Source organism: Helicoverpa armigera, chromosome 24 (assembly GCF_030705265.1).
Source record: "Helicoverpa armigera isolate CAAS_96S chromosome 24, ASM3070526v1, whole genome shotgun sequence".
In the NCBI taxonomy this organism is placed as follows: Eukaryota; Metazoa; Arthropoda; class Insecta; order Lepidoptera; family Noctuidae; genus Helicoverpa; species Helicoverpa armigera.
Window position 1 is genome coordinate 1,508,945 of NC_087143.1, and position 273,998 is coordinate 1,782,942.

At 36.0% G+C, this 273,998-nt stretch overlaps 16 protein-coding genes and 11 non-coding genes across 35 annotated transcripts; 17 read left to right on the forward strand and 10 right to left on the reverse strand.

The window, feature by feature from the left end:
• The first annotated feature begins 4,146 nt into the window (after positions 1-4,146).
• On the forward strand, positions 4,147-4,218 carry Trnag-ucc (transfer RNA glycine (anticodon UCC)). Its single transcript has one exon. It is a non-coding gene; the product is annotated as a tRNA-Gly (tRNA).
• Positions 4,219-4,447: 229 nt separating this feature from the next.
• On the forward strand, positions 4,448-46,854 carry LOC110382372 (facilitated trehalose transporter Tret1). The gene is made up of 5 exons (XM_064041302.1): positions 4,448-4,851; positions 28,600-29,554; positions 40,523-40,691; positions 41,943-42,130; positions 44,904-46,854. The coding sequence occupies exons 2-5, from the start codon at positions 28,625-28,627 to the stop codon at positions 45,966-45,968; spliced, it is 2,352 nt and encodes a 783-aa protein (XP_063897372.1). The 5' UTR covers positions 4,448-4,851; positions 28,600-28,624; the 3' UTR covers positions 45,969-46,854.
• On the forward strand, positions 10,556-10,627 carry Trnag-ucc (transfer RNA glycine (anticodon UCC)). The gene has a single exon. It is a non-coding gene; the product is annotated as a tRNA-Gly (tRNA).
• On the reverse strand, positions 16,221-16,292 carry Trnag-ucc (transfer RNA glycine (anticodon UCC)). Its single transcript has one exon. It is a non-coding gene; the product is annotated as a tRNA-Gly (tRNA).
• Positions 46,855-52,125: 5,271 nt separating the features above from the next.
• LOC110382373 (juvenile hormone epoxide hydrolase) lies at positions 52,126-62,892 on the forward strand. Its single transcript, XM_064041015.1, has 7 exons — positions 52,126-52,329; positions 55,020-55,247; positions 56,776-56,940; positions 58,415-58,561; positions 59,361-59,562; positions 61,084-61,318; positions 62,658-62,892. The coding sequence occupies exons 1-7, from the start codon at positions 52,153-52,155 to the stop codon at positions 62,890-62,892; spliced, it is 1,389 nt and encodes a 462-aa protein (XP_063897085.1). The 5' UTR covers positions 52,126-52,152.
• Positions 62,893-66,327: 3,435 nt separating this feature from the next.
• On the forward strand, positions 66,328-70,465 carry LOC110382374 (juvenile hormone epoxide hydrolase). The gene is made up of 7 exons (XM_064041178.1): positions 66,328-66,499; positions 66,844-67,071; positions 67,472-67,636; positions 68,004-68,150; positions 68,574-68,775; positions 69,200-69,434; positions 70,141-70,465. The coding sequence occupies exons 1-7, from the start codon at positions 66,338-66,340 to the stop codon at positions 70,370-70,372; spliced, it is 1,371 nt and encodes a 456-aa protein (XP_063897248.1). The 5' UTR covers positions 66,328-66,337; the 3' UTR covers positions 70,373-70,465.
• Positions 70,466-71,524: 1,059 nt separating this feature from the next.
• Positions 71,525-79,893, forward strand: LOC126056508 (juvenile hormone epoxide hydrolase). The gene is made up of 8 exons (XM_064041177.1): positions 71,525-71,654; positions 75,396-75,587; positions 76,483-76,710; positions 77,258-77,422; positions 77,963-78,148; positions 78,472-78,634; positions 78,981-79,215; positions 79,625-79,893. Exons 2-8 carry the CDS (start codon positions 75,402-75,404, stop codon positions 79,851-79,853), a joined length of 1,392 nt encoding a protein of 463 aa, XP_063897247.1. The 5' UTR covers positions 71,525-71,654; positions 75,396-75,401; the 3' UTR covers positions 79,854-79,893.
• Positions 79,894-82,890: 2,997 nt separating this feature from the next.
• On the forward strand, positions 82,891-90,949 carry LOC110383019 (juvenile hormone epoxide hydrolase). The gene is made up of 8 exons (XM_064041154.1): positions 82,891-83,050; positions 86,002-86,184; positions 86,526-86,753; positions 87,198-87,362; positions 88,700-88,846; positions 88,961-89,162; positions 89,492-89,726; positions 90,690-90,949. Exons 2-8 carry the CDS (start codon positions 86,002-86,004, stop codon positions 90,916-90,918), a joined length of 1,389 nt encoding a protein of 462 aa, XP_063897224.1. The 5' UTR covers positions 82,891-83,050; the 3' UTR covers positions 90,919-90,949.
• A 3,035-nt stretch (positions 90,950-93,984) lies between these two features.
• On the forward strand, positions 93,985-99,340 carry LOC110383023 (C-type mannose receptor 2). Its single transcript, XM_049849861.2, has 6 exons — positions 93,985-94,138; positions 94,804-94,917; positions 96,320-96,463; positions 97,019-97,201; positions 98,183-98,404; positions 99,013-99,340. The coding sequence occupies exons 1-6, from the start codon at positions 94,096-94,098 to the stop codon at positions 99,207-99,209; spliced, it is 903 nt and encodes a 300-aa protein (XP_049705818.2). The 5' UTR covers positions 93,985-94,095; the 3' UTR covers positions 99,210-99,340.
• A 4,611-nt stretch (positions 99,341-103,951) lies between these two features.
• LOC110383021 (lymphocyte antigen 75) lies at positions 103,952-107,891 on the forward strand. Its single transcript, XM_064041155.1, has 6 exons — positions 103,952-104,099; positions 104,619-104,732; positions 105,599-105,733; positions 105,959-106,144; positions 106,367-106,600; positions 107,672-107,891. The coding sequence occupies exons 1-6, from the start codon at positions 104,057-104,059 to the stop codon at positions 107,851-107,853; spliced, it is 894 nt and encodes a 297-aa protein (XP_063897225.1). The 5' UTR covers positions 103,952-104,056; the 3' UTR covers positions 107,854-107,891.
• A 576-nt stretch (positions 107,892-108,467) lies between these two features.
• Positions 108,468-113,359, reverse strand: LOC110383022 (uncharacterized). The gene is made up of 4 exons (XM_064041273.1): positions 113,222-113,359; positions 110,706-110,833; positions 110,121-110,311; positions 108,468-109,940 (listed from the first exon to the last, which is right to left on the reverse strand). Exons 1-4 carry the CDS (start codon positions 113,253-113,255, stop codon positions 109,463-109,465), a joined length of 831 nt encoding a protein of 276 aa, XP_063897343.1. The 5' UTR covers positions 113,256-113,359; the 3' UTR covers positions 108,468-109,462.
• Positions 113,360-115,726: 2,367 nt separating this feature from the next.
• On the forward strand, positions 115,727-160,875 carry LOC110383125 (uncharacterized). 6 transcript variants are annotated; one of them, XM_064041111.1, is made up of 16 exons: positions 115,727-115,999; positions 121,648-121,724; positions 122,148-122,298; positions 124,226-124,313; positions 126,196-126,377; positions 126,701-126,891; positions 127,210-127,325; positions 127,667-127,832; positions 129,405-129,679; positions 131,967-132,104; positions 133,168-133,291; positions 134,059-134,177; positions 134,610-134,833; positions 135,395-135,578; positions 136,063-136,221; positions 159,694-160,875. In XM_064041111.1, exons 2-15 carry the CDS (start codon positions 121,694-121,696, stop codon positions 136,207-136,209), a joined length of 2,136 nt encoding a protein of 711 aa, XP_063897181.1. In that variant the 5' UTR covers positions 115,727-115,999; positions 121,648-121,693; the 3' UTR covers positions 136,210-136,221; positions 159,694-160,875. The 6 variants fall into 6 exon arrangements, with proteins under 6 accessions (XP_063897181.1, XP_063897182.1, XP_063897183.1 ...); XM_064041112.1 differs by having other exon boundaries at positions 131,970-132,104; XM_064041113.1 differs by having other exon boundaries at positions 129,405-129,562; positions 131,970-132,104.
• Positions 160,876-160,972: 97 nt separating this feature from the next.
• Positions 160,973-162,727, reverse strand: LOC110383124 (serine protease inhibitor 77Ba). Its single transcript, XM_021343860.3, has one exon. It carries the CDS (start codon positions 162,632-162,634, stop codon positions 161,438-161,440), a length of 1,197 nt encoding a protein of 398 aa, XP_021199535.3. The 5' UTR covers positions 162,635-162,727; the 3' UTR covers positions 160,973-161,437.
• An 872-nt stretch (positions 162,728-163,599) lies between these two features.
• On the forward strand, positions 163,600-165,501 carry LOC126054570 (retrovirus-related Pol polyprotein from type-1 retrotransposable element R2). The gene has a single exon (XM_049840684.2). It carries the CDS (start codon positions 163,683-163,685, stop codon positions 165,375-165,377), a length of 1,695 nt encoding a protein of 564 aa, XP_049696641.2. The 5' UTR covers positions 163,600-163,682; the 3' UTR covers positions 165,378-165,501.
• A 16,751-nt stretch (positions 165,502-182,252) lies between these two features.
• LOC126056522 (ovalbumin-related protein X) lies at positions 182,253-183,630 on the reverse strand. Its single transcript, XM_049849855.2, has one exon. The coding sequence runs from the start codon at positions 183,576-183,578 to the stop codon at positions 182,358-182,360; it is 1,221 nt and encodes a 406-aa protein (XP_049705812.2). The 5' UTR covers positions 183,579-183,630; the 3' UTR covers positions 182,253-182,357.
• An 854-nt stretch (positions 183,631-184,484) lies between these two features.
• Positions 184,485-186,111, forward strand: LOC126056521 (serine protease inhibitor 77Ba). Its single transcript, XM_049849854.2, has one exon. The coding sequence runs from the start codon at positions 184,718-184,720 to the stop codon at positions 185,966-185,968; it is 1,251 nt and encodes a 416-aa protein (XP_049705811.2). The 5' UTR covers positions 184,485-184,717; the 3' UTR covers positions 185,969-186,111.
• A 1,163-nt stretch (positions 186,112-187,274) lies between these two features.
• LOC110382401 (phytanoyl-CoA dioxygenase, peroxisomal) lies at positions 187,275-198,001 on the forward strand. Its single transcript, XM_064041120.1, has 8 exons — positions 187,275-187,642; positions 188,310-188,429; positions 191,810-191,921; positions 192,370-192,525; positions 193,966-194,112; positions 194,744-194,884; positions 195,391-195,531; positions 197,266-198,001. Exons 1-8 carry the CDS (start codon positions 187,596-187,598, stop codon positions 197,317-197,319), a joined length of 918 nt encoding a protein of 305 aa, XP_063897190.1. The 5' UTR covers positions 187,275-187,595; the 3' UTR covers positions 197,320-198,001.
• LOC135118681 (5S ribosomal RNA) lies at positions 196,011-196,129 on the forward strand. The gene has a single exon (XR_010277713.1). It is a non-coding gene; the product is annotated as a 5S ribosomal RNA (ribosomal RNA).
• A 1,168-nt stretch (positions 198,002-199,169) lies between the features above and the next one.
• Positions 199,170-211,579, forward strand: LOC110382397 (probable phytanoyl-CoA dioxygenase). Its single transcript, XM_064041313.1, has 8 exons — positions 199,170-199,351; positions 199,841-199,960; positions 202,302-202,413; positions 205,284-205,439; positions 207,655-207,804; positions 209,992-210,135; positions 210,724-210,861; positions 211,429-211,579. Exons 1-8 carry the CDS (start codon positions 199,317-199,319, stop codon positions 211,480-211,482), a joined length of 909 nt encoding a protein of 302 aa, XP_063897383.1. The 5' UTR covers positions 199,170-199,316; the 3' UTR covers positions 211,483-211,579.
• Positions 211,580-211,824: 245 nt separating this feature from the next.
• Positions 211,825-273,664, reverse strand: LOC110382398 (uncharacterized). Of its 4 annotated transcripts, XM_064041308.1 has the most exons (25): positions 273,278-273,664; positions 255,878-255,917; positions 237,294-237,572; positions 231,875-231,945; positions 231,629-231,726; positions 231,189-231,322; positions 229,021-229,242; positions 228,458-228,601; positions 228,121-228,198; positions 227,558-227,989; positions 227,081-227,113; positions 226,340-226,549; positions 225,713-226,309; positions 223,680-223,803; positions 223,114-223,222; positions 222,571-222,775; positions 221,945-222,171; positions 221,162-221,353; positions 220,196-220,343; positions 219,274-219,490; positions 218,552-218,757; positions 217,613-217,785; positions 216,793-217,235; positions 214,978-215,093; positions 211,825-212,495 (listed from the first exon to the last, which is right to left on the reverse strand). In XM_064041308.1, the coding sequence occupies exons 3-25, from the start codon at positions 237,439-237,441 to the stop codon at positions 212,488-212,490; spliced, it is 4,335 nt and encodes a 1,444-aa protein (XP_063897378.1). In that variant the 5' UTR covers positions 237,442-237,572; positions 255,878-255,917; positions 273,278-273,664; the 3' UTR covers positions 211,825-212,487. The 4 variants fall into 4 exon arrangements, with proteins under 4 accessions (XP_063897378.1, XP_063897376.1, XP_063897377.1 ...); XM_064041306.1 differs by having other exon boundaries at positions 225,713-226,549; XM_064041307.1 differs by lacking the exon at positions 255,878-255,917 and having other exon boundaries at positions 225,713-226,549.
• Trnar-ucg (transfer RNA arginine (anticodon UCG)) lies at positions 215,811-215,883 on the reverse strand. The gene has a single exon. It is a non-coding gene; the product is annotated as a tRNA-Arg (tRNA).
• On the forward strand, positions 220,879-220,950 carry Trnag-ucc (transfer RNA glycine (anticodon UCC)). Its single transcript has one exon. It is a non-coding gene; the product is annotated as a tRNA-Gly (tRNA).
• Trnak-cuu (transfer RNA lysine (anticodon CUU)) lies at positions 231,767-231,839 on the reverse strand. Its single transcript has one exon. It is a non-coding gene; the product is annotated as a tRNA-Lys (tRNA).
• Trnar-ucg (transfer RNA arginine (anticodon UCG)) lies at positions 232,842-232,914 on the reverse strand. The gene has a single exon. It is a non-coding gene; the product is annotated as a tRNA-Arg (tRNA).
• Trnas-cga (transfer RNA serine (anticodon CGA)) lies at positions 234,920-235,001 on the reverse strand. Its single transcript has one exon. It is a non-coding gene; the product is annotated as a tRNA-Ser (tRNA).
• Positions 245,468-245,539, forward strand: Trnae-cuc (transfer RNA glutamic acid (anticodon CUC)). The gene has a single exon. It is a non-coding gene; the product is annotated as a tRNA-Glu (tRNA).
• Trnam-cau (transfer RNA methionine (anticodon CAU)) lies at positions 256,433-256,505 on the reverse strand. The gene has a single exon. It is a non-coding gene; the product is annotated as a tRNA-Met (tRNA).
• Positions 273,665-273,998: the final 334 nt, after the last annotated feature.

Genomic DNA, 273,998 nt, shown 5'->3' on the forward strand with positions numbered 1-273,998 from the left:
ATAAACACAAGTCGAGTCGTCCGCTATATTGCTAACTTGATGTATTATTGCTGTGTATAGGATGTTGTTTTATTAATTCTTATTTTATTTACTCTTTATTCTATGTTGACACTTTAGATTGTTTCAAAACTGGGTAGTCAGAAGCCAGAAAGTGTGACAACCAGGTGTTTACCAAGGGGTATTGGGTTGCCCGGGTAGCTGGGTTGAGCAGGTCAGATAGAGACAGTCGTTCCATATAAATAGCTAGTACTCAGCTGCATCTAGTTTGGCTAGAAGCAGACCCCAACATAGTTGGCTGCAAACTGACTGCCAAAGATGTTCATATGACTGCCAATTCCATATACCTTCTGAAACACGAAGAAACTTGTCATGTCAAGATACCCTTATGATAGATCGACCTATGCTGCTGTTACTTAGCCGATATCTTCATTTCATGAGCATTATTCTCAACTTAAACAAATAAATAGAAAACACCACCCTGTATAGAGAGCGTGTGACGTCACAGAATGTCTCGCTACTCGTTATGGCAGTCATTAGCCGGCTGCGGGAAGAGCTGAACGCCAGAGCACTTCTTATGTTAGTTACACTTGAGAGTAATTCCCACTATTTCTAGATAACTAACTGTTGTAAAACAAACTCTGATTAGTCTATCATCCTGCCGAGGCTGCGGGATTGTTCGCGCGAGTTACCGCGGCCCTGGTACATAAAGGGCTTAAGAAGGAACATTATGGGTTTTAGTCAGTAAGAGTCTGACAGTCTCACGCTGCGCTGCCGACACAGCAGGAGGGGTCATTTGATGATTTCCCTGAAATAAATCATTTTGTTAAAGTCAATAACTATTTATGACTACATATGTAGCTTCCGCCAGTAGTTTTATTTAATCTATAACATAGCCTTCCCCGATAAAATGTGATATCTAACACTGAAAGCATTTTTAGATTGTTTTGGTAGATTCTGCGATTACAGCGTTCAAACAAACTCTTCAGCTTTATAATATTGGTATGTAGAAGTTTAGATGTTGCTTTCACAAAAAAAAAGAAAGAGGATAAGAAAGTTAGTAATTGATATACGAAAAAGGTCAAAATAAGGCTCCACCTTAGATATTATTACTTAGAGACTTAAGTAATGTATAATTCGCTGAAATCACAACCAATCATTTTACAGTAAACATTATTATGAACTTAAATCAAATCAGAACTTCTAACTCGTCTTACTCTAAAAATAACTTGAGCTCCAAAATAATTCATTACGATTTTAATCGCTTTGAAACTTAAAGTTTCACCAGTTTGGATTGTAGGGCCATGAAATACGCGATTAATTTGGGAAAGCACGTTTTACTAATCGGGTGAAGTTTTAGCCACTTTTGGGTGAAGTATTTTTCGGATGCAATTCAATTAAAGTGAGCCATGTGGAGTGACTGCCTATATATAGGTATCTTTCAGTACCCCATACCGCGAGACAAGAAAGCTTGTCAGACTTTGTGGCTTCTGACTACTGGTAACGACTGTCAAAAATATACAAATGATTGGTACATATTCTTTACGCTTTCTGAAAAGATCAACCTTTCCGATCAGACTTTATTCAACGAACTATATAGCTTCCGCCAGTGGTTTCACTCGCATAACGTGGTAACTAATCCCCGCACTCGATTAAGTTCCTCAATGTATGGTATCATAGATAACACAAACCAAGTTTTTCAAATCAGCCCAATACTAGTAGTACTTCAGATTAACGTGTTCAAATAAATAATAATTCCTAATACTAATTAATAGTACTAGCTTCAAATAATTAATAATACTAGCTTCTGCCAGCGGTTTCACGCGCATCCCGTGGGAACTACTTCCCGTACCGGGATAAAAAGTAGCCTATAGCCTTCCTCGATAAATGGGCTATCTAACACTGAAAGAAATTTCCAAACCGGACCAGTAGTTCCTGAGATTAGCGCGTTCAAACAAGCAAACAAACTATAATATTATTATAGATGAGTCGAGGAAAGACAATGTCTTGACATTCCCGCTTGTTTCCCAGCCCCAATATCAGTAAACGTTATAATTACCAAATAGATTAATTTGAGAGGATAAACTCTCGGATTCCTAATCTTGCTCTTTTAATTTATCCATCAGGCGAAATGATGGTAATTAATTCTGTTTTCTTTAATTTCATGCTTTGTCATGTTTCGGGAAACTAGGTCAAGTTGGGTGAAACAGTTGTTGCTAAAGAGACTCATTAGTTAGTTGTAGATCAATATACTAATCTTATCACTTAATTAGGAAAACGCGAAAAGGATGTGTGGATGGGTATGTGTATGTTTAAGTATGGTAAGTACTGAACGGATTTGTATATTGCAGATTAAGTATATGATACTTTACATGGAACTTTGCAACTTTTTTCCCGGGATGCAGGTAAAACTGGTTGCAACATGTAACTATCACTTTTAGGACAAACATTAGACTGATTTTGATGAAATTAATCAAGCAGATAGACTAGATATGATAAGCTGCGAACTTGAAGAGGAAGATGTCCAGGATAGAGCTAATTGGAAGAAGAAGATACGGAAAGCGGACCCCGTCACAAGACGGGATAAACGCTAAGAAGAAGAAGAAGAATCAGGCAGATAGACTTCGACCCGCATTTTTGTATAATAAGATATATATTCATAAATTATTGCGTCGGACAAAAATACCCAAAAAAAACTCACTAACCCATGAAGTCGAATAAATTAACTAATCGAAAATCGATACTAAATAAACTACAGCTTTAAACACAATGAACCCTTCATACATCAGTGTACCTAAAAAAAACTACAATCGGAAAACCGTACATTACTCTCAGCTCTTTCCCAACCGCAGCACGTTCGGCCGTAAATTTTCCGTTAAAAAAAAAACAATTTACCATTTATTAACGTTAACAGAAAGTTTACAGAACATATATTTTAATGAGCATAATAGCAGTTGTTAATACATCAAGTTGTGGCAATGAATCGCGATGCCAAATAATAACATCCGTGCCGGTTTATATTATATACAGTAGAATCCGGATATAACGACCTTCAAGGGACCGACGATACTATGTCGTACTAACCGGACGACGCACAAAACGGACGGATTATTTCTTAAGTTCATATCTTAACTTGTACATACGTACATAACTTACGAATACATATTATTATCTTCTTACATATAAAAATGAATTGATGTTCGTTAGTCTCACTAAAACTCGAGAATGGCTGGACCGATTTGGCTTATTTTGGTTTTAAAATGTTCGTAGAGGTCCAGGGAAGGTTTAAACGATACGGAGTTTGTTGGGTCAGCTAGTCTTCTTCTTCTTCTTATACATAAAAATGAATTGCTGTTTGTTAGTGGAATGGCTGGACCGATTTGGCTTATTTTTTGACCGATTTGGTTTTAGAATGTTTGTAGAGGTCCAGGGAAGGTTTAAACGAACGCGGGGCGGGGGTGCGAGTGCGTAGGTAAACAAAACATTGCGCGTGTGTCGTTTTAACCGGACGTATTATAATAAATATTGGTCGCTATAAGCAGTTGGTCGCTTAAACCGGAGTCGCACTAAACGGTTACATTGTCTTAGTACCTATATACGAAACCTAACTTGAGTAAAGATTATCGTCGCTAAAACCGATTAGTTGTTATAAGCGAAGTCGTTATATATAAATTCTACTGTACTTATACCGGACTGTAGGCCTACCGCCACAGAGTAGGGTAGGATAGAGAATGCAGAGTATTTTAGTATAGTTAAAAAAACTATCTGAAGTTAGCCGTTAGATGTCTCACGCATGCGTGTATTGTGTTAGACCAACTTCGGAGTAGCATAGTTATTTGAAGAAATTTTGTAACCTTCTTTGGTATGGAGAACAGGACTTAAAATCGCGACTTTTTTCAGATCATTTAAACAAAAATCGTAAAGTGAGTACTCATCATTTTCTCCAGCCTTTGCAGCCCAGCAATGCATAACACAACCTCTTCTCACACTGAGAATGATTATGCCTAAATCACATTTTAATCATAAATGGTTGCTCAAGATATTTTACTTCACCTTTAGTATAGTCATACAGAACAATTGTGTCAATAAGTTAGGAAGTGAATAGGTACATCCATCTACCAAAATGTCTATTGATCCAAGCAATCACATGCGTCGGTGGTGTAATGGTCAGCATAGTTGCCTTCCAAGCAGTTGATCCGGGTTCGATTCCCGGCCGACGCACACTTTTACACCCCACATTTTTTTTTTTTACAATTCCACATTTCTGAAAACTGAAAAAAAAAGGATTCTACATGTGAATAGAACAATAGAACCGAAAAGTGCATAATGGTTTCCCATTCCTTGTATTCAGGCTCAAGGGGGCTCATTGCTCTTTTCGACGGAGCGATCCAATGTAAAGCCTGACCCGCACACTGCTCTGTGCAACCCCATTTAAGATGTAAACACATAAGTATAGGATGTAGAGGTGCGGGACGGCAGTATTCGCGGCCCAGTGCCGCCGGACGCACGCGGCGAGCTGACACGCTCCGCATAAAAAAATAACCAAAAAAACTACCAAAATTCTTTTGTTTTTTTGACTACCAACCCTAATTCTAAATTTAAAAACTAAAATTCCATTTTCAAATTAACCTTTAGTGTATTTTCCCCCCGAAAAGCGCATTGCAGTAGCGGTTTAGATCGTCGAATGTTTTGAATTGTTACACTCGTACCGAAAAATTCCTTTGGCTCAATGTATCCTTCGTCCTTCCCAAGATTTTATTTCTGTTATTCTTCAGAGAATGGTTTGGAATAAGTGTGCGATGTAATTTCGTCAATTTGGGATGCCTTGTTGTGGATTATGACGGGTTAAATCAAGTGAGTTAAGTTGTTTCATATCGATTGTTGCAAGAATCGTAGCGGGATGATGCTAGTGTAGATTGTGGCTTTAGATTTATCATTTCATTAGGCTTCATCGTTTTTTGAGTTGCCAGTTCTAAAAGCTTTATATAAGTCCTCTTTTTACTATTTAAGTTTAACATAAAGTGTAGCTTTATTTCGTCGTTCAGTTGTTTCATTTGCCTATTTATCCTCATTATAAACGTTAACGATGTTCCCAAATTGTTTGTCTTCTCATGTAGGGATTATTAAAGCTTTAATGACCACTAAATGTGAAGTAATCGCGTATTATACTTTGATAGCTCAATTTTGAACCTCAATTCTCATAGTTTACGATTAGTGAGGTTTTAAAACGGGATACTACCAATTATCATTTTTTACGTCTTCTTTGGATCAAAGGTCGAGATTTAGATTTATTTATTCATATAAAACACGGAGAATGATAATGCTACGCTTTCAAAACGTGCTTTTGTTAAAAAATTCTATAATTTTATGTCAAATTCAAATTAGCCTTTTTATGAAAATCATCAAAATTTGGCTGTCATATGTCTATATCTTTGACAATTGCTACATCACGTCAGAAGCCACAAAATCTGACGAAAATTTGGAGTGTAGATAGCATCATGTAAAAAGCTTTACAGCTAGTAAAGCATCAGGTACAAATCGACAGCAAAATAGCAGAAAATGGCTTGATAATGATAACTTAATCAAATTCCACATTGGTGTCGTCCAATCAAATCGTATATTCCCAAAAAAAATCTTGTCTTTACATCAACCATACCACTTATTCCTCTCGAATTAGCTTTCAGTTTTCAAATAATAATAGTTTTTACTTGCATTCTTCAAGAAGAGGTTTTATACCATCGCCCTAGGTATAAAGCCTTCAGTGGTTGTTAACCTATCTCTATAGACACCATTATGTGATATTACCGGTGTCACATCTACTTTTACTGCCTTTCAGAGATAAGCTGCTATCTTTATTTCTATAATCTATCTAGGTATAGAATGTGCTAGAAATTTTGGGGATAATGTTTGTAGAATCGACATTAGTCCTCTAGAGTTTTTGGTACAGCATCATGCAGTATACAGGTTTCAAAATCATGTTTGTAAGAATCACAGAAATACTGCACAAAATATTCTTTCTCTAAACAGGCGGAAGAAATAACTAAAAAAAATGTCGTTTTTTCTGAAAAGTTAAATATAATTTTGGGCTTTTCATAATTAATTTAGATTAGGTAGAACAGTTTCAAACTTTTTTTCTTTATCTGTCTAACGATAAAAGAAAAAGATAATTCAAGCATCCGTCTCGAACAAACAGCCCGTACCCAACAGTAGGGTATTAAAAAGCATCACTTTTTTAATAAAATTTATTTATGCCAAAATACCCACTATAGCCATTGTAACTTCGATGACCATCATCATCCACCGAGCCTTTTTCCTAACTATGTTGGGGTCGGCTTCCAGTCTAACCGGATTCAGCTGAGTATCAGTGCTTTACAAGAAGCGACTGCCTATGTGACCTCCTGAACCCAGTTACCCGGGCAACCCAATACCCCTTGGTTAGACTGGTGTCAGACTTCCTGGCTTCTGACTACCCGTAACGACTGTCAAGGATGTTCAATGACTGTAACTTCAATGACCAACCGATATAAAATATCCAAATCTCTGTTCTTGTCTATCTACTGAAAAACCTTATTTATTCATACCTATTGATCGTGTACGAAAACTTCGCTAGTAACAAACTTTGCTAAGCAATGATTTATGATCTAACTTTGTGATCTATCGAGAAAGTGCGATAAGGCTAGTCTTTTTGTAGTTTCTTCACAGTATATGTCACAAATGCTGTTGAGTTTTTGGGATACTGGAACTTTTGGATCAAGATGATACGAGTTGGTCTTTAACAATTTTATCAGTAGTTGCGGTCAGTATTCTAAAATGTTGACAACCAGCCCTTCTTAAGGCTATCAGGTATCTAAATTGACACGGTCAGATAGATAGTCGCTTCATGTAAAAGTCACTGTAATCCCCGGAGATCCCAGATTATTTGGGAGATACCTAGGCAGATGATGACATTCTCCATGGTGTTCGTCAGACCTCTTTCTATTTCTGTTGTTCTGCTCTGATCATGACCAGATCTATATGTGATACTAAAAGCAGGAAGGTCAATAGAATTTGAGTGTTTATGGTATGTACGAGAAATTACTTCTTAAGACTGTGAGAGAAACTTCAGAACACCGAAAATTGAAGAAGAAACTACTGTAATATATGTCTACCATAAAAATTGCATGAATAATAGTCTGACCTTTTTTCAGTACTTAAATTATGGTCATAACAAGGTAATGTTCATGATGGTCCTTTGATAACTGGCGTTTTATTTCTTCCTGAGGCTCTGCTAATGGTCTGAAAAGGTCATTCCCAGTACATAAATTGAAGAGGTAGCTAATTTCAACAAAGCCTGGTGCCAAACTGCTTGACTTTAGGTGGCAAAATTTGTTACTTCACCATTTACTTTTATATTCCTTTTAATCCTTGAATAGAGTCTTTTGTATTTTCATAGCTCTATGATCAAAGATAATAACTACATCATGACTTAAGATGGGTGGCCTGACTATCCATTTCATATTGAGTGTTTATGCCAATTTCATTTGTCGCTGCATCACGTCTTTTCGCGTTTTTTATATTTCTCTGTCAGACGACATCTCATAAGAGTCTTTTTTTCTAGCCATTACCGCCTTCTACAGTCCATCCTTCGTGTCTTAAAACAATCCCTCTCAAACCATCATCATCTGCTTAGTCTTTTTCCGGCCTTGTTGCGTTTGGCTTCCAGTGTAAAGAGATGCAGCCGAGTATCAGTGCTCTAAATGGAGCAACTGCCTATCTGACATCCTCCACGTCTATTTTCAAGACCTCATATGCAGATTCATTCCTCCGTCACAATATGATCCAAACAAACTAGCTAATAATAATAGTGAAAATAAACATAGAAACCTGTATCTAACATCGACTTCCACTTAAAAATAACTTATAACCCAACTATTATAAAGCTAATTATACAGAAATTAACAACCATTTAAATAAACTCAACTGGAGCAAACTTTTTCAAGATACTCCCAATGTAAATGAGTATGTAACTATATTCTATAATCATTTAAAGGATGCTATTAACAAATTTGTTCCTGACAGTAGACCAAAAAATTGTCGATATCCGCCATGGTTTGATAAACGATTAATTAGATGTACTAAAGAAAAGAATAGGCTACGTTACAAAAAATACAAAAATCCCATGGATAAAATTGAGCTTAAACTGATTTCTAAGCGATGTGAAAAATTGGCCTTACAATCGTACAATGATTATGTAAGAAAAATGGAAAACGATATTAAAGCTAATCCAAAACTGTTATGGAGCTACATAAAGGCTAAACGAGGAGGATCAAGTGCCTACCCGTTGACTATGACTGACGGACAAGTTATAACTTCCGACGGTTCTAAAATCTGTGATCTCTTTGCTAATCACTTTTCAAGCGTGTACGCATCTGACAATAATTCAGAAGCCTATGAATGTCCAAGCTATTTTCAAGCTATTCGTAATAATAGTCAGGGTTTGACTACTCTAAAAGTTGACGACGATTGTCTACTAAAGAAACTACAATCAGTTGACATCGGGAAGGGGCCAGGTCCAGACGGTATTCCTCCGATATTTATTAAGAACTGTGCATTAGCTCTAACGACCCCTTTACAAATCATTTACAATGCGTCCCTGGAAACAGGAATATTTCCTTCAGAATGGAAAAAGGCAAAGGTAGTACCAGTACACAAGTCGGATAAAAAAGACTCCATTCAGAACTACAGGCCAATTTCAATTCTGTCCACATTCGCGAAGATATTTGAATCAATTATTTGTCCTCAAATCCAGCAGCATTTTAAAATGCATCTTAGCAATTTCCAGCATGGATTCGTAGCCTCTAGATCTACAGCTTCAAATTTGGTAGTTTTTACTGAGACCCTTATCCAGACTGTTGACGAGGGCAAGCAACTGGATGTGATATATACCGACTTCAGTAAAGCTTTTGACAAAATGCCGCATTCCATATTAATAAAAAAGCTAGCAGCATACGGTGTAGGTGGACCAATATTAAAGTGGTTCAGGTCTTATCTGACGGAACGCGAATTTTATGTCGTTGTGAATGGGTATCAATCCTCATCACGTATAATCGCCTCTGGCGCTCCTCAGGGTTCACATTTGGCCCCAATTCTATTCATAATTTTTATTAATGACCTTCCATCATGTCTCCAATATTCAAAGCCTTTTATGTATGCTGATGATTTAAAAATAGCACGAGTCGTTGAAACAGCCGAAGATAGCGAGCTGTTGCAACGTGACATCAATCAAGTAGTTGAATGGTGCCGCATTAATAAGATGCAATTAAATTCGACGAAATGTTACCATGCTAAATACACTAGGAGTATTAAGCAGATCGAATCGGAGTACTCCATTAACCAAGAAAAAGTACAGCAAGCTGAAATCATAAGAGACTTAGGTGTACTCTTCGATAGGAAAGTAAGCTTTATACCCCACATGGAACATATTATTAAGAAAGCGTCCAAAATGGTAGGTTTTATAATTCGAATTACAAAGTGTTTTCGTAAAAGTAGCACCAAGATAACATTGTACAACAGTCTCGTACGGAGTATCTTGGAATATTGTAGTGTTGTATGGAGGCCCCACTTTGCCACACATATTCTGCGTTTAGAACGTGTACAAAAGCGTTTCGTTTGGCATCTGGCTTATCGCGAAGGGAAACACAAGTCTCTGCCCTCGTACAGTTCTCGCTTGGATCATTTTAGAATGCAACCTTTATCTACACGCAGAGATATCGCAGATGCCTTATTTTTACTTAAACTGTTGCGAAACCAAATTGATTGTCCCAATTTATTAAATCTTATTAGATTTCGGGCTCCTTCTAGATACCCTAGGAATATCATAACGCCACTCTGTCCACCATTTCGAAGGTCCGTGCTTGGATCAAACTCCCCAGTCCCCAGGATGTGTAGGGTTCTCAACAGCTTTAGTGATCTGATAGACATACACCATGACAGTATTCATACAATTTGTAAAGTTGTACTTGGTCTTAAATAATGATTGTTTTGTTTTTAATGTTATTAACCTGGTTTGTTTGTTATTTAATGTTGTTTAATGATAAGTGATTTTAAATTATAAGTATGTAATTTCTAATTAATTTAATATACCAGTTAATTTATTAATGTATCTTTTGTAATCTTTTGTAACTTGTAATTCTAATTATTATTATTGTATTTTTTTTTTTAATCCATTGTAATTATCATGTAATCAGTTTTTAATATTGTACATATTATATTTACCACAATATTTGTACAAGCGGTGTTAACCTATAATTAATTGTTACACAAGTGTAGGATAACATACATCTTGTGCTGTTAATGTTAAGGTGTAAACAGTTGTTGGTTAACCTCAAATAAATAAATAAATAAATAAATAAATCACTTACAGAATATTCAAATTAAATTACATTAAATTATAATTTAGAGAGTCGGAAAGGTCACTGATAACAATAACTTCTAATTGAAAGATAACAACAGAACATTTGTTTAAACATTTAAATTGATAAAGGCAATATGAATGTATGATTTGAGTGGTCTATCATATGCGTTGGTGGTGTAATGGTCAGCATAGTTGCCTTCCAAGCAGTTGATCCGGGTTCGATTCCCGGCCTACGCAGACATGTTTTTGCAGTTTCTAATTTTTAAGGCGTCAAATGAAAGATTATTCTTAGACAACAACACTATCACATTAATGACATAGCACTATATTGTATGTTATAGAAACTGCAGAACAGGTCTTAATGAAACTTTAACCAAATTATAGCTTTAATTTTGTTACATCAAATCATAAGTAATATACAAGATTTTTCACCGGCATCCGGGAAATATAATAGTTCTCTCCCTTGGGAAAACCGCGGGGATTAGCTATCTACTTAAATATTGCAATAAAAGTTGAGTTCATCAGATACTATGCAGATATTACTTTGTATGATTAGATAGAATCTGATTACATATTAATTAAGATATGCAACTGTGTCCTGATGTAAAAATAATGCCTGAATTATATCTTAATGGAAAATTTACTCAATCAAGATTATAAAACCAATAGCTAGACCTTTCCTTGACACTGATGGAAGACATTTTCCTAAATAACAATGAGGTTACAAGGCAAGGTCTCTAAAAAGACACAAAAAACTACCATCATCACTTAAAATTATTACATGGCAACCCCGCTAAGTCCAAGGACAAAAAACCTTTTTTCCTCTTAATTATATAACGTTGTAAACCTTGGGAAGGGAAGCCACAAAATTTTGTGATGTTTCCGCAACGTAGACGTTGAGAGACTGAAGCATAAAATAATAAGTTTTGCTTGGAGGAAGAGGTAGTTTTGGGTTAAATTAAGTAGGTATAGTGGAAAATTACTAGACAAAAAAGTCTATTTAGTATTTAAAATTATGAAAGGTACTTGTAGTTTTATTTTCATGGAAAACCTTTTTACAGAATATAAATTATTAACACAAGCATAAGGCTTCCTTTAATACTTAATTTTATGGGTGACGAAAGAGAATTCGCTCTTTTTTTTATTAATTAAACGGTTTTATTTAGCTCACCCCGTTTGTTTTATTTATTATTTATTCATTCTTGGGTCAAATTTAGAAATTGAAATTTCAGTGCCTTCCTGTTGTCAGATTGATCTGAAATTTGGTACACACCTTTATTTCCGATGACAATACAATATAGTAATGATGATGATGATGTCCTCCTAGCCGATTATCGGCTACGGCGGCTGTTCTCATTTAAGGAGATCAGCCAATTGCGCAGGACATATTATAGTGCACAAGCATTTGCGCAGACACAGGTGCACTCCCTATTCCTTTCACTCTCATAACCCGATGGGACGGCAAACCCGACACGACCGGAGAGAGATCAGGCGCAGGACCGACATTTACGTGCTCTCCGATGCACGGGACAATATAGTAATATCAATAACATTGCAAATCCAAGATGGCCGCCGGTACAAAATGGCGGATAACGTAGGTTTTATCAATCCCATCAATGTGGGTATCAAATGAAAGTGCTCAACCAGTAGAATACAATGTACTATACAAAATTCTAATCCAAGATGGCGGCCTCTACAAAATGGCGGATAACTTAGGTTTTATCAATCCCATCAACATGGGTATTAAATGAAAGGTCTCAACAAGTAGAATACAATTTACTATGCAAAATTGAAATCTAAGATGGCCGCCGCTACCAAATGGCTGATAACAATTTTTAAACGGTTTTATTTAGCTCATCCCGTTTGTTTTATTCTTGGGTCAGTCATTCAAATTTCACCCTCTTCCTGTCAACCGATTAATCTGAAATTTTGTATACACCTTTTATTCCGATGACAATACAATATAGTAATATCAATAACATTGTAAATCTAATATGGCCGCCGGCACAAAATGGCGGATTACATATTTTTCCACAAAACCCCTCAATATGGGTATCAAATGAAAGGGTTACACAAGTAGAATACTGTCAGCAACCCCAGCGGGGCCCAACAGGGCCAAGGCCTGCCTGAGCTGCGGGATTGTTTGAAAGAGTTACCGTGGCCCTGGTACATAAAAGGTCTACGACGAAACATAACTATTTTTAGTCAGTAAGAGTCTGGCACTCCCTTACCGCTGCTGACCCAGGGAGGGGTCACTTGATGATTTTTGGCGTAGTTAAAAAAAAAGATTTTTTTTTAAATTCGATTGTAGTAAATTATCAGGTAAGAGACCGTGTAATAATGATGCACTAAATGAATTAGATAGAATGAGGAATATTCGGTAGGCATTTTCATTAAATACTAAAAACTAGAAAATAAAAAATCGGTAAAAAAACTTTTAAGTCAAACGGTTTTATCTTATGTGCACTGAAAACCAGAAAATAAAAAAATTGTTACTTACCTGTCAACCTACTTAGGTGGTCTTGGTCATATTAGACTAAAATAAAAACGTGGGGCCCCTCTGAAATCCTACCTATGGCAAAGCATATCTTTATACTTTGGTAGATCGTGAGCTCGGCGTTCGCTGGTGAAGCCGCTACGGCTGATTATTGATTGTCAAAATCTCCAGTTACGATTATAGTAAGTCGATGCAATCCACACCTATTATACCTCTAGAAGAAAGTACTACAGCAACAGTTAATGGGCCCCACGTTTTTATTTTAGTCTAATATGACCAAGACCACCTAAGTAGGTTGACAGGTAAGTAACAATTTTTTTATTTTCTGGTTTTTTTATTCAATGTACAGAAATGTGTGTATACATTTTACATTAGCCATCAAGCGATTTAATATTGGATCAATTTGATGTCTTTACCAAAAGAACTCTTTTGGGAAAACGAGTAATACAAAATCTGAACTCATCCCCATCTTAGACTGACACAGAAACCACAAAAAAGACAAATTACACTCCCAAACTTTTGCCAAAAATTTTCTTCATCAAAATTCTATACTAACTTGCAAAAACGTCGCTGTACATAAGACCTTGGTCGGTAATCCTTATATTCGGAGACCCAGGTGTTGGGCGAACACAGCTGAAGCCCGAAATAAATGGAAGCCGCCTTACAAGTTTGTGTTAACCACCGTCTAGCTCCCATGAAGTCTTTAATGGAAAATTGTTCTTATTTTTTGAAAGTGTATCGGGGGAGATTTTAGGAGGTTTAATTCCGTTCAATATTTTTGCTATACTAGATTAACAAATTTTAAAAATACACGAGACATTTTTTTGTTAATTGAGTTAATATCTTGTCAATTTTAATTAAAATTATTATTTACACAGAGACATAAGCTTATTGTTTTCGTTTATTGTTTCTTCATAAGATAAATTAATGAGAAATAAAGATTGCAGTGAGATGAGAACCTTGTTATTAAATCCAAATGTTTTTTATTGTAATTTGGTATAACTAGTGATGTAAAATGAAAAAAAAAACGATTTGTTCTTTTTCACTTTATTGAAAAAAAAAACATGAAAAAAAACTTCGCATCGTTGTTTTTTTTCTAAATTTGGTTTTTTTTCTAGCCTACGTTTTAGTTCAATTTTCAAAATTTCCCTTTCGTTGAGTTAATATCAATGAATGTTGCCAATATTTTTATGAAGTTCTGGTACTGTTTTATCAGAAAAGTACCGTAGATTCAAGAATACCTAAACCTAAGTCTCTATTATGTAATCTTAAGTATTAATCTTTAACGGTAAACGCCCTAACAATTTAAGAGTTATTATACTCTTGAAAAAAATAAGGCCCTGAAATAAAACAGTTTTTTATCAGTTTTTTTTTTCAAGGTTTTTTTTCACATTAGAAAAAAACGGTTTTTTTGCAACACTAGGTATAACCCATAAAATATAATCTCATTTTCCCTAGCCTTTTCCTAACCACGCTCGGGTCCGCTTCCACTCTCATAGTCTAGCAGCTGAGTACCAGTGTTTTACATGTAACGAATATTGGTATACCTGTACCTACATATACTTTACATTTTCAGCATTAACAAAAACAAAAAGCAATAATTTCCACGGCCACAATTAATTATATCGTCCATTAAACAAACCGTGATGCCATTGTGATCACTTTGACAATTCAAAATGGCGGTTTTATTGATTGAAATGGAAAATTCGTGTCACGTCCCTTTTGTTGAAGGTACTGTAATTATTTCAGGGAAAATGCTTTCAGCCATATTTCTTACGAAGGTTGAGAATATATTTATGTTATTTTGTATTTGGTTTGTTGGTTCGCAATTAAATTTAATATTCATTGCTTGGTTTGTTTGTCATTGTTTAAAATTAGAGGTGAATGAACGGGACGTAGGATTTGTATAAGATTTAAGACATTGTTTTACTGTAAGGTTTAACTTTACCTTTGAAAAAGAGTAGCCTAATATGTATTATTTTATATATTTCCATGATAGGGAGATAAAACCATTTAATCTCCTATGTTTGTATCAACGATTATCCTTTGCAAACTTACAGTTTTAATTGACAATTATTTTACCAAATTAAGAATTACAAATACTAAAAATAAACAAATACTAAAAATAATATACCTTAAACATAAAACTATATGCCTAGCTACACAAAACTTGATTGTGGACATTCCATCAAATTCCCATTTCAGTGCGCTAGACGTTTGAGAAATGGTCGCCGTCACAAAAACTGACCGCTCCGCTCAGGTGCTAGCGAGCAGTTGATGGATCCACAGTCATTTGTCATTTTGTGTCCAAACACTTCTTGACGACATACTGGTTATAATATAGCTTCTTCTGGACTGTTCTTTTGTTTTAGAAGGCGGTATTGGTGCTATAAGGTACAGTTCTCGTTAAATAATGTTACCAGATCGAGTAAAGGGTTTCAAGCACAGAACAGAAAATATTTTGGTTTCGTAGTTACAAGTTACTTCAAGATCCGTGTTCAAGATAGTCAAAATATACGACAGGCTTTATTGGATTATTGCAGTTAAGAAAATAAAAAAGTATCTACGTACCTTCTTAAAAATAATGATTTCAAAAGAACTGTTTGATACGTTCAAATGCATAGCTCTACATAACTTTAAAAGCTACAAATAAGATTAAGCTGGTCATGAAGACGAAATAGAATTTTTAATCGATTTATAGGATAAGTATTTGTAATCAATTCAGATATCGTAGATAGCGACTGATCGAATATTACAGACCCTAATCGTCAAGATTTCGCTAAATCAATACACAAGACATATCCAATAATATAAGGAAAACATAAACGTATGTAACAGGATCTAGAAATGTCGTAATAACATCCGAACTGTCTATCCTGGCGAATTATTGGTATCGAGGGAATCGATTCCGAGTATCGAGTGGAAGTACCGAGCAGTTGACGTAGCTATAGCTTAGGAATTAGTAAAAACATGCTGTTGGTTATAACAGCGTTTGCACTATTGCGAATTTTCTTCGCGTGTGGCGTATACGCGCGACACATTCTGAGCGTCAAAATTATGTCGCTCGGTTTTAAACGTCATCTTTTGCAACAGTTGTTGTCTTGTTTGCTGTCGTCCGAATAGGCGCGATATCGCCCGTACGAGCCGAGCGTTGTCACTCGGAAAAACCGAGTACGAAATCTTCTAGTGTGAGTTTGCTATAAAAACTTAACTAATAACTACGTTGTTTCCATTTCTAATCCAATTTTTGACCTGAATTTACTGAAGAAAAGACCACTACTATTATGTTAATTTAGCCTAATTATAAAGATGTACTTTAAGTACAAAAACTTATGCGTCGGCCGGGAATCGAACCCGGATCAACTGCTTGGAAGGCAACTATGCTGACCATTACACCACCGACGCATCTGTTTGTAGTTCAATAAAACCTGATCACACGAATTCAATCAGTATCTACATTTATTGAAATAACTTGTACAATAACAGTAGGTAATGTGTTTTGTAATATTACAGCTGAATAAATATGTATTAGTTTTAATTGTGACATTGTTTACGTCTTTACACGAATTGTTGTCCAAGAAATATTTTCGGTTAAAGTTCCGAGTGCAATTATGAAAACATAAAAAGGGATTTTTATAACATGTTTCAATAAAACAAATAATGATAGCGTCCCGAAGGAATAAGATTTTTTCAGATTTCCGCAACAGGATAAATCCTAATTCTTATGTTTAATTTTTACCTCATTGTATATGGTGTGCTGCGTAGAGCCATTACAGCGTTATTAGGAATTAACATACAAACACCCACAAACACAGGATTACATTAGGAGGATCTCCATAAACCAAAAAACAAAAATCTTTTTCATTAGCTAGTTACGAAATCTCTCAGTTCTGATAAAGCTGCGGTTTCTAATTTAAAAACCCATGGTAGATCCATTTTAAAAATGTAGATTCCGCTGAAAAATACGTCAATTAGGTCAGACCTCGGTTAGACGAAAGCGCATTCACATTGCACGGAGTTAGCTGGCGAGTATAGTTGCTACTGGAATGCTAGTAGAAATGTGTATTGTAGTAGATATTTTGTTTATGAGTTAAGTTACATAATATGTGTATCGGCACCTAAATTATCCATTGCAGAATATTAGTTTTTTTTTTTTTTGTATATAGAATCCGTCATTTTGTACCCATTTTACGACCATGTTTAACTAGTAATGAAACGTATATATAACCGTATATGAAAGGTAAAGTTAAAGCTAACCTACTACTCGACTAAGAGCACTTTATTTAATTCTGGGACATCCAAGTTGTGTGGGTAAATGGTTCAATACTGTTCTTTTGTCACACACTCCTTCAGGGTATTTCATTATCTCCATGTAAAAATAAATTATAAAATCACCTGTTTAACATCTACAAAATAATAAAGTCCGTAGATACTGATACATGCTAGTCTGCTTCCTACTCGACTGAATACTGTCTCATCAACTCGACCAATCTAAATGTACCTTCATGCTCAGTATTCGAGGAAATGCAACTTGCATGACTTTATTCAATAACGTGGCTTCGGACTGCATCAGGAAAATATATATCAGAGGTTTCTTTGAAAAACTACATTTGCATCAAAGAGGGGATTGTAGATTATCTTGCATGTTTAATTAGGTACCTTTTACTCGTTCTACTACTAATTAAAATTATCTGCAAACGGATATTTTTTAGTTTTTAATGAAGGCGTAAACTAATCAGTGATTTTATTTTAGATGTAGGAAAAGTAGGTAGATTAAGTGTTTTCTCAGCTGAGAAATCAAAGCAAGTAGGTATCTACTTACCTATTAGAGTATGTTTTTTGGTGCGAGTTCCAATTTCTTATACATAATATGATAGTATTGCATTTGTATATTTAAGACTATAATGGATCGAGGCACAAGAAAAAAACAAAATGTGTTAAGGTTAATTTGCATAAGACCAGTAAGTATTGACAGCTTTTCCTATTGATGAATATGACTGACAAAACCTTTAATATCATTGTAAAACGAAACAAAGACATTCATAAAATAATAACCTATTCCGCTAGTATCCTCGCAATACCCATTCACAGTTATCAATATGTAAAATTGAAACCATTGTCTGTCCGGATAATTGAAACGCATAATCCGGATATACCGGATAAAATCCGATAGATTGACAGATTGAAATGTCGAGCGTTAATACCAATCATAGATACGGTACAAAATTTATTGATTCAGAAGTATCGGAGGTACAGTTGAATAAAAAGTACTTTTTAAGTTAGATTTTACTACATCATCATCAGCCTTTTTATCGTCCCACTGCCGGGCACAGGCCTCCTCTTACATGGACAAGGATTGAGCTTTAATCACCACGTTTGCTCAATACTGGTTGGATCTTACTTATCTAAGAAATGTGAAAGTTTGTGGTAAGCCGGTAGCAACTAGGTAGCAACTCGCTCGATATATAATTCGAGTGATAATATAGGGAGTGACAGCTATTCACACAATTGTTTTACTGTTACGTTTTTTTAAAGAAAAACATAACCTTTTTGGAAGACCCTTTTTATCCTAGCTTAAGCTATACGCTGACGGTACGGCTGGTCCACAAGTTTAAAGTCGCTCAGCGGGCTATGGAAAGAGCTATGCTCGGCGTTTCTCTGAGGGTTCGCATCAGAAATGAGGTAATCCGTCAGAGAACCAAGGTCATCGACATAGCCTACCGAATCAGCAAGCTGAAGTGGCAGTGGGCTGGCCATATTAGCCGAAGAACCGATAACCGTTGGGGTAAACGAGTTCTAGAGTGGAGACCACGCCTCGGCAAACGTAGTGTAGGACGTCCTCAGGCACGGTGGAGTGATGACTTGCGCAAGACGGCTGGCAGGAGCTGGATGCGAGAAGCCGAAAATAGATCTCAGTGGCGTGCACTTGGAGAGGCCTATGTCCAGCAGTGGACTGCGATAGGCTGATGATGAAGCTATACGCTTAGGTAGTGCATTTAATGGACAAAGTTTATACACATATCGACTTTCATAATTAAACAGAGTGCACTATTCGAATCTAGTTTATCAATCGGAATCAAGCTTTCAAAGCGAATTTAGCTCAACAAAGATATTAAAACCAACTGTCAATGTCCATTTTGAATTTAATCTGGTCCTGCACACAATGGTTCTTCTACCCTCCCATACGTGGTAATACCCGGCCGGTCATTTTATTATCCGGACAGGCGGACTTAACTGGATCAAGCCGGATTCTACCGGATTTTACTCGATTAATCCAGTACGTGTTAATGTTGATCCGTTTCGGCTTTTAGTTTCTCGTGCTGTTTTCCACTGAATACTGAAAACAAAGGTATTCTCTATAATAAGTTGTGAAGTGCTGGATTTTAAGGTATTAAGGACGGGTTTCATTGTGTATATGGTTGCAATACGAGCGAATGTACTCATTTGTAGGTAGGTACTACTATCATCTTTGTATGCGAGAATATTATCCTTTATTATGTTGTGAACTAATGCATACCAAAGAAGATGCTATGCCAAACTTAAATAAAAATTTAGGCTTATAATTATGTTTTTAAAATACTCTTCGTAAACAGAATAGAACTGATGGTAATTTATAGTTAGCCTAGTTTGAGCGAATATTTTTTAGAAGTATTCTTGACGAATATATTTTTTTATTGATTCTGATAGCCCAAGTTGTACATGAGAAAACCAAAAACATACTTCAAAGGTAAGCGTCCACAGGCATGCATCGCAAGTATCGGACGCATCGCACGTAACGGATTTTACCTTGCCTTGCATAAGAATTCATACAACGGCGTCCACTGATCCACATCATATGGACGACTCAGATACATAGCTATGATATAATGCGATACGTCCGATACGTGCGATGCGGGCCTGTGGACGCTTACCTTAAAAGAATAGCACAGAGATTCTATATCCTAATTAAAATCAGCTACAAAACTTGATAGGTATGTCAGATTGGTTCCCTACGCGAAAGTATGGAATTTTATTTTTGGACATTTCCTAAAGGGTCCTAAGCTAACAAAGGGATGCTTGGGTCCTCTCTTGAGGTCAGTGGTACCCCCATGACTGCACGTTTAGCAGATACGGTCAAATTTTGATGTCAAAATGTTTTTTGATATTCATTTTTTGTGTGTAAAATTGTTTGGAACGTGTGTTTCGCTTTGTCGCTTTTCAAGTGTTTAAAAAACGTGTGGTTTGTGTTATGTAGAAATAATATTTGTTTTGCTCTTAAATCTTATATCGGTTTGTGTGTGTAAATAAGTTGTCTATAGATTTGTCACGTTTGTGCTTAATTCTGTTAAGAATTACATTTTATATTCAGTTTACATACATACGAAGTGGTTTAGGGACATTATGAATAGAGGAAAAATAAATCCTTATCACAATAAGACATAATTTATAGATCTTCAACAGATTGTTATTACTGAATTAATTAATTATGTCATCCTCCGAGCCTTTTTCCCAACTATGTTGAGGTCGGCTTCCAGTCTAACCGGATGTAGCTGAGTACCAGTGCTTTTACAAGAAGCGACTGCCCTGCCTGACCTCCTCAACCCAGTTACCCGGGCAACCCGATACCCCTTGGTTAGACTGGTGTCAGACTTACTGGCTTCTGACTACCCGTAACGACTGCCAAGGATGTTCAATGACAGCCGGGACCTACAGTTTAACGTGCCATCCTATGTAAAAGTACATAATAATATGATGGTAACATTAAACTTATTATTGACACATTTTGAAAACACAGTAAAAAAAATCTTAAGTTTAGTTAACATCATTAATTCATACTATAAACAATCTGCAAATTAATTTTCCGAACAGAACCGAACATCGTATAAGATTGTATTATAGTACAGGGTGCTGGAAAGCCGCGACCATTATAACATACTTGACCTAGAGGGTGTTGCCAAAACTGTCCGTTTATACAGCCAGCTTAGCTCTACTTGTGGTTGCGATACATAGGTTTTGCTGGACGTGGGGAAATTTAATGTTGGTCTGTATGTTCCCAGCCTTGCTTGGGTAGCAGTGCCCAGCCAATAATATTGTATGTAGATTTTCTTGTAAAATAATTTTGACTTGATTAATAATTCATGTAGATTATAAAAATGTTTAAGTAATATAAGTAAAAAATATTGTTTAGAAGTTCTTCAAACCTTAAAAACAGGCATGTGTTACTGGGGAGTTTTCTGGCCATCTTCTTTTTCCCAGCAAAAAGGTACTTATAAAGTAGGGATTTCGAAGGGAGGGATGTCTTAAATATTTATTGACGTTAATGCTCATTGCTCATTTTCAGAATAGTTGGATTACATGAAACCTCTCGTAAGAAATAACTAAATCTAAAAATACCAAGATAAGCTAGATAATTCTCTTTTCAAAATAGGTAACAACAAGAAATATTGCTAATAGATCTCTATGGCTATCTATCTCCCTGTATGCTGAATGGCACATACCTAAATCATAAAATTAATGAGAATAACTGAGTTTCTAGGATCTTCTTCAAAGTTGAAATAGATATTGATTTAAAACAAAATAAGATTCTAACCAGCCTTTCTTTCAAACAAAGGCGTGTTGTTGTCTAATGTTAATTTATGAAAAATTATGTAGTTTAGTGGCAGAGTGAATTCAGTATCAGCTACAATCGGGTCAAGATAAAGCAGTGTAGGATACTAAGTCTAACCTAGTTTATCGTTGGCACTGCCTGTTACAATATTATACTTTAGACTCTCTAGCGTATTGGAAGAATTTTAATGTCTGTTTAGCTACCTATATTTATTTCCTTGATTCGGTTTGTATATTGCTTCAAGTGTAAGTTAGTTATTATTTCATAAATAATACTATATAGTTATTATAGGTTGTATCATCATCATCCTGCCCATATTCCAATTATAACCGTGGTCTTATTCACATAATGTCCTCTCACAAGGATCCAGTAATATCAGCTTTCACACAATCCAACCCTGGTTTCGTTGGTTTCCCTAGATATTTAAGAAATACTATTTTATTATGTTGTTTATTCATTCCATTACTATCATTTACTTAATAGCATGTATAAACCAAATACACAGATAAGCAACCCCGTTCTGAAACTTCTCTTCATATCCGATCTATAAAAATACTGAATCAATAACTACCAAAGTTTTATTAAAGACAGAAAGTCATTTCGAAACAAAAAACAAAAAAACGAAGGGTTCCGTACCATTATTTATAAAACGGACAAAAAAATCGCTTTTGTTGTATGGGAGCCCTCAAAATATTTATTTTATTCTAGTTTTCAGTATTTATTGTTATAGCTGCAACAAAAACACATCATCTGTGAAAATTTCAACTCTCTAACTATCACGGTTCATGAGATACAGCCTGGTGACGGACGGACGGACGGACAGAGGAGCGAAAACAATAATAGGGTCCCGTTTTACCCTTTTGGTACGGAACCCTAAAAAGCATCATGCTACCCGCCTGTTAGTAAAATTAGCAAGCACAGCATATCGCTGGGTGACAACAACACATTATAATGTACGGTATACGTATCTAATGGTAAAACTTTCCCAATGTTTGTTTGTATGTCCATTAGTCTGTCACTGGTTGTGTTAGTGGGAAAGTGGTAATAACTCTGTTTAGTGTATAGGAAAGCGGTGCCTTTGGTGTATAAATTATTTACTACTTGTTTTTTTGATAAGGTAAAAATCATTTTTTGTGGCTAATCAAACTTTAAAATATAGGTATATTGAATAGGTAGATATCTATTCTTACACTTTATGTATTACAACTGAAGCATTTTTCCCGAAAAAATATTACTATAATGTGTATTTCATTTCAAGTTTATTTCTAGGAAAGCAGTACCACTAGCTCTATTTAAAATGTTTTAAACGGAAAAGTTGAAGTATCTATCTACGTATTTTCAGAATTAAATCAACAAACAATAAAATGATAAAAACACTTCATGAAAGCAGAAAAAATATATAAAAGAAAGGAAACATAAAAAAAAGCGCTCGGAGCGAGCAAACGCGATACCTTTCATAGAACGACAGAGCAAAAAAAGCAAGGAAATTAAAGAAAAACTCCATATTTTTCGCGAACCAAACAGATATGAATTTCTCTCATAAAGTTCATAAAAAACGGGACAGTGTGTAAACATGTTGCAGATTGTTTAGAGATTCTGCACGCGAGTGTACTATATGGCACATGCATTCATTTTTATTTTGTTTGTCGTGTATTTAAAAGTTTGGGCATACGAGTTTTCTGAATAGCTTGACTGTAACTGCACACTGCAAATTTTTAGTCGGTCTATAGTTTGTTAGGGCTCATAAATCAGTATGAAGATGAATGGTAGTGCGCACATTACAAAGATCAGGTATTTAGCCGGTATTAGACGACCGACTGAAAACATTGATTGGAATCAAGATTTTCTTTTACAATTTTTGCCAACCATCGGGTCAACTGTCGGCCGACTATTTAGTCTTCAGTCTGCAATGTACTCTTAAGCTACATATTATGTAGAATACGTTTTATTTTGAATGAGGTTGCGGTTCCATGGTTTTTCATTTTCTTTAGTAATAAAACTTAATTTTTGTCCTCTACGTTTTTATTAAAACGACTGTCTGAACTGAAGAACAAAAGGGTATTTTTGAGGTACGATTTTAGCCTAATTAAAAGCCTTACAAATGCATTGTATTATACGACTTCTTCTGTTGTATGAAGAGGTTAAAGAAGGGCAATTACGAATAAGTATGTCCTGGGTAACTGGGTTGAGGAGGTCACATAGGCAGTCGCTCCTTATAAAGTACTGGTACCTACTCAGCTGCATCCGGTTAGACTGGAAGCCGACCCCAACATAGTTGGGAAAAGGCTTGGGAGATGATGATGAATTAAGAATATGTCCTGTCTTATGTAATAGTATATGAATGCTGAATAGAACTGATATATAAGATAAAGAATTATCTTTAAGTAGATTTGCTTGTATTGTCTAATACTGACATCAGGGTCGTCAAAATATAGCAACAAAACATTTAAAAACATTATTATTCCCCCTTTTTATTTTTGTAAACATGTGGATTTAATTTGTAATAGGTGTGTAAATAGTTGTATATATAGGAATTTAAAAGAAATAAATATTATTTTAATAACTAACTTTGGGGAAACAGAATTATTTGTCAGGAACTGTAGCTATGTTTACGAGTATTTCTAAAGGTGCTAAAATGTAAAGCATCTTATATTATAATATCTTTTCTTTTTTTTAGTCTTTGATATTACCAGACAGACAGACTTTTCAAAAAACAAAACAAATTAAAAATTTCTTTTCGCAACATTCCACGCGACCCATTTCTGAAGCCAAATTCCACCAACAAAATCCAGTGACGGTGCAAAATAAAAACGTTATTCAGTATAATTCGCTTCGTACCTCCAAGGTGGTTTTCGCAATTAATAGTATAACATTTGGCAGCGTTTACCACCGCACTGCGACAAATATCAGCGGCGACCCAAGTTGCTGGCTCATCAAAATATTTTGTATTGGAGATCGAAATAAAATGGGCTCTTTGATTTTCTGAGGAGCTATGGAAGCATGTCAATTTTTTGATGCCATTGTGACGTATCTGTAACGTATAAGATATATAAAACCGCATAAAGATGAGTTTTCATATCAGCTCGTATAGTTTGGAAGATAGGTGAGCATTTACGTCATGACAAGTTTCTCCGTGTTTTAAAAGAAAGTCTAAATGTCGTTTGAACATTTTTAGCAATCTTTTCTGACAGTGTGTTCCCAGAAAATTTTACGTCCAATTTTAACACGGGGAGTTGAACAGGACAGGTGAACTGGTCCTTACCTGCATCATATTAAACTAGAAGTCACTAATGTAGAAAAAACCTAGGCAGAGGTCGAGTCTATGGTATGGGATTACAAACCTTGGTCTGCAATGCACGCACACCACACAAAGGAGTTGGTCGGTTGAACCAAGCAATTGACTCTGAAATATGTACATAAGCCTTTGGATTTTGACTAAAAGGTCAAATTGAGAAAAGGCGATTATATTTCAAGGAAAGCTTAACATTTGTTCCATTCCGTTGTTCCATACCTTTGTATGACTCCTTCAAGTATAGAATCAATAGCGAGTTTTCTCTAGTACATGGTATAAGATCCACGTTATTTATCAACAAGATTAATTCAATCCTAACAAGAAGCGACTGCCTTCAGCACACTTCAACAACTGAAAGTGGCATATGGCACACACAGCTGTCAAGCCAATAAAAACTCTAAGTTTAACTCCCCTAAGTTGAAAGTTCCTTAAACCCCGTAATATTTATGTGGAACATTCAGTCAATAACGTCTTTAGTTCGGAAGGTTCTGAAGTTTTAGCGAATTGAACATTTTCGATGTTCACGGATTCAAATAAAGAAAGTCAGCTGAAAAGTTTATATTGCATGCAAGTTTGGCGCACCGGGTTTTGGAGTACCGTACGCAAATGACAAAGTAGTAAGGACCCTACTATTTTTGGCATTCTGGGGGTCAATCTGTTGTAAAAAGGAAAGAAGAAAATAGGAAGACTTGTTGAAATTTTAAAAGATTGCGTACTTTATCTATTTATCCTAATTTACATAGGGAATTAACTGCTTATCTATTAGGAAAAAAACTAATTTAGCTATTTTACGTTTTCAGGTTTTTAGGGATGTTGTAAAGGTTTAAGTAACTGGAGCATATCACTACTTTTTAGATGCTAGGCGTGAATATTCCAAATTCAGTTACAAGTACTTACAGTTAAAAAAAATAATTTAATACTTTGCAATTTATCTATCCGTCTGTATACAAATTGCTACTGAACTCTTCTTTTAAGATTCCAATTGTCACTTGGCCTGTATTTTATGGAAAAGTATAATTTTCCTGAAGGTTTTGTGTGCCATTTCTTTTCCATACTTGTGTTATTTGGGCCAAGGTCACAGGGTTATGGGGGAGTCGGCATTTTCGTGACCCCTTTACGTTTGCAGTTTTTTGCTTTTCTTGCTAATACTTTGGCGGTATTTTTCTGGTTTTGGACTGAAATATCTTAATGTATTATTTAGGTAGGTAAAAGTGATATTGGATAAAGTATTTTTTCGTGATTTTGTAAGGCATCATCCTATTTGTATCGCTTCTTTGCTTTTGATAGGTAACAATGTACTGACTTTGCTTTAGGTATTACCTATATATTATGTATTTCCAAAACGAGTAGTAATTAGGTAGGTAATCATGATTTAATACATACCTGAACATTTAAAAAGATGTTACTTATTCTCTTAGTTTTTAGTTTTTTTTTTTATAATATTTTTTTAAGCATGTGTTTGTTGGTCCATAGACCTTCATTATAATTATAGTCAGAATTATATAGTTTTTTTGCTATATTCTAAATTTTATATGTAAATTGTAGGTAGGTACTACCTCTAGAGAGGCACCACAATAACTGGTGTTGTGTCGTTTAGTTTAAACGTTTGAGAAGATTTATCGATGGACCGCCACGTACCCGCACTGCGCCAGACGGGACCGCGGACTAGTGATGAGAATTTATCGATAACTTTTTATTAAAGATCGATAATATCATTCAACTTTATTAAAAGTATGTACAAACTTAAGTTTCTAAGCCGAAAAAAAGTAACTAATTAAAATTTTGTATTAAAAGGTCATCCGCATCCCTGTCATTTTGTAGGTTTGTTTGAAAGTTATACGTTGATGCAGTATTTGGAAATCGACCTTTTTCTGAAAGCGCCGTAAAATGCGACTTAGCAACTTATTTATAGACGCTGTCGCCAAGGGTCTCGTAAAGTTATGATTCGGAAAATTTATTAGGTGACTAAATAAAATATACTACGTATTTACCGTTTCGTATTTCGCCAGCTCAGATATTTATTACAAACGATTTAATACGTATTATATATTTTAGGTACACATTTAGACTGTTTTTTCTCATTTAATCGTATTCAATCTATCTGATCAAATCACGATTTTTACATAAACCTGTACTTAAAAAATCCTCAGAAAAGTAAACAATCACCAACTAGCTTCCATCTTTTTTATATAAGAATTGTGCGCCATCAAAACTCTCATCGATAACTTCCACATTTCATCGATAATTTTAAATAATGTGACCTCGAGTGTCCCATCCCTAGCGCAGTCTGCGGCGCTCGGGACGTTCATTCACCAAATGGAATGTTATTATATTAGGGAAGTTATTTTGCATACCAGAAAGTATTATTTATGCTCCAGCTTTTGTTATTTTTACGAGTGAGCAGAGGTCTAACTTTTAATAGCATTTTCACTAAATACTTTTGTTATATTTGGCTTGACAGAAACGTTGTTTAAGTGTTCTCTTGTTGGTAAATTAATTTGTTGTTTCCTCTGGTTGTTCTTTTGTTTTATGTGTATTTTGTTATATTTTTAATGTACATATTTGCTATGTTTTACCGCATTTCATCCGCTATGCACCTGCAAAAGCTGAATATTTTTTAAACTCCATTTATTACCTATATACGGGCCAGCTTGAAGAGATTTCTAATGAAATAAGCTGTGCCTTTGTACTATCTGTTATATTTTTCTTCTTCTCTGTATTCTGTGTGTGTACATAAACTGTTAAATAAATAAAACAATATTTTATCATTTGTACTATAGCACTATAGAAATTGCAGTAGATACTCATCTAAAAAGCTTCAAAATTGACGTAGATTATACATTAACCCTGACAACCTCAATAGATTTGCATAAATAGAGGTACCTATACTGGTTTATATACCTACGTAAAAGGTAAATTTAAGATAAAATCCAAAAATCCCGATTAACAAATTCATATCACTGCCAAGCTTAGTAACAATTAAAATGGCAAAATGGCGTAAGCGACAATACAGTTCTATGTTGTACGTCTAATTGGGTTTCGTATGCAAATGTACGCGGTTTGCTTATTACATCGGCTTGGGAGATGGTATATTATTGTGTGCTGGTTAGAATAGAGTATTATACTGAAAGTGGGGACTATTGGATTTAAGGTCTGTGGTGATCAGTAGGTGAAATACTATAGTTAAGAATATTAAGAACCGTAAAAAGGTCAATATTTTTGCGATGGTATAGGAATGCGGTTTCAAAGGTATTTGGTGCTAGCGAGAAAGATTTTAGCGGACCAGAACCAGGAAAAATGTTTTTGTTATGGTATTCTAAACATTGAACACGTGAGACTACATATCTCCCTACTAATCTAACAGTAAAATGAGCAGGAACCTATTTCAAACGATTGCTAATCTAAATAGAAATGTGAGTCCCAAAAAAGTGAAAAGCACATTCCAAATCAATTTATCTCAAGCGAAATCTGTCCTTGAAGCTCGCACAAAGCAGAATATACGAGCAGCAGCCATATAAAACACGCTTTAGGCTTCGTCGTACGCAGATAAAAAAGGGTTCTATAGCTCTTGCTAACAACCCTACCCGACAAAGATCCATTGTGCTTTTAATCCTACATTCCAAAATATAGCCTTAACATCACACCCCTTAAACGACGGCACTAAAACGTACGGAACATAATGTACCAATAAGTTAACTATCCGTCTTTACAAGTCAGTAATATCGTCGTAAAAACGGGACACAGCGCCCCACAATCCGCGTTTGCCATTCAGAGCCCGCAAATCCGTTGAGTCTCGCCAATTCCTCATTAATATACGATTCTTTTCTTTTCAGGCGGGAAAAATCTAATAAGGGGACAATGGCCGGCTCCCGCGAGAGATTGCTCTATGAAAGGAGGCCTGATTACGAATATGAATACGAATTCAGGCGCCGATATGAGCCGTACGACCGGGAGAGCCACAGGGACACCAATCGATACCGGCAGGAGAGACGGCGGGATCTACACGACCGACCTCGACGCAAGAACGGCTATGTGTATGAAGATATATACTCCGATTTCGACGAAGCACAGGGTCGATTATCTCTGTTCAGACCCATTAGGCCTGAGTACTTGAACCTCCCGACGACTTACGACATTAAGTACAACTCACTGCCGAGGAATTATTATAACTACGAAGACAGGAACAATCGGAGGTACAAGAAGGATCATTACGATTTTAGAATCGAAAACGAGAGACGAACGCGGGAATCTTATGAATCTTATAGAAAGGCTGTCGAAACTAGACCAAAAGATACTATTCCGAATACAAAAAATCCGATAGTTTTAACAACAAGTAATTCTAACAAAAATACTTTGAATGCTCCAACGAATTCAAGTTTAAAGCAACCGAAAAACGTTGCGATATGCAAGCCGCATCGTATATCAAGCAAGAGTGCTCAGTACTGGACGACTGACTCGCCCGAGAGAGGCCGACCTCGGCCGAAGAAGCCCGAAGAGCCGAAAAAGAACGTAAAATTTTCCGAAGTGTCTGGTTGTAACAGAAAGATGGTGGTCGACGATCCTATTTGCGGCAGGAAATTGGTACCGGTGAGAGAATTGGAGGTTTCCTTGGACCAGATGATACAGAATGGTTATTTTGAGAAGCACAACATTCCGATATCGAAGCCGGTGGAGGGGGGGATGAAGGAAGAGATAAAAGCGGCGGGCAGCGCCGTGCCAAACGGGAAGTGCTTATCGGGCAGCGGGAAGGAAAACCTACCGCCGAGGAAAACAAGACATCTGCCGCAGGTGAGGCCTTACAGTTTTTTTATTAACTGCCAACTACTGCCTTACTGATAAACTTAGTACTTTATATTTTGGGTCCATGTTTTATGTTTAGATTTTGGAAGTGCGGTAGCCAATATTCGTAAGGTTTTTAAATTCAAAGATAAACACTACGGTGTTATTTCAATTTCCAATTGTCATTAATTCGGCCAAGATTGATACAATGACAACAAGGTTTCCGAAATCTTAAGCAACATTTAATTAGTCTTTACAAAAAACACTTCTAAATAATCTCCCAAAAGAAAAATATCCGCTTAGAAAGCAAAGAAAAAAAAGAGATTTAATATTTTAATTTATTCTAATAAAACACTCGGCGCCAACATCTTTGCATTTGACGTTCAAAGTGTCAAAATAAAGCCGCCATTGTTTTCCGTGACGAGGGGGGGGGGGTTCCTTTTAGTCAGCCTCCCTGATGCATAGTAACAATGCTTTTAGGGGCCAGGATTAAATACTTATGTACTTGTAGAACCTTTTGAACTTTACGCCTTACGGTAAAGAAATTGTAGTATTGCATTGATGCCTATTTATCGGGATTGTCTTTTTTGAAAAAATGCTAGCGACGAAAGATGTTGCTTTTGCTTACTAATGGTTACTTTTATTCTATAAGCCTTATGTGGAAAAAACATTCCTTTTTTCAAATCTGACCCAATCAAGCTCTTTGATATAATTAACAGCTGTATAATACAACGTCTTCCAAAAGTATTAAAAAAAAAGCATTAATTGAATGGTTTACTCATCATATCGAGCCATTTAACCAATTTCGTATCTATAAGTACCTTTGTGACTCCTTGTAGGTATAATTTGGTACATTCAATAGAAAAATTCTGTAAAGTAAACATACAAACGAGTACTAAATAAGACCTATTTGGTGCAGTCTCTCTTATCTATCGAAAATCAATAATTAAATGGAGTATTCGTTTCTTTGTGAGATCACGTTTACAGTTTAAAAATAAAACTAGCATCCGATGCTATCTGCAACACAATTGAGATAAAAGTTTTTAGTAGAAATAGAATAAAAACACGTTCACTACAAAATGGACGTGAAAGCAAATCTTTTTCCTAAGCAAAATAAGAGTATACTTAGAATCTTTAGTCATATTATGAAGCAAAAGAACTACTAAATTATTTTGAAAATATATTTCAGTGTTTGATATACCATTTACCGAGAAAGGCTAAAGGCTACTTTTAAGCTTTAGACTACTTTTATCCGGGTAATAGTTCCCATAGGACGCGGATAAAACCGCTAGCGGTAGCTATTTAGTACAGATTTAGGCTCTAAGTCATCCAAATCACCTCTATCGATGACCGTGCTAATCTAATCTCCTCTCAACATAGATTTCACACACATTATGAAACACAACCACGAAGAACGAAATAACTAGCAGAGATGCCATAATGAAAAATCTCCTAAGAAAGTAGCGCGACTAAATACGTCTTCTTTGGACCCGATCAGTTTTTGTAAGAACTCAGTTAAAAGTGTCAAAGAACTCAAACGCGTCGTTAGTTCACTCGTAACTGACTGTTTTGGTCATGCCCACTGTACGTATTTGACATGCGACTGACCTACCTGTTTTATGGCATCTCCGCTCATATTTCTTTACTCCGTGAACACAACCCTTCACCGCTCGCCTAAACCTCTCGTACACAGTACAACACATTTAACCCTAATAACTCACCGATGTAAGGGTTAGGCCACATTATTCTACGGGACCCATTAGAGCGCAGATTGGTGTAATGGCTTCCAATAATTAGAGGGTTACATTTTAATATTATTGAGGAATGACAAGTAATAGGATGGATTACGAAATATATAGATGTTTGAATAAAGTTATTTCAAAGTGATTGCAAATATTTTTCTACCTTTTGAGTAGGTGTCTCATATTATTTTGTAGAATAGATAAACAGCTCATGAAATAACATTGGAAAACAGAACAGGTTTTTATACACTATTAAAGTACATTGGATAGTACTTACAGTGGATCAGGGTATTGTTGCTTGTTTAAATATAATAGCTGGCTCAACTCTTCTTAATTCACTTTATAGTGGTCTGACTTCCACACCCTTTGATTTTCATAGTTTTCATAAGGCGATAAGAGAGAAAAACAGCAAAAATGGTCACCCATCCATTATAAATAGTATATGTACAGCTTAACCTTAGCTTTCGTCTATGCGGGAATTATTTTTATACAAGTTCAAAGTATGTAGCGGCCTTAAGTGGTTAACGTTGATATTTCTGAGCAAATGACTCGTAATTAATAATCTGTCGAAAGCAGAAGGATTAATCATTATCCCGCAGAACTCACTAATGACGACTTAGTGAAATTGTGAGCGTTCTAACAGTGGCTTCGGTTTTCAGTTATTAGTTTTCGTGGCTAAGTACCAACAGGCGGTGGCTCATAAGGTTAAGCAGCGGTCGTTAGTAGATTCTCATCATCCTCCGAGCCTTTTTCCAAACTATGTTGGGGTCGGCTTCCAGTCTAACCGGATTCAGCTGAGCACCAGTGCTTTACAAGAAGCGACTGCCTATCTGACCTCCTCAACCCAGTTACCCGGGCAACCCGATACCCTTTGGTTAGACTGGTGTCAGACTTACTGGCTTCTGACTACCCGTACTGCCAAGGATGTTCAATGACAGCCGGGACCTACAGTTTAACGTGCCATGAAACACAGTCATTGGTGTCTAAGATATACTTAGAAAATACATACAAACTTGGAAAAGTTGTTGTGGTCGTTAGTAGATTCTGAAAGCATATTAAATCAGTGGACCACGCCTGTCATTTGAACATCTTTGGCAGTCATTGCTATAAATCAGAAGCCAGAAAGGCTGAAAACCAGTTGTACCAAGGGATAAAAAATAGGCCATAGCCTTCTTCGATAAGTGGGCTAGTTGTATAAATCTGTATTTTTTTCAAATCGGTTCTGTAGTTCCTAAAATTAGGGCCTTCAAACGAACAAACTCTTGACTTTATTGTATTAGGATACACACTTAGTTCATTGATTAATTTGCTATCAAACTGCTACATTTACGGTTGAATTTTCCCATTGTGAAAAAAGCCTCATTTTCAATAAGCAGCATTGTGGGATAACATCGTAATAAAAGCCTGCGGGCCCCTGGGCCCCTGGCACTTTTAAATAGGTCATGCCGCCCGGGGACCGTGATTTTATTATGGTTTACATTTTCGCTCGGATTTGTAGAAACATCGTGGAAAAACATTATGTTTTCTAATTAGAAACGAGTGTTATGAAACACCTGTCATATAACAAAATATAACTTTTTCTGGTAGTAGATAATGTAATATGAAATGAAAGGTAACTTTGAAAGGTTCTTTATATGCTGTTATAATGAACATGTATGGGAGTTACTTATGTACTCATAGAGGTGCTCATGGCTAAGTAACAGCCACCGGCGTCTATTTATCTTAAGGTTAAGTAACACTTGACGCGGTCAGTCCGTGGATGGGTGACCATGTTCTTATGAAGAGTTCCGCTGTGTTTCGGAAGATAAATTAATTTTGTGAGTACCGGTTGCCATTTGAAAATTTTTGGCTGTCGTTACCGGTCGTCAGAAGTCAGAAAGACTAACAACCAATCTTACCAAGGGACATCGGGTTGCCCTTGTCACTGGTTTGAGGAGGTCACAAAGGCAGTCGCTCTATGTAAAACACTGGTCCTCAGCTGCATTTGTTTAGGCTAGAAAAGTCTGAGAGGTAATAGGTAGATGTCAATGAGTCCGTAATGAGATTCAGTGACTCCATACTTTCATAACTGAATCTTACAAGTTAATGAGCTACATTTTCGCAATCCATGTAAATAACAAGATCTGAGTCGGTCGACCGCGCCGACATACATATAATATAGCTTGTTACTACTGAGCTTAAGACATTTTCTTCACTTGCCTGGCTTCTGAGACAGCCTAGTTTTTGTTGCAAACACTAATCATTATGAATGTCACTGTTGGTACTGAGTTCATTCATCCACGAGCTCCAAGGTTGAATGGATGTGTAAGGACTTAGCGTTATGTCTGTCTATCTTGTATCTTATTTTTGCGGTAATTTTCTTACTTCCTTATTTCCAACAGTATATCCTTCAGCGTCCATTCCCCTCTATCACTCGTCATATTAACATTCACTCTCTTCTTTTTCGTGTCGTCTCTTAGGTGGTCTATCCATCTTTTCTCTGGTCTTCCTCTCCCTCTCCGATTTCGTGTCCTCTCTTTGTCAATCCATCCATTTTTGCGTCGGTCTTCCTCTCACTCTCTATCCACTCTTTGTGGCATGTGTTTCATCCCTCCTCTTGACATTCCCTTACCTTCCTTGCGTCCTGTTCACCACATTCGTTAAAAGTCTTGTCGGTCTATTTAGCAAGCTAAGGCCCGGTTGTTCGTACGTTACGGTCAAGTTAAAGTTAAAATTTTATCATTGTCAATTTTGACCACGGTTAATTTGTTATATTATGAAATTTTAACGTTCAACAACGCTTTTTGAATTTATACCCTGTTAATTTTACTGTAACTAGAATTTAACCCTAACCTTGACGTAACCGAGCTTTGAACAACCGGGCCTAAGTTAATAAAAAATATTAACAAACGCCTTTCAAAGAAGATAGACTGACAAACATGAAAAAAATAAGCCTAAACAACGTATGAATATCGATTTTCCTAACAAAAGCCTTTGGGTGTTGTTTAATGTTTATATTTCATTTTTAGCGGCTATTGTCCGTTGTACATACATTGATGGATTCACTTGTTTAACGTCTACAGTTAATATGGACGGGCTTTTGTTTATATTGTAGCCAGAGGTTTTATCGACATCGACTCCTAATGGCATTAATATTTTGGTAGAGGATTATTGAGCTTGTAAATATTATAGATTAATTAATATTTACTTAGTTATATAGAGACACATAAGAAGAACATGAAAGCGAAAAGTAGCTTGTTTCTTGTGTTGAAGAGGAAGAATTAAGGAGACATAGAAAGTGTGTAGAAAAGAACATTACGTAAAAGAATTAAAAAATAAATCGTATGTTTTTTTCAATGTTTTTATCTCTACTGGTACTAATTGATAAAGTGTCTTGTAATTGCCCATTTATAAAAATGGTACTGCAGGATACTTTATAAAAAGGTATGCTACCCATATCCTTCGACCCGCAGGCGAAATCACAGGAAACATACTATTGGAATATAAAGCGCTGTCACCTGTATAAATCGCTGCAAATCGGATTCCATCCATTAGCTATCCGCTAGTTGTTCGTAATCCAGTTCAGCTATTAAGCCGCTTTTCTGGTCTACGCCACTTTGATTAGCAACTACGAATATAGGTGAGAATTGTATATTTTTCTACGAGGCTTAAGCAATAGGATTATATGGTTTGGAATGAAGACGTATTGTTGTCTTTAAAGTTAATAATTTCAAATATTTCAATTGCTAGATGAATTGCTTTTTGGTTAAGAGCACCCAATCAAACTGTCGGCCGACTAAAAAGTCTGCAAACACATTTTTATCAAATTCAAGTATGACAATTTTCCTCAAATTATTTCGGCGGTGTACATCAATCATCATTCTCCGTGTGAGAGGGGGCTTGTACCCAGCAGTGGGCCAATAAAAAGGCTGTAACAATATCAGTACATGAATCAAAATCAAAATGATATCTAATAAGCATTCTACAAATACTGCTACGTTGCAATTCCACCTAAACAGCATTGTGAGACCACATTTTCACCTCCCAAACACCGGGCAGTGAACCTCACACATCGATCGTAACATCCAAACTCCTACCATGTATGCAATCAAAAAATTTTCGCGTTGGGGAGGCCAAATTCCGCACGAGTTTTGCTTGGAAGTTTTTATGGGGGGGAGAAGTGGGGGGTTAATCCGGCAGCCGTCCTAATGAGGAGCAAGCACGTTAAGTACCAAGTTTTTGGACTGGCTTTGAGAGTTAAAAGGGATTACGGGGGAAGTTATTGATGTAGGTATGTATGTTTTTGTAGATGATATGTTTATGTTGGCTACGTGTGTGCGGCGGGTAGGTACCTAAGTATATGGCTGAAAAGATTGTATATTTGAACGAGAAACCTTTTGATCTTTGTTTCTGGAACTGATTAAGACAAAAGGCTGCATTTTGATGTGACATTGATGTGATCTTTACCATATAGGTACTTTTTAGATTTCTTTGGCCATATACAATCTGATGCTCAAAGATTCAGTCTGCCTTATGAACTCTGCCAAAAAAAAAAATTCTTTAAAATCTCACAATTTTATAATACAGGAGATGCTGCGAACATCGTCTAGTCGCTATACAAACATTAACATGTTTCTATACAGTTGTTTACAAAACGAAGTGGCAAACATCTCGAATCAGTACATTTTTACGTTATTTTTCGGTAAAACCGGCAACGGGCACGTTCGTACGTGTCACAGAATAGATCACCTTGATATTAACATATACATTATTTATTTATCTAGATTGTACCGTAAACGTGTTACGAAAAATTTCGAAGAAAATGTTAATAGGTATACTTTAAAATTGATGGGTGATGAAATACTTGATGGGTTTTGAGATGAAGCGTCTTTTTAAACGTAAATGTTGAATTTTGGATCTGTGCTTTTGAATTTTGAGGAGTTTCGTTGTTTGGAGCCAATCAGTTCAAACACTGCTGTTTGCAGTCGGAACTGCGCAAAGCTTGAGCAATAACATGAGATTATACAAAAAACGTTAATTACAATATGAGACCTGAACCTACTTAATAATAAATTAGGGAATGCTGTAGATTTAAGTTCATCAGATTCACACAAAACTCTATCTAATCGAATCTAAATTACTTCCATCACTGATTACACAAGGGAACAAAATTAGACTTTTTTTGTGTTGCATGAAATTTTACGACTTTTGTTTACTAATTCGAGGTCGCTGATTTCAAATCTACCCACATTTTTTTTCTAACAGCTTTAGTTTTTGAGATACAGCTATTGATCGTATGTTCGAACTAGTTACACTTAAATTACATAAAACAGAGCATTTTATTTAAAAAGTATATTATTTTTGCTATTTCTATGTTGCAAAATAATTGTGAAAATGATACTAACTAATTCTGTAATATTTGTGGTGAATATACATTTAAAGATTGTAGACTAAGCGTGTCGGAGTTCTTGAAACGGGTGGACTTTGAGTTCTTTGGATTTTCTTTGGACACCTGCGACAGGTACCTACTGGGTGTCTCAAAATGGTATGTAAAACATGCGTCGAATCTTTAAGGTTATGAAAAAATAAGAAAAGACCCCATTTCAAGTAACAAACACATATGATCTGGCGAGAACCCACGAATCATTAGGTAGTTTTTCTGCGTGGTTGATATGAACGGCAATAACAAAATAAAACGGTCCAAATGGATTTACCCTAACTTGTTATCTACTACTTCATCTTAATAAAGGTGCTACTACCTTTGTACATCAAACTAGGGTCATGAAACAATTTGTAAAAGCTCTGAACAAAAATCTATATCTATACATATAATAAATCTGTAGAAAAGTAATTTTTGTACATTGAAGAAATTGACAAAAAAAATAGCCAGCATGTTAAAGGATAACTAACAGAACCCATTTCCATCATTTTTGTAATTTTTGTCTGTTTGTCTGTTTATCTGTTTGTTTGTTCGGGATTCACGTAAAATCTACGAATTAAATGCAGATAATGCTTATATACAAAAATTCTACGTAACTTGGGGTATTACTTAGTTTTTGTTTTATCGAAATCGATTCACTCTATCAAAAGATATGATTAATTTTGTGAATTCAAGATGTAAAATATTACGACACGCAATGTATTTGTCAAAACTGTACATTTGAATGTTGTACTTATATTAGTTGATCGGCCTATTATTAACCTTTACACAGAAAATCACACCTTCATATGTAACTTCGGAAGAAAAAAAAATGAAAATTGTGTTTAGCCAAGGTTAAAGTAGCTCCATCTGTGGTATCTGTGGTAAATAAAATACATCAAATTAGTCAAAGGTGCGAGGTGGTAAATGACAATATTACCATACATTCTTTATAGAGGAAATTTATTTCAACAGATGGAGTTGTGTATTTTCCGTAATTCACCATATTTTAACACGTAGTGTAATTTTTCGATAGACATTTCAATAGTGTTTGTCAGTTTGCCGTGCCACATCAAAATCCAACTATAATTATTACCTTGATGAAAAGAAAATGAATAGTTCTCAGCCAAATTTAAAACGGTGCCATCTAAATTATTTTTTGAACATTATGTCAAAAATGATGACTTTAGTGGAACAATTAATTATCATTTAAAGTTACAGATGGAGTTCATATCAGGATTTTTTCATAAACATAGTTTAGCTTCATCATCAGCTTATCGCAGTCCACTGCTGGACATAGGCCTCTCCAAGTGCACGCCACTGAGATCGATTTTCGGCTGCTTATCGTTAGTTTAGCTTATCTTTCACTAATGTGTGGCCTTAAAACAAATTACTTTGAGTGAGTAGTATTAAGTAGACCTTAATTATTTTTTCTGATGCAAAATATGTAAACTTAATCCTAGAAGAAATGAGGATCTATCTCTCGCAAGCGCTGCTAAGCGTGAGGTAGGTAATGTAGGATTCTGTAGCTTTAAGAACAAGCCCAGATACAAAGTGCAGATAAGAAATGGGAGCTTTCTCTATTTAATACCATACACACGTAAAATGCTTTATGTGTCTAAAAACGTACAAATTACGCGCCGCATACCAGAGACATGCTTACTTTCAACTTCTGATCGCAAATACACTGTTCACGATTACGAACAGTCTCAGTACGACCCGAGCCAAGTCTAAAAAATACCTTTTATATAAAACTACGTTTGATGTCATTTAATCACAAAGACAGAATTGTTCTCTGTTGCAAATCCTATCCACCTATATCCTATCCTAATCCAGAATGCATTGCAGGTGTGCATAGCACAAAAACCAATGGTATCCTATTCGAGAAGTCAAAAGAGTTGATCTGCCAACGTCGCCATCAGAATTACATTCATCGTTGAATGAGGTGAATAAATTTTCAGAAACCACAATAACAGTAGGAGCCAAAGCGTATTATCGCTTCATAGAGCTCTGATTGGCCCCAGGTGACCAAGTCAGGTCTGATTTGTTCGTTCATCAGATCTTTGAAAGTGTTTCGGTGGATACTTACTTACTGTCGTCCTGTTTACGTGTGACTCAAAATATACGGCCTCCGCAAGGGCGAAATTTTCCCGGTGTGCGGTAGTGACGCACAGTATACAACACTTATGTTTCTTTTGATTTGCTGGCTCCACCAAGAAATGACAAATTGCGAGCGTACATTTTGAAAATCTTGGCAAAACTGCAGGTTTCAAGTACGAACACATGAAGTGGACTCTCACAGATACGTACATTTTGCCTATTCGTGAACTAATGCAAATATTTCGGTGGAGTCCCGGCTTAGGCCACCACGCGTGCGCGCCGCGAGCGCGCTGCAAATGCCGCAGGGCAGCAAAACGCGACGCTCACGCAGCGCGCTCGCGACGCACGCGCGACGCCCGCGCTACTCACACGCCCGAGGATCACGCACGCCTAATGTGGGGTCAGCCTTACCATAGTGAGTAAGTGAAACTATCCTACCCTATGCGCCTGCTGATGATGATGACTCATTTTATCATCCATCCAGCTATTCCCCAACTATGTTGGTGTTAGCTTCCAATCACCGAATCTGTTTGAGTACCAATATTTTGCTTGGAGCAACTACCTATCTACCTATCTTCAATACAGTCAACTACACTAGACGATATCCATGGTAAGACTGACAGACTTTCTGGCTTCTGATTAGTCGCAGCAGCTGCAGAAAATTTACAAATGACAGCTTTGTCAGACTCAAAGCATATAGACATAGATTATATATAGCTGTTTCCTGTGAAAATTACTTACGCACAATACGTAATAATTTTCCAAATTGGCTGACTGGATCCAGAGATATTCACAACGTCACAAACTTTACTTCTTTTGTTTAGATAAATGGTCACATCCACAACACAACCTTGATCAATGAATCTATGCGACTGCTAAGTGCTAATCCTAATTTTTTATACTGTCACGTGAAAGAATGCACCTACGGGATAAGTAGTATTTTGACTATTCTATATTGCCCACGCAGACGAAGTTGCGGGCAACAGCTAGTGCTCAATATATATCTAAAAAGTCCCATAATTTGAGTATAGAGAAACTAAAAGCCGGAATTTCTGATGGTCCACAAATAAGGTGGTTGATGTAAGTGTAAGTTTCATAATTACATGACCGATATCGAAAAAAATGCCTGAAACGAATTCGTTTGGATTGCACAAAATTTTCTATCAAACAAAATGGATGAAAATATATTCAAATCACTTTGAACAGATGTTTTCGGCTTGGTTGTAATATGAGCATCAAGGTATACTTCCTCCTTAGCCATTTCGACCATTTCCCTGAAAATCTATGTGATCTCAGAGAAGAACAACGCGAACGGTTCCATCAAGATATTCGGACTATGGAAAAGCGGTCCCAGGGTCATTGGAATGCCAACATGATGGCGAACTACTGTTGCAGCATTAAAGACAGCCCTAGTGAACCGAATCAAGCTAGAAAATCTTATAAAAGAAAGTTTTTTGATGCTTAATTGTTGTTCTTCTGCTGTTTTTTGTTAATAAAATTGTGTTTTTCTTGAAAATCACGTTTTGTTGATATCTCAAAAACTAAAGCAAATACACAATACAAATACAGAAATTCTGACTTCAGATCTTCAATTAGCAGCCCAAAAATATACAATATTGGTCGTAATATTTTATGCAACAAAAATCTTGTTCCCTTGTGTTATCCTAAATTTCTGATTTTTTCGTGCCATTTCTTTGAATGATGGAGAACAGGTTAACATGCAATGCTCATTTCCAGGTGCTAGCAGCTCTCGCAGTATCCTTAGCCCCGTTCTCAGCAGGTCTCGGCAAGGGGTACAGCTCACCAGCCATAGCCTCGCTGCAAGGACCTGGCGCTAACGCCACGAGGAGGGACTTTCAGCTGACTGATCAGCAAGCGTCTTGGCTGGCTTCGCTGTCTTTCCTTGGTGAGTTTTTTTGGAACCCTTTAGCCTATTTGAAGATTTTATGTAGAACCCTATTGTTCTATGAAACTAGAAAAAAAGGAATGGAGTAAAGTTCGGTAATTTATATTAATGAGAGAATTAGGGTAAACACGCATGTCATCCACTGTATGGAAAATAAAAGCTTGTCACTTTTGTAGCTGATGTTAGTTCTGTAGAAAGGGAAAATATTCCACTAGTGATTATAAATAATTCGTTGAGAATTGATCCAACGTCTGATTAAGGGCTGGAATCATTTTTACACTCTTACATTTTTAAATTTCAGCCCATATAGTAGTAGCAACTTCTGCGACCAAGATAGCAATAAATATAATGCTATTAACTAAAAATAAAACATAAATAAAATCGCTATTGAAAACATTTAGCCAAGCCCCACAGATCCCATAATTCCTTTTAAAACAAAAACGTAATAATAGGATTATGACAATCCTCTTTTCGTTAAAAGCAGATAGAAGCAAAAATTAACAATATCTATTGCTGGGCTGTAAATCCCGACCTTGGACTGAAAGGAATTTAATTAAAAGTCTTGAAGTTCCAGCACAGAGATATTTACTGTATAGTAGTGTCATGTCATGCTGAAGTTTCTTCATAAATTAAAGTGAGGTCTAATGTTTTGGCATATTTTGTGGCCATTTGTGGTTATAATAATATTTAATAGCCAAAGAAACTAATTCCTGAATAATTATAAGTAGCCGTGTTACCATCTAGACTTTCACATCTCCCCTTGGAATCAGCTCAGCCTACGTGACATGTACAAACAAAAATAGTTCCTTGCTTAATTATATAATCAGTTAACATTATGAAAATTACTTTGCAATAAACTAGCAGTTTACTCGCGGTTTCATCCATATCCTGGAATAACTTGTTCTCGTACCCTTACAAAAAATAGCCTATGTTACTCGCGAATAAATTAGCTTCCCAACAGATATAGAAGTACCTAGTCCTACCCAGACCTACCCAGGGCCTTTAGGGTACAAACCAAAAGTGTAACCTCCTTATTTTATTAGTACAGAATTATAGTAACGACTTTTTTTATGAGAAATCATCAAATGACCCCTCCCGCTGTCGGTTATCAGCGTGAGGGAGTGTCAGACTCTTACTGACTAAAACCCATCATGTTCCTTCTTAAGCTCTTTACGCACCAAGGCCGTGGTAACTATTCCCAACAATCCCGCAGCCTTTCTAGGACGCTCAACCACACACCGTTTCTTCCAGGTGCCCTCTTCGGCGGCATGGCAGGTGGAGCCGCGATGCGCCACGGGCGTCGCCGCGTGCTCTCATTGGCTGCGGCACCTTGCAGCCTGTCCTGGCTTCTCACGACGGTAGCCACGTCAGTTCGGATGATGTGCATCACTGCATTCCTGGGGGGATTCTGCTGTTCTATATTGACTATGCTGTCTCAGGTTGGTGGTGATCTTATTTTTTTTAAGTCTTTCCATTTTTTCATCTATATTTTTTTTTCTTGCTTACTTTTTAAGTTACATGGCGACAGGAATATAACATTACTTGTTAGGGACCAATGTCAAAATTCTATCGATAGTACGTAAAACGACAGATAGATTGAATATTGGGAGCGGCTGCTGTTCAGTAACTTACATTCTTTATGTTATTTTGTATACTAAAGATAGAATTTTGACAAAAGCCCCATGAATAATGTCATCTCTCTATAGAAATTGGCCGTAAAAACTACATACATTATGGCAATCAAGTTTCTCAGTGATTGTTACGAAAATCATTCTGACTAACGTGGCTACCTCGGTGAAAAGCCAGGATAGGCTATAAGGTGCCGCGATGCGTCACGGGCGTCGCCGCGTCCTCTCATTGGCTGCGGCACCTTGCAGCCTGTCGTGGCTTCTCACCTCGGTAGCCACGTCAGTTCGAATGATGTGCATCACTGCCTTCCTGGGGGGATTCTGCTGTTCTATATTGACGATGCTGTCTCAGGTTGGTGCTGGACTTAAGTTTCTTGAATTCTATCCATCTTTCCATTATTTTTAATAGCGGTCTGTTTTATTTTTGAAAAAGTTTCTTATTATGATATCTATTGTTTTGCTAGATATAGAATTTCGAATTTAGCTACCTACAAATAATATAAAATAACCATCTCAAGTGAGAAAATCAATCGCTGTAAAATGAAACAATGCAATCATCTACATAGTTTGTAGACCTCGTTCTAAAGCAATTTACTTGTCCCTGAAAACTTGAAATACGCTCAAACATCAGATAAAGACATCTGTCAAATTAGAAGTTAAGCGAAATTATTTGTACGGACCTTTCAATTTATAACAAATTCACTAAAGCAAAATAGACTCTCTGTCTACTATTATAGAGTCGAATATCCTTTGGCAATATCTCGAAGGACCGTTTTCCTAGCCCGCATGTTTCATACAATTAGTGGGGTGACCACGCCTCGCTTCAGATGAAGGACAAGAAATTCTCTATTGTACTTAAGTTGTTTGATTATGTAGATGTTTGACTTTAATCTACTTCTTTTGAGTTTCTTTTTGTTTTGTGGATTTATTTAAGAGATGAATTAATCATGATACATAGCCCTTTTTCTCTTAAACATTATCTAATAATTTCAATTCAATGTAATCATCATTACCTACACAATTTCATTCGTATCTTAACAATATACAGATACATAGGGAAAAAATAGGTTTTATCCATGCATTATGGAAGAAGGAAATAAAAATAATTTATTCACATAAAAAGACGTATCTATACAAATGCAGTAAAACTTAAGAATAAACTAATTAAAACAAAAGATTGTCAAAGAACAGAAACAAAGTAAATACTACAATATGTATTTACGTTGCACGAATAGGTCGGCGCTCAGCAAAAATAGGTACTATTATAGTTTCATAATAATATAAGTAACATATGCACCCCACGAAATACCGAAACCCCTGAAACTTTACACAAGCTGGTTTTCCCTTCGCCACAGCATCAGTCCCCAAGGCCCCATAATCACTAACTCACAAAATTGCGCTCAAACGAAACTTCTAACGATAGAATCACTTATTTATTACTTCAAAAGTGGTTAAAATTTAATTAATTTATCGTTTGTTTTATGTTTTCTTGCTGATTTTCCGTCAATTGCAATATTCAATCTATCTGTTCTTTAGCTTACTACAGATTGGAACTTTACGTAACTTGTACGGTGCTAATGTCAGAATTTATTTATTTATTTAGCAAAGGAACATCAACAGCTTCTGTGTACAAATTAACAAAAATAGGAGGTGTTAACGAGTAATGGGCTACACAGTTGCCAATTACAGGTGAACCAACATTCACGAACATATATGTGGTAACTTAAACCAGATAAATCTACTTAAATTGAGTGAAAAGTACTATTAATATAACAGAATTAAACTATAACAGACTCAACCTTAAATATAGGAAAAAAAACTTATGAATATGACAAAAAAATGAGATAAAAATTTTTGACTCAGCCAGTTTCTTCATCAAAAGTTAAAGCCAAAGTAAAAGTCAAAGTAATGTCTAAAGTAAAAGTTACGGTCAAATTAATATTTTCTATTAGTTTTGCTGTCACTTTAGCCTTGAAAAAACGAATTTGACCGTTACTTTTACTTTAGACATTACTTTAACTTTTACTTTTGTTGAAGAAACTGGCCGAGAATCTTAAAAACTAGCACTATTACAGAGAAAGTGGTTGCATTGTATCCAGGCACACATATACAATGTTGATGCAATTAATCTTTTGAAGTTTTATGATTTAAAAATCAATCAGAATTCTATCTCCAGTAAGCTAATTAAAAGATAGCTAGAATGTTGGGAAGGGGAGTTAAATACTAACTTTGTAATTAGTATGCGCTGTTTAAAAGTAATTAGGAGTTCGGGAGAAAAGAGGATTGCTCTTTTCAGGCTTCAGATTAATTTGTAAGTTTTTACTTGGGAGACGAATCTTTTGTGTGAAATGTAGCTTATTATAATAACGTTGAATAGTCTTCTTTATCTTAAGAAAGCTATTTGAATATTGACTTATTTTTGTGTATTAATTATTTACATTTACATAGTTTTTATTTACCTGTATTATAGGGTTTCCATGTTTAGTCTCTACTTTAAGTTTACAAATTACTCTCTGATATCCAAAAAACATACCTTATTCTACTACAAGTTATAGTTACTAACTCCTATAATTTCTTCTTCCAGGTATACATCAGCGAAATATCAGTTCCCGACATCCGCGGCTGCCTCAGTGCTGTGCTCAAGATAGTCGGCCATCTTGGCGTGCTCTTCAGCTTCACCATCGGTGCCTACCTCGACTGGCAGCAGCTCGCCTTATGCATATCCGCTGCCCCTCTACTTCTCTTCTGCACAGTCCTATACATACCTGAAACACCAAGCTACCTCGTCTTGACAGGAAAAGACGAGGAAGCCTACAAAAGTCTCCTATGGTTACGCGGCCCGAACTCTGATGTAGCCCAGGAGTTGGCAACCATACGCACAAATGTTCTCGCCAGCAAGAACTTCAGTCAAAGACAGAGCCAAATGTCTGGCAGCCAGCTCCTCAACTCATTTGATGTCAGAACCATGAATAGACTCTTAGGACCAATTTTAGTGACTTGCGGTTTAATGATGTTTCAACGGTTTTCTGGCGCGCATGCGTTCTCGTTTTACGCTGTCCCGATATTTAGGAAGACTTTCGGTGGGATGAACCCTCATGGGGCTGCTATAGCTGTGTCATTTGTTCAGCTACTGGCTTCGTGCCTCTCCGGCTTGTTAATTGATACAGTAGGACGTCTCCCGCTTCTTATAGTGAGTTCTGTCCTAATGTCAATGGCATTAGCGGGCTTCGGAAGCTACGCTTACTATGAAGAGGTTCACCGTAATCAGAGAATTCAGAACGTGATGTTCCATCAGACTATAGGACAGAATGACTGGATTCCTCTGCTCTGTGTGCTTGTGTTTACTATAGCTTTTTCTTTGGGCATGAGCCCTATCTCTTGGCTGTTGATTGGAGAACTATTTCCATTGGAGTACAGGGCGTTTGGCAGCGCAATGGCGACGGCATTTAGCTACCTCTGCGCTTTTGTTGGTGTCAAGACCTTTGTAGACTTCCAGCAGACCTTGGGATTGCATGGTGCATTTTGGTTGTATGCCTCTATAAGCGTTGGGGGCCTCTGTTTCGTGGTCTGCTGCGTCCCTGAGACTAAAGGCAAAGACTTAGATGAAATGGACCCCAATTACGTTCAGAGTTTATCGCCGAAGAGGTAAAAAGTTAAAATTACTTCGTGTTTACTTGATAGCTTTTGGGTTAGAAGTAGATAATGTAGAAAGGGTTAACAGTAGGATTTTGGGATGGAAAACTATAAATATTTGGAATATTAAAAGAATGAGAACACCACGGAACGGCCTTCTTAATGAAGTTCTATAAAATAGGAATTGTCGTGTAATATAGGCTAGATAAAGTAAGATAGATCCCTATATTTAAAGTGGCTTAAAGAATGCAAAGTTTTCAAGTAAACACGAAGCGTTGACAATAATTGTACGTAGGAACAAAATTATATCGAATCCACCGCGAAATTTTGGCTGTGCTTTTAAACATTTTTTAATAAAAATACGCCTCATAATTTTATGGTGGGCTATCTTAATCTTTAGAAACTTAGTGAAAGATGAAAATACCAGATATTATACTCGCATATCCTCTAATCCATATCTAAATAGTTTGATTTAAACATAGTTTCTTTAAGATTGCAGTGGTCCATACTTTACTTCTCTAACTCTCCTTAGAGATATTTAAAAGAAAATAGATGAAAAAAAAACTAAATATTTCCCAAGTTCTCGAGAATAGCGAAAATATCTTAACTATACTGGTTAATATTTTATCGAGCTTTCCTATCTTAACTACGACAATAATTAATTAAGACAATAAATAATTATTAATGACAATATAATAATTATTTAGCTCAGAGACGGTTTGATTATTATTATCAGAATGATAAATAATAGGTCGATATATTTGAGTGAAATAGAAAATGATGGGGTGACATTAGATATTCATATTATAGTTATATATTCTGGAACTTAATAAGCTTCATCGGGATTTTTTTCGCACTAAGTGATGGATGTATTTATCGCAAAACCATGTAAATATTTATTTCAAACTGAAAAAAAAAGTTTTTTTTTTCTATTTTTTTAATTCTTTTTTTCGTTTCCGATCTAAAGTTGATGTGTTATTGCTGTAAGTATTTGTAAAAATAAAAAAATGATTTTCACAAAACATTTAATGGGAACAAATATATAATTTTTCGTAGCGTATAAAATTGGTAACTTATGAACTACTGTTGTGTGTTAGCCGTTAGATTTTATTGCTATATTTTAGTATTTAATGTTGTACCTAAATAATTAAAAATAATTATTCTGAATATTATAATAGTTCCTTCAGAATTTCGTTACTCGATTTCTAGAACTTTCGATCATAACGCATTTAAAAACTGAAAAAATTAAAATTGTTGTTTGAAAACTGAGAATATCTATAGAAAAAGTGCATTTTCTTTTAAATTTTCAAACATTTTCCCAAATTATGGCAAAAAAAACTTAAATTACAACTTATGCGTTCCTTATTGAATGTTCTAGAAACTAAATAATATCTAACAAATATATTTAAAAAAAACTGCTTTAAGGGAACTAATTCCGGATTGTAAGATCGTGTACCTTGTCCATTTAGATTGTTGTCGACCTGCCATGAAAACTAAAGCTGGGTACAGACTACGCGTTTACACTGCGCGTATATAGTTACCCGTACCAAGTGAATGATAGTTCAGTACCTGCGGTTCATGTAATATTTGAACTGTGTGTACGCGTGAACGTCTACGCGTTCGTTGAAACGCTTAGTCTGCACCTAGCTTTATATTCTATACTAATTATTTTTATTAAATCTATGTGTAATTGTTGAACTAGCTAAAATTGTTTATAATATTCCAAGTGATTTTAATACAACGGACAGTGTTGTTATGAAAAACGAAAAGAAATAAGCTTGTTATTAATTATTTATTTTTTTGAAAGAATAACTGATATAATTGAGAAAATAGTAAAAGATTATTTATTTTGACATTTCCTATAAATCATAGAAAAATACATTATAGGTATATCTAAAGTAATGCGATTGAATTACAATACTAATCACGAAATTTCGTAAAAATGGTTGAAGGAATTTATAATACTCTAATAAGTCATAATTCATTAATTAGAAGGCCTAAACCCCTGATCAACTAAAATATAAAAATATTATGAATTAATTATTTGCAAATAGTTTCTCTAGAGAAAATTATTCGAAAAATAATTATTATATATGTATAAAAAAAATCATAATCACACCGATTATTAATAGACAAATTTACTAGGTTGTGAATTTATACATTTTCTAGATTTTTTATAATATTAAAATGAAATATGTATTAAAAAAATAATAGTGTTGCTTCGTATTATGTAAGTTCCCAGTAATGCTTGCTTGCAGTGAAATGTATGTGTAGATAGAAATGCGTGTGAATTAGAAATTATTTCAACAATAATGTACTTATTAATAATTGTAAATTTTAACATATTTTTTTTTCTAAAAATTTATATAAATAACTTCGGCATTATTTCATTTTGAGTTCTTTAAAAAGAAAATTATGTGTTTTATGAAAAAGTGATTCAGTAAAAAAAACTATGTGTTTGATCAAAAAGTGATTCTATTCAATTTCTTTTTTTTAATTATATTTGCCATTTTTTTATATTTTCGCGTGTGTCAATATGATGTGGTGTGCGCTTAAATTAATATATGAATTAACTAATTAGAGTTAAGGCTTAGATTTATTAGCTACGTGATGTGGTAGTGAAGTGTGCCTGCTCTAGTCTATTCCGTTTGCAAACCCTGTACAAAAGAAAATATCTAACTGGTTTATCCAAGATTAATTTACACGATCATAAAAGCTAACAAAAACATAAGTCATGTCGATGGTAAAATTACAGACTACATACGTATTGACTGTTTCTAAGTCAATACAAGGCTTTCAAAGTACTTTCCACTCGATTTTTTTACGTCTGTCGCATTCTGGGCGACGTCACGACACGATCGGAAAAACCGAGCGGAAAATCCGCTAGTGTGAAAGTGACTTTATAGCTGAAATTTCTCTGATCATTTTAATATCGTCTATAAACTTGGATTTTGAGTTTACAATTGAAGTAATTATTAATTTGGTCAGATTTTTTGAAAACTGTAAAATCATAAAAAAAATCTATGTAGGTGTGTGAAAAATCTTTCCTTAGTCTAAGGAATTAAGACCTTCATACATCAAAAAACTGTACCTAAGTATCTATTAACGTTTAATTATCTACTAATTAATAACCAACAAGAAATCCTTGTTTTACAAGCTGCTTATTAAAATTATTGCAAAGATTGTTTTGTAATAATGTAATGAGGAAAAATAATTGTACATTATGCCTTCTCGAATTTTAAATAACTACGGGAAATAATTAGGAACGTATATTATTTTGATTGTTTTATTGTTTAATTATAAATAATGTAATGTTTGTGAAATCTGTTGTTACACATCAATCGTAATTTGTAATTATTTTGTGAAGGTATTAGTGTTAATTATTTAAAGATTTATCGGTGTAATTTATCACGAAACTACCAGACAATAATTACAAAATCTTACTGTATTTTCTCGTATAGAAAGTTAGAAAAAAACATGTACTATGAAAAAAAACCTCCCTTTAGGTAGGTACTTATTCCCTGAATATTATTTTTGCTTACCGAATCATTTCGTAGGATAAGATAGCAAGGCTTTAACTAGCTTAGTGTCTCCATATAAGACTTTAGATTGTACAAAATATCTGTAAACGTTATCAATTTTACCATAGATCTATAATTTTTCTCTCTAATCTAAGCAACGAACTTTCAGAACGACAATAACGTTTGAATTGACAATAATAGTTCTACGGGCTAACGATAGATGGCGCTGATATAAATTTTGAACATGTCTTTTATAACATGAGTTGGGAATTTATAAAAACTGCGATGCGACTTAGATTCTAAATATTTATTTGTAAGTGTATTTTATAAATGTGCACCTAAATCATCCTAAAAACTATTTTATTTACAAGAATCAAAAGAGTCATCGAATAGTCGCATATTTTAATTTTTATCAAGCCTTCCTAGCGCCATTGAGATACCAAAGTTTTTTTTACTGTAAAATCATAAGCTAAAATCTATTTTGAATGATTATTCTAGCCATGTTTGACAATAAAACTATTTAAAATTATGTGAAAAGTTCCCGTAACACTTCAAATAAGAGAAGCAGTTGCTTAGAAATCTACCTTGGGTATATTTATCGTAGGAATCTTTGCACAGAAAATTAATGTTTTTGTGTTGATACGCATGCTACTTATTGAAGTGTCTACTGAAACTAAAATCTTCCTCTATCGTAGTAAATGTAAGTCAAATCGAATATTATGAACTAAATAACTTCTAGTATGTTTTATGTAACGCTGGAAAATACGCCTAAATAAAGTAATTATTAGTTTGATTTTTCAATACAAATTCGTTTCTTTCCATCCTTTCCCTTAAACTTATATAAAAGATCTAAATTAGTTTGAAGAAAGCAAAGCATAAAGGATTGTGTTAATTGTAAACAGCGTCATCTGTCGGTAGCTTATTGAAGTACTAACAAAAGTGGCTAGGGTCTAGTCTGCAAGTTTTTTAAAACTGTTCACAGATGTCGCTGTATGTTTCAAACAACTTACAATCCTCTGAACCATTCATAGCTGAACCGTTTTGAGACGATTAAAGGAAAGCCTAGCCTATTTCAATCAGGAAATTTGATATTAAATGGATGTGAAAGACAATAGACCTGGTGAAAGTTATGAAAGCGATTCCAATACTTATTACACAATGTTTTATCTTAACTAGGTACCTACTTCTTCAACAAAAAATGCAAGTTTAAAATAACATTTTCAATTTTCTAATAAAAATAAAACCTGGATCAAAATATCAATACTTATGCTTCAATAATTGGGGGCGATAAAAATATGGTACGTATTAAATCGTTATTACCCTTGGGACCTTACAATTAGGGGGCTTATTCAATACATTTAGGGTGCTTATTCACAATTCCCATGATATGGGGTGGCAAGTCAAGTGTCATGTCGTCGACAAACGACGCCAACGTAGATAAAAAAGCTATTACTATCAAAATGTGATTTGAAATTACATTTTGGTCTTAATGGTTTATGGGAAATAAAAATAAAGGGTGTGAAAAGTGTGATGTTTGTATTTGTGGCTTTTTTTGGTAACGTGCGCTAAAATGGCTGGTCAGATTTGGAGGCGTATTTTCATATAATGGGTATTTTGTAAATAAGTATTTTTTTATGTACTAGGTCATTTTATAAAATTCATAATTGTTAAAAACTGTTCAAAGTAAACTGGTTCAGACCGATTTACAAAATATTGTACTTTCCTACATTGACTCTCTATAACCTCTTTTCGGTTTTACGGTTAATGAAGGCCCTGTAAAATTCAAAATATCTACATAAACAATAATTCTGCTTTTGTTTTAAAATTAGATAAGAAAAATTTAATAATTACCTATCTTAAGGAAAATACCGTATAAAAACAAAACCCCGTGAACTGTCACGGGGTCTTTACACCAAAAACCGTTCAGTGATTAAAAAAACAAATGCCTGACCGCGGCGATTAATTAAAACTTGGAACTGAGAAAATAAGAGATTAGAAAGATTCCCTCCCCTTCGCGGCTGAAAATTAATCACCTTATCTTGACCGGAACAGAAAGAAGCGATCAAGAACCTATTTACTTCGTTTGGATTTTTGAAGTGAGGGCAACCTATATCTATCTACTGGCTTGTAGATTATTTGTAAGTAGGTAACATGTACCTAAGTATCTCCATTTTTGAAGAAAACTAATAAGTTTTTTGCAATACCTACTAAGTACATGTACAAAATCAATAGTTATTATAACACGTGTAGGTATTGATGCCTATCCAATCTAAAATCGCGTAAACCGCAATCCAAATCGACCATTTTGAGTTGAAGTTTCCGAAAGACAGTAGGTACCTAACTGAAAAGAAAGACTGTTAGAAGCTTTTAACCAAACATAAAAAAATATTGTTTTAAATCAATCAAAACGTTGATACACAACCTACAAAATTGAGTTAAATATAACATTATTACGCCGATAACAAGCAGTTAGTCTTTCGCACTATAATGATAGCTAACAAGCTCACTATCATAATAATTAGATCCGATGAAAAATTGCGTACAACCACATAACTCAAGAAAATGCTAAACCGCTTATAAACAGAACCACGCAAGAAATATCGCTTGTTTTGTTCCTAACTACACTTTGAACAGTCGTGTACACAAAATACAAAAGTGCATAATATAAAATAATAGAAAATGCAACTGTTTTTAGAAATTATTTTCGTGTGTTTTTCACTAGTTTCTGTGCAAAGTTTGGAGATTTTCCGGACGCCGCCTTTGCCCCATTTTGATCATGAGTGGTGGGGTCCTGTGGAAGAGAAACAGCATAACGATACTAGTATCAGGCCTTTTCAAGTGCATTTTGATCCTGGGGTAAGCATTTTTTTGTAAGTTATGTTACTAATCTGTGAGGATTTTGAAATGAAAAGTCTAGGAGAAGGCCGGTTGGTTTGGCCATACTACATGAATGTTGAAAATTATGGTAGGTAATAATCAGATAGGTAGGTAGGTTTTAAAAAACTGCTAAAATCTTAGCAGTTTTTTAAGGTATTATTTTGTTCGCTGTTATTCTGAAATATATAACATCTACATACCTTTTTTTTTCCGACGTAAAAAATCATCAAATGAAAAAATCATCCCGCTGGTGAGGGAGTGTCAGACTCTTACTGACTAAAAACCATCGTGTTCCGTCATAGGCCTTTTATGTACCAGGGCCGCGGTATCTCTTTCGAACAACCCGCAGAACATCTACTTACCTAAAAGTTGGTTATCGAGTAAATAAATTCTAATGTCAAACAAATTAGATACAATCCTAAATCCAAAAACTCAGGAAATCAATAATTCACCCTATTTATGTATGCAAAACATTTCGAAAATAACCACCTTCCTGTAGTTCTAAGAATACCTAAGTATTCTGACTGATAGTGCTCTATTAGTACAGCACTGTACTATTACAAAGCAATTAAAATGTATTACTCAATTACATACTGTACTATCATTATATGCAGATACACGTACTTAAAATTAACTACTATGTTCACTTTGAACTCTTCACTCAACAATAAAACAAATAACTTGCCGCGGTCCCAATGCGGATGGGTGACCATGTTTGTTCTACAAGAAACCTAAATTTTTCAGAGGTGTCAAAAGTCAAAAACGTATATTAAAGTAGGCTAGTTTTTAGCCCTTTTTCACGTCAAATTTACAAAAGGACAGCACCCCCAAAACGCCCCCTTTCACCACTTTCTAGTGTTATGCCTGGAAAGAAGAAGTGGTGAAGAACAAACTTCCCAGCAACACAGCTGTCTATTACAATTGAATTATAATTAAATTGCAACTATGCAATACAAATGGTTTTAAACTATATTCACAAATAGACCTGGTCGTTAACCAGTTCCAGTTGATAAGAGTACCTAGTTAGATTTCTGTTATAAAATCAGACTAGGGTGATAAATCAAGGGTTATAGTTGTTACCTAATAACTAAGATATCGAAGCCAGAAATAGCCAAAAACATTAGACAAAGAAAGAGCAAAATAAGGAAACTGAGACTCATTAGAATCATGATTTTAAGGACTTCATTGGTATTGAAATGGTTTTTGATAAGAAAATGTCACCTAATAGCTGGGCTGGGCTTCATCTATATTGAGAGAATATTTTAACGGTCTAAGCAAGTGTTCGTCTATTACACTAAATGTTGAACCATGGAGGAAGGAAAGATAGCAGAGATGCCATAAGGAAACTAGGTCAGGCATCTTCTTGTAGGTCAAGCAACTTACGGTAGGCGTGATCAGTTACTAGAACTAACGAGACGTTGAGCTTATGACATCTCCGCCAATCATTTTGTTCTCCATGTATTTGGCCCCACGCCCCACTTACGCACAATTTTCCGCAATGAAAAAAAAAAATTGGCGAATACTTCAGAAATTCATCATCTCCCGAGCCTTTTCCCAACTATGTTGGGGTCGGCTTCCAGTCTAACCGGATGCAGCTGAGTACCAGTGCTTTACAAGGAGCGCCCTGCCTGACCTCCTCAACCCAGTTAACCGGGCAACCCAATACCCCTTGATTAGACTGGTGTCAGACTTACTGCTTGCTTCTGACTACCCGTAACGACTGCCAAAGACGTGCTTCATTGATTCACTGTTGGGGGTAATGAATGCCAAGGATTACTAAGAGACTTTAGAGATTATTCAGTGTTGGGGTTATATCCTTAATTTGTATTTCTCTCTTCTGGTTGCTAGTTCAGGGGTCAAGTGAACGAGGCAATCGGATACCGGATACATTTCGTGTGAACTCCAAGGAGAACCGTTCACTCGGACCAGTGAAATAACTGTCCCTTCCGTGCATACTTCACGCTCTCATACGTTTTTGCTTACCTTCTATTTACATGTGTCCCTACAAAATTATTTAGTACTAGCCGTTTTCCCGCTGTTTCACCCGCGTCCCGTGGTAAGTTACCACTGGTAACTACTGCCCGTACCGGGATAAAATATAGCCTATGTTACTCGTGGATAATGTAGCTTTCGAAAGGTGAAACAATTTAAAAAAACAGTCAGTAGTTTTTGAGCCTATTCATTACAACCAAACAAACAAAGTTTCCTTCTTTATAATATTAGTATACATAGATACACAGGTACCAGATTGAAAGAAGATGACCATAGCTAGGCAGACAATAATTCTAGTTTTCTATTCGCGTCCCCAGAGAACTACTCACCTGCATTTCCGTATGGGGATAAATAGTCTTATATACTTCCTCCGTGTCTAACCTACCCTACGAATTTTCAGGCTAATCAGTAATTCTTAAGTTATAAGTAGTGCATCTAACATTATTCTCTTTTGTAGACTTATATAGCTTCGACCCGTGATTTCACCCACGTTTCGAGATAACTGCTGACGGTAGCCAGACAGGTTTTTCTCTAACCCACCTCCCTAATTTTCATCTTAAGCGGTTCAGCCATTCTCGATTAATAAGTAGATACTTAATTTGTCCGACAAAATGCACTTTTCGACTATCTTTAATATTTATTTTACGTATCTATAATAACGTATTACTTTTTCCCAGATGATCGAAGACCTGAGATACCGTTTGAAGAGTCACCGGCCGTTCACGCCACCACTAGAAGGTGTGGGGTTCGAGTACGGGTTCAACACCCACTACCTCCACGGTTGGGTAGACTACTGGGCAGACCAGTACCCGTTTCAGCAGCAAGAGGACTTCTTGAATCAGTTCCCTCAATTTAAGACCAATGTGCAAGGGCTGGATATACACTTCATTTGGGTTAAGCCTGAGGTAAGCCAAAAAAATTACGTAGTCAAAGTTTTTTTCATTTAGGCCTTTACAAGTACTTATGAAGCTGCTCTTTCACACTGGCGAATTTTCCGCACGATTTTATATCACACACGTGAAAAGCTTGTTAAGTTATAAATTAACTGTCTACTGATAACTTCAAACAAACAAATATATAAACTCTTCAGCTCCATAATAATTATTCAGTGATATGCAAAAATCATATATTATTCATCATCATGTGTTATTCAGTGGTGGTGGCCTAGTGGGTAAAGGACCAACCTCAAGTACGAGGGCGCGGGTTCGATCCCAGATCAGGCAAGTACCAATGCAACTTTTCTAAGTTATGTAGTATGTACTTTCTAAGTATATCTTAGACACCATTGGCTGTGTTTCGGATGGCACGTTAAACTGTAGGTCCCGGCTGTCATTGAACATCCTTGGCAGTCGTTACGGGTAGTCAGAAGCCAGTAAGTCTGACACCAGTCTAACCAAGGGGTATCGGGTTGCCCGGGTTAATGGGTTGAGGAGGTCAGATAGGCAGTCGCTTCTTGTAAAGCACTGGTACTCAGCTGAATCCGGTTAGACTGGAAGCCGACCCCAACATGATTGGGAAAAGGCTCGGAGGAGGAGGATGTGTTATTCAGTGATATCTTTAAATATTTTTTACATATTTTGTTCATTAAAAAATAACCAAAAAACTTGAAACGGATAAAAATTGTATTTCTCATATATACATAGTAGAAAACATCACTTATCGCTCAATGATACATTATTATACAACGTAATGTTCATAAGAAAAATTGCGAAATATGGCAATGATAGTACTTGCTCCATTTTTTTTGCAACCGAATTGAAATTTATTTAAGAAACGATTATACAGCTTGAGCAACCTTCTAAGCTCCTTCCTGATGCTTAACTATTTTATTCACCATCAGTGCCATTATTCAATGTATTGTTTTATATCATGAGTAATATATGTATTTTTTGCATGCCAGCAAGCAGAATATAAACGGGTCAAATGTGAATTATTTTGTAACACCTATTATGCATGTAATTACATACATTGTATGCAAGTAAACAAACTATTCTATTCTTATAAACCGGCTTTTTGTTAATGTTATGAGCCTTATACTGAATGCTATTATATTGTACCTATTATGGTTACTGATAAATAGAAACCAAGCCTATCTACCATTAAAACCATTTTTTTAGAACTTATGAATAGAACACCACATAAAATAAATTATAGAAAAAAAAAAACATTGTAGCATTGTAGCCTGATTTTCAGATTTAAATAAAAATAGCCATGTTACACACCACAAAATTAAATGTTTAACTTAAGCTTGAATCGAGCCCGCGATCTCACGATAGACCTAACATCAGCTACATACTCAATACTCAATTCTTTATTGGCATTCCATATGTTGTACAGATGGTAGGTACATTTTATAGTTTAGAAACAATATGGACCCTATAAGGCACAGCTACCAGTTTATCTTATATTAAAAGTCCCCTTACGCCGTTAAAGGTACCTCCCGGCATGGAAGTGGTACCACTCCTGCTGCTGCACGGGTGGCCGGGGTCAGTCCGGGAGTTCTACGGGACTCTGCCGATGCTGGCTGCTGTATCCAGGGAGAGAGATTTTGCAGTGGAAGTCATTGCTCCCAGTCTACCTGGCTTCGGATTTTCTGATGTAAGTTTACAAGTACCCATATTTTTTGAGTTTGGTCAGGGAAGATGTTTTAACCAAAGGGAACAAAAATTTACTAACATTTTTAAACTTAAGAGTTTTTTGTTTATTTAAAACAGCTTTTGAATCTAAGAATCTGCCTATCATAATAATATACTTTTAATTTGACATAGCTAAAAATAATGTTACTTGTGAGATGACGGCAGACAGAAGAGTACCTATGGAAGGGGAAAACATAATGCGTTGACTCCATATGAAATTGGAATAAGGGCTGATGATGATCATACACATACTTTTATCCGAGTGTGCATAGTAGAACTACAGACGCATATAAACAACCGGTTTATAATTAGATTGTGAGGTTTAATCAATCACTCTTATGCTAGAAGCATTTCGTAAGCGACATACGAAGTCCTGTTTCAGATAACTAGCAGGCACAAGAAAATTCTCGATAACAGCAATTTTGCCTTTAAATAATTATGATAAAAAATCAAAATTGCTGTTGGCTATCCCATCCATCATATAATGACAGACAAATATCACGTTTCGCAACATTGCGTACTTTTACGCAGTCGAGCATATTAGCCCGATCATATCTCGGTTCTAGCTTATTATACTGTAGCCTAGTAGGTAGGCGATCAGAGGAAATTTTCTAATTAGAGGTGCTATTATCCTGCACGCAGTTTCTTAACTAGTGTGTTTATCTGTGCTAAGTAGGTATTTAAACTGTTAGGTAATGTTGAAGATATGGATCAGTTTTAATAGGGGGTATTATCAAGTTCCATGGTTAGAGGTTGACCCTATGTCTTGGGCGTTGTAAGTAAAATACACTTTTGGAAAACATTTTGTAAGTATTTGAAGTATGTATGTATAGCTATATGCATGCAATCGAAATAACAATCCGATAGTCGATTATTTTAATAATGATTTAAAACATGTATTCTACAGACGTTAACAAGGATATTAACTTAAACGTTTTATTCATGAATTAATCGAAGGAAGATGCTTATTAGTAACACTTCCCTGAATTAGTTAGCTGCATAAATAATTACAGTTAATGATAACAAATGATTTTTGAAATATCGGAATTAATTAGATAGGTAGTTTGTTATAGATAGAGGGATAGGCTACAATCAGAGGCAAAAATCCGAAACTACTAAATTGATTTGATTTAATTTTCACTGTATGGGAGAAACCGCCTAGCTAGTGACATAGGGCATAGCCTATATTTTATCCAGACATTACTTCAGACCCGATAATTTTCATGTAATACCACAAATCGTTGTCATATAGATATGTCTTAAGTAACTCGCAAGCCTCAACAGTTCATTCGTAACTGATCGTTTTGGTCATGCCCACGTACGTATTTGAGAAGGCTCCTGTCGTACCTGCATTATGGCATCTGAACTCATTTTTCCTTACGTGAGTCTAGTATTGTCATAAAGGCATGATGATGATGTATCCTATGGTTTTGCAGGCTGCGGTGAGACCAGGTCTAGGCGCTACAGAGATGGGAGTGGTGCTGAGGAACCTGATGCATCGACTCGGCTTCAAGAAGTTCTATGTGCAGGGGGGAGACTGGGGCGCTTACATTGGCCTTTGTATGGCTACCTTGTATCCGAAGGTAGGTCATACTAAGCTAAAGTGGATTAGCAATTAGAAAAGGCCTGAATGCTTTTACAAAAAATATACATTTTGCTGTCGTCGACCAATGAAATGAAATGAAATGAAATGAAATTTATTTATTTGCTAGAATATAGGTACATTATGATGGTAAATATAATAACAAAAAATGGTTTCACTATATTCGACTTATAAATTAGTCATGCAAATATTTAAGTTTTCCTATAATCTAATAGCTAAATTTCTATTATAATTCTATTTCTCCTCTAGGTATTCTTTAACTGTATAAAAACATTTGTCAATAAGCCAATTTCTGAGGGACTTCTTAAATTTACTCATAGGTAGTTCTTTAATGCGAGATGGTAGCTTATTGTATATTCGAATGCACATTGGGTAACAATTTCTACGGACCAGCGCATCGATCTATGTATATGTGGTATTTTTTTAGAGATTTCAGCTGGTGCTTTCTATCTTAACTTTAGAGCAGATACAAATATCCAAGTCAACATAAATATTTATACATTTTCCTGACCCTATACTTAATACTATCCTTTCCAGATACAGATAAGGAATGAGTGTTTATCATCACACTAGAAGAACTCGCCATAAAGATAGTAGTATGGTCATACATCCATGGACCAACCGGGCCAAGCCCTGCTTAACCTTGTCATCGAATGACCCAGGATCGATCACGCTAAGCGTTACTTAACCTTATGATCGATTGACCCGTACAGCTTTTACCATAGCTAGATTACCATAGTTAGATTACCCTTAATAAATATTATTATGTTTACTTTCAGGAGGTCCTAGGATACCATACAAACCTGGCGCTATCAATAACCCCAACAGCTATCCTGACGTGGGTGCTAGGCTCCATCTACTCCCCGCTGGTGGTGGATCCAGTTCTGGCAGACAGGATGTACCCGATCCTGAGCGTGGTGTACTGGCTCACCAGAGAAACTGGATACTTGCATCTGCAGGCTACCAAGCCTGATACCCTGGGTAAGTTATATGGCTAATCTAATGCAGAGGTTAAGTAATAAAATAATGCTTTCTATGTATATCTAGGACACCAATGACTGTGTTTCGGATGGCCGGTTAAACTGTAGGTCCCGGCTGTCATTGAACATCCTTGGCAGCCGTTACATGTAGTCAGAAGCCAGTAAGTCTGACACCAGTCTAATCTAGGGGTGTAGAGTTGTCCGGGTAACTGGATTGAGGAGGTCAGATGACAAAGACTTCATATCATATCATCTTAGATTTTTTTGTAAAGCCTTGAAAAGATAAGGCTACCGTTGTTTGATCGGCTACTGTGTTTCATAAGTATTAATAACGGCATATAATACCTTGATCTACATGGGTCACTTCCCAGTAATTCAAGAAGAAAGATCATCAATCAATCACTTAGATAGGTACACCTAAAATACAGACCAGGTACCTGTGCAAAGCCAGGTCCCAATACCTGCATATTATATAACGTATTGCAGAAATGCAAGCACGTATAAATAAATGCATCTATTATACCTCTAATGTTCTGCTGTGGTCTTGCGATTGTCGTAATTATAGGGAACTGCACTCGCAGCATACTATTTTCTATAAGATTTGCCATGAAGCCATGACATAATTCCTTTCAAACTACACATTTCCGGGGTTTCACTTAGATGATCTGAGGTCAATGTTTCAATCTGTCATCTCTTCAAGCTCTTTATCATGTTATGAACAACTTATCTGGATGTAGGCAGTAGTTCCCTAAACGGCAGGTGCTTGGGGAGGTGACAGAATCAAATATATTGATTTAAGCATCGGGATATAGTTTTTCATTTGCAAACATAAGTCCACGTGCGTCGTTTATAAATATTATCTAACTATTAATATTGCGTAACAAACTTAGCTTTTTTCATTTACAGTATATTCTAAAAAAATGACCAGTAAAGTTGAAAGTGAAACAAATAAATCAAACTTAATGCAATATGGAAGTGAAACAATGCCTAAAGTCGAAGTTAAAGCAATTTATTGTGATACTTATTTTAGGATGCTTATTAATTAAGATAATTGTGATGAATTTATCCTCAACAAATAATAATGATAGCCCAAGTAGTTTTACTCCATAGTTAGCAATATTTTAGCACATAACTGGGGATTTTCCTTGGATACATTTCTATACTGTATACAGGGATAATCGTATGTTATGTGTCATAATTTCATTAAAGTTGTCTCTAAAGGGCTTCAGCGTGTTGGCTTCGGCCCCACGTTCGCCTAATAAAAATCCGGGACTCTGTAGTCCGGTGGTCTGGTCGAGTCAGACATACAAAAAATTTACATACAGACACGCAATGTTTTTTTTTTGGATTAATTATATTTGTAATGACGTTTCTTATCTAGTCATGTATTCTCATCAGAACTCAGAGCGTGAAGATCGGGAAGTGGGTCTCATTAAAATCCTAGATTTTCTTACATACATAGTTACAAGTGAAGCATACATAGTTATAAGCGTGTTAATGATAATATTTCTTACAATTCCAGGTGTATCGATGGCAGATTCACCGGCTGGTCTTCTGGCCTACATATACCAGCTATTCTCAAGTGGTTCCCGTAGAAAGTTCTACTACAGAAGTGACGGTGGTTTCGACGACCTTTACAGCCGAGACGAGCTCATTGATAACCTCATGATATACTGGATCACCAACAGTTTCACCACGTCCAGTAGGATCTACGCGGAGACGCTGAATTTGAGGAATATTAATATGGCTGTTTTTGCGTAAGTGGTTTTTTAGATTGTACAAATTAATCTGCTTCGTTAGATTGATAGAGAATAGAGATAACATTAGAAGTGTGACTCTATCCGTCAGTTGCACAAAGCTCCATTAAAGTTAAAACTTCATTAAATCTGTTGCTGACTTTTTATCTCGTTGACAAAAAAGGGTATAATTTAGGCGGTCACCAAAAATATTTTTAAGACTCTAAGCTGAGGCACCAAATAAAATAAACAACTCCAAAAAAAATAAATTGACTTTATTAAAAGGGCACTAAAGTATATAATATTATGATCCAAAAAAAATAAAATAACATCAGAAAAATCGCAAATCTCGCACAAATATTATTTTTGGTTCCCAAAATGGATTAATGGTCACCAAATTCTGTCCAACTAAAAGATTAATAATATTACTGCCAAAAATCAAAGGTAGCGACGAAAACGAATCGCTGCAAAACCGACTCCACGGAGTCTTGTCTGCCCTACCCCTAGAGTGCAATTCAAAACCGCGTAGGCGCAGAGGGGCGAGGCGGCCTGCGAGCTGAGGCGCAGGTAGTTTTTAGGCTCGCCGCCGGGGCTGAGGCTGGCCGGCCGAGCCGGCCAGCAAGCCGAAGCTGCGGTGGTGAGCGTGAAAACCATCTGCGACGATAAGCTCGCATGGCACCGCCGGAGCCCTGCAGCGCCGGAGCCGTGACAGAAGCCATGCTTGCTGCATGTTGCGTGCTTACATTTTAAACGCACTGAATTACACACAAATTCATATAACAATAAATAAGCAACGTACGTTTGGGAACCCTAGTATATTAATTGGTATTTGGAAAATATTCTAGCTATCGTTAGCTTTTTTAGTCTAACAAAAATGACCAAATTAGGAGTCATGGTATTACATAATTGGTAACATCTAAGTAGTGACAATATATAATATTTGGTCTAAAGTGTATTTTAAAGGCGTCCATATATTTTTTCAGTAGTCAATAATACGAAAAAATGGTTTTATCTAATAATATTTTTGGAAACGTTATTTGGTGACCATTTAACCGTTTAGAATTTTTTTGGTAGTAAAATAGGTACTTTTTTGGGTGGTGTTTAAACACAAGCCGACAAAAAAAGGGTCAGCAATAGAACTTTTAACTCTAATGGAACTTTGTGCAACTGACGGAAAGTATACCAAAAGTCCCAATCGATTCAGTCGTTACTGGTTTTTCATTTAGACACACGGAAAACATACGACAAATTAAACACCTCTATTTTTTAGAAAGCTAGTTATAATGCTTTCAAAATCTTTGGCACAAAATGGCGAATTAAACAGCAATTAAACTAACTACTACTACTTCTGTTTTTGCAGAATACCCACACCAGTACCTACATGGACGATACACGCAAAGGACGAAATCTTCTACCAGTCTCCTACACTCCTGAAGTTCAAGTACCCAAACCTGCTGAATTCTACTGTTCTCTTCACCGGAGGTCACTTCCTTGCCTTGGAGAAGCCTCAAGTCTTCGCCGATGATGTACTTCATGCCATCGCGGCGTTTAGAAGATGGCATTTTAATAGGAAACATAAGAAATATACATTTTAGTTCTGATTGTTGTTTTTTTTGTTCCCGGCGGTTATAGAAAAATTATTCTAGCTAGTAGTAGTTGTTTTTTTTTTATTTAAATAATTTCAGTTTTACTCTTTCGCCAGTTTCATATAACAAGCCGTTCTAGTGCCACACTAAACGAATACCTACTACAAAAACTAGTTTGTCACATTGTCATTCAAAATTTTTCCCTTTCCTCCCAGTCTCTGTGCTTATTCCTTAGAGATGGCTAGATCCTTAAGGGAAGACTCCGCCAGTGTGGGGCACACAAGATGTATCTTCTGGTCTCCTTACTCTAGCAAACAGTAACAAATTGCGTGCGAACATGTCTATAATGTCCACGGAATTGCAACCCTTATACTATGCGTCGACACGTACCTTTCATCATCCGCCGATCCTTTTTCCCAACCATGTTGGGGTCGGCTTCCCGTCTAACCGGATTCAGCTGAGTACCAGTGCTTTACAAAAAGCGACTGCCTATCTGACCTCTTCAACCCAGTTACCCGGGCAACCCAATACCCCTTGGTTAGACTGGTGTCCGACTTACTGACTTCTGATTACCCATAACGACTGCCAGTTATGTGTAAAGACCTACAGTTTAACGTACCATCCGAAACACAGTGAATGGTGTCTAAGATATGTATACCTTTATGTTCGCGAAAAAATGTGCGTGAACAATTTAACCATTACATGACTAAGCTGTAGGTACATACATATTTATAAGATGTTTTATGTAATATCTCAAGGTTTTTATCACCAGCTGTCACAATAGAAACAAAATAAATATTGAAATTAAGTCATTTTCCTAAAAAACAGAACTGTTTTACATTTCAAATTACTAATCCACATGTTGTGCAAATACTTATTTCATGAAATAAAACCTATGTATTTTTTGGGGTTCAGCCATAATCAAATAACTCTTTCGATTTTACTGAAGTCCAAAAGAGAGTTGCTGACTAAATCTCCTTCATACTTTAGCTATGAATATTACCTATTCTTAAAAACCAGAAGCAGGTTTGTTTAACGAGGAAATTACAAGAAATAGTTTTAACATGAAAACCAACTAGGATTAGTCAAGAACGCGGCAAAATCGCATTCTGTCAAACTATAACATGTCTTGTCATAATGACGTTCGAAAAAAGAATCCTCCAAGCATAGATGCACGGCTGAATGGCGAGGTGTCTATGGTCGCTAGTCTCTGCTGCCCTCTTTGTAACTACTGGCAGCTAACACGGCCTCTCCTGACACCCTGACGTCCTCGGCAGGATCTGGGTGAGCCTGGTTGAGTCTCGGAACACCTGCACATTCAATAAGCGAGTTGGATATGGCTCAATTTCGTCATGTTTAAATCTCGATTGGTTATCGTGGTCATCGGTTTTTCTGAACACATGACACTTTCAGAATAAAAATTATTCGAGGACTTACAAACCTCAAACAATGTACTAATCCATTTAAAGAAAGAAAAATAAATAACATCAACTTGAAATCAAATAACAAGTACAAAATGAATAACAGAACACTGGTATACCAATCAGTGACTCGCAAATAAATAACGTCAACTTTAAATCAAATAACAGGTACAAAATTAATAACAGAACACTGGTATACCACCCAGTGTAAGTGTGTCGAGTGTAAGGATGAAACATATTAGTTGTACACATATAAACACACAACATACAAAGAAATCATGTAAACTATTAACCTGGTTTCAAGTGTAAAGCTGAAACATATTAGTTGTAAGAAGAAATACGATTACTTTTACTTATTAGTTAAACCGTGGGTGCAAGCGTGCACTCAAGCGCAAGAAATATGTTATCAAGAACAAATACTCGAACTATACGGAAGTCATAGTCAAGCCAGGGGCTCAAAATATACGGAAGTCATGGTCAAGGCAAGTCATAGTCAAGCCAGTTGTTCAGACTATACGGAAGCCATAAGCCAGTGGCTCAGACTATACGGAAGCCATAAGCCAGGGGCTCAGACTATACGGAAGCCATAAGCCAGGGGCTCAGACTATACGGAAGCCATAAGCCAGGGGATCAGACTATACGGAAGCCATAAGCCAGAGGCTCAGACTATTCGGAAGGCATAAGCCAACAGAACCAGCAGGAGCACCAGCACAGCAGCGCTCGAGCCGCGACCAGGAGCACCGGCAGAGCAGCGCTCGTGCTGCAATCAGCAGCACCAGCACTGAAGCGCTTGGGCCACGACACGGCCGTTACACATTCTCGTGTATAAGTCTGCGAACAAGCACTTACGACATACATTCCGTTCGGCCACTTCTGACCTTCAAAATCTTTCGTCAAATCTGGAAAGCTTTTCGCTCTCAAAGAAATAAATTCAAGGCATAACTTTGAAACTATGTCTCAGAAATATCATTATTACTAATCATGTGTCAGCAACGCTGAAAACACAACTACCATTGCGGTTTGATAAGTTACGTGTAGTTAACTTCACTTCAGCTTTTGCTACACAGAATACTCATAGGTGACAATACCAATGGTTGGTACATTATTACACATTTTTCCACTAAATACGCTAAGAGCATAATTACTTCGGATGTGTAATCAAAACAATAGAACAGATCACCTGACCTCAAAGCATCTTGAATATACCGTTGCGTAGATTGCAACGCACTGCAATCCATTACAAAATTAAAATAGAACGGCAAAAACTTCGGTAATGGCGGATATCTTTACCGCGTCGTACTTAATAAAAGTGCCAATGAATCTGAAACTGAAGTCAAAAACTTTATAGTGGGAGTGAGACTATCCCACTTCTGATCTTAAAAACCAGAAGCAGGTTTGTTTAACGAGGAAATTACAAGAAATAGTTTTAACATGAAAACCAACTAGGATTAGTCAAGAACGCGGCAAAATCGCATTCTGTCAAACTATAACATGTCTTGTCATAATGACGTTCGAAAAAAGAATCCTCCAAGCATAGATGCACGGCTGAATGGCGAGGTGTCTATGGTCGCTCGTCTCTGCTGCCCTCTTTGTAACTACTGGCAGCTAACACTATTTTAAGTAGTTCCAAAGTCTAAAATTCAATCGACATAAAAAATATATATGAAAAACATGCCTATGCTGAAATCGGCTTCTAGACTCTTCTAGATGCGAAAAAGGCTCTCTTAGCAGCTGAAAAGTAAGTGCCATGGAACGAATTTCTCTAAAATTGTAGATAAAAATTAACAGAACACAAATATAAATATATTATTTATTTAACTTTAATATGCAATTGTATCTTATTATCAAACAATTAAGATAAAAGGAAACAATGAAATTAGTATTCCATTACATATATTTTGGGTCTAAAACCACTTGTGTAATTACTAATGATTACTTAACGAATTAAATAATTACATACGGAATAAATTAAGCAGATAAAAAAAAATATATAAGCGGAAATAAAATTAATTAGGGCACATTTCAAGAACGACATGATGGCGTCTTTTCAAAAAGTATTCGCAATTTTTGTTATAATTTCTGGATCCTGTCATGCAGAAGATTTGGTTAGTTACGATGAATGGTGGGGTCCAGAAGGATCCAGTACCGAAAATGATACCAGCATCAGACCTTTTACCGTACAATTTGATGAAGATGTAAGTATATAAAGTCTGAAGTCCTATACTTGCTTTATTAGAACATTTGCTTTCACCACTGGTTTCATCCGCGTCCATTGGAAACTACTCCTTGCACCCTGATAAAATTGTATAAAAAATAAAAAAATATATACTTCAGTGTTAGATGGATCAATTATAATTAAAAGAAACCCTAGGTTTCTTTTCCTCCTTCCATAATTGGGCCATCTAACACTGAAGTAATTTTTCAAATCGGTCGTACAGTTTCGGACATTATCGTTGTTAAGAAACAAACTCTTCAGCTATACAATAAAGGCAATACAATATTATAAATACCTTATAAAAGCCCTTTTTTATTTTTGCAGATAATTACCGATCTAAGATACCGTCTGAACCACCATCGCAACTTCACATCACCATTGAACGACTCTGCCTTCACATATGGCTTCAATTCAGACTCCTTACAAAGCTGGCTCACCTACTGGTCTGACACCTACAACTTCACAGAACGGGAGACATACCTCAATCAGTTCCCGCAGTACAAGACTAATGTTCAAGGATTGGATATACATTTCATTAGGGTCACGCCGGAGGTAAGGAATGTCATTAACAACTCCCCTAGTTTTTGTTACCTAACCTTCCCGAAAAGGTTAACAATTGGTGATAACCGCATGAGAATTTGTGCAGTAATTTTTGAGTTAATCAAGACACACTAGTGTTGCATTCTGGTAGTTGATGGCGATTAATAGCACATTCTGTTGCATTTAATACAGTTGCTATCAAGGGCTTGTTAGCTGAATCCAAGACGAATATTTCATTTTGTATTTTACACTTACATAGTGAAATATGGCTTATCTCAAAGTGGAAGAATTTCGCAATACTTACCCATTTTGTATGTCTTACCATTTACTCAAAGACACACAGAAATGATTTTCAGGTGGACTAATTTAATGAAAGACCAAGACATGACAATAATTTTTTGAGTTATCGCAGGTACCTTCTGGAGTAGAAGTGGTTCCTCTTCTGCTACTTCACGGCTGGCCAGGGTCTGTTCGAGAGTTCTTCAAGGCTATACCTCTTCTGACTGCGGTGGATGATGACAGGGACTATGCAGTGGAAGTCATTGCTCCAAGTCTGCCAGGATTTGGATTCTCTGATGTAAGGCTTTATATAGTTTTATTTCTACGATGTTAGGATATCCAGTGGCTATAGCTAGAAGGCTTAATTAAATGTCACGAAAAATATGTAGCGACAAATCCGTGAGACAATAAATCGAGGTTCGGATACAGAATGTTGTACTACTCAATTTATTGTCTCCCGAAATTAACCCTATATATTTTTTCCGAATATTTTATGTCATGGATTTCCGCATAGTAACGCGTGATTCCATAATTTATTTAGAAAGCTTTTGATCTAATCTAATATTAATTTGTATTTCCCTTAACAATAACTTTTCTACCATGTACAAGTCAACATCTTACAATAATTTCTTCTCTATTTTTTTTTCTAAATTTTACTATTTTAGGCTGCAACGCGTCCAGGCTTGGGTTCCTCAGAAATGGCAGTGATCCTCAGGAACTTCATGTCCAGACTTGGTTACTCCAAATTTTACGTGCAGGGAGGAGATTGGGGCGCTTACATCGCGACCGATATGTGCACACTGTTCCCACAGGTGATATTAGCAGGATTTTTAATGACCCACTGTTGGGAATAAGCCTTTTCTTTTGCAGGGATGATCGTTATTGACCATGCCAATTTTATATTAAGCAAAATTGAAAGGGTTCAACTTTTGCTATTCTATACATTCCCCAAGCACAGTAGAAATAATTGATAGTCTTCACTGACAAAACACTCAATACTATTTTGCTTTCCATAATGTTGTTATACAACTCTATTGTAAGAATATGTAGGTTTTAAAAATATACTAGTCAATTATGGACTGTCAGGCACTGAAAAAGTCAGTTTTTTATAGGTATTAGTATCCCCTTTGAAATTTGTCTCAGCATGTAATATCCTACATAATTGACATCAATTGATATTAAATTGTAGTAACATGTTTGTGTACAATAAAGAATAATAATTCTCATGTCTCCAGGAGGTGATCGGCTTTCACACAAACCTAGCCCTGTCTCTATCTCCTGTATCATTAGGAGTTTGGGCCCTCGGTTCTCTCTTACCCTCAGCCGTAGTAGACTCATCAGTCCAGGACAGAATGTACCCACTCCTGAACATCGTGGAGGGACTTCTGAGGGAGCTTGGGTACCTGCATCTGCAGACTACGAAGCCTGATACTGTTGGTACGTAGTTTCTTTTGTTTTTGGTGATTTTCATTGTATTTTGGTTGTAGATTTTTTTGCAAAGGAGTTGTCTTAAGGATAGATTATTGATTGTTTTTTTTTTGACTTTAATTGAATTGAAAAAGAGGATATTTGTAAACCGTCGGTATGACTTATATCCGGCTACCACGTCTGCAGATGGGTCAGTCTTCGAAACAAAATATTTTAGGGTAACATCCAAAAAAACTTTCGCGATTATATTGTATAGGTACCTACTTCCTTTCTCCCGCATGGTGTGTTGATAAAAAGCAGCCTATGTGTTAATGCAGGGTATCATCTATCAACATATATGAAGAATATCAAAAATACATCCATACATTCTCAAAATTTTTCACATTTATATTATTAGTAGGATATGCATTTAACATTATTGCTATTACCACAGGTATTGCAATGTCAGACTCCCCAGCCGGACTTCTGGCCTATATTCTCCAACTATTCTCCATGGCCACGACCAGAGACAACAACAACAAAGCCGACGGGGGCCTGACGGACACCTTCTCCCGCGAGGAGTTGCTGGACAACCTCATGATATACTGGATGACCAACAGTTTCACCACATCAGCGAGATTGTACTCCGAAACTTTTAATATAAGGAATGTTAAAATGGGGATTTATGCGTAAGTTTTGGGTATATTATGAAACTGGCGATTCATTTATTTATTTATTTAACAATTTATGTACACAGTGAACATATAAAAGAAATAGACATAGTATAGAAATAGTACAAAGGTACTGCTTATTTCTAAATCGAAATCTCTTCGAGCAGACCCGTAGTAGGAGAGTTAGAATAAAGAGAAGTAGGTAGATAGACTGTGTAAAAGGACATAGTAAAGATATATAAATTACACACATATATATATAAAGCAAAAGATAATACATACATACAAAAATACATATTTTATAAAATGACTCTATGAAGAAGAGGAGGACAAATAGTAACTTTTGAGTTTCTGTTTAAAAGTAGCAACAGTTCACTTCACTCCTTCACTTGCGTCCTTAAAGAACTACTTCCCGTGTCTAAATGAAAAGGAAAAAGTAGTAAACAAACTGCCAAGTTTTTGCCTATAGAAGTAATAGAAAGGCTGACAAACTTTCGCCTTTATTGTATTAGTGTATCTGTGATTTAATTTTTGATAGAGGAATCATTTTGACTTCTCTGCTCGCTCTCTTGGAGTGCCAGTACACTGCAAACTTTTAGTCGGCCGATAGTTTGTTTGGGCTCATATAGATTAGTACGAAGATAACTGTGCAGGTACTGTAGACCGACTGTTTAGGCTGCCTTAGATTTCTCTATCAGCAAGCTAAATACATATTCTTTTTCAGAATGCCGACATCAGTACCAATGTGGTCAGTTCACGCTAAAAATGAGTTGATCTACCAATCACCGACGGTCTTGACATTCAAGTTCACCAATCACGTTCACGCAACCATTCTGGATGAGTTTGGACATTTTCTAGCTCTTCAAGCCCCGGGAGTATTTGCCGAAGATGTGCTGAAAGCAATTACAGCTTTCAGAAATTGTAGCGTTAATAATATTTGTATTCGTGCGAGCTGAGAAAATTGTTGCAGTTTTTTATTGTAATTTGTTTTTATATTTTTATAACTTTTTAATAATGTATTTATTTGATTAAATACCTCACAGAATTTACATATTTTAGTTATTTTTTATTTACCAGAGCGCTAATCATTAAGGGTCAACAACTGTACTGACCAATAACAAGTCTAGTTATTTATTATTTTATGTCTAGTTATATATTTATTAAAACTATTACAAGAGAAATATCAAATAGTACAGAAATCGTAAATAAACACTATGTAACAGCAAACACGTACTGAGCCAAATGGTTGCCGCGTAAAACCGTCAGGCGCTTAAAATTTAACACAAAACGAAAAAATTGACATTTTCAAAAACTGTATAATTAAGGGAACCTATTGCGCAAATACTTACGCAATGGTATACATAATTACGTAAGTAGTTATCTTATTTTTAACGACGTCAAAAATCATCAAATGACCCCCGCTGTGATCTTATTTTATACCTCATTTAGTCTTAAATCGATTAATGATAAACAAATATCCTATAAGAAATGTCATTATTCAAGCATGATAGAAACAAAAGCCTACAGATTACATTAACTAACTACATGGTAGCTTAATTTCATAGTCAAAAAATCAAAGTCTTTAAAAAATTCACACACTGATTTTCTTCCCACTTTATCCAATGAATATTAAAATATTCAGATGCACCATAAATCATTGTTATCAAAACAATTCACCCCAATAGATACACACCCCATATTTGTTACTATAAGCCTATAATCCGTCATAAACTGTTAAGACTAGACACGCGACTCGACGCCGCTCGCGTATGATCTATAATTAATTTCATATCATTCAATTTAATCTGGATTATGGGAAGTGGTGGGTGTTTATCTGTTTCCCGCGGTTTTGTCCACGTTTTGGGGAGATGAACTGTGACTTTTTTGGCTTTTTTCATCGATATAATAACTTTTTTACCGTTTATTGTATCTACTCCATATAAAAACGGCCGCTTAGAAAAGGGAAGTTGTAAAACCAATCGTTTTGTTTTCTTATTAAGCACCACCTTTAACTACATAATTTAAATAGAATTAACATTTGAAATGGACCACTCAAGCAACAATTTTTCAACCTACATTAAAGAAAAACTACCACAGACAAAATAGTAGAAATTTCGTTTCTAACTCTGGCAATACAAACCGGTATCGTGTTGCCGGCTCACGGCTGATAAACATAACATTAGTTCCCAGAGCTCAATTTCATCGGGTTTGAGCCGCACATCTTTTATACAGCGACTTGTAAGTATTAAAATATTTATTTTGCACTCTAAAACTGCATTACTTAAGGTTGCAAATACATTGATAGGGTATCTGTGTACTTATTTCTGTGTTAATCTAGTGTTGTATAGTTGTGATCGCGTTGTAAGGTCAAATGCATAATTTACTAGTCATGATTTGATAATAATGTCATCTACAGGTACCTCTTCTATTCGTAAAGCTACCTATATGTTATGTATATTTACGTAAGTGAACGACTGAGGAGATTGACCTCCAAAACTATAATACAGTGGTCTAAGATTTACCGTAATTCATATTTATACTTACTTTTATTTTGTAACGGTGTTTTTTGTTCGTATCATTTTCACCGGTAGACTAACAGAAGTCAAGTTCAAAGTTTTTTAAGTAATCGTCAAGCGTCCGCACAAAAGTATGTCTATCTTCACAGACAGTTTTATAAGAATCGGCTTAGCTATTCTAACAAGAGCCGACAAATAGGCAATTACTTTTATAAATAAACAATAAGCCGACCCCAACATAGTTGGGAAAAGGCTCGGGAGATGATGATGATAATTTTTTTATATCATTTGGTCTACTTATACTTACCTTTTTATATTACTATGGCGCTTCCAAATATTATCTACCCATAAAAAAATCTCTGCGCAGGTAACGTAGAGAACAAAGTCCAAAGTTCACTTTACGTCTATTATCTTAAAGAGTTGAATAATAATTATGTTAACCGCACCTAGTAGTTATTTTAGAGGTTTACATCTTACAAACAAGACAATATTTAAGTATCTCTACTATTAACTTCTATAGATAATTATCATTATATGTATGTACTAGCTTTTGCCCGCAACTTCGTTCGCGTGGAATAGTGACTACCAGCAGATTTTTGATTTGACCAATAGATGGCGCTATATGTCCGGAATATTTTTTTTTTTTTTTTTGTATTAAAAACTATCCTATGTCCTTTCTCAAGTTTCAAACTATGTCTGTACCAAATTTCACACAAATCGGTTCAGTAGTTTAGGCGTGAAGAAAAGACAGACAGACAGACAGAAAGACAGACAGACAGACAGACAGAGTTACTTTCGCATTTATAATATTAGTTTGGATTTATGACTGTAGTTATCAAATTATATCAACTGTTATGAAACTCTTATCGGATTTAAGTCAAAAATCTTGTGTTTGAAAACGGCCTTTACAGACTTATGAAAAGCCTGATACTAATACACACGGTTTCAAAAAGTGAGTCCTATGGAAAAGAACCGGCAAGAAACTCCATAGATACCGTGGTTACTTTAAATGATATTGTCACAGAAACCCCGAGAAAAGGTAAAAAGTATTTAGTGGGAGACCTGCCCACACTGCGGCTTCCGAAATGTATGAATCATTATACGATTTTGCCTTAGTATTCAATGGTTATGCTTCTTTATATTCGGCAATAACAAGTGCTCCGGGTGCTCCCATTTTTGTATAGAAAATCTTCAAATGATCCCGCTGTGGGTTCAGTGTGAGAAAGTGTCAAACTCTTACTGACTAAAACCCACCATGTTCCTTCTTAATCCCTTCAAGTACCAGGGCCGCGGTAACTCTTTCGAACAATCCCGCAGCCCAGCGAGCGTCACCCCCAAGGGGCCCAATTTTGATTTTGATTTAGACTCTTTGAGGAGCGCGTGGAACTACGTGCGCTGACGACACGGGCCCCGGTAGGTCCCTCACAATATTATCTAACGGGAAGTAGTTCGGTTTGTCTAAAAATAGTTTCAATGACTGTTTGTGTCCAGACAAACTGGTCACAGTTGTCAGGTCATAGTTATCTTGCTATTGATACTACGTGATGTTGAGGCAGGTCTTGTTATACAAATTAAATATTGCATTTTTAGTAATTTTATTTTTACTTGTTAAGTGTATCTTCAGCATCACAAGTCTCCCATTTGTCACAGACCCCTTTAACGCAGTTACTGAACCCTTTAACGCAGAACTAAAATTCATTTAAACGTTATGCAACATAATAGTTGTGTATTTACAACCAGTTTTACTTACCTGGTAACTAGATCCTGGAGGTCAGATAGGCAGTCGCTCAAAGTAAATACAGGTGTTCAGCACCGTTTAGATTAGTTGTTGACCCAAATAATAGACGAAATAAAGTCTGTATAAGATTAGTTTATTCACACAGCAGATTCTAACAATGTGTGTGTACAAATATTAGTTTAACCTTGATCTTTAGACTTGTTTCTTTATATCAGACTTGAATAGAATAGGTACCTACCTAGCTTGTTTACAAGACTTTGGAAGAACGATTAAATCACAGTTTTGTAGTCTGTGCTAATATTATAAATTTATAAAGATACCTAGGTGTTTGTTTGAACGTGCCAGTCTTAGGAATGAGTAGACTGATTTGAAAAATTCTTTCAGTGTTAGATAGCTCATTCGTCAAGGAAATAATAGGCGACATGTCCGAATGTCCATTCTCACTGAAAATAGGTGATTCGTATTTCTTAAATCTTAGATTAAAAATAGCTCCACTAATGTTATCTAAGCAGCAATTTTCTGTACACTTATTATCCTTTGTGAAAAATTGCGTGACATTTGCTTTGTTATAGTGTAATTAACTACCTACTACTAATTATCTCACAAACTGGTCTTAAATGCTGTTTCCTAGCTAGTTGCTAACCAGCATGATAGTTTATGTTTCTTCTCGGATCATTTGCGTTAACTGTAGAGCGAGGCTGGTTATTGGCACGGAAACATAGTTCCCTCATTATTTAAGACTAGCTTCTAAAGGCGGTTTCACCCGTCCCGTGGGGACATCCTTTTCTTTGATGCAATAAATGAGTCATATTGTCTGCAAATGATTTTCTATTGCAATACGATTGTAGAATCAGACTACCCAATAGACCAACGGCAGAACGGTAAACCAATGGAATGCCTTTTGAAAACGTTTGGTAAAAGTCTCATATAAGTAGCAAAATTTCCGCTAAGGTTAAAAATACTATTGATATAATCCGATTGACACATATGAAATTATAAAATTGAGCCCGTGGTCGGCAGAAGCAGGTCGTTACATTTTTGTTTCGTTCTGTCACGCCACCGTATGTAATATTTGACCTAGAAGGTGTCTGACCCACCTGTCTTATGGCATCTCCGTTAATTTTTCGTTCCTCCGTGTATCTAACTAATAGTCGCTGGGTGTAACTACAATAGATTCTGTAGCTGACTGTAAGTTGGGAGCGCGGTCACGTCTCGATGCACGCCATTACATCTCAGTAAAATACGCGGGTTGCGGTACTACCAGCTGATCTTTATCTTAGAGAATTAATTCAGCTGTTCTTTTAGATAGCGCGGTTAAACTAGACTAAGTATAGAGACAAAAAATAAATAAGGTGCCAGGCTCACAATTTGATACTGTAAGGAAAAAAGTCTATTTTGAGGAGATATAAAATTAGAAGAAAGGTGAATCACAAGATCTTGTAGTCAAAGATACTTCTCGAGCGATGTACCTTAGATACATATAGTTTAGCTTATAAGTTTCCAAAAGCAGCAAGTTTTACCAAGGTATTTGTCCTGGGTTGAGCAGGTCAGATAGGCAGTCGCTTCTTGTAAAACACTGGTACTTAACTGCACTCGGTTAGATTGGAAGCCGACCCCAACATAGTTGGTAAAAGGCTCGGGAGATGTTGATAAGTGTCCAAGAGAAAAAATATTCAGTGAAGTTTGAACCCTACGCAGAAAGATAATTTATTTTTCCATTTTCAGACCACGATGGGTTTCCTTGTAAAAGCGGTGCTCGTTGCCGCGTTAGGCGTTGGAGCATGGTTTGCCTTCAAGTGCTCCAAACCTCAAACTCTCCCCCACTTCGATAACGACGAGTGGTGGGGACCAAAGGAGCTGAAGGGAACCAAACAGGACCAGAGCATCAGGCCGTTTAAGGTCAAATTTGATGAGGAGGTAAGGGTATTTCAAAACTAGATGATCTTAGGGCTGTTCCCAATATTTTGTCTGCTAATTTACTTCTACTGCTAACTAGCGATAGAATTATATCTGCTGATTTGCTTTTACTGCTGACTAGCGATAGAATTTTATCTGCAGATTTGCTTCTACTGCGGACTAGCGATAGAATTTTAACATTAAGTCCATATAAGAATGTCAAATTCCCATCTCTAGTAAGCAAAACCAAGTGAAGGTAGAGTATTGGAAACAGCCGTTAATAGTTTTGGATAGCAGAATGTACACTAATATTTTAAAGCTTGTTTGTTGCAAATATTGCACCATTAGAAAAAAACTTTCAATATCAGTATTTTGTACGTTTACACGTGTATTAAATGACACTCCTAGGATTTTGCTAAAAATAATTCTGATATTATCTCTCTTATTAAAAAATATGGTGCAAAATATGTTTCTAACATTTAATAAGCGTGTCAAAAAAGCCGCGTCATGCTGAAAATGTATTTTTTTATCAGTGTTCATCATCATGAACGTAAATTTTGGTATCTATCAGAGCTCAAAGTTCAGTACGAGACCTTTGTACCGAGTCCAAACATATACAATGTTATATTTCATGATGTTACATCATGAAGTTCCATTTCATATGTTCAATTCCATCATCAGATCATTTTCACAATACAATATGGACCTACATAACACTTAATAATATGGTAAATAGTATGGTACAAATGGTATATAATATGGTACATGTATTGTCATCGGAACTACATAGGTACAGTTGCCAGTTTACATGATGCTACGATCATTGGAAGATAGGTAGTTAAAGTTACCTTAGATTCCACTACACAGTTACACACAGGTCGACCTAAAAGGGTGGTAAAAATTTTATTTGTTTCAGATGATAAAAGACTTAAGACATCGTTTGAAGAACCATCGTAAATTCACGCCGCCTCTAGAGGGAGTAGGCTTTGAGTATGGATTCAATACGGCTCAACTTGACTCCTGGTTGAACTACTGGGCTGAGAAATACAACTTCAGCGAACGTGAGGCTTTCCTTAACAAGTTCCCTCACTACAAGACTAAGATTCAAGGCTTGGATATTCATTTTATCAGGGTTAAGCCACAGGTGAGTGATACATTATCTGGCATGTTTATCACAGTTCATAAGATACACCCTGGTAATAGATGGAAAGCGAAGTCTTAGTTTATTTTAATGCTTATTTTTGAAGAAATAAAATTTACAAAGTAGGTACATTTGGACTAGACACCATTACACAAAAATTACGGAAGCTAAAGTCATCATGATATTTTTTTTCAATCAGATTCTTATCAACGAGTTATTAGATCAGATTTAGATAAAACGAAAACAAAATATTAGGTATATTTTGATGGCTTTTTTCCTCCTTCGTTTTAAGTGATTGTCATTAATTATTCCCGTAAAAAAAGACCTAAGGACCACAATTCTCAAGAAGACTAAAACTTGTCACAATAAAATATATTCATCCTACAGTGACTATAGACGTCAACTGAGGCTTTAGATTAGTCCAATAAAATTGAATATGGATAGAATAACCCTTGATTCCTCACCAAGTAATAGCACAAATATTTAGTCTGCAGTACATAAGTCGGTGGTCTTATTCCAGCTAAAATAAAATTGCATTCTTCATCCTCAGGTCCCCAAAGACGTGGAAGTACTCCCGCTCCTCATGGTACACGGATGGCCAGGGTCTGTGCGAGAGTTCTACGAAGCAATCCCAATGCTCACCCGTCAGACCCCTGGGTACAACTTCGTCTTCGAGCTGATCATGCCTAGTATACCTGGCTACGGTTTTTCAGAGGTAAGTTGCTACCTTTATTGGAATGTATGGTGGTTCTTCTATAAACGATGAAGCTACTGTAAAGTATGGTGTCAGCAACTTCTTAATAATGATTTTGATTTTTGATTTCTTATGCTTTGTGGAAGTGATCATTCGTACTAAATGCAATGCATATTATTATTCTTTATTGTACACAAAAACATTTAAAAGACACACACAACACAGAGAAGACATGTACAAAGGCGAGCTTAACCCAGAACTGGGTTCTCTAACAGCAAACCTTAGAGCGATAGAGAGTTGCGATAGGGAAGAGAGATGCATATTTCACTTTTTTTAAATTTATTATTTAACCATTTACGAGTAATACAAAGACACTGCTTATTTCTAATGAAATCTCTTCCAGCAGACTAGTAGTAGGAGAATTAGAATATAAAGATGTAGACAGAGTGTGTAAAAAAACTACAAAGGACATAGTGTACAGTAAAGATAGATATATATTTTTTGATTTCCTTCATTTAATTCAGGAAGTATTTGTACTCAATTTTTCCGTATTTTGTGTAGGGTGCAGCAAGACCCGGCTTGGGTATGCCCCAAGTGGCTGTGATCTTCAGGAATCTGATGAACCGGCTCGGCCACCAGAAGTTCTACGTGCAAGGAGGTGATTGGGGCGCTGGTATCATAGCTACCATGTCCACCTTGTTCCCTGAAGACATTCTGGGATCTCACTCCAATATGTTGTTCACTCAGGTTGGTAAATGAAAGCGCTAGAAGGTCTGCTAATAAAGACTTGAGTAGAGTATTTACAGTATTGGCCTTTTAGTGGTCAACTCTTCAACAATAGAGGACGCTTGTGTATTTTTGTGTGTGTTTGATCTTCAATGTAACAGCCAAACAGATGAACCAAATAATGCATTCTAAATCGGAGACATCATCATCATCATTCTTGAATAAGAAGTAAACCTTGCTCTTGTTGGAACAGTTATTTATCTGATATATTTTTGAATCATAATATCAAAATAATGATGAGTTGTCTTCAAGATCTTTTTCTTAATTTGACTTATTTTGTGTAGAACTCTTGTGGAACGCTGAAGACCTTCCTCGGTGCCTTTTTCCCCTCACTGGTGATCGAAGACCGTCTCGCAGATAGGATGTACCCACTGTCCAAGATGTTCGCTTACATCATGGAAGAGTTTGGTTACATGCACATTCAGGCTACTAAACCTGATACCGTTGGTAAGTGACTGTTTTAAAGTCTGACGATTTTTATTGTTTTTTGTATATTTGAAGATCGTTTTCCTGAAGAAACTCCTTCTCATATCTACATCAAAAGACTATTTTGTGGCCGGGACAACACCTGTTTCCATAGCCATACAATGTAGGCCCAAGTACATTGTTTTATCTAAACCAACTATTTGCCCTGAACTTTGAACAAAATTTTTCAGTACCTAAATATGATTTAAGAAAACTTACGTTTACCTATGTTATCGGTGACTTTAGGCATGACAAACAGATCAAAAAGACTGAAAGACTTCAACATTTATTTCAAGTATCCATCTAACCATCGTATTTCTATCTCCAGGTGTTCCCCTCAACGACTCCCCTGCCGGTCTTCTCGCGTACATTCTGGAGAAGTTCGCCACCTGGACCAAGAAGGAGTACAAGCACAAACCAGACGGTGGTCTTAGTGCCAGGTTCACGAAAGACCAGCTCATCGACAACCTCATGATCTACTGGTCTACTAACTCCATCACAACATCCATGAGATTTTATGCTGAGAACTTTTCCGATAAGATGAGAGAACTTCAATTGGACCAGTAAGTGTGACGAACTTTTTAATGTTACTTATGGGTAAAATGTTTGGTCATTTATTAGGGTCCATCGACAGTGGCCAACAGCAATAAAAATATGGTAAAATTTGTAATTAGATGAATTGTGTCACAATCACTTATATCATATAGATAGACACATTGTACCATTAAACATAAATGAAACCTTAATAAACCCTATTTGTTATAACGAAAAACTCTGTAAAAAAACGTATGTAAAGATAAACGAAAGTCTGTATAAAGGTGTACTGCGACTTTAATGTGGGAAAAGAAAGTTGGTTAGATGCCATGACATAGAGAGACCAAATAAGATTTAGACAAAGATGAACTTTTAAAGAACAACGAACAATTTAAAAATCTTAATCAGAAATAGTATTAACTATGACCTCTTTCACAGGTTAACAACACCAGTACCAACATGGGCGCTCCAAGCTAGAGACGAGCTCTTCTACCAGCCTCCGAGCATCTTGAAGACCAAGTTCCTCAACCTTCTAGGCAACACAGTCCTGGATGATGGAGGGCATTTCCTGGCCTTCGAGCTACCTGAAGTCCTCACAGCCGATGTATTCAAGGCAGTCAAAGTATTCAAAGAATGGCATCAAAAGAACAAGAAGACTGAACTGTGATTTGGTTGTTATTAAATGTTTTTTATAGTATTTTTTTTAATATGTTGTTTTATTTTCTATAGTCGTGATAATCCTATAAAATCTATACTAATAAAACTGAAGACAATGTTATGACGCGCCAATCTCAGGCCTGGTCCAATTTAAAAACTCTTTCAGTGTTAGATAGCCTATGTTTAGAGGAACGCTATAAGTATGGGCAACCTTTTAATCGGCTGTGCAGAGGAGTTACCACAAAACGAAGATAGTCCTTGCCAATAAAAATGTAATAAAACTATGAAGGCTACAGGATAATAAATGAAATATTAAAAAAAAAGAAAAAATCGGACAAGAGTAGACCTATGTCACAAATTATTACTTACTATCTAATGTGTGCTGTTTCCCTGCGGTTTGCGTTTCACCCGCGACCTGAGGCAAATTCTCTTTGCACCCAGACAAAATATAGCCTATGTTACTAGGGGATAGTCTAACTTCTGAACAGTGCAAAAAGGTTCAGTAGTTTTGGAGCCCTTAGGCTACACAAGCAAATAAAAAAAATACTGCCTCTTTATTCTATGGGTGCAGATATCATCAACCATCAGTAAATAATTTATTAAAAAGAATGAATTGGGAAAATCGATTCATCTGCCTGATACCACCAGACCACGAGACTATAGAGTCCAGGATTTTTGAAAGGCGAACGTGGGGCCGAAGCCAACACGCTGAAGCCTTTTTGAGACAACTTAAATGAAATGGCGGCACAAGACCGACAATTATCCCTGTACCATACACTATGGAAACGTACCTACTCAAGAACAACTCCGGTTCTGTGCTAAACTATTGCTAACTACAGAATAAAACTACTTGGTTGTTGTGATAGGATGCTACTGTACTGGGAATAGGGGAACTTTGGCACCTGCCGATAACAATGTATGAACACATAAAAATGGCAGGTGGAGACTCGCCAGCTCACTTACTGGGCCCCCCGGAATCAGTCACTTAATAGCAAAACAGGGGCATGAGCGGCTTAAACGTGAAGATACCTCGCTGGGCTTTAAACGCTATCTCAGCATCTCTGGCCTAATCGCTACTTACCTCGAGGCCCCTACCCTCCGAGCAGAGCTACTAACCCTGCTCTAGCGAATCCACTCTCCATAATGGAGTCCAATGAAGGCAAGTCAGAGGCGGGAGACCTATCCCCCGTCGTGGTTCACTCCGGCCGGCCAATTGAGAGGGATTCCTTTCCCTATTATTAAAATATTTTGTTCACTAAAACAAATACAATCAATTATGATTTATTTAGCATTTATCAAATACATGAATTTGATAGTTACCGACAAATTAAATTAAACATAGACACTGGTGCCTGATGTAAGATCCTATATCACAGAACACCAGACTTACCCTCCAACGAAAATTAAATTGAAATTACACAATAATAAAAAATAAATTAAAAATTATTAGGTATGTACCTACAAATACAGAAGTAGGCAATACAATTGCTTAAGAATCATGAGGTATTATGAAATCTGTAGTAACAATGACATGAGGAAATCAACGATGATACAGCAGTCTAAAATCATTAGTAATAACTGCCAAATCCGAACAAGTTTCGACTTGTCGTGGGAATAAAAATAGCTAAATAATAACTTAATTATGCAATAATGTATGTGTATGGTAAATATTGACATTTGCAAATGCAAATGTAAATTCCTCATAGATTCCCCATTCCTAGTCCATTTATATCCCATCACAATAGGTCTAGTAGTTTTATCCCATCCCATAGTTAGCATAGCATAAACCAATAAGAGCCCCACGCTCGCCTTCCAAAAATCCGAGTCTCTATAGTTTCTAAATACTTATGGTACATTTGGAAACCAATGGTTGAAAAAAGGTGAAGGAAAACCTCTTGAGGAAGCCTAGACTTCCTAGTCTGAAATAGAATCGAATCGATAACGCTCATTTCAGTTTCTTCTATATAGAGGAGGCTTGTAGTGAAGCCAATAACAAAGTCAGACGATGATGATGAATAATAATGAATCGTAAAATAATAAGAACATCCATTTGTTTGGCACTGAAAAAAGGGATGAGAAGAGTGCATGTAGCAGAAATGAGTATTTTGAGTTAGTTGAGTGAGGTGTGACAAAAATGTATAAGTGAGGAATGATTACATTACAGGAAATCTGAAAGTAGCAACAGTTCCGAAAAAGATGAGAAGTAAGAGGTTGTCATGGTATGGGCATGTAATGAGGAGGGTTGGCACGCCTGCAAAGTGTTTGCTAAGTATGAATGTAGATGGATGGAGAGGAAGAGGAAGACTTAAAAAAAGATGGACGTATTGCCTTAAAGATGACATGAATAAGAAGTGAGTGAGTGTCAGTATGACGAGTGACAGGGAGAAATGGAAGCAAAAGATATATTTCGCCGACCCCAAATAAAATTGGGAAAAGGACACATATAGAAAGACTAGCTGTTGCCCGCAACTTCGTCTGCGTGGGCAAGTTTCATACAAACTTTCATCCCCTATTTTATCCCCTTGGGGGTAGAATTGATCAAAATCCTTTCTTAGCGGATGCCTACGTCATAACATCTACCTGCATGCCAAATTTCAGCCCGATCCGTCCAGTGGTTTCAGCTGTGCGTTGATAGATCACTATGTCAGTCAGTCAGTCACCTTTGAGTTTTATATATTTAGAAGAAGATATCTTTAATATGCTTGTTTTCCCTTTACAGAGACTATCTACATCTCTGAATTCTAAAACTCCTACTACGGGTCTGCTGAAAGAGATGTCATTAGAAATAAACAGTACTTACCTTTGTACTATTTTATGTTATTGGTTCTGTTTTCTTCTGTTATGTGTTGTTACTTTGTTAATAAATAAATTAGTTAAATGGCTAAATAAATAAGTGACTTCTAGCTTTTTCGAACAAATCTAAGAAGCATAAAAAAACGCCGAAAATTGCAAACATCGTAAGAAAGTTTCCCATCCAGGATTCTTTCTCATAAACCACTACAATTTTTTTATTATCTGTAAATTCAGCTATAATTAACTTATTACCTGAACTGCAGTTATCAGCTTTTGTTGAGATAACGCAATGATAACTTACCGGCGAACGCATCGGGAGACCAGTTAAATATATACTGCGGACCGCAGCAGTTGTGTCTAGTTGTGATTTATATTTATTTTTTTGTGTTTTATAAGGCAGTTATTTTTAGAAATGTGAGTACTAAGGTTCTGTTTATATGTAGACTACAATATAATTTAACATAGGGTCAGGCAACTTTGCTAATTTTGTAATCAGAAGGAATTGTATAGATCCTTAAAAATGTTTCTCTGAGACTCTAACAGCGCTATTTCTGCGCTTTTGCAAGGTATATTCAGCTACTTTTCGTTTTGAAATAACACAGACAACACCGTGTGGTAATAGTTAATTTCTTTGAAAAAAAAAGACTGTCTACATACCTATACAAACAGGTTCATAGAGAGAAAAGATTTGATTGTTTGTTCGGATCGAATAAGCTCCGGATCTACTGAACCGATTTGAATAATTCTTTCAATGTTAGAAAGCTACACTTTCTGCGCTGATTATAGGCTTTGTTTTATCCTGGTACGGGGAAAAGTCTTCCTGGAACGCGGGTGTAACCGCTTGAAACAGCTAGTTATGTGATTCCGATTTTAAACCAGCGAACGAGATCAAATACTTTAAATACTTTATTTTCTTTTATTTATAAATATTGGTATGAATGTATGTATATTTTCGTTGTTATGTCATTGACGTTTGCAATATAGAATGGGCCTCCTAATAGACTGACTCTCAGGTTCATGGTCAATTGGCCATATTATTTCATTGATACACAGAGCGCGTAGCTAGCATAGAAACCGCGTTGCTACGGCACTCGAAACTTGATCCTTTGAGCATTATTTTATTTGTTTTATAACTAATACTGTGCGTACTGTGTGTTGTCTTTTTAATGAAGTTTGTACAGCGGGTACAGCTGCCAATTACATAGTTCAAATAACATTCAATTATCTTATAAATATTCTACAGTTTCATTAACCTATACTGAATAGTAAAAAACAAACAACATATGATATGACTACCCCTCACCACTTGATAACTGAAGTAGTATTGGGTTGCCTCGTTAACTGGGTTGAGGAGGTCAGATAGGCAGTCGCTCCTTGTAAAGCTGCATTCAGATAGACTGGAAGCCGACCCCAACATAGTTGGGAAATGCTCGGCAAAAGTGACATAATTCAATTACAGAATAATAACAAACTCTGGAAAGTTCTGAAAAATGCCAATATGTAACAAAACATACAGGTAGATATGATGATTAGCTTATCTTTTAATTATTTAGGTACATATTACATTTCCAAGCACTGATAGCAATTTCAGGTGTAGTTGTCAACCGCTAATACTTACGTAGATATAATTCTGAAAAAGAGGTCAAGGTTATAAAGGATTTTGATTCGAAAAAAATACCTAAAACACATACATATATATTTTGTACTAGCTTCTGTCCGCATTTTCACCCGTGTCCCGTGAGAACAACTGCCCGTACCGGGATAACATATAGCCTATGTTACTTGGGAAGAGTGTAGCTTTCCAACTGTGAAAAAATTTTCAAAATCGGTTCTGTACCTAGATTTTGAGTTCATCCATCAAAAACAAACAAAAAAAAAACATCTTTTGAAAGAAAGAAAACTTAATTTTATTTTACTGTTTTCTTGCTTCACTTAAAACTTTAAAACACTGCGTTATCGCGAAGTTTCAAACTGTAGACTTTAGAGAGACAAAGTTACATTTGCAACCTACTTAACGCATATCCGCGAGTTTTTTGCACTGTCTGTCTAGTTTTTGTTGAAGCATTCAGCCATGTTGTTTTTATGTTCACAATTTACAGTTGAATGAATTAAAATGTAGCTTATAAAACAGAACAACATAATATAGTAAGGGAATTAGTTCCTTGTGCAAGCTGAAGCTTAGACTATTCGACTGAGTTTAAAACTGTTAGGATCCCTACTAATATTATAAATGCGAAAGTAACTCTCTGTCTGTCTGTTACGCTTTCACGTCTAAACCAATCAACTGATTTTAATAAAATTTGGTACAGAGATAGAGTTGACCTTGAGAAAGACCATAGGATAGTTTTTATCCCGGACTTTTGAAGAGTTCTCTTGGAAACGCGATATACCCGAACTTGACGCGGGCGGACCGCGGGCGGAAGCTAGTTTAAACCGTGAACCGTCCGTGGCCTTGCATGCAATCCAGTGGTTAGAGGTTATAATTATATAATGATTCACTGTTTATCATTGATAAGAAGATAGGTAATCATCATGTTATTGCAATTGATTAAAATGATATATGAATTACTACAATTTGATAAATAACACCTCTTTTGAAGATTTAATATAAAAAAAAACGAAAACAAAACAGGAAAGATCGTTTTCAGTTGTTACAAAATACTTTTTTTTCCTTTAAGTATAGGTACCTACATGTTAACATCTAAAATATCAATAGATGGGATACCTACGCAATAGATGTATCTATTTATATGGCAAATATAAGCATAAATATATCTATTTATGGGAAATGTGGGAGACAGGACCAGATTTGTTTGCGGGAGAGATTTCGTGTTTTTTTGTTTCCTAAGTTCGACTGCCTCTATGTTTTTATGAATAAAATCGTATCAGTTTTAATAACAGTCTCGCTTTTGAGAAGACTTTTGGTTTGAGGTTTGGGTTAGTTGTTGGTTAAATTATTTATTATATTTATAATATTAATTAGGGTAATTATTTGAGAGAGTCTGATACCGGTTAAATACCTGATCTTTGTAATGTGCGTACTAGCATTCATCTTCATACTGATTTACGAGCCCAAACAAACAGAATAAAAGTTTGTAAGGATTTCCGCAAAGTATGATTCTATAATCTTATATGTAAAAATAAATTGCTGTTCGTTAGTCTGACTAAAACTCGAGAATGACTGGACCGATTTCGCTGATTTTGGTTTTAAAATGTTTGTAGAGGTCCAGGGAACGTTCAAACGATACATAATTCACGGGATCAGCTAGTTTATATAATATATATGTAATAAATTAAAAAAATACTGCTGATCTATTTATTTGCTTATAAAATATTTCTTTATTTACATTTTTTTTTATCCTCAGATGGCGCGACTCCTGTTCATAGCGCCAATTTTGGCAGTGATCCTAGTTCCCATATACTTCGTATTCCTCCAAGGACCGCCTCCCTTACCCGACATTGACCTCAACGAGTGGTGGGGACCGGAGAGCTTGAAAGCCAAACAAGACACCAGCATCAGACCCTTCAAAGTTGCTTTTGATGACGTTGTAAGTACCAGATAAATGGGCATTCAAAATACTATAGAAAATGTATAAGTTTGCACCGATTATAAGTATAGGTTTTTGTATCTCTTGTTTATGTAGATCTTGAAAGTGTTAAATCTGTAGTTTCATCGTGATATTGAAAAGTATTTTGGCCACGGAGGAGAAATTGGCCCTTTTGACTTCTCGAGTCTGACTTTATTTGCTATCTGTTACCAAGAAGAGACCTAAATTAGAACATGACAATACATAGGTACTCTCAGTCTTTCGTTTTGCTTAAACACGACTTTTAATGAATGAATTTTTCCATACTTATGTCTAAAACGATTTCTACATTCTGATTTCAGGCCATAAGAGACTTAAAAGACCGTCTCAAAAGATCACGGTCTTTCACCCCACCACTAGAGGGCGTGGCCTTCGAGTACGGTTTCAACAGTGGCCAGTTGGATTCCTGGCTGAAATACTGGGCCAATGAGTACCAGTTCAAGGAACGGGAGAAGTTCTTCAACCAGTTCCCGCAGTTCAAGACTAACATTCAAGGGCTTGATATACATTTCATTAGGGTTACACCTAAGGTTAGTCGAAGTTTCGTACATACTTTTTATCGCTTCAATTTTTTTTTGGAGATACACTGACCTTTAACTGGTTGTATGTCGCTAATCATAAAACAATAGAAAATCAATCGTGGCTCGCGTAAATCTGAGCTCCGGCATGCAACTGGTTAAGGCTGTAATTGACCGAACCACTCGATCTTAATCACTATTACTAAGCTGAGAAGAAAAAGTGTCGAATAAAAAACAACTTATTCTTAAATATTTTATACTAGCTTCCGCCCAAATGGTGTGTTGTTAAAAAGTATACTAACTGACTATTTTTATCAGTACCACCAAGAATATGTGTACAAAGTTTCATGATGATCGGTTAAGTGGTTTTTGCGTGAAAGCGAAGCAATCAAACGGAATTTCACATTTATAATATTAGTAAGATCTTCTCAGAAAAGACCAAATTCTACTCCACAGGTGCCAGCAGGAGTGGAAGTGGTTCCTCTCCTTCTTCTCCACGGATGGCCAGGTTCCGTCAGGGAGTTCTACGAAGCCATCCCTCTCATCACTGCGGTCAGCAAGGATAGAGACTTCGCCATCGAAGTCATCGTCCCAAGTCTGCCTGGCTATGGATTCTCAGATGTAAGTTTCTTCATAGTACTTTGTTAGAATCATAAAACATCGACATCTCTTTGATCTCTCTCCAGTCGTGTCGGATTGCCGTTTCATCAGGCTATGAGAGTGAAGAAATAGTGAGTGCACCTGTGTCTGCGCAAATGCCGTGCACTGTACTATGTCCTGCGCAGTTGGCTTATCTCCTTATATACATATACATACATATGTTGATGTGGCATTTGTAGACGTTAGCAATTGTACGAATTTCCTAAATCTGTTATCAAAATACGAGTAAGATTTTTGAACTATAATTTCATTGCTCGTGGAAGATATGATCCTGTTTACTTGTAGGTATATAATTTTCTACCTAATCTTAATGACTGATTTTAATCAACCTAAGTATCTTATTATTTCATAACAGATACAGTAAATGCGTGCATCTAATGATTAACTGCCTTGATTGGTCACGATGATTTGATAAAATCGTTAATATTTTACTGCGTCATGTTATTTCAGCAAATATTGGTCTTTGAAGGTTTAATTCTAAGCAAAAGATTACTTATTAATACAAACAAAAATGAATATATGAAAAAAATTGTAGGTAGGTATTGTCCACAAACAATTCAGGAGATACGTGAATTTATAATAATATTTTGATTATCTTCGTACTTATAAATGGGTGCAAGCATCCACTTACATAAAGAAATAGTTCAAGGTATGCACAATTTAAGTTACCTATCTATGTAGCAGTCATCATGACTTGACATTATCGTAGGATACTCGGAAAATATTTATCTCGTGCCAATATTATGCCTTGTCACGGTTTGATGACAAAAAAATATAATCTGCCAAAGTCCGTATAAAAAAATGTTAGGTATTTACTCTGTTATCGTTGTGCAATATGACGTCATATTTTACTGTAGAAGTCAAAGAAATTTGTTCATCGTAAATTGATATTTACGATATAGGTATGTATCCAGTTTTAGTGGATACCTGAATATCATTGTTTAAAATGGAGTTCCTAACTGACCTCTTTAAACCGGGTAACAATTTATCGCTTTTTAAGACTTGTTGTCAAACTTTCTGACTTCTAATTGCGCTTAATTACTGCCAGATGTACAAATAATAGTCGGAACTATAAATTTAACGTGCCTTCCGAATTAAGGAGATATCCCTAAAACATTTACGTATTAACATGCTATAATTACGGGACATACCCAATGAAATCATTTCCAATAAATTTTGTAATCACCAACCCGCATTGAGCAAGCGTGGTGCCTTCTCCGTGTGAGAGGAGGCTTGTGTGAGGTTGCAACTAACTGTATACTCCAATGATGACAATAAAACGGTTTTTCCTTTCGCAGGGAGCTGTCCGTCCAGGACTCAGTGCTCCCCACATTGCCGTCGTGATGAGGAACCTGATGCATCGCCTCGGCTTCAAGCAGTTCTACGTGCAAGGCGGAGACTGGGGCAGTCTGATCGGCACCACCATGGCTACCTTCTTCCCTAAGGTAAGTTTCTTCTGAACTGCAGTTTAAATCAAACGTTCAGATTTGTGTTAAAAAAAAAAACATGAAAAGCGAAAACTGCCTACAGGAGTCTATTAACACTCATTTTGCTTACAGGAAGTCCTAGGCTACCATACCAACATGGGTGCTGTTCTGTCTACTAAGGCCACATTGATAGAGTTGATCGGATCTTTCTACCCTTCACTAATTGTGGAACCTCACCTAGCCGACCGCATGTATCCAATGGGTCAGAGATACGCTACCCTGGTTGAAGAAATGGGCTACATGCATATCCAAGCCTCCAAGCCTGACACAGTCGGTAAGTTTGAGTAAAGGCTTAATTATGATGCTCCCCTCATTGCTGCCGATGTGCCTTACAGTAGTTTATCGCCATCTAATATATTGTTGAGTTTAAGGATTAATCTTTCAAAGCTTTGAGTCAGAGTGTGCACCTATGTTTATTAATGCATGGGTAGCAGCGACTGATTAAAACTTTATTTGGCCAATGTAGCAATACTGCCAGCCTATTATACTTCCAGTTGCTACTGATGAGGAGGGTGTTTCTATTATCCGTTTTATAAGACATTTGTCCAATACGAATAGAAAAAACGTTATGTTACTAAAGTCTTAAATGTTCGTAATTTCCAGGTGTTGCACTCACGGATTCCCCAGCTGGTCTCCTGGCATACATTCTAGAGAAGTTCTCCACTTGGACGAGGAACGAGCACCGCTTGAAGGTCGATGGAGCCCTAACATTCCGCTTCACAAAGGATCAGCTTATAGATAACTTGATGATGTACTGGGCTCCAAGTTCCATCACCACCTCGATGAGGCTGTACGCTGAGAGTTTTAACTCTAAAATTTTTGGGCTGAAGCTTGACGAGTAAGTATTTAAAAACATTTAAAGAGGTTAAGGATCGTTTTCGAAACGGTCGATATCTGAGGGCGTCTGGACGTGCTGCTGCCGCTTCGATCCAACACGGTTTTACTAGTACCTAGCTGTACGTCGATTCTATCAAATTCAGCATTTCACTTCGCTATTCACTCTCACTTCGCATTCGGTTCAAAACGTTCTAAAAGTCATCTCATACTTTATCTGTCAAAATCTCGAGTTTAATTTAGTTCAACTCGCAAACACGCTCGCAAGAGTAGCGCTAGTGTAGTTTGAGAATGCCAATCACGAAGAAGAGAAGTCTGAATGAAGTCTGTAAGAATGAAGTCTTACAGAATCACACCACTGCAGCAGCATGCGGCCTATTTAATCAAACAGAGGCAAGCTAGCATTTAAAACGTAGCTTAAATGAGTCAGAAGTTTAATGTCATTAAAGCTGCTGCCAGCCCAGATCAGGAGCTATTTGAGTTTATTATTGTTTATCATTATTTTACCTTACTTAGGTCATGATGAATTACCATTAACTGGTCCCATAAAATTTACTACACATTGATACAACACTGCACAAGCAAAGCATATATGACAGATGCTAACACAATGTTAGTTTTGTAAAAATCTTTGTAATGTTGGTAGTACTTATTGGCTATAAGATAACTGCAGCTTATTATGAAACATAAACAAAATCAAATATAGTTCATTCAAACCTGGATGCCAAACAGCACTTTTTGAACGTCAGTTTATGAAAGACAGCCCCCAAAACGCCCACCATTCACCACTTCCGATATGTATTTGCTGAGAAGAAAAACGTACTTTGCAGCTTTTTAAGTACGGTAGACCGCACATCAGTAACTGTCATGCACCTTAACTCAATAGTAATAAGTACGATTTTCCTATAAAACTGTTACCACTGACCTGAAGTTGACTGTACATCCCTAATAATTTATTTTTCCTCAGGATTCCAACACCAGTACCAGTTTGGGTGATTCAAGCGAAGTACGAGTTGGCATACCAGCCTCCTTGCATCCTCAAGCTCAAGTTCCCCAACCTTCAAGGAGTAACAGTCCTGGAGGATGGAGGACATTTCCTGGCGTTTGAACTGCCCAAGGAATTTTCCGAGGATGTCCTGAAGGCCATGGCGGTCTTCAGAAAGCTGTCCAAAAATAATGTGAAGACTGATTTGTAATTTTAAGTTGCGATTAAAAAATTGAAGAAGCTATTTTTGTTTTAGATTATAACCTAGTGAAAATCATATTCAGATTGTTTCATTTATCATATCATATCATATCGTTCTTGCATGCCATAATGCACATAATAAATAATAAGAATGTGACGAGCGGAAAGGTGGAAATATCACCGAACAAAAGACAAGATCAACAGATAGTACTAAGAAGATGAATAGTTTCCAGTTACCTCCGAGCGACCCGATACCCCTTGGTAAGACCGGTTGTCAGACTTTCCGGGTTCTAACTACCCGTGATAACCGCCAAAGCTACTGAAACACGGAAGAACTCGACATGACAAGATGGTCGCTAAATATAGTGCATGAAGTGCTCTTCTTTAAGTGATGAGGCACTTAGATATAAGTTTTAGTATATAAGTTATAGATGTATCCGTGTACTCATTGTTAAAGAGCCAAACTAAATAAATAAATAAATCCAGGACGACGCCTTATGATCGATCCATCGATTCGCGTGGTTTTGACTTAGCCACGAGAGACATAAGATTATGATGACTCAATTAAAATACTCAGGATATTTAAAACGCAACTTATGTTCATTAAATAAGTTTTATTCAATTGTTTTGATCTTCTTCAAATGTCATTCAGTTCACTGTTTTGATATCCAAAATATCAAACCTTTTTGTGGTAGTGTTTTATTTTTACATATTTCTGGCTTCCTACACGGAATACGAAACTTATAATTCATAAGCATTTTTAATGTAATAATTCCGAATGATGGTTTTCATCGGGTACTCTTTGAAAGCATGAAGTATAAGGATCCTTCTCGCAAATAAATGTCAACTCTGTCGAAGTGTCTACGGACTCGCCTAAGCTTCCATTTGAGAATAAAACACCATATGCTGACTGTGTTTTGCTGATATCTTTAGTATTTCAATTGTAATATACCTGCAACGGTCGCCCTGAAACAAAGATTAAATAAGCAATCAAAATTAAAAACTCGTGGTGGCCTAGTGGGTAAAGGACCAACCTCTCAAGTATGAGGGCGCGGGTTCGATCCCAGGTCAGGCAAGTACCAATGCAACATTTCTAAGTTTGTATGTACTTTCTAAGTATATCCTGCAATGACACCAATGACTGTGTTTCGGATGGCACGTTAAACTGTTGGTCCCGGCTATCCTTGAACATCCTTGGCAGTCGTTACGGGTAGTCAAAAGCCAGTAGGTAAGTCTCACACCAGTCTAACCAAGGGGTATTGGGTTGAACCTGTAAGAAGCATGCAAACAAGCCTGAAGCATGCAAACAGGCATGCATCATGTAAGCAGGCATGCAACATGGAAGTAAGCATGCAACACGCAGCAAGCATGGCTTCGTAATGGCGTAGTATCTTTTAGTTGGATAGAATTTGGTGACCATTAATCCATTTTGGGAACCAAAAATAATATTTGTGCGAGATTTGCGATTTTTCTGATGTTATTTTATTTTTTTTTGGATCATAATATTATATACTTTAGTGCCCTTTTAATAAAGTCATATTTTTTTTTTTTGAGTTGTTTATTTTATTTGGTGCCTCAGCTTAGAGTCTTAAAAATATTTTTGGTGATCGCCTAAATTATACCCATTAACATCTGTGTCAAAATGTTATTCACTAGATAGGACAAATAATGTAGGTATGCTATCTCTATAATATTAACAAGTAGTTCCTAGTATTTCTCATACAAGGCATGATTATTGCTGACAACAATGTAATTCGAAGTTTATCGCAAACTGTTATACGAGGGTCAAACTGAAAGTTCTTAGAAAATCAGAAACTGGTTACATTAGCCAGTTATTAGTTTTATTATATGTTTGATTGTAGTGTTAGTACGTCGAACACAGCATTCGAGTCACCTCCGTTAAATCTTTTAATCATTTTACGGCACCAATCCACACTATGGAGTTATTGAGCCTCAGTCAAATTATGAGGTATCCACCAGGCGCAAAGCTTCCTGACCGCTTAATGTTCATGGAGGATTTTGTGCACTTGACTCATAACGATGCCTAAGCTTGTCCGAATCTGCTGATAGGTCACTCTTCTATCAGTCTCTATCATACGCCGCACAACACAGATGTTATCTTCAGTCGTCGCCGTAGAAGGCCGTCCCTCAGGTAAATCATCAGTGAGATTAGTGCGACCACGTTTAAACTCATTAAACCAGTTGTAAACAGTCGCACGAGATGGGGCTTCATCGTGAAAGGCCAATCGTAGTCTATCATAACTTTCTTGTTGACTTAAATGACATCGAAAGTCATAAAAAATCATTGCACGAAAATTTTCTCGTGTTAAATTCATGTTGACGTGACACAGACAATTTTCAATTTGCCGCCAAGTCGTAAAACAAGTGACAAATGAATTAAATTATACTCAGTAATATTGGTAAAGAGTTCTATTTTCGAATTTTAGAATTAGTTTTTTATTATATTGTTTATAAGTGGCCAGTTCTAAAAACTTTCAGTGTGACCCTCGTACACATAGAGTTGTTCATTATGTATGTTTGTCTGTACCAAGTAACCTTTCCGCCATGTTGACTGATAAAGCACAGCCATTCTTTGTGCTAACTTTAATTATTAAAAATGTAAAATTTTGTTTGTTTGTTTGCAATCTTGTTTGTTTGATCCTTGGCAGTCGTTACGGGTAGTCAGAAGCCAGTAAGTCTGACACCAGTCTAACCAAGGGGTGTCGGGTTGCCCGGGTAACTGGGTTGGGGAGGTCAGATAGGGCAGTCGCTCCTTGTAAAGCACTGGTACTCAGTTACATCCGGTTAGACTGGAAGCCGACCCCACCATAATTGGAAAATGCTCGGCGACTCAGTGATTCCACAAACACCAGTTTCACTAATGCTTAAATTGTACCTAATCCAATCAAACTTTCACTACTTAACGACTTTGTAGGAATGTACATTTATTTATTTGTTTCAGGCATACCTCAAAATAAATATTAGATACAGTATAAAAATAAGAATTTATATCAAACACTTTTAGGCGTCTGTGGCTTTTTATTATCTCTACGGGTGACACAATGGGACATGACTAGTGCATGCAAACATAGCCACTATGTGTATATAAGTTCACGAAGTTCTCGCTGGACATCATTTTACTGTTCTCATTTATTCTGTCTACTCCACTATTCAAAGCAATATAAAAATGTTTAAATGGATTATTTATTTGACTCTTCTGTATATGACGGGTAAGTTCCGAACTTATTTCTTTCTATCTTATCTTTTAAATCTTTTATTTTTATAATCTATTTCTACAATGTACACACTATACATATATACAAACTTAAACTACTTATCTTTATACAAAACTAAAAATAAAATACTATATACAAAATATATATAAACATAAAACATAAAATATAAAGAGCATCGATCAAGATCTTATCTTAATTTTGAGTTCAAATTAACTTCATCTGCAGAGCGGTATCTCATAGCACTTAACTGAAAAAAAGGTTTCCATATAAAATATCTGTATCTATTAATTGGAATATTGATGAACAAAGCCTTTTTTGTTCATTTTCTTTTATTCGTGCACACCAAAATATGGTGCTGCAATACGGTAGGTACGGGTACCGACGGTTTATTGTATACTAGCGACCCGTCCCGGCTTCGCACGGGTTAACAATATTTCCCCGCTATTTAATTAATGCTATTATACATATAAACCTTTCTCTTCAATCACTCTATCTACTAAAAAAACCGCGTCAGAATCCGTTGCGTAGTTTTAAAAAGCAACTTTATTTTTATACTTTGTAGTGAAGGTCCTTCAAACCTAGCACTAGACTATAATTGTGTCGCTGGTGAGTTCAACCCTATTCAAATATTATAAATTTCATTAATTGTAATATTTCAGATTCCGTGGTTTGTAAACCTGACTACATTTATAATGATGCGGTGAATGGTTGGTTGAAATTCCATGCAGTTCCAGCGACATGGCAAAACGCATTCCTGCAGTGTCACTATGAAGGTAAGCAAATAAGTATGTCAGTTGTTTTGGCACATGGCTCAGGCGTTCCGCCGTTGAGACACACGGACGATACTGATTTTCACCGTCGTCCCACGACGACACCGAGATGCTCCTCCCAAGTGGACGTTCATCAACTATACATATTCTCCATCGTTTTGTGTCCCTAGAGCACTGTAGCCCGTGCCTAACAGCCAAAGTAACGTAACGTCGTGGAAATAAATAATGGATAGATGGTGAAAGTCGATATGGTTAGAGAGATGTTACTTGTGAGATCAAAGTCAAATATTTTTATTCCAAATAGGCTCCGGCTGCCGGCTCCTATGAAATCTCACTCTAGTTGCACGGTTCAAAAAATTTGATCAGTCAAATGTGAAAGGAAAAACCATGCTGGCCGAAGAGATAGGAAGATAATAAATATTGGAGCTCGCTCACATCTCACATTGAAAGCTTTTAGTCGGCCGGTTCATAAATTATGACTTGATGTAATTATGGTATATTACTGTAACTGGGTCACCTGTGGGTACATCAAACGTAAACACGCGGCGCGGAGCGTGCCTCAATGTATCGGGTGCCAGTTTCGTGTCAGCAGTTTTGTCGCCATCGCCGCTGTCACCGCCGAATGCTGAGTCGGCACAGTGCGCGCCTCATGCGCCCCTCTGCCCCGCTCCCGTCCCTGCGGCTCCTCCGCTTGCCGCCCCTCGATCAGCTGCTCGTTTCTGCAGCGTCGACTACGCTAGTGTCACCGGTAGCAAATTGATGCTACGAAGAAGCCCGTGCCCGTAAAGGGACCGAATCCGGCTGACGAAGAGGGGTTCGTTACGGTGCAAAGGAGGAAGCGCCGTCAGCGGACCTACAAGAATCGCTGTGGCACGGCTCCTATTGAGTCAAACATCAAAATTCGTGCCGCCAAGCCGAACACCCCGGTGTACATCTCCCGCCTACACTACACCAATAAGGCGGAGGACATCGTGGAGTACGTGCGTCAGAAGCTGACGTACGCCCCGAGAGTTCAGCTGCTGGAGTCGCGCCATAACGCCAACTTCAGCGCGTTCGTGGTGCGAGTGCCGACGTGTTTCCTGCACCTCGTGTTGGACGAGAACTTCTGGCCACAGGACGTAGTGTTCCGTCGCTTCCGCGGACAAGTGCCACAGGACCGCACAGTGACATAGTGCATAGTGAAGTGCTACTAACATAGTTTTAAGTTTTTATATAAGTACGAACAATTTTGTATAACATATGTATGCTAGTTTTTAAGGTATTTATCTATGGGCCATTGATGCCTGAAAGTAAAGAAGATTTGATTGATTTTGATTACAACGATCAGGTATCAGACCGAACGGTGACGGACTTACGTTTGATTGGATTTACGATGACTAAAGACTATTGTACGGTTAAATTGCAGGTGCAGTTCTCGCTTCTCCAATCAATCCAGATCTTGAATCTGCTCTAACGCAGATGATGAAAAAGGAAGATCTCTTTGGACCAAACGGTATTTTCATTGGAACAAATGCATTGTCTTCTGAAGGGGACTACATTTCTATCGAAGGTAAGTTAGTGACAGCGAGGCCACATCCTACACACACATTTCTATAAGTAAATAAACGTTTTTATCCTTTTCTGTGATTCAATAACGAATCATATTGTCTGCAAAATTTTTACGTAACAAACTACCCTTTAGTTAGATTAAATGGCAGTACAAACGCAAACCAATGAAATGTCGTTGGAATACGATTGGTCTTATATTAGTAGCAGAATGCTCGCTAAGGTTATAACTGCTATAGCGATTCAATTTTTATTCAATTTTGACATTATTAGTAGAATCGGGACCTGGAGATTTCACCCTCAATTGTCAACAATCAAACATGAGAGGATTCTCAAGTTACCGTTCCGATACAGTGTGTCAAACAATCTATAAAACCGCACAGCATAAGGTAGTTTTCCTCTGGAGCCGAGTGAAACTACGGGAAACAGACAGTGATTACAAACGGACACTAGCTGTACTAGTGTACTGTAAAATGCAAGAACTGTGTGTCTCAAATAATAAGATATTTTAGTGTAATTCTGCAAGTAATAAAAAAAAACCTACTCTTTCAAATTTTAGGAGTGCCGTTGGCTGATATGCCTGTGAAATGGAGACATTATAATAACGAGCAACCTAGCAAATGCTTGTATTTTTATGATAAAATGGTCGAACCCATAGAATGCTCAACCTATGCACCATACATTTGCTACAAGAAGAGAGACAACTCTACGATATTTAATGAATGCGGGACATTTGACAACGGTAAGTTTATCCATATATATCAGAACTAGCTTCCGCTCGCGGCTTCGCCCGCGTAGAGTTCGGTTATATCGCGTTTCCAAGAAAATTCTTCAAATTCCGGGATAAAAACTACCCTATGTTCTTTCTCAAGGTCAACTCTATCTCCGTACCAAATTTTATTAAAATCAGTTCAGTGGTTTAGACGTGAAAGCGTAACAGACAGACAGAGTTACTTTCGCATTTAAGTATAATTATTAGTAGGGATGAAATCTTCTATATAGAGAAATGCGAAATAAATATTTACCCATGTAATTATGACGTTGTCTGAGGAACTATAATTGCTGGGAGTCTGAACTGAAGGTATCCTTTTAAAGTCATCAACATTATGTTACTGACACTTTAAATTTTATTTAATAAAACCCATGTTAGAATTCGGATTTTCAGCACTGACAATCTTGACAATAAATAAGATAGTTATGCGAATTACTGGGAAATAATTATTGCGACAAACATATTCTCTACGTTTGAAATGCTAAAATGTGTCCAGTTGGCGAAAACATAAGAGTGATAAAATCTAAGTTTCACTAACTGGACACGAATTAAAATCTTGACGTGAGGAGTTGACGACATGATAAATGTACTGAGTCTCACCAACCGGACACATTCGTGGTGAGTTAAGTGTATCGAGATGACGAATAACCCGGGAGCTCGTGACGTCTATGTAAAATTTGTAGGTACTTGGAAGTGACTTGATACAAATTCAATCGTGTTTTATCTTCGTTGTTATTTGTTTGTTAGAGAAAAAAATATGCGTCCTTTATTTAAATGTTATCTAAAAGACGGACCAATTACTTTCTTCATTCGCTTTCTCTTTTACACTGAAACTTTTAACTTATGTCAACTTATTTCCGATTAATATCAATGAAGAATTTTTCAAAAACGTAATTAATGAAAACCGTCAAAAACTTTCCAAAGCTGACCAGTTTTCTCATTATATTTCAGAGTATCACTTCAGTCAGGAAACTGGCAGCTGTTACAAGTTTCACAGTGAGTTCAAGACATGGAGCGAGGCGCACAGAATATGCCTGGCCGAAGGTGGCCACCTGGTCATCATTAACGACCAGGCTGAAGCCACCACCATCAAGAATATGCTTCCACTAGGAGGGGAAAGAGTGTGTATTGGGTTACGACAATGGTCAAAAGATTTATGGCTCACTATTCACGGTACGTTCTGTCGTATTTCCAAGTTTGATATCTTACATATGTATGTAAGTAGTTAAGTACGAAATCGTCGCCTTTAAGAGCTAGCGCGCACTGTTGACTTTTGTTAGTATGAGTGTTTTGTCACCCTTATCGAGTCCGTGGATATGTATGGAGATGCGCGCATGCTGCGACGTGACAACTGGGTGCCATTTTTGTAAGCCCGAGACAAAATGTTCACTCGTCGTGAGTCGCCTTGCTTTCTGCTGACTACTGACTTTAGCGCCAGTCTTACTTCAGCTGGCACATAAAATCCTCTTTAGATCGTAGGTAAACATGAACAATTTCATTTATAACAAAAAATAATTACCTACCTATACGACTCATCATATTATGATTATGATCATCTTTATTAAATAAGGTAGGTACTTAGGTACTTATTATGATGTTTTGTAAATATTTCAAATAGGCACCGCGCACAAATGTACAAAACACATAATGATTTGTAGTTTACAAAAAATATCTTAAAAGTAATGAACATTTTCTACGCAATATACGAAATGACGTGACGGCACGAAAGTACGTACGAAAATTTGTTTTTATTTTAATTGTATGAATTGTACTTGTTTCAGGGGAAAAATTAGAAAATGTGTATCACGAGGGGATTTCTGGTTACGACAACCGTTATGATAGGTCGATGAATGGATACTTTTTTTCAGACGGCACCTTAAATAAGATCAATTTGAATCTGGAATCCCAATACATTTGCGAGAAGGATCCTTACACTTATCGCTTTCAAAAAGAATCATCATACAATGAAGAAGAATAAAACTACGTCAGTAAAACTTACTAGAAAATGTTGAGTTAATGTTTCATTAAATCAAAATAATCTAAGTTCACTCCACTTGCATCGGTTTTGTACTTTAAAATGTATATGAGAATGAACTTATTTTTTCATAACGATATGACTTTATTTTATTGAATAAAAAAGTACCTATTAACTGTTTGATTCATTGATATAAGTGTATATGTGTACTTTATTAAATTAAATTAACGTATGGAGCTCGGAATTTGATTGTAACGGCGAACATCATGGCGTCATCTTGGCGTCAACGCAGGTTTATTATATATAACGTAAGTATTAAGAAACAAATATCAACAAGAACACAGAAAAGGAAAACTATGGAGCACAAACTTTCATTTGAAAAATATATTTGCCCAAAATGTACAACGAGAAGTAAGAGTATGCAAGATTTTTTGGAGTTGGACGATCTTTTTTCTATTAGAATGAATGAGTTGTGCTTGCTTATATTTTTGGTGGACAAATGAGGCAGTGTCATACTTATACCGACCAATTCCACATCTGTTTCTCCAGACCGAGCTGCGGTGGGTTACCTACTCTTTCGAGCAATCCCAGGTTTGTACTCTGAGAGTGAACTGCTGGCATAGCATGTTGTTGTTGGGATAGTGTCTACTAATGTGATTAGGTACGACACATTGTATACAGGAATGAATTTTAAGCAGTGCGCAAAAAAAATTTGTTCATATTTTTGTCCGCCCTAAAATCATCAAACTATGGATACTAACCTATTCTTACGCGCTTGGAGCAGCGCTCGCGTCAGTAAACCGGTTTCGCGTTGCCGCATGCCGCCCCGTGCCTACTGTGACGACTGTGACCATACAATCGGTTATAAAATAAACATCTTTCGCTATCAATAACTTTTCTTAAACTGAAACACAAGAAAATAAATATACACGTATCTATAAAACTGATTTAACTATAAGTTGACAAAGTTTGCGCACTGAATAAAATTCATTCCTGTATAAATATGCTTTTTATACTAATCCGCACCAGACACCAGTGTCTATGTTTATACATTCGATAAGAAATCTACCCTAACACATATAATGAAGAGAAAACATATTTTGTTTATTTGTTAATACTCTAAAGGCTAACTAACTACTACTGAACCGATTTGAAAAAATCTTTCACTATTAGAAAACTACACTCTTCCCGAGTAATATAGGCTATGTTTTATCCCGGTGCGGCAGTAATTCCTACGATTAAAATCACGGGAAAACAGCTAGTATAATACCGAAAAGTTATCTACTTGATGAGATTGTTACAAACAAAATCCTCCATTTTGGGAAGTCGGTTGAAAAATATGTGTCCTGTTTTATGTTTACTATCTCCCACAGCCCGCAATATTAATAAAGTAACGCCTGCACAAATAAAATAGCAAATTATGACAAATAAGCAGCTTGCGATATCATTTCATCCCCTTTGCGTTGGTACGTGCGTTCGACACGCGACAGACCGACGCTTGAGCGCAAATCCGCGAGTGTAGATAAGGGCCTTACTGACTTTTATTAGCCCCCTATATTTTTATACTACTCTTTTATAACAATAGTCAATGTGGCATTCTGTAGATAGTGAAACTGTTAAATCTTTGAATCACTCAAAGTTTTACGAACAATGTACGCGTCAGTTATGTTAAAACTTTTTAAGAATTTTCTCGATCGAATTTTCAAGTAATGAAACGGTAGTTTTAAGGAAATCATCATCTCTCCAACCTTTTCCCAACTATGAGGTCGGCTTCCAGTCCAACCGGATGCAGCTGAGTACAACCCAATACCCCTTGGTAAGACTGGTGTCAGACTTACTGGCTTCTGACTACCCGTAACGACTGCCAAAGATGTTCAATGGCAACTGGGACCTATGGTTTAACGTGGCATCCGAAACACGGTCATTGGTGTCCAAGATATACTTAGAAAGTACATACAAACTTAGAAAATTTGCATTGGTACTTGCCTGACTTCGCCTTGCGTCTCTTTGCGTTCGCATCCAATTCGTTAACTCGGGACTATCCGTTTTTATCTTTTCTAATAAAAACAAATTTATCTACACTATTATACATATTATTTAATAATACGATAACGTTTATACCTAAAATATGGGCTTCAGTCATGGAGTACAAAATGGCGAGCGAAGATGTCATAGCGGAAAATCTCCTAAGAAAGTAGCGTCGCCAAAATGTGTGTGTCCTTGGGAGGAGGAACTTTACTGTCTCAGCCCCTATAGGTACGCCTTCTTGTGTATTTGACCATACCAAACGTATTTAGACCTAAGAGAAGGGGCCTACCTACCTTGTGCTATAGTTATCGGCACGGATATTGAGCCCTGATCTTCACCTGCGCAGAAGCGATTTATTGGTTTATTGCCTTATGTGTACAGTGCGCAAAGCGATCCCCACTCTTCCGCCGAGAGCTCAATATCCGTGCCGGTAACTATATCTCCGCTCATATTTAATTACTCTGTGGTTTCGGTCTATCAAAAATAATGATATGAGTGTCCAAAATATATTAGGTCACTCGCTAGCAAACACAGCACTGTAATGTATGTATGTTTCAGAGATAATAAAGAAAATACGTAATAATTTGAAAGAAAAATGGAAATATTTTTTGCACAAACTCCTATCAGAATAGATCAGGGCAAATCCCTTTTGAAACCAAATTTTATTACAACAGAGGAAATCCATATAATACTGACTAGCTTCTGCCAGCGGTTTCACCCGCATCCACCTACTTTTAAACGCAAATAGTCACAAAAATAAATAAAATGTAATTTATTAATTTAACCTTTCAACTATCTCTATCATTAAATTGATAAAACATCGTCGTTATTCTATCGACTCTAATATTTCATATGACTCTAATAATATTCAAATTCTTAGATTATGTTTGTCCGTTTGTAGCAAAATTATAAAAGTTAAGCAATCCTTGGCGCGGTCGGTCCGTGGATGGGTGACCATCTTGTCATAACGAGTTCTTCCGTGTTTCGCAAAGCACCGATAAACTGTAGATCCCGGCTGACATTTGAACATCGGTGGCAGCCGTTACGGGTAGTCAGAATTTGTGACAACCAGTCTTACCAAGGGGTATTGGGTTGCCGGATAAATTGAGGAGGACAGATAGACAGTCGCTCCATGTAAAACTCTAGTACTCAGGTGCGTCCAGTTTGACTGGACGCCGACCGCAACATACATAGTTGTGAAAAGGCCAGGAGCTCTTCATTTTTTCATTCTCTAAATACTGAAAAATAAATTAAAAAATCAAGTAAGATCTCACAGACTTAAAGTTTTTAACTAATCGTGAATCCAATCTAGACACACGGCAGTGTGTCCGCCAAGTTCGAGCAAAAAAAGCGACACACCGGCCGTGGGTTATATTACACGAACCATTTCGGGCCAAATTCGACCCCCCTGTAACTCAAAATCTATTTTATTTACGCATATCAAATTTCTAGTATCTGTTGAGACCCCCTCACTTATCTAAAATACAAAATTTCATTAATAAACCTATTGTAGGTCTTGAGATATTGACGTCAGAAAATCGCTATTTTTACTATACACTCACTGACTGACTGACTGACTGACTGACTGACTCACTCATCAAAAACCTAGACCACTTCCAATGGTCGTATTGACTTGAAATTTGGCATGGAGGTAGGTCTTTATGTCAAGGTAAAGGGAAAAATCTGAAAATGGCCAAGTGTGAGTCGGTTTCAAAATAATGAAGGTGTTTTATACCCGGTGTAAATTTATACCCCTAAGGATCTAATGGTCGTATTGACTTGAAATTTGGCATGGAGGTAGGTCTTTATGTCAAGGTAAAGGGAAAAATCTGAAAATGGCCAAGTGTGAGTCGGTTTCAAAATAATGAAGGTGTTTTATACCCGGTGTAAATTTATACCCCTAAGGAACTAAAACGAACTATTTATATTTATATAATATATCTTCGAATGGTACAAAGGTTTGTATTTAGTCAAAGTAAAGTAAAAATCTGAAAACGGCCAAGTGTGAATCACTTTCGAAAATAACGAATGTGTAACTTTGATCCACGAACATAATATATGATAACATGTCATGTCAGTCAGTTGGTAAATCTAGTCCATTTAGTTAATCTAGTTCATTTCTTTGTAAGAAACATAGTGCATATTAAAAAATCTAAAAAATAGTATAAATGAGACATTTCTTTAACTAACTTCATCATAAGAAAAAAATAAAATAAACAACCTTACAAAAATAAATGAAATCCCACCCAAAACAAAAATGTGAAAGACTGCCAAGTTCGATAATATGGGAATGCTTCGCCTATAAAAGAAGTGAGATCTGAATAAGTACCAAGTTCCATACACATACCTGAGTTAAAAATAGTTACTTTTTAATGATGATTACTTGGCAAGTTTTAATAGAAAATTAAATACTTGATTCATTGCGTTTAGTAGGTTTATAACAAGGTGTATGAAAACTTGCCAAGTAACATCATTAAAAAGTAACTATTTTTAACTGAGGTATGTGTATGGAACTTGGTACTTATTCAGATCTCACTTCTTTTATAGGCGAAGCATTCCCATATTATCGAACTTGGCAGTCTTTCACATTTTTGTTTTGGGTGGGATTAAACTTTAACTGTATGACTTTTCACATTCTTGTAATTTTCATATTATATTTTAGATGCCTTGTCGTTCGCTTCGGGTGGCACCGCGTGGCAGATGACTAGTGGCCAAAATAGGCACATAGGTACCTATATAAGTATATATAAGTTCATGCGATTGTTGCCTAAAATCAGTTGACTGTTACCATTTTTACTGAATTGGTCAAAGCAACATTAAACATGTTCAAATGGGTTATTTATTTAACCCTTCTGTGTATAACGGGTAAGTTCCAAACTTATATTTTTCTATCTATTCTTATTTTTTGGTAGGCCATCTTCAAGTAACGAAAGTCGTCTTTGGTCCTCGAGGCCCCTCTCTAAAAGGCAGAAGACGGCACAAAAGCTGAGGTTTTTAGTGGGTGCAAGCCCCACATAACCTCACCGTCTCCCCGGGCGGTGTGTGTATGCTTCAGGCATTTTACTCAGCTCAAACAAAAAAAAAAGGCCATCTTCAAGTGCATCCTAATTTTCAATTTCTGTCAAAATAATGTGATAACTTAGGAGGGGGTCAAAAGTTACCATATTGTCATCATTAGTACTATTATTAGAATTTAACACATAACTTTTAATGGTAGAAAGAAGAGCTAAGATCACCCACCCTCCATACCTCAGAGGAACCTATTTCTATTAATGTTATGTGCGTACCCGAAAAAAATACCTATAGCGGGAATAGAGTACACACAGAAAAATGCAAATATTCAAATACCTATATATACTTTCATTGATTTCATTGATATTTCAGATTTCGTGGTTTGTAAACCTGACTACAAATATCATGAAGATGTGAACGGTTGGTTTAAATTCCATACAGTTCCAACGACGTGGCAAGATGCCTTCCTGCAGTGTCATTATGAAGGTAAGTCGTAACGCAAAATCGCCTAAGAAAGTAGCGCGACAAAATGCGGGTGTTCGGGGGACAAGGAACGGAACCCGCTATTACTTTCAAATTAAAATCACTAATTATATTATCAATCAAAACCAATCTGTCAAAGATTTGACAAGGAACCCGAACGCCTTGTTAGTCTGGTAACTGATCACGCCTACTGTACGTTACTTGACCTACAAGAAGGCCCTGGCCTACCTTCCTTATCATCAACACTCTACAATCGATCTTTCCTTAAACAAGTAAATAAGAATATCTCGATGACGACCTCGACTGCGCAATGGTCACCGTGCTGGACTGCCGGACCTGAGGTCCCGGGTTCGATTCCCGGCTCGGTCGACATTTGTGGGTTGAGCATGCTTGTTGGCCGCGGTCTGGGTGTTATTATATGTATTTATAAATGTTCGTATATGTAGCTACAGGTATGTAGTTTATCAACACCCATAACACAAGTGAATTAATAATATAACTTACCATGAGGCTACCGACCGTGTGTGAAAAAGGTGTCCCGACATATATCAGTTGGCTACGCTCTCCGTCGCTCACGGGCCAGGCTCAAGCTTTCCGCCGTTCCTTCCCTGGCATACTTGTTCCGTAGAAGAAGCGACTACATCACGCCACAGATGGTCACAACCGTCACCCTCGACGGTCACCGAGATTCTCCTCCCAAGTGGACGTTCATCGACTATATGCTGATATGCTCTACAGTTTTGTGTCCCCAGAGAACGCCTGTGCCTAGATAAATGGAGGCCTGTGAGTTCCACTGTGACAGACATGCTTTGGTGCCATCCATCCGAGTGTGAAGACTAAACTATAATGAATTTGTTTTAATATTTCAGGAGCAGTTCTTGCTTCACCGCTCAATGCAGACTTTGTATCTGTTATATCAGATATAATGAGCGATGAAGATGCATTAGGTATTTTCATTGGATCGAATGCATTGTTCTCTGGAGGGGACTACATTTCTGTCGAAGGTTAGTTACAGACATAAGTAAGTCAACTAAAATAAAATACGTTTGACTGCAAGCATGCTTGTTGCAGTCGGGTTGCCTCCCTCCCTCAAAAATGTGCGAGGGGGGCGATCCTCGATGATCCTCGCGTTATACTCGTGAACGGGTGCTGCTTGTGGTACCAGGTCGTCTTGCCCATATAAACATTATTCTTTTAACTTTTCTATATATTTTTTATGTCAATTTTAGGAGTACCGTTATCCGACATGCCGGTGACATGGGAGAGACGCTTTGATAAGCAGAAACCTGGCAATTGTTTATCTTATTATTATGAAAAAGTTAGTCCTGTAAGTTGTACAACATATCTGCCGTACCTTTGCTTCAGGAACAAAGACAGATTTGCAAGACTTAATGGATGCGGCACTTTTGACCCTAGTAAGTTTTTTTTAAGTCCACTCTTTGAATTTTCATGATATCAATCCGGCTGGTATACCTACATGTTTAAGTAGGACATAAAACTAAGATCATAACTTACACAGTAAGTGAAAGCACTTTTCACGCTTTTACTTCAAACTGTTCCCTTATTTCTGATAATCTACAAATTGCAATAAAGAGTTTAACACCAGAAATTGATCAGCTTTCTCGTCACATTTACAGAGTACCGCCTCAGTATGACACCAGGGAATGAGAGATGTTACAAGTTCCACAGCGAGTTCAGGACATGGAGCGAGGCGCACAGAATATGCCTGGCCGAAGGTGGCCACCTGGCCATCATTAACGACCAGGTTGAAGCCACCACCATCAGGGATATGATTCCAACAGAGTGGAGTGGGGTGGAGTGGTTTATTGGGTTACGAAAGTGGAATCAGGATACATGGCTAACTATTCACGGTATGTTCCGTTATGTTTCTGGTTTCCAAGAAGTTTGTCATCTAAACCCCAGTCTATCTATATCTAAAAATAATCCTTGAATCCTAAAAATAATATTTGAAGTAGTACTTTTGCCGAATGACAATTTATTATCGCAATCGCTAAAAACTAACGTTTAACTCGTGTTATGGTCTGTTTAAATCAAACGACGATGAGTGAATACTCCACTTTTCATATTTTCTTTGAGGGAAAAAAGTAAAAAACTGCTGTTTGTGTTATCGGCATCGCTCTATCGTTTTGTATAGTAAGTTCAACTCAGTCGTGCGCGCGGCCTTATGTGTGGGTAACCCTTGTACATATACAGTGACTTTGTGTGCGTGACAAGAGGTACAGTCGGGTACAATACAGTTATTTAGGGGTTATATGGGAGTGTGTGGTGTTTAAAGAAAAACAGTTATTACGTAATTTAATGTTTATTTATTTATAATGATTATGAATCGCTACTTGAAAAATCAAATGATGAATTTTCGGATTCGCTACTCTCCAAGATGAATTATAAATTCTGACTCCATGTCAAAATGTCTATAGTATTCTTCTTTTTTCTTTTGTACATGCCGACAAGTATTTCCCCACATTCCTTCATCAATTTGACTTAAACGTTCATTTATGAGTTTCATATTTCACCTTATTTATTTCTTAAATACTGTCAATGTCAATTTGAAAAGACGTATGAGAAAATAATGAAAAACCATATTTAATAATAAAAAGCGACTCAAAGTCGTGAATAACTAGTATTTTCGTAAACGACTGTACCCATAACAAAAAGCGATAAGAACACGTCATGCTCGGACGACGTCACTGTCACACGAACGAAAGTTGTATATTTACAAGCCGACGCACACATAGGGCCGCGCGCAAATCTGAGTTGAACTATCTATAAAAGCAGTATAGATTTCGAAAAATATTTTATAAATAGAATATTTTAAATACATACTACAGAAGTATCTGTTGATAGACAGGATACTATTCTCCGTGTGGACATTTTGTTACTGGTTCATATTTCGATCTTGATTGCATTAATCATTGTTTCAGGACAAACATTGGAGAAGTTATACCACAACTGGAATGCTGAATATAAGAGCAAAACACAGACATCGTATGGTATTTTCTTAACAGATGGAAGTATAGGCGAGTACGAAGACACTTCGGATGGCTTACCATTCATTTGCGAGAAGGATCCTTACACTTCCCGCTTTCAAATGGTACCTGAATAATATTTGAAGATGAAGACAATTGATTAAAGATATATTAATGAAACTAAGTCATGTTATAAACATCCCAAGTATTTTAATTTAATCGTCATTGTTTTTTATCCCTCGTGGCTAAGTCAACGCCGCGCGGATCGAGTGGTTATGAGGTTAAGCAATGCATCTTGACATTACGAGTTCTTATGTATTTCGGAGTGCACGTTAAATACGTGGATCCTAGATGTCATATGAACTTCTTCATATGATCTTTTGCAGTGCAGTCAGGAGCCAAAAACCCTTTTCATCCCTTTTCATTGTAGGTACCAATTTTGAAATCCCCAATTGAATTCTATGAGCCTGCAAATGTGAGATAAGGTGGGGTAACAAATACACATCCCCGGGGGTGGCAATTCAATTACGATCAAATGTGAAGGGGCGTGTCGCCACGCCCTTTTAGAGTGAGTCAGATGATACGAGTGAGACAGGGAAAACAGAAAATGTGAATTAGGATTATTTGGTGGTAATGGTTCATGAGTACCTTTTAGTGGTACTTTAGTGGTCAGTGGTACTTTTCGTGTAGTGGTATTAAATTTGTTGTAGGTTCTTAGTTTTCGGGTGAAATAAAATCGTATGTAGGTATGTATAATGTTTATTTAAGTTAAGTGCTAAATATCACAAATCAAAGTAGGTAAAATAGTCGCAAATAATATTCAAAAGATTCTCTAAGTTATTAATTGTCTCATCATCTCTAAATTATAATACAACTTAACGGGTCCTGTAAGTGTTATAAAAATTCTACAGCGGTGGGTAACATCTTATATTAGATTCAATTCAATTTCAATAACTACTTAGGGTGCAAAAAAAAAAAAAAAAATTAAAAAACGCACAAACATATAAACGTTACTTAAAGAAATAAGTGTCCTTACTTATATGAGTTTATGCTAAAATTTCTACCTAAAGATTGCATGTGTAAAACAGTATGACCATGATTTTTTGAAGCAAAATAATTATATAATATTTACAATATAAGGTAAATCACTGGACGGACATAAATAATAATGTTGTATGAAAAAAGCAGTACCTAGCTAATTTATTTTTACCTGCTGAAAAAATTAATATGGCCACGTATAGTTATCGGCACGAATCTAGAGCTCTGACCTACATCTGCGCAGAAGTGATTTATTAGCAAAGAACCAATCCCGAGTGACGGCTATGACGCGATGCACTGCGGGCCAATCACCGCTTTAGCCCGCCCCCGTGCCTCATATTTTACAATCTAATAACATGGAATGTAACAATAAAAACTACTATACTCCATCCACGGAAGCAAGAGCTAAAAGGTAAACAAAGAATGACACTTTTTCAAGATGGCGGTATAACCCGACCGATGACAAAACGTCACATTTTTGTGTAAAATGTTCGCAGTATCTGTGATTTTGTCATCGGTCGGGTTATACCGCCATCTTGAAAAACTGTCATTCTTTGTTTACCTTTTAGCTCTTGCTTCCGTGGATAGAGTATAGTATTGAGTATTCCTTTATCCTCCTAAGTTCTACGTTTCTCGGTGAAATCATACCGTCTTTAGACTGGTTGCCAACGTTGATGTACCAATATAACAAAAAGATCACTTAAGCCCTCATTTCCCATCTTTATCCTTATCTTTACTTCCGTGACCATTCTGCAGTTTGCCATCCAGGTCATCTTTACCATTCTGCGCGGGCGCAATCATCAACAAGTTATTCCCGTTCCGATCAGCCAAGTTCCTGAACGGCATATTCTGTCGCCATCTTGGAGGAAAGTAAAACTGATTCCTTAAAACCCTCAAATGCTCTTTCCCGAAATAAAAGTCTGTCCTGTTACCTAATCTTTGGTAACCCCTTCTAATTTCTTCATTCTCTTCATTGCCATATCTCTGGAATTCTCCATTTTCGTGGTAGACTTTCGCTCTTGGGCAATCTTCCTCGTTGAAGTAAGGTCTTTTGAGCCGCAGTCGGCGAGATTGCGGACTCATTGGAGACTCGCATTTGATCGCAAGACTGGCTGAATTTTCTTTGTTCATTGCCAGCCCATGTGTCTTCTGCCATTCTAAGACTTCGCATAGCAGCCCAATGTACCTGCGAAATAAGAACACGTCGTTACAAAAGAAATATAGACATGTCCTAGTTCATGTTTTAGATTGTAGTATAAATATGCAGAATGCATTACTGTCTTATAGCAGAAATCTTTTGATATTGAAAAGGTTTGTTTGTCAGAGTCAGTAACATTAAGAAAAGAAAACTTAAAAGTGGTCCCACCTGATAGCCATCCTGAGGATCTCATTCTTAGACAGTTTCTTATCTGGTGGATGCGTGGGGACAAGTCTCCTCAACTCTGCGAAGGCGCCACTCACGTTCTGCTGCCTCCAGCGCTCGCGGCAGTTGGTGAACAGCTTCCGAGGGGGGCGGAGAAGACAGGAGTTGAGGGAAGGCAGGTCTTCGGGGAGACTCTGTGGAAGAAAGATGTGGGTGAAAACTACAATTTCAGCAACATTGGGGATCCTAATATAGACTGAATAATAAAGTATTTTATGTCATAGTTTACCGGATCAAAACGAATTTTCCCGAATACTTAATTGAGGGTTACAATTATAACTTAGCAATTCACAGCCTCTTTATAAGATTTTCTCTGTCCCTTTCGTTCCTGTCCTGTTCATTAGGCTGGAAACAGTGCTCGACGTAGCTATATCTGTGCAAGTCTTTGAACGCGCACACAGCTACTCTGACGGTACACACGTGATTTTGTATGTGGTTCGGTCGGGACGTACGGTCGGTACTGACCGTCGGCCGAGCACTGTTTCCAGCCATAGTTATTTCCTTATCCATGTCATAAGTGAGTCTCACCTGAACAGTCCTGTTGGACTGTCTGTCATCATCACTGTCCGGGAGACAGAGGTCATCACTCAACATCTCGCTGTCTGGCTCCTCATCAGAACAAGACTCCTGGTCTGACGCCATTGGTGGAGGGTACACTGTGACAAAGATATGAAGTGGATTTATAGCATAAACTAGCGACCCGCTCCGGCTTTGCACAGGATAACAATATTTTTCTACTATTTGTACATATAAACCTTCCTATTCAATCACTCTATCTATTTAAGAAAACCTCATGAAAATCGGTTGCGTAGTTTTGAAGACTTAAGCGTACGGGACAACGGGACAGAAAAAGGAACTTTGTTTCATACTATGTAGTGCTTACGCTTACGGCCCGTAGGTATCAGGAAATATTTGCCTGTTCCCAAGTCACTATGACCTTAAAATAACAAAAAGACACTTTTATATTTTGTGATATTGGTAACGATTTAGCAGAAAACGAGTTATCGGGGTGGAAGCTTGATTTACGAAAATACTTGATTTGCGCAACTAAAAAACTACACTAAATTGATAAAGTCTTTCTGTTACGATTATTATACTTACACATTATTTGGTATTTTTGCAAAAACACACAGACGGAAACTATATTCTTTAACAGCCAAAAAAAATATTAGGGTCTCACTTTATGGTGCAAAAGTATTAGTCAATTTTTAATTCTGGCAGAAACTACGAACCAAACTAACTAGAAGACCAAAAATTTTATGTAAATAATGAAGATGAAAGAGTAACACGTTTGAGCAGCAGTCGCGAAGTAAATAAAGCTGGTCTATATAAAGCATCGTTATTGTTAGCTATCACAGGAAGCAGTTATCGCAGGATGTCGCTATAATTAACCGCTCACCATTTAGAACAACTCGTTAAATTTTAATATTATAATGTAAAATCAAATTGAGAGGAATGGAGAATTTCGTGGAGTTGAGACTGAAGCTACTAGTAGGTACCTCTGCAGAAACTTAGTTCATGAAGGTTGGCCAAAATCTAATTTTGAAAAACCGGCCAAGTGCGAGTCGGAATCGCGCACGAAGGGTTCCGTACCATTATTTTGGAAATGAGTAAAAAAAAATCGCGTTTCTTGTTTTTTTTTTCTAGTTTTCAATATTCGTTGTTATAGCGGCAAGAGAAATACATCATCTGTGATAATTTCAACTCTCTAACTGCAGCCTGGTGACTGACGGACGGACGGACAGAGGAGCGAAAACCATAGGGTCCCGTTTTACCCTTTGGGTACGGAACCCTAAAAATGAAGTCGCATAGCAACCAATGCAACTGTTCTAAGTTTGTATGTACTTTCTAAGTGTAGATATCTTAGACACCAATGGCTGATTAAAAGGTGAAGGAAGACATCTTAAGGAAACCTGGACTATAATGTCTGAAATCACCAACCCGCATTGAGCAAGCGAGGTGATTAACGCTCAATCCTTCTCCGTGTGAGAGAGCAGGCCGCAGCCCAGCAGTGGGACGATAAAAAAGGCTGATGATGACACCTCTGCCTCTGCAGAAACTTAAATTCAAGCAAGTTATCCGTAATCAGATATTGTAAACTCTGGATGTGAAGATGTTTGGTTACTCTTTGGCACTAAAACTTCTGAATGGATTCCGATGCCTTTTGGCTTATAAGTACATCACTACATCAGATTAATGTAATATGAAGGATAGAATACTTTTATGCGTAGTAATAATGCGGGAAAATATTAGGTAGTTAGTCTTTTGGATGGATTAAACACGTCATGTTTGTTTTTTCCACGTTATTGCATGATTTGCTTACAAGAAAGGCTAACGTCAAAATTTTATGTTCAGTAAATCCACAGCTTACAGATGTTATACAGATAGGTATGTTATAGAGATGTGATACAGCTGTTGGAATCCGCATTAGATGAGACAAGTTTTATGTTTGTAATTTCCAGTGTTGATATTCTAATGAAGGAAAAAAGTGGTACATTTTGAGGAAGTATTTGAGAGCTCGGGAACAATTCGAAAGAATTGTAAAATGTCCAAAACACACACTATACTGTTGAGTAATGTTAGAGTAATCTAATCGTTTCCTGTACTAACCGTTGGTCATTTGGGAACGAGTAATTCATACGTACCTATATGTAAAAACCAGAAACAATAACATCCAAGCTGATCCAAGCTGATGGGAGTTTGTTCCACCACTTCTTCTTCCCAGCAAAAACACATAGGAAGTGGTGAAGGGCGGGCGTTTTGGGGCTGTCTTTTGTAGATTTGACGTTCAAAAAGTGCTGATTTTCAGCCTACTTTGAATGAATGACTTTTGATTTTGATTTTGATCACCTTACATTCTTTTGAACATACACATAGTAAACCTTTGATTTAAGAATATTTTATGTTGTCGGTGAAAATAAGGACAATTTAATGTGCGTTGTTCATATTTTTTTATTAAATACCTACATAGGTTCCGATGTGGGTAAACAAAGTAGCTATCGTCGTAATTAAAATGAAAAATATATGCATATAAAAATACTAACCGTTACTTCCTGAAATATCTGTCACGGTTGGCATAAAAACGAAATCACCAAAAGAAAATCGATCAAAACTATTTTCACAATACAATTTTCAATTCATCGACACACTACAAAAGTTGTTGACTGCACGGCGAATCGTGACCGACTGACGAAAATCTATAACATTATTTAAATTTCGAAATGGGGTTGGGGGGAAGTGATGTGATTGGACGATTGTAGCTAGGAGATTAACCAATAGGGGCTTTGGAAGGCGGGGTGAAGACTTTCTTAAATAGTATTGTGATGCATTATTGTACACTGATGATAAGTATGTCTTATAGGATTATTTTGTAAAATTTACACTGATGATAAGTATGTCTTATAGGATTGCTTTGTTATCTAAGACCTAAGTAAATATATTTGCTCACTTTTTTGTTGGCAGCTAATACAGTTACGAATCTTGATACGTCAAAAATCCTTTTGTCATATAAATCAATAGGAGAGCTGATTTGTTGCCCAAACATTTTAGAAATTCTAGCTTTACGGTTAAAAACGGGTAGCCAAAAATGTAACATTGTACCTAAATTATAAAAAAAATATTTCGTTCTCTTCTCCGTAACTTTCATAAATAAGCTTATGTTTTATAAGACCCAAATATCAATTATTAGGTACCTAATGACTAATGAGTTTTATCACAAACTAAAAAAAAATACCTACAGATAAACCATTAAATAGGTAGATACTATAGCAACATGCTCACGAAAGAAGTTTCTAATCTTTGCAATCTGCGTACATTCATCAGATTAGACAAAGTTATGTAACTAATTTAATTTAATCCTATTGAATTTTATCCGTTATGAGGCAAATAATTTAATTAAGGATTAATTATTTTGAAAACTGAATAACTCACTAATACATAATTTTCAATTTGAATAAAAAAGTAACGATCCTCTTTTCTAAGCATCGTCAATATAGTCGCACGACACTGGCCGTTTTACCGTGAAAAACTCGTGGATGCCATATTGTTTTTCTTTTTTTCTCATTTCTTTTTTCGTAACGAATGGCTTTGCTTTAAGTTTTTGAGGAGAAAAGGACAGTTTTATTTTTAGAATAGAACCTTCTCATGCATGAAATCTTTTTTTTATTATGTTCTTAATTTTTTGTTTTTATCTGTGCTTTTTGTTTTTTGACATTGATTAGTATGATGTAAATAAATTAAAAATTGTTTTTTTTTTATCCAGTATTTAACGGGCAATAATTAGTATGAATATAAAATGGTGCTTATTTATTACATGACATACAATTATATATTAACTATGCATGGTTTAAAGTTAACAATTTATACTTACTTAATTTGTTTTTGCACCAACTGTAATTAGGGAATCATTACTTATACAAATTCATATTTCGTGGTAAGTCCTAATTATATTTTTATATGTACAAGACTAGAGTAAATATAAAGAAAGCATGCTTAAGATATTGGAAGAACTAGGCGCAACAGTACCTATTAGTAAAATATGTAAGTACAAGTACCTAAGTTAGTAGATAAAAGAAATTTCCAAAACGTGATAAATCTTTGAATAATTTCACTCACGTCTCAGTTATTTTTTTGTTTATTTATTTACCGTTGTAGGACTACTGAACAAACGTGATTAAGTATAATAAATTATGTTTGAAAAGATTTTCTTAATTTTATATTTGTAACTAATTTAATGTGCATGTTTAATAGGTAATTACAGTTACTTCATCATCATCATCATCAGCCTATCGCAGTCCACTGCTGGACATAGGCCTCTCCAAGTGCACGCCACTGAGATCTATTTTCGGCTACTCGCATCCAGCTCCTGCCAGCCGTCTTGCGCAAGTCATCACTCCACCGTGCCTGAGGACGTCCTACACTACGTTTGCCGAGGCGTGGTCTCCACTCTAGAACTCGACAGTTAGGTACTTACTTAGTGAAAAAAAAACATTTCACTAGATTGTGTTAAAATAATGGCAAAGATAAAGTAAAAACGTAAAAGTGCCTTAGTTTTGTTCTCCATTGGTATACCTACCTAAATTATTATAGTACCTAGTCAAAATTCACCTAAACACTTAGACAAATCTGGAAGATTAAAAAAAAAACATCAAAACAAAATTCAAAGAAGTATTTTCTTCCGTTTATTTACATTTCATAATAAGTTCATCGAACTCAAAAAATGCGACAGATTACACTTGCTGGCCAAAACATTGACCCACTAACAGAAAACGTGACAACCTCGTGTTTGAAGAAGAACGAAAATCATTAGCGACACTTATCTATATCTATACTAATATTATAAAGAGGAAAAAAAATATTTTTGTTTGCTTCCTACTGTACCGATTTTAAAAATTCTTTCGCCGTTGGAAAGCTACACTTTTCCCGAGTAACTAAGGCTATATTTTATCCCGGTGCGGGCAGTAGTTACCATGGGACGCGGGTGAAACCACGGGAAAGCTGCTAGTAATCTACATTATTTTTACGATATTCAAACGCGGTCGCGATAAGAATGTACACAAGTCATTAGTATGGCTTTGCACGTCGACGAGTAACTACGCATGATATTTTTGATAAAAACCGCTCTATATTTACGATAACACAACAAGAAGTATTCACAAAAAATTGTTGTTTTACAAGTGATAAACGTTTGAACTCGAGGCTGTGCGATAATTTTGTGTACAAAAAAATTTGAAGTTTTTATTTTTTATGTTAATTTGAAGTGTGTAAATAATTAAGTGTGTGTTCATTGTGATTTGTGAACGATTTTATTTTGAGAGAAAAAAGTAAGTGTTACTATAATTTAATTTATTTAAACAGGTGTTGTTTCAGTTTGTAAAAACAAAAGAATTTTCATTTGTTTACGCGTGGTCTCGATCGTTACGCTATTTTAGTTTTCCGCTTTAAAAATTGTTTTCGCACAAAATGGTTCAAGTTCATTACAATATTTGGACTTTATTATTGGGCAACAATATTCAATTATAGTCTCATAAATATTCTTATTTGTAATACGTATTAGTGATAAGATTCATGAGTATAAAAAGCACGCTACTGGAACATTGTCTGTCTAGGTAGTTATCATTTAGACGTCGTGAAGGATAATAGGGAATTGAGAAAACAGTTTTATTTTGAATATGTTTTAAGTCTAGAAATGTGTCTAGTAAAGCTAAGAAAATTATAATAAAAATACAAAAAACCTTCTAAGATTGACAGCTTTTAAACTGTTCATAATTCATCCTAAATCATAATAGGTAAGTAACTTCCCATCAATTCATTATTTTAAGGCGTAGATTCACTACTAAGATAATTATATTTAAATAATAAATCATCATAGTAATTACCAACAACTAAAGACTTTCTTTTGTCCCAAAACAATAGCTTAAGCATACTCTACTACTAATCATAATTAAGTAGGTACCATTTTAATTGACCTTATCTTAAACCCATTGTAGTAGTAATTGGTCGTAGGTAAGCAATTAAAGAAGTGTAAAAATATTTTAAAATATAATATTATTACATACATGTTTCAAAATATAAACTATGAAATAATAAACATACTGATTATGAAGTCATTAAGATAAATTCGTGATTATGAGCATGTTTTGGGAACAGAAAAAACCATGAAAATGAACTGGTGGATACCGGTGTAAAATATTAATCGTAATACATACGCACATTCGTACAATAAACGGCAAACCAAACGAAAAATCGACTGTCAGAAGCCAGAAAGTCTGACAACCAATCTTTATACTTAAGGGTTGCCCGGTTAACTGGGTTGAGGAGGTTACATAGGAAGTCATTCCTTGTAAAGCACTGGTACTTAGCTGTATTTGGTTAGGTTGGAAGCGGAACCCAATATATTTTTGAAAAGGCTAGTCAGCTGAGTTTCAAATAGTTTAGCACTGCTACAGTAATTGATTAGAATTTAACATTGCAATTTCTTCAATGAGATTCAATTCACAATATCTTGCGATGCAATCTCGCAAATTTTATCTTTTAACAAGAAAATGATTAAAAATAAATTATAAAGGTGCATAAAAAGGCAATACTTTTTTGTGGCGCTAAGTGTATGGATTTTCCTCCACTACCAACTTTTTGCGAAAGTTTATAGTAATAAGGTTTACTTTTCTCATGAAGATAATTAGTTAATTATACTTATAATATTAAATTTTCTATTCGGGTGTAAACAATTGTTCTCTCGAAACGGGCCTAACCGCGAGTCACAGCTAAATATTATTAGGTTACAATAATATTCATAACAATTACTTTAGTACCTATTAAAAACTTACATTATGTTTTGTGTCAGATTGGTGGATGGTACTTTATTTTTGTAGTTAGGTAATTTAATTTTAATACGTTAATATGTATACATCCGTTATTCCGCGGTTTCACCTGCATCTCAAGGCCTACCTAATAACTTATGTTACTTGGGTAGAATGTAACTTTCCAAAAGTGAAAGAATTTTTCAAATCAATTCTGTAGTTTCGGAGCCTGTAGGTTACAAAAAAATCATTGTAGTGAGTTGTGTATTGTAGCATAGATTATGATTTTTTTGTACGTAAACCTATAAACTAAACTATGTATATTAAACATGTTCTGTAAAGAGTTGAAGAAACTTGTGATTGATGCATCGGATTACGACTTTGTGTTAGATAAGTTATCTATCAGGCAGTCGCACCATTTTGTAACCGTTTGACAGCTTAGCTTAAATATTCGAGTCGACAGTGACGTTATAATTTTTTTTTTATTTCATTTATGCAATCATTTATTCATTATCAAAAATATACCTATATATTTTTATTTATACTTTATTGCACTTCGATAACATTTTTAATACATTACGTATTTTGCAAAGATGATGAACAAAGGCGAGCTTAACCCAGAAATGAATGTTTTTTTTTAGTGCTAATTAGTCACTAAGAAATAAGTTGCACATAGACATAATTTTACTGTAGGTAACAATATGTTGTAGCCTATGTTACTCGGGGATAGTGAAAGTTCCCAAAAGCGAAATAATTTTTCAAATCGGTTCAGTAATTAAGAAGACAATTTTTTTTATTTGTACTCTAAAGAGTACTCTCTTTATTATAGTTGTCAAATTCCCATCAGATAGACAGGTTATATATATAGGATAATCGATAACTATCATAGTATTTATCAAGATATGAAAACAATGAGACACGCATGTAATCACGGCAGCCGTTCAGCCAGCACCCACATGGATTATCAGCTCACATCAAGTGGCTTCCACGCGTACATCTAGTAAATATTCGTGTCTATAACATAAGTGTTATGATAGGTTAGTTACCTACGTATATAGTTTGTTCATCACCGCTTAATCTTTCCAGCTATAACACTAGGAAGCTTTGTGAAAGGGAGGCGTTTTTATAGGTGCAGTCCTTTGTAAATATTGACGTGAAAAAATGCTAATCTGATTAGCCTTCGATCAATAAATGTTTTTGACTACGATTAAGTCTATATCTAGTCGTATACAAGGTGTTACAAAAACACCCACACTAAGTAACAGTTAGTCTTCTCCGTCCCATCGCGCTATGAGAGTGAAGGAATAGTGAGTGCACCTGTGTCCAAGCAAATGCTTGTGCACTGTGATATGTCCTGCGAAGTTGGCTGATCTCTTTATGTAGGAAAAGTCGTCGTATTTAGTATATCTATTTAATTTCAAACCCTAACTTTTAACTTACAACACATTAACTTTTGGACTATCATTGTTTTTAATGTCCACCGATTATACTTAAAAAATATTTATCCTGAATAGGTACTTTAATCACCCGAATGTCAGAAGTCAGACCCCACTATCAGACAGATAGTAGTCTGATAACGGACTAATAGACAACTATCATTATTTGTTTTATCTTGTAAATGTTATAACAACAGAACTTATTGTTGTTTCACCAATGGCTCAGTGATAATAAAGCTCACTTATAATACGTGAGTATTGGGTTCGAATAGTTTGATATCAGTCAATACTGGTTTTAATTATTTCAGTAATAACATAGCGTATAAAAACCTTTTTTTTTCAAAAGATTATTGGTGAAGCCATGATCAATTTGTTAAGAAGTAAATAGATATGATTATTTAATAACATCCCAAGAGAGCCTTTATTCCTAAAAAAGTACTACTTATTATAAAAATAACTTTAGCTGTGGATTTCAAAAAAACAATCTATTTGCAGTTATAGAATTCTTTCATAGCTTTTATTTAATATAAAATTCCTATCTCTAATAATAAAATCAACAGATGCCTAGGTAGGTTATTGAAATTCGCCGTGGATTGTAAAGATACTGCGCAATATTATACTCCAATGTTATTTTGATATGATTTAATTTAAATAGAAGCCAGCAAAAAAACAAGATTAACCTCTTTAATAATCCGTGAATAAATTAAGTAAGTAACATTCATAAATTGTGTTTTACTAACACATGCTTATATACTTTACACAACATTTTACGAGATATAGTCACACACACAAACTAAAAAATCAAACAAGTAATCTGACATGTGTTAGGTAACAATTTTAAGGCCATTTTAAGTTAACAATCATGTGTGAATTTTTGATATCTTGTTCGGAATTGCAAACATTATCTGCCTAGCCGTTTCCCAACTATGTTGGGATCGGCTTACAGTCGGCTGAGTGCCAGCGCTTTACATTTTACATGAAGCGAATGCCTATCTGACCTCCTCAATCCAGTTACCTGGTCAACCCAATTCTCTTTGGAAAGACTTGAAAGTGGTCAGAATTTCTGGCTTCATAGTAGCCGTAGTGACTGCTAAAGGTGTTCAAAAGCTTCCGCGCATTATGACTTTTAGATAACAGTATAAAGTGTGAATTTTTAGAAGATAAATTATAATGGCATACATTAATTTTATCAAAATTGCTTTGTATGTTTATCTACTTTTTATATTTAATAGTTTAATTTTGCAAACCATATGGTAGGATATGGTCAATGCTTCTTTTGTTAAATAATACCCATCCAAAACAAAAATGTGAAAGACTGCCAAGTTCGATAATATGGGAATGCTTCGCATATATGCTTCTGAATAAGTACCAAGTTCCATACACATACCTCAGTTAAAAATAGTCACTTTTTAATGATGTTACTTGGCAAGTTTTCATACACGTTGTTATAAACCTACTAAACGCAATGAATCAAGTATTTAATTTTCTATTAAAACTTGCCAAGTAATCATCATTAAAAAGTAACTATTTTTAACTGAGGTATGTGTATGGAACTTGGTACTTATTCAGATCTCACTTCTTTTATAGGCGAAGCATTCCCATATTATCGAACTTGGCAGTCTTTCACATTTTTGTTTTGGGTGGGATTTCATTTATTTTTGTAAGGCTGTTTATTTTATTTTTTTCTTATGATTAAGTTAGTTAAGTAAATGTCTCATTTATACTATCTTTCAGATTTTTAAATATGCACTATGCTTCTTACAAAGAAATGAACTAGATTAACTAAATGGACTAGATTTACCAACTGACTGACATGACATGTTATCATATATTATGTTCGTGGATCAAAGTTACACATTCGTTATTTTCGAAAGTGACTCACACTTGGCCGTTTTCAGATTTTTACTTTGACTAAATACAAACCTTTGTAACGAATTTCAGATCGGTACGACCATTCGAAGATATATTATATAAATATAGATAAATTTAGTTCGTTTTAGTTCCTTAGGGGTATAAATTTAGACTGGGTATTTTACACCTTCATTATTTTGAAACCGACTCACACTTGGCCATTTTCAGATTTTTTCCTTTACCTTGACATAAAGACCTACCTCCATGCCAAATTTCAAGTCAATACGACCATTGGAAGTGGTCTAGGTTTTTGATGAGTGAGTCAGTGAATCAGTGAATCAGTGAATAAGTGAATCAGTCAGTGAGTGTATATTAAAAAAAGCGATTTTCTGACGTCAATATCTCAAGACCTACAATAGGTATATTAATGAAATTTTGTATTTTAAATAAGTGAGGGGGTCTCAACAGATACTAGAAATTTGATATGCGTAAATAAAATAGATTTTGAGTTACAGGGGGGTCGAATTTGGCCCGAAATGGTTCGTGTAATATAACCCACGGCCGGTGTGTCGCTTTTTTTGCTCGAACTTGGCGGACACACTACCGTGTGTCTAGATAAGATCCACATGTGCCCATATTCGCAAAAATAAATAAGTTTTGTGTTTTTGAGATTTTCACATTCAAAATGTCTGATAGACTTCAATTTTTGAACACAATACAATATCATTGCATTCATAAGTAATTAAGATGCTATCGAAAGAAAATAAGGCTAAAATACTTGATACCAAAAGACACTGACATAATTAATTTTAATCAAGACATTCGCCAAGTGTTTTGTTTAGTAGTAATAATAATTATTAATATAATTAATATAATTGTTCACAGGTACTCGTAGGAGCGTCCAGTGGCGGTGGAGTGATGTAAATTAATCATGGAGCAAGCAGAATTAGTACCTTTGGAAAGTGAGTAACGACATCATATCACACTTAGGTATATTATAAAGGTGAATAATATAGGTAGCCCGTGGTGTGGCAATTACCACAAAAATTGACGGCAACGTTTGTCAAAAGTCTACCACTTACCTATACGAAAAACACCCCGCACCGCCGGCCGTAGCTACTTCCTTGGCTCCTGTGTGTTTTCTTAGTACGCGAATAAATGGGCGGAAGCTCATATTACAGCCCCCGCAGCCAGGTAGAAGAAATAGCGCAGCAAAGTGGCGCAAAAGCAAGTTTATAATCTAAAGGATCTCTGTCTTTCTTACTAAGTATCCCATATGGTTGTGGGGTCGACTTTTCTAATTCTTCTTCTCCATTTCGCTCTATCCATCTTAGTAAAATGCTAAGCAAATGAAATATCATATCCTAATCTCTAATGTTCCGCAGCGGGTCTCCGGTCTCCCCGCGTGGCGCACACGACGCGGAACTGCTACCTGGCCCCCCGCAGCTGCTACACCGCACCCCTCAGGCTCTGCAGACTCCTGGCGCTACTCTTCGTCCTACCCAGCCTGTTCCTCACGATTCCTCTGTATTTAAGGTAAGGAATAACAAAGCCCCTTAAGGCACAATCCTGCCGATGATTGTTCGAAAGAGTTACACGACAGGTCTACGAAGGAACACACAGAAAGATGATGATGATGATGTCTCATGTAAGGAGATTAGCCAACTGCGCAGGACGTATTATAATGCACAAGCATTTGCGCAAACACAGTGCAAGTCACTATTCCTTCACTCTCATAGCCCGATGGGACGGCAATCCGACACCACCGGAGAGAGATCAGGCGCTATACCGACGTAGTTGCGGGATTGCTCAAAAGAGTTACCGCGGCCCTGTACTTAACGGGCTCCAGAAGGAACACGGTGGATTTTAGTCAGTAAAAGTCTGACACTCCCTCACGCTGCACCCATAGGTGGAAAGGTCATTTGTTTGTTTTCCCACAAAAATATAAGACAAACCAAATTTCAGCCTCGCGTAAAAACTTACCTTATATACTTAGAAAATGCGTGTTTCGATAATCATGCGAGTTACATATGACAGTTACGTATAAGCTCTCGACATAATTACAACGACACAATTATTTACTAGCTTTAAACAAAGTGGTGGTATTATACTTATTTATCAATGTGCTGACACTTGAACAAGAGTGTTGGTCGATAACCTGAGGTATCAGTACTTCTATTGTTAGATAGCTCGCTTGTTCGTTTGTAGTGCTAAATTACATGTATGTAGTTTGTGTTAATTGGTATAATTCAGAGCTGAGTAGTAGCTTGGTCATGGGGTTTCATTCGCATCCTGACAAAAATACAATTGGATTACATGTAACTTGTAAACATTTTCGGAGATAAATAAGAACAGCAAAAAATACTTTGAATGCATTGCACGCGAACGGAAACATCACGCCTCTTGTCGGATGTTAAGTTAGAAAAAACGTTTTTTTTTTAAATTTTTTATTTGAATTTTCCCCTACCAGTGGAAGCCTTAACATGTTTGGGTATGGATTTTCTAAAATTGACAAGGTGGTCTCTCTAATTTTTAATCCATCTTCAAATAATTAGTATTTGTATAAATAGGAATTTAAAATAATAAAAAATATAGGTATCTATTTTTAGGTAGGTACTTTTCTTACACAACAAGCCATGCATAAGTTATTAATCCTTCGATAAATTTAATGACGTTTTAATTGATTTCAATGAATCATAGCACGTAGGATTGTAGTAATTAAATTATAGTAATTAGTATACAAGCCCTACAAAGTAGTCATAATATTGTACAAGCGTCTTGTAGATAACAGTTGTCTACATAACGACTATTGACATCATTATGAATGATTCAACGGTAGACTCGCTGACTCGTTGGCTTCTGTAATAAGTATTGGGGATTCAATTCCTGTTGAAGATAAAAAAAATAATGTAAGTGTGTAAATGATGTAGCAGTTAGTTAAAATTATTTGTATAGTTTCTTTAGTAATTTTTGATTTGCTCTAGCTCGGTCGAATCACTCTTTCACTCTAAGGTTGGCTGTAAGACGACTCAACACTGGGTTATGCTCGCCGTTGTACATAATCTCTCTGTTCTCAGTGTGTCAAAATCTATTTATATAAAAATGAAACCCGCTTTCCGTTGTCACGACATAACATGAAAATGGCTTGACCGATTTGGCTGAAAATTAGAGGGGTAACTTTGACTCGGGAGAAGGTTTCAGGATAGATTTTTGTCACCATCCGGCCGCGGGACGCAAGTGAAACCGCGGGCGAAAGCTAGTGTGCATCTTTCACACGCTCGAATATATGTTTTTTCTTTCTTACTTACTTTACCTACCTTTTTTTTATTGAAGAAAATTTTCTAAAGTCCGCTCCCGATGTATATAGCAGGGGGCTGTATGTAGGGGAGTTTCAGACTTTTGTAGGTACCTGATATTACACTAGATATACATATGTATGTTAAATTAACATGTCTGTGTGCAGATACCGCGTGTTCTCCGGTCAGATGTACCCGATGAGCATGACCGATATGCGACTGATTGACAGCAAGATATCGCCCACTTGGTGCCAGGTAGGTGTGTAACCCTGTGTTTATCCATATTATTATGACTATCTATTTGTTGGTTCGTAGCACTACCTTTGTAAATAAAAGATGCATCTTCTTCTTACCGAGTGAGTTTAATTAATTACCTAATGAGCCTAAGTTTAAAAAAAAAACATCTGACCGCCTCTGACGTAAAATTATATCAACGACTACTACTGACCTCCGATTTTAAGTGTTCTCAAGTAACTGGGTCAGCCTGGCCAACTTCCAGACTAAGGGCTGCTTTTGTGAAAGTTTCTGAAGCCTACAATGTGATTTCGGCTCATTCGGGGAATCGAACCTGAGCAGCTTTGTGACTGTAGATACTGTGCGATGTACAGTAGCATAGTTGAGAATCGTTGATCTATTCGGGGCTTTTTTATGACTGTGATAGTCTTATTTTGGGAACAGTTCCTAGTTCAATGGAATAAAGCCGAATTACGACTTCACTGACATTTAGTACCTATCTTTGAGTTTCTTTTGAACCAAATTCTTGGGTGGAAAAGCTTAGCATAGGTTTAGGTTTAGCCCGTAGGAAATTCGTCTCGTTGTAAAATAAACATTCTATGGATTCTATGGATAATTTATTTAATGAAAACGGGTGAGCCATACACACAAGTATAGTCTATCTGCTGTTATGAGATGTCTGTATCTAGCCTTATCAACTTTTAAGCCTATACCATGTCTGTTTGTCTAGACCTAGCCGCGGCACGTGCTAGACACTATCATAGACAATGTTAACTAATAAATATTTACATTTAATCTTTGTAATACAATAAATCAACATGAACATAGTAATTTATTGTAATAGGTACCTGTACATACATTATTATAGATATCTATTTACACGAGTAGAAGTATTGTAGTACCTTCCTATTTATTATCTATAGACTTATTTAATAGGGACCATCCTTACTAATATCATAATCTGCCTAGCCTTTTCCCAACTATGTTGGGTTTGGACTCCTTAAAATTAAAAAATCAAAATTCCATATTCTAAAGACATATATCCCTGCCAAACATTTTTGGGTATTTTTACACATGATAATTGTAGCCTGGCGGCAGAAATAAGAAACCTATTTCTGATAGCACTAATTAGTATAACTTTTATAACTAGGCAATCATCAAATAAATACTTTTGATAACACATTTAACATTTATATTGTATCTCTCAACCACATACAAAATTCTACCTTAACTCTTAGTAAATAAGGTTCAATTGAGTGCACATTAGTTCCTGAACCAAATAATATTATACAGTGTGACCGATAACCATATCAAGAGTTATCTTTACAGTGAGTCTTAAACTAAATAAATGTTTTACAAGATATAAAACAATAAATGCTGTCGAATTAGTAGTTATCTTTTCCATGCGTTTGTAGATATCTGCATAGAAATGAAATTTTGAATTACTTAGGTATCAGGACAGAAAATTCTAGAACGTAGAAGTAGAGCAGCCGAAAATCGATCTCAGTGGCGTGCATTTGGAGAGGCCTATGTCCAGCAGTGGACTGCTATAGGCTGATGATGATGAGAAGCAGAGACAGTAAGATATAAGATAAACCAAAACTCTCTGATTTAAAACCAACATCATCCTTCATATAAAAATATTTGAAGTCAGCTCCTTATCTCTTTTGTTATGGAAAATACTCCATTTTTTTTTGTTGGACCTAGCTTCATAAAAATAGGTACGCATAACGCAAGTCTGCATATACATAGACTCCTTTTAACTTGTCATAATATCTATCCCATGTTTATAACCCTCAAGAAACCAAACCTAATAATGCACAAGAGACTATAGGTCCTTCATAAGTCTGATCATCACCACATTCCTTTTCCACTAAACCCTCACTCTCGACCTTCGTTCTAGAGACAGGTGGTGCGTTCCAACACGACGTTCAATGCGTTCGTGGTGCCCGGCCCTCCAGAGCTCACTGAGGACCTGGTGCCAGTCTCCATGACGAGGGAACTGGAACTAGAGGATGATATGAAGGAGTACTGGGGATTTTACCTGCTGAAGGGATCTTCGGTGACTGTTTCTGCTTGTGTTAGGTAAGATCATTGTTAAGATTTGTGTTTCTTAAGTTGTCCTTGTAAACAAAGTATTTGACTGAAAATGTTGTAAATCTCGTAGCAAAAATAAACTGAATTTGATTACCTAGTTATTGTATATGATCCTTGCCTTAACATGATGAAGAAATAAGTACCTATAGATTGACACATTCAGTCCCAAACATTAATGCTACAACCACAATAACCAAGATATCATTTTGTATTTGATTAGAGTGTTCCTCTTGGTTTTGGAATAAAACTTACCAGTTCAATTATTATTTTTAAGACATTGTCTCCTAAACCTACTACTCTTTCCACCACAGCTACCCAGGTGCCTCCCTCATCATGATCAAAGGTTACAAGCATCTGCAGGAGTGTGCGTACATCGGAGACGACTCTTCGGAGGAAGTTGATGAGCTACTGGAAGCCAACAGGCTAGGTCTACTCTCTGATGACGCGTTAGCTGAGAAGATTAAAGAATTAAAGCTTGTTGAAGGAAAGGCTAATGACCCGGGTGAGAATTTTGGTACAATTTTTTAAGCCTCAGACTCAGAAGTTTTTAAAAAACACATTTCGTTAATCAAGGGCGACCTCCGGTTAGGGCAACACCCTTATTGTTAGGATACAAATGTGGACTATTACGCTTTGCTAAGCGACAATTTGCAGTCAATTTAATCTTTGTTACTTATCCAGGGAGGGATTATGTTTGCCAAAAAAATAAAGCCTAAAAGACATCCATACCAACAAGCCAAGATATATTTTTAACATGACCAAATTCTTTATCACGCCATTTTCCAAGCACCAAATTATGACTATAAAACTTTACCAACAGGAACGATGAGGAGACACAAGTCAGGCATCAGTTTCCACGACCCTTACAACAAGGAGAATGCCACAGCTTCCTCCGAGAGTGTGCCTAACGCTGATGTCACAGATCATGATCCTAAGGTATCGTATGAAAAGAGAAATGAGACTTTAGTTACTCTAAATACCTACCTAATATTGTTTGCTAATCAAGGATTCAAGTCACTTCAAGGCGCAAAATAACTCAAGAACAAAATATTGCAAATCTTTCTAATATTACGATCCTATGTGCATTGCATGATCCAAAGTGTTATTGTTATTTTGCAGTTTATGAAACCACTTGAATATGTACCTATAGTATCAATTTCGTTAATTAAATTACTTAAACTCATCCGATTCAACTTTGTTCACCAATACTTCATTCCATTATCTCTCTACTCTATTATCTCTTCCTATATTCTATACCTATTCCTATTTCTTTACAGGAACTTAGAGAAATTCTAGAACGTCTTCACGCCTTAAGAGAAGCGGCTAAGATCCAAATAGCGAAGAACTACCACCCACCTGCGAACATCATGTCTCTTCCAGCGTTACATAGGCACAGGGATGCCAACGTGGACAAGGATGAGAGGAAATGGCTTTCGTTCCAAGGTATGTCCTCATTTGTAGTACATAGGTACCAGTAAAAAGGAAGCCAACAGTTAGTTCCAATATTTCATCTATCTGTTCAGTTGCTTAAAAGTAATGCCAAATTCCTATCTCCAGTAAGCACACAGTATTCTATCCATCTATTTTAAATATATCTGTTGGGGTGTACTATACAAACCAACCATGCGAGACAAGTGAATTTTTTTCGAATTTTAAGAAACACATGGTATATTATGTAAAGTAGGCAGAAATTGAAAGGTTTGGAGGAGGCCTACGTCCGAAGATGGACAACCTGGGGGCTGCCTGATGGGCTGTGATGGATGGATGGGATATATAAGAAATTGGTCTTCCTGCGCAGTTTACTAGATATGATTCTTGGTGGCCTATTTATTTATTTTCATAACAACATTAGCAATAATCAGAATTGGTGTCAGAAAGACTAAATAATTGTTTAACTTATCTAACAATATTAGATTCAAACAATCTCAAAGTTACATAAGTCCGCCAATATTGGGGCATTGCGATAAAATTGGCAGACCTGATATGCTAAGATTATATTATCCATATTAATCTTCATCTGATAACTTTATACATTATCGTCACTCAAAATATTAGTAAGTAACAAGATATGATATGCAAATCCACTGCCTTATTTATAGATTATCTCGAAAGCTTGGACTGTATAATATCTGTGAATCAGGTCCAGATGATTGATGAAAGGGTAAATACTTGGCGATCATTACCTAATAGGTATAAAACCTACAAGTTGCGATACGTAACATTTTTTGTGGCAACAACAAAGAATTAACAGCCGCTCCAGAAAAAACTTGAAATCAAATTAAAATTACATCTAATAATCACACAGTAGGTTATGGAATACATACATTTAGTTAGGTTAGACAAAAAGTAAATACAACGAAAGACAATGTTTTTTGTTCAAATGCGGATCCACCAATCAACACATTTAACTATTCGATAATCACAAGGCCACGAATTGTTTGTTCTCACCGACTTGCAGAATAGCGAGGACACAATAAAGTGGAATTATAAAACGCATAGATATAGGCAGTATATTTACATAATCTTCAACAATATACGCAGTTCAAAAATGATAAAATTTCTAAATGTCATCGTGAGTCGGGAATATGTCGAGATAAGTTCAGAAACATAAAGAACTTTCTAAATAATCTTCGCTTGTCTTAAACCTTGTAAAGCCTTTTAAGTGTACTGCATAATCATAAAACAGGAAAAACAAAATCAATACTTCATAAGTTTTAAATACTATGCATACTATGCTTTGAAAGTGTATTAGATATTAATAGTAATTTGCCACTCTCTGGTCGCACAATAAAACTATCTCTGATTCCACAACAAATTATAGGATTTCAAGCGAAAGATGCCTAATCTTACTCTAAATTCTTAAAATTGTTAATTGACCCTTTTATACGGGGCCACCCAACAACCTTTTTATTTTAAGGGTACTTTGGAACAACCTCTATACCAGATGAGTCCTTCAATCAATATAAACTAAAACGAAGATCAAATAACTAACGTAAACCATGTCTTTATTTTCAGATCTCGATGGCAACAATAGCGTAGTAAATACGACTGAAACTGCACTTAATAAGAATGAAATTAAAACAACCACTGAAGAAAAACAAATCAACGTCAATATTTCACAAAATCACACAAAAATTGAGGAAATACATAAAGCAAAAGAAAATAATGAAAAGGTTGATAAAGACAAACTAATAGAAACAACTACTGAACCACAGTTAGAATTAACTGCTATAATAATGAGTGAAGAGTCTAGTGAACTGAAGGAAGTGGCTACGGAATATTCATCAGAAGTAAGTACAGATAGCGCGCGAGTTGAATGCAGTCGGGGTCTGAGGTAAAGAGCCCCCCGCCTTCCGCACGCCCCACCTCACGCGCCTGCAGTGTAGTACTGTGCCATCCTTGTCAACTATCATACCGCATTCCTAAGCTCTGCATTCAACTCGCGCGCTATCTGTACAGTAAATGAATCTAGTGTTAAAATCTGTAAAATAGTAGTGATACAACTTGCTTAAAATAATATACATAAGTATTGATCAGCAGATTTTGAACATAAGCCGCATAGAATAAACTTCAAATAGCTATCATATGTAGGAAAAACATATATTCATAGATCTTGTTCGTAGAAACCAGATATAGACCCAAACTCTTTAATTTAAAGAAATACTGCTCTGGTGATAATTCGTTTTAACGTGGAGACAAATCATGATGAAGTCACATGACTCTTTTTTTCTGTAATTGGCAACTGCCAGAAAGAGGTAGGTAAACCAGGTAGGAATTTAAATAATGTAAATAATATTAATAATGACATGTGTCATAAGAAAGACGGGTGAAGATTGTATCCGTTGGCAAACTAGACCATGCAAATACATAAAACGTCGTACTAAAACTACAAAAGGAATAAAAGTTTAAATGTATGGATGTTTGTTACATTTTAACGTACAGATTTTGATTTGAACTCAGCAGTAAAGTAACTTATGTATCAGAATAATATATAGGCTAGGTTCTAACCAGGCACGGGAAGTAATGACTGCAGGTAAACCCATGAGGAACACTTAGTATCAAGGTATTATCTTCTTATCTTCTGATGCAAGTATATCATCATTAAGCTGTCAAATACAACTACACGTGAAACTTATTTAACTCAAATACTATAAAGTATTTGATTTCGGTTAATATTTGTTCAAATGTAATGGAAAGATTCTTATCTTCGTCTAAGCCAGATATCAGTCTTACAGTATCTCTGAATGAAGTATTGTCTCTAAGAACAATATCAATATTGGGATTAGCCTCGTGTTTTAGATTCTGCTTAGTAATCTCTACAACTAAATTATATAGCTCTTTGTACTTTCATGCATGCTCATCTTTATTTGATCTGTCACAATATTGTCTCGTACTAGAAAATTATTATAGACTTATTTCCCATCACCATATAAATGATGATGATGTACTCTTAGCCGATTGTCGGCCACGATTCCGATTGTCAGCTTTTCTAATATAAAGAGATCAGCCAGCTGTGCAGGACATACCTAATAATATATCGTGTACAATTATTTGCGCAGACACAGATGCTCTCTCTTCCTTTATTATAAATGGATGAAATCGTAAATAAACGATGATTATGATTATTATCATAGCCTGATGGGACGAAATCGGAAGGTTTCATGTATGTAAACTGCTGGTTCCAACATTAATCTCACTAACAGTCAAAATTACACGATGTAACTATATGTCTAAGTAAACGGTTCTTTTATATCAACTCAACTTCCAGTTGAAACTGGTATAATCTGATCTTAAAATGTTCTTTTTTATCAGTTTTTCCACACTTTTCAAAATATTTGTTCAGCTTTGTAGTTATCAACATTAAAAATATCATTTTGACTTTCAAGCTTAATATTTTGATTGTCTTTTGTTAGTTTAACCTGATTATGATATTTGATGACAAATGAAAACATCCTCTCTATTATTACATAAGACATTTTTGCAAGTTTGTGCAAACACGTAGTTGGTATGTTAAATAAAGCAAATTGCTGCTGTATGATGAATTGCTATTTTAATTGTGAAGGCGTGTGCCAACACTCAAGATATTGAGGCTTGACTTGGGCTTGACGCTTAAATTCCATATAATCCTCAAGATATGAACATCACTTGACATAAGATCCTTAGGAAAGTTTCCAAAATTATTGCATATCCACAAGTCATCAGTGTTTCATGTACTTTTATTTTTGACTGTCATTTGTTCCTCGGTCATTCTAAGTATTGATATTAGCTATGGGAAATCAGAATCCTAAAGGTTTGACAAGCATAGGCTAGCGTTTTGCCCGAAAATTAGGTTTTAGATGTCAGATGTTATATCGTCCTACATTCATATAATGAAAACCGATCCCCAAGGTAGATAATAAAAGCAAGCCTTTTCCTTAATTCTGAAGGCGCATCTAAAGTCACAAATACTTACATTGTTCTTTTATTTTTCTTATTTTACCATGTTTTTTGTGTGTACAATGTATTTTGCTTGTCTGTTTTGTATCTTATATGCGTTATGACCACGAAAAAATTGTTTGACTTTTACTTATTCTTCAGCAGAATCAGAATCTTCCGGAGCCGAATTCGAAGGAAGTGTTCGAAGATGTCCTGCAGAGACTGCAAGCGTTGGGAGACAAGGGGAAGAGGGTGCTGTTCAAACTGCATCAAACCATGGGTGTGGAGTATCAGGAGAAGGTAAAGGTTCTGATGCAAATACCAGTACTTTTCAAATTCAATGTCCATTATTGTCCATGGCGTTTTTGCTATCTATACTTCAGTACTAAAATGATAAAATAGAAACATTTTTTCTTTTGTTTATTTATGGTACAAAAAAATAGTTGAACAGATTCAATCATTATAAATCGTAATAGATAAAATAATTATATTGTTGTTGGGAAACTAGATTATCCCCAAATAACACAGGTAGGCTATATTTTGTCCCGGATATTTCCCTGCAAGGCGGGTGAGACCGCTGGCAATTTCTTCTCCTTCATAATATTTGAAGCCCAGCAATCAGAGTGACATACCTTGATATCATGGGACATTGACGTAAGCTTGCCTTGATTTTATTATTTACCTCTATTTCAATTATTTTATACTTACTCTTGTTCATTCATCTACATTTACTTGCTGTTAATCAATAAGCATCAGATGTTGAAAGACGTCATCAATGACGTCAGCACTACACCTTTCTAGGGTGTTTCCATCGATAACAATGGGAGTAAACATTACAATGATTGTGATAATTACACTTTCTATCACGTGTCAGGCAGTTTCCCTTTATCTTTATTAGCATAGACTGTCATGCCTATCATTTGAATGGAGATAATTGCTTTGACTACGTTTATTTTTCTCTTAAAAACAGTTATTGTTACGATCTTCTAGCTGTGTTCTGCGGTTTTGTTTCATACCAGTATCTTAAGGAGGACACTTCTTGTACTCGATTTATAAGCAAAGAAATAAGATAAAGTCGTTTTCATCATTAATTTAAGAGCCCAGCTCTTGTCGGTGCAGCTCCTTCCATTTACGCCTATTTAGCGTCAACTCCTGAACTTCCTTATTCGTGACAACCTTTACCTTCTCTCTAATTTGCTTGATGTCGCTGTGCCTTGGACGACCCCTTCCTCTTTTTCCTTCGACCTACTCTTCCACGAGGTTTTTGATAAAATAAGTGTTTATATTTGTTTAAACACTTACAGCTATCATTACAGACAATAATGTAGAGACACGACTGAAATAAAACTTTTTCGCTTTCCAGCCGACACTGCAATCGAAGAAAGACATAATGTCAGTAGTGACTGGCAGCGGTGAGGAGTTGGACCGACTGCGGAAGGTGCTGGTCGAAGCCATCGATGAGGAGAAGAACAGGGCACAGAGGCAGAGTAAGTTAAATAAAGTTAAGACGACAAAAGTTATAAGGAGACTACATCGATCCTACTAAAATTGTTAATGCAAAAGTTTGTATGGATGGATGTTTTTTCTTCTTTCGAAAATGTATGGATGGATTTTGATGAAACTTACTGAACACACCTACATGTTATTCCGATAAACATCGGATCGCTCAGATTTCTAAAACTCAGAATTACAATTTTTGAGATCAGCAATGTTGTATTGTTTTGGCACAAATTGATTGCTGATTGTAATTAAACACTAGGAACAAAACTAAAATCTTTTAGGTAATGATTATCTTCTTTTTTTTTTGCACACAGCATAAACAAATTCATATCAAGCATACTATTCGAAGTGAATTGTAATGTTTTATACTTCCTTATCTCTTCATTCTGAGTCAATCCATTAATCTTGCTCTACTGGAAAATTGCCAAAACTCTTCAAACCAAATGTATTGTTTCACAAATTCTTCGCAGCCTAACAATATCTTAGGAATGCTTGGTAATTTATTTAATGTCTTTGGTCATACTACAGTTAATTCGTGAAATTGTTCTTTACGTTTAACTGGCTTGTAAAATGGTTGACATAATATTCAACAAAAGTATGTATGGGTTACGACGGATTGGAAAGTTTCTTGGATGACCTCAGATTTTTTTGTTTCCTACCTAAAGAAAAATCCCTCACTTTATATTCTTATTTTATCTCTTGGGAAATGATTAAAAAGAAAAAAGCCTTAAAGATGACTTATTTTACCTTACAGAAAAACGCCACGACGCCTTCGAACAAGCGAGAAGTAAACGAGAATCAATGCTGGGTCAGATAGATCTGGTGAAGGAGTTCAATGAAAACGATGAGGAAAGGAACCATGCTGGTGAAGTTGTAAGTGTACAATACAAGCAAACAGTAAATAAAGGAAAAGATTCTCTCTTATCGATCTCCATTATCAAAATATGTTAATGTTCCCCAAAATGTTATCTCAATAACTTTCTGTAATTACTTGATCAAAGTCAATCCATTAAAAAGTCACCATGACCATCACATCCCACCACATGCAATTAATGCTCTAACCGCTTGCATTTTTGGGTTAGGAACGGCTGACGGATCATATTTTTAGTCAAATAGCTTTCATTTGCTTGTTCGAAGTTGACTACTATAATAACTTCAGGCCAGTCAACATTACGTACAGACAAAATACTCCAGCGCAGAAGATATTTTTCCAAATAACTACCTGTACCTTTGTATGATAGTTTTCTTCTTCTCGTACTTATTTGTGTATGTATATAGATTTATAAATATTTTGTTTTATTCCAGGATGCTGACGGCTACGCAGATCACCACATGGTAGTGAACGAGACAACTCCTCTCGACATGAGTAACTCCGAGTTCTGGTCTTCCTTCTCCAGCAGTGAGGAAGCTCTGCTGGAGTGCGAGGGTCTGATCCTTAATCTGCCTCTGACTCCTCACAGACACTGTCACAGAGGGGCTTCGGAGGACGAGAGCTTTGCTGCTGCTAAGGCTAATGCACTTACTTATAGGTAAGGTCTTATATGTACATATAATAAATTATTTGCATTAAGTGAGCAGCATATTTCAGTAGTCTATATAACTCTAGGAAAAAATTAGGAGTTTACTGAAATTCGTCAAAGGCCTCCGAGTTAAATCATTATATTGCTAAAACACAAATTCGATATCGCGAGGCTCCCTTAAGCTTAGGAACACTCCCGTTTTGGAATAATTTCCCCGTAGCCCTTTTCGAAGCAATATGAGCATATTGCAAAATTTTACGTATCTTTGTTTCCGTAAATCATAGCCCGAAGTGTTCGTTGTCGTTTTTTTGTAGTTGTTCAACGAAACCAATGTTTTGTATTTAATGATACTTGCTATCTTTGTTGTTACACTTATTTGAACGCTGTTATTTACAGCAAAACATAATATGCAGGTCTCTGTATTTTGTAACACCTAACATTACAACTTTAACTATGTATTTTGTTCTGTGTACTCGTGTTTTACTAAATGAATCTATCTTTATCTTCTTCTTCGTAAATCACAACTTGGAGTATGCTTTTATACTTACTATTCCACTCTTACATTCCCAGGGTACCAGCAAACGGCTACTACTTCTTCGTGTTCAACTCTGAGAACGAAGTGCAACGCAACTACATCCGCGCTCGCTTCGCTCTGCAGAAGACGCGGTACGACGTCGCTCGCACCGCTCTAAGGGAGTGCAAGAATAGTACTCAACGATGTGATCTCGCTTTGGATATCTTTTCTACTCAGAAGGTTGGTGTTTATTAGATATTATTAGCATTACTTAGAGAACTGAATGTCATCATCATCATCTTATTGTCTCTATCCTATTATTTTCTATTTTCTTCTTCTATTCTTCTGTCTGCCGTCCCGTCATCTCACACTTCTTTCCAGCTATGTCAACTTTCACACATTCTATCCCATCGTTTCTTAGATCGACTTCTTCCACTATATCTACATTCATGGGTCTTACCTTCCTCACCACATAATCCTCATTCCTCCACTTAGAAAACTAGATGTGGTTATTTATAGGATTTCCTTTATATCAGACAGCAATCAAAGACCTTTTGATGGACTAAGTAAAACTATCAAAATTTATATTCAAATTGTCTGTAAATTTAGACAGACCCTTCGTATAAGCTGTTTTCCCCCTGTAAAACCTTGCTAGTGTACCAAACCTGCCCTTCCTCTTTGCCAGATTTTATTTACTAACCTCCCATGACCTCTCTTCCCGCAGGTGGTATTAGAAGTGCCACTCCGCAACAACGACTCGTTATGGAACGAGCAGTTTGTGATCATATCGGAATGTGAACCTAGGACCTCCATATACATGTTCTGTGTCATCGCTGTGCCTATACTTATACTCGTGTTTGGATTCCAATGAAGAGATTTACATGTGAGTACTGATTTATTATATTAATCAGAAATCAGAAATTTTATTTGCTAGAAATCAGAACGAAACGTAAACGTTACAGTTATAAATGTATCATGTTATAATAATGGACCAAAAAACAAAAGCAGAGTAAATTATTTTTAAAAAATAAATTTTCAAAAATATTTAAAAAAGGTGTAGTTACCTTTTTTAAATATTTTTGAAGCAGAAAGCCTTCATATTTCGGCATTAGTATTACAAAATATGAACAAATCCATCCTTGTTCCTAAAATACTGGTTTTGAACGCCATCTAGCGGGCAGCAGACGAAATATAGTATAATTTTGAATTCAGCGCCATCTTTTGGTCAGCAGATAAACTAAAATAACAGGGCCATCTAGTATCTTGACAAAACTTAGAAAATAAAAAAAACTCAAAAAAATGCATTTGTCCCACATCGATATAAGTACAGGTACCGATGTAAGTATTACCAATATACATATTAGTCCTTTATAGAAAAATTTTATCCACAGTAAGAAAAAATATGTTAAATCATACATAATCTCTAAACATAAAAGAATTTATCTTACAACGTCTGAATCAGGAAACCAAGACCAGCCTCGCCTCGACACAAAATTAAATGAACTCAATGAAACTAATTAAACGTTAAAATAAAGCTAGGACTGAGGACATCTTAATTACAAAAAGTCGTTAAAACAAGGATTTTAATTGTTATAAATGGCTGCTGAGATTTCGATTAGATTACAAATGAATGTTGTATAATAACACAATGTCTAAATAACTCAATGACGCATTTCCACCCACATTTTGAGGGAACATCTTCTCGCACCTGGACAAATAGTAGCTAATTTCCTTTCTGAAGAACAGAAGCCAGTGAGTCTGACACCAGTCTTACCATAGGGTATCGGATTGCCCGGGTAACTGGGTTGAGGAAGTCAGATAGGGCAGTCGCTCCTTGTAAAGCACTGGTACTCAGCTGCATTCAGACTGGAAGCCGACCCCAACATAGTTGGGAAAAAGGCTCGGAGGATGATGGATGGATGTCCTTTTTTAAAATCCATACCTATACCTACAATATGTACACAATTTGTAACAACCTTTAGAGAGAATAGCCAGTTGCAGAAAGGTTCTCCTAACGTGAGTCAAATCGTGGTCAAAATCTAATTCCATGTTTCTAAATTCTCAAAAAAAAAGACTGCCAATGAGTTCATTTGACAAAAATAACTGGCCTTCGTTATTAAAATAATTATCCTTGAATTATTAACGGTAGCCATCTTATGACGTCAGCACAAATTAATTGTTTATTCAAAACATTAGAAACACCGATACATTGTATAACAATTACATACTTAGTTTATAAGTATTCAAACGCGGTGCATTTTTTATAGGCACATCAATTTGATATGTTCGTTACATTGCAAATATACTTAGGTACTTACTTTGATAAGGTGTTGAGGGTAAGGTAGACAGAGCTCTGAAAGCTACAGAAGCTATGAATTGTAGCTTTCAATTAGATACGTTCGCAACATGCAAATATGCTTTATTAAGATGCTGATGGTAATGTAACCAGTATTAAGTCTTCGAAAACACAGCAATGACGTGAAGAAGCGGTGCCACAAAATTATATCGTTGAAAATATGGAAAAATCAGCTATGCCCAAACAGAAATCGATAACGTCTTCCACCCAATTTCTGTCACCGTTCCTGCGAAGGGCTGTCAAAAATCACACATAATATCGCTTTTATATTTTCGCTTTTGCTGTACCAACTCCTGCCCTCATAAAAATCCAAACAGAACTCAGGGTCGGTTTATATTTCAACAACAGACAGAATGACAGACAGACAGGCGCATTGTGTTAGTAATGATGACATTTTTATAGCCATTTGACACTTCCTTGTTTATTCGACAGACGACAGTTAAATATGCAGGTACCTAACATATTAGGTAAGTATCAAAGGTTTAAGCCGACTTTGCACCCAATTTTTGGTGAAAATATCTGGTATTTTTGAAAGAAATTATCACAGGCTCATAAAATATTTGCTTCTAAAACTGGATTATCCTTAACTAGCTGCAGTTTCACCAGCATCTCCTGGGAACTACTCTATGTACCCGTATATAAACCTATCTATACCCTTCCTCGATAAATGAACTTTCTAACACTGGAAGATTTTTTCATATAGAACCAGCTCCTAAGATTAACGCGTTTATTATTACCATATACTTCCTTAATGTCCTCGAAATTTCTACAAAGATTTCTTCACAACATATTTCAGTGGTTGACGTCACCTCATACCGCAAAGGGGCCATGGTTCCTCCTTTTAACCTTCTAAGGTAGCAAAGTAGCATAATTCTGATAAGATCATTATCTCTTTGCAAACAATATGTCGTAACAGACCCTAATTCTCCTTCATTTTTGTCCAAGAAGTCTTTATCTTAATTTTTTCCTTGTATAACATTTCGTAAAGACTTTTGTATCTTATTTTTTTATTGCAAGTACTTATGTCATGGTAATAAAGACTTTTTAGAAGTCTCTGTTAGTCATTGTATATGGTTTAAGCCTTGTTGTAAACTGTGGTTACCGTTTCGAGGACTTTATAGGCATGTGTGGCTCAGATGTAGAGATCTGGTAAAATATGAAGAAAAAAAAGCTTTTGGCAAAATTAATCTAGTAAAAAATTGCTATACCTACTTCAGTCGTCTAGGCCAATTTTATACGATGAACCTGAATTAACAGATTGTCATGTAATTAATCTGCTTCAGTATGTTACGTCTATGTTGTCTCGCCAATTATCTCCGAGTAACAATATAGGCTATATTTATTTATATTTATTTCTACGGGACGCGGGAGAAACCACTAGAAAACAGCTAATTTAACTATGCAAAGTGGTACCCAAGATACAGGTATAGGTACTTTTTCAACGAGTTGAATTAGACTTTGATTAAAAACTGCAATAGGTAGGTACCTACGTTAGTAATCACACTTTTCCTATCATAGCAAATTGGCCAGTCGTTAACCACTACACTACATAAGGATACCACTTACTTGACACGTAATTTATAATTGCACTATCTACCAAACATGGCGCCTAGCTACGAATGCGGTTTGTCACTAAAAAGGTAGCTACTGCATGTTAAAACCTCTATGGTTAGGTGTGCCAAATTAAAAATTATAGCTGTCATAAAACAGCTGGTAAATGTCTATGGTATAACGACCACCCATTATATTGTTAGTGTGAAGAGATCTAGGATCTTACAAACAAATGTTAAAAACTTTGCTGAAACTAACTTAAACTTTTGCAGATTTAAACACAATTTTTTGACAGTTTTCATGGAGGTATTTTATATGCAGTGTTATGATATTGTAATCTAGGCCTGAAGATGTGATTGTAATCTAGACAAAATTAACTTCAATTATCTTTGAAAAAACTTTATTTGACGTGTTTTATAGATATGTAGTAACTATCAGAGCTCAATCATTTCATTAAAAAAATGGAAATTGTTTAAACTACTTATTTGTAATGTTTTTCAAACCACCCAGAAACGCCCACGACATTTCATCTTATCGACAACCATTATTATTCTATAATTATACTTACTTCAAGATTGCGTTATTATTACGTGCTCCACATAATTAATTAAAACAATGAATTCCCACAATTGAAAACAACAAGGCCTGTTCATTTATCGATGAGTAAAGCCTAAAATAGAATTCCTGGAAGCGTAATTAAAATAACGTATGGGCCTTTCCAAACGTAAATTCTTATTATCAGGAATATTTTTTTTAGTAGGCATGTGTTTCGTGGGAATTCCAAATTGACAGAATGATCTATCTTTTTTTTTTTAACGACGTCAAAAATTATCAAATGACCCCTCCCGCTGTAGGTTAGCAGCGGTGAGGGAGTGTCAGACTCTTACTGACTAAAAACCGTCGTGTTCCGTCGTAGGCCTTTTTATGTGCTAGGGCCGCGGTATCTCTTTCGAACACAATAGAAGAATACATTAATTATAGAAATTAGCTTTTATATATAAGCGTTATAGTTTTAAGCATAATTTATGTTATAATTTTCGCATGCCTACTGAAGGCGAGATATGTTGTGACTTTTTTTGTTTTTACCACCTTTTGTGTAAACCATATCTCGGCGAATAAATATTTTCATTTCATTTCATTTCAACCCTATCTACGGTTTATAAGTAGTTAGGTATTGGGTTTCAGCCAAATGTGTTCGTAATGAAAGTCTATAGGCTCGACGTCTCGTGTGTTTATGGAATAACAATTGCTTATGTAAATAAATACCTATGGTACCTTAGGTATGTTTATTTCCTTGAGAACACAGAATAGTGTTAAATTACAATACTTAGCCTTTAATGAACGAACAATTTAGCTAGGCTGGTATTACCAGTGGAAATCAAAAATCTACTAGACTCTTTAAAGTTAAATCACACGAGTGAAAGCACAACATTTTTTTTCTCTACACGACATTATTATTTCGTTCACACAGAGCATGCAAATGTCCCATAACATTGAATTAACTTAAGGTACGTTTTGAATGCTAGTTGCCGACCGCACGTGCCGCGACTTCATGAAAACATTTATTTATTATCCATCATAAATACTCAGATGTTTCCCGCTTTTCTACCAGCATCTTCATAATGCAATACTTATGCATAGCTTTATTCAAATAGGAGCCATTTTAACACGCCTCACCTTGCCTGTAACTACATAATATGTATGTATGTAAGTAAATCTTGGAATCTTAATGTGACCCATTTCCCGGTCTTCGATTGGGATGAAATTTTGCATACGCTCTGAGTTCTGATGACAATACGTGACTAGCTAAGAAATGTCATTACAAATCAAATTAATCCAAAAATTTCAGTGCGTGCTAAAGGCGTGTACCTACTTATTTTTTTTACGTCAATTTGCGTAAACTTGAAAAAGCTGTACAACACAAATATGTAACTTTACCTATGATTGTTGCATCTCGATAACAACGTAATGCTATGGCCGAGGGCATCAGTCGATCAGCCGATCAGCCGTCAGCACTCAGCTGTAGTTGTGGGCACTTGATCGTGCACGCGCGGATAAGTGGTGTCAATGTACTTGAAGGTTCTCTTTTGATCGATTTGATTTCAATATTCAATAGTAGATCAATACATGATACACTTTTGAATCTGATTTTATTTTCCGTAAAAGATGAATGCAATTGAAGTGCGGTTTATAGAGATATTGAACGGGCGGGGGCGCGACCGTGGTTTCACTAACTTTCCATAATCGAATTGATCAAGCTCTAGATAATTGTCTATTGATATACGTCTGCATTGATCCCAGTCAAAGCACTTGAGAGCACTCTCAAAGAACTATTGACTTCTTGAGAGTGTACCACGGTCATATTTATTATTTAGATCAGAGTTAGCCGGTTCGGTACCTATCTTTTATATTTATGTATGGTAAAAATACCTACCAGGTGCTTTTACTTGTTACCTGTAGGCTTATTAAAATACAGCATTTCACCATCATTTATTCAGATACTTACTGTTAAGGAAATCTCGCATTCCACTATTATCTTGATAATAAACAACCTGTCATAGAGTGCCTTTCAACACTTAGGGCTTACGCAAGAAGGGAGACCAAGACCCGGTCTTTTGTGGGCGGGTTACACCACCGAATTTGTAAAGTCAGGATATTTGCCGCCTCTGCAGGTTGCTAATAAATTAAGTCCAGGTGACTTATTGTAATAGACTATTGACTCAAGTGATCTGCACAGGTACGAATTTATTTATCCTGCCAAATCACTAGTGTATACTTACGAGTATCTATTAGTAAAAACGGTATGAAGAGAGAAGTTTTTGAGTTTTTCACGAATAGCATAACTTACTAGTAGGTAATAAAGATATAATTGAACAAGAGTAGATAAAAACTGAATTCACAAATCCTACGACTATTAGTAGCTTTATAAAGTTTTTAGACTAAAATTATTAGTCTAAGCAAAGTAAGAAGCGCCGACAAAATGGTTTTTGCACAAACTTTTTTGGAATTTGATAAAAAGCATTACAATGTAATACATAATTGATTTTACCGTTATCTTCACGTTTCTTCTGAAGTTTTTTGTTTTGCGTCTAGTCATTTGTTTTTGTTATTTTCCTGTGGACCTGACTAATATAAGAAGAATTTATAGCTCTTCAAGGTCTGTCTACGTTACATCTGGTTGTCTTATATTTCTTATGACAGATAAGAATCATTTCCTTATCTTAATTCAGGAGGCTTATACAGAATTTTTTTCTTTCAAACTGTTATTTTAAGTATTTGAGATCGCAAATTACCTCTTTGCTCTTATTTTAATCTACTTAAGCAAATAATTTGTAAACGCACATAAGCAACTTAACCTAAGGGTCGGTTCATATCAAACGGAAAATATTTACGTCTAGCGTATCGTAAATGTATGACCGATGCACTAACGCATCATCGGTTAGGTATGAATGATTAAAGGTTTTATCGTATATTTGTCTGTTCTGGCGTAAGTTACGCGACGCATTTTTCATCAGATATGAATATTACCTTACCCTCTTCCAGCGTAATGTACTCCACAAAGAACAAAGCTGTCTTTAACCACATCGCATAACCAAAATGCAAATAAAAACCTTGTCAATCTAAAAATACATGACTCCGCTATCCTTTCAATTTGATACTTACATTAATCTGTTGTGTTTACCATTGAACCAGTCTTATATTGATTGCAGCTATTGTTATGAGAAGGTCTTTGTGTTCTTCAGATAACCGGTACCTATGCTGTAATTTGTACTTGTAGCAGTACAATGCGGGAGTCGATGATCCCGATGCACTTTGTTGTTGTACTTACATAGGGCAAGGATGGCGAAACGTTGGCAGGAAAATAATTTGGGCAGGTCTTTATTTCGTATTGCAATTGAAATTATGCATAAACTAGTCGTTTCTCGCGTTTTTAATTGCGTCACTAGAGAACTATTTTTTCAAGATATTCAATAAGTAATATTTCTACATTTATTAAAACTTTATAAGTCATATTGTAATTCTATACCATATGTACATAATGCCTAGTTCAGCTGTGATAGACTAGATGAGGAACTACGTTTTTATATTAGAATAAAAAAGATTAATTAATAAGACCAAATTAATTCGTAAGTTATTATCAAAATTATACAAATGAATGATACAAATTGCGGAAAATTAATTAATTTCAATACAATATGATTGAGAATTATATTAAAAACTTAATAACATTCAAGTAATACATCGATGTTTTACGACCAAGTTGTTCCATTAATATATGATATATGATTAAAATGTAATTCATCACGAATCTTCCTTATTTGAATACAAGAACAAATACCCATAATACTTATGAGCACAGATTACCTACCTAAAGTGAACACGTTAATTACCTTCTGTGTTATTTTTATTAATTAGACAAACGAATTGTTTAAACATTGGCTTAATTCAAATACTTATTTATTAAAAAGGTACCTATCTATTTACTCTATATATGGAGCTCGTGCTTCTTCCTGTCAGGTATAATTTTAGCATGACAAACAGTCACAAAAACCCCTAAAGATATCTACTTACCAAAAACATACTACAAAATATCCGAATTGAAAAACTCCTCCTTTTTTGGGAAGTCAGTTAAAAATAACACAACAAACAAAAAAGGTATTAATTTCAGTTTGTAACGACAACATTTCAAATTCAATATCTTTATTGCGAACTAAGTGGTATAAAAGGATCTTATAGCTAGGTAGAATACATCTTATAACATTTTGTTATCGATGTAAAATCTTGATTATTCCAACAATCTATGGTTATTATGACTACCACATACAGTCTGTCATCACTAATTCAGTGAACTATATCATCGCGTTCATTAATTAAAAGGAAACCAGTTTTTGCACAATTAGCACGCATTCGTAGGTACGTTATTATTTTGCTACTGGCTTCCGCCCGCGGCTTTGCCCGCGTCAAGTTCGGTTACATTGCGTTTCCAAGAGAACTCTTCAAAAGTCCGGGATAAAAACTATCCTATGTTCTTGCTCAAGGTCAACTCTATTTCTGTACTCAATTTTATTAAAATCAGTTCAGTGGTTTAGACGTGAAAGCGTAACAGACAGACAGAGTTACTTTCGCATTTATAATATTAGTAGGGATTTTGCTGTCAAGGCCTTCTGTGCCAAATGGAAGTTCAAGTTTTAATTGTTTTGCACTTGAACTTAAGTTTTGTTGGTTGGCGCCAGTTCATTTTAGTGTTATTGTAGATATTATCGTTATGGGTTTTGTTCCCTGCTCGTAAATATTGGTGAAGATGATGTCCTCCCAGTCGATTACCGGCCACGGTCAGCTATCTCACATAGGAAGATTAGCCAACTGCGCAGGACATAAATTATAGTACACAAACATTTGAGCAGGTACAGGTGCACTCACTATTCCTTCACTCTCATAGCCCGACACGACCGGAGAGAGTTCAGGTGCAGGACCAAAATTTACGTGCTCTCCGATGCACGGGTGAATCAATTACCAGCTTGCAGACTTCAGGCTGCTTTGTGAAAGATGTTCAAAACCACAAAGCGATTTCGGCTTGACCTGGGAATCCAACTCGAGACTTGACTAATACTAATTTAAGCAATAAAAAATGCAATAACCGAAGACGAAGCCGCGAAGGTGTAGTTCCTAATTAGTAATTTTCCACGGCATTTACTACTATTGGCAGCCGTATACTGTAATGTACTATTTTATTGACTACCATTATTACGGTAGCCTCGAACAACTGACGTAATTATTTTGTCACACCTACTTATAAATATTTCATAGTGGAAGTCGATGTTTATTATTGTAACGTAACTTCTTCACATAGCAGACAGTTATTCGCGTTATAGATTATTTAGATTTATGAACTGGCTCGTTGATGTATTCTCGATTTTATGACTAAGACGAAAATATCAAAGTGCTAAGTCCCATCGAAAGGCCAACTTCCGAGGAAAATATATTATATACCTGGTACTAAGAAGGGACACTATATTGAACGTTTTAAAAGTACCTACTACAAAAAGTCAGTTTGTAAAAATATAGTAACTGCAAAGTAAAATAAAGTTTTTAATTTTTGTGAAAATCCTTTGAAGTAAATACGTCTGAAAATGTGATCATTAAAATTCTGTCACAGTAGAGTCTTATACGGCCAATACCTTTGCCTTTAAATAAAACAAATGACATTGACAGTTACGTCAAACTATGACAGTTATGCAATAATTATAATCTGTAATCTATCCAAAGATCAAATAACCAACTGGCCTAGATATTTGAACCTAAAATCACAGTTAGCTGTTGGCACATAACTGTATCGTAAACGAAGTAATTATTTTAGCTGGAAATATCTCTATTCATCTAAATAAATCTTATGCAAAAAGGTCATAAGTGAATTTTACTGAAATGTCAGATACGACTACGACGATTTTTTTGTTCTAACTTCTGCAAAATAAATATTGTAAACAGTTTTGAAAAGAGGCCAAGTTCAGATGAATGAGAACGCATTAATTTTATATTAGTATTAGAATCAATATGTGTGGTGTTAGAAGATAAATCTCTCTGGTTTTATTTATTTTGAAATACCACATTTTCAAATAAATCAAAACCTAAAGAAAATCTAATAACACATGTGCATGTTTTCGCAAAATTTCTAATTTATCTAAAAAGCTGTTTTCTTAAAATGTTTACTTAAACAAAACAGATTTCATTTTGTTTATGTTTCATAATAGCAAAAGTTAAAAAAAACATGAGTTTTCAAAAGAAAAGTGTTTTCTTTCATACATTATTGCAGTTTAAACAGCTGTAGTAACAAATATGCAAATTTTATTGATGCAAAATGTATTTAAATAAACAAAGTTTTTAATTTATTTAACCGCTACATTGAAATCAAACGTCAATCCTTTTGGCAGTTTTGACGTAACACTTTTTTTAATACTTACTACTAATGCGAAAGTTACTTCGTCCGTCTGTCTGTCTGACTGCTTGTCACTTACACTTTCATAGCAAAAAACATATCTTACTAATATTATAAATACATGTACGGATGTTTGTTCTTCCTTCACGTAAAAACTATTAGATAGTTTTTGATAAATAATAACTTCCTGAGAATAACACATAGACTACTTTTAAGCATGCTTGGGGAATAGTTCCCTCGGGACGGAGGTGAAACCGTGGAAATTCAATATACTTACCAAGTATCCTTTGCCCTCTCCCGCTGTGGGTGCAGCGTGAGGGAGTGTCAGACTCATACCGACGACAACCCACCATGTTCCTTCTGGAGCCCATCATGTACCAGGGCCGCGGTAACTCTTCCGAACAATCCCGCAGCCCGCAGAACACATGTTGGCCTAACGTTATAAATAACAGTGACTTTATCTGCCGACTTTAAAAGCTGAGTATAATATACAGTTACTAGCGTCTATTAAATTAAATACACTCCTATTTTTAGTTTGTACATCAATCACATTTATAAAGCTTAGTACAGACTATGCGTAGGTAATGTCGGTACGCATATATGCTGCGAGGCAGGAGTAGACGCCAATGCTCAAAACTTTGTCTGTGTTCAAACTAAACTGATCTTCTACCGCCGAATGTGAGAGAACGTTACGCAGTTTATTGTATTTCCATACATATTCACTTCGTTCACGTCTACGATACGATACGTTAAACGTTTGGCATAGATGCTGACATTCGGCGGTTAACAGTCAGTTTGGTTTGAACACAGTCTTATACGCGGAGTATTAAACGTGCAATGTACTCGTATCCTAGTACGCCCAGTCTGTACCTAGCTTTAGTCTAACATACAGGAATGCAATGTGTAGCTATGTAATGCTATAAACAAGCATTTATTTGATGAGGTTGATATATTTTACTACTGGCTGAATATCAAGGTGAGATTAATTAAATATGCACGTTTGGTAGACTGGATTAGTGATATCCTATTCGTTCGTTGCGTTCCTATAGTAGGTTCGATACTCGCACTTGGTAGGTTTGAGCGATTATGAAATTGCAACCTATGTTTGCGGAAAAATAAATCTTAAAGTAAAATCGTCATACTTATTCCAACCCTTGCACATTTATTTTTCAACTGAATACACTTAGAACTGAAATCTACGTACATATGTCTCAAAGTGTAATTAATTAACACAAACATAAAATCTAAATAGTTAGACGCAGACCAACTAAACCTTCGCCAAAAAAATTTGTGCATTGCCAAAAGAAACATTTCAATACACAATTTTATATTTCCTGAAAAAAACAGGCAAAAGCAGCGACCATAATATTAGTAAGTACCATAGACTGAGGCATAACAGATCGGGTCGATGACCGAATAAAATGAGTAGTCGATGCATCTCGATTATTCCGATACACTCTATCGATTTTATTGCTCGGCTAACAGCGCTGCCGAATCTAGCTGTTTCTGGGTTTATCTGTTTCTTCAATATCTCTACTATATCGTCTTTATTAATAAACAATCGGGACATAAGTGAGATATAAGTATATCCATTTCAATGATGGCAATTCAGTCGAAAAGTCGGGTAAAGCACTTTTGCTTAAATTTTTATTTATAAGTTACCTTTCACCTTTCACCTTTGTACCATTATACGTAACTGGTCTTTTTCCCGTGGTTTCACCCGCGTCCCGTGGGAACTATTGCCCGCACCGGGATAAAATATAGCCTATGTTACTCGAGAAGAGTGTAGCTTTCCGACAGTGAAAGAATTTTTCAAATCGGCTTAGTAGTTTCGGAGCTTTTGAGGTAAACAAACCAAAGGTTTCTTTATTATATTAGTTTCTTAGAAATTTAGAGACTCTTTGATTATTTATGAATAATTAAGTAGAATTTCAAAAGTTCGGCGTGGTAGGTCTAGGACCAAGGACAGAGCTACACGAGACAAAGCTAGCTTCACAAATATTTGCAGACTCATAGATAACATACAAGATAATGAAGTGTAGTAGTAGTAGTAGTAGTAGTAGGTACTACGTTAAATTCTGAAAATGCTTATCCAATTTTCAAGGTTTTGTTGTGTTCTAATTATGTAATGAGTACTTTTTAGAGTTCCGTAATCAAAGAGTAAAACAGGATCCTAGTAGTCCTAGTACTAAGACTTCGTTGTCCGTCTGTTAGCAGGCTGTATCTCAAGAAACGTGATAGCTTGACAGTTACATTTTTCACAGACGATGTATTTCTTTTGCTGCTATAACAACAAATACCTACTGAAAACAATAATTAATCATTTTTTTTAAATATATAAAACACACCTTTATTTGTTTTATGGAGCAACAACAAATGTATATGTTATGGACCAAGTGATAAATTGGGCAGTATACATAATGCCCGGTCATTATGAATAATGCCCAATATGAGAGTGCAATTTGATAATAATTATTCAAATAATCAAATTGACCGGGCACTATACATATTGCCCGTGACCTTTTGGGCAAAGTAATACAAACATATTTAATTTCATTTTTTTTATTGTTATTGACATTTAACTTAAAATAAACTAAATATAACACATCCCATATCAGTTGACAGAGCATAGAAGTAAGCATGCAACATGCAGCAAGCATGGCTTCTGTCACGGCTCCGGCGCTGCGGGGCTCCGGCGGTCCCATGCGAGCTTATCGTCGCAGGTGGTTTTCACGCTCACCACCGCAGCTTCCGCTTGCTGGCCGGCTCGGCCGGCCAGCCTCAGCCGCGGCGGCGAGCGCTTCAACTACCCGCGCCTCAGCTTGCAGGCCGCCTCGCCCCTCCGCGCCTACGCGGTTTTGAATTGCACTCTAGGGGTAGGGCAGACAAGACTACGTGGAGTCGGTTTTGCAGCGATTCGTTTTCGTCGCTAAGTTCAGTTTTTAATACAATGTTTTGAATCCAAATTAAATTCTACCATAAAAAAAACGAGCCAAGAAAAATGAGATCAAGAAAAACGAGGCCCAGTTAGTAAATTAGATGACAATTGTCCAATTAATAATTTTGTGGCCAGACTTATAATTTCCCATTAAAATAGAACATATAATTTAAAACAATAATCATAAAATATGTAGCAAGGAACAGGATTTATTTATTAGAACAACTGCCACCCTCACACCGCATAAAATATAGCTTTATTATCAAATTGCCCAACTATCATGTAGCAATATAATAATGCCCGTGCCATGTGATAAATAATGGAGCTAAGATAGTTATTAATCATTTGGCTCGATAAAGCTAGACATTATTCATAATGCTCGGGCATTATAAATAATGCCCGAATTAATCATATGGTCCATAACATATATATTTTTTGTAAATAATGGTACGGAACCCATCGTACGCGACTCACTCTTGCCCGGTTTAGTTTTAAGCGCCAATTATATTTATCTTTATGATGTCTATAATTTGATTGAAGGTCCCTTTGATGTTTTACTTTACGTACGCACATATACCTAATTAATTTGTTTATACCTAACTAAAATATTTTGTAACCTTACTTGTATCACGCACATACATATTTACCTAAAAAACGTACAAAAAAATTGCAAATGAAAGTAAAATAATATCTAAATGTGCTAGGCTAATCGTAAATTGGGCTTATTCTAGACACTAGACTCATTTTAAAAGTAACACTAAAAGTACGGTACACAACACCATCATTATTTAAAACCAGCCGTTTTCTCGCGGTTTTACCCGCGTCCCGCGCCCATGTTACACGGAAATAGTGTATCTTTCCAACAGTGAAAGAATTTTTCAAATCGGACTTTCGAAGCTTTCAGAGTAGAAACAAACAAAAAAATATTTCTTATTATTTAGTATAATTATTTAAAGAAGAAATACTATATTAGATGTATAGATATTATACGTATTCAAAACAACACGACATTATTAAAAATACTTAGAACAGAACTTAATTTCCTAGAAGCAGACTTCCGTTCAGTCTAAAACCACGACATGGAACCATAGTTCACAGACTTTTTATACTTTTCCTAGAACCATGACTTATTAAGTTCATTGTTTGCGTCAAAAGAAGTTAATTAGTTTTCCTTATATTTTTTCGTGAATCGAAATCATAGCTTAGGTATTTGCTTTTTCCTATAACTTTATTTGTGTAATGAAAGGATTCTCGCAAGCATAATGGCGTCCACGGCCGATTTCGGCCACGGTGGCTGTTCTCATTTAAGGCGATCAGCCAGCTGCGCAGGACATATTATAGTGCACGAGCATTTGCTTGTACACAGGTGCACTCACTATTCCTTCACTCTCATAATCCGATGGGACGGCAATCAGACACGACTGGAAAGAGATCAGGCGCAGTACCGACATTTACATACGTGTACGGGTAACTCTCCAACTTCCAGACTACGGGCTGCTTTGTGAAAGTTTAAGAAAACCCACAGCGATTTCGGCCTACGTTTTGGGACAATCTTAATTCGTATGACTATGTAAAGGTACGTTTTGAAAGCTGGCTGTCGACTGCAACTGCCGACCGCACTTGCAGTGTCTGCATGGAATACGTTGATATCTGAGGGCGACTGCACGTGCTGCTACTGCTTCGATCTAAAACGGTTTCATGTAAATACATAGAAACCAGTAGTGCAGCTGCGGCCAACTTCAAGCAGTCGCGGCATGTGCGGTCGACAGTTGCAGTCGGCAGTTAACATTCAAAACGTACCTTTACATAGATCTGTGAAAAGCCGGGAAAATGACACAACCATACAGACATACTTATGTCCACTTTTATGTTATTTCTGAGGATATTTATAGGTTCATTTTATGATTTGAGTACTGTAAATAAATAAACACATAGGTACAGGCTGGGTTTTAATATCGTATATATGTATCGTTAATATGCAGTGAAAGTAAAAGTTTTGAATTATACATGAATTCTACAGGTACTGCTGGTTTTATGTTTTGATATAAAACATTTTACTTATTTCCTCTGAACTTCGTAGAAACTCTGATCTCTAGGTAGGTTCTAAACGCGCATTAGAAAACATACGTAGCAAATCTTGCGATAAACAATTTCTTTTAAAAGTACGACTTTTTGGCATCTCTGAATACCTATGCATTTACTACCTTTTTAGTTAAATTATTCGCTTATTTATTTAATTCACTGTAAAGGCCAACACAAAAATATCTGAAAATTATACCAGTTTTTCCTTCTAAAACAGACGTACGGAAACAGATACAAACAAATTAACAATCACAAATAACACTTCATAAAATTCTCAGTTTACATTTGTACAAACAGAAGTCGTCAACAAAATATAGTACGTAAGGTTACAATGTATACTCAACAATATGTTATCATCTGTATGTCAATGTGTCACGGAATAGTAACTCAATGCTAATTTACCTCGATAGAAAAGCATTACCTAGTGATAAAAATACAACAAACGTTGCAAGGTGAAAATTACATATTAACACTAAAATGCTTGTTTAATAAATAAATTGCACTAAATAGCCTTCAGAATCAATGAAAGGTAGGGTTGTCTAAATGACACAATAACCTACCGTATAGAAAAATAATTATAATATATAAAAAATCGCCCCATATTACCTACCTACTTCTCACGGTGACTTGATCAAATTACGATAAAAAATACCAATAGATATGTTCAAACTATCATAAAATAAAATTGGTAATTTTCGTAACAGTAAAATATACCTTTACCTCTAATATAGTACCTATGTGTTCTTAAATGGGTTTCCTCAATCAGTTTTCCTAAAAAAAAAACAGACAAAAATAGTACCATATTTTTATCTCCGATTAACCACAATTACTAACGGCTTTCTATCTAATGTTTAATCATATTTAATGTCCAGTAAACCTATAAGCTATATCATAATACGGAAACTGAAGTAAAACATTGATATCGCACGGTTATCTTGTTGCAAACATTTATCGAGAAACTACAACATAAATATCATGATACTACAGAGATTAAACAAACAGTCTGTCATTAATTAATTCGCTCGAATTAATTGCACAATTCAATTATGTTAAGGTTCATTTTAACCGACTTCAAAAAAGGAGGTTCTTATATTATAGTTAGATCTGTGTATGTATGTGTATGCGCGATTACCTCACGTTAACGTGAACTGATTTTGATGCGGCTTTCAGCATAAGGGGAAAAACTATGTTTGTCTATAATGTCCTGATGTAAAAATATATGAAGCCATTTCTACACTGGGACAGTCAGAAATAATCTATCATTCTTTTTATTATTGTACTAAATATAGTATCAATTACGACAGTTTCATTTTTCTTTGACACAATTTTCATTACATCTGCGTTTACGCATGTTCCGGAAGTGACTTCTAAACAACTTATAAAAATAGAGTCGTCAATGGAACATTTGAACATTTTATGGGTTGACAGTTGATGTGATTTATCGATCTATTTTTTTTATTTTATCTATGATCAATGGCGTGGTCGATAGATTTCAAAGAATATAGTTAACTTAAACATATACTTACCTACCGTTAGTCTTGTTTATGCTTCAAATTATATAATTTTAACCCTAGATCATGTCCTCCTAGCCGTTTACCGGCTGCGACGGCTGTTTTCATGTAAGGAGATTAGCCAACTGCGCAGGACATATTATAGTGCACGAGCATTTGCTTGGACACAGGTGCACTCACTATTCCTTCACTCTCATAGCCCGATGGGACGATCATAGACACGACTTTTGAGCTAGACACGACGCAGTTCATATCCAGTCAATTATAAACATAATTTTGGCGCCATCTCCAATAAAATACTATTATTGACACATTGCCAAGAACTTTTATATATTTCTTTACAGAACTTGCAAATTTTTTTGTACCTAAATATTTAGTTTCCAAAAATAATTTTGTGAATCCAGACGTTGTCGTTCAAGGGCATAGTCAGACTGGGATAGGGATATAATATTAGTCTTTAAATATTCTTTACATTACAGTTTATGTAAAATAAAACTGCGGTACAGACAAACTGATAACTACGTATCTAAATACAGCTCTGTCAAACTCAAAGTTCTCCATGGGACCAACTTTTTAGAACCGTGCAACTAGTGTGACGTTTCATAGGAGCTAGCAAAAGCCTGTTTGAAATAAAAACATTTGACTTTAACTTGGCTCACGACAAATTACTCTGTCCTCTGAAGACGGCCACTTATTCTAGATATAGCAAAGACACTAATAAACTTTTGAGTGGTAAAATTATTTGACGAGAGCCTTATATACTCATTGGTTACTTACTTATTGGTAATTGTTGCTATTAAATATTTTACACAAATCAAAGGAAAATTAGCTGTAATGTTACTGCATAAAAAATGTATGCATTGGCTCTGTGCCAGACTTCATTTAAAAACAATTGAAACATGATAATAATGTAGGTACGATTTACAACTAGTGACGTGCATTTGACAAATGGTAAACATAATTTGACATATTTTACTGACGGTACATTAATAGTATCTTTGTTCCATGTGACTTTGTTAGCAATGATATTGCAACTAAATGACATTGAATCTTGTTCATTTTAGACTAAGTAGCTGTTTGCCATATTTTATCTCACCAGATAAAACGTAGTATGTAACCTATCTTCGTCAGAACCACCGGTCCTTCTCCATTTTATTTCTCGAAATACATAGAGTTGCTACCCAGTTGTTACCAGCTGCCATTTTTTTCTAACTAATAGTTACCTTCCTCCAGTAGTATTTATTGTTGAACCACATAAATTTCAGAGATAAAAGTAATAATTACAAATCGTGAGTGTTAAATATTTTTTAATTAAGTCTATAGTTGCTCCTTCTTCGCCTCTGGATAAATCAAGTTTAAATAGCGATATTTCTATAGGTTAATTTCTAAGGGCCAATTTCTCTAGCACTCCAATACCCAACTTTAATTATCTATTAAAACCGCTAAGTGCGAATATTAACTACTTTCTCAACCATTATTCTGGTTTAAGCTTATCTTAATTATAATATCTCATTGCTATGCCTTATTGAATAGAAACTGGTTATCTATTAAATATCTCGGTGCACTATTATGGTCAGAGAATTTAATTTCATATTGGGTACGAATTCACTTTCTAATAGTATGTTTAAACGCTGTTTATAATAAGAGGAAATAAAGATAGCCTCTATGAATGCCTAATTATAACTAAAAGCTACAGAAAAATTATAGAAAGGAACTAACTGGGTACCTACTTAAGATTTCTAAGACTAAAAAAAGTGTTTTCGAATCGGCATACTAATTCCTGAGATAAGCTCGTTAAAACAAACTCTTCAGCTACCTATATAATATTAGTATCTATAGGTTTATAAGTACTTATGTATAAAAGAAATATTAAAAGATATGTCTAAACTTCATAATTATTTAAAGGTCAAAGCAAATCCGCTGTATGCTAGCCGTAACATTCATTCACGTTCAATTAGTTCGTTCAAAATGCGAGATCGATATAATGCTTCATTCATTACTGTAAGTACTTTGTAGGGTTACCATCATAACACCTTTAAAATACAGGACAAAACCACTTTCTGACCGGAATGCACTCTCCCTATCCTTTACTTCTTTGTATTCCAATTATTCTAAGCTACATCTTAATTGACCACTATGTCCATATCAGGGCTCTTAAAAAAACTTAAGCGAATTGTACATATATTATGTCACCGGAAACACTTTCTATAAGTGAAGACTTGTCATTCGCTCCCTGTTAACTAAACTTGTATTATTCCTAGTTATTTTAGCTGTAAGTCTTCCATGTTACATAAATAAACACAATCTGAATCTAAGAAAACCCAAACGCTTGGTAATCCTACCACTCTGTAGTAGCACATGTCCTAATCAGGCACACTTGAGTTTCAATTCAGAAGAATAATGGCTGATTCATCAATTAGTCTATTTTTAATTCAGGATAATACAGCCAGACCTGAAAGTTTCTACCAGTTCGAATTATCACAGTTATTTTTTCAATCAGGTTACTGGAAGATGACCTCACAGTAAGAAAAAGGTTAAGCTGATGAGTCTACTAGGCACAGGTCGCCACGAACTTTATCATAATATAGACAAGGAAAAATGTACTCAAATGACGCCAATTAATTATGACATCACGAAGGTTTGAATTTATTCCCTTGAAATTGTTAAGGAAAATTTAATGCCTCGTAATGTCGTTTGTATACCTATATTTTTTGCGTTGCCCTCTCATAAAAAATAATCGTCTCCAAAAAACATAAGTATGTACCAAATACCGCAAGAATGGCTCATTGTGTAAAAAAATACCAGAACAGTTTTCATTTGTTTTTTATTATTTTTTATTTTTTACGCGGGACCTTTAAAATTGGAATGACAAAGACCTTACTGTAGCGTTCCACGAAATGAGTATTTACTTCATTCAGTTATGCTAAAAATTTACATTTTCTTTGTAACATACTTTTGTTAGAAAAAGGCCGATGTTAACATAAGTCAGTGAGTACAATACAAAATATGTGTTTGTACAATTTGTAGTACATATTTGATACTTTGTATCTTGCAGAGACCTTCAGAGACTGAATTTCAAATGATATGATAAGTAACTTAATAATAACATGTTCCATATTGTATTAGGAACTCTTGATAAAACTTTTTGCTATCTATAACGCGTGTTAGATATTGCAAATTGATTTCAGATTTTTTGTATGACATTGAAAGAGTAAATTAGATAAAGGTTCGTCAAATTCGATCAATTTATCATGATAATAATTACTAAGAAGTCCTAATTTTTCTACGTTTTATTTTATACTTTTTTTACCTGAATTATTATGATAACCAGTTAAAATTTTGACAAAAGCAAAACATACCGTCTTACCACAAAAACTTTTAAACGTCAGTTTATGCCTTGTCTAAAAAAATGACAAATTATGACGTTGACATATGGTTCATTTTGCAGCCACAATTTTATTAGACAAGGTGTAAAACAGGGTTTAAAGTTTTTGTAGTAAGGCCCTAAATATTCAAATGTTTAGGTGACACAATGGGCGGTCATATCCCTAAAAGCGATCTCTTATAGCAATAGAAAAAAAGGAAATACCCATACAGCAGGTAGTCTAGATTTTATTTCTAGTTAAGAAAGCAATGATACCAACTTATATCTATGTGCCATAGGTCGGTAATACCACGGGCTTGTTATCTACCCAAAGGCGAGAATAGTGTTCTATTAACAACATATTACGCTTAACCTAACACGATTCAGGTTATAGGCCAATGGTCCAAGTGTACCTAAGTATGTCGCAGGCAAGGAGAAACAAATGACTAGCGGAGATGTCATAACGCAATGCCTGCTAAGAAAGTAGCGCGTCAAAATACGGGTGTTCGGGAGACGAGGAACGTTTCTAGCTCAGAAGGCATGTTAACCCGCCCATTATTTGAAAACAAAATCACCAATCAATCAAGACCTAGATTGAAAAAAAAATCATGGCTCTCCTAGACTGACGTTTTCGTGACCAACATTTGAAATGAATAGAAACTAGCGTTAATTCTAGGTTAATTTCTGCAGTTAGCGCATAATGTAGTCGTATCGTAGATCGTAGAGTATCGAATAGACTACATTAACTGTGACAGATTTGTTTTAATTTGTCAATGAACCCTCGTGTTTCGTTAGTTCTAGTAACCAATCACCCCTACCGTACGTCGCTTGACCTACACGAAGGTCTGCCTTTCTTACGGCATCTCCGCTATCTTTCCTTCCTCCGTGGTCGCATGTAAACTTAGTTCACTAAGTATTTGTAACTAGGCTGAAATTCTTCAGACATTGTATTAGAGTTCCGTATTGGTAACTTTCTAGTACTTTCAAATGCCTAGCTAAAATTGTTTGAATTCTTAAGTGGCGAACGCTAATGTAATGGTAATGGTGTCCACGGCCGATTTCAGCCACGGCAGCTGTTCCCATTTAAGAAGATCAGCCAGCTGCGCAGGACATATTATAGTGCACGAGCATTTGCGCAGACACAGGTGCACTCCCTATTCCTTCACTCTCATAACCCGATGGGACGGCAACCCGACACGACCGGAGAGAGATCAGGCGCAGGACCGACATTTACGTGCTCTCCAATGCACGGGTGTATCAATCAACAACTTCCAGACTATGAGCTGCTTTGTGAATGCTAATGTAGAATTTTAATCTGTAATAGTGTTTTCAAAACGGATAATGTAAATAAAAGGAATACTGAAATCAATACTAATGTTATGAAACTGAAGCGTTTGTTTGAATGCGCTTATTTCAGAAACTACTATGTAGTCTAGTAGCAATTTTCTTCGCTATATCGTAGGAACTATTTAGTAATCTGTGGATATACTTATCGCCTTCGAGATTACGTGCTCAGGAACATCAAAGACAAGGTTTTGTAGTCAGTTAATTACCACTAAACTTGTAGGTTCGATTCTTTTAAAAACAAATTGACATATCTACGATTTATATAGTCTTGTGGTTACCTAACGATGGTTTTCAATAACCTATCTAGGTAAGTATGTCATGTTTTGCTTAGAGATAGGATTATCTAGAATATCACTAATCAATTAAGATAGGACTTCAATCTAAGAAATAAAATAGTTAGGTTAAATAAAACATGATTTAATTAAATGTTGATTTTCTTTTGTTTTCCAGTCGAACGACTGCGACCTTTAATGGTTCATTTAATAAGGAAATAAAAAACTTCCAATCGGGTTAATAACAAGTTCTTGACGCTAGATTAGATAGGTCACTTATTAAAGTTACCTACCGACATTTTGCTGAATCAAATCTAGACTAGATTTTATTTGCAACATAATATAATAATTTTAAAAACTAAATATTGATATCATTCTACCGAAAGTTTTTTTACAAGCGGGTGAGCAATTCTAGAGATAGATAATCTCGCATATAGATACCTACCTAACGAACTATTCTTACGTAATCCTATACGCGTAGATAGAAATACACCTTTACCTATTCCCACCTATCTAAAAACTACATAATATTACTTAGGCACTTTTTCACTTCCATAAAAACTTTTTTCAAAAAATAAAACCGCCCTCAATAATATAGCTAAAACCTTCTCCAAAGTCTAACAACAAATGCTGAAAATCGCATAAAATACATACAAGTCAAACTAAGAACATCCCTTTTTAAAGTCGGTCAAAAACTAAACATCAATTTTCCTCCTAACGTACTCGAAAAATCTTCAATGAAAAACCGCGCCTAGCATTAAAATTCTAAAATTCCTCTCGGTCACGTCACTGACCTTCAACCGAGCCGGCAGATGTCGTAACTACTAGACACTAGTACTAACTCCCGACGATGCTTGTGAAAGCAGATATGGCTTAGCTACCTCACTTAGAAAGTTACTATATTTATATCTTGTATGTAATGTACAAGTATTATTTATAACATGTACATAAAAAAAATATTGCCCGGCTGAGGAGGTCAGATAGGCAGTCGCTCCTTGTAAAATACTTGGTACTCAGCCGCATCTGGATAGACTGGAAGCCGACCCCAACATAGTTTGGAAAAGGCTCATGACATAAAAAAAATTGGAAGATTAATTAAATGGCCTGGAGTACAGAATGAAAAACATCTCGAGGATATCTGGACTATATCGTCTGAAATCACCAACCTGCATTGAGCAAGCGTGGTGATTAACGCTCAATCCTTCTCCGTGTGAGAAGAGGCCGCAGCCCAGCAGCGGGACTATAAAAAGGCTGATGATGATTATTGTAAACATCATTAAATCGAAACTGTTTGTGTTTGTTTTAATTACAAAAATATTCAATTATAGTAATATGACTCAAGTATGTATACAATTTAAGGTCAGCAAAGACATAAAATCACAATTAAAAATAGCATTAACGCTTTGTTTTTAAAAACAGGCTGTTAATTGCAAAAAAAAACTTACTGTACAAAACTACACACCTACCATAAAAGTTTATTTTTAAACCTTTAAAACCAAGGTTATAATCATAAATAACAAATAAAAAATTCTGTGTCCAAATGTCCGATACTAAAAATATGAATTGCAAAAATATTTAGGCCCAACAGAAAAATAAACACGTGATCTCTGACCCACGAAATGGTCTACAGTTATATGCTAACGATATTTGCAGGCTTTGTGGTCAAATATTATTTTTTTTGGTACCGATATGGTCAATTTGGAAAACATAATATCTTTGGTCAATGTTTTCGGAGTAAATTCCAATACTTAAATGGCGATTTTATGTGTTTCAACGCACCCAGTGTTGCAATTGACCCCACTAGTACGTTTAACATTGGAATTTTTATTGAATCCGCCGTTCTCAGTCGTTTGTTTATAAAAAATATAAAATATAATAAACATGTTGATTTTCTATTGTTTTTATATTCAATGAATTCACATAACAGAGAATAGCAGAACAGTGTTAATCAGGTGTATAAATGATAATAGTTTGCTCATAATATTTACTTTTCTTTTCAGGTAAACAATGGCAAATACCAAGAAGAACAAAACAGGAAGGAGAAAACTAACTCTAAATTAGATATCGATAGTTACCGACCAATGTCAACGCTCAATTGCTTCGAGAATTCCACAATCGATTGATCGTATTGTCCATGGAGAACAAAATGACTAGCGGAGGTGCCATAACGGAAAATCTCCTAAGAAAATAGTTCGCCAAAATGCGGTACTTATAACTGCGGTGTTCGAGAGACGAGGAACATTACCGTCTTCGCCCTTTTTTGAGCCCGATTATTTTTTGTAATACCAAAAACCGTTGATAAATATCTCACAGTACCCGAACGCCTCATTAGTTCAGTAGTAACTGATCGTTTTAGTCATGCCCACATAAGTATTTGACCTATAAGAAGGCGCCTGACCTACCTGCATTATGGCATCTCCGTTCTTCCTTCCATCTTTCCTTATTCCGTGGCTCAATTGCTCCAAGAATTCCCATTCGATTGATCGTATTGTCCTAACAGAATTAATTCGTCACAATTGTCGGACCGAGTTTGATATATCGAGTCGATATATCGACCTCACTTGTTGATGTTAAATCAATTATTTTTGTAATACGACACTAACGGCCATTATCAGTGGTTTTAAAAATCAGCGCGTGTGCGTGACTGACTTTTAGAGATGTTTTTTATCGATACATTTTTACATTAACATGTATCGATATGTTGATTCAATGTATTTTGATAGTGCCTTTACCATTTAATTGAACAGCAATACGAGTGTTGTACAAAAATGTGCCTATTTTAAATCCAAAACAAATCGCCTTGTTAGAATTGTTATTTGTAATCAAACAGTGATTACTGTCTCATAAACTACAACTGCGCAAGCAATAAAATTGTAATGAATAATAAATATTAATTAAAAATATTTTATTGTTATATTAACTGGCCCAAGAAACACACCCTGCTTTGTGTAAATACCTGCGTAAGCTTGGCCTTCACGAAGTTTATATTAAAAATACTGTAATTATGTCATCGAATACAGGAAGAAATAGTCATAATAATGAATTAGAATAGATTACAATAAGTCCATTGTTATGTTATACTGAAATATTTTGTTTGCAATACGAAGCGGTTAATGTGATACTAGTCATATAAACACTGTTATAAGTGCATTGTTATTGAATAAACATATTTTTATTCTGAATGCTGTGTTATTGGTAATTATCTATGACTTGTTTTATCGACATACGCACCTCCTTATTCATAGGAAAACAAATTAATCAAGTAAATAAAAATACTGCTTGATTTGGTAAAAGTGTACTTGATAGTTTTACAATCAGATTACATCGGTCATTTGAGTACTACATAAACCTTTTTGCATTTTTAACACAAACATAAATTGCATAATATCCTCAATAGGGGTTAACTGACTTCTATTATTTAAATTAATTATTAGTAATTATCACTTTGGGCCTACATACAATTATTTGTTTGAGAATAACACTTTCCAGGTGAGTTATGACTTTCAAGCAGTTAACAAATATTAAATATCTAATCCTAACACTCAGTTCGTTATTGAAGGCGGTACTTTCACCAAAGTTCACAAAATGTCAATCTACCTAGACAGCACATTCCGTCCGTCTGTCCGACACAGACGTCCTCGATTTCAGAATTTATTTACAAATGAAACATCGCGAATGCAGCAATCAACTGGTTCGCAGAAGAGATTCATCACATGAATTACAGACATCGTTACAACTTCCTATTCAAACGACACTAGGCACTGAATACACACCAGCGAATAGAATAAAATCTGTTATTTTATCTACTATCATGTAAGCAAAAGGTCTATTACAATTAAATTCAGTAACATTGTCTTTTATAACTAAGGAGCCGGCGTATGCAGACACACCTTTTTCATTAACGTCTATGTCAGCAGTTTGCGTCATTAGAGACGCATACACATCGAATTTGCTGATGCCCTTGAACTCAGCTACTTTAGGCTTAAATATTCTTTTAATGCCCATATCGTCAACTAACTCAGGTAAGTTTTCAATCTCTGTGCGCTGTTTGAATTTAGGCATTGTTACGTTAACTAATCTCTCATGTTGCCGTTTGTACATATTGAAAATAGCTGTCAACCTAGTGCGCTGTAAGTTGTAGAATATCTCACTAGGCCAAAGCTTTTCTTTAGGCAAAAACACTAACATTTTAATTCTCTGTGAAGCACAAGGAATTTCTAAAACAGTTGCTCCTATATGAGGAAAATCAGCGATATGATAGTTGCCTATCTGGTTCATCATACTCACTGCACCGATTTTGACTCCTTTATTCGAGTAAAAGGGTTGTATCGTGGTCTCACTGCTGAAGGGGATCTTCCACTCACTTCGGAAATAGTTCGCGTCACTCATGATGAGCACTGTTGACATGAAGTCGTCGTAGTAGACGATCTGGTCGACCACTCCACCGGTGCCGTCCTCGATCACGTCGTTGACTTCGCGGGCAGCTTTCATGGGCTCGTTGAAATCCAGTAGCATCACTCTAATGCCGTACAGCTTCTGAACTTCGCGCACATAATTTTTCTTCACAGCCATTAACTTATCTATCGCAATCACACTTTTCCTCCTAACTTCATAACTTAAGTCTTTATTGAGTTGCCTTAAAATATTGCCCAGTTGCCTCTTGAAGCACTTGTTTCTGTGATGTTTCGTTACCCTCCAAATTTCTTTGAAGGTGCTGCCGGTGGCACCCTCGGCGAGCGCGGACAGCTGCAGCCAGGTGGACAGGGGAGAGTAAACGAAATGGGCGTCTGTTTCTTGACTCACTCTTTGTAACATTTTCACTGAAAACTCGTATGCCGGTCGTTTGAGCAGCAGCAGAGCGGACCGCGTGCTACAATGGTACTCGAAAGCTAAAACACCGTAAGTCCACAGAGTCACTAACGTAAAAAGTTTAATATACATTTTGGCGTGTTTGTGTATGCGTTGTTATCGAGCGAACTGCGAAGCGCGCGCGCCGCAAGTTGAATGAGCCGGCGCGGCGACCGTGCCTACCTCGTAACACAGTTATTTATAATGATAGTCCAACGTATCTAGTATAGATTAGTTTGGAAACTTTAACTTTAAGACTCGGGAATTTTCTGGTTTGTAAAGGCTGAGATATGCAACAAGTTCACTTGTATAGACTTCGTGCGGTCCTGCGGGTTGTTTTGCGGTAATTATGCGCGCGCATAACGGTACATCTCGTATACATGTAGTACATCGGTGACCAAACTAACTGGTCTAGGGTCGTGCCTTCATTATCGATAATGTTATCTATTTTATGGGCTTAAAACCGAAATGTTCTTATTATTTTAGGTCTGTAACGTTTAATAATGTCACGCACGATGTCTTAGCATTTCTTTGTTTTGTAAACATTTTTTCAGTAAGTCAAGGATAACTGGTTTTAACTATGATCGGTAGTGAATCAGACACGTACACTTATGTGAGTGACGCGCACGGTTCTACGAGTTGGTTAGACCACTGCGTAGTTACTGATGCAGCGTGGAACACTGTTAGGGACACTAGTGTTTTGTACGACGTGTCTTGGTCGGACCATTTACCTTTAGTCATAAAATGTGATCTCAATGTATTAAAGCCAAAAATTACATATAAAATACCAGAATGTAACAAGGTTATATGGGGTGACAGAGATGTAAATCAGACTGAATTTTATAATAAGTTTTGTAATGATCTCTTGAAAAATGTAGATTTTCCTGTGCAATTTAGAGAATGTGTTAATGATAGATGTAATATTAAGAATCACCAAGCAATTATTGATGCGCTTTATGGGGAAATTGTGCGAATTCTCCGCGATGGTGCAATTGCGAGCCAACATAAGAGAGCCCAACGCAAAAAACAATACATAACGGGCTGGAATAAACATGTAAAGGACGCACACGGGCAGGCTCGGCTTGATTTTCAAAACTGGGTCTTATTTGGACGGCCAAAAAATGGTTTTTTGTATAATAAAATGGCGGAAAGTAGAAGGATATTTAAGAGAAAATTGAAATGGTGTCAAAACAATAAGGAGCAGATAAAGATGAATATAATTGCGAGTCATCATGATGCAAAAAACTTTAGTAGCTTCTGGAAGTCAACAAACAGCTTGAATCACAGGTCAAGTCTGCCCGCGAGCGTTGAGGGAGTTAGTGACCCCAGTGAAATCGCCAACCTTTTTAGTAAAGCGTTTAAGGTTGAGTCACCCCTAGGTCCGTCGTCCGGTGGGTCGGAGGTGGTGGGGGGGTCCGGGGACATGCCTATTAGGTTTACAGCTGTGGAAGTTGCTACTGTCATAAAGAGTTTAAAGCGAGGTAAGTCACCAGGTCATGATGGCCTAAGTGTGGAGCACCTTCGACATGCAGGTAAGCACTTACCGCGGGTGTTGGCTATGCTGTTTAGTCTTTGCGTGAGTCACTCGTATCTTCCAGCCGACTTGCTTAAAACTATAGTTCTGCCTATACTCAAGAACAAAACTGGAGATTCAAGTGACAAGGGCAACTACAGACCTATTTCTTTGGCAACTGTTATTGCGAAAGTGTTGGACGGTTTGTTTGATCGGCAGTTGGATAAGCACCTCACACTTCACGACGCCCAATTTGGGTTTAAGCCTCATTTATCCACTGAAACAGCTATCCTCTGTCTCAAGCAGACTGTTCGATACTATACAAGCAGGCAAACACCCGTGTATGCTTGTTTTCTGGACCTTTCCAAGGCCTTTGACCTAGTGTCATATGACTGCCTATGGGGGAAACTATCGCAGGTCACAAACCTTCCAGGTGATGTTGTAAACATGCTGAAGTATTGGTATAACAACCAATACAATTATGTCAAGTGGGCGGGTGTCCTGTCGGATGCATACAGGTTGGATTGCGGGGTAAGGCAGGGGGGACTCAGCTCACCTAAGCTTTTCAACCTGTATGTAAATCAGCTGATTTGTGAGCTCAGCAATACTAATATCGGGTGCTCCATTGACGGGCACTGTGTCAATAATATAAGTTATGCAGATGATATGGTGTTGCTGAGCCCATCAATCAGTGCACTGAGGAGGCTTCTCCGCATCTGCGAGGACTATGCGGTGACTCACGGCCTTAGGTATAATGCTGTCAAAAGCGAACTGATGGTTTTTAAGGCGGGTAACAAATGTTACGACATAGTGCCACCGGTCACCCTGGCGGGCACTCCGCTTACCAGAGTGACTCAGTTCAAGTACCTGGGGCATTGGGTCACCGATAGCCTTTCGGACGATATGGATCTGGAGAGGGAACGCAGAGCATTAGCGGTCCGCTGTAACATGCTGGCTCGTAGGTTCGCACGCTGTACAAAAGAAGTAAAAATCACACTTTTTAGGGCATATTGCCAATCTCTGTACACGTGCGCACTATGGGTCGGCTATACAAAAAGCTCGTATAATGCTCTGCGAGTCCAATATAATAATGCCTTCAGGGTGATGTTGGGGTTACCGCGCTTTTGCAGTGCGTCGGGCATGTTCGCAGAGGCAGGCGTGCCTGATTTCCATGCCATTATGAGGACACGCATAGCATCCCTGATGCGGCGAGTGCGCGATAGCTCCAACAGCCTGGTGGCTATTGTGGCCAACAGACTGGACAGCCCGATGATGTGGCACTGGATGACGACACATTGTGCGTCATTCACTTATATTAAGTAAATGTATTTATTGTATTTTGTTCTGGTTTTGTAATTCTATGTATGTCTTATTGTCTTTGTATTTGTGATTGTATGTATGTGTTCTTTTTTGTATAATTGTAATTTTGTTATTTTTTTATGGACCCTGGTCTGCAATAAAGTTCTTATTATTATTATTTGTATGTCTCTACCAGACCTCGGGACTACAGAGTCCCGGATTTTTGGGAGGCGAACGTGGGGCCGAAGCCAACACGCTGAAAGTTTTCTATCCTATATGCTTCAAAAGTTATTCGAGATCAAAAGTCAAAATTTGGGTACATCCAAAATGAAAAAAAAAAAATTATAGCTCGATTGGTAACAAACATCTGCAATAAGTGATTTCTAGCCTAAGGAGTCCGCCATATTGGATTTAGACTCGCGACACATTTTTTTTCGAGTTATTCATAGCAAGCCCTTTCATTTGATACCCATATCGTAGGAATGCATTAAAAACATTTTTTTCTCCATCTTGGGTATACCGCCATATTGGATATAGAATCATACATTGTCATTAAAACTGAACATTCAAACAAAATTTCAACTCAATCGATAAAAAAAAATATGCTTCAAAATTGAGCTTTAAATAAAATAGTAATGTATCAAGATTTGTTGGTCGCGCTTGAAATGTACTCTATTCTCGGTATCCACGGCAGAGGTTATTCACCCTACGCGATGTGACGGAGCGACACGTCCTCTCTCTGTGAAGCCTTGCGGCGGTCTGGTTTGAGTTGACTCGCGTGCAGCGTTTTATAGTAGTTTTTAAATAATTTATAAAAAAATAAAAACGAGAGATTAAATTATAATATAAAGTTTATGTTGTAAAGAAAGAGTTATATTACTATAGTAAATAATTGTTATATTTAATTAAGTAAGATAGATAGGTAAAAAAAGCATTTGAAATTCACAATTTTTCACATTGTTAAAATATTTTTTTCTGAAAGATAGAGACCTAAATCAAAAAATGTTTTCAACTAACTATAGGCATGGGGATTTCGTCTATGAGTAAAAAAATAAATATGATTAGATTTGCCACTGTTTTCACATGAATTTAAGCTTCGAAATAGACGCTGAACGGGAATTTCGTAAACATCTGTTACGTTATAGGGGTTTTAAGTATTTAAACTACACAAATTGAAATTTATGTTCAATTAACTATATGGACAGTGAAATTACCTTGCGTTATTAAAAAATAACATAGTTATAGGATAAGTAGTTACTGAGAAACAGTGGTTTGAAAAGTACCATTTTAGGCCAAATGGCGCGCGGTTGACGTACACGCTCTTAACTGGTTTCGGGTTTTTTATGAAGAGGATTAATCGCGTCAACGACCATAGTTGTTAACACATCGTTTCTTGTCTATTTAATTACCTTCCATTAATTAACGCGATTCGTCTGAAAGCAACAGGTTTGCTAAAATAAATTGTAATTTAAATGAATAATCCTGTTTTAAATGGCTATAACCTCTGTGCCAGCTAAGGCTAAGGAAATTGTTTGCGCGGATTACCGCACCCTGGAACATGGTAGATTTAAGTCAGTACACACACAGTACACAGTAGAGTGTGACACTTTGAAAGGACTAAGAGAACACTACGACAACAGAATTTTCTTAAGCTCCTCAAAATTCAGCCAATTGATGCCTCAGTCTAACTAGCCTTGAATCTCTGGCTCGTCATTGCAGGCGAAAGCCATCCACTGCTGAACAAGGGTCTCTCTCAAGGTTTGCCACTTTTCTCGGTCTTCATCAACCCGCTTCCACTGCTTCCCGGCGACCTTGGTTAGATCGTCCGTCCCTCTAGTAGGGCTGCAAAGGGGGGGCTGCAAAAGCTGCGACTTCCAGGTCGTCGCCGAACTTTTCCGCCTTATCGATCATTTGTCATGTCTGATCATGTTTTAAGAGCTATATGTACTCCGTAATAATCTCACCCTCAGTCCAAGTTAGCACCCCAGTGCGGCCCAATAAAGCCAAGGTCTGCCGGGGCTGCGGGATTGTTCGAAAGAATTACCGCGGCCCTGGTACACAAAAGGCCTACGACGGAACACGACGGTTTTTAGTCAGTAGGTACCTAAGAGTCTGACACTCCCTCACGGCTCCTAACCTACAGCGGGAGTGGTCATTTGATGATTTTTGACGTCGTTAAAAAAAAGTCAAAGTTAGCAAACTTTAGTCGTTTAGACGTTTAGGCCGATAGTTTGTTTAGGTTCATAAATCAGTACGAAGACGAATGGTAGTGCTCACATTACAAAGATCAGGTATTTAGCACGTGTCAGACTGACTAGAAACGTTGAAACGTAAGCTGTAGGTAAATGACATCAACTATATCCTTCTTAATATCCTAATTAAATTCCAGTAGCAATATAATCTATATCCAGTAGCAATATATAAGCGACGAATGAAAGACAATTGCATGCGGCAGAGATGAGAATGTTAAGAGGTATGTGTGGAGTTACGCGAATGGATAGAGTGAGGAATGAGTATATAAGAGGAAGTTTGAAAGTGGCGCCGGTATCAGAAAAATTGCGTGGAAACCGGCTATCGTGGTATGGGCATGTGATGCGGAGGAATGAGAGTCATGTTGTGAGGAAGGTGATGAGTATGAACGTGGACGGATATAGTGGAAGAGGAAGACCAAAAAAACGATGGATGGATTGTGTGAAAGTAGATATGGTAAGAAAGAATGTTACTTGTGAGATGACGGCAGATAGAGGAGTATGGAAGAAGAAAACATGCTGCGCCGACCCCAAATGAAATTGGGATAAGGGCAGGAGGATGATGATAGCAATATAATCTATTTAACAACAATTAAGAACCCCACCTAAGCAATTAAAGAAAACATAAAATGTAGAACTGATTCCGTTGATGTCATTCCTGATCTCATTGTCCACGCTGCGTTGGTTTCCAAAGGTCGTATGCCGGTCTATATAGCAAGAATAATGATGCACTGTTCAGCCGTGACGGGCATCGCTGAATTACAAATATTGTTATGTCCTTTAGGGCTAAACTACACCGACAATATAAACGTCAGTTTTGTCCAAACTACTGAATATAACTATTCCTTTTTTAAAAGATTGTCTATGAAGTTTCTTGCCGGCTCTTCTCCATGAGACCAACTTTTTGGAACCGTGCAACTAGTGTGATGTTTCATAGGAGCCGTCAAAAGCCTATTTGAAATAAAAACATTTGACTTTGACTTTACTGTTTATCCAGTGACTCGAGATTTTCACGTTACACGTTTTCACGTTAAACGGATGTTTATATTATCGGTATACTTGGGCCTCAGAAGCAGTAGAGCGTGAACATAAAATATGTATAGGCGCCAGAGGATATTATAGGAAGAACTGGTTTCTGTGGGAACTACTCCGAGCACCCGGAGATATCAGTAGTCTACAGCCTTTCTTCATAAATAGGATAACAATGCAAATTACATTGACGGTACATAAAAGATAAAAATAAAATAAATAGGATATATCCAATACTAAAAGATTACTAAATCAGCATAGTGATTCCTCAGGTTATTAGGCTGATGATAAAAGGGAATTCCGGCTGTCATTGAAACGGTGTTCAAGCAGTCGTTACGGGTAGTCAGAAGCCAGTAAGTCTGTCGCCAGTCTAACCAAGGGGTATTGGGTTGCCGAGTTGCCCGGGTAACTGGGTTGAGGAGGTCAGATAAGCAGTCGCTTCTTGTAAAGCACTGGTACTCAGCTGAATCCGGTTAGACTGGAAGCCGACCCCAACACGGTTGGGAAAAAGGCTCAGAGGATGATAAAAGGAAATTCTATTAATATGTAAGTGATACCGAACAACACTGGATGATGTAAGTCAAATACACATTAAGCATTCTTAAACTATACTTAACGGTCCTTCAAGTGAGACTAGCCTTATATTATAACTTCGTTAAGTTGAGGCCGAAGCTTTCGTCATCTTACATGTTCGTCTGTTTCGTCCTGTTAAGCATTTTATTAGTATGTTAAGTGTCAAGTTACTATCGTAAATACTTATACAGAAAATACAGAAGCTGATTACTTACTTGATAAACTGGGAGAGCCTTTTGTGTCAGTCTATTTCTTTAACCACATTTAGGAAACTGATCGATGATTTCGTACATACAAAGGACACACATTTCTTCCAAACTGTTTTAGAAGTTACAATCTTCATAATAGCCCCTTGTTTTAATGGACATAAGATATCTACTGTACAAGTGGGCCAATAATTCCCACAGATTACCAAATCACTAGCGGAGATTTCAAAACGAAAAATCGTGTGTTTGGGGGACGACGATGTTACCTACTATATTCGCCTTCTTAATATTTTTAGAAAAAAAAATCACCAATTAATAAAAGCCTTTAAGAGATTTGTCTTGATTTGACAATTAACCCGAACGCCTCGTTAGTTCTAGTAACTGATTACCCCAACCGTACGTTACTTGACCTACCATACATCTCCGATCATCTTTCCGTAAAAAATGTTTCCCCTTCATTTTGAAATAGATTGTTTCTATAAACTATTATTTATTTAAATTGTGTATGTTAGATGCATATTATGAAATTGTATCAGCATTAGCAATTATTTACAGTAAGAATGTACAGTAGTTTTTATCACATGAAGTAAATAAATACTTTAATACAATGGATGAATCCGAATGAATGAATATTAATCAATATCGGAGTGATTTTCATTCATAAACATTGTACCAATGCGGCAGTAAGATTTATAATAATTTTAGACAAATTAGAATAATATAATATTAATATTCAACAACTGATTTATCCATTTAAGTCCATTCAGGTTCTAGATATTAATAAATTATTTTTTTTTATAACTGTTTTTTTTTTAATACGGGTGTCTAAATGTTATCATGTTTATTCATGAATCAAGACATTATTAATAGTGTGTTGCAGATCTTAGGTTCCGTAAATAAACTAAATACTTATATCTAGTATAATTCTTTTCAGGAAAATTATTTATCTCTCGGGTGTAGTCAACATCTCTTTTGCAGATTTTAAAAATAAAAATTTTATTGCAAATTTTCTTTGAACTAATTAAATATAGGTAGGTACTTATAGGTTATATTTTATATAAAGGTAAAATTATGTTTTCTTGATAGGTAATTCATACTCAGGAAAAAGTTTTCTGGATTGTGGTACGTTAAAACTAATCATTTTTCTTTCTACGTAAGTAAGTAGAGTAGATACTTGTTCTTGAAAGTTAACTTTATTGAAAATACTCGTAAATACGTTTTGTTCTTTCAAATACAGATAAAATAAATTAAATATCATCACTCAAGCAAACCTGTTTTGTAGTCATAATTCCTCTCATATTGTGATTAGCAGCTTAATTTATTATAATTGCCGTCATTCATATTGATTAATAGTTTTATTTAACCTTTCAACGGTCCTGTGGTTTACTGTTTCCTTAACAAATCTATTATTTAGGTCATATTATTATTTTAACAAAGTTTCTATACGAGATCGCATGCAATTTGGATTGTTCGAAAGAGTTACCGCGGCCGTGGTAAGGCTTGCGAAGGAACATGATGGGTTTCAGTCAGTAAGAGTCTGACACTCCCTCACGCTGCTAATTCACGGGGGGGTCATTTGATGATTTCCCAAAAAAAAAGAAAAAGCAAGCTTTTTTATGTATTCAGATCTAAAAGGAATAACCACGGAGTAAGGAATGGCAGTTAGGACAGGTGCCTTTTTATAGGTCAAGTAACAGGTAAAGGCTTGATCAGTTACCAGAACCAACGAGACGTTCGGGTTCCTTGTGAAATCAAGACAAATCTCTCAAAGTTACGTGTACAATTTCTATATTTCAATTATGTGCCCCGTAGCCTCAGCATAACGTTCTAAGAAACAAAATTGCAGAAAAAAAGTCTAGACACAACTGCATATATTAACCTAAAATTAACGCTAGTTTCTATTCATTCCAAATTTTTGTCACGTAAACGTCTAGCAGAGCCATGATTTTGATTAATTTATTTACCTTTAAAACCAGAGGTCGTTTCGCGTATTTTGTCCGTCTTATTGTCAGTCGTCCGGTGTGCGATTCCACATTCCACAATCTGACCTTAATCACGCATGCGCTATAAATTAATTACTTTATTTAGTATGGAAATAACGCAGGACTTTCAATCATGGAATCGCAATAAAAGCTAGTTGACAGTTATAGCCAATAATAGCCATAGACTGAATGTTTTACATTGCAGAATCGCGGATATAAAGAAGATCGAATTTCACTGTGATCATTCTTTAAGACGATTAAGGAAAAAAAACTATAAATATTTAAATATATAAAATGAGTCCCCTCTTCGACTTAAATAAATAACAATAAAATATAGAAAGTCTCCCTCCCTGCAATGCTTTGGAGACAATCTTTACTCACTAGCGAATTTTCCGCTCAGCTTTTCCGACAGCACCTCTCAATTCGTATGGGAAAAAATAATAAAAACAGAGCCTGTAGCTCGCAGTTGACAGATCCGCTTAGAATGCGCGGCAAATTCGCCGGTATGAAATCGCAATTGCCAATTTCTGAAAATTTTGGTAATAAATAAACGAGATACCTTTTCAACACTGCAATCTTACATACAAGAGATAAATAATATTTTCAACCTAGGCTAATTTTGTGATAATTTAAGCCGCGTAACTTAAGCAACAAAAAATATAGGGCATCCAGTCTAACCAGACTAGTCTATCGAGAACATAATTATTAGGTTCCGCGTACCAAACAACCAATAAAAGTAATAAATTGTCAAGCCGACAGTTTTGCGTCAATGTCTAGTGCATAATCAATTTATTTAGCTCTTAATTATATACTATACGTATTTCGCTGTCTATCAAAAAGCGATACCTACCTAGCTGACCTCCAATTACAAGCAATATTTTTTATAAATCTTTTGCACGTGTCATAAGAAATATTGCAGTTTTGTCTGGTGATAAATTCAACTCTATTATCACATAACAGGAAAATGGTTGAAAAAAATATTGGTCTTGGAACTTTCAAATCTAAGAAATGACCGGGGACTCTGATAAAAAATGGGGTCTAGGAAAACTTTTCTTAAAACTTAGCGGGAAAGTAAGATTAGTCTTCCTTCCTTACTGGATTTTGGTATGCTACAAATATTACGATATTAATATAGTATAGGTATTTTCAGCTGCTTTCAGACTGGAAGCGATCCTAACATAGTTTGCAATAAGGCTCGAAAGATGATGATTTTCAGCTGCATTTGTGTTCTAGTAGTAATTTTACTCTTACACTGAAAACCAAGCCCAGCATAATTTAAAAAAAGACTGGGAAGATGACAATGATGAATCCACCTTACATTTATTTGAGTAACCTTAAAGTAACTACTTCCCGTACGCGTTTCAAAAGTAGCCTTAACATTAGGTATTCTGATAAATGAGCTATATTGCTGCCAGGTTTCGTCGCAAAGTCACAATCCATCCTGCAGTTTTTGCGTGAAAGAGGAACAAACATCCATACATACAGACATTCACATTTAATATAACTAGGACTAATATTGGCTAGATTTCAACGAAGCGTCTGCAATCCCAAATCTAACATCTCTTCCGTGTATTCGTAGCTTAATCAAATCTTTGTTTTTGTTCGTCTGTTTGCGTTCAAAACATTGACCTGAGACTTGGCTATCCACATCGAAAATTGCTGTTTACTTTGGGTATAAAAACTATTGAACGTTGTATGATCAAATGTCTAATGTCTGTTGGATAGATAGACACTTGAGGTCTGAGACTAGATAGCCTTGGACGTGCAATTGAATAGATCAAAATGTTTTGAGAGCCTATTATTTTAATCCCAACCAAGAAAATCCAGAATTGTACAAGAATGCATCTTCCTTCTCGAATCCTCTCCCTGAGTTACCAATAGTCTGAACACGGATAGATGACATAGACATAAAATAGCTTCCGCCAGTGGTTTCAGCCGCTTCCTTCCCAAACCCGGACAAAAAGTGTCTCAAACAGCAATCTGATGTGTTATTACCAAGTTTCATAAGCATCTGTTTAAACCGTTTGCGCGTGAAGAAGTGTTTAACAAACGCTAAGTGTAAGTATCTACTTACAATATTTAATCAAACTGTGATATTATAGCAATAACCAAGATAATGTGATATCAGATTGACCCGTGCCGTAAGATATCTACAGGTGATTTAATCACTAGGCCACCACGTTTGCTCCTCATAATAACCTTTGTTCGGAAGTAGAAATTGTATAAATTCCTACTGGCTACAAGAAAAACAGCCATGATAACATACCGATGTGTTGAGTATTACTTATAAATCTGGGGTTAAAGATCGCATGCTATCTATTACTACAGTATATTAAATATCGGCACATATGAGGTGTTATTACCTACTATAAGATAACAGCAAGATAATTCTAATCTATTTATTTAGAACGCGCAAAAATTGGGTTCATGGATACTCATCGGGTTGTCCGGGTAACTGGGTTGAGCAGGTCAGTTAGGGCAGTCGCCCCTTGTAAAACACTAGTACTCTGCCCGGTTAGACTGGAAGCCGACCACAACATAGTTGGGAAAAGGCTCGGGAGATGATGATATCTGCAGTAAGGCAGTAACCTACCTCCATCGTGTCATTCCTTCAATCAATACAGACATATAACAAGTAACCTCATAATACTAATATTTTTATTTACCTCGCCGTCATGCTTTTGTGTTCATAGAGTCTGTTTACTGAACATACAAGACTTCACATAAGGTCGCGAGCTATTTATTTTGTATGTTCATTGCAGTTAAAAATACAAAATAACTAGCTTCTGCAAAGATGTCAAGTAAATACCCATATTGTGTACCTATGCATAAGTTATGGTAAGTTTGGTATCTCAAAAAGCAGAAATAAACCATTCAATAATTGTTTTACCTATAGAGCCTTTGCCTCTGTCCTCCTCAACCCTGTTACCCCAGGCAACCCAATACTCCTTGGTACGACAGATTGTCAAGCTTTCTGGCTTTTGACTACCAGTAACGACTGCCAAAGGTGTTGCAATGAAATCCGGGATTATACTATACAAGACCGGTGACAAGATGGTCACCCATCCACGGACCTACCACGCCAAGCGTTGCTTAACTTTATTCGATCGTTCAAATTTGAATTAGCCACGAGCTCTTCCTAAATATTAGCACAAACATACAAAAACAATGGAATCACAAAACAAAATAAACACAATTGTAAGATATAAGTGAAAACTGATTGAGTAAATTCGTCTGATTACTTCATGTTGGCTTGCGAAAGAAAGCGCGCTGTGAATATAATTAGTGAGGCCTTCATTAAACTTGGTACTATCGGCACATGTTCGGAATGAGTAGATCAGAGGCTGCCTTAAAATAAGGCCAGTCCCAGAAAAAACGGCTGTGTGCCGATTGGTCAAGTGCACAAAGGTTCCGTACCATCCAAAGGTACCATCTATGCTAATAAAACTAGCTGTTCCACGCGGTGTCACCCGCTTCCCGGGAAACTTCTTTCCTACCTACATAAAACAGCCCATGTTCAGCGCAGATAGTGTAGCTGCGTATTTACAATATGTAGATCGCCGAAACGCATCCATAGGAAGTCCTAACTCTTTAATTTCGTTTACAACAAAGCTTACTTTCGAAGTTATACCTAATTGTTGAAAAAAATAATTAATTAAATATGTCTATGAAGAAACTTAACAAGAAAATGCTTAGACAAAATTAATAGGTGTGCTAACAAAAATAGCAAACAAACGAACTCTTTAGCTCCTCACTTTTTAACCCCCGACGCAAAAACGACGGGGTGTTATAAGTTTGACGTGTCTGTGTGTGTGTGTGTGTGTGTATGTGTGTGTGTGTGTGTGTGTGTGTATGTGGCATCGTAGCTCCCAAACCGATGATCCGATTATAATGCGGTTTTTTTTGTTTAAAAGGTATGTCAGTCGGGAGTGTTCTTAGCTATGTTTGGTGGAAATCGGTTCAGGTCTTCAAGGTCATCAGCTCGATTGTTAGGTGTGATAGGAATGTTACACGCTCAGTTTACTTGCAAGCATATGTGGGATCTGAAATTTGAAACACTAATGTCTTCTGGAACCACTGAGCTGGTCTGCTGGTAGGGCACGAAGGTAGGAGACGTAACCCTGAACTGCCTTTTAGTAAACCCATCGAGTTTGGGCTCGTTGAATTTGTCTTGACGAGTTCTCTTCATGTTTCTGATTGACGAGAACCTGATGCTGGAAATGGGATGTGGCGGATGAAACCCTGGAATGCCGGAATGAAACGGATAAACCGATTTATATTTTTACTGAAAATCTAGAATGACCAAAGGTTGAATCTTTATTGTTTCTCAATCTGTGCAATTCTCCCAGAGCCAGTTTGTCATGAGGATTGTTAAACAGCTTCCTTTGGCTGTGATCGCATATAGCGACCCCATCTTAAGATAAAAGAAATTAAACGAAAGAAAGAAAAATTAAGGAGATCCTCCAAAAAGCATGAAATAAAATAAAATTATAAATTTTAAAAAACCCCCGACCCAAAAAAAGTACGCAATAATTATGACAGAAGGTAAAAACGCTGAACCCTATAAAAAAGCATAAAATAACTTTTAACACTACGTAAGTACCAACTAAAGCATGTCAGACTAAACTAAATTTTGACATGTCGGGGGACCGCTTTTTACCTTCAAAAATACTTACATAAATCAAATGATACCTACCTAATCACAACATTCGTATCTAAAGTAATGAATTAGAGCGGTCCCCCGACACGACAAAATTTAGTTTAGTCTGACATGCTTTAGTTGGTACTTACGTAGTGTTAAAAGTTATTTTATGCTTTTTTATAGGGTTCAGCGTTTTTACCTTCTGTCATAATTATTGCGTACTTTTTTTGGGTCGGGGGTTTTTTAAGTTAGCCTACAAAAAAAAAACAGTTAACGTAACCAAACAGATGACTAACCCCGACATTACCGCGATGAATCACTTGAAATCAATTACTACTTGAAATTCACTGAACTGTACTAAATTGCTACGTACAAGGTGTAGATAAAATACCTCTATTAGGTTGTAGAGTGACTAGACTGGGTACAGATGCGATCCTCGTTTGAGATAGCAACCTGTCTTCCGTTTTAGATAGGTTTACATGATTTTATAGGATTAATAGCTTTTTCGTACGGTTTTGTCTGTTCATAAAATTTATGTAAAAAGTGATGGTGAAGTGTCGGTTCTATAATTTTAATTTCTCAGCGTATGCCATCTTATACAAAAACGTAGAAGCTTGTCCATAGTAAAATAGGTACAAAAATAAGATCAATATTGCAAAAAAAGAGTGTTTCTCATAAGAAAGATATTTCTGTAACATTATCAGTGCTTTCACACTACAGGGTTCGTGCGGGCGTTATAGCAAACAATTGACAACTACCGGTACAAAATCTGACGCTTAGAATCGCTTTTACAAGGCGCAACAAAAATGCCGCTAGTGTGATAACGCTGTACCTTTTAAAAGACAAAAATAGATTCATTCATGTTTAAGCCTTTTGAATTTAAAATAATGCCACAATTTGGAAACGATAACACAATTTTATTGTTCCATTATGTAAATTTAATGCGTAGACATACGAGACCTATAAAAAATATAAATTAGTATTAATTTCCATTTTACGAGCCTTTATTTACACTATTATCATAATTATAATTATATTATGATAATCAGATATCCCAGGTGCTTGCTTGGTAGATATTTCGCAAATTATATACGCAATGACAATATCTTTGCTAAATTATACTAGCTGTGTCTATCTTTTTTTATTGTGAACCAATTTAGATAAATATTTAAATCACGTAGGTGTATCGTTAATAGTTAGCATAATAATCACAAAATAAATCTTATAGGCTTTATGTAGAGTATATAATAGACTAGACAATTAAATACCCAATAGATATAAACTATCTTTTTACCTTATGTCTATCTGTAGGTATAACTTTTGTGTAAGTAAATAAAATATTTTTGTCTCCAAAGGTTGTTTTGTCCTGTCTCTTTCAATCCAGTAACTAGGTGTGTAAATAAGCAATTATTTGTCTACTAACCACAAACAGTTAAAGTCAGTTATTCCATCTAACAAGTGAAAGGCTGTATATAAACAACTGACAGCTCACTATTCTATCTGACAGCAGTTTTATGATAGACAGACATACATACAATATACGTTATACCTTCTTACTTTCACTTAAACGTTTTGTATAAGATCAGTACATTCTATGCTGATCTCAATCTATTTTTAGCCAGTTTAAAAGCTTGAATTTAATTAACTGATTGAACTTTGAACTTTAAAAAAAGTGCGAGTGGGACTCGCGTACGAAGGGTTACAGATACAGATATACAGATCTGTAAACTGGCATAAAATGAAATTTTTGTTTTTTTTTTTTAACCTAAAATCATATTGGTTGTATGGATGGAAGTCCCGTAAAATGTTTATTTAGTTCTAGTTTTCATCACCTGTGTTTATGAGATGAGATTATGTCTGGTAACGGTGGGCAGCAAAGTCTCGTTTTCTATTTGGGGTACGACGAACCCTAGGACATATAAGGAACCATACCTAAGGTTAACAAAAATACAACAATATTAAATTAATTGTAATTGGTCCCTTGTTTACTTCTGATAACCTATAGTGCCTATAAAATTAATTATAGCAATTCCGTCTATTAGTGATTTTAACTTAAGTTTTATTGGATTGCCGTCCCATCGGGTTATGAGAGTGAAGGAATAGTGAGTGCACTTGTGTCTGCGCAAATGCTCGTGCACTATAACATGTCCTGCGCAGATGGCTGATCTCCTTCGAGAAAATAGCTGCCGCCGTGGCCGATAATTCCGACACTAATTATAATTTGTCACACAGGCAAAGTTTTTTTTTAGCTAATATGACCTATGATTTTAACTTTTTGGCTGCAAAATTCCTTCGAAGAAAACTCTAAACTTAAACAAAAGTCGATCGCAAGATAAGTGCATTGTACTGCATAATGGCATAATTGAGCCAGCGATACACACAGCTGATGTCAGATAGCCGAGCAAATAACACGGTGGTTTCGTTGCAAACCTTTTATTATGGCATCTATCTTGGGTTGCACGGGGCTGTGTTGTGAGATGAGCGAGGTTTCATTCTTACGTAATCTTTATTAGAAAAAATAATAAGAAACTGTATTTTTCAGTATGATATATTCCATAGACCACTCTTCAATAAACGCCTACTACAAGAGTTATTTATGTTTTCCTTTCACACCTCTGCTTTTCCAAATATTACAAGGCAAAATTTGATACTTTTTCACGCTCTGAAAGCTATATCAACTTTGATACAATTCGGTATGTTATGACCCTATGTTTCATCAGATACAGGAAATAATTTCCTTAGGACGCGGGTGAAAAGCTAGGATAGGAAGTACAGAATGCATATGTCGCCAATGCAAAATTTCACCCTAATCGGAGACCGGGAAGTGGGTCAAAGAAAGATTCCAAGATTTTCTTACATACATAGTTACAAGTGAAGCTAATATAAGCGTGTTAAAAACAGCTTTACTACGATCTAAAATTAAAACCTCATAAATCTTAAGTAAAAAAATATGAAAATCTCTCAGCCAGCAGTGAGACCTGACTCATCGGGCGTCAGCAAGTCAACGGCCGATGTTCACGGTCGAGTTTTTGCAATATCTTCATCATCCAACATTGTTTTACGAGTTCTTGTTTCACGGGCAAAATGTTTCTTCTTTTTCTGTTTATAATTTTACTGTTTTATGTTAAACTAGCGACCCGCCCCGACTTTGCATGGGATAACACTATTTCCCCACTATTTATTGGACATAAACCTTCCTTTTGAAACACTATAGCTGATAAAAAAACCGCATGAAATTCGGTTGCCACAGAAAAAGCGAATTTGTTTTATCATGTATACTTGATAATGTAGTGAAGTTGGTGGATTGTCTGGTAAAGGAAGAAGGTCAATCATGCGTGGCTTAAGTATGACAGTTTTTACGATCTGCCTAGCCTTTTGCCGTCTTTGTTGGGATCATCGCTCAGCTAGCAGTGAGACCTGACTCATCGGCTGTCAGCAAGTCAACGGCCGATGTTCACGGTCGAGTTTTTGCTATATCTTCATCATCGAACATTGTTTTACGTGTTCTTGTTTCACGGGCAAAATGTTTCCTTTTCTGTTTATAATGTTTACTGTTTTATGTTAAGTTTGGTGTATTGTCTGGTGAAGGGAAGGAGGTTTTTTAAGACAGTTAAATTGCTAGGAAAGACCCGGTCTTTCATAATGTAGGTAATTCAATGTTACTATTACCTATTATTTACGTATAATATTTTCTAGAAGCGTTGGATGCCGGAGTCAAATAAAAAATGCTGAAGAGTAGAATTCTCCGCAGGTACGTTCATACAATGTTAGCCGATAAAGTAAGGGGTAAAGTTAATATCTCGCTTTTAAAACATCTTTGAAGCATCTTTTTTAGAACAACGAGTCCCAAATATGTATATCTTCGTCCTTCGACTATAGGAGTACATCTCGTAAAAAAAAGTCGTGGTGGCCTAGTGGGTAAAGGACCAATCTCTCAAGTATGAGGCGCGGGTTCGATCCCAGGTCAGGCAAGTACCAATGCAACTTTTCTAAGTTTGTATGTACTTTCTAAGTATATCTTAGACACCATTGACTGTGTTTCGGATGGCACGTTAAACTGTAGGTCCCGGCTGTCATTGAACATCCTTGGCAGTCGTTACGGGTAGTCAGAAGCCAGTAAGTCTGACACCAGTCTAACCAAGGGGTATTGGGTTGCCCGGGTAACTGGGTTGAGGAGGTCAGATAAGCAGTCGCTTCTTGTAAAGCACTGGTACTCAGCTGAATCCGGTTAGACTGGAAGCCGACCCCAACATGATTGGGAAAAGGCTCGGAGGATGATGGTACTATAGGAGTATATCTACGATAATTTATCCTTCTAGCTAGAGAATAGTCAATCTTGTTGGCGTAAAAACGAATGCAAGCAACTTACGGCAGAAATCAATGACTAACATTAGTGGTTCATAAATCTCATTCAGTGCATCCGTGCAATAAATCTAATGTGTGTTTGTGTTTATCTTCGAGAATTACTGAACTAATTGTGATGATGCTCCGGTTTGAGCTGAGACTGTCCAGACGCGTGCAGAGCTATAAAAATAATTCTTTATGTTTGTTTGTTTCTTGTTACGGTTATTTTCGAAATTGTTTTATACGTTTATGGGTTGTTCACCCTCTGTATTAATAGCGAAAATTTTAAGTATGTATATTTGTAGGTATGTTATTCACTGGCTCATTGTTTTTGATTTGATATCGAAATAGAGCATATCACTAGTTCAACTTATGTTCGATATTTCTGAAGTACCTAAATAATGTTTTAAATGAGCGATCTTATCTACTTACCAGCATTAGTCTCCAATTCTACAAGGAAGGTCTTAGGTCTTTTTTAAACAAGTCTATACTAATAATATTAAAGAGGAAACATTTTTATGTGTATTAGTTTGTAGCCTAAAGGCTCCGAAACTACTGAACCGATTTGAAAAATCTTTCACTGTTAGACAGCTACAGTCTTCCCGAGTAACATAGACTATATTTTATCCCTGTACGGACAGTGGTTCCCACGGGCCGCGAGTGAAACAGCGTCAAATCGGCTAGTTTTAAATAATTCTTACACATAGACGGTTATAAATATGTGTTTTAAGGAGAAATCTAAGAACCATTAATTACCTCAGGTCATCACCCCGCCTAAAACATCAAATAAGTACTTAAATCTAGACTAAATACAAACTCAACAAAAAAATCTTTCACGTAAGGAAACCATCAACAAAATTATATCAATGAATCACTGTTTTTACCGCCAAAAATTCCAGAGACTAAAAAACCGTATAAAAACAAGACCTAGATAGCACCTGCCAACAAATTGGTAGAAAATAAACTTTAAACATTGGCAAGACATGAGAAAACAAATGAATTTTCGTAATTAGTTAACACCTGGAGTTTGGGGTCAGTAACATCGCATCGTGGTAAATGTTTAGATTGCCTAAATAGCTTTCTTAGCTAAGTCTAAAACCTGGTTTTGCGCGTGTTTTCTTCGTCTTTGTATTTAAATAAAAGTCAAAAAACTTATTGTGATTAGAAGTCCAGTGTGCGTCTCTACATGGGTAATCAGAAAATCGGGCACAGACCATGCGTAATCGAAAGACACATTTTTAAAATACAATTTTAAAGAAAACTAAATGTATAAAAATAGAAATTAATGTATTTTACTCAGCTTTGGTTATTTTATCGTTTGCGTTTATAATTTTCTCATGGCTGTATCATTTAAAAAACAAAATAAATAATTCTAATCCTATCTTAAGAAAGTTCCGCGAACACATGTTTTATCTCTCAACATTAGGTACCCATTTATTAAACATATTATTATAACTTTTATATTAAAATTATGACATTATAGTTATTTATTTTTATCTGCTAGCGATTGTAGAGTTTCTCCAGTAACATACCTAATTTATTTATCACTAAAGGAAAATATAATAATTAATTCAGATTTTACAGAAACACCAATTGCGTCACTAAACGTATAAAACCTGATTGATAACCTTTTCGTTAATGTCGGGTATTTACAAGCAAACATTGGAATTAGTCTGTTATTTTTATGTTTTAAGTAGTATAAAAAATATTACAGCGAATCTTCAAAAGTAACATAATAAAATGCACGTTATATTTATGATAATGATGATCGCAATGATCTGTTTTATATAATAAAAATACTTATTGAACACAACTCTAAAAGAGAAGATGTCTAAAGTCAAAATTGATAGATGGTGTGTTTATACACAAATATATACAGCAAACAGAAGAGTTTAATAAAACTCTTTAATAACAATTAACAATTTGTCACTTGGATTAAATACATAACTTCATAATTATAATTATAACTACAGATTTATTTAGAAGTCACTGGGCTTTGAATATGCACCCGTGAAAATAGGAACATGTAAGATTCTATCAACAATCATGAACATGAAAGGTTTGTTGGCAACGAATTGTTCTGGTAACATCCTGGACTCGAACAAGGCTGCTGTAGCAGCTGCAGCCACCGTACCATCCTCAGTCACTTCAATGTCAGCCTTCTGGATGAAATTAGACAAACTCATCTGGTAGTCAGATATACCAGGGAAGCTCGCTTGTGTCGGGTCGAATAGTGTTCTCAAACCCATGTCGATAAGCAACTCCTTCAAGTTGTTCAAGTCTGAAGAAATTTTGAATCTCGGAATCTGCACTGCCACTGTCCTTGGTCGATGCTGCTCGAACAATATAAAGACAGAACTAACGCTGATGTACTTCATCTTTTCAATCATCGTTGTTACTGAAACCTCTTTGTCAGGAAGGAATATCAACATTGAGTACCTGCTTTCGTCTCCGTAAGGAAGTTCCAAGACTTTGGCACTAATTTGCGGCACTGATGTCATGTTGAATGCTCCACTCACGTACATAAGGTTCGCGTCACCAATTTGCTGGCCTAAATCGTTGTAGAAAGCACTGTATTCAGTGTCTTCGTAAGGGAAAGGTATTTTCCAAGCACCTTTGAAGTACAAAGCGTCTATCATAACTATCAAAATGTTTACCAAATCGCCTGAAGTGACTATTTCGTCAATGGCTTCGTTTGTCACACTTCGTACATGTTCGTTAATAACCGCAGCGGTTACTGTCGCGTCTGCAAACGAGACGATGGCGGCATCACAGATACCGACCTTGGCTATGGCGTCGAAGAAAGATTGTTTGACGTACAGCGTGTCGTCCAAGAAGATAGTTGAACTGCGTTCCAGCATGCTCGCGGTCGGGTTACTAGGTTTCATGGTCACTTGGTTCACTAGTTGGAAGTATAGGTTGTTGAAACATTTGTGAGGGTGTAGCTTAATTACTTCCTTTATCTCCTGGAGCGAGGTGTCTGAGGCGCCCAGCGACATAGCCGATAACAGAGTCCATGGTGACAGCGCCGATGAGACGAAATGGCTTTCAGTTTCTTGGTTAATCCTCCCCACTAGATCCAAAGTGAATTCGTAGACGGCTCTCTTGAAAAATGGTGTCGCTGTCTTCAAGTCGCACTGCCCCGAAATGAGGGGTATTAGCGCTGTTAGAAACAGAAATATTATTCCGTGTCTCGCCATTTCGCTGGCGCTGTAAAAGGACTACTAATCTATTGAGTGAGTTGTTTAACTGTCGTTTAAAGAGTCATGTTATCGAGTGACCTGCAGATAACACCGCCAGAGGCCGGAGTTTGGCATGATTTTGATTGTGGTCATCGCTTCGAATTATGTAATGCAAGTCTTGTGTGATTTCATATGTTAATTAGCATCTTATTTTTGCTCAAAATTGTAAGTATCCAACACTTTGCAAAATTTTGCTACACCTGTTTCACAAACATCGTGAATCTTAAAACACCTACAGTATTTCAATAAATACCTACCATCGATTTATTGTTTATCTTGAGTTAAATGAACTTTTAGACACATCTATTATCTATGATTGATTATAATGTAAACAATAGAAGGCCCCTGCATGAATAACTATTAATAGATACAGAGATATTCAATCGTAACATATCGAAGAGCCCATAATGGTAAGACAGTTTTAATTTTATTAACTTACTTTTAGCTTAAATAATAAGATCACATACTTGTGAGGTTTATGTAATGTGTCAAAAATAAATTGCCTAATCGTACCGTTAATGATCTTGCTTTAGATCATACATACTTATTACATATGAAATATATGCTAGTGTCTAAACACCTTGGTAGAAACATAATCATATTATTATTTACAATCAACAGTTTAACTACCATCGTTCACAAATAGGTGTGGTTGTATACATTAATTTAAACAATGCTCGTTTGAAACTACTTTGAAGATAAAAGTTTTGATTAACTCTGCTCGTATTTATTAGCATTGTGCTTGTTTCAAGGTAAATGTGTATTACCTATAGATTTATTTAATTGAATATGAAGTCTAAATCGTAAGGAGACCATTCATCTCAAGAGTTGATAAATGTCCCCTTGACCGAGTTAATAAAATCTTAACTCTCAATAAAATCTCAATATATAATTAATCCTTATTACTATGGGATAGATGGAGAAAGGTTTTTTTACGGAAATAACGCTAAACATCATATTTAAATGGATATTATATTTGAATACCAATAGTAATCAACATCAAACCCGACTAATTTATGTCGATAACAAGCTCTTAAAATTACAATAAAATCACTCAACCTTTAAGTTTAGATTAACAGTCGAACATAGCCAGCAACATGTTTTTATACGGAATAATATTTTCTCTATTAATATTTATACCATTTAATTCCGCCAGCTGTGACAATGGTACCATCAAGAATTTATTCGAAATTTCCATCTACAAATACACGTATAAATTAATGAGGAAGATTTATCAAGACAGCCAGAGTAACTTCGTTGTGTCACCTCTGTCCTCATGGATGCTACTCTCAGCCTTGTCACTCGGTGCTTCCAATAATACACTTCAAGAAATGACAAAAGAAGCCAAGCTCCACCCTGACAATTGTTTCAACAACTTATACCTTCAATACGCCTTGAAACTGATGAAGGAACTGAGCACCTTAACTTCAAGTACATTTGAACGAAGCTCCACAATATTCTTCGATAAATCGCTGCCAATCAAAGAATATTTTCTCCGCAATGTTTCCAAAACTGGTGTTTGTAATGTCCGGGAAATATCTTTCTTAGACGACAAGGTAACTGAGACAATAAATGAACTTGTAGAGAGTGATACAAACGACGCTATAGAAGAAATGGTCACGAGTGTGAATGTGACTGGAGTCCTGGCACTCATGTTAGACGCTTTGTACTTCACTGGTGCTTGGAAGATACCATTTCCCTTCGAAGACACCACAACCGATACTTTTTACAATAAAAGAGGTGAACCTATAGGTGACGTCTCTATGATGTACCTCTGTGACAAGTATAACTTCACATGGATAAAAAAAATACAGTCTCATGTTCTCGAACTTCATTATGGCAATGGTAGAACATTTTCCATGTTGATATTTCTGCCTAAAATTTCTATTAAACGCCTGATAAGTTTATTGCCAACTATCACAATAAGTTATATATTCAAATTATTTAAAGTCTACAAACCGGATTTCATCACTGTGCAGATTCCAAGATTCAAGATATTCTCGTCTATTAATTTGATGGAGCACCTTATTAGCATGGGCATAAAGGATGTGTTTGACTACCAGCAAGCTTCTTTTCCTGATATATCGGAGCAGCAGTTGTTTGTGTCCAATTTTATCCAGAAGGCGTCTATAGTGGTGGACGAGGATGGTGAAGTGGAAGCAAACCCACAAGTGACGTTATTTCAGTCAAGGATGTTGTTTGAACAGTTCACGGCCAACAAACCGTTCATGTTCATGATAGTTGACCGAAATTCACATGTTCCCATCTTCACAGGTGTTTACACGGAACCCAGCATCTGCTCACGTGGAGAGAATTCTATAGATGACGTAGATGACTATGTTGATTAGATTTACGAACATGGCATTTTTACGACTGAGTAGTTTTATTGAAAATTACTGTTCTTCCATGCGGAGCTGATTATTGCACTAAAATTACAACTATTTATCGAAAATAAAATAAGAATTTGATACAAGGTTTTTAGATAGGAACTATTTACCTACCAGATATATTTGCAAAATCTTAATAACATTCGTATTAAGTATTTAAGCATCGTAGAGCTAATACCTCAGGTCTCAGGTCCAGGGATATAAGTACCTATGGCCTAGCCCTGGATTAGCCTAGTTAAAGCAAAACTTAGATTTGAAACTATTGAAGTGATTTATATTCACGCATTTGTTTCAAACTGTTAATAGCTACCTTAAAATGACCTAGCATTCGATTCTATTTCATGATAGCATTCTTGCTAATAAAATTAATCTGATACCTATGCGTCTTATATTGACACTTTTGAAACTCAAATAAAATATATAAGTACTTGCCTTTTTATCAAAGTAGGTCTGTAGGTACTCTGTGCTGTGATCCACACAGCTCTCGAAACATAAACAAATCTTAATTTATAGAATTTGTTTATTTTATAATGACAGACGGACTCTGATTTTGTTGACAACCACTGACATAATTTACTCTTAGGTACTAAATAACAGGCATCAATGAAATGCAGTTGATTGAGTTAAGTGAAACATAGGCATAGCTACTGAAAGACAAATTTAAATAAATTCCTGATACTACTCCACAAGACAATAATCCCTTTACAATTCTTAGAACACACACAGGAAATCTTAACAACGCCAGACATCATTCTATAGATTGAAATCAATTTCTCAGAAATTCATACAGATGAATAATGCCTAACATCAAGAGCATTATGCCTACTTATAGGATCAAATCTAAGAATAAACTGATTCTGAAATGATTTTTGACATTAGCTTCGCACAAATTACGTGAAAATTCAATCTATAATCGATAAACAACGGATGGATTGGATGGAACGGTTATTGTAATCCACAGTTAGATATGACCATTTCAATATGCATTGAATAGAATATACCAAATAATCAAAGCACCATATGAAAAGAGTTATTAAAGTTCTTTTAAATATCTCTTGCACCACCTTGGGTTTACTTGAAAAATAGGAAGTTTTATGTCTAAAGCGAATACGATTGCAGAAAAGGTAAGAACTCGTTCTATTAAGAAAATACCGTTTAGTACAACTCGCTATAGGCTGGCAATTTCTACTATATTTACGTCAATCTCTTCAAAGTAATGGCGTACCCATACCCATTTATGTAACTATTCCGTTGAATCCATTAAAATACGCATTCAAAAGAATATTGTAAGACTTTTTTATACTTAAAATAATATAAGGATATTACTAATAACTTGAAAGAACAAAGTGGTATTATTTTGATATTTGTCGTTATTCGTTTATCAACTAAAAATCCCGCAATCTATTTATCAGTACAATTATGAATGTATGGGACTGGCATTACAGTTGAGCAAAGTCCGTACGTTTACCAAAGAGAGACAAGACAATGATTTATTTTTGTAAACATTCAACAATTTACTATCATTCGAATAAGTTGTTCCAAGTGTATTTCTAGATAATAAGTTTATATTTAGCCCTAGGAGTTCAAAATGGTGAGAGTAAACTCCTTGGCTGGCGTTAGAGTACTTCCAAAACCGTAAGTATTTATTAGTTTGAAAAAAAGTTCTCTTTTGTTTTTATTAAACTTTTTATCAACAAATTGGTGCTCCAAGATAAAAATCATAGCAGATTATTACTTTCATTCCTGTCTTTTTAAAGCAAATCTTTGTTTAAGTACAATACTGTTGCAAAAATATGCTATGAAATCACCAATTCATTTTGCAAAAAAAACTTACGTCGGATTATTCGCGAAGCTCAAAGGTTGCTAAAATAACCAGTTAATCTAAAGGAGAACATGAATATTAATATTAATTTCGTGTGACTTACTAGATTTGTCTTAGAACCTCTTCAAGGGCATTGTGATAAATTGGCAAATTGGAAAAAAAATTACAGCCAATTTCTTGGGTAGAGGTGAACTTTTAAAACTTGGTTCGCAACTAAAGTTCTCAACCATACTGCTTTTAACAACACACGGTACATCATACTCTATAAAATTGGACAAAAAAGAGGATACTCCTCCCCTAAGACGACCAACTGACCCTGTTTTTAGGGTTCCGTACCCAAAGGGTAAATAACAACAAATACTGATACTGAAACCTAGAATAAAATAAGTATTTTGGGGGGTTTCTATACAACAAAAGTGATTTTTTTTTGCTCATTTTTGCTCTGGTATTTTGGTTATAAACTTGAAATCTTAATTACAGAGTATCTGCAGAGGCGTCAGACAGCTACATATTATCTCCGGAGCAAATAAAATACTATGAAGACAATGGATTTCTCGTCATTAAAGAGCTCATTGATTTCACATCTCTTTATAGTTACAAGTAAGTGTATTTACAAAATCTACTATAAGAATTATTTTATCTGGATTATGTTTTTTTGGAAAATAGGTAGTTCATATAGGGACATATGTATATAAGGGAACTTGTAAGGGCGTAGATAGAAGTAGTACATACATAAGGCAGTACATAATTCCTTATTTATATTATGCTTATAAGTGGAGTAAATAGTACAGTATGTACATAAGGGAGTATAAATGGAGAGTGTATAAGGGAGTATAAATGTAGAGTGTATAAGGGAGTACTTAAGCAAGTATATAGGGGACACATCCTGTTGCAGCCTTTTTTATCATCCCATTGCTGTGCTTCGGCGTCCTCTCACACGGAGAAGGATTGAGCGTTAATCACCATGCTTGCTCAATGCGGGTCGGCGATTTCAGACTTTATAATCCAGGTTTCCTCAAACTGTTTTCCTTCACCTTTTTATCACCCATTAGTGTCCAAGATATGCTCAGAAAGTACACACAAACTTGGGAAACAACAGAAATAAGTGTGACGTCGCAAGTTAATTAAGGTCGTTGGTATGTCCACAGTGCCCACTAACTATGGTTATGGCAGAACACCACTGTCAACTAAAATCTGGTTTCTCACAATACTTAATCGACTTTGAGTACATAATACCTATCACTATGACAGATAAGGCTGTCCAAACGATTTTTTAGGTAGGCGAAAAATAGAACACACAGATAGCACACATCCTACAAAATTCGGTCAGAAAATCCTGACAGAACTTCCTACAAAATACCAGTCCCTTATCCGTCCTACAAAAGTCTGACGGGAGCGGGCAGCCTAACTGAGACATACCTACTTTTTCTCACAATACCCAGGGGCCCGTTTCTCCTAAGTTAATAATGTCAAAATTCAATAGAAATTGAATCACAATAGCAGTTTTAACCATATCGGGCATTCTGCTACAACAAGACCAATACTACTTACTAAAAGACCAATCGTATTCCAACGACATTCGATTGGTTTGCGATTGGTCTGCCATTTTGGTCTATCCGGAAGTTTGCTCTACAATTAAGATATTGCAATTGTAAATCATATGCAGACAAAATGATTCATTATTGAATAACAGAAAAGGATAAAAACGTTTATTTCCAAAATGTAAAATGTATTGTAAAATGTGTAAAATGCCACATACGCTTCAATCGTAATTGAGTCGTGATTGGATCTCAGTAGGATGTGAATCGTAGTAAAATTAGCAGAATCGTGCCCCAGGTGTGCATAGATACACATCAGGATTAAAAATTTAATATCCTAAACAAATAAATGCGTAATCTTTAAAACAATGTTCTTAATAATTTATCCGTGACGATAATAATTATAAGCTTTCTTATCTCACGTAACAATCAGACTAAATCGCACGTGATCAGATTTCATTATTTCTCTACAGTTTTCGGTACTTTAAGGACAAGATACTTAGATACATTTATTTTACGTAAATAAGATTAATATTTTTGCAATGTCATTATAACTTTGCAAAAATGGTTGTAACTATGTTGCTGGGGAGTTTGTTGCGCCACTTCTTGTTCCCAGCAAAAACACATAGGAAGTGGTGAAGGCTAGGCGTTTTGGGGACTGTCTTCTGTAAGACAGCACTTTTTGATCTTCTGTTCGAAGATCAAAAAATGCTGTTTTTAACAAGTTTGAATAAATGATTTTGAGTTTGAGTTGAATTATTTGAGTCGAATTACTTTTTTTTTCATCAAAAGCTAAAAATGGGTATGATGGTATATTAGTAAAAAAGATATATTGTTGAGACTTCTTTCCTGTAGAATCGGGATTCCACAGATGTGCGATATTGTGACGCAGTGCGTCACAATACCAGTGGCGTAGCGTGGGTATCTGCCGCCCGGGGCAGTTGTCGATTTTGCCGCCCCTTCCCGTGTATTTTTTTTAACAAGTGTTACTGGCCGTTTGTCATTTTTAACCGACTTCAAAAAAAGGGTTTTTTTTGTATCGACGTTAAAAATCATCAAATGACCCTTCCCGCTGTGGGTTAGCAGCGGTGAGGGAGTGTCAGACTCTTACTGATTAAAACCGTCGTGTTCTGTCGAAGGCCTTTATGTTTTATGGTAACTCTTTCGAATAACCCGCAGCCCCGGCAGAAGGGGGAAGTTCTCAAGTAGACTTTTCTTTTATATCTTTGTAACTTGATTTCTGGAAAGTTTTAAAATTCCAAATACGCGAGCGAAGCGAGCGGGAAATTTTTATCGGACTTAAACCAAAAATTACGTAAAATTTTGCCCAAACGTACTTAACTTTTTGTTTGTTGAGAGATGCAAAAATAAGGGCATATCGTTTTTTAATACGCGAGCGAAGCGAGCGCGAAATTTTTATCGGACTTAAAACAAAAATCACGTAAAATTTAGCCCAAACGTACTTAACTTTTTGTTTGTTGACAAATGCAAAAACAAGGGTATATCGTTTTTGAATACGCGAGCGAAGCGAGCGCGAAATTTTTATCCGACTTCAAACAAAAATTACGTAAAATTTTTTCCAAACGTACTTAACTTTTTGTTTGTTGACAGATGCAAAAATAAGGGCATATCGTTTTTGAATACGCGAGCGAAGCGAGCGCGAAATTTTTAACGGACTTCAAACAAAAATTACGTAAAATTTAGTCCACACGTACTTAACGTTTTGTTTGTTGACAATTGCAAAAATAAGGGCCATAATACAGCTTCTGAATACGCGAGCGAAGCGAGCGCGACATTTTTATGAGACTTAAACCAAATATTACGTAAAATTTAGCCCAAACGTACTTAGCTTTTTGTTTGTTGACAAATGCAAAATCAAGCGCATACAGTTACGCGCGAAATTTTAATTCTTTTTTATTTAAGACTCAAAACCAAAATTACGTAAAATGTAGTGTCACGTGTGTTTTAAGTACCAAATTTTAACAATAATTAATTTTTAGTTACAATACAATGTTTTGTTATTGTAGACAGTTTTATGTATCGGCGCAGATACTAGTTGCGAACAATTTTTTTTTATTGGGTAAATTTTGCCGCCCCCTAAAAGCTGCCGCCCGGGGAATGTGCCCCCCCTGCCCCCCCCACGCTACGCTACTGTGACGCACACACAAATGCATATGTATTTCTTTGGCCGCTATAACAAGAAATACTGTAAACTAGAAGAACATAAATATTACAAACTAGCTCGTTTTGTAGATTAAAAAAAATGGTACGGAACCTTACGTGCGGGTCTCCGACATGCATTTGGCCGTTTTTTTTTTTATATTTTTTTTTTATATTTTTTTTTTATTTTTTTATTTATTTATTTATTTTATAATTTTTTTTTGGCCGTTTTTTTTTTATTTTTTTTTTTATTTATTTATTTATTTGAACATTTTATTTCAGACAGCGGTTTCTACAGATATGTAAAGGAATAGTTTCACCTGGTTATGTGAGAGTTGTTAAGGAACCCTCTTTAATCAAGAAGAACTTGCCACCAGAAGATTATATTAATAAGGTAAATAAAAAAATATTGCTTTGTAAATAAAAATGTATAGTTTTCAAACTTCAGATAGTAATTTCACTCCCTTCCTGTTCATATCATCTTTCAGTCAATCCATCCATCTTTTCTTAGGTCTTCCTCTTCCTCTCCATTCATCTACATTCATACTTAGCACACACTTTGTTGCATGCGTATAGTTATCGGCACGAATCTTGAGCTTTGACCTACGTCTGCGCAGAAGTGATTTATTAGCAAAGAACCAATCCCGAGTGACGGCTATGCCGCGATGCACTGCGGGCCAATCACCGCTTTAGCCCCCGCGCCTCACTTCATACCACAAAAGGGACCCAATAAATTACTTCAACGGTGAAGGTCAGAGCTCAAGATTCGTGCCGATAACTATATCATCATTTTAATTAAAAACTATTCTATTAAAAAACTAAAACTAAATTTCCACTTTTAGATACAAGAACTACTATACGATGACGTGTTCATCACGTACGGTGAACACCCGCGCATGCTGTCAGTGCTGTCACAGTTCATCGGGGAGGACATCACCGCGGTGAACAGCATGTTCATCAACAAGCCGCCCGGCTCCAGCCGACACCCGCCACATCAGGTAAGGTGCAAAAAAAGAAGATATAAATTATAAGGTTCACTATTTAATGAGTTCATTAGATACTCGTAGGTCTGTCAAAAAAAAAAGCAAAAATTAAGACCAATTTCGAAACTAAAACAAGAAATAAAACTACTTTATATCGCTCTAGAAGTCGCTGTCTCGAGATTAGTGCTGTGGTGACCTCTTTTCTAATGACCTCCTTCTCCCCATTTCATATATTCAGGACTCTTAGGTATATTATACATATATTGATAGTCCCCACAGCGTATTTCCCTTTCCGTGTTCAACTGGCGACACCGGTCTCGCGAAATCCACACGCTTTTGTTTTACTACGGAATCCTACGATCCCGTGTTCAATTCGCGTCAACTGAGCACGCTTTTGTGATCAAGTGGCGCTGGGTAAGGTTTAACAAAACCGTGTGCAGTTGAACCGAAGACTTTTTTGACTTGACTCTTGACTGTTTGAGTCTTCAAAAGCGTGTTGAATCAGCGACGGTATTATTATTCTATAGTAGACAGTAGGTTGTATTATTAACTCAATATGATTTCAATGAAATATTACATACAATACAATTAATGAATCATTTATTATCAACTCAAAAATTACAAAAAAAAACCGACAAGACAAATATTTTGCGGAACGTTTGTTTTGGTCTATGTTCATAGCGATATTGTGCGCACTTTTCTTTTTAACAGGACGGCCGGACTGAATTCTACCACTGCTAGTTAATTGTTTTTGATGCCGTCTCGAAATAGATGTAGGTTGGACCTTTATTTTTCGTGAACGTCGTATTTTCTTATCATGCATGTATGAAACAATAGAGGAAGGAGGCGAGACACGGAGAAGCGCGCGAATCCAACTTCGGGCGCTCTGGCCTGCTTCGGCCCGTACGATTTATCCCGAACATTTACGAACGCGCTAAATCAGTACGGATTTGTTTCGAATAGATAGGTTAAAAAACCGTGTTCATTTAGATTACACACTGTTTTGTAAAACTTCTCTTAACGTTGCTTGATCGCAAAAGCGTGCTCAGTTGACGCGAATTGAACACGGGATCGTAGGATTCCGTAGTAAAACAAAAGCGTGTGGATTTCGCGAGACCGGTGTCGCCAGTTGAACACGGAAAGGGAAATACGCGTCCCCACATATCTTTGCAATTCTGAAGTTAACCATTTGACTCATTGCCAGCACATAATTTGTGTGAAGTCATGCATGTTCCCGAAAATGGCTACTATTCTTACTTCACAAAGTCAAAAAATATTTGAACCAAAACAACTGCTCGCATTCGTAGAATATCAAATGACTTACCGTAGAGTTGTAAAATTAAATGTGGTGCAAACTACCATTTTAAAAACTAACCAGCGTATTGTCCTACAAAACTAACTTATCTAACTTTAACACCTGATTATCCTCATTTAACTTTCAACCTCATATTTCAGGATCTATTCTACTTCCCGTTCCGTCCGGCCGAGAAGATCATAGGCGCATGGACGGCAATAGACCATGTCAACCAAGAGAACGGGTGTCTGTATGCAGTCCCCGGGTCACATAAAGCTAAGATCTTGTACGATCATGCTGGGAAAAAGGTAAATAACAAAAAAGTAACTATATATTGATATCATTTATTTGTGTTTAGTTTTTTGACAAGGCTTTATAGTAGGGTAATATTATAGTATTTTATACCTATTATAGGGCTTTATAGTAGGCTAAGGACAATTGTGGGCCCTGTTAGGGCACAGCAACATATATGGTGTGTGTTGTGAGTAGGTTTCTGTTTGGTGCCCTAACCAAAAAAGACACATTTTAAGGTGCCACCTCCTCCTCCTTTTTGCGAGTCAGTAAAAAAATTATGTCCAAAAATAAAAGTCCCATAAAATCATTACACATTAATGGAGATATCTAATATTAATTCTAAAAATAAAATGCACAATTTAGTTTTAAGAAAATAAAAAATGAAGAAAAAATTATAATACGTTATGTATTATTATTTTTTTACATAAACGTACAGGTAAACGCTGTTATAAATACTGTTTCTACCACAAAAAAAATATAAAGATATCAATCCCCGATAACACAATCCTTTTTCGTCCGGCTTAGTAACCATCATCATCATCATCTCAGCCATAGGACGTCCACTGCTGAACATAGACCTCCTGGCTTAGTAATATTTTTTTCCAAAAATCAAACATCCATAGTAAATACTTCCAATAATTTCAGGACGCCCTGAAAATGTACCACGGCGTAGATGAAGAAGATATCGCGCCGCTAGACAAACGCGTTCACTTGGAGATGAGTCCCGGAGACACCGTGTTCTTACATCCTTACCTACTGCACGGCTCCGGACCTAATGTGTCTAAGGTATGACAAAAAAAAAAAGATAAATTATTCAAAGTAGACAGTGAAATTATCACTTTTTGAAGGTCAATTTTACGAAAGATAAATCCTTTAAACCATAATAGATAAACATTTTAGTCTTTCATCACTTTCTATGTGTTTTTGGCTGAAGAAAAAAGATTTTTGGCCGTCGGTTAATAATCACAGCTACTAACCGCATTACTTTGCATAACTGAAGTTAGCAATAGAGAAGCTTCCCTTGTCTGAAGTTGAGCTCTATTGACTTCACAATAGATAAAAAAATGCAAAGTAAATTAATTATTTATTATTAGGAAAGACTAATTGCACCAATAACCATTTGACAGCAACAAATTGGATCCAGAACCTTCTTGAATACTTAATGGTGCGTGTAAAAATTAAATAAATATATAGGTTCCTATTTTTGGATTTAAGGTGCTTATCAACAAATCCCATCGCCCCTTTTGACAAAAAAACATACAAATTAAACCACAAATTATGATTATTCACAGAACTACCGCAAAGCCATAACATTTCACTTCGCGAACAGCTCGTGCGAGTACATAGACCTGCGCGGCACCGTGCAGGAACATCTAGCCAAGGAGGTCGAAGCACAAGCTGCGAAGTCAGGGTTCAAGGGAGTTAATTATGTCGTGAGTATTACTATGTTAGATAGAATATTCTTTAATGTACACCAAAACAAACATGGACATTACAAACAAATACGTGTGAGTACAATAGGCGGTCTTATCGCTCAAAAGCAATCTCTTACAGACAACCTTTGGATGGAGTTTCTTGGAGTTGGAGTTTGGAGTTTCTTGCCCGTTCTTCTCCATAGGAAGCTACTTTTGGAATGGGCAACTAGAATCAAACTTAGTTTTAATTTTGACGTTCATAAGTGCTTGTAAAGGCCTAAATGAAATAAATCATTTGACTGTGACTTTGACTTCTTTGAGTCGATTTTAAATTGATAGAAATATTAAATTTTTATCGGTGTTAGCTACTAAATATTCGCTTTTTTATTTCTAAAATTATACTAAGTAAGATTTTATATTCATACAAGTGGTTTATTCGTCGTAATTTTGTAAAAAAATGTAATCTTATAATAATTTTGTAGCGACATTTATGTTGCTTCAACGTCCATACCACGTTGTGCGCACCGGTTCTCGTCCGATCACCGAAGTTAAGCAACATCGGGCGCGGTTAGTACTTGGATGGGTGACCGCCTGGGAATACCGCGTGACGTTGACTTTTTGCCGCTTTTTTCTAAAATATTTTTATTTTTTTATATAACACTAGCTTTCCGCCCGCGGCTTCGCCCGCGTGGAATTCGGTTTTATTGCGGTATAAATCACAACTATAAGAAAGCTCCCCCCGCGAAAAGATGACCCCTCCCGCTGTGGGTTAGCAGCGGTGAGGGAGTGTCAGACTCTTACTGACTAAAATCGTCGTGTTCCGTCCTAGGCCTTTTATATACCAGGGCCGAGGTATCTCTTTCGAACAACCCGCAGCCCCGGCTGGCCCTGGCCCTACTGGGCCCCAATGATTTCAAAACACCTTAAGACTAATTCGCGGCGAACCTTAACACCGCGATACAGAAAAGCAGAACGCCATCTATCGAGCTATCGGGAAGCTCGCGATTGAACAATGAGCTACAGGTTAAAGCGCGAGATATCATTGCACTTCTTACGTATCTTAAAAAAAACAACGTCACCACGTTTTAAAAAGCTATCATTCCACTTCTTACGTATTTTAAAAACACATCGTTACCACGTTTTAAAAACACCCAGCTCCATCTATCGCATACCTCAAGAACTAAATAACTTAACTAATACAGTTATTTCAGGATAAGTAGATGTAAAAAAAATAGTTAAGACGATAAAACAAATTGTACGTCATCCCTCGGGAATTCCTCATTTTCGAGGATTCATTATCGTATCATTTAGCTTCTAAATTTATATGTTCATATTCGTTTGCAATATATGTATAAGTAGATGTAAAAAAACAGTTTAGACGATTAAACAAATTGTACATCATCCCTCGGGAATTCCTCATTTTCGGGGATTCATTATCGTATCATTTAGCTTCTAAATTTACATGTTTATATTCGTTTGCAATATATTACCTTGTTTTAAACGACACACAGCGCCATCTACAATCCATCCATCAAGCAAACAATATTTTTGTTTTCCCTCGGGAATATCTATTTTTTTCGGGATAAAAAGTACCCTATTATTTAATCCGGACTTCTAACTTTACGTCTGCAAAATTTCAAAGCAATCGGTTCAGTAGTTACGGCGTGAAAGCGGAACAAACAAACAAACAAACAAACTCACTTTCCGATTTATAATATTAGTAAGGAAGTAAGGATTTTATGTTTTTTGCAGGATGTCTGGCGTTTCAAGAGCAAGCAAGTCAAAGGTGTACGTTCAAACCTTTGAAAATATTATTCGATTTCGGTGTTGGTACACAACTGCCTACGAGCGCAGTTTCATATACATTCCAAGTTTATTAAAAAGAACCAGGTATTAAATGTAACTTTTGCATTTAAGTAAAAAATATTTTATAAGGTATTTTATACTATATTTTATACTAATCAACATACAATTTTGTCTGACTTATCAAGAAATACCAAAGTAGGTTTAAAATGTTTGTAAAACATTGGTGCTTGGTGAATATCAAAGATTAAATAATAATGAATATTATAAATATCTTCTTATATTGAATTTCTTATTTTTTTAGCTTATAAGCTTATTTTTGTACAGTAATCTAACTTTAATGTGACCATAAGATTGAAAATAATAAGATTTTCAAAACTGACTTTAAACTATTGGATTGATAGCAGCTATGTAGCAGATTTTTTGCCAAAACAGTGGTTTTTGAAAATTATTATTAAGTATTTTTAAATTAACTTACGTTTTTTTTATGTATATTTCGTTATGAAAAATAGTCATCTTCAAATGTAAAAAAAAAAAATAAGTAAATATTTTTATTTTATTTTTGATATAAAAGTTATGTAAAACATCGTGAGATTATTGTTAATTATCTTTTTACTAAATTTATCTTAATTTGTGTTGGAAATTGTGATATTTTGCATAACGTAATAAATACATTTTTATTGGACATTGTTATTTTATTCCCCTTATTTTAAATGCGTTAAGTAGGTAAATAAGTCTTATGCAACAAAAGAATTACTTAAAAAAAAATCTTATGTAATCTGAACAGTTCTGAATTTAAAAACTGAAACGTTTGTCAACATGAAAAATCTTCACAAATCACTGAAAATTACTTCTTAATTAAAGGTACTGACATGGCTCTAGATGTCCTTGTAAAGCACTGGTACTGAGCTACATTCGGTTAGACTGGAAGCCGACCCCAACATAGTTGGGAAAAGGCTCGGAGAATGATGACTCTTAGAAGTTTGTATCAAATCTGTCGACTGTTTTTATGTAGCCAGTTTCTTCAAGAAACTGATAAAACAGTGGGAAACACCTAATAATACAAAAAACAAACTGAATAATTGTTTTGCCTACACAATGAACTAATTAAAATTTGTATTATAAGTAATTTGTATTGTACCTACTACTGTTATTTACGTTCCGTTCCGTGCCAATCTAAATTTGGCCCTTAACTGTAGCACATACAAAATATCAATTTATTACGAAGTTAGCCCCGTATTGTCAGTGTGAAGGCCACTCGACTTTGTTATAATTAATTTCAGTTAATTTTAAACATGATTTAATAATTGGTTCAGTGAGCTAGGAATAGTTCTGTTAAGTAATTAATAATTTATTATTTATTTGGATTTCCAACAGAAGATACACAGATCACTTACAAATATAACACAAATACATAGGAACTGATTTCTGTGTTCCCCCAATTACAGGAAACCACAGCATTTACTTATTGATAACTACAAAAAAAAGTTTGACATTCATATACTTAGTACTTAATTTGTAAATTTTAAAACCAAAAAAACAATTATCGCCAATAAAGGTCCTCTTTTACCGAGAGCTAATATTAAAAGACTTTTCTTAACCTACACACTTACCAGAAAATCGGACTACAATAACAAAAAAACGATATCAATACCAACAAAATTTTCTTACAAACATAGTTACAAGTGAAGCTAATATAAAAAGCTTGTTAAAATAAATAAACAAAGTTTTAGAAATGGAGTACGGTTTTACCTTTTGAATACGGAACCCTAAAAACCAAAATAATAGACAATTAACAATTATGGGCATATCATTACTTAATTAACATCCATTTACAAAATCCAAAGATTTGTCTATAGTGTAATAGTGGATTCCGAACCGACAGTACGACTTTACAACAATTTTATTAAACGCAACAAATAATTATTATTTAAAACAACAAATAAAAATTAACTTTTGTGATTGTGTGTTTATAGAAATAATATTTTGTTAATCGTGTGATGGCGAATAGGAATTTCAAGATTATTCCGAAATGGTAAGTTAATATGTTAATTTAATTGTTATTCAATCAAAAACAGTTTAGTTAGGTCAGGTCAGTTTATCAGTATTTAGGGCCTTTAAAGGTAAACAGGAAATGGATAGTTTACTGTTTGCAGTACCTAATTAGATGTTCTAAAATAGATTTCCAGAATACTTACATGACGCAGTTTGAACATGCGTTTTATAATAAGAGGGTAGGACTAACACAAAAAAATATCATTGCACCGTAAGATTCGATACGAATGTAAGTAGCTACTTACCTGCCTTTTACATGGATGGATTGCCTATCTGACTGATGCATCCCACCCGGGCGACTATCGTCTGCCAAGCCTTTTCCCAACTATGTTGGGGTCGGCTTCCAGTCTAACCGGATTCAGCTGAGTACCAGTGCTTTACAAGGAGCGACTGCCTAGCCTATCTGACCTCAACCCAGTTACCCGGGCAACCCAATAATACGATAGGCTAATAAATTGTTCTCTTTCAGCGTGAGTTCGGAGTCATCAGACAAGTACCCCCTGACTCCGGAACAGCTGAAGTTCTACCGGGATAATGGTTACCTGGTCATCAGGAGACTGTTCGGCTTACAGACTTTGGATAGCTACAGGTAAGAACCCGTGGATTTCAATAACCTGTCTGTTAGGGTGTCCCAAAAAAATCAAAGTCATTTTTTTTTAACGCATACCCTCCTATTTTTTTCCTTTTAGTCCAAAACTATTATAAATAAAATTTTATGGTGGTAGGACCACGGTAACCCGTGCCGACTTACATTTGAATGTATGTCATACTTGCTCTCTAAGACTAACGCGATCTAACGCGTCGATGTGCTTGTGATTTCTTGTTATTTAGTGATCGAATCATTGTTTTCAAACAGCCAACATGTCACTAGACTTACGCAGTTATAAAAAGAGTATATTTTTAATTAGGGGACCTAAAGCATCAAATGACGGGCTCAAAACTTCCGTCTAATGGACAAGTTCTGGCAGTTTCATAGTACAACTAGCGACCCGCTCCGGCTTCGCACGGAATAACAGTATTTCTGCACTATTCAATGTGTGTTATTATACATGTAAACCTTCCTCTTTAATCACTCTATCTATTAGAGAAAACCGCATGAAAATCGGTTGCGTAGTTTTGAAGAATTAGGTAAGCTTACAACGGGACACGGGGACAGAAAAAGCGACTTTGTTGTATACTATGTTGTGAATCACTTTAATTTAATTGTGAATGAAAACGTAAATCTTACTAGTCGCGAATGCATTATATTATCTACTGGGAAAAGGCGCGTATTCCAACTAAATCTTTGCCTAATTGTGTGACGAAACTCGTCACCTTGTATCAAGTTTGGAGGGACAAAAGACACAAGACGTTTTTAAGCAACGCTATCACGACTTTTTCAGCAACTTAGATATGTAATTTATTTGATTTTGATTAATAAGAATAAATCATCATGTCCCGAGCCTTATCCCAACTATGTTGGGGTCGGCTTAAAGTCTTGCCGGATTCAGCTGAGTACTAGAGTTTTACAAGGAGCGACTGCCTATCTGACTTCTCAACCCAGTTACCCAGCAACCCAATATCCCTTTGATAAGACTAGTGTCAGACTTATTGGCTTCTGACTACCCGAAACGACTGTCCAAGATGTCAAATGACAGCCAGGAGAGCATTAAAAGCATTAGAGCACCAGAAAGCGCGTGCCTCAGAGGAGCAAAGGAAAATTTTTTTTTCTGGGGTTTTTCAGGGGTTATTTTGTCTTTGGTTAATTTTTTTTTTTCAAAAGAAGATCTTTACGCTACGTTGTATGACAAAATCACCTCTAACTTCATTTCAGCAAAAAGCGAGTTCTTTAATCGATCGCCTTAAAATATAATGACAGTTTTCTACATGAATGTGTCCTACCTTCTAGTCAAATAATGCTTCGTATCAAGAAGCCAAAGTTTCAGCACTGAGAGTTAGTGAACGATGTGGCCGAAAGATCGGTGAAGTTCATGCAAGACTTTTATTGATTAATCACAGTAGATGAGGAACAAAAGCAATTATTGTTAGGTACAGTCCTAGAACATCGGAAAATTTATCCTGACTGTAAAAAACTACTTTAAAATGAAAATTTTAGCAATGATATTATTTTTCAATGTATATGAGAAGATAAAACATTATTTGGATGTATTCAAGGTTTATTTTTAGTAATAATAATTAAGATCTAAATTTCTCCATAGTAAGTCAGTACAAATTTTCATGTGAAAACTTTGGCATTAAGTCGGCACGGGTTACCACTGTCTGATCGAGATAATATTTATTATAGGAGATAATGAGGTCAAACCGAAAAAAATTAGAGGGTATGCGTATTTGAATTCGAGAAAAAAAAAATCCCCCTTATGTCTTGGGACACCCTACTGTCTGTATCTAGTGGATTTGCTAACTAGACATTACTCGACAGGATTTGACATTACTCGTATGGGGCTCATTTCAAAATTATATCTTTAGTATTATGAAGTGAGATGCAGGTTTTAATGAGTAGGAAGCATTCGGGGTCGCTGGTATTATGTGTTCTCTAAGGTATAAGGGTGTTGGGTGGAGGTATGTGGAGTTGAAGCGATTTCGAACTACTAATATAACATAGGACGCCGTGCTCGGCAGTCGGGATTGCGACCAACGGCAACGGAGCAGTTTTACTTATATACGTAGACTGTCTCTTAACGTTAAACCAAAACTAACAGTTCGAACCAATCTCTGAAAATTTCATTTCGATAGATCTAACTTATTGTTGGGGAGTATGTTGCGCCACTACCTTCTTCTTCCCAGCAAAAACACATTGAAGAGGAAGTTGTGAAGGGTGAGCGTTTTGGGAGCTGTCTTATGTAATTTTTTTGACGTTCGAAAAGTGCTGTTTTACAGCCAAGTTTGAATAAATGTTTTTTGATTGATTGCTGATAATCTGTTTTCGACAGGAAGCGTTTCACTGACGTATGCGAGGGTCGGGTTGAGAAGGGCCGAGTCACTGTGGTGAAGGATCGCTCGCTCAGCACCCATCATACCAGGCCTGAGGATTACATCAATAAGGTATTCATTTTATACATAGTTACTATTAATGGGAAGGTTGTGAGGTATAAGGATGTTCAGGAATTGATGACAAATAGGTGGAAATGGAAGGACCTGCACCGACGAGTTAGGGTCCGTTCAGGTAGACCGGCTCGGAGAGCATCGGCGCGCATTTCCCTTTTCACACAGACGAGAGTCGGCTCCGATCGGCTCCGATCGGCTGCGTGAGATGCAATCGGAGCCAAACGTCTGCGTGACCGAGAAAAAGTACGCGATCGGAGCCGGTCGGCTCCTCTGATTAATTCACACATAAAGTAAATAACCACTAGAGAGCGCACTCGCCAATTTCTTCTAAGAACACGACTCACCACTGCGGGCGGGGGGACGCGGCATAATCCGCGGCTACTATTGGTCAGTTCACGGTCGCTACTAAAGGATCGTACTGATCGTAGCCTTATAGTACGCGCAAAATCACTAACTTTTGGCGAGCGTCGGGGCACTGTATGCGCAGTCAAGTGGTTTTATAGTCTTTGAATTCACACCAAGCGCCTTCGAGCATTCTTAATGTCAAAAGCAGTGAACATGCAATTATAAACCTTAACTACAAATACTAAGTAAGTACTTCAACGAGTTAAGAATTTGCTCGCCTCCCCGAGCCGGTCTGTCTTAGGCTCATAGATTAAAGAAGACAGTCTTCTGAAATAAAGTTTCAAGGGTGAAGATATTTACACTTTTTGAAGTCGTATAACAAGAACTGAGGTGATTGTCTGCGCATCAGAAAAAAATGTTCCTGAAAATTTTAGGCGGCCAAATAGGTACCAAGTCGTCATCATATTATATAACAACTATGTTGGGGCACAGATTACTGAATAGTTACTACGTGTTGGGGTCGACTACTAGTCTAACAGGTCAAGTAGATAGCTAAATACCTAAATTTAAAGTAGTTCGGACATAGGTAGGTAATGTGTTCTAGCTTTGTTTTTACTTATTTTATTTCATTTGAATCGTATGTCGTAATAAGTATTATTTTTTAAATTATTTTGTATGTACACCTGACTAGCTATTTTGAACGTCATTAGTCTTATTTTCAACAAAGGACAACTTGTTATACACTTATGTCTCAGGCATTTTGAGAACAACAGACTAGCGTAGCAACGTATTAGCGTGCTTACCAGTGCTTACCTAAATACAAAAAAAAACCTTTACATAGGTACTGCCTGTGTCGATTTTAAGATGTGAAGGCTTGTAAAACAACTCATTAGTTTTCTACTAATAAAAAGATATAAGATAATTTATTTTGTTTAAGCATGGCCCAAAAACACATCATGTGCCATTATTATGTTATATAGTACAGAAACAGCCCAATATCCATAGCTATTGTCATGATTTCCGAAATGAGAAATGTAGCCCTATAAATTATTTCCCAAAACGACGCACGGTACTAAAACGCCCTTACATTTCTGCTGGTAAGAAACCATCAAATGACCCCTCCCTCTATGGGTGCAGCGTGAAGGAGTGTCAGACTCTTACTGACTAAAACCCACCATGTTCCTTCATAAGCCCTTTATGTACCAGGGCCGCAGTAACTCTTTCGAACAATCCCGCAGCCCCGATATGACCCTAATTGACTATAATCCCTTAATTACCATTAAGTTCTTGATTCTCAGAAAGTAGGTAAGTACCTACCTACTTACGTAACTCTTTTGTTTTTCGTTTTTCCCATGGATATAAAACCACATAAAATAAGCCTATAAGTACCTCTTTATTTCAGATGCTTATCTATAATGTAACCTTCGTTTTGTTAACATATTTAATTGATGTAAAATATAATTAAAGGTGTTTTTAAGGAAGCTTAGATTTATAATGGTAACTTTATTAAGTGCAGAAGTAGTACTTTATAAGTATATAATTATCGCATTTATATCATATTACATAAGTATCAATTGTTGTCTAAATAAATCATTTAAATTACGTACCTAATTCAATTAACAATGCAAAAAATAGACTCTTAAAATATCTCATCAACATGCAATTTGCATTAAATACGTAATTGGTGTGAGAAAAGCTTTTGCATTTATTTTACTATTTTAACACATTTTCTTAATTAAATTATTACATAAGCAGAAAGATCTTCCAGAAATATTAAATTTTTGACATAACCTACTTTATATTAGTTACATTAAATGAACATAATAGGTTTAAATTCAATTGCATGTTTCGTTGTAATGTTCATCAATAATAAATCAAAAAATCCTTCAAATTAATTTGCTACATTTTAACTAGTATATTTATTACCATGCAAACTGGCAATTAATAAATCATACTGTTAATTAACTTGTAGGTAACTATTATAGTAATCTGTGCTTGTAGTTATTATTTAGTCGAACACGACTTTATTACCTTACAAAGAAACAACGCTTACCTACAACCAACAACCAGGCGATCCAAATTGAAATTAGGGTGTGTCTACACGGTGCTAGTAGCTTGCGCATGTTGAGGCACATGCATAGGTTATATGCATTTTAAAACCGTATAGGTCCAGCGACTGTACCAAAGCAAAATACCCATCCGCGTGCTCTTGTCACTTGTCACTTGCGCGTGTTAACTTGCTTCAGCTACATGCACCGTGTATTCTGACTCTACCTATTAGTTGCAATACATAGGATCATAAAAACTTTATCCACGACTCGGGAATCTACTTTCCTTTACTTCCTTAAACTTTAACTCCCCAGCAGAGTTTGTTGCGCCACTTCTTCTTCCCAGCAAAAACACATAAGTGAAGGGCGGGCGTTTTGGGGTCTGTCTTTTGTTTTTGACGTTCGAAAAGTGCTGATTCATCAGTCTAATTTGAATAAACGTTTTTGAGTTTGAGTTTGATGTTTCTCCAACAGATTCAAGAGCTCCTATACGATGAAGTATACAGCACTTACTCCGAAGACCCTCGGATGCTGCACATCGTCTCGCAGCTGATCGGAGAAGACCTGACAGCTGTCAACTGCATGCTCATCAACAAGCCGCCGGGGACGCATGAACATCCACCACATCAGGTGAGGAAATTTATTTATTTATTTATTGACACACCAACGACTTATTCACTAACACATTACATTAGGTATTAAGTTATATTGAATGGCGTTGCGGTGAATTCGTCACTTATAGGCGTGCACAGCACTTCTATAATCATTAATGAGAAAAAAATAAAAAATGGAATTACATGATGAAACAAAATTAAAACAATAACAGATACAGTAGGACATTACATTAATAGCAACAATTAAAATTTAGAGGATAAGATTGAAATTGGTAACAAAAAATATACATTATAAATTAGAAAAAATATTATATAATATAATATTTCACTCTTGATTTAACTACGCAGATATGTATATCTTAGCGAATCGTTGTCCCCACAGCTGAAAAATTTCCACTGCTAGACAAAGGCCTCCCCTAAGCCGGTACAATCTGCCAATAGAATTTTCCACGCTGGGTATAGGTACGTGTTAGTGAGTGAAATCATACATAATAACCTGGCAAATGTATAGCCTGAATTCAGGATCTATTTACAATTGTTAAGTAAGGTACCTGTGGTTATGATAAAACCAGCTCATGATACAAACTCGTATGTACCTCTTACAATCCAAGATGAAGCTGATATACCTTCACATATTTAACTAGGTAGAGTTTATCCAGCAATTAATAATTAAGACCCTTTCTTTATGAAGCTTATTGGGAAAAGTCACTAATTCCATTAGAGTCCTCGCCACGGCTCAAGTCCGGCGAAAAATTGTGGAACTAGGTACCAGTGGCGAGGCGTCCTTATAAGCCGATTCCCATCGGCTTCCCTTTAGAATTTCAAGAAAGAAGCATAGGTATAAGTTATAATATAGGTATAATTAATATAATCATTTAAACCACACAATTTAAATATGTAGGCAACAAAACGCCTACCACCGTAAAAAAAATTGTCTATAAATTACTTGAAACATTTTGCTCCTACTAAACAAGCCGCGGCTTCCTCCTCCATACAAAACTACGCTTGCGTGACGTCATCCACGCCGCGCCGCGCGATGTTCGCAAAATAAGGGCGAGCGGTAACCCGGCTCACGGAGCGGCTTCCACCAATCAAAACTCGCGAGTGAACGAGAAAGAACGCGTCAAGAGTAGAGTAGCTATATCTGTCTACGCGCGAGTGACAGCGCTTAGAACTCTCAAATATGTAAACAAACAAATCAGACAAATTCACTCTCATTGTTCTTATTTTGTTTTAGATAATACCATTAACAATTTGTTCTTTGTATTACTTAATTGAATTTATTAGTGTGTGTATCATTTGGAAATAACATAGTTCGTGTGTGTACAATATTTTATGTTAGTTTAAGTGTTTTAGTTACATTATGTCAACATAGATGGCGTTGTGCATTTTTATGCAAATCTTGAATCGCGGTGTTAAGATTCTCCGCGATTTAATGACCCTAGTTGGGAATTTATAATTTTTCGAATTCACTGAGTATTTTAATTTGATTAAGTAGTTGGAAGTATCATTACTCCCTACTAATCCCGCGATCGCACTGTGACCTGGAACTCAGTACAAGTACAGTGTGTGTAGTGATAAGATAATAGAGAGACCTACGTTGAAATGAGTTATTTTGATACCTAGACAGTTTGCATCAGGTTTCTTTTTTTAGTGTACATACTTTTAAAACTTAACTAGGATAGCATTAATCGCATTAGACTGTTTTCCACAGATTATATTATTTACTTTAGACGTGTTATAAAACTCGGGCACGCCGCTCGGGTGAATTATCTACCAATATTACGTCAATATTAAAATTACTAACGTCCTGACGGATTTATGAAACATATACCTACGATAAATATCAATGGCTAACAGGCCGTTGTAAATTAAATACTTAAAATGTATTGTTTCTAGTGCCAACTTTTCTCAGATTCTAGTAGTTAATATACCTAACTCAAGATAATAAAGTTTTATAGATATTAATAATCTGCCGAATTCCTCGCGAAAACATGTTCAAACTATCAGTCTCTCAGTCAGTGCTAAAAGGTGGACTGAGAAATTACCTCCATTACCTCTCCCCATCCCTGAGTACCCCCAATTTTTTTTTGCTGCGGCTTCCCTATTTCATTAAACCACCCTTCGCCACTGCTAGGTACTTTGCATTTTTGACACTAGCGCCGCGTCTATCGGCCTTGAGTTGAGCCGTGGGGCGGAATTTGCAAGATTAACGTGCTCCCTTTCCACAGGACATACTATACTTCCCATTCCGGCCGGCACACAAGATCCTGGCCACTTGGACGGCCATAGACCCGGTGAGCAGAGACAACGGCTGCCTCTACATGTTGCCCGGGTCACACAACCCGCCCGTCTTGCATGAACACAGAGATCATGTTAATGTGAGTACTCCAAGTTGAACACAAGCAACTTAAGAAAACTCTTTAAAGAAAAATAAGAGACTTCATTAATTTATTTATTTAAATACTTCTTGCGCATACAGTATAATGGCGGACATAACGATTTAGGCGTTCTCTACCGGTCTACCTTTGGGTGGCGTAATAATATACTTACCTAAAACCTTCTCCTAAGTCTGAAAAATACATTGGTGAAAACCGCCTCAAAATCGATTATGACAAACGTAAAATAATCGCGCAAACATACAGGTCAAATAGGGAACCAATTTTTTTCAGTTATTTAAAAATGGGAACAAATATAATGACCACCATAAAATGCTTTGATACCCTAAGTTTTGCAACCAGAAATATCTACTGAACACCAGAAAAATAAAGTCTAAAAATGTAATAGTACCAGCTATTTTAGTCACGACTTCACTTTAAATTGTATTCGACCACCAAATTTAGTAAATGATCACCAACTCTTGACGACCAAATTAATGTATTATTGTTGCCTAAATAAGTCACTGTGATTGCCATAAAATGTAGGCTTATTACCAAATAAAGTATTATGATGCCATATTAAGTTATGTGTCCGGCTTGCAATGCATGCGTGAGTGTCAGTATGACGAGTGACAGGGGAAAATGGAAGAAAATGACATATTGCGCCGACGCCAAGTAAAATTGGGAACAGGGCAGGAGAAAGAAGAAGAAGAATGTGTTTCTCAATACACTCTTATCGCACTGTTTAGAGGCATGCAATAGACAATTTTCCACGCTAGTGCAGGAAAAGGGTTCCCATAATGTTATTACATTTATTTTATCAGGCCGAACTTATTTTTTTGGAGTCAGTTTACTTAAACAGGATAGCAAGATGTAAAAACTTTTTTGATGATCATTTACTACTTTTGGTGATCATTTACTACTTTTGGGATAACAATGATTTTTTTGGACTCATTTTGCTTAAATAGGATAGCAGAATTTAAAAACTTTGGTTATAATCTTACTTTAAAATGGTGGTTTAATTTTGGTGATCATTTACTATTTTTGGCTTACGCATGATTTATTTTGGAGTAATTTCACTTAAATAGGATAGCAAAGTGTTAAAACTTTGGTGATAGTTTTACATTAAAATGCGAGTTTCATTTTGGTGATCATTTACTATTTTTGTCTGCTGTTTGTTACTATATCTGGTGATCAGTTAAACATAAGCCTTTAAAAATACAGGCTCTTTGATTTTTCTTTTGCATCTTTCTGTGAGTGAGCACCCATTTCAACTCAGAAAGTAATCGTTGACATATTAGCTTAAGACTCAAATTATCATTTGTACAGAACTAAGTATGAACTCACTGCAATGCACGATTACCATCCGTGTTCAAGACTTCAAGCTAATTTGTATGTGACCTTAGACATTTTGTATTATTAATAGCTAAAAACAAACACAAAAAGTAAAATAGTCAACTGCAGAAAAGCTTTTAAAAAAATACTTTATATTTCCTTTATTTTTAAAACGCGTTGAAATACTTTATGCATTGTTCATGGAGTCAGTTTTCTCACATTTATTATATTGTTAGCCAAAACGAAATGACGATTAGGTACTAAGTTTTAATCATAATTCAATCTCTTCCTTCTAGTAACTTAGTACCGAAACACTTTTTAAGTAATCCCCTTTTTACCTGACTAGTTCATAGATTACTTACCTAATTTGACCTAAACATGCCTAAATTTTTTTTAGAAGGTACCTACCTACTCAATCCTTTATTAGCATTCCATATGTTATACGTACGGGTGGTACATTGTATAGTCTAGAAACAATGTGGACCCCTGTAGGACACAGCTAATCTGTCTAGTCCCTTAAAAATACTTTTGATGATTATTTGCTCCATTGACGCCCAAGTTTCACATTTAAATTCAAAGAAAACAGTTATTTTAACAAAAACCGACGTTCATATTGTCGGTGTAATGAGGAACTAGTTCTTAAGTCACTTACCTAATTTGACCTGAACAGACCTTTTAATTTTTGTTAAATTAATAAAGCTTTTGATTACTTATAAAGGTACTTTTTTCATTAAAGACCAATTTCCACAATCGGATAATTCTTAGAAAACAGTTATTTTAACAAAAACTGACGTTTATACTGTCAGTCTAATGAGGAACTTTGGTCCAAAAATCCGGTTAACCCTTAACTTACAGCAAGCGAAACTATTCTTCTACGGGCTGGTGAACGCTGGACAGCTCGCCCCGGAAGACAAGCGAGTCCACCTGGAGATGGATCCAGGAGACACTGTCTTCTTCCAGTCTACCCTCGTACATGGCTCTAAGCCTAATGTTTCTAAGGTAAAGTGAGAAGGTAGAAATGCTTTGGTATGAGTTTTAGAACACGTGTGCTTGGTGTTTTATTGATATCGTAGTGTATGTGGTAGGTACATACACAGACAGAAAATATTTCAAAATAGTAGACTGTAAACTACTAAATACTAGGTACATTTTTAGTACTTAATATTAAATTTAATTCTAGTCATATAGATTGAATAATTTGGAAGATTCGACCACCAATGCTATTTCCTAGTAAATTATCGCAATAACCCAGTAAAGTACCATAGAGACTGTCAACTCTTCAATATGTTACTGAATCATCATCAGCCTTTTTATCGTCCCACTGCTGGGTTGCGGCCTCCTCTCACACAAAGAATTGAGCGTTAATCACCACGCTTGCTCAATGCTGTCTACAGCTTAAGAATCACATATTTTATCACATGCTTTTTAACGAGCTAATTAGCTTCACAAAAAAAGCGTGGAGCGTTTTGTCCAAAAATCATAAAGGTTTTATAAACACTCCACGCTTTCTTTTATCAAAGTAAACGCCCTACATTTACTTGTGATTTTTTAAATGTTGTCTTACTACATTTTTTTTATTGCCACCAGGCATATCGCAAAGCCATGACCTGTCACTTCGCAAGCAGCGAGTGTCAATACATCGAGGTGGCGGGTACACGTCACGAGCAACTTGCCAAGCAGATGGAAGCTGAACTACGGAGGAGAGGCAGCGATCTTAGTTATGTTGTGAGTTGGTCTTATGTCCTAACTATAAAATTACCAATTTATAACTATGTAATAGTGCTTCTTAGTTACAGCGTGGAAAACTTGCTGAAATATATACCTATAGACTTTTATATTATGGGCGTTGTTGAGCTCGTAAACTCGATATTGATTAATTGAACGTGAAAAATTGATTGCTTGGTGTCACTCATTTAAATGCTAACAAAACTACCAGTGCGCAAAATTACATTTAGGTAAAACCGCGCGACAGTTTTGTCACTCGGAATGTGTCGAGCATATAAGTGCGCCCGGTTTCGCAAAAAGCGACAAAAATCTGATTGTGTGAAATCGCTCACTTGTAAGATAATTATATTGTCCCTAGTGTTTACACATGGGGTTTAATACGTCATTCTTTGAATTAATAATGCAGACCCCAAAAATCCTTACTTGATATTTTAGAACTTACTTAGAACTATTTAATCGAATCGTATTTCAGTTTTAAGGTTTCATTCCGGAAAAAGAGCTTTTATTTACGATATGATAATCTTTTTTTCTTCTGCAATATTTTCCTAAAATTATCTTTGTTTCCAGGATATGTGGCGTATAAAAACAAAACAAGTGAAGGGAGTACGAAGCAATTTGTGATGAAATTATATTTTTAATAATAGGTAGGTAAGTATTAATAACTTAAGTGATATATTTACGAGTAAATGTACCAGTATGCGCAGAAGGGTTGTATTTTTTTTCATTTTTACTATTTTATATTAAAAAAAACTTTATTTTTTATTTTTTAAGTAAATCCTTTTAGCATTTAAGATAGTTTAATTTGACATGAAGCTTCACCTATTCTATATTTATAATTTTAATGCGAATTGTCGCTGCATATTTAATGTATAAATGAATATAGTGACAATATAATTTCCCCGGTCATGAATATACATTCTAATATTAAATAATAGGTATGTGCTATAAATAAAACAATGTCAATAAATTACAAAAATATTTTATTTCTTTTACAATCTTAGGTACGGTACACACTTATACTACATACGTTGTAATACTCAGTTTCGTTTATTTTTAAGTTATCGGGCTCAGAATATTTAAATTATTTTTTAAATTCTTATTTCTTGTTAAAGTTATTCTACTATTTAAGTAACTTACAACTATATTGAAAAATTCCCCGTTTTGATATATTACTTTTTCAATCTAAAAATAATATAAAACTTAAATTAATTCAGCTATCGCAACGTAGATGGCGCTGTGAATTTGTCTCATATTTACTAACACATAACTAAAATGTATAACATTAAAATATATAATAATATACATATACTAATCTCAATTAAAAGAACTTATTTGTCAATTCTTAAAGCTACAGTGCAAATTTACAGCGAAGTATTTTTACATAATATTTACATCATTTTTTTGTAAAAGAAGAAAATAAAATAATTAAGTACAATTACAAGTGAAAATAACTTATTTTTTAAAACTGTGACATGAGACTAGATCTGGTTTGGAAATAAAAAATATAAAATAATTATATTTTGTGAAAAATTAATAAAAAAAAATCTTAAAAACAAATCGGTGCTTTTTAAAGTTACAGTATATTGTTGGTAACTAGTAATAATCAGAAATTCATCGTGGTCTCCGTCAAAAATCTGCAAACAAACAAACCGTGGACATAAAATAAATTTATAAAAAAGAAAAAATTCTAGTTAAAAATTTCAGTGACATTAACTATAATTAACTTTTATATTATAATTGTCGTATAATAATGCATTCACAATTATAATAAGATTGTTAGAATCACTCAATGCAAAATTCATTAATAATCTATTATTGTAAAAAATTGCATTAAGCATCGAACATTGTATGTTTTAGTATATCGATAATAGCACTAATTAAAGTGCCATTTTATCGGAAAAATATAAAAACATGTTTTGTATACAGGTATTAAAGTCCTTTCGGGACGCCAGCGTGTATTATTTCTCAAAAAAAAAATATAAGAACAATTTTTTTTTTTTGTTGCGAGTTACTGTATTACATTTCCATTGATACTGAGTATTTGGTTAAAAAGTTAACACAAATTTTGTTACATTTCGAGTGCTGTTAAAGCCATTCTCAATAAGCCTACATTTGGCAGCCAATCTAACTACGTGCTTTTAGTTGTACAAGCGGGATATTATTTGCAAAATTTTTAAAATAATAAGCAAGAAGTTGTTAATTACTTAATTATTTTTCAACGACAATTGCGAGTGCAAAAGTGACATTTGCATTTTTTAACCATTTGCAAAATTCATATTCATAAGATTAACATTTCTGCAGCTTTTGTTTCTAGATTTAAAAATAAATATAGTTTCGTTAATTGTGTCATAGAAAAATAACCTGTTAATATATATTACATGATGGATTTATATTTTTAAAATTTTGTTAATAATATCCCAAGCGGTGCAAAGCTTACAAGTCAACTACGTAACATTACATACATGCAGAGCTCTTAACATAAGTACAGTGCCACTGCTGTTTTTGTGCAGTTGACAGCTGTCAATTTTTAACGGAAAATACCATTGTTTGACTGATAGCAACTGTCAACTGTGCCAAGAAACGGTCAGGCCAAACTAAATGAATGATAGAACTAATCGGGTGACTCTCGACGAATTGTGTGTGAATCGCCCCAATTGAGCTCTCATTTGGTACAAACGAAGACTAACATGATTTTGCCAATAATTGATTTTGTAAAAATCAAGCCAATGCCGCCGTTTGACAGAGTTAATGTCAAATAAGCAGTTTTAGGGCCCATAGAATTTTTAGATGATACTTTGCTTATCTGAAGTAGCCATTTGATGCCTCGGACATGCACAGTAGTTTTTTTCATACATTTAGATTATAGTTAAGGCATGAGTAGACAACTTCAGATAAGCAACTCTACAGGAAAAAAAATATACTGTATATAAAAGTTTAATAGCAAGGCTGTAAAACTGCCTTTTGACACATTATCTAAAGTTAATATAAAAATACATCGAAACATCTAAAAACTACATAGCGTACATGATGTTATAAGTATTATTAATAAGCATTAATATTAATAATATACTGGCACTTTAAGCGAATTTAATAACTAACAGTACATATAAAAACTCAAAATTTGTACTAAACTGTCTTTTTAACAGTTTTTTTAAATATCATTTGGTTTGAAACATTTAAGTTTTTAGTACATTACCCATTACAATTCTACTTGTTATTTAATCTCAATAGGTACTACAAAGCCTATATTAAATTAGCCATATAAAAATAATCACTTGGATATAAATGTCTAAACCATCTATGCTTAAGCTGGATTAATTTACGGTCCCAATAATGTCCCAACTACAACCTACAACTACCTACGTAGTTTGTGTAGACATTTTAGAAATGACATCCAGTAGTGTTAGTAGACTATAGGGCCAGGACATACCTGGTACAACCATGCGACTAAGGTAAAACAGACCGCAGTACACAACGTCAAATTGTACACTTACCGTACAAAAGCTTTTAAACGTCAGTTTAAGACTTGTCTAAAAAAATGACCATTTTGCAGTCACAATTTTTTTAGACAAGTCTTAGACACATGTTTAAGTTTTTGTAGTAAGACCATTACCGTCTTACCACAAAAACTTGTAAACGTCAGTTTATGCCTTGTCTAAAAAAATGACAAATTATGACGTTGACATATGGTTCATTTTGCAGCCAAAATTTTATTAGACAAGTGTAAAACAGGGTTTAAAGTTTTTATAGTAAGGCCCTTAAAGTCTAAACTAACTATTTTGGAGTACCTACTGACCCTAAAATCTCCACAAACTACTTTGTAGTATGGTCCCTAAAGTCTACAGTCACTGGCGCTGCATGTCTTCTACCTTCGCTATTGCAGTGAGACGGTATGAAGTAGAATAGTGGATTTACCTTCTGTTCTAGCATTGTATTCTGTCCCTAAACCCCACGAACTAGTAATTGAGCGTCATCAATGCTCCCAAAAAAAAACTCCACAAAGTACTTTGTAACGGTGTCCCTAAAGTCTACACAAACTACATTATAGCCCTAAAGTCTACAACAACTACTGGTGCTGCCTGTCCCGATAGTCTACGTAAACTCGAACTACTTCACCTTCGTATTTGCGCTGTGACGGCATGAAGTAGAAGTCTGGGTGTGCTGAGAGACCCGGCTCGGGGCGGACGCCGCGCGGGAGCGAGTATGTCGCACGATCCGGACGACCGTTGTAGCTAGAAAGAAATAGGATAAGTATTTAAAATCATTTATTGAAACTAGGCATAAACTTCCTATGTGTGCAGGGAAGAAGTTGCATAAGAAACATATTAAATAATAGACAGACAGACAGAAAGAAAAACAGTGAGCTTTTTTTGTAAGGATTTTTATGCAGATAGACTTTTAGGGAGTTCGTGGTTTTCGTGTTGACACTATATTCGAAAACTAGCTTAATAATTATGTAATTGTAAATTGATATCTTATATTCATTAATTTATTTATTTATTTATTTAAAATACTTCTTGCACAAATAGTACAATGGCGGACTTAACGCCGCGCCGTAGGCGTTCTCTACCAGTCTACCTTTGGGTGGCGAAGAGAAAGCGTTGGTAGGTGCAAACATATCCGAAAATCAAATTATTTAATGTGGTATAAATTCACAATCAATAAATTATTGAAAAGTTTATTCCTCTTCCCACAGTTATCCGAAATTCCGTATAACAAATTAATGAGAACAGATGCAATATTTACTTGACTCTTTGTGAATATTCTAAGTAAATAGTCATCTATGTATATTAAAAGAATTAATAAATATATTAGTTACTGAATCTTAGACTTTTGTCATCTTTAATGTTACAAAAAAATATTCATCTCTAAAATCACTACGAATATTTTAGAAAAATAGTACCAAAAATGTTCTAAAAGCAACTTGAATTGTGTCTCAAGTTGCTTGTCGACCGTGACAGGACTCGAACCTGCAATCTTCGGATCCGAAGTCCGACGCCTTATCCATTAGGCCACACGGTCGTATACGAAAGGCGACGAAATTGTCAACCGCTTGAGTACGCTCTTTCCACCCCTTTGAAGATCCACCCCTTTGTTAGAAAATGGATAGATAGAGGCGCTGTTATTGGTTTATAGCTCTTATAACAAAGTGTTACAGTTGAAAATTGTCTGGCAGTTTTTGAAGTTGATACTATCTCTTGTTTGTAAGGCAAGGCATAATGGTTGTTTGAACAAGTGTTATGGTATTTTCTAATGGATTTGTTCATAATAGTTTGTTTATACAAATGATAGATAATAGTCGTGTACACTGTTCTAAACGTTACCGAATATTACTCGAATATTTTGTCATCATCATCTACCTATTATTTATTTATTTATTAGGTACACCAACAGCAATACATACACAGAAGTTATAAAAATACGTTAAAAATTACATTACTGGTATGTATGCCTATTACAGGTATACAAATCATTTATAACAACAACACTACTATTATATTATTGTCACTTCTCTAAGCACTCCGGGTGTAACACTCCCTAATATTGGAGAAAATCAATATCAGTTTACGAAGCGCCGGGGTGCATTACGCTCAATATGACATTTATCTTTCGAAAAAGTTTGTAAATATCGACCTAATTGAGTATGATATGGTAGATTTGAAAAAGTTAAGGTAGTAAATTGAAATGCTTAATTTATGACTCGACTCCGAGTCTATTTTCAGAGCAACAATCGGTTGTTTTTCTGTCAGAATTAACTATAAGCACAAGGTAGTAGATAGGTGTAGTATATAACTAATTACATGGGGGAAGTACATACGGTTAGTATATTCCTACATAAGGGATCTGCTGGTACCCCTTAACCCCAACAGTAAAGTAAAAAATAAGAAAAGTTCTAACTACACACAAATAAATAAATAAAAAGAAACTTACCCATGCTGTCCACCGCCACCGCCCCTAGGCCTTTGCAGCGACCTCGTCTCATGATAATACTGCGCAGCACTATTCTGATGCTTAGGGGTCATTCTCCCATTGGTCCCGTGACCATTCACCCCATGCTGACTGTGGGGCATATGTTGTCCATTCACCCCATGTTGTCCAATCACCCCATGATGTCCGTTGACCAAATGAGGCCCATTCAACCCATGTTGGCCATTCATTCCGTTAGATTTAGCTTTTCCGTTCGAAGGGGTCTTGTTGGCACTGCCGGGTCTTGGCGGAGGGGGGTCTGTAGGTCGTACAGGGGTCTGTCTGTTTCTTAAAGGTGCTGTGGATGCAGTGCTGTTGTATTTTCCGTCGTCTTCGAATGGCTCGAAGGCGTAGTTTGTGTTCGCTGTTGTGTAGTCCTTCCATGCTGTGTTGGGGATCAGTTGGTCCTGGAATATGGGACGGTTTTAAATGTATGATCCTAGGTACATAATTAATGAGAAAACATGAAATTACCGCAAGTGTTGCAGACATTAAAAATCTCCTTCTTGTTTAAAATTACTGTTACACAAGGAAGGTAAATAACAAAATGTGTCAGCTCAGTGACAAGTTTGATACTTAAAATTTAATTTAATTTCTCTTTCGAGTGATTGCTGAGAGGAAATGGAGATTTTCATAGCCGGACTTTAATACCAAGACATCTAATGCCGGGTTCGTATAAAAAGAAACGATTCTTTTGCCAATTTTGATATGGAATACTATTGTTTCTTATTTATATCTAATAATTGGGCATCATGCAGTTCACAAACTAATTTCTCCTACTAACCTTAGTCTGTTGCGCAGTGTTTCTACTGCGGTATAGTGTGCAAGCAGCCTGCAATACCGCGACCAGTATAAGGGCCGCCACACACCCCACTACCACGTATAGTTTGGTTTCAGCTAGACCGAAGAACGCACGAGCGTTGCCCATACTATCTTCTTCTGGGATATCTGTCATTACTGTGGGAAGAAAAAAAAATTAATTAATATACATATGGACCCGTAATGGGTCTTCCGAAAGACGGAGGAAGTTGTGGTCATAAGATGGTCTTATAGGGATCGATTTTTTGTCTAAGAATTCGAGAAAGAATAGCGTCGAGTACGTGTTCTGTAGGTATAATATTATCGGTTTAAGAACATATTATTTATTTTAAGAATAATTTTCCAAACAACGTCTGTAAGGTATTCAAAAGGAATTAACAAATTCACAATTTGTAAGATACACTAACAACATTTTGAACTACATATAACTTAAATAAGCACCACGTCATTCATGATTTATAAAAACAGTATTTCCCAAAAAAAAACTAGTTAAAAGACATACAAACATGTAAATTGAGAACCTCCTCCTTTTTGAGAAGTTAGCTAACATTTCGCCAGTTTTACATGGCTCACGTAGACGAAATCCCGAGAAACAGCTAGTAGGTTAAAAAAATACAATCTCATCTCAATACTGACCTCCTTGAGGCTGGAAGACCAAGAACTCGGGGTCCACATTAAGGTTCCCCACGCTGCCTTTAGCCAGCGTGTCCCTGACTGCTCGCTCCCAACGCTCCGCCTCATCAGATGTGGAGTTAGTATCCTCTAGAGCACTGGACCCCTCGTTCGAATCGAGAACATCTTTTTTGCGAAGTTAGCTAACATTTCGCCAGCTCTATATGGCTCACGTAGACGAAATCCCGGGCAACAGCTAGTTGATTCATAAAATTCAAGTTAAAATACTGACCTCCTTGAGGCTGGAAGACCAAGAACTCGGGGTCCACATTGAGGTTCCCCACGCTGCCTTTAGCGAGCGTGTCCCGCACTGCTCGCTCCCACCGCTCCGCCTCAACAGATGTGGAGTTGGTATCCTCTAGAGCACTGGACCCTTCGATGGTGTTCAAGTCGATGGATTTCAGGGTAAGGTCCGCTATTATGGCTTTGGTTTCATTTCTGTGAACACAAAGGATCACTGAGGATCGTTTCCAATATTATATCTATAACAAAACTGCTGATAGATAGGTTTTTACAAACGGCCGTTAGTGTATAACTTGGTTTTGTTAATTAAAGATTGTATTTAATAACTTTTGCTGAAAATAAATAGGTACTTGTTTCAAGAAGTTTTTTAGTGACGTTTGATTATATTTTTAGAAAGTTCCCAGGAACTTTGAACGACTATTTTCTTTTGCTAACAAAACTTGATATGCCTTTTTGTATAATTCGTGTAAAAAAATTACACGGTAGGAAGGCATAACTTGGCATCTAAAGTCCTTTTTACCTTAAACTAATATGGCCAAGCTAAGCTTTATTACAAGATACTCACTGCATAAATCCATTAACAACAATAGCTTGGTATCCCTTAATCCCTTGCAGATGTATGGCCAAGTTGTCAGTGACTTGGCGCCTATGTTCCTCGTACTCTTGGCTACCTGTCCCCTTGTATGGCCAAGTTTAATTAAAGATACTCACTGCATAAATCCATTAACAACAATAGTTTGGTATCCCTTGTTCCCTTGCAGTTGAGTGGCCAAGTTGTCAGCGACTTGGCGCCTCAGTTCTTCGTACTCTTGGCTGCCGGGTGCGGGGGCACGGAAACTGTCGCCAAGTCCCGTTATACGGATGAACATCGTGTAGGAAGACTGGCCCGGGATAATTGCTTCTGTTGTTACTTCTTCTTCAACGGGTTCTGTGTAGAAAAATATAATAATTGATGATTTCAAAGTTAAGGTGCCTTTCGCAGGCATTTTTCGGCCTCCTTTCAAGATAAATAATTTAGCTTTAGCTTTTCGATTTTTTATATCTTAACTATAAAGTCAGAATTGGTAAGTTGTATTTTTTTGGTAGTCTATTGAATTCAAGCACATTTATAGAACCACCGAAACACTTAGGGTCCGTTCAAACAGACCGGGTCGGAGAGCATCGCATTTTTCTTTTCACACAGACCGGAGCCGATCGGCAGCATTAAAGAGCATACAATCGGAGCCAAACGTCAAGAAAAAGTACGCGATCGGAGCCGGTCGGCTCCCTGTTATTATTTCACACCGAGCGCCCTCGAACATTCTTAATGACAAAAGCAGTGCACATCCAAAAATAAACTTTACTACACTCGATTTTCCTTTACTAAGTAAGTACTCGATTTTCAACGAGTTAAGAATTTGCTCTTCTCTCCGAGCCGGTCTGTCTGAACCAACCCTTAATAGATTTATTTTGTAAAGTCTAAATTATTTTATAAAAATAATACAATATTATGTTTTATCATAAAATACAATCAGCTCAAGAAAACCACATAGGGTCAAAGAAGACCTTAAAAATTTCCTTTTTTTTAATAAAATAATTACTAAAACATTTTTTTTGTAGACTGAATTATGTATAACTTATAAGTAAATCTTACCAGGCCCACAAGGCTTGATGCAGACTCTCTCATCAGTAACAATAGGAGTCTGCATGTGTTTGCTGGTCCGTTTGTTCACCGGGTCGAAACCTCCGCCGTGGGTGATGAACATCATGTAGAGGCATTGCGAGTCTGTGAAGGCTAGATCCTGTGGATGATAGAAAATGATGAGAAAAGTTAGATAACAAATAAAGTAATAGAAAAGATTTATATGTATAGTTTAAAAAATCCTTCTCTAAATGGGAAGAAGTCTGTGGCTTTCAGTGCGACAATTAAAAAAATAGGCCGAAGGTGATGGAAGAAAAAACTATGTAGCAAATGGATAAGTATACCCAAAAACACAGAAATACTTTTTTCGATTTTTTTAGAATAGAGGATCTATGTAGGTATTAAGAGGTTCCCTACAGATTTATAAATATGTATGTAGAATTGTTTTTCTTTAAGTTACCACTAAAAGTAACTATAGGTAGGTAGGGTAGGTACGTCATCGTAGGCCTGATGAAAGACGCATTTTATAGTTTCAGATTAATTCCATGAGAATATTCAATCAAGTTTTACCATAAAAGCGTATAAAATCGATGTTTAAATTCGCGATTATACTGTAGGTATCGATTTATGTTCACGTCATCATTGCCAATTGCTACAAAGACTTGTGTGCAAATATTTGAACTCATCGTACAGATGCGTCGGTGGTGTAATGGTCAGCATAGTTGCCTTCCAAGCAGTTGATCCGGGTTCGATTCCCGGCCGACGCACACTTTTAGCAAAATTTTCACAATATTTTATTCATTCAGACCATAGAGAACAAAATAATGAGACTGACTCATAATTATTTTATTTATATTTTACTTAAGTAGGTATTTTTCATCTTTTTTTACCAAACCTACATTATTATATACTGATATTATTTCTTAAAAATATATTAATTTTAAATCTAAATAAAGAAAACCAGTTTTTTTATATTACCTTCTGGTCACCAGTATTCCGTTTCCTCACAAAACTGAGGGTTGTGATGCCATCCACCATGCTGCCGGACTCCTTGGACAGATCCTGTCGCTGGTCGACCCTGGGTGCGGAGTAGCCTGACACCCAGGTGTCCATGATGAAGGGCCGGCCTGAACGGGCGTCAACCCAACCTATTATGGCGTCGGATTGAGACTGTGGGAGAAAAAGGTTCATTAATAAAGTTTGGGTGAAATGGCTCAGATACTTAAGCTATGGATTGAAATTCGATATTTTAATTATGTACCTAATCATTTATGTAAACAGTTAACACATGACCGAAGTAGAAATAACATAAAATAAAAGAAAGGTGCAAAAATATAACACAGGTAACAAAATACTTGTTTATTTAGGAAAAAATCTAACAATAGGTACCTAACTATACCTATAAAATCCCATTCCTTTTTCCTGTTTCAACATTTATCGTTTTGTTTATTTTCATGTCAAGCAATAAAATGTGGGAATGATTTTTTTTCTTGCTAGGAATAAAAGTAGGTAGTCTATATTCAGGGAATCCCCACCATTTTTTCAGACAATTTGGTTCACCAATTCTTGAGTTATGTACAACTAACATGACTTTCTTTACAAGAAGGATTGGAAAAGTACAAAGGTACTATTTCTTCTTATATTCTAGATGTGTTCTAAAACAATTTAGAGGCCACAGAGTCCGTATTGTTTTCCACTCTGGCCCAGGTTCTCCTAGCTCGCCACGTAGTCACAGCTGTTCTAGAACATTCTAGCACTCACCATCTTCTTGTTATCGCTGAAGCCGATGCCGGTCCAGTGCTTACTCTGCTTGGTAGCCAGCGTGAACCTGATAGAGTCCTTCCCCCGCTTGAGGCCGAGGTACTCCCACGAGGCTACGTAGTCACAGCTGTTGTTGGCAGGGTTGCAGTTGGCCGGGAGACGCCATTGGCCTCCACATTTGTCCGGGAGAGGGAGAATGCCGCCTGAGATCGATACTTTTGTTTCTTCTGTAATGGAGAAGAGGTTGGAGTAAGAATAGGTTACTTGATACAATGACAGTAATGGGCAATTCGTCGACTATCTTCAAGAAAGATTTGGAGGTATATTATGTATCTGAAAAAACTATCCTTGGTAGGTATTTATATTATTTAAGGGAAGGGTCTACTCCTCCCAAGGAACTGAAAGGCTGCAAATGGATTCATTGGAAATAATTTAAGTCAAGTTAGACTACATTGTACTCTGGTTGGTAATACCCAATCAAACAGGTAAGTATTGTATATTATGTAACAAACATGATCCCTAAAGCACCTAGGTACATAACAACCAGAAAGGATTCTTCTCAAATCCAATTACACCCCAGTGTTTCTTCCCTTCCAAAAAGTTTACATACCAAAGAAGGCACTCACCAAAGAAGTTAATACTGGCCACTCCTCTCTGTCCGCCATGGCCGTGGTATTTAAGCTCATCAGGGCGGTAGAAGTCGCCAGTGGCGGCCGGGCCGCGCTCCAGGCCGGAGGGGGGCGAGTGCGCGTAGTGCCCCGGCTCCTGACCACGCGCCCAGATGACGTGCATCGCGTCGTCTACTATCGCGTGGTCGGTGGGCTCCTTGGCCTAGAATTTTAAAAGCGGTAAAGAGAGATGAGAAACGATAAAAAAAAATATTAGAGATTGTAAGTTAGGAAGTTTAGCATAACTACAATTAGAAGCTCAAAGATCATCAAAAATATGGCCCATAGGATAGAGTTACAAAATCTTGAACCTGTCTGAACTGGAAAAAGATGGGGGAGGTCTTATTAGAGAATGTATATAGACTATTACGCGGACAATCTACAAATAAGACTAGATCTGTTTTACACATGAAGAATTTGCGATTTTCTTCAGTCGGGTTAAGTATCCAGAATTACACTATAATAACTGACCAGAAAGCTATTCATTACATGAGATCTTACCTTAATCTTCTTCCTAAACATGATGGTGGTGACTCCATTCTCTTCGTATCCGGACGCTGCGGTGATATCATCGTGACCGCCCCAGAATGTATCCACTCGGGGAGTCGACCTGAAATTACGAAAATAAACCGGAATTAGTAGGTATCGTTAGAATAAGAAAAAGAAACTCAATCAACCACATATGTCTCAACATCTGGCCTATCCTCTCAACTATGTTGGAGTCGAATGAGCTGTAGTTAGGATCAGTGTTTTACCGGGAGCAACTCCAACTATCTAACCTCCTCAACCCAATTACCCAGTCAACAAGATACCCTTTGGTAAGACCGGTTGTCAGACCTACTGGCTGCCGACTATCCGTGACGACTGCCAAATATTTACCTATGCCTTATGATGAATCAATCCGCGGCTTTGACTTAGCCACGGGCTCTTAAAAATAATCTCTTTACAATTAATCATGTTTTTACATCTTTCTTTTTGGTCTTTTTACAAAACACATGCCTAAGATTTTCTCTGATTCTAAACTGACTTGCCACAACTCCCAAAAAGTTTTCACAAATAAATCTCACCTGTCTCTAGTATAGTAATCCAGTACTCTATGGTAGTTGCCCTTAGCGGTTCCTATGACGATGTCGGTGCAATCCATGGGGTTGAAGTCAAACTTAGGTACGTACTCGTGCTCGGGGAAATAGCCTGAAATGTTTCAATCTTTGTTTTAGACACAAGCCTTGGTGATATTTCGAGTTTTAATAAACCTGCAAAAAACCTGATCTTTAAATCTATGTTTTTTAAGACAAAGAGTATCGAGTAGGTATAGTTTGAGCAAAAACTTTCTTAACAAGACTAGGTGCACAGTTCAGAGTGATTTGTGCAACTACTTGTGAAAATACATTGATGACAATATTAGTTACTTAATATTTTCTAAACATCGTTCTGTTACTTTCGATCTGAATAAGATTTTGAGATGCACTAAATATAAAAACGTCGTGGTGGCCTAGTGGGCAAAGAACCAACCTCTCGAGTATGAGGGCGGGGGTTCGAATCCAGGTCAGGCAAGTACCAATGCAACTTTTCTAAGTTTGTATGTACTTTCTAAGTATATCTTAGACACCAATGGCTGATAAAAAGGTGAAGGAAAACATCTTGAGGAAACCTGGACTATATAGTCTGAAATCACCAACCCGCATTGAGCAAGCGTGGTGATTAATGCTCAATCCTTCTCCGTGTGAGAGGAGGCCTGTGCCCAGCAGTGGGACGATAAATAGGCTGTAACTAACTAAATATAAACATCTACATCTACACAAACAAACTACAACATCGACTTAGTCAGACAATCTTATCCACAATCAATCTTATATACCAACTAACGGAAAAAAACTATTTTCCCTTCACAACTGGGTAAAAATCTCTGAATGTCTATTCGGCCCCCAACCTCTTACCATTGACGGATTTCACCTATAACCTTATGTTAACATAGAGTGTATTGTTAACCTTATATGTACAAAAACACCACAGATTATTTATTAAATCACAATTTACAGGTTTCAAATTAAAGAAACAAGACAGTTATTAAGAAACAGGTAATTAGGTACAATAGAATACGGCCAGTTTCACCTCCTAATATAACCAATGGTTTAAATAATCATCCAAATCTATGGAATTAATAATGACGTACATAAACCACTTATGTACTGGTTTAAAGAATAATTTTGAATGGTGAAACAGGCCTTTAAATTATACAAAAAGATTCCTTGATACCTGGACCTAAAGTTAAAGAGAAAAGACACAGAAAAGATAAAAGAAAATCAGTTGAAAATCAATTTTAATTTGTTATGGGAATGAGGAAAGGGATAAAGTGGCACCCAAAAGCCCAGCTAAGCTTAGAAATATTAAAGCAGAAATTATAAGTTTAATTTCTAAACATGCAAGATATATGTATAAAGGTGATAGTAACATGCAAGTTGAAGATTAAATTACAAAAGTTATTTGAAAATATCATAAAGAGCATGTAAATAAGAGATTAGGTAAATACACAGGTAGATGACTTTTATTTATTTTTAAATTATAATATTTTGTTTGTGATTTCAAAATCAGACAACTAACTTATGATATTGTTAGAGACGGAATGTATTTTTCTCATTTTCATGCCCTTAAAAATATTATTTAAGTAAGCACATATCCATACTAGTCTCTCGCTTTAAATTATTTACATACCAAAATCATATCCAGAAGAAAGCATAAATGTTATAAGTACCTACACAATTATATTATTTATAACATAATTATTGACAAGTGCTGCAAATTGCTATACAAATACATCTATTTTATATACATTATACATTCATTGGTATTGACATCTTAATTTATTAAAATTACACAACAATCTTAATATATTGGTATTTAGGTAATAATATTATTGGTATTTCTGTCCAATATATTTAAATCGCGATTTGATTGACTTTTTAAAGATGTTTTATTACAAAAGCCTTAAAACTTACTTTTAAAGACTTAAAAATACCAAATAGTTTATTTTCTATAATAAATGATGAGATGAAATCAATACCAACAAAAGTATAAGCTAGTGCAAAGCATGTGGCGTTACCTGCTTCATCTTTAAGTCCCTTCACTAGCAATGTCTCGGGTTCCAATGCTGCGGTAGGTTCGGGACTCGGTTCAGGGACCGATTTTGGTTCGGGAGTCGGTTCGGGGTTAGAATTCGGTTCGGAAGTCGGTTCGGGGTGAGAATTCGGTTGGGGTGTCGGTTCGGGGTGAGAACCAGGTTCAGGAGTCGGTTCGGGGTGAGAAGAAGGCTCAGGTCTTGGTTCAGGAGAAGGTTCTGGTTTTGGTTCTGGTTCGGAAGTCGGCTCAGGAGCCGGTTCAGGATGGGAACTTGGTTCTGCGGTAGGTTCAGGATGAGATGTTGGTTCTGCAGTTGGTTCGGGGTGAGAACTTGGCTCTGCAGTTGGTTCGGGATGAGAACTAGGTTCAGCAGTTGGTTCGGGGTGAGATGTTGGTTCTGCAGTTGGTTCGGGATGAGAACTTGGTTCAGCAGTCGGTTCGGGATGAGAATTCGGTTCAGGACTGGGTTCAGGTTCGCTAGTAGGTTCTGGTTCAGGTTCCGGTACCGAAGTCGGTTCAGGCTCCGAAGTCGGTTCCGGTTCCGAGGTCGGTTCGGGACTGGGTTCAGGTACAGTAGTAGGTTCAGGACTGGGTTCAGGAACACTCGTAGGTTCAGGACTGGGTTCAGGAGTCGACGTAGGTCCAGCTAACTGTTTAGACTTTGGTTTGAACTTTGGTTTAGTTGTAACTTTTGGTTTGGGTTCCGCACTGGGTTCGGGACTGGGTTCCGGTTCGGAACTGGGTTCAGGGGAAGCTGTGGGTTCTGTAGTGGGTACAACAGAGTGATTATGGGATACAATGGATTTCGTAGTGTCCGAATCTGTAAAAATAATTGATCATGCAGCATCATATATACATTTCAGCTTATTTTGTCGCTACCTGATAGGTTCAATCAATGTAGAAAATAATCTTTGTTGAAATTTTACATTAATTTATACTAAACAGTAGTAAAAATAAAGAACATTGGAGTAACGTTAAGTAAGTACATTTGTTTATAGTGAAAATTGCAATATTGTACAGCAATGGACAGAACGTGCATTTTTTAGCAATAAATGGATGAAGAATTTTATCGTAGTTTAGTTTTTTTATATCCTGTACAAGATAGATAGTACATTCAGACATATTTTACAGCTTTCAAATTATTATTTTATTTCGAAGTATTTTTTTTCTTTTTCTCCATTATCGGGCAGCGTCAAAACAAAATCATAGAGTATCGCAGTTAGTATATGCCGTATATTTACTAATATTATAATAATTCTATGTGCAGTGTTGCATGTTGCGTGGCTGTCGCATTGTAGCGTTGTGTTATGTGTGGTGCAGTAGTTTAGAAGTTAGTAAAGTTATAACTTACCAGTGGTGTTTGCTACTGCTCGCTTTTTACGACCTGAAAATAAACATAAGTTAAAACAAACTCAAAAGCAAAGATTTACATAAAAAGTTGTAAGTAAGTCTTCAATTAAATAAAAGACCTCCTACTACTTGAAAAACCATTACTAATTTATGCTTATTGTAAGAAGTTAAGCCGGCTTTACACTATGGGATATAATATTTTATCGCTCGTCATACATTTCTCTCTGTGCTATACTATGGGATATAATATATTACATCCCACACTATAAATATTTTTGCAAATTTATCACGAGCGATAAAATATTATGTCTCAGGATGTAATATATATTATATCCCATAGTGAAATGGCTTTAGAATCTTTATGTAGAAACTGCAAGATTTCATACATAATGCATTTTTTACATTATTTTTTTCTAATATTCAATGTTAATATTCTTGTACTAAATAATATTCAAAAATAAGATAAAATATAACTAACCTTTAGAACTAGACACTTTATAAGACACACTAGTCTTCACGGTAACATCATTGCCAAGATTCTTGAAATCAAATCCATCAAGTGAGTGCATAGCAACTCTCTTATTCCTATTATCACTCTCTGTCACTTTCGTTGGTTCGGGCTCCGGGCTCGGTTCTGGTTCCGGGCTCGGCTCTGGTTCGGGGCTCGGTTCGGGCTCAGCACTCGGTTCAGGAGTAGCATTAGGCTCCGGTTCGGCAGTCGGCTCTGGTACACTGCTGGGTTCAGCTTTCGGTTCCGGTTCGGAAGTCGGTTCCGGACTGGGTTCTGGTTTTGACTTCGGTTCGGGCTCTGCTTTCGGTTCTGGTTCGGCCTTTGGTTCAGGCTCCGCTTTCGGTTCTGGTTCCGCTTTCGGTTCTGGTTGCGGTAGAGGTTCGGTTTTTTGTGTGGTTACTGCAATGAATGAAAGATATTTTCATTTCTTTTTCATTTAATGAAAATCAACAAAAGTATTTATTATCCATGTGTAGGACTGTTAGGTATTTGTATAACTGTTTCGAGATTGTAACGAATATATATTTTACCTTTAGCATCAAGAGGGGGTCCTAACACTGGGAAGTTCTTGCACTGCTTGGTCAAACCGCTCGGCCGCCAACCCACAGCTGAAATCATGAAAAATCATTCATAAATATACACCTTACATTTGACCGCGTTAGAAAAGGTATCTAACAAAGGCATGTAATCTTATCTATGTAGGTAACCTTATGTTATTTAAGATATAGTCTTGACTAGTAAGTACCTAATAAAATTTTCTTAAGTTGGACCAATACTTTACGCCGAAAAAACCAAAACCTTCTGTCACTGTCTTTTTCTGTCAACCTTGTGTACTAATATTGGTTATTTCAATACGTCGTCACATACCTGCATAAGAAGTGCCGTTGACCATCATGATGACCTCGATCTCTGCGTCCTCCTTCAGTATGCGCCAGTACAAGTTGAACTGCTTCGACAGCTCGCGCTTGCTGTACAGTCCAAGGTTCACCTTCTTGTCTTTCCATGGTGCCTCTGTAATAATTAACGAATAATTTGATAATTTTGACCAATTGTACTGTATTTGAATGCCGTGCCAGAAACTAAACTAAATATATAAAAATTTCGCTTTATCTTTCAAACGTCTTCTGTAACTAAACACACCTAATGTAAAATATACCCTCACATATTTGCATTTCGAGTTGGTTTTTAAATAAATAAATAAAAATAATTAAGATATCAGATATTTGATACCCAGTCTTTCCAAGTAGCGTGTATATTTCCCTGGTACCTGGGTTGAGGAGATCAGAGATAGGCAGTCAATCCATGTCCAACACTGGTAGATACTCAGTCGATCTATCTATGTAGTTAGATTAGCCCGAAAGCGTATACAGCATGTTGAGAAAAAACTAAGCAGATGGAAAGTAAATACCATCCATTTAATTAATACTCACTCTTATTACATCCCTTCCCATAGAACCCATAGGGACAGTAACACATCTTAGTCGGTGACTCAGTCGCGTTAACGTCAATGCATTTGCCTCTCAACCCACAGTCGTTATCCTCCGAGCATTCGTCGCTGAACTGACAGCGGGGGCCTGAGTACATCTTGTTGCATTTGCATCGGCCGAGGATGTAGAAGCCGTGGCCGGAACATGTCTCGTGGTATTCTTTGCCTGGAAAGCAGATATTTAAGGCTATTAGGTGAAGTTTGGAGGTGGGAAAATTTGTGGCTAGGGTTGCTATTAAGATAATCTGTGCTATGGCGTAGTATTAAATTAATTATTTAGTATTTATAGAAAAGTATTCTTTGGTTCAGTAGACCACACAATTTACAGCTAGAGGGTAATTGATGGTACCGCAGATAAAATTTTATTATTACATAGCTCAATATTGTGGTTAGTATTAAAATTTCCTACCTAGTTATAATTAGAATGATGTAAAATTTATACTTAATCGTTTTCCAAGATAATCAATAAAATAAATACAAAATGTAAAATATCGACATCAAACACTTTCTCTCACTGTTGCGAGTGTTACTGACAAATTAATTAACACCAGGAAACTAAAGCTATATTAGCTATAAACAAACAAGTTGTCTCAAGCTGTTACTTCCACAAATCAGCCTTGTCAATCAAACGAAACAAACATTGATATCCGACTATCTAATATTGTAATTAGATGTACATACAATCAACATTCCGATGGCTGTTCTAATTCAATGCAGACGGAGCATTCAATCAGATGGCGTTAATGGGAATACCTTGCAAAATATGTGGACAAGGTCGGACATAGATATCAAAGGATTTGTTGATAGGTATCTATTGATATTTTTTTAATTTTATAGTCATTATGGACACAAGAGGTACCTGGATTAATTTTACTTAAAATAAATTATCTGTTTGAAGCTTTTAAACCTTAAGAATCCTTATTAAAATACTGTTTGTATATTAATTCAGATGACATACAACTTATACTTTTGCAATTAATCAACAAATAAAATGTTATAAAAACTACAGAAACAGCTAGTAGCAAAAAGTTTTGTCCCACTATTATATGTATAGGTACACCGTTTGCGTCACATGAATGAATATTTAACACATATTATTTTATATCAAACTTAAACAATTTATCATCTATATGTCTGTCACATCGCAACACTTGCTACGAAATCATAAACTTATTAATATGTATATGCTAATACACATATTAAAAATACATGTCTATCTAAGCGGTTGGCATCCGAACAATTTGCTAACTGAGTCAAGGTAAACTTGCTTACACTTAAATATACGAAGCTTAATTAGAATTCAGATAATTCTGTTGTTGTTTTGACAGATGAGATATATCAGGGCAGAATGTATTTATTTAAATTTTAATGCAAGCTCGTTCATTACAATTAGGACCGTAGTTATATAAGTAGGTATACATACCTCAAAAGTTTATCTTACAATACATTGTAAGATAAACTTTTTGCCACCAGCAGTTTTGGACTTAAATCATACTATATGAAACGAGATAATAATATGTTAGTCCTGAGATTAATGGCTGATTTACATTGAGTCAGTAACTGACGTCAGTCCACTGACAAGTCAGTGCTGACCCGGCACTGCAATCGTGTAAATTGATTTGAAGTCAGTACAGTGACTGTAATGGCTGATTTACATTGAGTCAGTAACTGACGTCAGTCTACTGACAAGTCAGTGCTGACCCGGCACTGCCATCGTGTAAATTGATTTGAAGTCAGTACAGTACTACTGACGAAACACTGATACTACACTGACTTCGTGTAAATAGCACGCGTCAGTTTTCGGCGCCTACACTGACGTCAGTTACTGACTCAATGTAAATCAGCCTTTAAGGCGGGACATATAATTAGTAATAAGGGTTGGACCACATCTGGCAACACGGAATCGCCGAAAGCATAATGCGATAGCACTCGGCGGAATCCTCCAGGCGATCGCCATCACTTAATCTGTCTCGGTCTAGCGAGAATGACAGTTCTAAGCGACAGAAAGAGAAAGGGCGACGGAAAAAGGCGATTCCGTGCTGCCAGATGTGGTCCAACTCTTAGGTTCTTGAGACCAATGTGGTGTATTTTACACTATAGTGATGTACTCACGTGGCAATATATCGATGTCGGAGCAGGACCAGAAGCGATAGTTACTACCCCACTCCCCCGCCTCGCGTTGCAGTTGTAAAGTGCAGTTTTCGCAAGTGAAGTCACTGGGTAGGCGTACCTCGTACTTTTGGGCGCTGAAATTTTTATGTGTAAGCTTTAGTTAAGTACTTATCACATATCTATTGTTTAACAATAAATTTAAAATGCAATACGGTCATATTTTTGATAATTTACATATATGAGTATGATATAGGTACTAATTAGGGTGTTGTGGATTAGTTCCGAAATGAAATTCCTTATGGTATAGTCGCAAAATGACCAATTTAAAATTTAACTATGCTATGATCTCTTCCTATTAAATATGCTATGATTGACCAATACCTACTTAAAATTCACGAAAAACAGAATAAACAATTGTACAAAAAAAATTATTTACTTACGTAACATCATCTCGAACAAACTCAGTGCCACCTGCTCTTGGCGTCAAATCCAGTAGAGGTCTTTCCAAATCATCTAAAATTCGCAAACTGAAGCCTCCCTGAAAATTAAATATAAAAAATATGAACAAAAAGAGATTGCGCCCAACGTGGGGCTCGAACCCACGACCCTGAGATTAAGAGTCTCATGCTCTACCGACTGAGCTAGCCGGGCTTGTGATAACATGGTTAAAAGTACGTATCACTTACTCGGTGCGCATATGCTAAATGCCAATGAACTGTGAACGTTGATCCAGCTAGAAATGATGTTTTCAATGATCCTGAAACAAAAGAGAAATAGCAATTAAAGCACGCACACTTCAAATGACTCATGAATTTTTAACAGAGTAAAATAATTAATGTTGAACTTTTTAATTCATGATTACACAATTAAAAAAATCTACATCAACTCCCAAAGAAATACACTAACAAAACCTAAAAAACAAATTTTCGTCATTTATCAAACAGCGCCATCTAGTATCAAGTAGCGGAACTGCTTAAGAAACGTAATTTGCATAGTTGTTACGCAACGAAAGATAGATGTCGCAACTGGTTTGAAACGTAACATTCCGGTATCGGCTTCGCTATCGCTGTGGGAACGAGTTTTAAATCTCGATAAGTTTTTTTTATTACATAAACAAGTTCTCTAATTAATTGAGTACTCTTTGCATAATGTTTGATGAAATGGTGGAAACTGTAGTAGCTAGCTATTGAATATGATGTAAATCGCATGGGTGATCAAACCTTTTTGCTGTTAGTCAAAAGTTACAGATCTCTGTAGCGTCAATAGATAGGTACCAATTTTTACGTTCTTCAAATTGTTCAAGTTGCATTAATTCTAACTCGTTTAATTTATTTAAAAATGATTAGGTAATCAAATAATATTGAATCGAAGTAAGATACAAAAAAAAAAATATTAAGTACCTACTAAATAAACGATTAATTGAATTCATTCCTATTTTGCGGTAGTCAATTTACAGTAATTTCGTAGGTATAGCTATATAAATTAAACGACATAACATACCTACCACGAAAAAATACCTACATTAATTAATTACTTAATGCTAAAAAAATGCACTAATTAAGCAAATCATTCCCTCATTATTTACATTTAAAACTGCCAATGACATTGGAAAATGACCTTGATGACTATTTTAAACACCCACAAAAAGCCTATCGACCGTGACAGGACTCGAACCTGCAATCTTCGGATCCGAAGTCCGACGCCTTATCCATTAGGCCACACGGTCCCATGAAGTGCGAGGTCGTACGAGAGGCTAGCTTCTAAAGTTATGCGTGCGCAGAAAAATATGCGACCTATTTGGTTCATGCAAAGCGTTTAGGCCGAAGCATACAGGACTGGTTTTTTTACGGACGAGATAAAATATCGTTTCACACAAAACTAGCGGCCTCATATAAATAAAGCCGCTTGGCTACTTAGGAATGAAGAACCGTTCGACCAATTTTGAGCAAACTTCATATACTACTATGTAAGTGAACCATCTACTTAATAGTCCTAAATAAACCCTAAGTACTTGGCATTAACTCTTATATACCTACACAGGGTGAAAAATAAAACAATCGCATGAAAGAAGTTTTCAGATTGGTTTAGTAGGTTCGTAGCCTGAACCTACATACAAATAAACAAAACAATATTTCCTCTTTATTATATTAGTATTTATAGATAGTGGTGTGGCTACATACGATATGTATATTAATGTGTACCTACTAATATTCAGCTATCCAAGCTATGTGAAAGAAAACTAAATCTTGGAACAGCCAGGCTTAAAAGAAAGGGCTTACGTAACTATTAAATTGATGCACAATTGGTAACAAAAAACAATTGGAATTCTTAAACTCTTTACTATTGAGTAAGCGATCTAATCAATCAGTGCTGTTTTGGTTAATTTAAACACCACATTGTTTTAAATTCTCCAAATATTAGATGGACGAACTCAAGACTACACACAAAACAAAAAACGAGCTAGGTATAAAATGAGTGAAACCACAGAAAACTGTAAAACTAACATGATAAGTTGCTTTGGTCCAAAACTAGGTTACAGGGAGACACTAGAAACAACAAATAAAATAAACTCGGTACAGAAGGTCAGATTGATTATGTACTAAATAGTTACTAACACAGGACTTTTGACACATTTCAGTTAAACAAATCGTGATCGGAGGATAAAGAAAGACGAAGGAAATTAATGCTGCTCAGTCATAACCATAACTTCATAGATGCACAAATACATAAGAGCCAAAAATCAAAATGTTTATCTGGTATATGGTTCCAAAGTTAGTTACTTTTACAGTTATAGCCTCTTTATCGTCCCATACTGATGGGCTGCGGCCTCCTCTCACACGGAGAAGGACTGACTGAGCATTAAACACCATGCTTGCTCTATGGTTGGTGGTTTCAGACTATATCGTCCAAAGTTAGGAAGGTTCAAAAATACAACGAGGAAAGGTAACTAGGGCGGGGGTAAGTAGTCCGTGACCAAAGGTAAGGATATAGGTTGAAATAAGTTTTGAGTTTTCAAGAAGAATATTGATTTCCTTCTGCAGATTAAGGACAACAGAACATACAAAAAAAATATAGTCGAATTGAGAACCTCCGCTTTTTGGGAAGTCGGTTGAAAATGAAATAAATTAACCATTGTGAAGGAATTCTGAAGATGATCATCTCCATATTGACGTCATATATTTTTCAAAATGTCAATTTCTTAAGTTTCATCACTGAACATTCCTTCTAAATATCATTGAGAATATATTTAGGATTTATGCAATTTCGAAATGAGGAAAAGACTAGGAAATTGACTCGAAATTGAGCAGATAATGAAATAGTTTAGATTTTGATACCATTACTAAATGGATGGATTGCTTATATCAGTGAAGATGGAATGTATAAAGAAATGTCGTCTGGTGAAGAAATATGCGCAAGAGAATTAACCAATAGGAATGAAACTACTGATGTGGTGGAAGTAGAAATTAAAAATACAGGTCATGAAGAGATGTTAGATTAGATTGCTTGAGACTTGAATTCAAAATTTTTATGTAAGTAGCTTTATGAGATTTAAATAAAAATTACAAGAAGTCGTGATTTAATAAAAGAGAGGTTAAAATCGTATAATATTTAAGATGCCTATTTAATAATTGATGTGCCTTTGGAAAATAAGCAAACAAAAGTGAGAAAACAAGAAAAAGGAAAAGTGTTGAAGAAACAATCGCAATGAGGTAAACAGACGCAAAAAGATTCGCAGCCGGTAGGATTCGAACCTACGCTCCCAGAGGGAATCTGATTTCGAGTCAGACGCCTTAACCACTCGGCCACGACTGCTTGCGTAAGAAGTTCGAAATTACCGTTCAGGCTCCCCACGTGTAATTTAGAGATTCAAGGTACCATAGACCGCATTTTTAACAAAGTGGCTCCAAAAAGTTTGGTATAGCATTTGTAAAAAAACTAATTCAAGTTTTTCCAACCCTTTTGTATTTTTTATGCTAATACTTAATTAAGTAGTTCACCAGAAGCTTATACCAAAAAAGTACCAAATACTATGAAGACAAGTTGTCTTCATAGTATTTGTCTTAGACAACATGAGCTCACTTACCAAAGCTAACGAAAGCTTCTACAATATAAATCATCAACACAAAACTAAGAAGTTTTTAAGAGAACAGAACAAGGACGACCTTGTCGCATTTGCATTTCCCATCTTGGTCGTGACCACGCTCAGTGACTCACAGTTTATACATAGTACTCACCTATAAAATAATATAATCGACACCATAGTATAGTAGGTACATTATATAGGTGTATCTATGAACATGATAATCATTGTGGAACCAGTATATTATTTGATCACGAATTCACAGCATCGCGATTAAAATTCCTTGGCGTTAAATTGCGATCGAGATGATTCTAATATGACGATTTAAGTATGTAATACAGATAGTTCAATTAAAGTTGTTTGTCCTAAACTTAGGCAAGGAAAAATGTTATTTTCTGCAACAACAAAATCATCAGTCAAACAACAAGCAATAAAAGCCTTTTCAGCCAAAGCCGGTCCTGGTTTCGGAAATTTTCGAAAAAGTTGATCACAAAAGGCTAAAAAAGGACCGTGGGATGAAGGATGTTAAGGACGACAAAGTCGGTTTTTATCTTATAATGCCAAATGCCAATGGGATGAATTGTAGATTTCAGACAAAAAACAACACTTTGACCATAACTGAGAAAACACAAGCCGACTTGTAATTTGATATGAAAATTGACAGCTCACAATTAAAGTTAATGTAGTGTTGATTGCTTGACTACTCAAATGGCAGGCCTAGTGAATAATATTGTAAACACACTTAATACTCTATAATCTTTTATGACAACGGCCTAGATAATGTTGGCAGGACTTGTCGTAGATACTGTGGCTATTTGATGACTTACGAGGTCATAATTAGCTGAAACTGTTGGTTAATTACGCAAAAGTAGGCAGCTGGATTAGCTGTGTGAAATCTACATAATATGTATCGGGATTTGATCTTTAGGAACCAAAGATGGAGAGAAGACAGTATGTACTGTACATGTTTCAGTTTCGGTGAAACAAAGTTAAACTAAGGATCAGGTACCATGAGTGACACACGAATGAAGAGATGCATTTTGTCAAAAAGTGGACTTACTTAAAAGTGGAGTTAAATAATATAATCATTGTGATCGAAAGAAAGAAGAAACAACAAAAGACAAACATAAATCAAGGGGGGAAATGTTTATAGAAAATATAGACTTTGTGTCAAATAAATTATTATTTAAAAAGAGTAACCACGGGTCTTCTTGCCCGTTCTTCTTCATAGGAAGCTACTTTTGGAATGGGCAACTAGAATCAAACTTAGTTATATTTTAGACGTTCATAAGTGTTTTTAAAAGGCTAAATGAAATAAATGATTTGATTTGATTTGAAATTGGTCCAGTTCAACTGGATCTTCAACTTCATATAATATTCAGTCCACTAAATCATCATCACAAGATTCGCTCTATGTATCTCTTTTACAATGATAGAATCATAAAACATGCTACTCATTTCAAAGAATGTAAGCTAATAAGTAAGACTTTTCATACAACCTACCGCAATAAGTATAACATTACAGCACGCGGGTACGCAACAATGTAGGATGACTCACCGAGGTCAACGACCCCGAGGTCAGCTGTTTGTAAACAGATTGGTCTGAAATTTCGGCCTGACTAGACCGTGTGTCTAATTCAGTCATCACGGTTGAGACATGCTGTCTGAGAGAGTTTGTGTTCATTTTGTTTTGGTAGGTACCTAGCTTGTTATCATTTGCCTAGCCGTTTCCTAACTATGTTTGGGGTCGGGTTCCAGTGGAGCGACTGACTATCTGACCTCCTCCACCCTGGCCATTTGTAAGAGAGTTAGGTACTTAGTTTAATAGCACTAGAGGTAAGATAGAAAGATGCTTCTTGGGAAACACTGGTGCATAAAGTTAGACTGAAAGCCCGACCCAACACAGTTGAGAAAGGCCCAAGCAAAGCAGACGATGATTATGTATATCTTCATTTGTAGGTAGTAATCCTAGAACAACCGACTTTTACTAAACTTTCAGAAACAAATAGCAAAGTTATTCTTACCTTTTGGCATTCCACATGGTGGCTTCGTTCTAGAATTATCCAGAAAATCCAAGTCGTACCTCCTTGCAGGAGGGAAGGTTAGGGCCACATGTCCATACACACACACACAACTGCACAACACCAACACAGCACTTATTAACGACGCCATCTTGCTTTTACACTCACACTATTGTACCTTCATCACTTTTGAATTTAGAACGTTCTAATCATGGTTGTTGTGTTTCTTCTTCTAATTTGTCATTTTGTTTGATGTCACTGTCACTGGCTTGTTGTGATTATCTGTAACAAAAGAAAATAATGGATTAGTTCATTTGTTTTTGCAGTGTTATTCTTATTTCAAACCTGAACATCATTGTTCTTTTTTGACAGAAATGGCCGAACAATCAGGGAATCGGGAGAGTCATACTTTAGTTGAAGGTAGAATTGTTTTGCTTTCGTTATTCTTCCAACTTCGAGTACCTTCATAGCTTAAGCAATTAAGCCCCACACATCCACCATTGAGAAGTTAATAGCCCTCGCAGATGCGTCAAACAATACGTAGGATGTGAGCTCAAGGAAACCACCAGGCACTTCTATTGTGTAGACGCTGGCAGCCAACCGTGACTGCCTTCTAAACGCCTGTATGCGCTAATTATGTTACATGTAGGTACGGTAAGCAAGGGGTAAGGTGGAGCCATCGATGAAATCAAGATGAGAACCAATACTTGAGAAGTTACGGAACTTGATATAAAAAAATGTGCAATCTCCGAACCACAGTCTGAACTCAGTCAAAGAAAATCGGTCTAGCCGAACAGGATATAATTACGGACACAAATATACACAATACCGGACAGGTCAAACTTAGAAACTCCTTTTTTGAAGACGTTTAAACTAGTTAAACTAATCAGCTATTTAATTTAAGCTAAACTACTGAAACGGTTGAACTGAAGCAGAACACGATTGCTTCTTAAGAGTGTTCCATCATTTGACCCACAGCAAAAACTTCAAACTGTAACCTTTTTTTGCGGATTACTATCCAAATGACAGCAATAATTTCTAAGCAGGTGCTACGTAGTCAAACTTTGATACGATGAAAGAAAAAGAAAATACATAGGTACAGAGCAAATGATTCCATAATTATGTAGGTACCTATAACAATCAGTTTAGTAGACGATAGCAAAGTTGTAAATTACAATTGGAGCATGATCAAAACAGTATTTGAAAAAAAAAACAAGAGCAGAATCGATGATAACAATACTACATAACGAGGCTATGATTGCTATAATCATGTAACATTACAGAACGTTCGTATCGGCAAATAAGATCAATTTCGTTACATACACATCTAAGCGCGGTTCTCACTTTCATAGAAAGTTGCCGCTCAAATGTAATTTTATTAATTTAAACTATTTAGTGGAAGTGTGTCAACATCTTTTGAGAGTTAATTCATAATGTAGTTCCTGTTTCTTTACTGGTTAGTCTAGTAGGGATTATTCCTTTTGAAATTGTGCAAATCTTCGAAACTCTTGCAAAACTTTTCGAAAAATCAACTTTACCTGAGAAACATCTTGTTTTTAACCGACTTCCCAAAAAGGAGGAGGTTCTCAATTCGGCCGGTATGTTTTTCTCACTTCGACTGACAAACCTCTAAGTAGAAGCTATTTATTAACAGTGTACACCAAATGAAGGCAGATACGGAGATAAGCAAAAGCTTAAATTAGTTTTAGGACACCAAAAGAGTTACCGCGGCCCTGGTACTCGTACATAGGTAAAAGGCCTACGACGGAAACACGACGCGCGCGACGGTTTTTAGTCAGAAAGAGTCTGACACTCCCTCACCGCTGCTAACCCACAGCGGGAGGGGTCATGTGATGATTTTTGACGTCGTGGCGACGAGGACAACAACAATGAAAAATGTATGTACGTTTCTTTTTCTAGGACTTGAGAAACACTAAATTTACAGTTGCTAATGAATGAATGGCTACAACATTACAATCAGCAGTAAAATAGGTCAAAACAGATCAGATCCGAACACCAGATTACTCATTGTATATTTATGTATTCATTAACTACAGGATATTGACTTCCTTTCATTACAATAATCTATAATGGCTTCTTACATTGATACTATCTTGCGCAAGTTTACTTCTCAAAACATTTAATGATCGGATCACTTGTCGGTCTCAAGAGAATTGTATGAATATCAACATTAGTATTAATACCAGTTCACCTATTATTCATCATCATCATAAGCCTTTTTTGACAGTCCCATTGCTGGGCTGCGGCCTCCTCTCACACGGTGATTGAGCGTTAATCACCACGCTTGCTGAATGCTGGTTAGTAATTTCAGATATTGTAATTGTAGTCCAGGTTTCCTCGAGATGTTTTCCTTCACCTTTAATCCGTCATTGGTGTCCAACAAATACTTAGCAAGTAGATACATACTTAGAAAAGTTGCATTGATACTAACCTGACCTGGAATCGAACCCAAACTTATACGTAAGAGGTTGGTCAAGTACCAGAGAACAAACCAAAGAGTGTAAAGACCCACTAGGCTACCACGACTACCTCCATAAAACAAAAGGTATTTTGGCCAAATAACTTGCATAATTTCATAGACAGGTGTACAAACATTCTCAAATTGTAACCAATCAAAGTGATGTGGCGTGCAACTTGCCATTTTCATTCTCATCTCCAAAGTGGAGCTCATCAGCAAGTGAATTTAGACCTTACTCGTCGGTTTTAAGGCTGGGATTACTTTAACGATGTTTTGACAGTATCTGAATGCTCTGTCTTGTATGATTAGGGTTGGTCGGAATATTAGAAGCAAATTAAAGTGTTGTATTATTTTAAATGTGTTCTGTTGTTTATACTATTTGTCTCGACTCAATAATAACGTCTTCTAATCGATTCTTTTAAATCGTTTCTATTCTTGGTAAGAAAAACTCTAAGAACTACGTTACTCAAAAACATACCAGCTATATTGACTCCTCCACAATGAATTACAATAATCTTTACAGCATGTTACGATAAGTTACCAGTAGCATTTCCCAACACCATGGGCATGGGCCTGTAATGAGGAGGGATGATACGCATGCAACATAGTGTGTGCTAAGTATGAATGTAGATGGATGGAGAGGAAGACCTAAGAAAAGATGGATGGATTGCGTGGAAGATGACATGAATAGGAAGGGAGTGAGTGTCAGTATGACGAGTGACAGGGGAAAATGGAAGAAGATGACATATTGCGCAGACCCCAAATAAAATTGGGAACAGAGCAGGAGGAAGAAGAGCATTTCCCAACACCAAATAGACCGCTTATACCACAAGTCTCTTCATGATATTGGAACAATATTTCATTCCAACCAATTTTGCCTCCATTTTTCTCTGCACCTTCATCGGCAGCCCTGACCGAAGGTCGATTATCTGGTCGTCACAGTCGCTGAGTCTTCCAACTTTCTCCACTACAATAGAGTTAGTTTATCAATATAAGCACTTTTGTTTTCTATAGACCGGTTGATGACCACAGATCAATGGCTTCCTTGAATATTGATGGTGTTATGAAATTTGGAAAATATTTGGTAAGTGGTGAATTGGGTGATGTATAAACAGGCCTATTTATTTCTGCTTTATTTTCAACTAGCGACCCGCCCCAGCTTCGCACGGGATAACAGTATTTCCCCACTATTTAATGGATGTTATTATACATATAAACCTTCCTCTACATAAACACTCTATCTGATAAAAAAAAACCGCATGAAAATCGGTTGCGTAGTTTTGAAGATTTAAGCGTACAAAGGGACATAGGGACAGAAAAAACGACTTTGTTTTATACTATGTATTGATTAGCCACCCGCCCTGGTTTCGCACGGGTGCTGGATTTTATTATACATACAAACCTTCCTCTTCAATCACTATCAATTAGTTTTAAAGATTTAAGCATACATAGGGATATAGGGACAGAGAATTCGACTGTTTTATGCTATGTAGTGATATGAAAGGAAGAAGGGATGTAGGGAGGGGGGTAAGAAGGGAAAGAAATAGGTTCTTAGTAAATAGACACTGATATTGGTAACTATTAGTAGCCGGTAAGGTGTTTTTAGTCTGCTTCAAGGCCAAACTTCCGCGGTTTTTGTCTATGCAGCAATCTAGGTGACTTTTCCAAAGCACTATAAAAAGTCACGGTATTATTGTCTGAGGTTATACGTCTAGCAAATGTCTCGAGTAAACTGTGTTTCAATCCTAACTAATATTATAAATGCGAAAGTAACTCTGTCTGTCTGTTACGCTTTCACGTCTAAACCACTGAACAGATTTTAATAAAATTTAGTACAAAGATGGAGTTGACCTTGAGAAAGAATATAGGATAGTTCTTATCCCGGACTTTTGTAGAATTCTCTTGGAAACGGAATATAACCGAACTCTACGCGGTCGAAGCCGCTGGCGGAAGCTAGTTGTTTTATCCCTCAGTCATTATTTACTTTGATATTCGTATCAGGGTTTTCATGTCCACCACTATTGCAATGTAATTCACCATCGTGACGATACATTCGATATCCCATGTTTTTAATAACATTACCTAACCTACATACTATTCGTGAGTCACATATTGCTACTATGTTTGAAGATGAGTTGCACCATAAAACTATAACGATAACGATTGTTTTGGGACAGATTAAACTTCTGTGAACATTGTAACTCCAAACCTTTTCATCCATCCATTTCCATCATCAGATCCTGACCTGACTATGGGACCACCTGTGAAGTACACCATAACTTAAAAAAATATCAAAATCAATTAATAAATGGCGGAGTAATTGCGTAACAAATAGGTATACAAAAAATACGGTCGAATTGAGAACCCTCGCCTTTTTGAAGTCGGTTAAAAATGGTTCGGTTATCATTATAGTTTAGGTTAGGTGCGAGCCATCGTAAGTGTCCAATCTCGAATTACTTTGAAAGAGATATAAGTAGCAATAGACTATTATTGTAGAATAATAATGTAATTTAATGTCTAATGCACTATGATTATGGGTTTAATATAGATCTAAGTATGACAAGTGCTGTTGCATCTAGTCTAGATAGAAAATAATTACGAAACTGTGGCACTTCGGTTTGCACAATAATGGTTTAACTAGGTTGCTTTTTGTAGACTGAGGATCTAAGATGTTTTTTGTAATTAATCAATTAATTTCACAAGTCTAATTTAGTTTGTTTAACGAGGTATTTCCTTTGAGGTCATTTAACTCATTCATCGTCTCCTCTATGGATTTCAATAACCTATCTAGGTATTAGATTGAACAGTGACATTAGCCCACTACTGTGGTGTCAGACTCTTATCAACAGTTACAAAATCATAGATAGATATGTTATTAAAATCCACAGTAAGTACCTATATCATGCAATTTGTTAACAACGAAAACTTTCAACTGACTACCGTATCTTCTAAACCCTATTACATGGTCTTCATATCTACCATTCTCTTTAAACTAATTAATAACAGCAATCTTTTCAATATTTCTCCTGTCATCACCGACCAAAGAGGTAGTTATTCAACAAGAGTAATGGTTATACCATCGAGCACTCCGTGGTTATGGTACCGCGTTGTCTCTGGTCATTTGGCGCCAAGAATGCGGGGAAAGTCGATAACCACCTGTTTTGTGTTATACAGTTACTGTTGGGTATTGTTATTCACAATCGCTTATTGTTTATTAATTAAATAAGATTATAGAACAATTACTTTTATGTGAGAAGCTTTTAGAATGCATGCTGAGTAAAAGGGAACGTATGAACGAGCAGTAAGGAATGTTTTAGTGAACTAAGAGTGAATGAGAAGCGAGAGAAAACACTGGAAGATAATATGGAGGATAATATTTGTTACAAACAATATTGTTTTGTTGTGCTCTAAAGAGAGGTAAATAAACGTATTTCAACCATAATTGGTGCATTATTCCACCATTAAATCCCACATATGTATAGAACACGCAACGCAAGCCGATGATATGGCCCAATGTGGCAGTCTTTCATATGTCTGACTACCGCTTCCCAAGGGAACTACTCGCCGCACCGGGATAAAAAGAAGCCCAAGTATACGTTAAGTTTCATCAAAATCCGTGCAGACGTCAGCAACTTTCGCAATTATAACATTAGTGTGATAACCCAAAAATTAGTGTGATAAGCAAAAACCCAGTGCTAGGTAAACTTACGTACGTTCCCGTTTCATCATTCAGTCTAATTATGTGTATGTAGTGCTGGAGTGGAGACCACGGACTAGCAAGCGCAGCGTAGGACGTCCACCAACAAGGTGGACAGACGACCTTATAAAGGTCGCCGTCGACGTTGGATGCAGGTCGCGTCCTACAGGTATCTGTGGAGATCTAAGGGGGAGGCCTATGTTCAGCAGTGGACGTCCTATGGCTGAGATGATGATGATGATGATGTGTGAAACAACAATTCACTAAAACTTTTGAGACGATGAAATAACAATTACAGAAGCCCCTGTGATACAAGATACCATCACATCGGTTAAGGGAAACCTGCAATTACCATAGTTTTCCCTTCCCATAGCAATCCCATTGTGTTGCACTGACAAAAGAACAATAACATCCCAAAAGTGTTATGTAAACAGTTAATGTTATATGTTTTTTGAATAGGCTTTTGAACATCTTTGGCAGTCGTTACGGGTAGTCAGAAGCAAGTCTGGCAACTAGTCTTACCTAGGGGTATTGGGTTGCCCGGGTAACTGGGTTGAGGAGGTCAGATAGGAAGTCGCTCCTTGTAAAACACTGGTACTCAGCTGCATGCGGTTACACTGGAACAGTGGCGGCGTAGCATCGGGTGGCACCCGGGGCGAACTACTTATTGAGTACCCTCCCCCAAAAAAACATCATCATCATCCTCCGAGCCTTTTTCCCAACAATGTTGGGGTCGGCTTCCAGTCTAACCGGATTCAGCTGAGTACCAGTGCTTTACAAGAAGCGACTGCCTATCTGACCGCCTCAACCCAGTTACCCGGGCAACCCGATACCCCTTGGTTAGACTGGTGTCAGACTTACTGGCTTCTGACTACCCGTAACGACTGCCAAGGATGTTCAATGACAACCGGGACCTACAGTTTAACGTGCCGTCCGAAACACAGTCAATGGTGTCTAAGATATAATACTTAGAAAGTACATACAAACTTAGAAAAGTTGCATTGGTACTTGCCTGACCTGGGATCGAACCCGCGCCCTCATACTTGAGAGGCTGGTCCTTTACCCACTAGGCCACCACGACTTTCCCCGACCCCCCAAAAAAAAACGATAACATATAATCACGTAGTAAAAAAAATCATACAGAATTAACACAAAAGTACCCAAACAAGTTTGAAAAAAGCACCGTAAAGTGAAGAACCCCCGAGCGGAACGAGCGCGAAATTTTTGATTTTTGAGACGCAAAGAGAGAGATACGAGATATGTAAAGGCTTCGGGGAAAACTAGTGTGAAGTGTAAGGCGCGAGCGCAGCGAGCGCGAAATTTTTGGAAGTTTTAAACACAGAAGTTCCCAAAAATGTTTGAAAAAAGCACTGTAAAATGAAGAAGGCGCGAGCGAAGCGAGCGCGAAATTTTTGATTTTTGGGACGCAAGGAGATGTATGTTCGGTGCTTTCTTTTTGCTAGATTGAGGACTCAAAACGTATACGTAGAACAAATTAGAAATGAAGAGAAATCCGCGAGCGAAGCGAGCTGAATTTTTTTTCTTACTTTGAGGAATTAATTAAAGTAATCAGATAAAAGCAAAAATACAAGAGAAGGGTGACAGTCGAACTGAGAAGGGTGACCGCCTCGATGTCTCACACATGCACTGTTGTAGTTTTGTTTAAAATTTGAATATCGTGCAGTAAATGGTAGTGAACCTAGGCTTCACAGATTAGAATGGCACCCTTAGTGACTTGTCCCTTCTGCCAGCGCCATCCTGGTCATGCAGATATGTGCCGACCGAGATGGCACCCCCCGAGATGTGGCACCCGGGGCGGACCGCCCCCTCCGCCCCCCCCTTACGCCGCTACTGCACTGGAAGCCGACCCCAACTTAGTTGGGGAAAGACTAGGCAGTGTTGTTTTAACACTACCGTGAGTCATTGAACGACCAAAGGTCCTTTCTTGAAACTTGCCTCTGATTAAGGAATTAATTGGTAATTTCGACATCAGTCTCAACATCCGATATGGTCTAGTGGCTAGGATACCTGGCTCTCACCCAGGAGGCTCGGGTTCGATTCCCGGTATCGGAATATTTTTTTGTCTTTTGTTACTTCATTTGTAATCTGTTTTTAAACATTGCCATTGTTTTATTCTCATAACGTGTGTTACTTAACTTTTTTTTACATTTACTCAACATTATATTGTTCTTAAGTTACCTCATCTCAATGGCATAAAATAATTTCTTCATAAAATATAAATATTTAATAACCGTAATTTGATCATTGTCAATTTTAGCCGTATTATTATTGTGAGTAATCTTTAAGATAATGCTTTTATTATCTTTATCGGGAGTGCAATATCATAATAATTGAGTGCAGTAACCAGTGAATGAGTCAACGCCCTCTTGTGGTTGGTAAAGTAACTACCCGGATGTTACGACAACAATATTACGGAAATAAAATAATGCTGCTTTGACAAGTAAATAGCGTTACTTTACGAAGAAATACCTTTATTATTAAATCAGTTTGCTTCCTGCGACAGTATAAAAAACGTTAGTACAAATATTCTGATGTTTTAATAGGTAATTTGCGCGTTACCTACACACATTTTATATTTGATAATCGATTATTATCTAATGTTAAGACTGAGCGCAATTTCATTGCACATTAAATATAAATATTAGTGTCTCATTAAGTCTTTATTTTGAATGCTTACATAAACAATTTAAGGTCAAGATTTGAAAAGCTCACACAGCGACATCTAGTGATGAGTTTGGCTTACTATTACGACGCTCTTAACGAGTATGGGTGCAAAGTGCAAATCTAAAAATAGCGTTCAGTTTATTATAATATAATAAAAATAATGGAAATCAGCTTTTTTATTAAGTTTAATCGAAAAAGCATAACATTGTCTTTTTGGCAGCAAAAACAATAAATTGTCTAAAGAGTTTTTCTCAATTTTTAAATCTTTCATATGTCAAATTTCAATAAAGTCTGGAACCTATTAATAATTAATCAGAAAAGCACTGTTGCTTATAAACTTAAATCAGAATATTAGAATCATCCATCAACCACAGATTATAAAATAAACATCAATCAGAAACAGTGAAAATAGTGTAAAATCTTCGATAAAAAGCTTGAAATTATCGTGACGAAGTGATTTGCCTTACGGCAATGCCGCCTTCATGGTTACTTAGAGTGCAACTTTATTAATGCAGCTACAGTCACCTTTAATATCAACGCAATAGATACCATTTTTCAACGATCATTCACTGATAATAAAGTCAGATTACAATGTTGTATTTTGCACTTTATTACCACCTAATGCCTTCGACTTAAAGGCTATTTTAGATTGATTGTAACGTAAAGGGACTGTTGTTTCCGTGAGGTTATGTTCTGATGTCTACTTAAGGTGGGAAAAGATCAACCGATTTGGTAATGTGACCTTCCTTGATGAAATTCTGAGGGTTGATGCGAAAGATAAGCGCGACGGACACCTTTTTCGTCATCTTTACCGGTTTATGAGGATTGCAAAACTGAACTAGTTATTTTTCCCGATGAGTAATCGGTATTTTTTCTTTCCCGGTATTTTAAATGCTTATATCTTACTAAATTTATAAAAAACTTTAGGCCATGTATATGTTGCTGTTGATGTTTGTCCTTTACGCCGATTAAAAAAAAATACAATTTCGTTGCCTTTCAATTAAATTCAAATAAACTCAATAAATTGCATAGGTTATTTATTACCTAATTTAAAACACTACACACAATTTCAAGCTCTTTATTCTCGTTAATAATTATATATATATATATATTTTTTTATTATCGTTATAATTATTTTAAAACGAAAAAAAATAAAATCAAAAAGTGAACAAATATGTTAATTAATATTATTTGATGATCACAAAGCAAAATATTGAATTGAAAAAAAAAAAAATAATTGTGCCCTCCCGATGGCACGACACCGATGCTATCGATTAGCGTGATTACATAACTGGTAGCGCGGACGCGCGCTATCATCCTCGCGCGACCAACGTGTCGCGAGTGTCGCGGGCCATCATCGTGCCGCGCATTATAAATAAAAAGATGAAGAAGACTAATCAACAAACAACAAGAAAAAAGCAAAGCAGAGGAGCGAGCAACACATGAGCTGGGAGTACCTCCGCGTGGTGAAGGCGGTAACGGTTAACGTTGGACAGTTAACTGGCTAAAACTCCCAAACAACATAAAAAGCATGCCTTCGGGCTTATGTTGTTGTAAACTAACTATTAAACGCTTGCGCATCCGGTAACGCAGGGGAGCAAGCTAAGCAAGAAAAATAAAATGATTAAAATAATAGCGGCCGACCAACGTACTTTCGTACGTCAGCGCCTGCTGCTATTGCCATGCAAAAATTGGATAACTTATGTACAAATAATTAAGAACACTCTTCTTTTCGCGCTAACTATGTTTAAACAAAACCAGACAAACCATAAATTCGTCGATACCAGCGTCTACTATCTGGAAGACTTCAGATCACTTTATCCAAACTATACATGAGCAAAACGCAGTGAAACTAATAGTGCTACATCTACGGAACTTTTGTAAGCTATTTTTTTTTTTTCCGTAATATAATACACGAACTGGCTATTATTAATGCACGAACTGGCTTTTACTGATACACGAACTGGCTGCTAAACATGGACATCTACAAAATGCAGCTGAAGCTTAAGCTAACTACGCAAATTTTGATCTCAATTTTTTATCGCACATTATTTCGATCGATTGCCAAATTTTCTTCCAATTTACAATTTACACACGTTGTAATCGAATTGATCAAGTTTTAATTACAATTCACACTTGACTTTGTGTCTCGTTATTCTTGTTTCTCAATATATTTTGAAACTTTATCACGTTATAAGAGCTGCTATTGATTAATATACGGCGTAATTCAGATTTTATTCAATCGTCTGTAGCCATTGCAACCTTACTTATCGTTTAAGTAGTGCTTAGCCTGACTTTATAACTTAATACACAACTACTAAAAATACACAAGTCAAATATATTACTTGTTGGTCATACTGTAAGATGGTGCAAAAATTTCTTCATCTCAGCGATATTCTATTTCGTTATTTATTATCAAGAAAACTTATTTCTTATTTACATTCTATTAAGCTTAAATAAGCTTAAACAGTAAAATGATATCGATAAGCAACGATTACTTAATAAAAAACATATAACTATCTCGAAGTTTATAAATCAAAATAATCTTCAGTAAGTACTAAAGATATTACAAAGAGTTCATTCATAACCAAATCTAGTGTGGACATGCCAATGAGAGAAATTCCCTCGCACAGGTGAGAATAAGCAAGTACTTATCAATATGTACCGAATAAACAGTAGGACAGCACTTTCCCTGATGACGTAACGAGACGCGAAGCTATGCCAGCCACTGTTATGACGAATTTCTTAAATAAACTGCCATCGATAACAATTCTAATGCATGTTTTGGTATTTTTCCGAGTTACTGTTAATAAATTTGTACATAAGGGATTCGATAAAAATATTGTATACCAACCGTTTTCCCGCGGTTTCACCCGCGTCCAGTGGGGACTGCCTGTACCGGGATAAAATATGACCTATGTTAAGAACGTAGCTTTCCAACATTGAAAGAATTTTCGGTGCCTTTAGGGCCTACCTATAGGGCCTTTACAAACAAAGCAATAATTAAGATTTATTATTAGTATAGATTACAATTTACTTTTTTAAATGGTTTAATGCGATTCGATAGAAGATGGCGCTAAAAATATTTTTAATTTTCGTTATTCTAAATTCAAATTCGCGTTTGGAAAGCGCGACGCCCGCGAAGTGGGACGTACGTGCGATTGCCGGACTACAAAAAGAGCGAACAAAAATCAAAGAAAGCATTTTGTTTGCATGTTTTTTGTTTATAAAGAAATTATGGACGAAAGTAAAGTGTGAAATGTTTAATTTGACGTCTTTACGACTTGGCTTTGAGTTGCGGTATTTGCTGCTATTACTTAGCATTGTCTCAGTGAAATGTGTTACGTATTTTAGAGAAAACGCAAATTGGTAAATTGTTTTGCATAATCTATGATTTAGAAAATAGCTTAGGACTAAGTATAATATAGGTTTAAATAAACATATATATAATTTCATATAATATATTCTGTTCCCAAAGTAATATGTACGTTTGCAACTAGTCTCAGACTTATCTGGTTAATTAGAATCTCGCGACACTCACCTTTGGGCCCGCTATCTTCTAACGGTCTCCCAGTAATGAGTGAACACAATAACAATGCCTGATAGGTCTAATTACACGAAATTGTCGCCGATCATATCTCGAAGCTTTGTTGTGCCAACAATCAACGATTAGAATCGCAAGTAAATATGTGAAAGTTGCAAACGTAAACTGTTAGTTTCGCTGTTCTATGAAATATAAGTCGATTTATTTTAAACTGGGAATGATAATTATATTTTTATTTTTAATCATCAATTGCTGTACCTATTACTTGCAAAAGAATCAATAACTAAAGATTCTTATAAGTCAGTAACAGAAAATAATAATAAATTACAGCAAGAAATTATTAGATATGATTAAAATGTGTTCTTAATAATATTTATTCCCTAAAGCATGGGACACAGGCAAGAGCAAAATATACCAAAATATAAAAATCTCAAAATACGTAGTAAAGCAAGCTGTAACGCTATCCACCATATTAGGAAGAAATATGCTATCACAAGAAATTCAGCCGCACCCATACATAATCGAAACGAAAATCCTATTAAACTTGAAGAGACATCGACCGCCCACTTGACTGTTACACTGACACTTTCGATTTTATCCGTCAGTCGTCATGGTCACTCACTTGTGGTTATTGCTAGTTTTAATCTATACTAATACAATATATAAAGCTGAAGAGTTTGTTTGTTTGTTTGAACGCGCTAATTTCAGGAACTACTGGTCCGATTTAAAAAATTCTTACAGTGTTAGATAGCCCATTTATCGAGGAAAGTTTTAGGCTACTTTTTATCCAGGTACGGGAAGTAGTTCCCACGGGATGCGGGTGAAACCGCTGGCAGAAGCTAGTGACGAATAAACTACCTATGAGGATGTTGGTTTCAGCCACCAAGCAAATGAAGCTAGTTTTTAACTGACTTAAAAAAGGGGCTCTCAGTTTGACTGTCTCACCGATTTCAATGTGGTTTTCATCATAATATTTTTCAGACTTAGGAAAGTTCGGTTCCATTTTTTTTGTTTTTTTTTTACATCATATGTTATGGTGATGTAGAGAAGTAAAGCGTTTATTAACTAGTTTTATTGTTTTAATATGCCCAGTATTACTCAGTAGCTATTTAAATTCATAACACTTGACAATAGTTATTTCTCAATTGTTACGATAACGTTTCAAAGTGCCACGTGCAAGTGGCAGCTTAAACAGATTAATCATGAATCGACACGGGGCGTAGAATATATTAGAACTGTTTGTTACAAAAATATATAAATATTTATGATTTTCTACATATTCGTCAAGATATCTAATACTTTAATAATTCCTACATTTTATTCATTTGACGTACAAAACAATAACCTATTACATTACCAATAGAGTTAACAAGACAGATTTATTTTTGCTTGTAAGATGTTCGTCTCACCTTTGAAAATAATGCTTATTGTATCACACATTACATTAACAGTTACATAGGCACTTACCTATTGAATTAACAATAGTATGTTTACAAAAATAAATGATTATGATTATGAAGGTCCTACCATTTTCTATTCGCATACTCTTCAATGGCGTTAAATAATACACAATGTTCAATATTATGAGATCAGCCGAGATCTGTTACTCATGCAAATAATATAGATTACACGCTAAATTCATTGCAAAATGCTCGTTACACAATAGCTTGGTTTTCTTTATATAATTTGTTTTGTAATTCGGACAAAGCTGTCCCTTGACGAAGAATTGATGTTTGTTTAGTTTTACGTGATCTTAATAATGTATTAATTACCTACGTCTTCTATAAATTGAACAAGAATAGATTAGGAATTTAACTACAATCACAATTACATTTCAAAATAATATACAATCACCTTCATCAGGTTCCAGTAGCCGACAGCCATGTCACCAATGAGGCGTATGATTAATTTGTATTATTTTCTTGTTTTTGCTTTTGCTGTAGGGCAATTTAATGACGTTGATTACCTCACAAACTTTCACAATTCCCAACGAAATTAAAAATAAAATATTAACTTCAGCTACCAGCATCATTAACTACAGTTACTTATTACTTAATATGCTTCAAAAATGGAGTTTTAAATAGTGGTTCTGAAAGTGGATAATTCACTGGCATCCATTAACATTCTAGGTCTAATAATGCACGGTATTCGTATTATTTCCGCGTATTTCATCTTCGTTCCCGATTCGCACCGTGAAAGAATCTTAAAGATAAAAGTTATGGCAAAACGCACATGAAACGTAATCGGTCAGCGGTTAAATTGCGTAAGAAGGAAAGTACAGGTGCACACGGTGGACCGAAGGCGTCCTTTGCGACGGACACGAAAGTTCTTACAAAAATATTTATTGAGAGAGTTTAAGAAAGAAACTTTTTGCATGAGAAATGTTTGAGAGTTGTCACCGTTTTTGTGCGATCGCCCGCAGTGTGACACAATGGTGTTAAAGACCTCAGCTTTAGCGGTTAATGGCACCCTGGAAATTGTTGTAATTGGGATGCTTCTTTTTATGTAATAACCACTTTTTTATAATTCCCAAAAAAGCTGCAATCCATAAAAGTTCCACTGATAAGTACTTAATTGGAATCGAATAATATCTCCGTCAATACCTGTAGGTTCATAACACCAATTAATAAAGCCCAACGCCGTAGGTTCAACAAATGAAGGTCGGACCGAAAATATTTGTATTCAAATCTCCAAACATATTAGTAAGAGGAGGCGGGTGCTTAATTGCAAACAATGATCATCCCACGCGAGTATAACCCACTAACTCAAGGTTGCACATACCTACGTAAGACATCGTGAATGACACAACTCACAATGATCTAAGAAGACTTACGGCTGTTCCCATATTCTATCTGTCAATTAATTTGCTTACTAGCGATAGAATTTTGACATTAGCTTTTATATGTAGGTACTTAGGTACACTGCCGGGGCTGCGGGATTCTTCGAAAAAGTTACCGCGGCTTTGGTACATAAAACGCTTAAGAAGGAACATTATGGGTTTTTGTCAGTAGAGTCCGACACTCCCTCACGCTGCTAACCCAAAGCGAGAGGGATCATTTGATGATATCTCATAAAAAAGCAAAACCATAGGTAGAATGAATATTGGGAACGGCCTCTATGTGTCTGAGTCTATCAGTTGGCTGCAAAGGGTTTACGACTTCAACAGACGTACCTAAAGCTACAATTGATGGAGCTTTTACTGCAGTGACAAATAGTAAAATCAGAATTCAATTTAGGTTTATCGTTTTGTCTTTTAGAATTGCTAATTTGGTCTTATTGTGGAATTAACATTAACTTGTATTATCACTACTTTTAGTTGTGGGTTGGCACCTGTGTCCAAATTAACAGAACACTTTAGTTCCAAAACAGAATCTGTCCCCATGTCTTTTGAACTGGTTAAAAGATTTCCAAGAATAGTGACTTCTCCTGTGCAGAGATCATTAACATAAATTTAACCACGTAAAACCTCACACAGGTGTAAAAACGTCACTTTACAGTAATAACTCGTTGTGTTGTGATATCATCAAAAATTTCGCGGTTACTTTGAAAAACTGCGCAAAAACAACCCGCTTTACTGGTTCCTAGTGAAACTGTAATTTCGCGAAATGGTCAGCAGTGAAATTATTATTGTAGCGAGCAATATTTTTTCCTTAATTCATTTTGTCACCATTATCGTGTAAATAATAACGAAGATGTTGAGTTACGATGAGAATTACTTTTAAATACATTTTTAAAACTTAACTTTTACTTATAAATCATGAGACTTAAAAGGTTGGGTGATAGGTCATAAGAATACGAAATATTTGATTATTCATCGTTTCATATGTAGCTGGGCAAAGGTTTTGAATATATAATGAAGCTCATTTTGCATCCTCCCATGGTTAATATAACTTATGTGATATTGAAACTCTTCTCTGTATAGTTCTAAACTCTGCACCTACGTAATATATAAAATATTCGTGAATATACTCCAGTAACCGACATTTAACTGAAAAATTATATAAACTTACTGACTATTAAAAAAATGCTCTTGAATCTAGAAACGTAGCGGAATGTCCTTGTCTACTTCGGTTAGCTAAATTACGAATGCGATGCTAAATAAAAGATCACGTAACGTGCATATTTGTTCAGTAATGCAGTTTTTAGCACGCACCAGCCAATGTCGAGGCGCGAGCGTGACAATTACATAAATATCTATATTGATATCACATTTATCTTAGTTCTTATGGAATGCAGATAATCATGTTATATCAAAGACTTGCAGTTTCCGTACGTGGAATGTTTTGACTGAATTTCTATGGCATGATAATCTTCATAGTAATGCCCAAGTCCAAAATGAACGTCAGTTTTCTTAAAACAACGGTGTACGGGTGTACTTCCGTTAGAACTTCAAGATTAACAGTTGTGTCAAAAACGGACTCTTGTAGTCGGTAAACTTGGGCCTATCTATTCCATTTAAATAATAGGTACTGGAAATATGAAAATAACACTTTCACGATAATACTGCTCTACCTATTAGGTAATAGATTGAAATCTGGAAAAGGAAATAGCACGACAAGTTTTTGTATAAATAGGCACCTTGTTTCCTCAGGATACAGGTGAAAACGCGGTAACAGCTAGTCAGTATTACAAACTCGTTAAAGATAAACAGATAGTTTTATAAGGAAACTGAGTTGTACAAAACGGAGAACAAAATAATAAAGTATGCTATGGACAGTGGTTCGTTTTAAGTCAGTCAGACAATAATTTATGTAGGTACAAGCGATGATAAAATTTACAACGCAATCTATGAGGATTGTGCATTAGTACCTAATAATGGAGATGCTATAAAACCTATGAATGAAGCAATACGCATAACCCAAGTTAACCCAACGATTAACGCAACACAAATTGCAGTAGACAACAGTAATCGTTTAACAGTAGCCCTTTTTACTATCAATGGTTGGCCAATCAAAGGCTGGGAATTCTCACGGCATGCTTTCAAACCAGAGCCAACAATACGTCGGCAAGTAAGTCGTAACATTGCAAAATATTACTCATATTTGATCTATTTCACTTCTTTGTTGTCAAGATGAGAAAATAACAGAATTCTAAAACAATTAAATACCTAAATTCTTTGCTAAGCATTATACAAGCCTTGTTAACTGTTTGTTCTGAAAGCTCTGTAATTAATGCTAACTTTAATGAATACAAGTTGTAGATATTTGTGCTGTTATGTACACAAAAGAAGGAAGTTATGGCCTCGGTAACTAAAATAGATCTAGATTTATTTTAATGTAATTTATGTAACATCATATTCCGATAAATTACTGTAGCAAAGGTAATATAGTAAAGCAAGTATTGTCCTACTTAATATTATAAACGCGAAAGTTTGTATGTATGGATGTTTGTTACTCTTTCACGCAAAAACTACTGAATGGATTTTAATGAAACTTTACAATAATATAGCTTATACATCAGAATAACACATAGGCTACAATTTGTAAACATATTGTTCGAAATACTAAACCTGCGCAGACGAAGTCGCGGGCACCAGCTAGTAGTATATAATAAAACTATGGTCAGATGTTACTATAAAGGTGAGTAAGGTTAAGGTACAAGAAGTAATAATAAAATATAATATTCAGTCATTAACAGCACGATTGCTATTAATCGCAAGGCATTGTGTAAATAGACATAACCTAGCATCATTGACCCAAACAACGCCATTAAAAATAATAATTTGCGTCGACAGAACATGGGTAAATACTAATTCAGTATTTATTACTGAGGGGTCAAGAAGTGATTTTACTTCATATATTGTGCCATATACATATTTAAACAAGGCAGCCCCAACTGCTCAAAAAACTGACCCTTGAATAGATAAATCACTAACAAGGGTAGGTACTCAGAAAAAGGCCATATTAAGTGTCTATACATAGTTCACAATCCTAGAAAAATCTAATAGGAAAATTCCCACAGAATATAGTAATATAGTTTTAATATTTAATAATGCTGCGGACTTAGTAATTGTATATTACGAAAGAGGTAAACTCCATCCGCTTATAAATTCGTTAAAGATGGCCTATCGATAAGCTAACGGTATTCGCTTTGGTTGTTAGCTAAAATGACGAAATCAGATAAAAATAAACATAAGTGTATAATTATTTATTAAATCGAAAAAAAAGAAAATTTGCACTTACATCCAAATCCTTGAACGGTGCTTCACTACCACGGAAGTTTCTGAAAAAAGAAATTAAATTGTTAGAAATGTTTTTTTTACAACAACATATAACATTCAATTATTATTTTCATTGAACTAGAAACCGCATTCATATTTGGCTATTCTTACAAGTACAAGTAGTTCATATTTTTATTGCTTCATTAGTGTGTCCGCTGGACAATAGATGGCGTTAAAATCAATCTTGACAGCAATCTATTTGTGAAATGTCGCACGCGTACTAGCGGAATGCACGTTGCGAAATTCCGTAGCGACTTAATTACAAGTCTTATTACTATTTATGAATGTAAATAATCACAGATACCATGATAATAAAGACGTGGGCCGCCTTGTACCGATATTTCATTGTTTAAACTGATGGGATTTGCATACGCGTTAACATTTCGCAACGAACGCCAGGTGCGTATAGATTGATAGTTGCAACAGTACAAGTGGCAAACAAGTTCCATGGCCTCGTTGATTGAGAAAAAGTTACGAGTAAAGAATAAAAATTATCGGGGAAAACGCCAAAAAGATATGCCCCGGGTGAGGATCGAACTCACGACCTTAAGATTATGAGACTTACGCGCTGCCTACTGCGCTACCGAGGCCGATGATGACATACTCGAAACAAGTCATCATATTCCACATATCATATTGACATAAATACACATTTATACGTCACTAGTGTGACAATGGTAATATTATTTGGGGGACATTTAGATCTATATTAATTCTTGAATGCACGAAATACGGAACGAAGCAAGGTATTATTAATTTATCGATTTACCAAAGGCTTTTAACAGGTCTCGGAATGTTGTTTAGCATGTTTATTGTTAGTTAAGCCTTTTGAAATACAATAATTTATTGGTGACATAACCTAAAATGAGCTAAATTACCTTCGAATTCCGAATGAACACGTGCATACATATTTCGTATTTGTATACAATTAGTAGCCACATACCATTTCATGTAATAAATAGCTTATGTAGTAATTAATGTATTTGTTGGAATTATATAGGAACTACATAGTCGATTGGTTAATAATTAATAATGTGTGCTTCGCAATAGCCGTTTTATAGGCGTATTGCATTCATTCGTATTCTGATATAGCTAATAGATTATCAACTTTTTTATCAAAGAGAGTAAAGTAAATATCTTTATTTATCCTAATCGATCACTGCTGAGTTTAATGAACAGTCCGTTTAATATGTGTAAGTTGTCCATTATGTTCAATAGCATTTCATACTGACTCTCACAGAAAATCAACAACATTGCACCTATAAGAAACACAGCCTAAAACTGGCATCTATGTATAGTCTACCTATAATATCGTTTATCAATGTAATTTCTCCTCGATATCAGCTCGAAATCCTGTCGATAGTCAATACGGCACTCAGCACACGTACATGACACTTTCACTGGCCAGTAACATGCTGATAGTCGGCCATCTTCGTTTGATGGCGTCGCTTCGCTTTGTTTTAGTTAGAGTATCGGTTAGAAAGCGCACGCGATCTACAACTAAGTATATTGTTATGTACTTACAAGTATATACATCGGTATTGGTATTAAGATAGGGAATAGGAGAACAGGTTTTCAGCTTATGAGTGCTTTAACAGGTTGATATCATCGGATGCTGCTTTAAGTAGGTACGTTGAAGGGATTCAAATTGTAGCTGCTAATGAAACAGGATTACTAGAATTGTCCTGAGGGATTTGATTATGTTCCACTTGGCATAATTACAGACGAAGTATAAACGTTACCTAAATCCACAAGGATTGGAATATGCTGCGGAAAAGAAATAGCGTCTCACAAAGATTGGTAGGAACTAGAAAGATATAACAGTGAACTACGACAAAATTCGCCATATTTGTATAGAAGTGGACTTTTAAGCGTGGAAATGTTAGAATGTTTCCGAGTAAAATTAAATGAGAACGTGGAATCGGCAGCTCGAAGAAATTCCAAAGGCTTATATTTGTTAACTTTGTATCGATGCAAATACGTCTACAGAAGGAGGCTGCGAAACTGTGATACACTTAGCGTGACTTGAAAAGGTCCTTTCAAAGGTCGTCTAGTCGGCTTATGCCTGTTTATTAAAACGGATTGTTTGCACATGACGGAACTAAAGGTAACTTATTGTGTTCCTATTATAAAAGATAACTTAGTTTTAATACTAATGGGTTTGATCTTCATCATCATCTGCCTAGAATTTTCCCAGCTATTGAAGTCAGCTTCCAGTCTATCCAGATGTAGCTGAGAACGAGTGTGTTAATAAGTTTGATCTTAGATTCCTAACACTGTCCTAGTCCTAGGTGACAAGTTTAGCCAACTGAATTCATGTTTATCCATAGCCATAAAACTGATATATCTATCGACAGATCAGACATCATCGATAGGTCACACCTTTAATAGCCATCAAATTTCGCAACACCTCACATGCGTGCAGTAAACATGCCTATTTTGAATTGCAAAACTATTTTGAGGAAAAATCTCACACAGCAAGACTTCTGTGACTCTGTGAGACTGTGACAGTAGGTCATTGCAATCGTCGGCGCTCCCTTCGAGAGTCACGACCCCGACTTACGTGTATATTGACGATGTTATACACTTAATCATTGGTAAGTTTGCCAATTAGCCCCCGTAGAGGTAAGCAAGCCATTTTTGTATCAGGAAGTGCCTTGAGAATGCAAAAAATACAGTAATCTATATGAACTTCAAAATGTCATTTTGGTAGTCTTGTGAAGTTGTGATACATGACCAATGAACTGATGGAAGACGTCTCATGAAGGTAAGTTTAAACACTGATTAGACAAAACGTAGAACACACATTTGTAACAGAGTAAGTACATAGCTCACCGAAAATGTCTACCTATAAAACCTAAAAAAATTGACATTCAATATTCTGTTAGCACAAAAATTATGTGGCATTCCTAATAAAGACACGAAAAATGTTTATGTGCACATTTCAGAACGAAATAGTAAATTTTCCGCCAAATCGTTGTAATGCAACGTCAATTACAAAACAAACAAACAGTAGATACTAATGGTGTTAATTACGAATAAATCCAATTTTGTCGTAATCGAGTTTCCATATCAGTTTCGCGCCATTTTTGGTGTCCGCCATATTGAAAGCTGAGTATTCAGTGCGATAAAGCCCCAGTTTCCCATAGCTAGAATAAAAAAATAGAACTTACAAGTTGTATGGAAAATATTAACTAACAAAACAACTACAGATGAGAGACATACATTGCTTTGCCAGTACTCTCGAAATTAATTGAAATGATGAGTTATCTTTGACTAACATTTGCAATCAATCAGACTGCGGAAATTCCATAGATATTTCATCAAATGCTATTCAAAACGAGTCCAAATTGAGGAGGTTTTAAACCTAAGCATGAATGTAGACTTTAAACTAAATTGGCAATTTGAAATCAACTGCTTTTGACTGGAGATGCGTACGATGTGACCCATTTGCATACAAGTTGCTCTAAAGATGACACATGAATTAGGCAACGCAGTTTCGCATATTTTTGATATGAATAAATTAAGCTAATATGACATTCAAATTTTTGATTTTTCTATCAGTTAAGTATATTCATGGAATTCTCGTAGATTCAGTTAGGAACCTAAGGCCAAAGATTCATCATGCAAATATGTAATTTAATATCAAACTGTTTTCTCAATACTCATTATTAAATTCCCATCTCAACAAAATACAGTTAATAATGAATATCTCAAACCATTAACCAGCAAACTTGATTGTCTCACTTCAAAGAGTTTTTGTCGCAAAGCGTCTCAATTACCAACTCTATAGTCTATGGTCTTAATTATACTCATGTCATTTTAGTTGTAACATGCGATGATGTTGCCAGACGTAATTATTTATCCTACATAATATTACGATGATGGTATGCGTTAAATTTTTTGCTTGAATTCCATCAACAAGTTACCGAGCTTCTAAGTCGTGTTTAATATCTGTTGATATGACGCAATAAAGAATAGAATCGTTTTTTTATTGTATTTTTAAGTTATTTATGGGCCAGTGAATTGGTTTTAAATAGGCTTGTAATGTAAATCAAATATATTTTGAGAGTAAAACAATTCGATTACGTATACGGTTTGGTTTCAAATTCATATATTTGAATACAACATACTACACTAATTTTAACTGTATAATTTAATCATAAATAACATACCTAGATTGCATAACAAAATGCAAAAGAAAAACAGTTTTGACAAAAATAGCAATACCGTCAAAACCATACCATGAACATGATGGTGTGAAAAAATCTCATACAGATAATATAGATACATATGAAACAAAAACATCCTTATTTAGAAGAATTAGCAAAAAATCTTCAAACACAAATTACAACCACAAGAACAAAAATCATCATCAATGTATTACATCAGCACTTATCCTTCAAAAGCAAATCGTGTGGTCACCGTAGGCTTTACACGTAAATATTGCCTAAGTGTAAACTATATGAATAGAAGTAGGTATTTAAATTGCCTAAGTAGGTATGTGTGTCGGTCGCAGGACTGTCCGAGTTTTGTCAATCGGTTTGTCAATAGTAGATATTGTAGGGACATGAACATGGTTCTAATGTGGTTTGTACATACAAATACATAATGGCCAAGGCTGGCCGCGTTTTGATGTAAAATGAATGAAGATGTGTGTAAATAATGACGAATTAAGTGTTCTGGTAAGTATCGCTAAAATGAGAAAGATATTTGACCAAAACCTCTGTAGTCTTTTTTGTACTTTACAGGGTGGTTTAGCTATGAGGGTAATTATGTATGTAAAAGTAAGGAAGAATGGCTTATTTGTCAAAATGTTGTTTTAGAAGCGTCCTCGACATATTTTAAGTAGGGTGGCTATGCATCATGTATGAGTTTCATGGACATGTTTTTACTTATGACGAGTACAAATTAATTTTATTTTTAACATTGTTCAGTAAAAAAAAATTTTGCACGTGATGGACATATTCCTATTTATGGCGAGTACAAATTAATTTTATTTTCAATTTAGGTACCTAAGTTTAAAAAAAAATGCACGTGATCTCGCATGGAAACAACAAAATATTAAAAGCAAGTGACAAAAGTGCCCTTAAACGCAGCTAAGCGGTCACGGCTGCCGGACGACATTACGCGACCTCAACTAAATGAATTTATAATGATCTATCGAGATTGCGGGTCGTGCAGCAATCTTAAGATTGCACACTTCCCATATCTTGAGAATATACTGCAGAATGAATGCAATATGAGTCATAGAGTGCGCAGTCAGAACGACTGACAGCTTGATTTGACATTTGAACTTTAGGCGTTGAGTTTTATTGGTTAGACTTATTATTCTGATTTAAGGTTTTTTATGTATGTAGGGTTCGTAGTTCAAAATTCTCTTGCCAAATTATCCTTCATGTCCACTTTTAACATTTTAATTACAGGGCATCCAAAACTGTCTTTGGGATATTTTTATCAAACGTACCGTGCTCTCCAGCATTTGAATATGGAGTACCTAATGAAGGATATATTCTGATATCCTACATACATAACACAGTAAACTTGAATTGCCTATATCTCTTTACAAAACCTCAGGATCTGGTAATATTATACATGGAAAACTTGAATTTCCACAAGCCACGGAACTGAGTCGTCTCGCCATGGGAAACCAGTCCCCTGTTTGCAAATGAGCAGATTGTCAAGTGGTTATTAATAAGCTTTAGTACAAGAAAATCAAGGTGCTTCGACCGAGGAGGTTGTTTTAAAAAGATTTTAAAAGAATCTCACTTAATTCGATTTGCATATTTATATGTATGGAAATAAAGAGATTTTGATTAAAATTCATGCTCAAAGATCTTCAATAAGGATTTTTGTTATAACATTTTTGGAATTCGCGAATTATGCTTTTTATAGCCACAGGAACCGTAAGTGACTCAATTTTGGTAAATAACAGCCCGTCATAAGTTTTTAACACAAGAATCTTAAATATAGATCTGAACCGGAAAATAGACGCCGATTATAAAACATCGCTACTTTATATGCAAAATTACGAGTATGCAAATTATTTGTATCTTTATTTCCATTCGAATAGTGTTGATCTGTTAATAACATATCATTTCGGTATGTGTGTCGCTCGTATACCGTTTTATTACAAGTTGCATACGTGCGATTTGTAAATCTCATTACTTTGCTTCAATTCACTGATTTAATGAACTATTAGAACGCCATTGGCGAAGTTAATTAAAGCGTATGAACTAGGATATGTTATACACAGATAGAATTTTGTAATTATTACAGAATTCCATTTCAAGCTGTGATTATTTATTGATCACTGGAGGTTTATGAAGTTTTGCTGGGATGCAAAAATCCACCTTTCAGGTATGTATTTTCCATTGTTTAGTCATCTGTTGTCTTGATAAAAGCAGATTAACAGTAAATAGCAATTTATCTACATGTTCATTTTCCAATCCAGGCATCCCACCTGTTTATATTTAAACATATACCTACTTACCTAGAATGTATTCATACACATCCGTCAGCAAGAGCTATGGATTTAGATAGATACAAACTATTTAATAAAACTCATAGGTAAGTACATCGATATATCAGGCACGACATTGATGCTGGCAAGATGGCAAGCCACGATTCTCGTATAAAAACACCATAGACTGTGGCAAGGTCACTAGATAACCTACGGACCTTATAGGGCAGATGGTACTCAACAGGTGTAATTACTCCGTAATGCCTGTTATGTTGGTAGCCTTGTGTATGTGTATGTATGAGTGTGTGAGAGGTATAGGTATATAGCTATGGAGAACAAAATGACTAGCGGAGGTGCCATAACAGAAAATGTCATAAGAAAGTACCTTGTGCGCCAAAATGCGGGGTAGATGAAGATCTTGGAGCATTACTAGCTCCGTCCTTATACATCTTTTTGGACCCGACCATTTTTTGAATTGCCAAAAATCGTTGACAGATGTCTCAAAGATGAACCCGAACGCCTCGTCAGTTCACTCGTAACTGATCGCTTTGGTCTTGCAAACTGTAAATATTTGACCTAGAAGAAGGCGCCTGACACACCTGCATTATGGTATCTCCGTTCATCTTTTCTTACTCCGTGGATATATCTTATAGATCTACTATCTGAAGGTGTTGAGAACGCTGGTATCTTAATGTTTATTGATTGATTGATGCTCGATCAAATTACTGCTGCTAAATCAAATTACGGATTGATATTGGTAATACATATTATAAAATTGAGCAACCTCTTAATATGCACGTTTGAAATTATTGCGATAAACTGTAAAATAAATAAGGAAATATATTGGTAGCTATTAGTGAAGAAAAAAGATTAATTAAATGAAGTCACATTTCAGCAACTAATCGTTATTAACAGGTTTAATCATTCATTAAATGTCAGAAAAAATATCAACAACAAATATACCAAGGATATTTTTCTTTACCACCCAAAAAAGGCGCTCCATTTTTTTTTTCAATCAGTGTCATATATTCATTAGGCTACCTTCCTGTACAACAGGTTATTTTAAGTATACAAATACTGCTTAATTATTCACAACAAAAAACTTATCAGAAAAAACTTGTCAAGCTTTCAATAACGTGAAACGGAACGTGTCAACTTGAATTGCAATTAAACAGTAACATGATTATTAATTAATAAACAAAAGCATATAGCTTCTGAACTTATAAGAACTCAATACATAATAATTGAACAAACATTTTCTTCTATCTACTGTCGTTCCCAATACTGTAGGTCCCGGCTGTCAATGAACATCCATGGCAGTCGTTACGGGTAGTCAGAAGTCAGTAAGTCTGACACAAGTCTAACTAAGGGGTATTGGGTTGCCCGGGTAACTGGGTTGAGGGTTCAGATAGGTGGCTCCTTGTAAAGCTCTGGTACTCAGCTACATCCGGTTAGACTGGAAGCCGACCCCAACATAGTTGGGAAAAGGCTCAGGAGATGATGAGATAGAATTTTGACATAGGTACATAACAGATAGATCGAATATTGGCAACGACTACAATTCAACAAAGAAAAGATGGGTAACTAAATTAGCTCAGTTTAGTGACAAAGACGGCCATAAAAAATCAATTGTATTTCCCAATACATAAATACAAGTTAAATTATGAATTAAATAGATTGCAGAATCGTTGTCTGTATTAGTATAGCTTGCGACCGTAAAAAACCTCGGTTAATTAAAATGCTGACACAATTCCTTTTACTATATTCGCCATTAGTCGGCATTCTATGTCGTATTGCAAAATGTTGTGAGGAAAAAATGTTGCCTTGCGTTCAAGCCGTGATTAGAGTAACTTAAAGTAGTACTTGTACTACAAATAATATCGTGTTTTATAGCGAAATTAAACTTACTGCTGTAAAATTATCTTTATTTTAGTGTCTTGTCAAACAGTTATAAAATATGACTTAAAAACTAACAAATACATAAGACAACTAATATAAATTATATTGTACTCAAATTCCCCACAATAATCGAAAGCTTTCATCATAATTCACAACTAATAGGCACTTGGGGAACTTTTTACAACATAAATAAGATAACACAAGACAAATCGAATATTTAACTACGCATAATTTAAAGATTTCATCAAAAACCGGAATGTCCGAGCAAACATTGCGCAACATGGTGACCCTTTTGACAACTGACAACTACTATTTTGACAGCTCCAGAAAACGTCAAATATTTTTTTTAATCATGTATTTGGCCAGTTTTAAATGGTAGTTTTATTAACTAGTTTCTAACTAAACTAACTGCTTACTAACGCCTACGGTACGCACTCCCTAATGTCCGGATTAACTGGCGGTCGCAAACCTGTTCCGTGCATACCAGCGGAGCGTTGCGTCACCGCGCATGCGCCGAACAAGAAAAAATGGCAGACTCAGCCATTTGACAGGTGACAGATGTGTGTGCAGAAGAACCAGTATAAACGAAGTTTGGAAAGATTATAGAGATTTGAAGGTTCAATTTGTATTGGAATAATTGAGAAAGAATTTTTCACAGATTAAAGAGAAAAATGAGCTTGAAAAGTGTCTGACTTTCAGTAATTATTTAAAATTATCATAGTATGTAAGCAAATAATGACTCCGTAAGCAGCCCCCCATGAGCAGCACTGATTTCATTCCAGTGTAACTTCTGTGCTTTCTTCCAATATGGCCGCCGTCAAAATGAGCGGGAACTCGAGCTTGTGTAATATTGTCGCTAGGATAACTGGCTAGTTAGCGTCTCGTTAAAGTTCCGCTAAACTAATATGTGAAAACTCTTATGTATGTGAGCCATTTCACAATTTTCTAGCATAAGTAGTAAAAACATTTTCGCAGTAAAACCTCAGTTTGTACGTGACAAGTAAATTTCGCAGTAATAACCAGTAAACTACGCGGTTTGTTGCAACCGTAGTAAACGGGTAATAAGTTATGATGGTCATTATTTTAAATAACTGATATTTACTGTCGAGGACGTGCTGAGTGATGACAATCTTTATAGCGTCTTTCTTAATAAGAACGAGGTTAAAAACTAGACGGACGATGAATTTTCGCGATTACGAAGAAAATCTTTTTGGATGCCTACAAATTCCTAATCAAAATTCACTGCAAAGCTAACTCTCGAAGACCAGGTTATAAAATGATCGATTTTATATTAAAAGCTTCGATTCTCTACCTTTATAAGATTAACCTCAAATAAATAGCCGTTAGTTGTGTCATTGAACGGAATACAACATGGCCACTTTCAAGCCATAAAACACCTCTCACAGCCTTCGGACCGCCATAAAACTAACATTTAAAATTCGAACTAAAGTTACGTTCCAATCCGCGTGTTATTCGTTTATCAAAAACATCTTGAATCATAACAGTTGTAACTCATAAACAGAGCATTGTCTGCACTTGTTTCTAAGTCTACACAGACGCAAACAATATTGCACAATGTGATTGTAGTAGGTATCTATTGATAGTTTTTTCATTGGTTAGTTTTTGCTCGACACGCCCTAGAATGTTGTAAAGGCCTGTTGGCTGTCTGGTTCGCTGATAAAATAAAGTAATTGTCTTTGAAGTTCTGCTTTGCGCTGAGAAAAAGTACAAATAAAAGTAACAGGTCAAAGATTCAAAAACTGTCACTTGAAACTTAGAATTCAGGAAACCAGTAATATACCACCAATTTGTAAAGTAGGTACATAATATAGGTACCTAACTAGGTCCACAAATTTATCTACATCTCACTACAGTTTCACAGAAAATGCGGTTACAATTCGCTCCCACATACCGGCAAAAAATGTAAGTAAATGCTTAGGAGCAAATGTTAAAGTTTAGTCTGATTAACAAATTACATAGCGTCAAGCACTTCCTGGCTAGAGTTCCCACAAGAAGCAGTATTTACTGTAATTAGCGAGTAGGCACAGACAAGCATACCACTTAGACCACAGACAAACTTAGACTTAGGTTAGAACGCTAAGCATTTATCGCGCGCACTTTTTGGAATTATATGTAGTTGTTCAGAGTTCCAGGAATATTTAGGTATTTTGATGCATTAGTAAATGTTTTTCTCATCATTATTTACCTCTAAATAACGTTGTTCTATACCATTTATTTCAAAAGAATCCGTGAATCAAACGACATATTTTTAGCAATCCCTCATGCGAGTAACGAAGTTAGAATTTGTCAATTTTCAACATTTCAGACTTTAAATAAAACAAAGTTTGATGTAGAATATAAACTATTTCAAGATCAAGAATACTTTCGGCTTAAAAGCCAACGCCAACTTAAACTAAGCACATACCATCATAATAGTCAAGTAATTTATCGTTCACGTTCTTATAATGAAATCGTGCTAGGAAACAGATGACTATCATGCGCGAAGATGATCGGAGGCTCAAGCTATGATCTCATCTACTTCATATTGTATCATGCAGTTTTTTGCGAGCTCTGAATATGTTTCGTGTCGTCATTTTTGAGGGCGACAAACAATAGTTTAGATAACAATATGATCTTTGTCTATAAAAGGTACTTACTAATAATATTATAAAAAGGAAAAAAATATATTTTTGTTTGATTGCTTGTTTGTGAAAATTCTTTCACTGTTGGAAACCTGCACTCTTCACGTTATTCGCGATATTTTCATTGGCTTTATTTTATCCCGGTACCGGCAGTAAGTCACTAAGGTGAGTTAGTCAATATTACACGAAACCTATCGGCTGTTAATTAAAATACGGAATGATTTCAACACTATGGTTTTCCCGCCACAATGTGACATTGACAGGAGAAATGGCGCGTTCTTTCACGCCCTCAGCTCATACGATATTCTATACGTGACTGAATTCCGTTTTGCTCTTTAGTGCAAATACTAGATCAAATCCTCGTAATATCGGAATATCTATTGATATATCATAATACATACGTACATATTATAGCGTCAAAGTACTTATATGGGGTGTAAGGAGGTCCCAATTACAATTTGGTGAGTCAAGCCAATCCTACCTGCCTGAGGTTCTAGCGAAACCAATAACCAGTCTTACTTTAAGAAATAAGTATATTTTGTAGAACAAACAGTTTAGAAAGATAGACTAGTTGGTCATTACACTACTTCACTCGGTATTGTTATGTTGGCACATTCTTTCATGTTTCATGTTAAGAATTAGTTTTTGTGAAATTCTTGAACAGAAAATCCTTGTCCCACACTAGATCTGTAGGTCATGCAAATTGCTTGTGACGTTAAACAAGTTATATTAAAAATAGTGTTTTCTGGATGCATTCAATACATCATCCTCCGAGCCTTTTCCCAATCACGTTGGGGTCGGCTTCCAGTCTAACCGGATTCAGCTGAGTACCAGTGCTTTACAAGAAGCGACTGCCTATCTGACCTCCTCAACCCAGTAACCCGGGCAACCCGATACCCCTTGGTTAGACTGGTGTCAGACTTTCTGGCTTCTGACTACCCGTAACGACTGCCAAGGATGTTCACTGACAGCCGGGACCTACAGTTTAACGTGCCATCCACGTGTGGATGCATTCAATACGTAGTTGGGTAAATCCTGGTCTATTTTATTATGTCACAGTTCTGATAGGATCCTGGATTTTTTGGGTCTAATTTCTGAAGCACGGACCTTGAGGCTGCAGAGTAGGCAGATGATGAGAAGGCTACAGAACAGACCTCTCGTAGCTTCCAAATTCCAAAGAAGTCATATTTGTTTGTGGTTGTGGCCAGACTCAAACACAGCTAAAAACCGTATTGCCAACCTAACAGAACTAAAATTAACATGCTCCCTCCAGCTAGGCGATTATTTACAATGTAAAATGCGCTAGGCCTTTCCATTTCCAACAGTTAGTTTCTATTTCTAATGAACCTAATACTGATAGATAACGCAATTTGTAGTTTATTAACTATTTGCAACGTTTCAAATAGTTTTTAGTTAAATTCACTGATCCTACATAGGTACACAATTATCTTCCTTGAAATGTGTTTTAGGATCCCAGATCCCACTATTAAACAACAAATGTTTTTAATGTTTTGTGATAAAAAAAACACATAGGTAACTTGTTTAATAAGGGAATAAAGTTCGGAAAAGCATATTTACTCTCACATGAAAAAAATCACATAACTTAGGTTAGTAGGTTTTTAATTTTTGCCTTTATTACAATAACTCGATTGCCAAACCATTAATTACTAATCTCTGTCTGTTTTAAACACGGTGAAAGACTTTGATTCAATTTAAAGCATAAAACTACAGGAAAATGTAATTACTTAGTCATAATAATGTGCTTAATAAAGCCATAACTATTCATCAAAGGGTAGAAATTATAACATCGATACCTAAACAATAATTATACAGTCACGGGTAATAGACAAACAACTACTTACTTCATGTATTATTCAAGCAAAGGTTATTGGCATACAGCCTATCGAGCCTTTTTTCTGAAAACTCAATGGCCCCTTACGACGTTCCGTATTTTTTTTGCTTCACAATCAACGATTGATTCGCCATGTACGAGAGATAGGTGGGAATAAATCCGTTTGAACAATCGATTGGCCATCACAATACGATGGAATCGATACTTCTTTATGCGATAACGTAATAATATTTTGATTAAACAGCGAATTTTTAAATATTTGGTCGTAATTTTACAAGCAAGATGGCTGTTCAAACAAGTGAGTTATGGTAAGAGGTAGGGTGACAATCTGAGTCAAAGTTCTATGGAACAGTCCCAAAATTATAGAGAAAATTATATATTTTTTTGTAGTAGACGTAATACTTACTTACTTTATTTTGCTTAGATTAGGACGGTAATATAAAGCCTGCAAATATGTTAACAGCGCTCCGTTCCACATATTTCGGAATGTTGAAGGAAAGTGAAATCACCCAAACATGCTAACTATTCGAAGTAATATTTCATACATTTAGCGAGCCTTTAAAAAATTTAGACCGTTTTCTTCGCTTACAAACTTTCGTTTTCTCAATTACAAGATAGAGGTACTTGCTACTACTGTTATTGCAAACGTCTTCACACGGTCTGAAGTTATGTAAAGGTGTATAATTATTTAAACTGCGTAGGTATGTAATTTAAGATGTGAGACACATGGGCCGAAATTAGGCGGTTTCGTTTAAAGTATACTTTCTTCTTAATGTTCATATCGCAAGGCATAATTGTAAGAGTATGTCAGCCAGGAGTATTTCGAAGATTAGATAGATAGTTGAAATTTGAGGCTGCTAGTTACAATTTTCCATACTAGTCGCTCCTTGTAAAACACTGGTACTCAGCTGAAACCGGATAGACTGGAAGCCGACCCCAACATAGTTGAGAAAAAGCTAGCCAAATGATGATGAGTTACAATTGATCATACATTTAAATAATAATGCTAAAATAACAAGAACAAACAGCCACATCTGTTTCTCTGTTTTCTCCCCAGTTCAAAATAACACAGTTAAGGCAATCGTTACATTACATAAGCAATTTGTACATTCCTGAAGTAATGTCCAAACAAACCGCAATTGGTATATTACACGCATAGATCAGGTTTAAAGCCTGCTTTGTAGCTTTCCTAAAACTTATCATTCCTCATTATCTACACTAATACGTAAAGAAGAAACATTCGTTAGTTTGTTTATACCCTAACGGCACCGAAACTACTGAACTGAAAAATTCTTACACTGTTTTAAAGCTACACTCTTCTCGAGTAACATAGGCTATATTTTATCCCGGTACGGACAGCAGTTCTTACAGGACGCGGGTGAAACCGCAGGAAAGCAGCTAGTTTCATAGAAACTAAAATAAACAATTTATTGTGGTACGTCTCTGGCCGTAGTCCGTAAGATGAGCTCTTGCATACAAATGCCTTTTCGTAATATATTGCCTAATGTCACATCTTCACTATAATAAAGGCAAACGTTGAGCAATGGTTCTGTAGAATTCCATTCATATATTTACAGAAGCTTGAAAACATGATCGCGGAAATAAATATTGATTTTTTAAATGATTAGCATGAGTAATCACATTTTGGGGCCTTTTAATGATGTGTTAGGTGTGCTTACGAACCAGTAATTTAGAAAAATAACAGTGCAGTTTGTCCACCAATCATGTTTCTCTAGAAATTGAATCTCTTGAATTTAGGCTACTTTAGCTTGCCACTATACAACCTTTTCTGATAAAAATCGACTCAATGAGCACTAATAGTATTCTGTCGTAACCTTCACACTTAAAAAAGTAATTCCAGAAATGTTTACTCAGACAAAAGTTATATTTAGCATCAATTTTCGCAACGATAAATGAGTTCCGTTTTCCTCAGCGGTACCCAAGAGTACCACTGTACCACTGTACCTACATGTGATATCATCTGCGCACAAGGCGTGGCGAGGAAGATTAACGCGACTCCGATTTACATAAACTAGTCAGTTACATAAGTGAAAGCGGTTAAACTTTAGCCAATAACGAAATTTACACATGTCGATAGTTACTCGAGGTGTTTATTGTTTTAAGTTGCGTTTTCCAGTGTAGTAATTGCTTTAAGTAAGATTTAGTTGAGTTAGTTAGGTCTTATGTTCTGTTGTGGGTGAACTGTGCACAATTGTAGTTTTATAGGTACTTAGGTAGGGAATTTGTAGACATTTGTAACTAGTAAACACAGAAATATGTCTTATCTATTCATCTATCTTTAGTAGTAAATAAAGACTTTTGTCCGGTCTCCTTCATTTAACACCTTAATTTAGATGTTAAAATCTCTAGTCATTTCAATCCAGCTCATTTCAAGTCTACCAAAACGTTTGATACTCAACTAATTAAAACTAAACCACTAACACATAATAAAACCAAATCGATTTATGATAATTAGTCACTTAACATTGAGAAGCTCAAACACGTAAACATTATTTGCACAAATGTATGGATAATGGAATCATATTTCAATAATTCATGAGTCATATGATTATTTGTGGTAATTACGTAATGCTCTACGGATCACAGGCAACGCAAGAAACCAACACTAGTGAAGAAACTGGGTTCTGATCAAGTTTTTTCACTTGTTGGACTAAAAAACTTAAAAGGCTGTGTTGGCTTGAAGGTAAATGTAAAACCTATTTAAGGTAAAAAATGCGAAACATGTGTTGCTAAACTTAGGTATTGGCTTTTAATAAATAAGGTAACCAGTATTATATGTGTAATGATAAAGTTTAACTGGATAATATGCAATATCATGAAAGTTACAGGTAATAAAGAAATAAGTACCGACTAAACCAATTAATTATCCTTACGAAATCTATTTTAAATTACCCATTTCATGATTTAATTTCTTGAAGTTTTGTAACCAATTAAATCGGTTGTCAAAATGTATTCTTGAGATATTTTTCTTGTAGAAATCTTTTTTTATTTCGTAAAATCTGATTTCTCCTTATTTAGAGACTGCAATCTGATAATTAAATTTTAAAAAATTCTATATAGCGTTATTTTTTGGACAATTGACACTTCTGGCTGACTGGTTGATTCTTGGTTCCTCTAACTTACAGATAGACATGTGTTGCTGGGGAGTTTGTTGCGCCACTTCTTCCCAGCAAAAACACATAGGAAGTGGTGAAGGGTGGGCGTTTTGGGGGCTATCTTTTGTACCTCGATCAAAAACTGATGATTTGCAGCAAAGTTTGAATTAATGAGTTTTTGACTGGGAGGAATTAATCAAATACAGTTTGAAGTACATTATGTATACCTCCAAGTCTCTATGTTAAAGATATTAATGATAAATCTCTTTCGCTTTTCAACACATTAAACGGCACGCATGGCCGACATGGATGCTCATCGATCGATCATCGATAATCACGCGATTTGCTCTTAAATTTAATATCTTCTCAGATGACAAGAATTACGACCAGCTTTGTGCTGTAAAACATCTTTATCGATGGTTTTTTTGTTCAGATATTTTCTCAGTATTGATAAATTTCCATGAATTATGGGAACTGTCAGGTTAATTGATAGCAGGGTGTAGCTTATTACTGGTAGGTTAATTTATTAGTTTACGTGACTTCTGGTGGATCTCTAGTTGAACTTTAAACTATACGAAGTAACGTGGGATTTACTTTACGTGACTTGAAGCTTTTCTTAGGCTACAGGTAATACCTAGGTAATTTGATGGTATTTAGGTAATCTAAAAACTGCTCTAAGGTTGGTTCTTCTGAAATCGTATGAAAAAAAATCAATAAGTAGGAATTTAGCCACGTAGGTATCCCAGATTCCCGATAAGTACTGAGTTAACCATTTTTAACAAAGGTACTAAGTACCTAAGTAACTATTTAGAATGCTTGTAAGTCTTGCAAGGCAATATAGGCAACTTATTCTAACTTTTCAGCATTAGCCTCGTAGGTATTATGAATTAGTTTTTAAAATTACACAAGAGTCCTTCAAGTAACTTTTTAATAGCATAATTTTACTAAATTAGCGCAGAACGGTCACATTCACAATAAAAGAAAAATGTATCCTGCATTAATCATCGGAATTCATGGTCAATACTTGCCGTAGTTAGGAACGTTTCTATTCGAACGTTGTTTCGAACTTAGAATTTGTTTGCCATTCAAATAACTATGGAACAACAGTCGATCACTGACGTTTGCAACTTAAAACAGATTATAATATTATCTGTAATTGTTACCTAATTATTTGAACAAAATACCTATGATATGAGTTATTAAAAATGTGTGAAATTAAAATATTTGTGAGTATGCACCTACTTACATTTAAAATGCAGTATAATTAGTAGATAAAGAAGTCTTATTATAATTAATACACTTTCATATACTTACTTCCATTTCTAATTAGTGTGCACTTTCTAGCATTTTTATTTGAATGTGTAAAGCAGAACGAAAAATGGAAACTCACCTTTCCAATTGGAATCCAGACAGAATCGCAAAAAGTTTCTCGATTATAAATAAATTAAATCGAACACCCACGGCTGCAGACGTAAACAACTAATCGTGAATCGAAGATGTAAAATTATTACAAAATCCAACAACAAACATGGGACGCGAACCCGTTTCCACGTAAAGAAATTCCTTTCAAATATTCACTGAGTCGATTAAAACTAGATATTTCACAACAAATCCTTCAAATTCTCGATTAATTTCTCAATTTTGATCGAAACTTACACTCACTCGATTATTGTTCTTTTTCAAATTTAGAAACGTTCACTTCGGCGTCACCGCGCATGCGCGTAACAAGCGTGCGTTCTTTCAACGACGCGGCGCGACTGTCTAAGCCAAGCCAATCGGCGGGTTGCATTCTCCGAAGATCGAGTTATTACACAAACGAGTTTGAATGGTCGTCAGCTGTCGTAAATAAGCAACATTGAGTGTACGTTCTTGTAGAACCGGCTAATACGATTGTTTCTTATTGTCTGCACGGTAAAACCAATCTTATCTTGTAAGAAATAAGCTTTACAAAAGCTTTTTAACTGCATTTATTTTCTTGAAGTGTTGACGTGCGATTGCTGTAGGAAATTGACATTATAGCGAAGCACTTAAGATTTATATTTACTTAGCAGGTGAGTGAATGAATGAGAGTTTTTATGGGAAATACTTTGAGTTTTATGTCTTACGCTATA

Bases quoted from the DNA above. Each gene is read 5' to 3' on its own strand.
- LOC110382372 (XM_064041302.1), top strand. From the start codon at position 28,625: ATGGCCGGCTCCCGCGAGAGATTGCTCTATGAAAGGAGGCCTGATTAC. The intron at 29,555-40,522 runs GTGAGGCCTTAC...GCTCATTTCCAG, and splicing joins AAACAAGACATCTGCCGCAG to GTGCTAGCAGCTCTCGCAGT. The intron at 40,692-41,942 runs GTGAGTTTTTTT...CGTTTCTTCCAG, and splicing joins GGCTTCGCTGTCTTTCCTTG to GTGCCCTCTTCGGCGGCATG.
- LOC110382373 (XM_064041015.1), top strand. From the start codon at position 52,153: ATGCAACTGTTTTTAGAAATTATTTTCGTGTGTTTTTCACTAGTTTCT. The intron at 52,330-55,019 runs GTAAGCATTTTT...ACTTTTTCCCAG, and splicing joins AAGTGCATTTTGATCCTGGG to ATGATCGAAGACCTGAGATA. The intron at 59,563-61,083 runs GTAAGTTATATG...TTACAATTCCAG, and splicing joins TACCAAGCCTGATACCCTGG to GTGTATCGATGGCAGATTCA.
- LOC110382374 (XM_064041178.1), top strand. From the start codon at position 66,338: ATGATGGCGTCTTTTCAAAAAGTATTCGCAATTTTTGTTATAATTTCT. The intron at 67,072-67,471 runs GTAAGGAATGTC...GAGTTATCGCAG, and splicing joins TCATTAGGGTCACGCCGGAG to GTACCTTCTGGAGTAGAAGT. The intron at 69,435-70,140 runs GTAAGTTTTGGG...ATTCTTTTTCAG, and splicing joins GTTAAAATGGGGATTTATGC to AATGCCGACATCAGTACCAA.
- LOC126056508 (XM_064041177.1), top strand. From the start codon at position 75,402: ATGGGTTTCCTTGTAAAAGCGGTGCTCGTTGCCGCGTTAGGCGTTGGA. The intron at 78,635-78,980 runs GTAAGTGACTGT...TTCTATCTCCAG, and splicing joins TACTAAACCTGATACCGTTG to GTGTTCCCCTCAACGACTCC. The intron at 79,216-79,624 runs GTAAGTGTGACG...CCTCTTTCACAG, and splicing joins AGAGAACTTCAATTGGACCA to GTTAACAACACCAGTACCAA.
- LOC110383019 (XM_064041154.1), top strand. From the start codon at position 86,002: ATGGCGCGACTCCTGTTCATAGCGCCAATTTTGGCAGTGATCCTAGTT. The intron at 86,185-86,525 runs GTAAGTACCAGA...TTCTGATTTCAG, and splicing joins AAGTTGCTTTTGATGACGTT to GCCATAAGAGACTTAAAAGA. The intron at 89,727-90,689 runs GTAAGTATTTAA...ATTTTTCCTCAG, and splicing joins TTTGGGCTGAAGCTTGACGA to GATTCCAACACCAGTACCAG.
- LOC110383023 (XM_049849861.2), top strand. From the start codon at position 94,096: ATGTTTAAATGGATTATTTATTTGACTCTTCTGTATATGACGG. The intron at 94,139-94,803 runs GTAAGTTCCGAA...GTAATATTTCAG, and splicing joins GACTCTTCTGTATATGACGG to ATTCCGTGGTTTGTAAACCT. The intron at 97,202-98,182 runs GTAAGTTTATCC...ATTATATTTCAG, and splicing joins ATGCGGGACATTTGACAACG to AGTATCACTTCAGTCAGGAA.
- LOC110383021 (XM_064041155.1), top strand. From the start codon at position 104,057: ATGTTCAAATGGGTTATTTATTTAACCCTTCTGTGTATAACGG. The intron at 104,733-105,598 runs GTAAGTCGTAAC...TTAATATTTCAG, and splicing joins CCTGCAGTGTCATTATGAAG to GAGCAGTTCTTGCTTCACCG. The intron at 105,734-105,958 runs GTTAGTTACAGA...TGTCAATTTTAG, and splicing joins GGACTACATTTCTGTCGAAG to GAGTACCGTTATCCGACATG.
- LOC110383022 (XM_064041273.1), bottom strand. From the start codon at position 113,255: ATGCCAACCGTGACAGATATTTCAGGAAGTAACG. The intron at 110,312-110,705 runs GTGAGACTCACT...TTTCTTCCACAG, and splicing joins AGTCCAACAGGACTGTTCAG to AGTCTCCCCGAAGACCTGCC. The intron at 109,941-110,120 runs GTGGGACCACTT...CTTATTTCGCAG, and splicing joins ATCCTCAGGATGGCTATCAG to GTACATTGGGCTGCTATGCG.
- LOC110383125 (XM_064041111.1), top strand. From the start codon at position 121,694: ATGGAGCAAGCAGAATTAGTACCTTTGGAAA. The intron at 126,892-127,209 runs GTGAGAATTTTG...CTTTACCAACAG, and splicing joins AGGAAAGGCTAATGACCCGG to GAACGATGAGGAGACACAAG. The intron at 127,833-129,404 runs GTATGTCCTCAT...CTTTATTTTCAG, and splicing joins GAAATGGCTTTCGTTCCAAG to ATCTCGATGGCAACAATAGC.
- LOC110383124 (XM_021343860.3), bottom strand. From the start codon at position 162,634: ATGTATATTAAACTTTTTACGTTAGTGACTCTGTGGACTTACGGTGTT.
- LOC126054570 (XM_049840684.2), top strand. From the start codon at position 163,683: ATGGCGGAAAGTAGAAGGATATTTAAGAGAAAATTGAAATGGTGTCAA.
- LOC126056522 (XM_049849855.2), bottom strand. From the start codon at position 183,578: ATGGCGAGACACGGAATAATATTTCTGTTTCTAACAGCGCTAATACCC.
- LOC126056521 (XM_049849854.2), top strand. From the start codon at position 184,718: ATGTTTTTATACGGAATAATATTTTCTCTATTAATATTTATACCATTT.
- LOC110382401 (XM_064041120.1), top strand. From the start codon at position 187,596: ATGGTGAGAGTAAACTCCTTGGCTGGCGTTAGAGTACTTCCAAAACC. The intron at 192,526-193,965 runs GTAAGGTGCAAA...CTCATATTTCAG, and splicing joins GCCGACACCCGCCACATCAG to GATCTATTCTACTTCCCGTT. The intron at 195,532-197,265 runs GTGAGTATTACT...TGTTTTTTGCAG, and splicing joins TCAAGGGAGTTAATTATGTC to GATGTCTGGCGTTTCAAGAG.
- LOC110382397 (XM_064041313.1), top strand. From the start codon at position 199,317: ATGGCGAATAGGAATTTCAAGATTATTCCGAAATG. The intron at 205,440-207,654 runs GTGAGGAAATTT...CCCTTTCCACAG, and splicing joins ATGAACATCCACCACATCAG to GACATACTATACTTCCCATT. The intron at 210,862-211,428 runs GTGAGTTGGTCT...CTTTGTTTCCAG, and splicing joins GCAGCGATCTTAGTTATGTT to GATATGTGGCGTATAAAAAC.
- LOC110382398 (XM_064041307.1), bottom strand. From the start codon at position 237,441: ATGGCGTCGTTAATAAGTGCTGTGTTGGTGTTGTGCAGTTGTGTGTGT. The intron at 226,550-227,080 runs GTAAGTTATAAC...TTATTTTTACAG, and splicing joins AGCAGTAGCAAACACCACTG to ATTCGGACACTACGAAATCC. The intron at 217,786-218,551 runs GTCAGTATTTTA...TTCTTCCCACAG, and splicing joins GGTCTTCCAGCCTCAAGGAG to TAATGACAGATATCCCAGAA.